The sequence below is a fragment of the Lagopus leucura genome, unplaced genomic scaffold, assembly GCF_019238085.1.
Source record: "Lagopus leucura isolate 7727_CA_CO unplaced genomic scaffold, USGS_WTPT01 Super-Scaffold_702, whole genome shotgun sequence".
NCBI lineage: Eukaryota > Metazoa > Chordata > Aves > Galliformes > Phasianidae > Lagopus > Lagopus leucura.
In genome coordinates this window covers 11,516,149-11,804,506 of record NW_024962254.1, presented here as the reverse complement: position 1 = coordinate 11,804,506, position 288,358 = coordinate 11,516,149, and the positions used below count along the sequence as shown (strand labels likewise).

General features: G+C 37.9%; 2 protein-coding genes across 4 annotated transcripts; one reads left to right on the top strand and one right to left on the bottom strand.

Moving 5' to 3' along the window:
* Nucleotides 1-120,040: 120,040 nt before the first annotated feature.
* On the bottom strand, nt 120,041-258,935 carry DYNC2H1 (dynein cytoplasmic 2 heavy chain 1). The gene is made up of 89 exons (XM_042862562.1): nt 258,747-258,935; nt 256,195-256,365; nt 255,503-255,638; nt 254,996-255,114; nt 254,329-254,473; nt 252,755-252,987; nt 252,331-252,465; nt 252,122-252,235; nt 251,859-251,970; nt 251,562-251,686; nt 250,514-250,689; nt 248,097-248,292; nt 247,531-247,626; nt 246,573-246,725; nt 246,378-246,476; nt 243,853-243,992; nt 243,492-243,720; nt 242,601-242,728; nt 241,393-241,508; nt 240,384-240,511; nt 239,065-239,214; nt 237,676-237,881; nt 236,659-236,814; nt 236,452-236,566; nt 235,917-236,087; nt 235,315-235,697; nt 234,884-235,016; nt 234,675-234,792; nt 234,394-234,506; nt 234,174-234,293; nt 233,024-233,174; nt 231,592-231,794; nt 230,907-231,089; nt 230,508-230,690; nt 230,131-230,354; nt 229,283-229,398; nt 228,763-228,962; nt 227,849-228,113; nt 227,260-227,467; nt 226,770-226,899; nt 225,967-226,122; nt 224,662-224,921; nt 223,757-224,003; nt 222,783-222,934; nt 221,739-221,883; nt 220,917-221,019; nt 219,830-219,997; nt 219,576-219,700; nt 218,205-218,453; nt 217,360-217,468; nt 216,760-216,873; nt 215,787-215,929; nt 213,634-213,712; nt 211,507-211,661; nt 209,564-209,701; nt 207,113-207,226; nt 205,762-205,922; nt 205,485-205,608; nt 204,881-205,002; nt 204,060-204,146; nt 202,941-203,067; nt 201,424-201,565; nt 199,918-200,027; nt 198,193-198,291; nt 196,877-197,000; nt 194,968-195,131; nt 194,004-194,123; nt 191,882-192,016; nt 190,952-191,095; nt 189,103-189,192; nt 188,022-188,087; nt 183,983-184,033; nt 181,058-181,135; nt 179,876-180,007; nt 178,539-178,611; nt 177,003-177,163; nt 175,454-175,579; nt 173,378-173,488; nt 172,402-172,557; nt 170,769-170,844; nt 169,455-169,666; nt 167,497-167,601; nt 155,282-155,398; nt 147,093-147,302; nt 143,054-143,143; nt 128,747-128,856; nt 128,353-128,434; nt 124,195-124,311; nt 120,041-120,571 (listed from the first exon to the last, which is right to left on the bottom strand). The coding sequence occupies exons 1-89, from the start codon at nt 258,933-258,935 to the stop codon at nt 120,413-120,415; spliced, it is 12,906 nt and encodes a 4,301-aa protein (XP_042718496.1). The 3' UTR covers nt 120,041-120,412.
* A 428-nt stretch (nt 258,936-259,363) lies between these two features.
* Nucleotides 259,364-276,122, top strand: DCUN1D5 (defective in cullin neddylation 1 domain containing 5). 3 transcript variants are annotated; one of them, XM_042862545.1, is made up of 8 exons: nt 259,364-259,509; nt 262,384-262,475; nt 264,531-264,601; nt 264,792-264,883; nt 270,897-271,005; nt 271,098-271,202; nt 272,016-272,118; nt 272,886-276,122. In XM_042862545.1, exons 1-8 carry the CDS (start codon nt 259,430-259,432, stop codon nt 272,939-272,941), a joined length of 708 nt encoding a protein of 235 aa, XP_042718479.1. In that variant the 5' UTR covers nt 259,364-259,429; the 3' UTR covers nt 272,942-276,122. The 3 variants fall into 3 exon arrangements, with proteins under 3 accessions (XP_042718479.1, XP_042718480.1, XP_042718482.1); XM_042862546.1 differs by lacking the exon at nt 259,364-259,509 and adding an exon at nt 262,035-262,180; XM_042862548.1 differs by lacking the exons at nt 259,364-259,509; nt 264,792-264,883 and having other exon boundaries at nt 262,471-262,475.
* Nucleotides 276,123-288,358: the final 12,236 nt, after the last annotated feature.

Genomic DNA, 288,358 nt, shown 5'->3' with positions numbered 1-288,358 from the left:
ATACTCCAGCAAGTCACTTTCTTTTCCATGTTTTGGTATACCGTTCAACTTTAGAGCCATCATAATGTTTTGTTTTTACTGGGCAGCTTTAATTCCAGCAGCTCAAAGCCCACTGCAAGCAAAACGACTGTTTCCCAGGCACATTGGATAATAGCATTGCTGTTTCACATAGGCAAAGGAAACCAGCACCCAGCTCTGTCATACAGATGGCTGAGATGGAAGGACCACACTGCAGCACCTTCTTTGCTCAAATGTGATGCCAGCGTCAAAAGAAAGCCTTTCATCTTTCAGCCACTGTTCCTGTAACGTATTATTCCCCTTATTGACATGTCACAGCCACAGTTGCATCCTGACGTTCCCACACTGTGTCACACACAGCTACACGAGAGGGAACACTGTTACTTGCCTGCAGATAGACAGACAAGTATCTAGTATAATTTCTGTTTCATCCCTACACCCAACACATAATATGATGCAATTTAAAAATTTGCTTGCATGGCTTAAGCAAGAGAAAACACGTAAGAGCTATCTCATTAGACAAGAAGTTAGGGCTGTGCAGATGTTTTCATCCATTTTCGTGCCATCAGAAGACACTGAACAGCCTCATCATGGAAATTGGGAGGTCATTTTTTAGTGTTCTTTATAATTATATAACAGACAGCTCTTTGGAAAACAGCTCTTATTAATGAACCACAAATAGACACCTCCCTCAGGGCATGTTGAAACACATTGTGCGCATTGTGAATAGGACACTTGGTCAGATGGGATTCAAAAATTTTCATATAAGCTCATAAAAAAGCTCATAAAGTGCATACTTATGATTCAGCCTTTATTATAGCAATGCTTATAAAGGATTTATTGAGATACTCGTAAACTGCTCAGTTTCACCTCTATTCTAGACCTGCTCTGTGCAAGAAATTAGGTCTGCAAAATGCAGGTGAAAGACAGATGTAAATAATTTGGATTTTGGGGGGAGGTTTTGCATTACCTGAGGGAATCTTTTAAATAATTTTTACAAAATTTCAGATTATTTTTATTATTTATTAGATTTTGTTTATGAAAGTATGCTACAGTAGGACACTATAGGCACAGTTTCCTTGCAGCCCTATGTGTACGACTCTTGCAGATTTTTGGTTTTGCTCTTAGATACGTACACACTAGAGTAGCTGCAGAATAGTTTCTATAGTGGAAAGGACTGTAAGGTTCCTTAGCCAGTTGCAAATCCTGGATTTCAGCACCGGTTCTGATTACAGTTATCTAATATCTCCCTTCTGATATGAGTTTAAAAATGCTACAGATTTTCAGTGCCCAAATCTTCTCTTCATTGTTTCAGTGTTCCTAAACCTTCCCTTTGCCTCACTGTTAGAAACTGGTTAACAAGTCCCATTGAATTGTAAAGGACATTTATTTGTTTGGCATATTTCAAGAAGTCAGGCTGCTTTTAGCTAAATTCTAATTAGACATTTCAGACATCACTTTCTTTAAAGTGAAACTCAGAGCACTCTGAAAAAAATATAGTTGTCCTTATTTTGGGATACTGAAGAATATCCAAAGCCAAGGTAAATATGAGTAGCTGCCAGTTTTCTCATAGAGGCAGCTAAAAATGACATTTGCATCTTTTCCTTAACCACTCTCCCAATCTGAATCTTTCTTATAGCCTTCTTTGTCAATCAAACCTGACCCTTGTATCACTTTGAAATACCAACCTCAGAGGCTGTGCAGAAGGCTTGCTTGTCTCCTGGCATTCCTGCTGAGTAGTGCTTAAGCAGTAGGACAGATTCTCCACAATATAAACAGGGGAACCAGTAAGTCCTCTAAGTGATGTCAATATCTTCAAAGCAGATATGTAGTGATTTTAGATTTTCTTCTAAAAAGTGAGGACATTAGCACTTCTGGTATTTCTAGGATGGGTTTTATATCCTGTCCAGAATGGACCAACAGATGTGTACCACAGAATACCATTTCCCTCAAACATTATGGACATGCTAGACAGACCAGCTCAGCTATAGCTTTTAGTAGTAGGGATGTCTACAGCTAGGTGAGATGAACTGCCTCTTGTGCTTCTGATGAAGTAGAAAAAAACAGGCAGCTCCTGCACGCTGAAACAGAGCCTTGCAAGAGGAAGGTCGGTTGTCTAAGATGGAGCTTCCAGGCACCAAAGGGATTGTTTATATTACGTTCAATGTATGAGCAAGCTCCTTTGATCTAATATCTTTTAAAATATAGCAATGAATATTCAGACAAAAGAAGGCAAAGGAAGACCAGTGTCACAACCCATTCTGGGTAGCAATGCAAATTTTGTAGGAAAATTTTTGTGATTCTCACACTTATCTAAGTAAACTTATTCCACATCTCAAAACCCAGTCTTTACCTTGGTAAGACTGCAGAGGTATCTTAAGATATTTAGCAATATGACACAAATAAACATAATGCAAATATTTGCTTGCAAATTCAACTTTGATTACATAATAAACTGGTTAGATCTTGCCAATATTTATGCTGGAGGGAATGTTTGAAAGTATGCTATCCAATTAACATGTATGAAGCTTACACAATTGATCCCTGACCATATAATCTAGATATATTCCAAGTAGGTCTTGGAATTTCTAGGTATTTCTGGAGAAATTCAATATTTACTGGTAGTGACTGGAATAAAGGCAATAAAATGATGATTTCAAAGTTGACTGTGGTTTATAGGGCATCCTAAAATGCCTGACTGATATAATCAAAGCTATTTGCTAAGCTGAAATTTCAAAAGACATTGACAGTGTTGTGTAAGAGCTTACGTAGACATAAAACAATTGTGTTGATAAACAAGAAAATATAGAAAGGATATTTAACCTTCTCCAACTTTAATTTAATGCAAGAAAGTAATGCTCAGTAATTTTCTTATATTTACATAATAAACATTTTTTATTTTAATCGCTGTTGGCTCATTATTACACTGGAATGGACTGTTCTATATATACCACTAGATTTCTGTCTCAAGAGTAACCAAAATTTCTTGGCTAGAGGAATTTTACCATCATATTTCAAAGTCCAGGCTGGCTCACTGTCTCAAATATTTTCATTAAATCCAAAAAAAAATGTGCAGATCTATAGATAATGCCTCTGGTACTTTTCCAGGTATTTTCAAGCTGTAAAAATTATGCCAGTTTTTCTGCCCTTTAGCCAATGCCACACTGTGATACCAGAAGTTTCTTTTCTGTAAGGCATAGCAATGCCTCTCAGCCCAGAAACTCCAAGAGAATCAAAGAGACAACATCCATCAAAATTAACCATAAATAAAATTTAGTGCAATCTTGTAGTCGGGAGTTTGTCTGAATCAAATATCTAGCTGTCTTTCCAGATAATCAACAAGAAGTTGAACCTTTCTTGTGCTAGCTTGTCAAAAATGGCAATGAACTCATGATGTCATGCACCTGATTGAAGACATATGTCAATGCTTAGATCTAAATGCTCAGTATTTTTGTATTGGTGTGATTATCACAGATTTGAACTGTTGTCTTAACTCTAACCAGTGCTTTTCCAAAAGCTGCCTTCACCTGTGCACATATGGTGATTGTTAGGATATTCGATTCATCACCCTTAGCATAAAAGTAGGAGACTTTTCATACAAAGTAACCTGGTTTAGTCTCAAGAATAAAATTCTCTAAAAGTCATCTTGCCACCGATGAAGTTTAGGATATCTGATACTTGTGAATCTTATTTAAGCAACTGTTGAACGAAAGCAACTTCTGTACACTTAACCTAATTTGATCAAGGCAAGAACAGAACATCATATTAAGTTTATTGTTCTTCCTAATATTACTGTTCTCACAAAGAGTTTCAGAAGCAGATGCAGCAGCAGTCAGCTTCAGCCCAGCTCTTTATCATTTCTTGACGTTATATTTTCCAAGACTAGCTTCAGCATTTGCTTTGCAATTGTTAGTCAATATTTAAGATAACTTTTGGATGCAGTTTTGTAATAAGTGTTGCAGTCTCTCATCAAACTGTAATAATCACATATGCCAAAGGTTGTTCAAACATTATTCATGTTACTAATGTGGCTTTGAAAAAGCCTTGGATGTATTTAAAGCTCTTGATATTTTTCAGCTGTTGTAAGACACAACCAAGTTCACAGAGGATAATATACTGTTGCTGTTGGTACTGTCCACCCCATGGAGTCAAGAAATTGTATCTTAAGTATACATCCAGTTCTGAAAGTCGAGCAAGCTTTTGGGATACAGCTCATAAGGTCACTGAGCTCAGGGTAGTAGCTTTCCATTTCCTCTGCAGAGTTCATCATAAATGAAACAAAAATGCTTATGATGGTTGCACAATATTCTTGTAATAAGAAGGAATAGTAGACATCAGGTAATTACTCCTGCTCTAGGACACCCAGTTGAGTAGAAATGTCAACATATTTGAAAGCTGACACCAACAGGATGCCATTTCTCAGCAGAACAGATTTCTCATTGGATAATAATATGCTATACTGCACTAGGCCATATTGTACTCTACTTTTCCCCCTTTTGAGCATATACAGTCAGTCATTCTATAGTCCTTTTACACTTGTTACTCTCAATTATATTCCATCTTCATGATTTATTTTAAGTTATTCCTCATTTTCCTAAGTATAAGAAATACATTTATCTTTTTTTTTTTACTAAAGGTCTAATAACAAGGAAGCTTTTCCAGAGAAGTAGGACATATACAAATTTATGATAGATTAAAAGACTTTCAGAATGAATATGGCTTAGTGCATTCCAAGAGAGATTTCATACATGTGAAATGCATGTTAAATTTTTTGCAAGTTATAGTTCATGAAATAAGCATAGTGAAAGAGAGGGAAAATAGCAAAAGTGTGTAAAAATCACAGAAGAAAAATAGAAGGCAGTAGAATGAGAAATAAGCATCTGGAGATTCAGAGCAGCACCAGCTAATAGGGGCAAACTAATTGAAGACAAGAGCAATAAAACCCTCTATTGCAGTTTTAAACAATAAAAGTTCCTAATGAAGAGCTCAGCAAGAGCTCTGAGTCCAACTTAAAATCAATAATGAAATTGGAAAAGATTTGGTAGAGGCAAAGGGTCAGTAGCTGACCTTCAGTGACATTTTTGGTTGGTTTATTTTACAAAGTCCAATGCTGTGCTCAAATGTTAAGGATTTAAAGTCGATATGCGGATACAGAAAATTATATTCTCACGTGAGAGAGAGGATGAATGAGGCAGTTAACAGAAGATACTAGGCTGTATGCAACAAAGGCTCATATCCCATCAAACCCCATGTGTAAAATATGTACATATTTTGAAAGGAAAGGGTCTGTGCTGGAATACAATTGTTATTGTTGATGTTTAAAGTTTTCTAGCCATGGTCTCCTTAAAAACCATCACTGCAGGTATTAGCCAGTTTCCATTTGCATTGATCAGTTGACAGAACCTGTTCTTATGAGAATTAATCATTAAATTACATCCTAAGAGATAAGGAAACAGCAAGCTCTGTGTTAATTTTATGCCATTCCTAATTTTCCATATCTCCTACATGCTGCAGAGTGTGCATATGAGAGCATTCATGCATCACCTGGTAATGAGATCTATTTGTGTTGCAGAAAGCTCTCTCTTTTCTGTATTCATTGAGTGTGAGAGCTGTAAAATGTCAGATGATTGCTGCACAGCCTATTCTGCCTATGAATGCACAAGCACAGCTCACTAAAATCAAGTAAAAACTCTTCGGTTCATGAAAACTTCTGGCTTGTTCTAATCTCTTTTTTCATCAATTTAAATTGTGAAAAACTCAAGTGAAATCCACTCCAGGAAATCATAATTCGTGCCCCAAAAGACCATGTCAAACAATATTACAAATCCTTCACTGTTAGGTTAGATCCATGCAATGAAAATTATTAAAGTAGCTCAGAAAATAGACTGGTCATTTGGACTCTAAAAATAAACATTTCTGAAGTGTTGCCATCAAATATAATCCATTATAAATATAAATATAGTCCATATAAATGTAGTCCATTAATGTCGTAAAAACAGGAGTCCCCTTTCTACGAAGGTTTAAAACAAAAAAGAAAGCGGAAAGACTTAGCGAGGCTTGATCAACCATTCATATCCGATCCTAAAGAGTTTTATCAACAGTACCACATTTCAGATATTGGGATTTCGTAATGTATTTCTATATATTTGGTTCATTTTTTGAAAAGTCGCAGAAGGTAATTAACCTCGATGAAGTTACAAAGGAGTTAAAGGTGTAAAGCAGCTGCATGGATCAGGAAAAAGGGAGAAGTCTTCTTAATCCTCTTGCTGAGTTGCTCTACTGCCATTGTGAAACTTGGAGGGAGAGGCTCACAAAAACAGATACTGGCTTGTCACCTACTGAGTTTCTTGTAATAACAGAAGAGCTCTCATGAATCTCTTTTGAAAAGTGATTGCTTTAGCTGAGTAATTGTACAGATGGAAAGGATTTGTTTGTGACTAAAGCTATACAGAAGAGTTGGATATTACTGCTTAAAAATGAATAGCACGCAGTTGTCTAACTGTGGTATAACTGCCCAAACTTTTCATTGCCATTAATCATAAAAAGCTTTTTCACATTTGGTTGACTAAGCTCTTTGTATCAATATGACCAGATACTTCAATCCGTTACATAATAGGTTGAGTGTTCATCACATGGTCAAACACAACAGTCCACATGTTGCCTGTATCTGAAGCTTCTGTAGAAAAGACGCAGGAGGGGAACAGGCTTTGAGCAGATGAAATCTAATGGAAGGATGGATTAAGTATCCTGAACACAAGTTGGAAGATTCTGCCCCCACTAAGTGTTTAAATAACGGCTTCTACAGTTTTGTTGGTGCTTGGTATGATAATATTTGAAATAATTTGAGATAACTGAATAAAATAATAAAATATATGAGATCCATAAATGTCAAAAAGTAGCAAAGGCATTTTTGTCTTTCCTTCCTTGGCACAGTGATAATTTATGATTTTCTTTATAAGCAGCAAATACAAGGATCAGAGGGAGAAAAAAGCAAATGATGTGAGTCTTTGAAGTAATGTCCTTTCATGAAAAAATTCCATGGCTACAAATACATTTTTAAAGAAGAAACTGAAGATGAGGAAGGTGTTCTGAAAAGCACAGCCTGCTAAAGCAAAGCCTGACCTGCTCACCTCCCCTGTTTTGCCAGCTCCACTTTTGCAAATTCATGGCTTGCAGCAGTTCTCCGTTCCAAAGTCATATTGGTAGCTATGATTTAGCTGGGCAAAGGAATAACCTTGGCATTTCTTAATAGACTTTGTTTCTCTTTGATAAGTTCCTATGAAGCATATGGCTGCAGCTTTTGCCCTTCTTAGCTTTCGTTTCTTTGAATAACTCTGCATAATCTTAACATGCTTGAACAGAGTTTAAAGTGGGTTAGCGGTGGTGTTTAAATCCTGGAGGTATATATGACAGTCTAAGAATATTCAATTGTAGCTAGCTTGGCTATTAATTAAAATTCAATTAAGAGTTTCCATGGTATCCAAATGAAACAAAAGAATAATAATTATGTTCTGAAGCAGGAGAGGGGAAGCTACAATAATTGTTTCTGCCAATAGGTCTCTTTCATATTTCAGCAAAGATGACAATACAGAATTAGCAGAGAAAAAATTAGGCTGAGCAATCTGCAAGGTACATGAGGTGAATATCTTGGCAGAATGGATAAGAAAAAAAACTTTAAATTGTTGCCTGTAATGACTACTTTGGAAAAGGCTCGTTAACTTCTTGAGTATTTTCCTGCACATAATATGGAGAAAATCATAGTTGATGCAACTCCAGTTAAGAGGCATTTTTCCTGTCTCAGATTTAATTTTATCCACAGATTTTCTGGTAACAAGAGCTGTTCAAAACCTCTGATTTTCCACATAGGAAGCCTTTGTTCAATCGCCCTGGAAGATCCACAGAAACAGTGAGGCGGGCATCAATTCATGTCAGCTCTCCAGGTTTTCTGATTTCAGCTGTCAGGCTGAAGTAAAGCCATCATGTGAATGGAAGAAAAAGGCAACAGACTGTCTACAGGGAGCACATCTAATTAGCTAAACTAATTTTTTTTAATTGTTTAGAGTTTTAGAGGAAGTATTGATTCTGCCATAATTCTATCAATCATTATTCATCTTCCATAGAAGAGGGAGGACTCTTTCTTGTTCCTGCACCACATCATTTGATTTGGGGAAAGAAATAGACTTCAGAGCAAGCCTGAGCATGGAATTACTTGTCTTTAAGTTAATCAATATAATGCTAATGTTTTAGATGACTAAACTCAGTAGGGAGACCAAAGTTTAGTGTTATTACAGAGAGAATACTTCATAAAAATAATCTGCAAAACCCAGATTCTCAACAAAAAGCTGCATACTAAGCAATAGGAATTGCTTTGCACAGAAATTTCTCTGTTTGTTTAGGGCTGCAAGAGAGGATCTTGTCATATAAGGTTCAGTACTCACTCATAACTCATTCCTACATGAAACTCTTGCAGATTGTATTTGAACATTTTAATATCTATTACAGGTTCTAAACACAGTCAGAAGAAAGTAGAAAATATGATGGTTGCTTTTAGGTGATTGTGCAGTGATCAGGAAGCTTAGGAAGCAGCTTCAAAGGAAGAAATCCAGCAAGCTTAGATTGAGCAGGGAAAGAGCTTTTTTGGAATATAGTTCCATATTTCAGCAACTGATATCCACTCCAATGTCAGTTTGCTCTTCTATATTCTTCTTGCACACCTGGTCTTTCACCGTTTCAATATGAGACAGACAGAACCCAGCATTCAGTCCTACAGAGGGAAGCTTCACCTGGAGTGGCCAGACAATTTGTTTCAGTTTTTACTGGTTCCCATCAATGTCTCTATAGATTTCACTGTGGTCCCTGCTAAGCAATTTTCCAGCGATTCGTTGCAGACTGAATGGAATGTGAGAAACATTAAGAGTGTTTGAAAGCATATTTGATAATGACTTTGACTGGTCATTTGGTCATTGCAGGTGTTATTTTCTATTTACAGTGATGGAACTGAAAAGATGGGTAAAAACTGCTCATGGGCAGTGAGTCTCATGGCTTCATCTTACAGAAGCTACCTCTACAGTTGGTTTTCAGTGCTAAACCTGCTACCAGTCTTAATGTAGAGAAACAGAGTCAAGAAGCTTCTCAGAAAGGCTCACAGTAGTGTGCAGAGATTTCTACTAGTGATACTCAGGCTATTTTATAGCCAGAAGGATGCTCTTATCTTCCTACTTCTGCCAATCAAACAATTCCTACTGATTTTTAATTTATATGTTGCCAGAACAGTACTGAACATTCAAGTGTGAATTTGGAAATGTGGATTTGCCACTTTCTTGCAGTTCCTCTGGGTATAAGAATCAAACAAAAATATTCTCTCTGTTCAGTACCCTTTTATCTTGTGTTGGCTTCAGTTTCTTCTTTCAGACTTCGGGCTGTCCCTTTCTGTTTCACGATAGTTTCAGCAGAAGTAAAACAAGCTACATACTAATCTGAAGTTATAGTCAAAGCTTAAGAATAAAGTAAAGACAAAAGGCCTCTATTCTCCACATCAAGTACTAATTAGAGTGCCTACAACATCGACTACATTTCTGTGACTCACAGAGAAACAAAAATTGCAGATTAGAAGAACAAAATCAGCACAAAGATCTGGGAACAAGTTGTCAGCTAATATTTATTCACAGTCAGAGATATCTCTTAGTGTAAAAACCTTGCATTATGTTTTGCTAAATGCATTATGAGTGCGATCTCTAAACTATTGTTTAAGAGTTGCTTCTTCTAAAAAGAAAAAAAAAAGGACTGTCAATCTCCCTCCAACTTCTGTAGGGGCAAAAGAGCTCCTCAGAATGTATGTATTGCCCAGGGAGGTGGTGGAGTCACCGAGCCTGGGGGTGTTCAAGGAAAGGCTGGATGTTGTGTTGAGGGACATGGTTTAGTGGGAGCTACTGGGAATAGGTGAACGGTTGGACTGGATGATCTTGAAGGTCTTTTCCAACCTTGGTGATTCTATGATTCTATGATTCTATGATTCTATGTCATCCAAGGAAATGAGTTGGTGAAGTCAAGTTTTGACTGTGCAAGCAGTTCTGAACTGAAACCTTGATTATCTTTTGGAGGGACCTTGAGAAGCAGCTTGGCATAACAAAATCTATCTACATGTAAACATTCAGAACAAATATTGGAGAAATACACTGGGAAAAAAGAGGCTCCATAGGCTAAAGCCAAATAGATTGATGATGATATTTTGCATTCTTTGGCTCATTTGCATGTTGCCCAGTTTATAATGACGAAGAAGAACTTGACTGCTTAACAGAGCTATTCTTGACTCATGGGAACTTTGTTCAAATTTGTGTTTCATAGAAGAAATGTGCTACTGAATGGAGGAAATACATTGATCAGAATACTCAATTTAAATCTTAAAAAAGCATACAGAAATTTCTCACCAAGTAAGCAAGATCATAATTCACTTTCATCTGTTGTTTCTTTCATTTTCCTTTTTTTTAGCTTACTTATCTGCACATAAGAAATTAAAATTAACTTCACTTAGTAAACTGAATCATTATAATGCCAGGCACTGATGTCTGTTTGTTTTGTGCTAATGTGAAATGCTTTGTGCATAAGGCCTAGGGAACATTTAGTTTAAAGTGGCTCAGATCTTTAGAGACAGGAGTCTTCAGACCTTCCCAGTCACACTCTAGGGCAAGGACTCAAGAAACAGGGAAAGTGAGTGAGAGTGGAGAGAAAGCTCTTTTATTTGATCCTTTCCTAGGTATCTGAAAGATAGAAACAGAGGATTCTATACTGATTGGCATACTTATTTGTGAACAGAAAGCTAGGAAACAAGCCAAATAAGTGAATTTACAGTTTCAGATATTTTTAGGGATTCAATTTAAATAAGAGGAAACACTGGTAAAACAGATGTAGCCTGTAGTTACTTTTCATATTCCAAAACAAGAAACAACTCATAACAATCTTGTCTTAGTGAAGAATTTACCTTGTTATACTCACGTGTTTTGAACAACGGAGTGCAATAACCAAGATCAAAAAGATTAAGAATTCATGAACCTCTTCCCCCACCATCGTTTAACACGACTGACCTCCTGTGGCACACCCCATATCTTCTGTGTAAGTTTCTCGACCTCAGTTGTTTCCATGAAACCCTTGAGCATCTCAAGCAGGAGGATGTAAGACAGATCCTATAAATCAGGAAATGCTACAGTAGCTAGTGTTATTTTACAAGACCCACACATGCCTAAGGCACCCACAGTAACAGAAATAAAGATCTTACCAATTATGTCAGAATATCTCAATGTTTGGATGGAGGTCAGTGAAGAGTGGTGACCCCCAGGGGTTGGTGCTGGGACAGATCTCTTTACTAGCTACAACAATGATGTCAGCAGCGGGATGAAGTGCACCCTCAGCAAGTTCACAGATGGCACCAATGTGTGTGGTGCACTTGACACATTCGAGGGACAGGATGCCATCCAGAGAGACATAGATGCACTTGAGCAGTGGGTCCAGGAGGACAAAATGAGGTTCAAGACATCCAAGTGCAAGGTCTTACACCTGGGTTGAGGCAACCCCCACTACCAATACAAGCTGGGAGATGAAAGGACTGAGCACAGCCCTGCTGAAAAGGACCTGGGGGTACTGGCAGATGGCAAGCTGGACACGAGTCAGCATTGCCCCTTCACAGCCCAGAATACAACCTGTATCCTGGGATGCATTGGAAGAAGAGTGGCCAGCAGTTTGAGGGAGGTGATCCTCTGCTCTGCGCTGGAGAGACCTCACCTGGAGTACTGCATCCAGATGTGGAGCTTTCAGTGCAGGAGAGACATGGACCTGTTAGAGCGCCTGCAGAGAAGAGCCACATAAATGATCCATGGAGTGGAACACCTCTTCTATGAGGACAGGCATGGACAGCTGAGGCTGTTTAGCCTGGAGAAGGCTCTGGGGTGTCCTGATAGCTAAAAGAGAGATACGAGAAAGACGGGGACAGACTCTTTTGCAGAGTCTGGGGTGGCAGGACAAAGAGAAATGGTTTTAAACTTAAAGAGGGGAGGTTGGATATAAGGAAAAAGTCTTTTACACTGAGAGTGGTGAGGCACTGGCACAGGTTGCCTTGAGATGTGATGGATGCCTCATCCATGGAGAATTTCAAGGCAAGGCTGGATGGGGCTTTGAGCAACCTGATCTACCTGTGGATGTTCCTGTTCATTGCAGGAGAGTTGGACTAGATGGCCTTTAAAGGTCCCTTCCAACTCTAAGGATTCTGTGATTCTGTGATTCTGAAAGGTGGAAACTTCACAGCCTCTGTGGATATATTGTCATGTTCAATCTGAATATTCAGTCTAATAAGTCCTAATAATACACATTATCATGTTTGGTCTAATAATTCCTTATGGCAATGGGGATTTTCCTTCATTATGACTTGCAGATATTAGTTCTTATCCTTTCAGTTTGTACCACCAAGAAATGGCTGGTTCCATATTACTGATAATTCTCCTCAGGCAGATGAAGAAATCAATTATATCCAGTTCTTAGTTTTTTCTCTGGCCTGAACAATGTCAATGAACAACAAGGAAAAATTTACAAAAGTAACTAAAGTGACCCATCAATTAAGTTAGGAAGTCTAAATTAGATTAATCAACACAGAAATATATGTATCAACACATAACTGATCATATTCTGCCCTTAGATACATACAGATGCAATGAATTTCAGTGATACTGGCACATAGACAAGAGCAAAATTGCTATTTAGTTATGCATTATGATGAACAGGAAGATGGATTGCTACTTGATACACTGATTTCAAACTCATCAATATTTGATTTCTTTGATAAAATGTATTGATTTATGACAACAAAAAATCAGCTTCTGCTTCTTGCTTGAAATCTAGTTTGAAATGAAATTTAAGACCAAGTTAATACATAGGTTCAGAATCATTATGGTATACAATCTAATACATAGAGTTATACATGTTATTTCATCATTTATTTTCAGATTATCTGAACCACAAGTATCACAAGCAAAAATTATTCTGACTGCTTAGTTGCCTCATTTTTAAATGAACTCATGTCTGAAGTTACAAAACGTATGTATTTAATGCTGGCTTCATCCTCCTGCTCTATTTTCAGCCAAGAATGTAGGCTGTGAATGGCAGTCAAATGATTGCCTTCAGACCCTGAATAGACCTGCAAACCCAGAGAAACCTTCTATGGGCAGAAGAGTGACAAAAATGTGGACGAAAATTTCCAGTTTTTATATCTCTAGTCCTGCTTCAGTAAAAGTGAGAGCATTATGTATGTTTCTGATCTCTCCTAAATTCTTTGAAGACATAACAACCCTATCATTTGTGAGTGAGAGCTGTGAGTAGTACTGACTATTCTGTATTGATCATTACACAGAAACCTTGGGGCTTCACACAATCCCAAAAAACAGAGCTTTAACTCCATGACTATGCTTTGCTTCATTTTTCTTGTGCAGCAGTCCACACGTCTTTTTTTTTTTTTTTTGTGCAGGCAGCATTACAAGGACTGAGAGTTGAATTTTCTGGCTTGAATTTACAACTATGCCATTGAGTATCTTGTGAGTCACCATTTCCAAATTTATTCCCTCCAACTGTAGATAAATAAGAAGGCAAAGCCCAGAAGAAGATTCTCATCAGGCAAGAATTAGTAAGAAGATGCTGAATCCAAGATAAACCCAAATGAATAAGGATGATATTAATCACCAAAGTCAACCTGGTTCTTCACAGGTGGTTACTGGGTTGAAATAGTGCTATCGTAGTCATCTACAATACTGAGAATGCATTGCAGTTTTCTGCCAGATTACTTGCAACTGACACCTGCAATGGAAAGGTTTCATACAGTGATAGTCATATTGGTTGGGTGGAATGTCACGAGGCCATCTATTTCAGTGTCTCTCTCAAAGTGGATCTGTTGCCAATATGAGATCAAGTCAACCAAGGGTATGTCTAGCTTAATTCTGAAAACCTTGAGGAATGGAAAACATACAGACTCTCTGGGTAATTTCTTGCAGTTTTACGGTATCTTCCTAATGAAAACATTTTCCTAAGGTTTCATAAAAGTGGAAGATTTCATTTGTTCTATTTATTTAATTTTAATAAGCTAGGTCCAGAAAAGAATAGTAATACTTTAACTGAGATGTGGATGAAATTTATCTGCCTAAATCCAAAACCATACTTATTCTCACAAGAGAGCTAGCACTGAAAAGGGTAGCAATATTGTTCCTACATTTAAAAGAGTATTTCAAGTATATTTCAAGTATTTCAAATATTTTCAAGGGCAGTTTCAGAAGTATAAATCCCATATGGATACATTCAGTGACTATAAAAAAAGAGTTTAAGAAACAAAAGTCCCTCAGCATTGTTTGGAATAATTTCCATGCTCAGTACATATTTTCTGGTTCTGGGATTCAATATCAAGGGCCACTTCACCTAAAATGGTTATCAGCTTTTGTTGGCTGTCACGTAATTACTTCACTGAGGTACAATCAAGAAAACATAACTTTAAATCAACTCAGGATTTTCCATGGAACAGGAATGCTAAAAGTCTATGCCAAATTTTAACAAACATAATACAAGTTTAAATGACAGGGGACAGGTCATGAAATTTAATTAACAGTCACATGCTTTGAGATCCATTGATATCAAGAACAGTGTAACTGTAAATTATAATGATTTCTTTGTAAAGTGGAATAAGTGAAATTCATTCCTAACGTAATTTCTGCAGTGGTATTCAGGGAATAAGATCTGCTGAACGGAAACATGAATGATTATTTCATTGGCATTAGAAGATAAATAAACTTTCACACGAATTGGCAAACTTCAAACAATAATTCTGTCAAAGTACTTTTGAGAAAGACAATTACCAATATTACCAATAACTTTCACGTTATTCACAGATTTTTGAATTAAAATACATGATAAATAAATTAACTGTCATTTCATGCTAAAAGTGGACTTCATTTTGTTTTACTTTTCACTTGGCAGCACAGTGTTTAAACAGCTGGAATGGAATGTAATTGTTTACATGAACACATGTAAAATACAGTGGGCACCATTGAGTAATCTTCAGTCTCGCTCTTAAAAGATTAATTATAACTTTCTTATTGTCTTAAATAGGTGCCTGAGTACATTGTCTGTATTCTGTTATCGGGGGAAGGGGGAGTTGATTTGTTAAGAATTTTTGCATGTAATTTTCAAATTTGATTTTGCATGATCTTACAATTTTACCTGAAGTTTTGTTGAATCTTGCTTCTGTAAAATCTACTATGAAAAGGAGTAACTACTTTTCCCATCTGCACTCTGTTTCAGTTATTACCCATCTAATGCGTATTTCTGTAAACAATGACCATTCATTCTCAGCTTATGTGTAGTTAATTCCCTGCAGTTGTAGAAAGGGACTTGTCCATCTGACAGCCAATTACATCCTTCCAGTTATACGAACTGGTCTAATAAAAATATTTATCTACAAATATTATTCTGATGTTCTGTTATGTATCTTTAGAAATGCAACTGTGTGCACTTGCATTTTTGACACGTTTGGAAGAACACATCCTTATTTTGGCAAACACCATTTCACAACTCCAAGTGTCACTGACATAATAAAGTAACCAGGGGGGAAAAAAAGTCTACCAGATACCCTTAAAATAAACACTGCTTTGTATTGAAGCAAAAAACTTTACCAAGAGAAAAAAGTTAACTGTGTAACTTCCTTATTTAACAAGCACCTTAAAATAGTTCTTGCTTCATAGGAGAAAGTAAAGGAAGCAGATCACGTTTATTTATTTATTTGCTTGTTGTTTCTGCACTGATCTTTTGTAGGAGTCACTTATTATTAATGCATTTTCAGTAAGTGAATCTTAACTGCTGCCAAATGATTTTTACTTCATTTTGAACTATTTTTAATTTATCAATTCATTGATGTAACTTCCCTTATCTTAGTCTGGAGGACTGCATAAATCAAATTTTCTTTGTTCAATTACAGTTAGCATTGATCTTTGAATTTTAATCTGATTTTGATTTGGTGTTATTTAGCTATAAAATCTATAAAAAGGATAAAAGTTCTGTGGTATTTTTTTCAGAGAATTCACAGATATTTCACAGAATCACTCGGAATCATAGAACGGCCTGGGTTGAAAAGGACCACAATGATCATCTAGTTTCAACCCCCTGCTATGTGCAGGGTCACCAACCACCAGACCAGGCTGCCCAGAGCCACATCCAGCCTGGCCTTGAATGCCTCCAGGGATGGGGCATCCACAACCTCCTTGGGCAACCTGTTCCAATGTGTCACCACCCTCTGTGTGAAAAACTTCCTCCTAATATCTAACCTGAACCTTCTCCATCTCAGTTTAAAACCATTTTGTTTGGTTTTGCTTTGGGTTTTTGTTTTCTTTAGTTCCAAGTTATAGTAGGGATGACCAAACCAAGAAAACAAAACATAAACTTTGACATTTTTTCATACTGTTTGGCCTCAAAGTGTCAATAAGTATATAACATAAATAGGAAGTTTTATCCTCAGATAAAGAATTCATATCTGACTGATCAAGTAGTACCAAATCACCTTGTTTACTACTCAAGTTTTTTAAAAAATCTAGAATGCAAGATAGAGAATTGCAAATACACACGATTATGTTCATGAAAATTAATTTATCTTAGTTAAAAGTTAAATATCAAATGGATTTTATAATTTAGCCTATATAGTTACAGAGAAATTATAACTTTCATAGAGCATTTTATCCAATACTATAAAAGCTATTTAATATGGGCATGGGTGTCCCTTCTAACCTGAAGGGTTACCCTTGTCTCTATTAGCTGCCAAGGCAGGCCAACTGATGAGTTCAGTCTGGGAACTTACTCTTTTTACAGAAGTTGGAAATGTGGAGTCCATGCCTAATACATATAATTCCCTAACATTTCTAAGCTTTGTGCATTCATGAAAATTGGTTTGAAATCTTAAAAAAGAAGTCACTTATGATTTTTCAGTGTTTCTAATCTCAACCTGAAATTAAAAACCTACTTAAGAAATTGAAAATCTACTTTTATTCATATATTGAAAAAATAAAAGAAAGAAAAGGAAGAAAAGAAGCACAACAGAGCCATCACATAATAGCATGAGAAACCTTATAGTAACAACTTGGAGGAAAGTAAGATGACTAAAAGCAGCAAAGCCAGGTCCTTTCCTGAACTGATGAAGATGACTGTTACATGTATGTGGTACTAACACTTCCCACTGGACTTTTTCACATTGCACAGTAATCATCAATAAATGGAATAAACCACTTTGCTGTGGCTGATGTGGGACATAATAAATGGAAGAACTCCCTGAGGTTTCAGTGGGAGCAGGAATGAACCAAAGATCTGCGAAGAAATTGAAAAAAAAACAAAAAAAAAAAAAAAAAAGGATTTTTTTCTTTAATCTTTAGGTAGTTTCATCTATACTGCTTTATCTGCACATAAATGAAGAGTGATTACTAGTTAGACTGGTTTTGATATTCTGTGTCTCTTGTTCAGAAGCAGTTTTCATGAAGGAACTTATGTTAATAACTCTGAAGAAAGTTTTATTTGCTTCCTAATAAGAAAACATCTTCATAACCAAAAATCCTTAGCAGAACTTCTGCCATGATCAAATAGAAAGAAATACTAACTTTCATTTACAGTCATTCTTGAAGGATTAAGGTCACCTATTGAAGTCATGGTAAGGGAAAGCAAAAGTGCAAATTGGATTAATTCACTGAAACTTCTGTAATGTGTACAGAACAATCAAAGCTGCAGTTTGTGCTCGTTACAAGGAATACTGACTTTCTCACTTTTTTTTTGTGTAGGCAAAAATATAGCTCATATTAACTTACAAGTGAGAATACAAATTCATGGTAATTGCAATTGCAGTTATTGTCAACAACAGAAAAGTATTTCACTACTTGTCAGCTTATGCTAATATTTACTTTGAATTTAAATGTTGTTGCTACTTCTCTGCCTGTTCTTCCTTCCCTTTCCAGGTTTCAGGTAACCCTTCCTTGCAAGCAACAGTGATGATAAAAGATAGGGCTTGCTAGGGCCATCTTAAGAAAGCACTTCCCAATGGCATCTCAGCCACTGAACTGAGGTGACCAGCATAGACTGCAGTCTCTCCTTGGTTAGGAATTCCAGCCTGTTTCTTTCCTACAGATACATAACAGCAGTTGCTTCCTTAATCTTCGTCTGGAGACCATGAAAAATAACTCCTGGATTCTTCTCAATCTTGTCACTGATCTGTCCACCTGGGTAGTAGAAGTCATGTCTACATCCCCAGCTGTTTTTGCACTGGCAGATCATAGTAGCAGGCACCACAGAGCTGGAATGTATTTTACCTTTACGTAAGTCAGGAAAAAAGTCAGATAGTTAAAATTGCAGGATCAATTTTGTAGGCTTGGCAGATGTAAATCTTTAGTCTAGCATGCAGATCAGCAGATGATCCATATTTTTAACAGCTTACACATTGCCGGTGAGACTTCTACAAGATTCTTCATAGTGCTATTAGTTTGGAAGAGGTCTTGATAGAGAGGGAACATTTAGAAATCCGGGAATGTTCCTATAAGGGAAAGCAGAATGGTCTTGTAATTGTGCACATCTCCCCTTACTCCCACCTAATTCCACAAACTCCCATTTATTTGGATCTGACTTTTCCAGGGTCAGAAAAAGCTTAGTTAAAATTCACAGATTGAGATATCCTGATGGGTTTTAATGTCCAGTGTTCCCAGTCATTATGCTTATAGGCACATATACCTTGCAGATTTTGCCCCTTGGATCTAGTTACAGAAACTTCTGGAAGCATGTGTTTGCCTGGTAAAACCTACCTAATCTGATGTATCAATAAAAAATAAAATAAAAACCGTTAAAGTGCAACTGCCTTTAACCTGCATCACTGTAGCTGTGACATTCAGATTATCTGTGGCTCAGATGCTGAGGAGAGTTCATAATGCTCTGACTAGGAAACTGTTTTTGGTGTTATAGGTCACCAGGACCTATACATCAGGAGCAAAAGCTAGATAAAAGCAAGTAGCAGAAGGCTCTAAGATAAGAGGTGATGAGGCACACAGCAACTGTGGGCTGAGGGTAGTCCAGCAGCCACGCTGGATGCTCTCTCTTTGTCCTTTTGATCTACATGTGCTATGAAACTTAGTCTGAGCTAAGTCTGAGCCTCCACAGGAGATGTTGGACAACTCTGTTGCTGAAAACCTGCAGCCTGTGATGGTACTGGAGTTATTGTCAAGGCTTAGAAGTCAATGAACACAGCTATTCTGAGATTTGCAATAAGAGTGAAGCTTGCATTCTTGGGATTGTGTTTGGTATAATACATTCAAAGTAATACATTTAAAGAGAGTGGGTTTGTTCAGAGTTCTTTGTAGGCTTATGCACAGATAGAAATGAAAGTGTTTTAAAGAAAACAGCACCACAAGAGTCCAAAATAAACCATAAACTAAATACATAAGAAATAAGAAACAAATATGTGTATCTTCATATATGCAAAATAAATAGAAATTAAAAATATAAGGAGGAATTAATACATAACCTGTGAGGGTAAAGGCAATATCATACCCACATAAAGGTATATCATACCCTGAATATGTGGACTGTCAAGTCTTTGGTGAATGGAACAAATGCGTGCAACTGAAGACATAATATGTCCCTCAGGGTAAGAGCTATTGTATGAAGACAGAATCAGGCAGTGATCTGGTTAGACACATTTGAAGTTGGCCGTTTGCGCCCATTAGCAGCTGGAGGAAGAAGCGACTCCTAATTAGTGACAGTGTTGGAGGTTTTTAAAAATTAAAGGTCAAAAAACTTAGTGGCTGACTGAATAAATTGGAAATTAAAATCACGTTGTGTTCTGCTGCAGTCTAGTTGTGGATAAATCATGTCATGGGAAAGACACTATAAAAAAGCCCTGTAGAACGAGCGTGATTAAGTATAAACTGGAGCAGATGGTTTTTCATCTCCCTGTTCCCCTCTCCGTTTCCCATATCGCGTGATCCCACATACTGGGATTACCACAGAAGCAGACAGAACTATCAGATGAACATTGTTTTGAATGTCGGGAGCCTTTGAGGTCTGAAATTTGGAAAATTGCCTCTCCCAGGCACTGAAACTACACAAGAACTGAGTTCCTGTGACAGCATGCAAGCAGTGGTGCTTCAACCTGCTTGGAATTCAGCTCAGAAACCACACAGTATCTGAGGAGATGGATCAGCAGATAAAAATGCGATTTCCTTTTTCCCCAAGGTTCAGGTCCAAAACTCACCATCTTAAAGCAGTGGTTACCAAAAAAAAAAAAAGCAGGAGTTTAAAAGATAGAAGGTGAACCAAGAAAAAATTTATAAAGTTTTCTTTTTTTGCTGCCACTCACTTTTCTCATCTTTTTTTTTTCTAATCACATTCTAAAAAAAGGAGATCTGGAACTGTGTCTTTTATTGATAGCCTCAGTAAAGATGTAAGAACATTTCCATAATACTAGTCTAATTATTTCTTTACAACCTGTGAGTACTCTAGGAGATATTCATGATTGACCAACGATCTAAACAATGTGGCCTTCCAACCCCACAAATTAGTAACTACAGAGCAAAAGAAAATTGTCTTTTCTTCAGTGCCAGAATGATCATTCTGTAAAAAATTAACCAAGAATATTGGAAAAGTCCTTTCTTTAAGCTTAAAATAATAATAATAATAATAATAATAGTTATAATAGTAGTAATAATAATAATAACGTAAACATATATTAGGGATTATCTACACATTTATAATTCCACAGTGCAGAAAAAAATCCCAAGGAAAATTTTCTGTCCTTCTGTGATCACAGGAAGTATAGCTGAAGTCTGACTTCACCTGGTGACTACTGTTAGGTTATGTGATTTGAGGCCCATCCTCATGGGCAAGAAGGAGCAGAAGGGCCCACTGGCACTTGGGGAGCACAGATCGCTCCTTAGGCCGTCAGACACCCACCACCTCAGTGGGCTCACTGCCTACGGGGCTGTGGAACTCATTAAGGGATGCAGACAAAGAGAATTTGAAGACTGTTCAGACATCATAAACCTACTGAATATTTCAGAATTTAGCATCAAACCTAGGGCATCTCCATTAAACATGGCTACTAGCATGTTGAATTTATTATTGTGCTTTCCTGTGGATTTTTTTTAAGCTACATATTGTGCTGCTATCTCTCTTGGATTTATTTCAGAAGTCCCATAGTTTGGTGTTTTTATTAGAACTGAGCTGCAAGACTCATACAATTATAACAGGAGCTCAGTTAAAAAGACATAAAGCCAGTTTCAGCCTTCAAGCCTAAAAATATTAATGTACAAATTGTAGAAATAAAATAAATAAATAAATAAATAAAAACAAAGGTCAGAACTAAAGATATTTATTACCTTCTGAAATGTTGTAATTTTGTGGTCATTCGTGAGCTTAGCACACTTGGGACAGGTGGTCCTGGATCTATCTCTTCATTTTAACTGTCAGCCCTGTTCTGAGCATCTGGTCATTTTTCCCCGAAAATTGCCAGGAGCCTGTAACAGCTGTCCTCCTGAGAATTGATTCTTCAGTGAATATCTCCAGTTCTACATATAGAAAATAGGACAAAACACTGGCATCCTAAAAACACAAGGCACAGCTTTATAAACCTATTATTTGGGACTGCTATTCTTTGTGATTGACAGTCTACCTACTTAATTAAATAGGTCTGCAGACTTTAGTTCACTTAACTTTACTCTGACACGCTCTTGGGCTAAGTTCCCTTGTTTCTCCAGAGTAATAACCTTACTGGGTCTGTTATTCAGACAGAAGTGCCTGGTTTTACATGGGTTTTCATTCGATATGCATTCTTGCTTTTGAGGCTGTAGAAGTGAGCTACTGGAGGGAGCTCATTGGACTGTGTGCCATTCAAATATCTACATTTAAGGTATCCTAGGGAAAGCATCTCTGGGATAACTAGAACTGTTCCCTCATGGCAGGTACTGCTCAGGGCAAAGTACTAACGACCAGCCAGCAGCGTAAGGCTTTCCCAGAGAAAGACCACTGACATAGCAGCAACAGAAAGTCCTTTTCAATGACATCTTAATTTATTTTCAGATTTTCCATTTTAAAAGTTTAAAACTGCAAAAAGTCTACTTCTTTGTGAGTCAAACTTTGGGTTCAACAGAAGCAACTTCTTCTTATCCCCCAGATGGAAATATTTGTCTCTCTGTTTGTACCTACCACAGTATCTCTGGAAAGTACATGGAACAAATACACAGCAGTGGTTAACATAATTAATTGTAGCATTAAAGGACATGTGCACCGCTGACTGCTTGAGTCTACAGACAAATGTGTGAGCGGGAGAAATTAAGAGCTTGGAATAAGGTGGGAATTGAAATGTTACAAAACTTAGCTTTCAGGTACCATAAGAAGGGATAGGTGAGTTTTTCTCTTTGGTGTTTGACAGAATGACAAGCACAAACTGGGCTCAGAAAAGTTCCCTGGTGCTAAGAATTAGACCTAAAAATTAAGAAGCTAGGCATGTTGCAGTTTAGATTTTAAAGAATGTCTCCTTTTGTGTGCCCTTGTACCTTTCAAAAAATAAAAAATAAAAAAGGACCTCCAGCATGAAAAAGGAGCCCTTTAGCGAAGATCTATCCTAAAGACATGAGTTTATCATGGACATATATCACTAAGTACTCAAGTCTGGCATGCCCTGAAGTCTGAAGGATAATCTGAAATCCATTATATTTTCCAAGCTGAAGCATAGAAACCAAAGCTAAACTGAATCCAAGTGAATTTCCATTCTAATTCACCTAGGATGGTGGTCTTGCATCAGACCTGCTGTTTTCCTGTTATTTTCCACGCACAATGCCTCTCTTAGTCTAGTCTTCTTTCCCCAGAGCATGAACTGTGTTATTTATATCGAATGTTGGTGTCAGAATTATACTGCTGTCCAGAGGCACCAGAAGAAGAGAGGCAAGAAGAAAATATGGCATTTGACAAAAAGAATAAAAGAACTCTGTCTTGAGCTAGGTCAAAAATCTGAATAGAAAGTAAAAGTGGACTACAAGAACTGCAGCTGGAACTTCAATGGCAGATGCTGGAATGTCACGCTTAAATGAAACAGAAACTGAATTCTGTTAGAAATTGAATCTAAAAGAGAGCAAAGACCTATTTAGTGCCCCACTGCTTTAAATTGTGTGGGATAAGGCCTCTTGCAAGAACAACTTAATAAACTTCACCCCAAGCAAGGCACATTTGCCATTTCAGTATGTCAGAGCAAGGCACGGCAGAGACAAGTTCTGCTATTTTTCCTCCATTTAGTACTGATGGAATGTTGGAAACCACTGTTTTAATTTGTGACCTCTCTGACTGAGCTATCAGGCAACTCAGCCTTTCCTTGGTAATATTATTTTTAAAAATTGCTGGATTACTATATAGCTATCACTGACTTGAGCACTGACTTCACCCCAAAGTTGAGTTCAAGCCTGTAGGAGCATGTATGTTATAATTCCTGCTACCCGTTATGCGTCGAGAGATACCCTACAGGACTCTACCACTGAAAGCTTGTGAGCCTGTTGCTCACACCTGTAATACCAATGGCAGAGGATATTGCAGAAAGTGTGGGCTGAGGTGCTGAGGTTTGGTCACCATCACCAGAAGGAGAGAACTGAGCTGAGTTATGTTTGTGTGGTCTGCATCCAGGAAAAAATCCTTAACCTGAACACATTAAAACGAAATTGGGAAACAGTAATGCTGAGACTCAATGCAAAACACAGACATGAAGATTAGGTATGTGTGTGGGATATGGCTCCAAGTCTTCCCACTCTCCCACAGAGAGCTTAGACATGAGTTCACATGTAGACACCTACATGGAAACACCTGTAGTGACGTTTCTTAGCCTGTCTACTTATTGAAAGCTAAACAGCCATTCCAGCTTTGCATTGCTGGAAAAGTCTAGGCTTAAGGATTTTTTTCAACATGGATAGTGAATCCAGGAAGAGCAGTGTCTTTCTCTGACGACATACCAGTTAGCTGAGCTCCCACTTGCTGAAGCATTTTAGCATACTTCAGCATACTTTAGGGAACAGCTGACCAATACATTTCTCTGAGGACCGAATTTCTTTGGACAAAAATATGAAGTGTCACCAAGAACATCACGTCTGTGGGAGCTTTGCTGGCACAGTCTACTGACATCTATGGAGCTCAGATATTGCCATGCGGTATAAGCACACAGGGCTCTCTACACAGCCAATTTAAGGGAGGAATTAGAGAACCTGATGGAGGAGCTTTGGTCAAGAAGGGTGTCTGACAGAGAGGCAAACAACTCATTCCCCAGACAGGCAGCCAACTCCAAAACTCAGACCAGCATACAATTAAAGGCCACTCTCCCCTTTGACATAATCAAGGCAATAATTCCCATGCTAACAAATTGCCTCATTTGCAGATCCACCAGTCAGCTTTTGCTCTGCATGCTCTGAAGAAGATGTGAACCTGAATGATATTTAAACTGTTTGCTCTTGATCTCTGAAGGTACCAATTAAAAATCCAGCAGGGTATTAAGATGTTTTTAGGCTGGTTGCCGTAAGAATTTGCTATTAGTGATTAAAGATTTCCAAATCGCTGCTGGAAGTGATTCCCCAAGAAAATAGCAGGAGCTTTGAAAAACATCACCGAGGACCATCACTCCAGCAGTGCACACAGATGCATTTTTGTAACTAAGTCCTTTTAGGTTTCCTCTGTGTTTATGCATAAAACATAATGCCATCGTAAACATTTTAATGGCTATATAGTTTTAGCAACAGCTTTCTCAGACTCGCAAGCCAGAGGTTAAATACACAAATTTGCTTCAAAAAACATACTGTGGTAGAACATACAGGAGAAAAAAAATGTTGATCACCTACTTTAGTTTCTTGGTGACTACAAAATTGTTCCCTAAAGTGTCTTTTGCAATGCTTTTGTCCAGAGTGCTTTTAGCTGACTGAAGAGCTGAGCAGCTGACCACTGCTGCTCTTGGGACATTTTACCACAGCTTAATGGACTTCACAGTTAGGAAGTGTTTTTCCAGATATTCAGTCCTGTAGGTTTTATTTCTGCTTCATGATGTCTGTTTATAACACACCTTCCATAAATAATTGACATGTTTACCCAAATTACACTGTTATGAAATGGGAAAAACATTCCAAACTGGATAAACAGAATGTCTCTTTTTGCCACGAACTTGTCAGAAGTTGCATTCTCCCTTTTAGTGACTGGATTACATAAAAGATAAGAATCTAATGTTACCAGCAATATATTTTTTTTTGGCTCAAAGGAAAGTTCACATATTTTTCAGATGCATCTGATAGCCAGAAACTCCAAAAAAATCTCAGGCAAATAGAGTAGCACTTAGGGAGAATGCAATCAGGAAAGTCCTAAAAGGAAATCATGAAAGCTTCTGGCTCAGCTGCCGTGTAAATCTGAAGCCAGAATCTTTGCAGCTTAACTGTTCAAGCCTCAAATGTCCCTTTCAGCCAGAGAAAATCTTAAAGTAGATCTGTCAATTTTAGTTTTCACTAAGGATGTCTCTGTATTTCTTCAACTCTCTCCCACAGTTGCAATGTCACTTCAAGCCTGGCACGCTAGAAATGGCAGATTAGGGCAGGAGTTTTTGCCAATGAGCAAATAGAATCCCTTCCATTCTGGCAAAATTCACTGTATATATTCTCCAGTAGAGTACATCTTAAGATAAGAATACAGGAAAAGAACACATATATACAGCAATACATATATATATATATATACAGGGGTGCTTTTCTACTACAGCATTGTTTGCAAACAGGTACCATAAGGCATATGACAGCATCATATTTCTCTTATGTACCAAATACTGCCACACCAGTATTTAGTTTTATTTGATTTTTCCCCCCTTTCATTAGAAAGAGGATTGAAGGGATTATCTCTATCATGATTTCCACATAGGATCACACCTGAGTCCTATGGAACAGCCATTGACCTGGGACTCAAAACCAGGTTGGATGGGGCCCTGAGCAGCCTGATTTGGTGGGGGCAGCCAGCCCATTGCAGGGAGTTGGAGCTCGATGATTTTTAAGGTCCCTTCCCACTCAAGCCTTTCTATGCTTCTATGACAAGCTGATGACAACTCTGCTGCAGAAGCATCGGCTGTGAGTATGCCTTGGAACATGGCTCTATAGGAGTGCGCAGTACAAGAGCTACATTCTGGGCTGTCTGCTCACACTGCGGCCTTTATGTACACGTAAAACGCATTCATCCTCAAGAATTATTTTCTCTAGCTTGCTGTTTGTCTGAGCCAAACTGCAGTGTCCTTAAGTACCATTAAACTCTCACAGAAAGGAGAAAGGTTACACAGTGAGCCCTCCATTTCTATTTATACAGGGCTTCCTCTCAGATTGAGAAAACAGATATCTGTGTGCAGTATTGAAGTTTGCATGCCTGAAAGCTTATCTCTATTTTTATCTGCATCAAGTAGGCCTAATACAAGCCATAACCACACAGCCATAACTCTGCTGATTCATCCATGGAGTTATTGTTGTCATTGCCCAATGACAGCAGAGGTAGCTGCAAAATAAGTTCGACACAGATATCACAAACACCATGAAGTCTATCACCACTGCTAGTTATGTTATAAGTGGAACAACTGAAAAAGGCAAGAAATTATACTAATCTCATGGCTCATGTGCCACTTTTCATTAGTGATGGTGCCATGAAAGGTGGGTCAGCTAGGTAAATAAACACAGTGCTAAAGAGATTGGCTTTTCTGCCTCTCCTGATAAGGCGAGACGTGATGGAAATACCCAGATTGCTCAGTGGCCCCCACATGTTGTTTCTGAATACTGTTGGGTGCAGGGGTTCATTGTTGGTGACGTTAGGAAGACTTGGTGGCCACTGTTTGCTCTGCTCCCACTGGCACTGCCCACCCTGCACTTTCACAGCTGATAGAAGCCCAGTGGAGTTCCTGTGATCCACTCTTTTCAGCAGTGGATATCAAATCAGGATATGCATTGTAGCCCCTCTGATTCCACCCTCAGGTGAGTGCTAAAAGATTTCTTTATCAGCAGAACTTGTTTTGAAGAAGCCTCTTTCACTGAAAAGTATTGCTCAATTCATTCCTTTGAAATGGAAAAGTATTTAGAGCAAAGTTAAAATACAATAAAAAGCTTGTATGCTTGGGAACTATCTCTCTCTATTTTTGGTTGTTTGTTTCAGCTGTCCTCAGTTCTTAACTCTGTCTTCTTAACGCTGCCTCAGAGCATGTCAGCAGCTCCCAGAAATGTAGTGTTGTACACTGAGGGAAAGTCCGAGCAAGCTGGCTTACGCGGCAGGCAGAGCAGGGGTTTCCTTGTTAGACGAACCATGGCCTTTTTAGCACATCTTCAGAGTGAGAGCAGGGAGAGGATGCAGATGAAGAGCCATCTCGCAGCTTGGTCTGTAGGCATTGGGCAAGGGTGGAGGAGGGCTGCAAGAGCAACACTACCCTTGTGTCTCTATCTCTTTTTAGGCAATGCTTTTGATGGGATTTTTTGCATTTCTTGGGCATGCATATACCTCACTGTTGTTGAGCAATCAGGCAATGAGTCAAGCTGACATCATGTATTTTGTCTGCTCTATAGCTATATCCTCTATTTTGGGGATCAAATGCAAGGTGCGGTACCTCCATTATCTGTCTTTGCATAGTGCACTGAAGTCTCCAGAGGCAAAACAATACATGATTATTAAAAACTTTTTTCCAGATTTCCTTCTTATTAAGTGTCCATAACATTTGTTTAACTTAAACTCAGTGCAAAGTGAACTTTTCAGTAAAACAGAAGCTCCTCTGGCCAACCAAATCAACTCCTTTAAAACACATCTTTGTAGTGTCGTTATAAATCTCCATCATGTGAGAGCTCTGTTACTTTCTGAAAAAACAGAGTGAAAAAGAATTTGCTTGACTAAACTGGAAAGTTTCTGTAAACAACTGTTTTCCATGTTTAACTTAAAACCACTTTCTTTTTCATATACAAGATGGGAAACGAATCTGGAACCCAGGAAATGCCCTACTTGCTTCTATTCATATACAAATTATTTGAAACTACCCAATCTGGCTGTTTTTGAAAAGGAAAAATGCATATGGAAAATTCATCCACTGTGTTACAATTGCTAGTGAGTCTTTACAACTGAAAACAGAAATTTGTAATGGAAACTGCAACTCATTCTTAACTATGCCAGTGTATACATGCTGTTCTAAGACGTATAGTAAAATGTTATAAAATAACATGACTGCAGAGTTTACTGCAGCAACTGTGCGTTTACAGGCAATAAAGCACACGTCATTTACAGCAAATTCAGTCAGTTATAAACTTCAACACTTACTGCTGTTTTATTGCACCTATAATGATCGTGAAGCTGTGATTTGCATTCAAATTATGCACGTAAGAAGCAATTCAAGAATCCGTGCTCTGCTTTCACGAACACAATGCATGGTCCTCTGTTAACTGCAGTGTACAAATTATACAAAGGTATGAGGCAGTGTTCCTTGAACACTTCCAGTAAAACATGATTCTGCTAATGGGATGCATTGTACACCTTCACATTCATAACTGCTATATCAAAGCTACAGCAGAAACAGCTCAACATTCTTGAAAGGAAATTCAGTGCACCTGAATACAAATCTGCAGAACTGTTAATAAAGGGTGTAGAGAAGATATTAAGGTCTAAGCACGTTTGATTGGATCTTCAAGTCTGTGAATCTTCTTTTCCCTGTTTACAAAAGCAGACTTATTCTTTGTTTCAAGTAGTGACTAGTGTTAATTGCTGGCTTTTGGTCCCAAGAAGGATTTGGCTAATTAAATGTCTCATGGATAAAGGCATCCTATTGTTCAGCTGGGAATGGGACTGTGCTCCAGCTCTGGTCCTGAGATGGCAGTTCACTGTCAATATTAATGGAAAGAAAGCAGGTTTGGGACTAGATCTTTGTGACAAAATCTGTACAGATGACCTGTAGCCCATAATACATGTTAATTTGGTTTCCAAATTACATATACAAAAATAAGTTATACTGATATATAATTAAATGTGTGCTAGTTTTCCAAAATTGTGAGAAATCTTAGCAAATAGTCTGGATAGAACAGGACCAATGACAAGCACTAAGACACATTCTTAACACCCTCTTCTCAGTAGTGAAATAGCTTAACTCCAATCTGGAAGGTGCTATTGAAACTAACAAATACGCAGACTTTTCTTGTTAAACAAACTTTCACAGGGACAACAGCAAGTATTGACAATGCGTGGACCAGTGGAGGAAAATACTCATGAAATTATCTTTTGATGTGGTCAATGCTTTTCTTTTTTTCTTTTTTTTTTTTTAGTAACTCACTTCCCTCTGTAGCAGTACCAAACTAAGTTCTTTTCATCTTTTCCTAGTAGGTACAGCAGAATTAAAATAATGAATTTATTGATCTGAATGGGGAAACCAGCTGCAAATAATGAATACTTAGCTACAATACTTTACCTTTAAAACTGTCTAACAGGTAGCCTGTATGACCCACTGCAGTCCTGTAAATAGACACACTTCTTGTTGCTGGAATTAGGATGATTTCCCAGATGATTTCATGTTTTTCCTGCGGATCAAGGTCACTGAGACATCACACATCAGTTTCTGGCTGTGATATATCATCATTTGCAACTATTTCAACATTTTAAATAAACATTACCAACTGTTCAGTTTCTTGAGTTTGAAATTACGTGTAACTAATCCCTGGCTGTGAATGTGATTAAATGCCAGCACTGGTCCCTCGGCCATGTGCATGATGTACACAGTAGTGCTCAGGGCTGTCTGCTGCTGCCCCACATTATTTAACCTCGGCAGTGAGGTAGGAGTCACAAAGGCCCCATTCTTCTCTAGCTGGATGCTAGGTCTAGCTGAAATGCAAAAAGTGCCTGCAAAACTGTCAAGGAGGGGCAGAAATCTCAATTAACATCCAGAGGCTGTATTCATTGCTGTCATTCAGTTTAAAAGACAGTTTTACTCACCATCAGGGATCTGACTCCTCAGCCACTCATTTGCGGTAGCAATGGCTTGCTGTTTGCAATCCACCTGTCTCTCAGCTTCGTGGAGTTTGGAAGCAGTTTTTCAGGAGTTCTTCATTGCAATTTTCAGCTTCCTGAGCTTACTAGTAGAGCAACTCAATTTCCAAATCTGGAAAGGAAACTAGCTTGCAATATATTCCCAAGGAATATTTCTGCACATTGAGGATGAGAAAAATGTTTTGGCCCTGTGAGATGGACACTGCTAGGTGTAAGCATGAGGTAAAGTTGTTGTTAGCAAGCTATAATTAATTCAGGATGATGTGATGCTTAGCAAACAGGACTGATGTGGAGGCACTAGTTACAAGCATAGACACACATACGAACCTCCTAAAGGGGAGGTGATTCCAGTAGATGGTATCTGGTGGTCATGGGCCTTCATTTATTTATGGACTTTTATAGTCCATAAATAAAAACCCATATTTATGGGTTTTAGTCTATTCAGGAACCTTTTAGAGTTTCAGTCTATGTTAAAAAGGCAATAGACGTGTGACAAAGCCAGCTTAAGCACCAGCTGTTAGAAGTACTCATCACATATTTTCCCCATTTCCAAAATGTCTCAACCTAAGAATAGACAATTCATTTTATTTATTTATTTTTTCTCACAGCTGGATGAGGTGGGTTTTTTTGTTGTTTTGTTTTTGCATGTGTGTGTGTGTTTATAAATAAAATTTTTAGAAAAGCATATGTGAGATTAAAGATTTCAAAATTCTTTCTGAATCACGATTTTTCTTCAGGAAAATTGCATGCAGGTCAGTTTTGGGTAAGCACTGATTCTAGCTCTAATTAGTCTCAGTGATTTACTTTGAGCTAGGTGTGTAGGGTGGTTACAATGATGTCAGGTCATGCTCAGTGGTAAAGATCTTCAGCCATAGTTTTTCTACAGAGATAGTTACAAGATGTTTAGCAAATTGCCCAAATTTTCTTTTTTTTTCTTTTTTTTTTTTTTCTTTTTTTTGTGAGACTAACTCTTTCTTCTTATGCAATGTCCAGGACACTATTGCTATGCAGTGAAACTGTAATAGATTAATGGGATCTGGAAATAATCTTGAAGTCATATGCATTTTTCAACATATTGAAATGTGTCTCAGCATGTTTTACTAGCATATGGTACTGTCATTTTCCATCAAGTGAAGAGCAAGAAGCAAGAGAGGGAGACATACTTTCCTCCTGTGAGCATTGGAGTAACAATGGTTAAAATTAGAATGAGAAACATTAATTGCATGGAGACTTGCCCTCTTTGTCACAGTGTGATTTCCTGAAGAATCATACAACCCATTTCCCTGAAAAACAAATGTCTCCCCTGAAATACAGTTTGAAATCTAGTCATGTATTAGGCTCCATCAGAGCTTTAATTTCATTATAAGTGAGAATTGTACTGAAGTATTCAGCACAGCTTCTTCCTACATGTTACTAAATGCCTTGTTTTGACATTTTTTCCCATACACAAAAGCATGAGACATCAGGTCATGTTTAATACTTGTATATAAAAAGCTGCTTTCTGTCAACAAAGAAGACTGACTCAGTTCAGCTGATCTGAAAACAAGAGTTTTCTTCATCACAGTGTCTAAGATGTATTTATTTGCCATTTAGGATAAACTTAATGCCATGTTTGACAATTTTTGCTGTGAATATATATACATTATCTTCATATATATTTCTTTGAGTGAATGTAGAAGTTGTCATCTATTGTTAAAGACTGGATTTTTCTGTTGATTTGATATGTTAGAATCGGAAGTATGACTTGTTCACGATTGGGTTTGAGAGTTGTCTGGGCGTGCATTAGTCAGAAAACTGCAATTGGATTGAAAAGAACTGAGGCAGAACTGTTGCTTTCTTTTTTTGTTTTAAATGCATTTATTTTTTCTTTTCTTTCCTGGCATACCGATAATGCATGTGAAAACATGTTTAGAATATCATACACATCTCTCCTTGGGAAAAATCAACAGAATTTAATGACTTTTTGGCCAAAGTCATCCTTGGCCAAAATTCCAAGATAGATTGTCAGGTATGCAGATAGATCATGCTGTGCAGATGCCTAGGAAATTCAGAAAATACAGACCTATGACCTTCCCTACTTTGTACCTGGAACTTCACAGCCCTTTTAACTTCTATTTTCCCCCACAAAGCAGTAAACAAAAAAGCCTTCACAGTTACAATTTCATCTTTTTACTTCAAATTGACTACTCTAAATAAGTAAGAAACTTATATATTATAGGAGACAGCTAGACTGGAAGACTAATTAACAGTGCAAACATGATAATACTGAGCATTTGAAAAAAAAAAATTCTATCAGTATGATGCTTTGTAAAAAGGGCTACTGAATTTTAGAAGATAAAGATGTTTCCTGGTTCTTCAGAAAAATAGAAGCAAGAATGCTCTTGAAATCATTAAACTTGAGAATACTATAACAGAAGGTTAAAAAAATAAATAAAAGCACTATTCAGTTTAGTAAGAAAACACAAACCTTACTGTAGTTTAGCTCCAAGATTTTTTTTACCATCATTTTGCAAATTATTAAATAATAAAATGGTTTTGTATTCTTAATTGAAGATGGATCTGAAAACTTCAAAGGAAAAATTCTGGCATTGTCCTACAGTATTTTCCATCTCTTCAAAGAGTGGGATTAAAAACATTGAATTTCTTCAAATTACTCAATTTAACAACATATTTCTCAGAACAAATACATGTTATGTGATAATATGATCTCAAAACATAGCTCACCTTAAGTACTGCTTGTCATACTTCTGAACATGTATGAGCAAGGGGGCAAAATAACATGGATAAACCAAGCATCTGCTCTGCAATTTGATAATCAAGCTATTTTGAAGTATTTAAGTCGTCTGTTAACATGAAGATTTTCATTACATTACTCTGAACTGACTGATTACTCCAACTGCCATCAAGAGAAGTAGTGTCATTCTGCCTTGTTTCATTCTTAGAGTTCCTGTGGTGCCATGCATATGGCTGACATTCTTTGATTGTTAGCTGGATTTACTACTCACCCAAAGAACAAGACTAATGTACCACCTTATGTTAAATCAGACCATTTGTTGATTTTACCATATATGTAAATGACTTGGCATTTTCTCAGGCGTGAGGCAAGCTGAAGCACTTACTATGATGTGCAATGCAAAATCGAGTTTCTAAGCCGTTTTTATTTTGTTTTGTTTTTCTTGAAGACAAGATGGGTAACATGTAGAGGTAAGATTTAGGGGGAGAAAAAAATGAATAACAACGAAACTGTTCTAAATCATGACATAAGTTAATTTTCTTAATGAAATTCAGAAGAATGTCTCTCCCAAAAGCCAATCACTGAATTATTATGAAATTAACATATTCTTATTTCAGTCTGCATAGTTTCATTCTTCTTATTTATCACCACCACACCTCAGCATGGTAAGACTGTTATATTCCTACACAGCGTTTGTATGTCAACCTCTCCTCTGGCAAAAGTCTTTCAAGTGGGAGGTTGGACTAAATGACCTCCAATTGTCCCTTCCAGCTATAATTCTATGATCACATATGTATTATATAAAAGGAAATTAAATATCATGTAGAGGTGGGCTGAAGTACTCTGTGCTGGATCATCATGGAGTGAAATGTAATGGAGCTATTTATCTAGCTAAATGAAAGCTATAGAAAGCTATTCACAGATCCTGCTTTGAGAGAACTTAAGATTAAGAGAAAAATCAAGACTGTTCCTTAACTACAGACTGTTTGGTCAATAGCAGGCACCTCTTCGGACAACAAATACAGTGCATTTAAATTGCAGTCTCTCTTTTCAGATCCATCTCTCACAAACCATTTTTCATCTATAAATGTATATTGCCTTGGTAGTTGCAATAAAAATAAAAGCATATGTGATGGACAGGTTCAAATGAAAGATGAGCCTAGATAGTGAAGGCAGTGTAATTGCATAGAGAATACTGAAAACTGAGAGACACCAGGGGCTACTGCTCAAATACAGAAAGTGCCATGTATGTATAAGCTGGCTGAGGGAAAAAATGTCTTTTCCACTGATTTTGTATCAAAGCATTAGTGTCCTCACCAGAAGCAGTAACATGCATGAGCCTAGTATCTGTAGCTCTACAGGTTGCCAAACATGAAGTGCTAATTATTCATTCAGATTTATGCCACCAATGCAACACATGGCATCAAAATTTACAAACACAAACAGTAATACATCGTTTTACCTATGCTAAATACAACCTTATTTTTGAGACTTTTTACCTTCATATTTCTCCAGTTTTGAACATTGCCAAGAATCTACTTTGTCCTATTTCATGAAATCAAGCTGATATACTAAAACATCAAAAACTTTCTTTTTTTCTGAAATCAAGTAACATAATGAATCTCCTTTTCATTCATGTCTTCTACCCTACCAGAGATTAGTCAAATTTACCTAAAGTTATCAACCAAGCAGTCTCAGATCAGCATTTTTTACAAGCATGAGCAACATGCTCAGTAAAGGGTTGTGCTGTGTAAAAGTGCTGATTCTGGTTATTTGATAATATATACATCAGATGCAAAAGGAAGATCCAAGAGAGCATCCACACCCTAGGAAGAAGCACAGGCAGGCTGATAACAACAAACAAGAAGAAAGCTGAGGTATTCAACAATGTTTTTTACCTCAGCCTTCACTAGTAACCTCTCTACATACAGCCCTTGAGCAGATGGTTTGGAAAGCAGGAACTGGGGGAGTATTGTCCCTCCTGCTATAAGCAAAGATCAGTTTCATGACCACCTGATGAACCTGAACATTCTATGTATCTTGATGAGATGCATCCTAGAATCCTGAGGGAATTGGCTGATACAGTTGCCAAGACATCCTTGATATTTGAAAACTCAAGGCAGTCAGGTGAAGTCCCAGGTGACTGGATTAAAGGTGAGATAGCACCCATTCTTAAGAAGGGTAGAAGGGATGCCTAGGGAACTACCAGCCTGTCAGCCTCATCTCAATACCAGGGAAGATCATGGAGCAGATCTTCTTGGAAGCTATGCTAAGGTATTTGGAAGAAAGGGAGGTGGTATGGGAAAACCAGGGCAGATCATCAAGGGCAGATCCTGCCTGACCAACCGTGTCATTTTTTAGTATGGTGTAACTGCATCAGTGGGCAAGGGAAGAGCCTTGTCATCTATCTGGACTGCAGTAGGGCCTTTGTCATCGTTCCCCATAGCATCCTTTTCTCCAAATTATGAAGATACGGATTTGATGGGTGGACCATTTGATAAAAGAGGAATTTTATGAAAGAGGTCATTGCAAGGTCATACCCAAGCCATTCTATGATTCTATGATTTTAGGATAAATTTTAGGGTAAAGATTAAATTTATTTTGTCAAGAGACAGATTATAAGTACATTCACTTATCACACCTATAATAGTGATATCTTCTGTCAGAAAGAATTCCAATCTGCATTTGTAATGTGATAATCACTTATGGCTTAAAATCTGAAACTTGGTCAAGATTAACCTTTCATAAACAGACTACCCATGAGAGTGTCCTAAAATTTAAACTATATAGGAACAACCTTATTAAAACTCTTTTCTTGTTTACTTACATGGGTCCTATGGGTTTCTTTCATTAAGGTGCTTGTGTTACTAATTTTGACTCATTTATTAAGTCAGTAGCAACCTACAGGTAGTCAGCTCTGTATATTGCAGTTTTCAAAACTATAGGTCATTCCTACCCATTGGAGCTGTCCCACTTTGCAAAAAGGGCACTGTGACTGCCTGATCTTGTCATGTATTTTTAAGTATGCTCTGATATTAGCAAAACTCATGTTCAGATGCCAATGTTTTCTGGCCCAATAAAGTGCAAGATTTCAAAAGCGAGTGAGAATGCTGCTTTCTGCTGCTGAATGACTGTTCAACTACTTCTCTATCCCCAAAGTTGGGCATTAGAAATACCCATACAGAAAGTGGAGTGAAGTAAAGGACATCAAATCTGCAATCTCAAGGTTGTTCTATACAGAGATGTGTTTTTGTCTTCATTTTTTTTCTTTTTTTCTTAAAACAAAATGTTTAGCTAGTTGATCACAAGGTGATGTGAAATAGAATGAAGTGTCCATAATTCAGAGAGAGGAAGTGTGCTATTTCCTTGTGGTTAGCTAAAGTTTCTCGTTTCTCATAGCATAACTGTCAGTGGACATAATCCCTTAAGAATTCAATTTTCTCACCATTTCTCTATTTTAAAAGCCATATTCACATCTGCAACATTTGCAGATTTTTACTGAGTTAGTAAGCTTCTTTCTGGGAACAGACAGGAGTGTTAGCTGCCAACCTACAGGTGATACTCTGCCCATGAAGAGTACCAAGTGTCTCTGTTTAATGCTGACTTCTGTCTAAAATACCTACTTCCACAAAGACTGTCCACAGTTAATGGAATATGAAACTCGCAATAGGTCTTTTATCGCCCTTATTAAGGCAGAGAAATGCATTCTTCAAAAAGCAACTTACCCAAATATATACCTTAGGAACAGTAGTAAAACTACCATTATCACCCATTTCACAATGTTTCAATTTTAGATTTAGATGTCACAGAGCTATTTTGTCAAAATCTAAGAGCTGTTTAATGTCAAGACAGACAGGGTCATCTGACAAGCTGGTAACACTAATTCTACTTTCAGTGACAATGTCATTCCATTCATCTTATGAATGAAGATGGAGTTGGAATGAAGCAGAAATGTAAGATGCACTTGAAGGAGTTAATAAGCAAGAACAGATGACATTCAGTTTCAGTTAAGACGCTTAAATATACACATCTACTGCCCAGCCTGCACATGCTAGCCCAGACACGGTTGTCCTGTAAGTCCTCTGTCACATTTGCCAATCTTGCATGTATTGCTTATGTTCTCTGGACGCTCAGATGGTGCTTGATGTCTGCTTCGGCAGCACATTTCGACCCTGAGGTAGAATTCAGTTCAAGACTATGAGATTTAAAATTATTTTCTGTAAATATGTACACCAAAGGAAATCTGCACAAGTCTTCAAACGTATCTGTGTTCATCTTTGACTTTCAGAAAACTTTCACATTAATTTCCTACCCCATATCCAAGTAAAAATTACTTTGTCTTTGCTATTAAGAGGCCACAAGCTTTGTATTAACCATTAACTCAGCTGTATAGGTTATCCAGACTCATCCACAGTTCTATTAGCTTGAGATAATTTTACCATGTTAAAGTCATGACGGCAATTGTCTAGCGGGCAGAGAGCTCTTTTCTAAATTGTTTTAACTTCAGCATAGCTGTGTGCAATTTTGTGGTGCAGTGTCTACTGCTAACTAATAGGCAATGATAATTAGTAATTTTTCTGTGCAGAGTGAACTGCCTGTGATCCTAGAATAAAAGTTTAGTGTAGTATAGCAGCAGACAGATACCAAAAACATGAGGACTGCAAACACAATTGGAAGTGATGAGTTACTGGCCAATTACCGTAACTATGCATGTCTAGTGAAACAATTTTTAGGGATAGTAAAAGTGTATAGAAAAACAAATAAAATATGGAATTGGGAACCACTGGAAATAATGTAAGCATATCATGTTAGAGTATTAAAAAATTGCAGAATATCAACACTACAGATTTCTTGAAAACTGTCTGTACCATCCTCTCAGACGCTGGGGACAGAGGGTAACAGAGAATGTCTGAGCAGAGCAGCTGGGAAAAGGGGTATATACTGCAATATTTGAATTCATCAGCCCCTACTGTATTCTTCTCTGTAAGTATTAGTTTAAGCATTGTTACCACAAGTTACAATAAGCATTGTTGTAAGTAAACGAAGAACAGCTTTCTATTTTAGATACTTTTTACATTTTAGACTAATGACATATTTCAGGCTTCATCTGGAAAGTTCAGTCCTCATCAAGATTCTCAGTGTAACGGGTTTCATTTTGGATATTTTTTCCCCCTGTAATTCAGATTTCTTCTTCTCCTACACTCTTCCATCCTTTCCCTTCAAAATGTGCAAACTAAAACTTTCAATATCTTCCTGCATTTTATTGTAATATTAACATACCTTCTTCACAAAATCATGGAATCATAGGAGTTGGAAGTGAACTCTGGAGATCATTGAGTCCAACCCACCTGCTAAAGCAGATACACTACAGTAGGTTGCACAGGAAAGTGTCCAGGTGGAGTTTGAACATCTCCATAGAAGAAGACTCCACAACCTCTCTGGGCAGTCTGTTGTCTCAAAGTAAAGAAATTTTTCCTTATGTTTCTGTGGAATTTCCCATGTTCTTGCTTCTGCCCAGTGTCCTTTGTTCTGTTGCTACGCACTGCTGAAAATGGCCTGACCCCATCCACTGACTCCAGTCCTTTAAAAAGTTATAAGCACTGATAAGATCCCCTTTCAGCCTTCTCTTCTCCAGGCTGAACAGTCCCAGATCTCTCAGCCTGTCCTCCACTGGACTGTCTCTGATAGTGCCCTATTTTCCTTGAACTGAGGAGATGAGAACATGACGCAGTACTCCAGATGTGGCCTCACTAGAGCAGAGTAGAGGGGGAGGATTGGCCGACTGGCCACACTGTCTTTAATGCATCCCAGAAATCCATTGTCCTTCTTGGCTACAAGGGTACACTGCTGGCTTATGGCCAACCTGTTGTTTAGCAGGTCCTTCCCATCAGATCATCCATCCTTTCCAGCAAATCATCCCCTAACCTGTACTGATGCATGAAGTTATTCCTCCACAGTTGTAAGACTCTACACTTGCTCTTGTTGGAGCTCATCATATTCCTCTCCTCCCAACCTGTCTAGATCCTGCTGAATGGCAGCACAGCCTTCTGGTGTGTCAGCCACTCCTCCCAGCTTTGTACTGTAAGCAACTTGGTGGGTGGACTCTATCGCTTCATGCAGATCATTAATGAAAATTTTGCATTATAAGAAAATTACCAAAAAGTCAGTTTAATTGAGTTATTGTTTTATGTTAGCAAGTTTGATATGTCTCTGTTTATTAACAAGTAAATACTATGTCTTCGTGAGGAAGGCAATTAACTCACTGCAATGTTTGAGATATAGTTCCATTAGATCCATCAAGTGAGGAGAAGGAATTCAGTAAATATCTCCTCTCGTCCCATGGAGAATATACTAATGTGGAGGCCTCTCAGCATGCTGAGAGAACACAACAGCTCTCTGCTGGTGGGCAGCCAAGAGCAGAGGGAATTCTCCCATGGCTCAGTGCCAGCCTGACATCTCCTACGTTGTGCTCTGGCTGTTAATGTCAGATGGAAAGTCAAGGCCAGGGCAACCCTCTGTCAGAAAGCATTCACGTCACCTGACAGCAGCATGGGATGGAGCAAAATCAGGCTGCTCAGACCTGTGCAAGGGCCAACTTGGGACCAACTGAACCAGAAACCAGATGTTTCAAGGGTGTGTGCAGTCACCTTTGTGCTCCTCCAAAAGTGTGTGCTATGGGTCCCAAGGGTGCAGTCAAAAACTGAATTCCAAGTCTTCTGTGCAGTGCACTTCCTTACCCAGGATACTGGCTTTCTCTTTTTACGTAGTACCTTTTTTTTTCCCAAACTACAAACACCAGTTTCCTTAGGAGTCATATTCAATAGCTGTTCTTGTTTGTATTACACTACACACGCACTGGAACAGGAAGTCACATCACTTCCAATGCATTGATAACAAAAAATAATGGAAAAAAACATTCTACACAATAAGATGTAATTTAATGCGTCAATACATTAATTGTTAATAGATAAAAGCTTCACTTGACTCAAAATCTTTTCCCACTATTTTTACTTAAGTAAAATAAATGTCATTTCCTTTTACTTCTGGAACAAATCAGTAAAGACAGTAGGTGTCTTTCTGGTGCCTAAACTCAGGCTTAAGTCATGTTGTTAATGTACTCTCACCTCCAGATGCTGCTTATATGCCATTATATGTGTATTATATCCACAACTTACCTACCAGACCTGTGAGGAGAAGTTAAAGAAGATAGGGCATCCTGAGTGGAAAGAGGCCATTTTACATGGTTAAAAGTGGCATCCTGGCCCAGAGTCTATTAACATCATATTGAGAGCAACCAGACTTCTTTACAGAGAGCAAACAATAGAATAATTCTCCTTTGTACTGTGATTTTCAGATATATAAAAACTCTTAAAAATAGGGTGGATTACAGATGATTATGAAAATTCCAATGCTGTGTACTTCATGTTTGCCAGACTCCAGTGTTCAAAAATACTGCTTAGACAGGACATTAAAAATATATATATAAAATATATATTTCTATATAAAATATATAAAATAAAAAGATATATGAAAATACCACTCAATGTGGTATTTATTGTTGACCTCTTTTTAGATCCATCTTTGTGTGAAACTTACTTCCGTAAGCAAGATTTAGTGCTTTTAAATTTCTTTCCCTATATAATCGCATTTTATCAACCAAAACTGGAATTGCATACTTCCTGTGTCACAGGTTCCAATACAAACTGAAAACATTGCACTGGCAAGTGAAGATAGATTCCTCAAAGAACCACAAACTGCACAGATTATCAATCTGCAACACAGGAGACAAAGTTACAAAATAGCCAGATTCTGAGCAGTGGGCAGCTGACTTGATGCAATATCTGATGTTGAGATATATCTGTAATATAGTGGATTAAATAAGAAAAATTTTTAAAGGTCTACTAAGGGTTGCTGGCAAAGTTGTTAACGCTATTGGTGTTACAGTGAGTAGAGAGGCCCAATTACTCTCTACAACTAACTGAAATGAGGTTGCTGTGAGGAGGGTGTTGGACTCTTTTTTTCAGATGACAATTGGTATGGCATGAGGAAATGGTCTCAAGTTATGCCAGAGGAGTTAGGAAGAATTAGGAAGAATTTTTACACAGAAAGGGTGTTTACGCCTTGGAACAGACTGACAGGGATGAAGTGGCAGATTCTACACCCTTGACAATATTTAAGAGATGTGTGAATGTGACATTAAGGGACATAGTTGAGAGGTGGGACTAAGTAGGTAAGGTTGATGGTTGAACTTTGTGATCTTAAGGTCTTTTCCAACCTAAATGATTCCATGATTCCATGATTTGACTGTTGCGAGTAGGGCAGGAACCTGACATTGGTTACTGACCTGATTACTCTTAGTAATTACAAAGTCTGTGCTGGCAATACTGGCACTTTGTTCAGTGTCAATCTTAACTAAACAAGTTCACTGGAAAGAACAACCAAATTCATTTTCTAGAGAACAATTTCTGCAGGAAGGTTGTGTGATAAGATAGTCATTACCTTACACACATCTCTGCAAAGCCATGTTCTTCTAAGAGATTCTGGCTGATTGTTTGTCTCAGGACTTTTACAATCATAGAACAATTAACGTTGGAAAAGATATCTAAAATCATTTGGTCCAACTGTTGACCCATCACCAGCATGCCTGCTAACTCGTGTCCCTAAGTGCCACATCTATACATTTCATAAAAACATCCAGGTGTAGTGACTACCACTTCTTTTGTCACATCAGTCATCCAGGTATGAGGCTGTTTGCTTACAAGTTCAACATGTCAAATGTATATGGCTAGACAAAGGTCTAATAATGTTCAAGAGAAAAAAACAAAACTGCCATTTTATGTGAACTGTCTATTCAGTTGTACAGGAGTGTAAGAGTCACAAGGATCCATGTGCCTTACTGACATCCAAAAAACCAGTGAGAGCACATCTCCTGACTGTGTGGATGTGATCAGTTGTAATCTTCAGCTTGAGCTTTCATCCCATCCTCTTACATTATAAAGTACACCAGTGAAAAGAAGTTGCCAAGAGATCTGTGTCAGATTAGCTCTTTTGCTAATAACAGGAAAATGAGGCCGTGAGCCAGTTACATCTGAGTCAGAGTACGGCTCCCACCCTGCTCCAGGCAGAGCTTTTATTTGGTCTCTCATGCAAGCTAGATCCAAGGGTATATTCTGGATCTGGAGCAAACACTTTTTTGACCTCTGAAGTGACTTCAAGTCAGCTGAGAACAGCTATGGAGTGCCCATTAAGCTCCTGTATGATCATTCCTCTGAGAAACAATGTCAGAGGGGGAAAGGTAGACAAATGTACTGACAGGGATGGAATGACATAGGAAGGAAGGGAAAATAAAAGAGATTGTCCAGAAACAGATATTAAACTCCTTAAAAGTGACATGAAAGGTGACAAACCAAAGGTTGTCTTACTGTTGTTCTCTTTATGTTTTTAAAGCTAACACCAATATGTACTGACACCACACAGGCCGGCGTCTTAAACAGAACAGCTAGTGCCTATTGAACCATGTGGTTATTTGCTGTTCATAATGAAAGCCTTCCTCTGGAAATTACAATTGCCGAGTCCTTTTTTCTCCAAGTGTACCTGAGTAATACTGCTGAAGTGTTAGATTGTTTCCCTCTTCTACAAAATGTTTTCCTTGGTGTCTGTGAAGACACATAATTTTACCTGTAATTTAGGAAAGCTTTCAATAAAATGTGGTTTAACAAATGTTCCTGGTATTTAACTAAGATCAAAGTTTTGGAAATAATCATCATATCTGCATTAAAAAATAAATTAAAAAAAAAAAAGGCAAGAATTTTGCTTAAAACATGAGACTGTAATTTCCAAAAAATAGTTGTATAGAAGTTTTATGCTGTAATGCAAAAGTACTTCTTATTCAAAAAGCTAGCTCATAGCTCATAGCTACTAACAGAAAAGACACTGGGGACTGTTAATATATATAATTTATACCTAGTTAATTTCAAAAGAATAATATATGAAACAAAATGCATGCATGAGTCCCTTTCTATCTACCCTTCAGCTCAAACCTTTTTAGGACAAGTTCTGTCTCTCTGCATATTGCTTCTAACGTATTTTGGCAGCTGCTGTAATATGAGCACTGCTCTGACAGTAATGCCTCCTATTTTGTGATGTTGGCCCACAATATCAGATGCAGATGTTGGTGGTATGGCAGTAAAGGTTGAACTTTCCCACTAATATCCCCATATATTTTGTTGCTGTGTGACAGATGAGAGCAGAGGGGCATTCTAACAAATGGGTTCTGACATGGAAATGCATATGAAGCAAAGGTGTGGAACCGAATTTTTCCGTGCTGAAAAAATGGCACCCACTGACAGCCATCAACTCTTGCTGAACATTTATAGGGACCACAGAGTGGATATCAGCACAGTGAGGCGGTGGGTGGTATGTTTCAGCTGTGGCAACAGCAAACAGCCTTGCCAAGCTGTCAAACCAGAAAATGAAGATCATCTCAATCAGCTCATCCACATATGTTGGGCAGTGCTGGTAATTACACAGAAAACCAATGTTTCGTAGCTGAAAATTTGCTCTATCAACTAGTGTTACTGTGCTGTTTGCATTTCTTGTAGTTTCCATGGAAATAAATAGGAGGCATTACTTTTGGAGCAACCCACGTATAATCGATCATTCCACAGTGGAATATAAAGGAAGAAGAGTAAAATGATATGGAAAAAAAAAAAGTCTGGTATTGAGACAGAATTGGAGACAAGTAGTGGGGGGGAATTCATCTCATCCAGAACATTCAATGGAGATTTAACTCAGGCCCATCTTCAGTACTGCCTCTTCAGTCAAAAGGAAGGAATGGAAAACCCAGGAAAGGTTCATCTTACTGTCAGCCAAGTATTTAATGCATGCATATCCAAAAACAGATTAATCTGTCCTATTTCTCTCCACTGACTATAAAGGAAACCTTGAAGGTAATTTTGTATTTAGAGGACAAACTGAGCCATGGTGACCCTATGGCAGCAGAAAGCCTTCACTCTGTGGTTATTGATGGAAATCCTCACACAGCTCCATTTCTTGCTGACCCAGCCAAGACACCTAACAGTCACAGAGAATCTAAACAGCTTTATGGTTAAACGTAGGGTACAATTCTTGCCAGTCTTCGCTCATTTTTCTCAATATTTTAATATAACACATTAAAAATCCAATATCATTCTGACCTGATCAGTCACATTTATTACCACTCTTTCCTATGCAGATCCTCTGTTATCAAAAAACTGTAGTCTAAAGACCATAATTAGCATTCAGGAAACAAAATGTTCTGTGTGTTGCCTACAGATTGACTTGTTTTCATGCTTTTGGTTTTGCAAGAGTGTAGTGGACAAATTCTTCTCGTTTTTGAAAATTCACATGGGATTAGCCAATGCATTAGTTTAAAATCATATGTCCTGTGTTACCAGTGAACAACAGAGTGAAACGCAAAAAGGGGCATATTCCCAAGGTCATATGGAGGTACAAGAAGCCAAAAGCAGCAGGACAGTCCCTGCTTCTTAGGAAAGTACATCTGTTCCCTCCTATTGCTCAACAAACAAGCATTTGATGTGTTTATTACATTAGGAATTCCCCCTTCTTGGATATCTTTAGAAAGTGGTCAGACATAGGAAAACATTATCCATCCTTTGGTTTCATGCCTGCTCCTTATGTGACTGAATGACCTACTGCTTTGCAGACAAACCCACGTATTTTCTGCTGTGACAATTTAGTAATTATCTCTTTCAAAACAGGATGCTTTGCTCATTGCCAATCTGCGCTTAGTCTGAACAAGCCAACCCATGAATTTTTTGGCTCTCTCAGAAGAGGTCTGCAAGACAGTTAGTACAAAGGAGTACCATGCCACCATTACAGAGATTGCCTGTTACCTGTCAACAGGATTTATGTTGACAGATAACAGGCCTTGTGTTTATGTCAAATTCTTCCTGTATTGACCTACAGACAAACACACGCAGAAGGAAAGTAGCTAAGTGGGAGGATTTGTTCTCCTTTGTGTGCTCTATTACTCTATTTTTCTTTCAGATTGGAAGTTCTTCCTCAGAAGTTAACGTCAACATACCACTTATTTAAGAAAATAAAGAGAAAATTTAAAAAAAAACAGCAACAAACAGTGAATATATTCTTAATTTATATTTTAATATCAGTTATTGAAGTTAGTCTCCTCAGGGATGCAAACTGCCATGTGCTAAGCATTGTATAGATATATCTAACACAAAGCAGAGGAAGTCTGCTCTACACGTTGGATATTGTGAATGACATTGGCTTATCTGGCCTGTGGCCTGCCTTTGTCATTTTCACATTCAAGTTGCCTGCATAGCATGGTGATAAATGTAGTTTATGTATGTTATATTCTTTCATGGGACTGAATATTTTTTGTTTTCATGAACAAAATGTCATTTCTCCATAAGGTGCACAGATTAACAGCAAACAGAAAATAGGACTCCATTCTTGACAGCAAAATTGGAAACAGTTAAGAGCACAGCCCATCAGTGCTAACTTTGAAATGAAATTCCACCTTTTCTCCAGGTCATCACATAAAGTCTACCTGAGACATAACATGGCTGCATGTGCAGGGCATGCCCAGCAGTGCTTTGTTCCACAGCACACCTAAAATCAGACTCCCTTGACAGCCAGCAGTGTGGTCCTCTCTGTTTTCTGACTGCCTCTGCTGGGGAAACCTAACCACGTGCCTCTTTCAGGGGGTGTGAATAGAAAATAAATTACTGTTCTACACTCTCTTGGTTTTTCTCTTTGACTTTCCTTCTGCTTCTTTCATTTAGCAAGTATCCACTTTGAAGAACTGCACTGACTCCAACTGTAAAGATTCACACTCCCAACTTCCTGGCTCTTTGCTGAGTTCCATTCCTCTCCTTGGGAGTTCCTCAAGTTTACATGCCTCATATAGTCCTTTAAGAGTGCTTTCTTCCAACTTGACTGGATTTTTTTTTCCAGATTACAGCGCAACAGGACTGTTACAATAATTTACAGGCAATATATTAGAAGAAATGCCAATGTACTTTCATCTTCAGTTTATATTTTCCATTTTGATAACAGCTTCTCACAGAGACCACACATTGCACATTAATTACAGAAAAGGCAGAATCGGCCCTTGAAGTCCTTTTCTAGACTACATTTCTATTCCCACTTCCCCTTTACGCAGGGGAATCCAGCCATTTCCAGGAGATCTACTCCAGGTAACACAGATAAAGATGATGGTAAGGTGTACTTCCAGACAGCCAAAGAGACTATGGAAAAAAATAAAGAAGTCAAAAAGCCTTTCAGAGTCTTGAATTCTAACCTAACAAATGTAGATTAGATTTGAAGACCTGGCTTTCCCTTCCACTGCTGCTATTCAAAGTGATACCATTTGACTATATCTTCCTACCAGAGTTGTCCTACTGTCCCCTTGCTGTAGTACTCAGCTTTCTCTATAGTTCAGCTTATGGACAACACCTATTCATACTCATTCCACCTTTTGCTTCCCCAATAGCACATATCTCATGGATTTTTTTAACTCTCTGAATGCAAGCCTCAAAAACTGGAGCTGCTTCTCCCATAGTGGACAAAACGCACAACAGTAATGGCTCCTCACTTCCAAGACCTTTTACTTTAAAAGCCACCTTCTCAAATAAAAGCTCAGGTAAATTATTCTACTTCTCTTAAGATATGGGGGATTGCATACTTTAAAATACACATTGCAATTGTTACATAATTAGTCTTACATGTAGATATTTTTTTGTCACGTACAGGCACTAGAGGTAACTTCATGTTTTCATCTTCTTATCTGATTGCAGCTTTATCAGTCTTTAGAGGTGTAGATTAATGGATTCTGCTTTGGAGTGAATTGATCTGTAAATTTCCACAAAACATTCCCATTTTTTAGAGGATGAAGTCAAAGTATTGTTCTGATCAATGTCATTTCACTGCAAGATTTTGACATTTTGTACCTGGCTTTTTGAAATCGATGGTGTTAGGTAGGATAGCATGAGCTGTTGCAGTTTTAACAAAGAACATTTTACAGATTTGGAGAAGAAAGAAATACAGAAAGCTCCACATGTAAGACAGTAAAGAAAAAACATCACAGCCAGTTCAGCATTATTATTTCCCTGCTTTATCCCTTCGGTTTCTCTCTGCTGACTGGGTTATGGCATTTTCATTGATGCACAGTGACTGAGTTTTCTTCATCCTGAGGATGTCCTGGCTCAGTCACTGTCCTCCAAGATGATTCTATGACAAGAGAAAATGGCCTTAAGTTGCACCAAGGGAAGTTCAGACTGGATATTAGGAAGAATTTATTCTCAGAAAGGGTGGTGTAGCATTGGAACAGGCAGCCCAAGGAAGTGGTGGAGTCATCATCCCTGGAGGTATTTAAGGAAAGGGTAGATGTAGTACTTAAGGACAAGGTTTAATGGGCAATATTGGTTGGACTGGATGATCTTAAAGGTCTTTTCCAACCGTAACGACCCTATGATTCTGTGATTCTATTATCCCTGAGCTGGTAAATGCATTCGGGAGAGCTGGAGCTTCTGCCAATTCCCCACTGTCCCTTCTTCAGCCAAGCCCTTTCACTTGGGTCAAGGATGCAATGGAACCACTTGATTCGAAGAGCCCTTAAGAAACAGGATAAAAATTAGGGCAAGGAATTGAAAGTGTGCGTGGGAATAAGAATGGGAAACTCTAGGTGGAAACCGAGGAGGTAGAGGAAAATCTAGTAAGGAGAAAAAACACAAAATCTTTTAATTACTGCAGAACTTGCAATTGAACTTGCCATTTTCAGATCTGCACACTCTCTTCTACCGTAGAAGACTGTCAGCAGTTTCATAGTTAATGTACTGTAGTGTACTATGTACATATGTAATGTACATAGTTAATCCATGGCAGATAGCCAAACAATTGGAAATTACAGAGGTTATTCTGACTTGCCAAAGTCAGCCTTGCCAATACCTCATCTGTGGTCAGTATTGTCCCACGGGAAAAATTCTTTTTTTTTTTTTTTCCTTACTTTTTACATTCAAATGCAACCAATTTCAGTTTCCATGCAAGCATTCAGGCAGCAGAGAGTTGGAGGTTTTATAATCATTGTAGTTCCCCCTCCACTATCCTTAACTGACTTAATACTTTGGATGAACAGTGCTGCCTCAGTAGCACTATTCATAATTTATTGTCTGCTTCCTCGGGAAGTGGTGAACTGAATTCTTTGCTGTGGAACTACCCAAAAATATATCTGCACTGGGGCTATTGTTACAGAATCTTGAACTAAAACACTGCATATATTTCTTCACAGAGAAACTTGTAGGTAAAATTGAAGCTCAATGAAACAAGAAAACGGAGATGAGGAAAGGAAAGGAGTGCTCTTCAGCCACCAGCTGGGAGTAACTGTGTAAGTACAAATTTTAATTCAGAAACAAGTATCAAAAATTTCCAAAGGCCACGCTGAAGGTAATCTCTCAGAATCAAACAATTCCCAGGTCATTACGGAAGTAGAAAATAATATTAATCTCCCAATACCTTTAAGCTTTTTGCTCATAGGCAGACAGATATCAGAAGATAACTGTTGTACCAGTCTCATAGAGGATGTCTGCGTTCCTGTGACAGCATAGAGTGGGAGCGTAGAAGATGGGTGATTCAGTGGTCAAATGAGCTGAGAAGACTGCAGGCTTCCTTCTAAGTAATCAGTGAGTAGAAGTTAAAACATTTTGCTGTTTCCTTTTTAGAAAATTGTACGTGGTCCTACACAAAACAAACCACAGACAGTAAACCCTGCAAACACGAACAATGTCCATGTATATCCAAAAGAGATACTCAATACCATACTGAGGGCAAATGCCAGAACTCTGCAGAGAGCCAACATGGGACCACAAGGACCCATGAAAACCAGGTCCTTACCCATGCTGCCTATTTGCAGAGCAGATTGATACACTTAAGCATTCACAGAAATGCTGATGTGTGTTTAACAACTAAAGATAATAGTCAAGAAATAAGATGGAGTGCAATAAGGGAAATGAAAATCTAATTAAACCTACCTGAAATTAAAGTGAGAATAAAGATATTGTCATCAATATTTCCATCAATTAAAGATCAAACAAAGTGGATTGATGGATGAGTATGTGTTGTCCTCAGGTGCTGACATCCACACTACAAGCACAGCAGGCAATTTGTCTTTGGGCTGCTGTACTGCTCCTGTGGCAGATGAGTGCTCCAGCTGTGGCTCTGCATGCACTGCACCATTCTGCCTCATGTCCAGGTGCACAAGGCACTCTCCACTGCAGCTCTGTCCAAGGAGTCCAAGCATAAGAAACAGGACAAATGAGATTTTTACTTCAGAACTGCACTCCTGATTCAAGAAAACACAGCAATGCGGACATATCCCTAAAGGTCCTCTTCAGCCCCCAGAGGAAAGATACCCACAGAACAGTAACTGCTTATCAGCATCCTGTGTGGTCCATTGAGAGATAAAGTGATGTGGACTCTGTCTGTTTGAATCACTTTTTTCTCTTTCTAGATTTGTTTTCTTTCAACTTAGTAAGAACAATTATTAGCAAACATTTACTAATAGGATTTCTGATTTATTTACTCACTCAAATTCTCCCGTCGACAATTTTTATGCTAAGGAATTTTAGCTAGATACTCAATCCTGTTCAATCACACCATATTGAACTCCAAAAAACTGATTAATTATTATAATTAATACAAATTACAGGTTAAGCAACAGCCATCTGTCAGTTTCTGTCTTCACTCCCATTCTTTGTAACCATTCCAGGAATGTAAATATCAGGCAAGGAAAACAACTGTTTAAGCTAAAGGCCATGCTGACACAAGAACAAATGGGTATAAATTGGCTATGAATAAATTTAGGCTGGAAATTAGGAAAATTTTTAGACAACACTAAGGATCTGAACCAACATTTTAATGAAAACCTTGGAGACAAAAAAAAAATTACTTCTAAAGTAGGGTCAGATGTTGAAGAAAGGTATGAAGTAATATGGAATTGATGAGATACTGGAAGAAGTCACTCCAGAAGGGCTTTTGTGGAGCCACATACATGACAGTGCAGCTACAGCCAGATATCCATATGGCACAGGAGCAGGGGGAGATCAAGCTGCAAATCAAAGTTTCATACCATTAGACACTATTAACTGCTTAGATAAGATCACATATAATAGAATTCAGCCACATTTTATTTGAAGTTCAAAACACACAATTTTTGCTTGCAGCAATAGAACATCCTTTAAACACATAGAAAAAAAGTTTGCTTAGATGAGATTTTCTGCTAGGTAGATAAATCATAACCAATTACTGGCATTCTGGATGTTGAAATGCATCTGTTCCAGTGGAACCATTTGCTTTTTTTCAGATGATTACCTTACATATGGATTAATTGAGTTGGTGGGTTCTTTACGCAAAGGGTAGGGAAGCACTGGTTGCCCAGAGAGGGGGTGGATGCCCCAGACCTGGAGACACTCCAGGTCTGGATAGGGCTCTGAGCACCTGATGAAGCTGTAGATGGTCCAGTTCATGGCAGGGGAGTTGGGCCAGATGACTTTTAAAGGTCCCTTCCAACTCAAATGATTCTGTGATTCTATAATATCATTTCATGCATTGCTTTACATAACTTTAAGGGACTCACAGAGATCTGAAAACAAATTCAGTACACAAGGAGACAAGAAAAGGAAGTCTTTCATGGATGGATAATAGATGAAAATATATATAGAATTCTGGAAAGAAAAATTCCATTACATAGTTTAATTTAGGCAATGAGTAGTGAAACAATTTGTTTTAAATACATTTCTGAAACCATTTCTTACTCTTTTCACAGTGTTCGTACATATTAAAAATTGTAATAGAGATTATGTGGTTTATGGAGCATATTTATTAAATTATCTCCAATTCCTGCAATCTTTTCAGTCCCAATCTTCTTCCTCTGTTTGCATAATATAGCTGTAACCCCTATTTGCATTGCAATTTACTATTCAACATAAGTAGAAGGATTGGACTTTTACCTTAATATATTAAATGAATTGTACCAGAAGAATTAGAATAACAATTTGGTTGCTGCTAGCAGTAAAGCAAAATATATAAACTATTTTTTCTATTAAAAATGCATGAAGTTGCAGTTTGTCCTGTGGGAAAACATCGCCAGTAAAGAATGGGAATGATCATCTAGCTTCATTACAGCTGGAGGAGAACAGATTTATTTGAAAACAGCCTACTTTTTATTTTTGAATGGCTGCAATGTCATGCTTATCTAGTCTGCACCTATTCAGAAGATGCTGAAATTACCAAATCCAGTGTACAGTACCTGAAAAACAATTTTAGGAAAAAAAGAGAAGCATGACAGAATGAACAATACCAATCATTCCCAATGCTGAATGAAACATATCCCAAAACACTGAACAAAGCAGAAATTCAGAGGCTATATTCACCACTCTTAGCTCAGAAATGTCAAGGACAAAATATGGCTTCATGCATCTATAATATTAGAAGTTAGTCTGTCCTGGATTCAAACCAGACAGAGAGTTGTGTTGTTGTTTTTTTTTTCCCTTAATTGTGTCTGGTATGATGCTATGTTCTGGTTTTAGGAGAAAAACAATGTAGATAACACACTGATGTTTTAGTTTTGGCTGAGCAGTGCAGCACAGAGCCAAGGATGGTTCAGTTTCTAATACTGTCCTGCCATCAAAGGAGACTGAAGGGGCACAGGGAGCTGGGAGGGTGCAGAACCAGCACGGCTGACCTAAACTGGCTCAACAGATATTCCATAACATATGACATCATGTGCAAACTCTTTAAAAACTGAGGGGTGTTGTCTGGGGCTGGGCAGTTGTCAGTAGGGACTGGATGGGCAGTGGTCAGTGGGTGGTGAGCAATTTCTTTGTATAGCACTTGTTTCATAAATACACATTATATTATTATCCTTACTATTATTATTTTCCCTTTCTCTTCCTTTTCTCTATCTTAATAAATAGTTTTTTCTAGCTCAACCCATGAGTTCTACTGTGTTATTTATTTATTTTTCTGACTCTTTTCCCCATCCTGCTGGGAAGAGGAGAGTGAAGGAAAGGCTGCATGGTGCTGAGCTGCTGCCAGGTTAAACCATAGCATAGCTTCTGAGTCTTGGTCAGCTATAATTCGTACACTGTGCCGAGAAATTTCAAAAACATCACTTAAAAATAAATAAATCACAACTGTGGTGTTTAGTTATTTTTTCCACCTAATCATCCAATTGGAGATTTAACCATCTTCGAGCTTTTGAGCAGGACTGAGACATACTCCTCTCCAATGGGACTGGGGCTGAGGATGACCTTTTGTCCCAGCTCTTCAGGGGATCGAGACATCTGCTGTGCAGTTCTGAGCCAAACACCATTTTTGGCACAGTCCTGTGCCATCAGTTTGATTCACACAGCTCCCTGCCCAATGTGAAAGAGTGCTGAATGACTCTGCTGAAGGATGAAGCTTCCCTGTGCAGTCAGCAGAGGCAAATAAATGCTCCACACTTGATTAATATCAAGAGACCTTCAGGGGTGGCTGCATCTGTTGCGTATATAGGGAATTTGGGCAGATACCTCTGTGCTGGCCTTGGTCATGCTGGCCTTACATTTAAGACACTGAAATGCCTAACATACAAAATGATCAACATGGAAGTATGGGCAGACTAGTTTTGAGACAGGAATTCACTTTTGGGACCATCTGATTTAAGGGGGATTTGAGCAAGTAGAAGTGCACCAGTGGAAGGTTACTGAGAGAGCTGGGATCTGGAGCACAAGGTCTATGAGAAAATGTTGAGAGACATAGGCTTGCTCAGAATGAGGAGGTGGTGGTTTACAGCAGTCTACAAATGTCTGTGTGGGAATTAAAATACGAGAGCCAAACTCTTCTTGGCTATAGTATGACAAGGAGCAACAGCCACAAGCTGTGGCTTGGGAGGTTCTGCTAGTGCATCAAGGATAACTTTCTCACTTGTGAGAGATGCAGCACTAAAGCTTGTTATCCAGAGAGCTGTCAGATCTTCCTTGTTATAGGCCTGGTCTAGTGTTGGTATTTGCCTTGCATGAAGTAGAAGAGATGAGATGACCACTGAAGTCCCTTGCAACCAAACTTAGTAGGGTTCTGTGTTTCCATCGGCACCTCTAAACTTGGCTTGTCAAAGCGGTCCCTCGGGTTCACACCTGTAGCCCCTGAGGAAAAGTAAGCACGCCTGTCAGATGAAGTTCTTAAAAACTGAGATATTTTATCTTGTGATTTGTATTGGCCATTATGTGTTCAAAGTTCTTTGTATTTACTAGTCAAACATGCAGATCTATGTAAAGGACCTCGAGAACTGTGCTGACCACATGTGGCTGCAGTCATCTTAATGCTGCAGGTTGTCCACACTCACTGGGAAGCAGAGGACACAGTAGCCAGTTAAGTGCTTACCTGTTAGGGATATGGAAAAGGATGTAAAATGCAAGAAAACAGTTTTTGGTTTTTTTTTTACAGTGCTGACTTTGTTACAGCACGTTTCTGTGTTGCCCTGAAACAATAACAGAATTACTGTTAATATTCAAAAGCAGGAGTTGTAGATTGTCTTTTACTTTAGAGAAGAAGAGGCAGGAATTAGTAACGGGACTGGATTGCTCTAAGAAATAAGAACATCCACCGAGATACCAAACAAAAGAACTTCTTATCAACTTTGTATGCTTAAAACATACACAAATGCAAAAAGAAAGTTAAAATCAGCTCTGAGCAGGCATTTCCATTTGGATGAATGATGGAAGAATTTTTATATGTTCATAAATTCAATTACGTTGGAACTTTGGAGAAAAGGCAATTCTTGTGTTTCTTACAAGAATGATGCAGTAGAAAAAGTGATTAAGATCACTTTAAATGTTTTTAAATCAATTAACTCCCAAATCTGTTTTTTTACTTCAAATGCAAGAAGTTTTTAAGATAACTGAGAAATAGAAGAACTTTAAAAGTTGCTCATATTCATTGTGATTAATAGCCATAGATGAGAAACAATTGCAAAGAACTTTGTTTTTTATAGTCAACTCCAACATTAGGATGCTGAAGTCAGTCAGATGTAAAAGCAGTGGCTGATTTAGGCCTGAGTCAGGGGACAGTCTTACCAGGTAATGTCTGTTATCACCACATTAACACACATTCCAGCTCTCCTCATGCACAATTCCCTAGTGAAGGGCACCTTCACTTTTAAAATCAGTGCAAGTACACCGAGTACAAAACTCCTGAACCTCATAGTACATATACTTTTCATATATAATCCAATACTAAAATAGAATGTAATGAAAATATCATCTTTATTAGCATACATGTCCTTCTAATTATATATTAAAAAAGCTTCACTGGCAGAAATCATTAAACTCGAGTGCTTTTTCTCAAATGCTCAGCAGGTCCCAGCTCAGATTGGAGCCACTCCCTCTGCAGTAGGCTTATGTTATGATTAATGGTATTTATTAATGATAGAAAGTTTCTGATTTACATCTCTTTTCACTTAGGTTCAGTGAAGCAAATTAGCTAATATAATTTTAAATGATGCAAGCATAAAAATAAAAACTGGTACAGATGTTGCAATACTGAATTGTTAAAGAAGATTAATTTGATTTAGTGCTAATACTAAATGAAACCAGGTCAGTCCTAAAAAGTTATAATTGTATTACATTTTTGGGATACTTTGAGATCATGAAAAGCTGAATTTGTCTACTGCCATTAGAAGTTGCTGTGTAAGCAAAATATTAATTTTCCACAGTAATTTTCAGATGTTTTAGAGCACTGTAGTGTCCTAAAAAGATCTAAGTCTCACAAATATAGCAATAAATTTTGCTACCGTGTAAAAGTTGTTGATTAAGCACAAAAAAATCGTAAAAAAAAAAAGGAATAACTCCTGAGCACACGAGTTTGACAAGGCCATGCACAAAGGTGTTGCACTTAATCATCATAACATAAAATGGCTTGCATCTGTAGATCCTCTAGTTCCAACCTTCTTGCTGAGGGCAGAGCTGCCAACCACTAGATCAGGCTGCCCAGGATCACATCAAGCCTGGCCTCAAATGTCTCCAGTGATGGGGCATCCACACCTTCTCTGGATCAAGGCAATCCCAAATGTGAGTACAGACTGGGAGAAGGATTCATTGAGAGCAGCTCTGCAAAGAAGAAACTTGGGGTTCCTCATGGATGAAAAGCTGGGCTTGAGCCAGCAGTGTGCACTTGCAGCCTAGAAAGCCAACAATGTCCTGGGCTGCATCAGAAGAGGGCTGGCCAGTAGGGAGAGGTCCCCCTCCACTTTGCCCTTGTAAGGTACCATCTGAAGTATTGTGTGCAGGGCTGGGACCCCCAAAACAAGAAGACATAGAGCTGTTAAAGCCTGTCCAGAGGAGGCCAGGAAGATGATCAGAGGTCTGGAGCACTGCTCCTATGAAGAAATGTTGAGGGAGCTGGGCTTGTTTATCCTGGAGAAGAGAAGGCTATGGGGATACCTCATTGCAGCCTTCCAGTACTTGAAGGGAGCTTACAAGCAGGAGGAGGGCCAACTTTTTACACGGTCTAACAGTGATAGGACAAAAGGGAATGGCTTTAAACTAAAAGAGGAGAGATTTAGATTAGACATTAGGATTAAAGTTTTCACTGAGAAGGTGAGGCACTGGAACAGGCTGTCTAGAAAGGTTCTGGATGCCCATCTCTGACTCAAGGCCAGGTTGAATGGGGCTCTGGGCAGCTTGGTCTGGTGGGTAGAAAACCTGACCATGGCAGGGGACTGGAACTATATGATCTTTAAGGTCTCCTCCTACCTAAGGTATTCTATGATTCTATGAATAGCTTCTTATGAATTATGTGTGTGTAAGAAGTGATAATGGTTCGAATTCCACATTTAAGCAATGCTAAACTGGATCCAGCCTCTGGGAGTAGCTTACAGGGAATAAAGAACTATTAAAAGAGGAAGAGGAGAGTAGTCGATGGACCACTATGAGAAGCAGCAGTAAATTTCCTCTTCTTCCATATTTATATGTCATTGTTTTATATTTTGCTTACAGACTTCTGGAAGCTTCTCAAAGTTTCTGAAAATGTGGCAGAAGTATAGGCTAAGAGCTAACAGTGTCACAAGTGGTTTCTATGTCTTCAGCTTTCTAGCCTAAGAGTTATGTCTATCAATGTCAGCGGCTTCATCATAGGCAGATCCTGCACTGGTATGTGTGACCTGGGGTGTTGAGGAGGATGTTGAACTGTTTTAAGGAAGGCACTACCTGCTGTGCTGTCACTGTTAGGAGAGGCCAAAATGACCTTCAAGAAACTGAAGTCCTGTACAGACCTTTTCCAGAAGGCTGTACCCCACGCAGAAGAAGGTCGTTGGACAGCCTGAGCACAGACCCTGTCACTCAGGCTCCAGAATACTACTGTCAAAGGGATAAGAAGGAACTTATGGGGTTTTGCATCAATTGGACCAAAGCGAAGTGAGGTACTGGGTCCTCCTGCATTACATTGGGTAGGAGTTTCACTTCAAGTAGTAGAAACACCTTAGCATTTAAAATTTCACCACATAGTACACTACTGTAGAAAATTGTACAGGAAGATGTAGAAGTATGACTTGACTGTATAATAAGACACTGTATGTGTTACACACATACTGAATGAGGAAAAATAAAGTCAGAGCTTCAACATCTGCTGCTGTCACTTAAGGGGCAGATTCTCACAAAAGGCAAAAGTTGTCATGTTTTCATGCATCACCTGACTATGCTATTTACTCCAGAAAAGATCTATCCTGTGGAGCATGGTGTGGAAGAAGCTACAAATGAATTAGAAAGAGATCCCAGGGGAGGATGTCCCGCAACAGAAACACAATGCAAATTCAGCCAGAAGAGCCAGCCAGGGCCCAGCTGAACATTTCAGTAACGTGTTAGAAACGATGCAGGGCTGTGCATAGCAGCACACCAGAGAGTAGTTTAACGTCTGCGACTGAGAGAGAAAAGTTGTCACCATACTGCAACTGGTTTTTATTACACGCTTCTTGTTGTTCATTGGAAGGCACTTAATAAAACGGATCAGCAAATAAAACGCAAACGGAGTTTACAGCCATGGCATAAAACCAAATAAGCAGTAAAAAGCTAATGCTAAAAGACGTATTTTTAGCCCCAGCTTTGGGAATGCAACAAGCTGAGCTTTGTGCATTTCAGGCTGAAGGATTTCAGAGGAAGTCAGAAAGATGTGGTCTGATAGAGGTTCTGCAACCCTCATGGACAGGACCAGGAGCAACTCTGCACCTTGTCTGGACAAATCTTTATAGAAAAGCTGCTGTAAATGTAAGAAACCAAATTCTGCTTTTAGCCATGTTCCATATGATCACACAAGCTAGAACAAATAAGGTTGGTGTGTTAATGAGAGAAAATTTTCATTGAAAAAACAGTAATTTCTTCCAAAAGGCAAAATGAAAAACAAGAAAAGCAAGATGCAGTTTAATTTCTGTCATTCCTTCTACCACAACTACCAGGGGCAAAACTGCAGCCAAAATCTTATCATTCGAATCAAGTAATAATAACTTCAGTCTAAGCTGATACAATCATGTATGGCTAATAACTACATTTTAAAATATCACTAGAAGGAAAAGAAAAGCTAAGGCAAAAGTTTATAAATGGTACAGCTCTGTTTTCACCATATTATCTTAGTTTTGTGTCAAAACAGAGCGCATTTCAAGCAAGTCAGTCACTTCGCGGGGTTCTTCCCAGTTCTCCTTATTTATCTATCTATAAAATGGAGAACATGCAAGGTTCATAAATTAAAGAATTTCATGATCTTTAGAAGAAAAGTCATTTGGAAGATAGATTATTATTTTAGTCAAGAAAATGCCATATTTTAATGCTAAAAGAGAATAATTTGACTGCCATTGCAAAGAAATTGAAAGCAGCAAGAAAGAGACTACAAAATGATTTAGGAAAGCAAATACTCATGCCTTCTGATTTAACAAATTTGTATTTGTCAAATTTAATAACACTAACAGATTATGGTCCATATGCTTTAATAGCAAAGGGCAGAGTTCCTATTGGCAAAAATTGGCCTGTGGTTGATTTGATGCAGGAATGTTGCTGAATGAATCAAGTGCAACAAATGATAAGACCTAAAAGATATTCCAATAAGAAGTGAGCAGAATACGTATATTTTTATTGCAGCAGTACATAGAAACAGGAAAGTATCTTCAAGTACAATCATCATTTTAGTGGAACAATGAATATGACATATATTAATAACTACCCAACTTCCTGCTACCCTTGAAATTAAAAGGGAGATGAAGTTGCATAGACAGAATATGTTAAATTCACACACAGATCTGCTGAATCTAGGAGTAGAGTTTAATGTATTTTACATCACCTTCCAGACCATTTACCAAAAAAATTCTGGTAATAGATTTTGACACTGTGACCAACTAGGTCTGTAAGTATCTGGATTATTACTGGATAATCTTGTGTACATCTGTAAATTATTTACACTCTACTTCTAGGATAATTTATTATTTGAACAAATAAATCTGTTTTTCCAGTTCACTGAAAATTTCAGTCTTTCATAATTTGGTTTAAGTCCAATTCAGTCAATATTGTTTTTCCAAATCTCTTACATATAAAAGTCATCTAAAATGAGGGGACAGTACTATTTGGAGTACTGTCACCACTGAACATCTCTCAATCCATTACCTTTCTCCAAAACAAAGTAATTGTTTCTGCTTTGTCGGGAAGTGTTCATGCTGAAGTTCCAGGCTGTGGAGATAGTTTTCAGGACCAGCTGCTCCCAAGCTGTGTGTCTAGACAGATCTTGTTTGCTCAGCCCTACTCACTGCCTGCTGGAGAAGTGGGTCCTACATACCTGTTCCACTACACAGAACGTCCACTGTGAGCACAAGCTGACTATTCCTGCCCAAGATAACCAGAGTCCCTACAGATTGGATATGGGTAGAAGTAAGTTCATGTCTAAGATCCATCCCTGCAAAGTACAGACACCGCAAACACCATCCATTTTGCTAATTTTAAGGCCTTGATTCAGTTCTCTATATGTCTTGTGAGATTCTGATAGCCTACTTGGCCATCAGTTACTGGTCCTAAAGAGCACAGACATCTGTGCACATTGCAAATAGTCCTGGGCATCTCCAAGCAAATATACACATCACAGGTTTCTCAAATTGGTAAAATAAGTCCCAGTGAAAAGACAGGTCAGCAGTGAGCCGTGACAGCTGCTTTTATTGATTTACCCACAGCTGTAGAGGTTATATGTCCTGTCTCGCTGAGTTGAGTAGTCTGAACAAACAGCACAGAAGAGAAAGGCATTCCAAAAAAACCACCCACATATATATAGAGAGAGAAGGGCTATGGGGAGATCTTATTCCCTGCAAATTTAAAGCTAGCTTTCAGTAAATGTTCTTTCATTCTGACTCATCTATTTAATCATGTCGACAGACAACATCTAGCATAAGTACAGGCTATCACCAGCATTTCAACGAAAGCATTCAGGAGTGAGATATGTGGGGAAAAGTCCATCTCTTCAGGGACATATTTCTAAAACCCCACTGTAGGATTATCTTCCACTTGTCAGCAAAGAGCAGCAAATTAATAGCTATGTTTAAAGAGTAGCTGCATATTTCTTCCAAAATTAAATGGCCATCCCATAAAATTGCAAAGTAGCTTAGTGGAATACACTACGAAAGATGTTCATCAGTAAGGATCCAAACAGCAGCAGAGGCAGCTTTCAGAAACAGAGACATGAAACAGGAAATACAATAAAATCTTTCCTCACATAGTTCTCAAAGTTTTTATTTCTCTGAGAGAAAACACCAGAAAAGCAGTCAGAATAGCAGTACCTGCCCCTGCCACTTTCCTCCACTCTGAGGAATCATCTGGGCAGTGCATGTGCAGTTGTAGCTTTGCTCCAGCTGTCATTACTGCATCTGTTGAAAAAACAGTGAGTGGTGGGATCCTTCAAACTGCCAAGATGTGGACATCCCCAACCCAGTAGACATTCCCAAGGGACCTTTCTCAGAGACCCTGTTCTCTGGCAGCACGGGCAGCAGGCACCTCCAGACATGTTCCACATCCTCTGTGGGGTCTTGGCTGTGTAAACCCCAGTTTGTGTCTCTCATTTCCACCCCTGCTCAGCCTGTCACAGACATCTTGTCGAGGCCTGAGGCTGATTCTGCCATCTGTATGCAGCACCTCCATGCTACATCAAAGGGGAAACCAGACACTGAGAAGTCCATATTCGTGTCAGCCAACACAACAGAGAGGGGAAAGGTGGAGCCAGTGGAGGACATATGAAAAGGAAGAAGGAGATAGAAGGACAAGAGCCAGGATGTACTCATTATTTTATTCTCATAGAACCATAGAATCATGGAGTTGGAAGGGACCCATAAGGATCACTGAATCCAACTCCTGGCTCCACATAGAGCCAGGACACAGAATCAAAATCAGACCCTATGCCTGAGAGTGTTTTCCAGATTCCTCTTGAACTCCAGCAGCTCAGGGCTGTGCCCACTGCCCTGGGCAGCCTGTTCCATGCCAACCAGCCTCTGGTGAAGAGCCTTTTCTTGATATCTAACCTGACCCTCCCCTGTCCCAGCTCCATGCCATTCCTTTGGCTTTATCTCCTACTCTACAACCCTGCACTGAATACCTCTGATTCCTCCTGTGTTCTTCTGATTATCTCTAGCTTCCCACAGGGCACAGCTAAAAAGTGAGATAATTCAGTCCAGCGCAGCATGTGCCAACAGCACAGAGGCTCTTACTTATTACTTTTTTCTTACCTTGGCTAACCAACACTGCTTCGGGAATCAGGAGCTGGTCTAACTCTGTCTAGAAATCTTAGAAAAATCCGTAGATTACTATGACAGCCAATGCTAGTTCAGCCTCTTTCCTCAGCATGCTTCTTATGCCAGAGCTGAGTGCTAAAAGATCACAGAGGCGCTGCTCAGCAGCTTGCTGTTCCCATGCTTTCTGTCTTCTCCTCCTCAGCAGATTTTGTAGACATTCCAGCGGATGAAACTTCACGGAAAATGGACTCCAGGACCACAGATGAAACTCAGTTAATAAACCAAATTCTTTCCAGTAAATACATGACAGTAATTTCAGTGAAAGGCTGATCTAATTTGCAATATTAGAGTCAGCTCAGTAAGGGGAAAAATCAAGAGCAGGGGACTTTGAATTAACTTAGAATGAAAGTGGCCTTGAATTAACTGGAATAACCTGAGAAGTTTGAAATCTCACTGTAATTGTGATTTAATTGAAATACTGTGATTACATTAGCAGCTGTTGACATTTTAAATGTGATTGCCCATCATCAGTCTCCTCTGTCACCCAAAATAAAGCTGTCATAGACTCCTGCACCTCCTGCATCCTTGCTTCCAGAGGCTCACAATCTTCTGTGCTGAGAGGAGTGTGGGGGCCCTGGACAAACTCTGCCTCTTTGTGCAGGGTTATGTGATGCACTGTGAAAGCCATAGAGCTGTAGGGTGCAGCCCTCACAGGTGCTCCTCTTGGAGTACAGGAAAGACAAAAGACATGCAGAAAAATTCTGACAGCTCCAGGAATCCATCTCTTATGTATATTTTAAAGACATTAAGAATATCTTATAGTCAGCTGTATCCTGCTGATTATCTGGGAGGATCCAGCTTCCTTGATGCTAGGGCACTACAGGATGGCTATCTGGGTGCCTGCAGGGAAGCTTGGCTTGGCAGCATGTTTTCCAAGGACACTCATAAACATGGGTCAGTTTCGGAATGAAATAGCATAGAGGAGATATAAGATGTGGTACAGCACTTCACCTTGCAGTTAGCAGGTTGCCAACCTGGAAACCCCTATGCTGAGTTACTCCTGCATATTGTGGCTACTAAAGACACAGGGCAGAACGGATGTACCATGAGCTGTGATAATACAAAGGCCGACGTTCTCAGTCAGAGCCTGATTGGACAGGCTCAAAACATGGGATTGCAGGGGAGCAACAATTTATTCTTATTTTTATTTTTACTTCATTTATGCTTTAGTTTTAGTTTTAGATTAATTAAATCTGGGAAAGAAGAGGACAAGTTTTAAGTTCTGATACTGTAAACAAAAATTCAGTGGGGAAGATTTATGAAGAAATATCAATTGCGGTGTTCACAATAATGAAGTGGATTAATAAAGCAATTAAAGTTCATCAAGTTGAATAATTGCTGGCAACTGACTTTACTAATGACAGAAAGATCTGAAAACTTCACATTAAAAGTCTCTTTGCAAAATGCAGCCTGCCTCATCTCTGAGAATTTCCAGAAGGATGAAGGAGTGTGGTCTGAGTTTTCTTAAGCTAATCTCCCTGCAATATTGCCTTCAGTCAAAAGGTTCACTTTGCATCTTTCCACTTTTCCCAATGGCTCTAAGAATTAGTTGAGATAGTTTTCATTGATAGCTACTCATAGAAAGTATCACAGTCACAAAGGAAATTCAGTCCTGTCCTGAACAAAGGTCATTTGGGGGTTATATTATATTCTTCCTAAGGCCAGAGAGAAACTGAATATGAACCCATTGTGCATATAGAAAAGTCTTATGAGAGAATCTGTTTATGATTTTTGCAGTTTTTATATTGTTAACTCTGTAATCAGTATACAAAAAAAATATTCTGAATGCAGTTCACTCTCACAAAATGGGCATTTTTAATAATAAAAACTGTTTCCATCCTGTTGTCACACTTCAAATCTTACATTCATAGAATCATTTGAGTTGGAAGGAACCTTTGAAGGTCATCTAGTCCAACTACCCTGGAATGAACAGAGACGTGAACAACTTGATCAGGCGACCAGAGCTCCATCCAGCCTGACCTTGACTGTCTCCAATCACGGGGCATTCACCACCTCTCTGGCCCACCTGTTCCAGTGCTTCACTGGGCTAATATTGCTTTTAATTATCATAGAATCACTGAATGGTTTGGGTTGGAAGGGACCTTTAAGATCATACAGTATCATACAGTTCCAATCCCTCTGCCATAGGCAGGGACACCTCACTCTAGATCAGGTTGCTCAAAGTTCCATCCAGCCTGGCCTTGAAGTTATGTCATTTCCTATGTTGAAATAGTTCAAGTAGCATGTATATGGGTACGCCCACATTAACATACAAGCTCTTCTTCCCCCCGGACCTGAGTAGAAACATGATCATCATGGCAGTCACACAGCATGATACCTTCATAAACCAAGAGTACTGTGGAACAGACCCTAAATTCATGAGTTTAAAATACTTATTGTGAATAAAAGGATACAGAGAAGCCTGGCCTACTTACTGCTGGCACTATTTGTACTTGCAAGATATGCTACAAAAAAGATAATGCCTGTTAAACCATAAGGGACCACGTAGAAAGGCCTTCTCAGCCTAGTACTTTGCCATTGACACAGGCCAGCAGTGAGCAAGACAAGAATATAAGGGCAGGACAAATAACGAGTGACACTATTTGCAGTTCATCCTCCCACTTCCAGAAAACTCCAGTTTGGAGCCTCCATGTGCCAGAGGTTTTCTCTACTCCTTTGTGTCTTGGAGCAGAGCGGCTCCTTCCTGAGGATAGTTCCACCTGAATCCCAATCACTCCTTGCTCTTTTCTATGCCATTAAAATTTTTATGTGCCTACAAATGTCTTTTCTTTTCCAAACCAAAGATTCCTTGCCAATTCATCCTGTCTGTATAGCTGTACTATTTCACAGATCTTATTATATGAGGGCTGCTCCAAAAGCAATGCCCCCTATTTTATTACATTGGCCCATGACTAGGCAGATGTTGATGGTATGGCAGTAGAGACTGAATTTTCCTGCCTCTATTCTATTCTATTCTATTCTATTCTATTCTATTCTATTCTATTCTATTATTTTGTTGTTGTGCAACGCATGGTAGCAGAAGGGCAGTCTGACAGAATGGCATATGACATGAAAGTGTAAATGAAGTAAAGGTGTGTTCCTAAATCCCTCACGTACAAAAAATAGCACCCATTGACTTTCATCAATGCTTGCTGAATGTTCATGAAGACCAAACAGTTAAAGATGTAAGCACACTGAGGCGGCAGAGGTGCATCTCAGCAGCAGTGACATGAAAGACAAGCCACATGCTGAATGGCTATGCAGATTTTTACGAGCACGGCATGCAGGCTCTTGTTCATCACTGGTGAAAATGCATAGCTAATGGTGGTGACTATGTTGAAAAAGTGTTATGAAGTTGAAAATTTACTCTATCAAATAGTGTTACTGTATCTGTTGTAGTTTCCATGGAAATAAATAGAAGGCATTACTTTTGGAGTAACCTACATTACTGCCATCTCTCTTTGATTAACTTACACCTGCATATCAGGAAGCAAATTAAGCTTAGACCTGATAGACCTGTAGCTAGGTGAGGATGTCCACCCCCACACACTTATTACAACTGGCTTCCAGAGCAGAGATTTATGAAAGAATAATGAAAAAAAAAATCCTGCAAAGTCTTTCTCTCCCAGGAATTCATGTCTAAGATCCATATCAAGTCTTTGACACCCCGCTAAGGTGTCCAGCTGAGGAGAATTGTGTGCCTAATATCCATAATTGCCCAAACTAAAATGCATGGCAAACCATGTTATGACTTCAGTAGCATGAGCAAAAGGCATGGCCAGTGAGCTCTGCCTTGTGTGTGCCTTGACAACTGGTGTGCCATTCTGCTGGCCAGATGCACAGTGTTTATAAGCAGAAGTCCACTTGAATTTGTTTAATTTCTAAGGCTCAATGCTCTTTCCATTCCTGTCTGTGCGTACAGTTTTGTGCTTCAAAGCTTATGCCATACAAATAATGGGCAAGTCCTGAAGTCCTCTCTTCATGCAATTGACTCTATTCAGTGACCCATCCATGTGTTTTGTCTTCAGAAAAAGCCACATGCTGAGCCAAAGTGGCAGCATCCAGTTGCTGAGGGCACATAAAATGACAACAGTGATCAGCAGTTTAAGTAAATATAGCAACAGTGGCAGCAATGCAATCTATTCCCACAGTGAATATAATTTAACATCCATGTTCAGACGCTTCCTATTATCCATCAATTACTGGATCAGCAAGAAATAGCACACTCAGAGCCACCTGGGTAATTGTGCTGCAGATAGCAGTTATGGCTGTTTAAGGAATATGCAAGTCAGATGGTTAAAATCTGAAGGAAAGCAAACAATTTCTGCTGGAAAATCTTAAATTTTAATCTTTCACCATAAGGACTAAATGATTAAAAACTTTAAAAAATCATTTCTTCACAGTCAGAATTTCTACAGCGTATGCCTGGCTGCTACAGGAAAACAGGAGCAGAAAGACTGGCTGGGTCTGCTCTTCCAGCGGCAATGCTGGGTCCTTTTCTATAGACCTTTCAACACAGCACAAGACAAAGTCATTACAGCAAAGTGATAGGATTCCCATTGTTTCCCTTTTTTGGCTATTCCTCAATCACAGAATCACAGAACATCTTGAGATGAAAGGGACCTTAAAGATCATTAAGCTCCAACCCCCTGCCATGGGCTGGTTGCCCCCCACCAGCTCAGCTGCCCAGGACCCGTCCAGCCTGGCCTTGAGCATCTCCAGGGATGGGGCACCACAGCTCTCCAGGCAGCTGTGCCACCCTCTCAGTGAAAATTTTTCCCCTAACATCTAATCTAAATCACCCCTCTTTTAGTGTAAAACTGTTCTTCCTTGTCCTATCACTAATCTACCTGCGTGAAAAGTTGATTTCCATCCTGCTTATCAGCTCCTTTTAAGTAATGGAAGGCTGCACTGGTGTCCCCAGAGGTTTCTCTTTTCCAAGTCAAACAAGCCCAGCTCCTTCAATCTTTCTTCATAAGAGAGGTGCTCCAGCACTCTCAGCATCTTTGTGGTCCTCTGAACCTACTGTAACAGCTTCATATCCTTCTTGAGCTGGGAGCCCCAGGCCTGGTTGCAGTATTCCAGATGGGGCCTCAATCTAACCATGGTATTAAGTTTTGTCCTGACACTTCTTAAATTTTTTTACTCTCTGTCACTTATTTTAACCATCTAAAAGCTCTGAGATTCCTACTGTATAAGAACACATATTTATTTCAATCTGGGCCTTAAGCTAGGTCTCTGCTGGCCTTAGACAAGACAATAGTTCTCTGGTGTATTTAGTAACATCCACTAGTCGATATGCCTAGCTGGATAAAGTTTCTACCAGTTCGCTTATTGAGCAGATATGTTCCTCTCATTCAGTATAAAGGAGAAGTCTAAAAGAGACACAGAGAATCCAAGTAGATTTGGGAAAGCAAAGCTAGGAGACAAACACCAATTTCCTTTTCAACAATATGATCGTTACTGCAACTGGAAGTGGAAAGCCTGAGGGGTTCTTGCAACTCAGGTTACACAACCAGTACTTTCAGAAACCTATCATACCATAGCATCAAATGTCCTGCTTCCACCTAGACAATCTTTTAAGCATGCTAATATCTTCACCAACTCAGTAACTGCAAAAAATAAGCCCAAAAATGTATTCAAGACCCTTCTTTCTATAATATATCTACCTCTGCCAAACCCTACATAACTGCAACACTGATTTAGTGAAATTAATTTTGGCTTAATTTGCAGCAGACTAGAGTTTTGAATGAAGTACTGTTCTTATGTGCTTATAACAATGCAAGAGGGAGTTCTTCTCAGCCCTGAGGCAAATAAATAGCAGAGAGAAAAAAATAAAGGAAATGGAAATATTACACCAAAATTCAAGTAATAAGAAAACAACAAAAGGCACATCCCTGGCCCCCAGTACACATTCAGTCCTTTCTGCTGTTTGTTACAGAAATTTAGACTTATGAAGGATTCTTACAAAAGTTCTCTGGAATGTTTTAAAATAGGAATTATATAGTTAAGGTGCTACCAGTTGCTCTTACATTAAGTCATAAAAAATGCTCTTGCTTTGTTATATTTTACCTATATTTTTCCCAAGAATTCTCATCTATGTTGATTATTTGGATCTCAGATAATTTTCTAGTATGAACATTTTCCACAGCTTAACTCAATTTACTCTTTTCTTTTTTTAATATTTCCACTGGAGCTTTCAGAGCCATGAAATGCTTCAGCTCCTTGACACACACAGCAGCAACAACTGTAGCTCACTTTCCTCAGTTATGGACAGTGTAATGCCTTCTGTGCATTTAGATAGTATTTTTACATACATGTTTTTCATCATAGCTGTGTTCACCCATCACAGGTATCACAAGAATACTCAGAGATTCCATTGTGTGCCCCATTGGAGGAGTCCATTAATTGCATTAAAACCAGGTCACAAAGTGGCAGGGAGGTAGCACTCCATTAGGTGCCTTCCCAAAGAGGACAGTATGGCTTCACTCACCAAAACTCCAGCAGCTGCACCAGTGCTCAAGGTAATGTCCTGTACTGTTCAGCACAGAGACATTTCATGTTTTCAAATAGTGCCAGCAGTGAGCAGATCTTGTTTGATCCTTGTTTTTCTTTATCCTGCCCACTTTGAAATGTACACTGAGATTGCTCACTTCAACCAGGAGCCCTCCCTGTCACTCAGTAGACTCTCTACTTCAAATGCATTCGTCCCTTTGTGCAAAACTCATCTGGCAATGGCAGATGTAAACACCACACTGCAGCAATCACATTGCAGACATGACAGTTTGAATCCATCACTACAGCTCTCTGTAAAAAACAAACATCTCTTTCTTCCTGCTTCCCAAACAGCATCTGAATGGTTGGGTGGCTTGGGAGGCTCTGTGGTAGAAAGTTCTCAGGGTCACTCCAATTCAAATAAGGGGAAAAAAAGATAAAAAGAAAAAAAGAAAAAAAAAAGATTTTTTTAAAAAAACAAAGAACTAGGAGTGTTTCTGGCAGGAAACACAGAATGGTTCTCTGCAATCCATCCCAGATGGACTGAATTTGCAAGAAGATACTTAAGTAAGGAAATGTATATGTATCAAATAGAAGGGAGCAAAAAAACCGGGGAAGAATGAATCTCTCGAGCACTCAGGGTTGCACACATAGGGTATTCCATAATTTATAGCCTAAGAGGTTTAATGACACGAACACAAACCAGCTGGTTTAAGCTTCTAAGCAGGGCTACAAGCGCCAAGGAGAAGGAATCCTAAAGCCACTTAAAATCATTCTTCTTGAGCGTATTTATTTTATATCTCTTAACCAGTAGGTAAGTTTAGCGTCGCCAGGGAATTTGTCAACCCCTGGCACTTAATAATTTACGCCACTGAGCTACAGCACGTAGCACCTTTTGGTCCAGGCTGATAAGCAGTGCCCAAACAATTCTTAGGCACACACTGGGTATTGGCACAAGCCACAGACCATTCTCAATAGGAAATTTAGATACCCCCATGGTATAGCAATGTATGATAGTTTCGTTTCATGGATCCAGATTATTCCGCATCACTTGGCTATACTGCCAATGATCAACGCCATGCAAACTGTGCTTCTTAACATATATACACTTTTTTTGTTCCTTTTTTTTCAGTTCTTTATCTCTTACTGTTAATGATGACTGTTCAGTGTTTATATTTCCGAAAGAAAATATTAGAAAACTTCTTCATTATTTCACAATTACTGTTTCTCATTCTCACAGGGAATTTGGTGTCTGAATAAATTCTTTTTTAATTATGTTCTTTGTATGTAAACAAAGTGCTCTTGTTCCCATGGTATAACAAAATAAGACAATCATTCTCCTAAAAATAATGCATATAAATCCAATTGGATTCTTAAAAGGGAGATTGAAGCATGAGTTAAAGCTCTGACTAGGGCAACTCTGGTTAAAAGCTGAGTATTTACATTAGATTTTTCCAGTAATTATTCTACTTTTGGGAGGAATAAAGAAAGCAGAACCACCAGCTGTCATCCTGAACACATCCTCAGTGCACCTCATTTGCTGGAGGAGTGTGGAAAGACAGATAAAGTGGGAAGGAAATTAAAGCTTGCAACAACAGGGTTAGTAGAAATTTTCTGTTTGCTCCAGTGTGGAGCCCAAAATTGTAAGTGTGCCTTAATTAGAGTATCTCAGGACCACACAGGGCTGCAAAAGTAGCATGAAACGCAGTTCTGGAAATTCAGAATCCCAGGTGCCATAGAAAATAAGAAGAGATATGCTACTGCCAATGATGCAGACCAGAGCACATTTGACAAACTCCCTTCTTCAAAATCCACACTGGATGATTTTCCGTGAGCTCGTACTCTCTGCCACTTTCTGCTTCCCTACCATACCCTTTCTCACTCTTCAGTTAAACCAGGAGAGGAGTCTGTAACTACTCACATGATTCCTCATTCTTCTTTTCTTAGATTCTGTTTTCCCTTGTAGCATAAAGACACTTTAAAGCTGATTTTTACAGATTGTATGCCCTCCCCTCCTCAAAGGGATGTAGAAAAATATCCCAGTAGATAAAAATCTGTCCAAGAGTGACTTTTTGAATCAAGAAAAAATGACAAATTCCCATCACAGACAAGCAGAGATTTGTTTCTGTCCTGCACTTTAAATGTATGTTAAATTGAAATTTAGTTATACATTTGCGAACTGTTATAATCCAGTCTGTTTGCTCCTGGAGGGTGTCAAGGAGGTGTCCTCGTGTTCACCTGGACATGTCCTTCATGTCCTTCTATAAAGACATGCTTTTTTTTTCCAGACTACCCTTATTAAAAAGAGATAGTGTTGTGGGGTTTGTTTGTTTGTTTGTTTGTTTGGTTGGTTGGTTTTCTTTCCACAGGAGAATGTTTTCAGTCATCAGAATACTTGTGAATTTCTGATTTATCAGGTTACAGGCAATTACCATGCGTCACATCACCTGGAGTGCCATTATGCAAATTTACATATGGCTTGAATGCTCAGCTTAGGCAAATATTTATCATCCTTTAAAGCTTTTCTTGGAAAAGAATATCATACCTTCTGTTCTCCCTCATCACTTCCCATGAACCATGATTTAAACAGAAGCTGCAGCTAAAGGAAGGTCTGTTGAGGAAACGTCTGGTGCCTGTGAATAAATTCCTTTCAGAATTCTGTAGAAGTAAGAAAGTGAAAAATCATAAAGAAATGCCATATAAAAAGAAACATGTAGGTAAAGATCCACTTTGTCTGGAATTGATTTAACAGTCTTCTCACAAATTCTGTGCTGTGTACTCTAGGGAAAGGTGCTCACTGCAAGAAAGTTGTTACAGATAAATATTTTCTCCTACCAAAGCTGCTGGAATATTTGCTACCATCCAAAAAAAGATAGGTGTTATCCTTTCCTCTATCCACTCATAAGTTCTCTCATGAGTTTTGATAGTCAGAAGACAGTGGTTACCAACATAACAATATGCAATATAAAGTTTGTAAGAATAAAAGGTGAGAGGGATATGGTCAGGAAACGGCCAGAAGTTATACCAGAGGAGGTTTAGGTTGGACATGAGGAATAACTTTTTCTCTCAGAGGGTGGTCAGGCACTGGAATGGCTGCCCAGGGAGGTGGTGGAGTCGCCGTCCCTGGCAGTGTTCAAGAGGCGCCTGGATGAGGAGCTACGAGAGATGATTTAGTAGCTTGTGGTACTAATAGGAACGGGAGGGTGGTTGGACTGGATGATCTTGCAGGTCATTTCCAACCTTGCAATTCTGTGATTCTGTGTGGTCTTAATCAGATTTCCTTTGGAGGTATTAATGATTGTCGTCCTGAAAGTGAATTTGGACTAACACTGATAATCCTGCCCAAAAACTAAGCAGCTAGTGCAGAGGTGCAAACGCAGGGTATGGCTGCCTGGCCTGCCCTGTCTGTGCTCAGGGCTTACAGGGTCTTCAGGTGAGTTTGTAAAGCTCACCATGCTTTCATGATCAGCTGCTTCATCTGGAACTGAATGTCTCTGAGTTTTTGTTCATTGGGCAGAGAAGTGCAAAATATTAGTGAATGTAACAAATGTGCATTTCAGCCATTCAGAGTAACCAAATTTCTGCCTCGTCAGCTGCTCTCCATGCTGGTGCTGGTACTTCTTACAGGCAGAAAGAGACAGTACAGCACCATCCCATCAGCTGAGCACCACACTTTCCCTTGTCATTAGAGGATACCATTTACATTTTGGAGCTCAAATCACAGCTCTGTTTACCTGTATAAACTGAAAGTAAGTAACAGTATCAGATTTTTTCCATCAATTCTTCTTTATTGCACCTGAGTACACAGTACTGAAAAAGATATATGGCGCCTTCCCAAAGATACAACATAATGCAGCTCCTGATTAATGCTGGCACAGCATCCAAGAGGTAAAGAAAGAAAAAACAGCTTTCTCTGAATTATAATTCAGTGTTATGTATGGCATACTGACCTGGTACAAAAAAAGGTGGATGAACCCAGGAATTCTATTTTATAGCATAAGGGAACTTAAAGTCACTTCCCAAGGCTAGTGATTTTCATTCTATCAGCTGAAGCCAGAGGTACCATGGCATACATTCAGATAGCAATTTGAGTTGCCTTGAAGAAACCTTTGGTCAGAAGGAGGTGGGGCGAGGGTGGAGAATGAAATCTTCACTAAGTACAAATTAGTAAAATAACGATTTGCTCATTTTCTCACCTGTTTTTCCTTAATTGTCTTCGTCAAGAGAAATTTACAACCCCAGTTGAATCAGAACGTCGTACGCAGTCGTACACTGTTAATGGCTCACATAAATCACGCAAATTAGCTATTTTTGCCATTTTTCTTCTTGAAAGCTTTAAGATCGATTTATGCTGTCTCCTCATCTGGAAGAAAAATGCCTGTGCCTCTTTGTTGATAATGTGGAAGCTGTAGGAACTGTTATATTAACGCAGATGTTCCTTAACACGTGATTTTCCTAAAGTTGTCTTGTTCAGCTGCTCCAGAGCTGTCTCACCCTGCTTCCTCTTAGTACTAGGAAAGGCTCACAACTGTGCACTGGGTATAAAAGACTTAAAAACATTGCCATTATCTAAGTGTAGTCTCCAAAGAAACATTGCATAAAATTTTCAAACATAGCAGATGATTTTTAGACTTGATTACTTGGGACCGTGGAAAGGACAGGGTACTGAATGCCTTCTTTTCCTCAGTCTCTACTAGCAAGTCCAGAATCTGAGGTCCTAGAGGCCAGGCTGAAAGGCCATGACAAAGAAGAAGAGCTGCTGGTGGTAGAAGGTCAGGTCAGGAAGTAGATGAGCAAACTGGACATTCACAAGTCTGTAGGCCCTATGAGATGCAGGGGCTGAGTTAGCTGGCAGATGTCATTGAGAGGCCATTCCCTGTAATCTTTGATTGTACCGAGTTGGAGAAATACTCAAAGACTGGAAGAAAGCAAATGCCACTTCAGTCTTCAAAAAGGGCAACAAGGAGGACCCAGGGAACTACAGGACAGTCAGCCTCACCTCAGTCTCTTGGAAGATGACACTAATCTTGGAAACCATTTCCAGACACATGAAGGAAATTCACCGAGAGCAGTCAGCATGGATTCAACAAGTGGAAGTTATACCTGACAAATCTAATAAGTCTCTATAATGAAATCACCAGCCTGATGGATGAGGGAGAAGCAGTGGAGATTATCTTCCTGGACTTCAGTAAGGGCTTTGACACTGTCTCCCATGAGATCCTCAAAGAGACAGTGTTGAGGTATGGGCTGTATGGCCAGACATTGCTTATGTCCAGAGCCAGAATGTAATGGCTAGTGGCACGAAGTCTAGCTAAAGGCCAGTGATGAGCAATGTACCACAGTGTTCAACACTGGCTCCAGTCTTGTTTAACATCTTCATTAATGGTCTGGACAGAGGGGCAGAATGCACCCTCAGTAAATCTGTGGATAATGTGAAGCTAGGAGGAGTGGCTTATTTGCTAGAGGGCCATGCATCCATCCAGAGGGACTTCAACAGGCTGGGAAAATGGGCTAACAGAAACACTCTGGAGTTCAATAAAGAGAAGTGCAGAGTCCTGCATGTGGGAAGGAACATCCCCAGGAACCAGGGCATGCTGGGGTCTTGCTAATGCCTGTAATACCTGAAGGGAAGATGTGAAGAGGAGAGAACCAGATTCTTCTCAGTGGTGCCCAGTGCCAGGAAAAGAGGAAATAGCCACAAACTGGAACACAGGAGGTTTTCTCTGAACACCAGAAGCAGTTCTGTATTGTGAAGTGATGGAGCACTTGCACAGGCTGCCCAGAGGCTGTGGAATTTCCTCCTTGGAGATGTCCCAGAGACACCCGGATGTGGTCCTGGCAGTCCTGCTCTGGATGCCCCTCCTGAAGCAGAGGTTCAACCAGACGAACCCACAGATGCCTTCCAACTTCAGCCACTCCTCAGTTCTGCGATTTGCATTTGCAGAGACGGCCTAAGTACTCCTGTATCCAATGAAATCTGTCATACAGATTTTTCCCACTTATTGCTTCAAAGTATGTAATACTTTTGCTTCACTAAACACTTCTAGAAGGTCTCAATAACACTGAAAGGACTTCAGTGACAAGGAGGAAATTCTAGTAATTTATTAAATCCAGCCAACAGAATCTTCCACTTTTCCAGTGAAGATAGTGATAGTGTTTTATAATACAGCTGCAGAACAGTGCATACTGTCCACAGAGTTGGTGTTAACAATAAGGGAGAAAGACTTTAACCTACTCAATAGTATTCCAAAGAGGAAGAGTTCACACTGTGGAATGCTGCTGGCACACTGATCCCTTGGTAGACAGTCTCTCCCCACTGTGAACTGCATGAATCACAGATGAACAAGAAGAACTGATAGTTTGAATGGTTAACCTATGAACTTACTGTAGGAATTTAAATACTTTAAATACTTTATATATAGAAAGAAAGACCTAGACTCTGTAGGACACCAGTGTTGTTATTCAAATGAAACTCTATCCTCAGTATCATGAGAGTAATCATATCCTGAAAACAAGAATTGGAAGGCAAATTTATTGTACTGTCACATACATGCCAGACAGCAGACAAAACTACCATTTGTTTCTTCTTCTGATATAAATTGACTGTGTTGGGATTCTCAGAAGACTGGCTGATATTTCAGGTGCTGAGTGCGATCCTTGACAGAGAGAAAAACAGCTATTAAACATTGGTCATCTCCACCATGTGCCACTGTTAAAGAGGACAATATCTGTGGGCTATAGTAGGCCTGCAATTATTTAAAACTTCATTAGACTCCTGGAAATAAATATTCTTTTCTGATGTTCTTTTGTTTTTCATGAAACTGTGGATCTTTACTTCAACATTAGTAGAATAAAGAACATCGTCTTTGTCCTGTAATCAATTTCATGGGAAAGAACTTCATTGTGAGGTAATATTTTTGTTCATTCTGTTGTTGTTGTGACTGTATTTGTACTTCTACATTCTGAAACAGAATCACAGAATCACAGGGTTGGGAGGGACCCCAAGGATCATGAATCTCCAACCCCCCCCACAGGCAGGGCCACCGACCTCCACATTTAACACTAGACCAGGCTGCCCAGGGCCCCATCCAACATGGCCTTGAACATCTCCAGGGATGGACGGGGCATCCACAACCTCTCTGGGCAGCCTGTTCCAGCACCTCACCACTCTCTCTGTAAAGAACTTCCCCCTGACATCCAACCTCAATCTCCCCTCCCTCAACTTAAAACCATTTCACCTTGTCCTGCTAGTGATCATTTCTACTGGGACAAGCAAAGACCTGACAATTAAATTTCCATGAATCTGAATCTCTTGTTACCCCTTGTTTCATTCTTCCAGCTTTTTTTTTTTTTTTTTTGATTAAGCAAAAATAGGTGCTGTGAGAGCAGGACTCAAGCTTACTCAAAGATGGCTGTTCCTTCCTCATCCTCTCATCCTCCTTCCAAACACAGTATGGTTCAGTACGAGGGGACACCTCTACCTTTGGGAGCATCTGGTATTGCTTTTATATTTGCGTACTGTCTCTCAAAGGCATGTTTCTGCAGGCTGGCATCATACTGAGATGGAGCTGTTGGTAGATCAGTCCAACTGTTTTGACTGCATCTCTTCTCTTTGACTTATGGCATTGTCAAAGCTGATGCAGAACAACTGGCTCATAGTTGTCTTCAAAGTGAAGTGAAAATGGACCACAGGAGACAGGTTTATGACAAAATAGGAAAGAGATCATGTTTTTACAAACTCTGCTTGTATCTTGCAAGAAATTCAGGTTCCTGTTATCCTCAGTAAGTTAAGCCAACAGGAATTTCCAAAGAACAGTGATAAGCCATTATGGAGGCTTTTGTCAGGAAGGATAGTTAAGACTTGCACCACACAAGGCATCTCTGATTTGGCACCATAAGAAAATAAATATTTCTTATCTTACAAAACCCCAGAAAAAGTACTTTGTGTCAGGGACAGAAAGTCTTGCTTCCTTAAGCTTTCTGTGAGAAATTTTGAAAAGAACTAGGATGTTTGTAAAGAATATAGAAATATTATGGAAGGAAGATTACCTCTGTTAAAAATGGGAAATGCCAAGGATAAAAATGTTGGCATTTTCAATTCAAATTAGAGTACTCAATTTGCTGTAAGAAAATCAATTTTAACCTGACATATGAAAGGTTTGCTCCTACGATTTACTCATTTTTGACATGCTGGCTCCAATTTTTCCTTGTTTACTTTCCTCATCATATTTTTTATTCAGTTATCAAAATTTGTCTGTTTCACAAAATGATGTTTTCTGAAGTGAACGGTGCAGTGTCAGTATGCCTTGACGGCAGCATGCGATGCATGCTCCATGTGCACATACATGCATGCCTCCACACAGACACACTCGATCTTTTCTTCTGGAGAGTTCATATAAAATCTCCGTTTTTTACAAAAACAGGCTCTAACTTCTATTGTGTCAGGCTTTCAGCAGAGTCTCTCCACCTCGCTGCAGCCGAGTTGCTGCTTGTATTAAGCATTACTGCTCTATCATGTTAATGTACTTGCAAAGTTAATTCTGGCTACCAAGGTATTACTGCAGCCCCGATTTAAGAGTGGAATTGGAAACACTGCTAAAACCACAGCAAACTACTGAAGTGTGCCTACTGCTTCTGTAAATTGCATCTGCCTGTGAGATGTGACACTGTATGCTTTGGGATTTGTTTTGTTTAGCTTGTTGTTTGTGTAAGGCTAAGACCATAAGCAAAATAAAATCTAAGTAACTAAAATGTTCAACTTTGAAATAAGGAAGGGAGGGAGGGAGGGAGGGAGGAAGGAGGGAAGGAAGGAAGGAAGGAAGGAAGGAAGGAAGGAAGGAAGGAAGGAAGGGAAAGAGCCCTTTTCCTTTAAAATCAAAAGCCACACAAAACGTCTTAGATTCATATTTGTCCTCAGTATTTTCAAAGAAGATTTTGTCACTTTAAATTCCCTTCATGTCTCTCAGCAGTTAGTTTTCCTCTGGTTACACAGGAACCCTTTTGCCATTAGCATGATGGGAGTATTTTGTAGACATCAGTCTTTATCCTAAGTCATGGCAGCGCTAAAGCATCCTGACTGTGGCATTGGATGCAAAACACAGAGTGATTTGATTAAATTCCCTCTTGAAAATCTGATACGGGCAGCTTCTCTGTACTATCTTATAATATGAAAACAAAATGAAAATCTGAAATTAATAGGCTATGGAGAATTGAATCAGCTGCATGGGAGATTGGCTAGCACTGCAGTCTGCTTTACTCAGTGTAAGTGCATGCTGACCACATACAGCAGGGATAATGGTTATTTTCAAGCTGGTATTTATCAAAAAGGCTCATGGTGTTTAAGTACAATAATTTAGAATACACCGAAGGTTTAAATTGGTGAATGGATTAGCAAACCTAGAAATAGGTGATGATAGCCTGGAGTCTTTCAGCAAGATGGCAAAAATACTCAGTGCCTGTGTATTTTCCTCCTCCAGAAGATACAAAATGTCTCAAAGGCACATCCCAGTGCTAAGACAAACACGTTGGTATTTTCAAAAGCAGCGCAGAAAGGGACAGAGGTTTGTCAAGAGCCATGAGAAGGCAGAAGGGCCTAGAGGAAATCATATTGATTATTGTCAGCACAGTCCCAAGTACGTATCATATCACTGAACAGAGATTATATTGTGAAGCTATGACTAAGAAGACATGTATGACTTCTTGAAAGGCTGAGTGCAGCATGAAAATTAAAAGATCCTAAGCAAAACGTAATTAGATTCTACTCAAGCAGACATCCTTAGGACTCTTCAACAAAAGAGACCATGTCAAAGGCCAACGATGCAATATATCTCTTTATGTAACTACTGTGGTTCACAGGCATAGCATTGGTACAAATTACAAGATGGGTCCAATGAAGTATGTTCCTTGTCAATGCTGTGAATCTAGGAATGATTTATAAATACTATATTTTCCTGGTTTATGTAATTTACATTGTTAGACCAAAGACATCTTTCTAGGGAAAATACTGCTAAACATATTGATTGATTTGAGTTATATCACTCAACCTCCTGGCATTATAAAAGGTTCATCAATTTGAAAAATCTTCTCATAGCTCCCCTTTAGATGCTGAAAGGCTGCTCTCAGGTCTCCCCAGCTGTCTCCCCACCTTCCCTTCTCCAGGCTGAGCCCCAGCTGTCTCAACCTGTCCTTGTAGGAGAGGTGTTCCATCCCTTGGATCATTTTTGTGGACCTCCTCTGGACATGTTTCAATAGGTCCATGTCTCTCCTGTATTGAGGACTTCGCATCTGGACACAGTACTCCAGGTGATGTCTCATCAGCACAGAGTAGAGGGGCAGGATCACCTCCCCCAGCCTGGTTGCCATGCTTCTTTTTATGCAGCCCAGAATACAGTTGACTACTGTGCATCCTCTGGTCAGATAGTTGTAGACATCAATAAGACCTCCCTGAGCCTTCTCAGCCTGAACAGTCCCAGCTCTCACAGCCTCTCCGTGTACAACAGATGTTCCAATACCTTCACCATCTTCACAGTCCTCATCAGACTCTCTCTGCTATGTCCATGTATCTTCAGTTCTTCTAGGCAATCTTCATCCTCCCTTATTCCTCTCCAGGTGCAAGACTTGACATTCCTCCTTTCTGATCTTCATTGTGTTCCCACTGACCATTTCTCCACACTATCCAAATCACTCTGAATAGCAGGCCTGCCCTGCAGCCTATTGACCAAGAAATTGCTAGGAAAGTAAAATGCTTTGATTATGGTGACATCATCTGAAGACCTCACAAGATCTTTGGTTGTCACTGCTAGTAAGGAGTGGGAAGTCATGCTGGTCTAGCACCAAGTGCTGAACATGGGCACTGCCAGTTTTATTCTCCGGCATCCTGAGAGTGTTTAGGCTGGGACTGAGAGCAGCCAGCACCTGCCTACATACCCCGTGCCAATACCTTACTGCCTTCTGGTGTTTCTTAGTAGGGTGGTGCTAAGATTCTACTGCAGGCTCTGCTGTAACAGTAAATGACTGAGCCTTATTTCTATACAACCAGTGCTACCTCATGAATACTGACCTTTCTCATTGTACTTCTCCTTTCTTTTCCTAAGGTATATCTGAGCAAATTTCACTTTCCTGAAAAACTACTATGAGCCACTCAGCACCGAAAGTAGTAGCTCTCAGGTGATGATCAGCATGTTTTTTCTCAATGAAATGAACAATCAAGATGATATGAAAAGAAAGTAATTTTTACTTAGAGAACATTTACAGGAAAAGTGGGAGGTGGGCATTTGAAATATTGAAGTGCACAAAGGTTAACTACACCTGATTTTAAACTTCTGGCAGAATATTTGTACTTTGAGGGGAAAAAAAAAAAGGCTATTTTACAGCATAGCAGTACTGCAATTGTTGTTCAGTGGAACCAGGGAAACCATGGAGCTGGGAGATAATGCTGGTTTAATCTGTGACTAGCAGACACTGAATTTCATTGAGAGTAGAGGTGGGGAAAATGCTAATGTAATTATTTTCTTTTGGAACAATACTGTCTAAGTGAAATAGCAAATCTGTATTTCATGTAGTAGGTTTTTTGTACAGTAGTTAATAATATAGAAGGTAAAATATCTGGCTGTTAGAAATATTCAGATTTTATTTTACGATACAAGAAAAACCCCTGCATAATGCAGCAACATTTTTTCTATATGCTGTATTTCTGAAACTAAGATCTGACACCTGACAAGCATGATTTACTTGTCCTCTGCAATTTAAACACTAGCTTGGGTAAGGTTTGTTGTAACTCTGTGACGCTTTATGGTGCACCCATTGCCCACAGAAGACAGAGATTTATGGGCCGAATAGATATTATAAGAAGCAATCGCCTTAACTTAATTGCTGTAATGAATTTTAAATTAATTGTCATAATTTTTGTATAGTTTAGAGGTCACAAGGGAGAGAACTGATTAGATAGTGTGATTTGCTGCATAGTACAGGCCATAGCTGAAAGCCAAACACTGACTACATACTGTAGTTACATGGCAAAATGAACATTGCTCTGTTTTTCACTTTTGGTACACAAAATCTATCAAGAAGGAGACTTAGAAGAACAGTTAGAAAAATAAAGAAATAAAAAAGAAAAAGAATATCAGAAATTATTTCATAGAATCATATAATAGTTTGGGTTGGAAGGGACCTTTAAGATCACCTAGTTTCAACCCTTCTGCTCTCCTCATCATCAAACACCTCTCACTGGACCAGGTTGCTCACAGCCCCGTCCAGCCTGGCCTTGATCGCTTCCAGGGACGGGGCACCCACAGCCTTACCTGTTCCAGTGTCTCATCACCCTCACAGTAAAGAATTTCTTCCTAATATCTAGTCTAAATCTACTCTCTTCTAGTTTAAGAACTCCTTGTCCTTTAGCTGCATACCCGTATAAAAACAAGTCCTTCCTCGGCTTTCCTATACCCTTCAGGTACTGGAAAGCTACTGTAAGTTGCCCCCACAGTAGTGTGAAAGACCCCAACTCTCTCAGCCTGTCTCCATAGCTCCAGCCCTCTGATCATCTTTGTGGTTCTACTCTGGAGCCACTCCAACAGCTCCATGTCCTTCTTGTGTTGGGGGCCTCAGAACTGGACACAGTACTCCAGGGGGGGTCTCGCAGAGCAGAGTAGAAGGTGAGAATCATGGAATTATAGGGATTGGAAGGGACCATTGGAGATAATCAAGTCCACCCCCTGCTCAAGCAGGTTCCCTATAGTAGGAAAGTGTCTAGGGAGGCCTTGAATATCTCCAGAGAAGACTGCACAACCTCTCTGTTCCAGTGCTCTGTCACCTTCACAGTAAGGATTTTATTCTGACATTCATGAGAACTTCATATGTGTCCATTACTCCTTGTTCTGTCATTGGGCATCTCCGAAAAGAGCCAGGCCCCAGCCACTTGGTGTTTATTATAAATTATACCTTTCACTATACTGCTATAGATAGGCATTCAAAATCTGTGTTAGTATTCTTGATTAAGAAACTCTGATACCATTCTGGTGTCTGAAAGTAAATTAACATCACACAGTGTGTGTGATGACACACATTTCACTTTCAGCAATAAGCTGAATTTTCTTAAGTTTCAACAGATTTATGTGATAATTAAAGAAAGAAAAATAAATAGCCTTACCAGCAGATCTCTGTTAGCTAAGCTAGATCGCTGTGTGTCTTGTCAGCATCTTAAGCATTATTAAAAGGCCCTTGCAGAATGGATGTTAAAACTCAGTACTTGAAAGAGACTGTGATATCACCTCCCTTGCCCTGCTAGTCACGCTTCTCTTGATGCAGCCCAGGATACAGTTGGCCTTCTGGGCTGCAAGCGCACATTGCTGGTTCACGTTGAGTCTTTCATAACTGACACTCCCAAATCCTTTTCCTCAGGGCTTCTCTCAAGCCATTCTCTGCCTAATCTGTATCTGTACTTCAGATTGCTCTTACCTTGCACTTGGCCTTGTTGAACTTCACGAGATTGTCATAGGCTGACCTCTCAAGCCTGACCAGGTCCTTCTGGATGGCATCTCTTTCCTCTAGACTGTCAACTGCACCACTCAGCTTGGTGTCATCTGCAAACTTGCTGAGGGTGTACTTGATCCCACTGTCCATATCACCTACAAAGACATTAAATAGAATTGGTCCCAACACTGATCCCTAAGGAATGCCACTCGTCCCTGATCTCCATTTGGACACTGAAACATTGACCACAACTCTCTCACTGTGGCCATCTAGCCAGTTCCTTATCCAGAATGTTTTCCATCCATCAAATCCATTTTTCTCAAATTTGGAACCCAGAACCATATGACAGTGTCAAATGCTTTGCACAAACCCAGGCAGGTGATATCAGTTGCTCTTCCTTTATCCACTGACACTGTAACTTCACCATAAAAAGCCACCAAGTTTGTCAGGCTTGATTTGCCCTTGGCAAACTTGTATTGGTTACCACCCGTCTTTATTTTCCACGTGCCTTAGTAAGGCCTTGAGGAGGACTGAGATTAAGCGTTCCTCAGAAATGATTTGGGAGAAATTGAGAGGAGCTGAAGACCCCAGGGGCACCCTGCTTGCTGTTTCACTGTCTTTCAGGCCTCTTGAAATGTGTAGGTATTTTTTCTGCTAGGAGAGGCAGTTCCCTGAAGCTCTGCCAGTAGGGGCAGACAGTAGACCCATTTCAGGCATAGCCTCCAGCAACAGCAACATTTCAAGTTATTTCAAGTTCTCATTCAGCCATCTAAGTGAACCAGGAATCTTAGTCATGGTTTCAAGAGCTGAAGAAGTTAATACAATTGGACTTTGGCATCCATAATTTTTCATGTTTATGGTTTTTGGCAAAGAAGATGAATGCACATAAGAATTTGAACAGACTGATAGAAACCATTTACATTTGAGAACATCCTTTCAGAAGCAAAAAAAGTTCAGAGCATGACTATTCTACTTTGGAGAGATCTTCATGAAAACAAACAGCGTAAGTCACCTGTAGGACTGCTGGGCTTGCAAGAAAATATTAAATGAGTTTTTTAATAGAGCACAGTTTTTTGATACTAATAACTTACACGCAATCTGCTGGTGCAGAAGGAAGATTCACTTTAGAAATACTACATACATACATTTTTCTTCTAACACAGCAAGAACAATGCTATAGAGCATATGAAAGACTCATTTGCATGGACTGCCTCATTATTTTACACCTGCTGAGGTCTCCAACATTTTGTCTATCAAAGAAAGATTCAGACCCTGAAAAGTCTTATAATAATTATGTAAGACAAAATGTCCTCAGGCATGCATCCTTTTGAAATAAAGTGAGAAGTGCTCCTCATGATCTTTCTTGGATAAAGGGAAATGAAGAGCTGAGATAATTTTTTGAAGAGTCAATAATAAGAAAGTTTTAGGAAAAAAATCTTGTTTTAAAGATTACATGGCATAAATTATGAACTATAACAACATTCTGTCTGTCTTACTAGAAAATACTTCTAAATCACAAAAATATATTTTAATTAAAAAAAAAAATTACTACACCACTTCTCTGGGAATTAACCTTCAAATAATGCATCTACATCAGTCTGTCTGTATGAGTGGGTGAATCAGGAAAACTAAAGACAAACTTGTTTACACAATTCCTCCCAAGTCATACAGTTTAATGGACTCAGTCTGCTAGTGGCTCCTTCCAGATCAATGTTAAGGTGTAATAATAACATCAATTGATTTAGATGTGGATATCAAGCAGATGAGGCAAAAACAAGGCAGAAGCATGAGTGCTGGTCAAGAGGAAGACCACAGCTAGAAATGTGGGAAACATCTGAACAAATAAAGTTTGGGAGGAGCTGAGGTGTTCCTGACTTTGTCTTGGGGAAAAAATAAACGTAAAGTTGATCTATTTCCCCCCAAAACAGCGGGTTGTGCCAAGAGCATGTGCCACCAGGGAGAACTATGTCTCACAGATCAGAAGCTGGGGCTGGAGCAGGACTGCTAGGGTTGGACAGGAGGAAAAGGCAATGGACAGGGCACCGGTGGACTGTCTGCCCTGGGAAATACTGCCAGGAGTGCACCTAACAGGGGCCCTCACATAAACAATACTGCATTTCTAGGAGAAATGCCCTTTGGGAATGTTATCCTTGTGGAAATAGAACTGAGTAGTGTTCTGTCTCCCTTTCCTTTAATTTTTCCTTGCTTTTCCTCTGATCAGTTTCCTCCTCTCAGAATAATGTTTGCTTCCCACACAAAGGCTTTTTAAAACACAAATGACATCTCTATGCAGAATAGAGGCCACAGGTGTGCTTCTCCAAGGTCTTAACCCCTGGAAGCAAAGGTGAGCAGCACTTGCTCCTTAGATATTGTAGTTTCCTACAGGTGCTGCTTAACTACCCTGCCACTCACACATAGCAGCAAGGCCAAGTTTCCTTTTTGCTGCTGACAGTTATGAGTATTTCTGAACTCATTGTCGTAATTTCTGGGTGTGCTGCTTCACAGTTCTAAAACCCTTTATTCAACAGCCTGAAAGACATGAAAAGAAACAAACTAAACATGTTATACTGGGATCAGGAAAGCCAAGATTTTCTACAGGTACATTGGCCGGAAGAGACAGGCCAAAGTGAGTGCATCCCTAAACCTCTAGGTGGGGACCGGGGTGGTAAATCCCCCCCCACAGAGAGGACAGAGCAAGTCCGAGACCACCTCATGAGACTGAATGTGTACAAGTCTATGGGGCTGGATGGCGTGCATCCCAGGGTTCTGAAGGAGCTGGCTGAGGTGGATGCTGAGCCACTCTCCATCATATTTGAAAAGTCGTGGCTGTCAGGTGAGGTCCTGGATGACTGGCGGAAGGGTCACGTCACTCCCATTTACAAGAAAGGGAGCAGGGAGGACCCGGGGAACTACAGGCGGGTGAGTCTCACCTCTGTACCTGGGAAGATCCTGGAACAGATCATCCTGGATGACATGTCTGATCACATGAGGAATGGGCATGTGATCCGAGACAGCCAGAATGGCTTCAGCAGGGGGAGGTCATCTTGACCAACCTAGTGGACTTCTATGATGGAGTGACAGCATTGGTGGACAAAGGAAAGGCATCCGATGTCATTTACTGGACTTGAGCAAGGCCTTTGACATGGTCCCCCACCACATCCTTATCTCCAAACTGGAGGGATGTGGATTTGATGGGTGGACCACTCAATGGATAAGAAACTGGTTGAAAGGCTGCAGACACAAGGTGGTGATCAATGGCTCTATGTCCAGGGGGAGGCCGGTAACGAGTGGCGTTCCCCAGGGGTCTGTCTTTGGACCAGTGCACTTTAACATCTTTATCAGTGACATCGATGACGGAATCGAGTGCACCCTCAGCAAGTTTGCTGATGACACCAAGCTGAGTGGTGCGGTTGACACGGTGGAAGAAAGGGATGCCATTCAGAGGAACCTCAACAGGCTTGAAAGGTGGGCCTGAGTGAACCTGATGAGGTTCAACAAAGCAAAGTGCAGAGTTTTGCACTTGGGCCAGAGGAATTTTAGACATCCATACAGACTGGAAGGAGCAGTCCTTGAGAGCAGCCCTGTAGAGAAGGACCTGGAGTCTTGATAGATGAAAAGCTTAACATGAGCCAGCAGTGTGCTCTTGTGGCTTAGAAGGCAAATGGTATCCTGGGCTCCATCAGAAGAGAGGTGGCCAGCAGAGACAGGGAGGTGATTGTCCCCCTCTACTCTGCTCTTTTGAGGCCCCATCTGGAATACTGCATCCAAATATGGAGTTCCCAGTACAAGAAAGACAGGGAGCTATTGGAAAGGGTCCAGAGGAGAGCCATGAAGATGATCAGGGGACAGGAACACCTCCCCTATGAAGACAGGCTGAGGGAGTTGGGCTTGTTCAACATGGAGAAAAGAAGGCTGTGGGGTGACCTCATTGCAGCCTTTCAATACCTAAAGGGAGCCTACAAACAAGAGGGGAATCAACTCTTTGAAAGGGTTGATAACTGCAGGACAAGGGGAAATGGTTTTAAGTTGAGGGAGGGGAGATTTAGGTTGGATGTCAGGGGGAAATACTTTACAGAGAGAGTGGTGAGGTGCTGGAACAGGCTGCCCAGAGAGGTTGTGGATGCCCCATCCATCCCTGGAAGTGTTCAAGGCCATGTTGGATGGGGCCCTTGGCAGCCTGGTCTAGTACTAAATGTGGAGGTTGGTGGCCCTGCATGTGGCAGGGGGCTGGAGATTCATGATCCTTGAGGTCCCTTCCAACCCTGGCCATTCTGTGATTCTGTGATATGAAAAGAACATGAACTAAGAAATTCTGCAAGATTTGATCTTCTCTATCCCCATCCAGTAGCAATTAGTAACATCAACCGATCCATCAGCTTAGCAAGCCTGATGTGGTCCATAACCCAGCCTTTAACATAATGACCAGAAAGCTCTAAGATGACTCCATCTGGCAGGAAATTCAAGAGAAAAACTGATGTTGGTCAATTTTTCTGCTACACCTCTCCTATTAGCTTGTGGGCATGACCAGTTCTCAAATAGCTTGTGTCATTCCCCCTAAATTGATGCTGTCAATACATTTGTGTCTGAACAGAAATGTCATACAGTTTATTGCACCTTTTGAGATAAAAGCCAATATAGAATTACAACAGAATATTTACCATCTTGAAAGTGATGACTTCAGATATATTTAGATTTCTGTGCTTATTATTTAACAAACTTTGAAATTTAGCAGTGGTGAAATGAAGAAATTATTTCACTATTTTTCTTCTTAAATATAGGTCAATACTAAAATAGTGATGTCAACATCAGACCCGAATCCTTATGGTCTATTTGATGACTCATGTCTGAATAAAAAAAAAAACCTAAGCATTAAAAAAAAAAAAAAAAAAAAAAAAAAAAAAAAAGTGTAGTTACCAGATATAAACAGACATAGCTGCCAGAAAGAAACAAGATCCCCAAACTCCTCCATTTTATGTAACACTAAGATAGGACTATATCCTGCTTGTGTTATCTTGCAACCTGTATGATTTATGATTCTGTAATTGTAGAAAAAAAACTAGGCTTGAATCTTGTCACAGAGTATTCTACAGGCTAAGATGATGGATGAACTAGCCAGAGGCAGTCCTAAGTGGAAGCAAATAGAAGTTATGACCCTCCTATATGGATGGACCCCTTGGGAAGGCTCATGTGATTCTCCTTTTGCACAACTTCCTGCTACACTGCTTTTCTTAGTAGTTCATCTTTAGTAGCAGTGTTCTGCCCCATTCTTCCCCTTCTCTGTCGATGACCCATAGCCCAAGGTGCCAGCTGTTTGGAAACCTCAGCTGAGTTAGGAATATAGGTCAACTGTGAAGTACATATTTATACTAGCATCTCAGTGTGAGTGCTTCTGTTGAACAGCATAGCACATGGGATAGTCCTGTCCACTAATAAGAAGAGATGCACAAGATGAATTCTTACCCCTGATAACTTCTGGGCAATGTCTTTTTACCATCCCGTGTTACTAGATGATCCTTGGGCCAAATTGTGACTTTACACTTGGGTCCATATGTTCTCTGCACATATGCTCATTTTGCACTGCGTAGGTCAGGCTTAAAGCTCATCCACACTACGTTTAAGAGGAGTGCAAGAAGGGTTCACTGTGGCATGCTCAGTGCAGATCAGGTACCCTAATGATCTAGGCTGTGTTAATACCTAATACCTAATGATCTGGGCTGTGTTAAACTTCTCCACGTAGGATCTCTGAAGATCTCCTGACACGATCCTGGGAAGCATGGGAAAAGAGAGTGGATAGTCCAGGCTCAGAATCCCTCTTAAATGACAATGTAAGGATGGACAGGGACACAGATGGCTCCTTCTGTACTGTTACTGCCATTTACTTCCAGAGTTCTGTATTTGGGACCAAGTGGTACAGGGTGGTTTGTTGTCTACACTGCTATCACACTGCACTATGTGCCACACATCCACAGCACTGAGTGAATCCCATTGTCGTGTGTTTGACCTCATCAGGCTGGATTTCCAGAAGAGTGGTCTTTATTTCATCTCAAGCAGCGCAGCTCAAAGCTGTGAACCTCTCAGTGTGAGACCTCCTGCCTGTGCCCTGAGGTGGCTCTCCCTGGCCACCAGGAATCCTTCCCCTCATCAAAAGTAACACAAGACACATTTCAACCCTTTTGAGGCTTCTCTTTGAGCTTCAAACAAGTTGGCACCTAAAAGACACTTTAGAAGTTTGTGTTACTTTATGAAACAATGAAAGAACTGCCTTGGGGGCAACCTGCCACGCTTATTACCTGTACAGCACAACACTTGTGTGAAATGCTAGCACGGCATGAGTATGTGTAGAAAACAAAGGCTTTCTGGAATACTCTCAGAACAGCCTAAGCCAAAGCACCAGGATTTGGTACAGCACCTCCCATACGGCCAGGTGGAGCAATCTTGAGCCCAGTCCCACTACCAAACCACACACAGCTTTTACCTACCTATCTTTTCCATCTTCATGGAAATGTTCTCAGTAATATAGCATGCAGACCATGGTTGACAGGATCTTGGAATGAAATGTGGAGCAATCCAAACTGGCGGAGCAAGTACAGCCAATACTGCAACACTGATACAAATGTTGCACTAATAATTCCTTTTCAAGTTCTAGACGTTATTTATTTATTTATTTATTCATTCATTCATTCATTCATTCATTCATTCATTCATTCATTCATTCAACAGGAACTGTGACAGAACTGCTGATGATCCATGTAGGAATGTTTCAAGCATGGTTTTGAAGGCTTTCTGATTCCTGCCTTGCTGCTCAGCCCAGCCCAGCTCTCACATAGACTATTCTGAGCCATTCCCCTTGGTCCATGGCTAACTAGACATAGATAATTTATTATAAAAATGTAAATACAGATTCCATAGAGATTCTCACAGAGCATGGACAATAATAGATCTCCTCTGCTTTCTCGTTGCTCAGCTGAGGCTTTAACTTAAAGCTACACATGTCTGTAAAATTACTTCTGGAAGAATTTAATTTCCCTGTTCACTAGTTTTACTTGTATTAATTAAAAGAAAATTCTCAGTCACATTATTTGGCTGGGACAAAATACCGTAGCATACAGATCTTTCTGAATAAAATATCCTGATCACTTAAAGTTCTTTCTTCAGCAACTCCAGTTAAATTATCTGTTTATGCACATTTAATGAGCTCATCCCATTAACATTTAGTCATCAGTCAAAAACCTAAAATCCAGAACAAATTCTATTTATATTGCATCATTCTGACACTACTGAGATCTGTGTATGTTCCATGAAAGTCTGATCAGCTCTTTCTGAAACTTGACTGGATAGAACTTTATTTCTTTTCTTTTTTTTTTTTTTTTTTTAAATTGGGTTCTTTATTCCTTGCCTTAAGTTGACATCTTTGAATAGTGTTTCAGTTTCTGATTGCAAAGCATGCCAAAGTCTTTGGCCATTTATGAAAAATGTTTTTCCTCCTGGTCAGTCTCAAGAGACTTAATAGGGCAAGAGAGGATCTTTCAAAGAATTCAGACTTGGGAGGGAAATCAGTGTGGGAATCTGATAAACCCTGTTTTTTTTTAATGCTCATTTCTAGTTGTCTTTTTCATGAATAGTTCTATTTCATGACAAAGAACTGGTCACTTTAACATGATCTTCTCTTTAATCAAACATTGTAATATTCCAGGCAAGATAAGTCAGACTATTCTACTCTTCTACAAAAACATTTTTTACTAAAATTGACAGTAGAGAGTGCATTTGTATGTCCACAAATTGAATCTATTTTTTCTCCAACAGTACACAACAAAAGAATTGCAAAAATGTCAGATCTATAGTGTTCATTAAGATTTGGTTAAGCAGACAGTAAATATGCAAATGCTACACGAGTGTTTAGCAGTGAACATGGCAGTTACTTTTAATTGCAGGGCTTACTTAACAGAAATGATAAAGGCAAACAGCCTTTCGGATACAGGCTGAAATCTGTCTCACCCAGAGAGATGCATTGAGCTTCTTATCATTAATATGGTCATAATGGTCACTGTAGCTTTCTTAAATGCATCTTTCTACTGAAACAGTATACTTTCATGCAATTGAGTTCATGACATGACTTGATCAGTAGCCCTAGATTGATCCCCACCGTTACACCTCTCTCTCAAGTAGCAAAAACCAGTAGGGTTCACAGTCTGTATCATTGTGTTCCTACTTGTCTTTTGCTGTAATAATAAAGTTTCCATGATTCTAAGAGTTCTTCTGAATCCCAGTGGTAGACACCATTTGCTTAATCCTCTTTGCTCCCCACTGGGGTGCTTCTTGGACATTCAGAGATGTTTTAAAACAGACCCAAGTTATGCATTCAAGGACCCAGTGCCCTGAGCAGAAAAGGTGCAGGTCTGTACTGCACAGACTGTGGTTGCACTCATATTCTATGGGTTTACAGATCATGCCAAACAACTACTACCACAACCTCACCATGGCTAGTGAACTTCTGTTATGGCAGAATATTCAGCTTGTAGAATGGCTGCCTTTGCCACTAAATGAGTGGGGTGCCTGTCAGAAACATCTCTCTTACTGTGATTGCCTTTATTCCTCATAACAACATTGTCAGAGACTGAGTATTTATTACCCACTAGGTGTGTTATTATCATAAAATATCACCGAAACTACTGATTGGAAAAAAATAAATCTTTTTTAACATATAATCAAAAAGTGCAACAAAAATAATAATTACGAATTGACAGAAGAGATAATGTATGTAATATTAATTCTTCAATAGACAGCTACCATAAAGGTCATTAGATCGAAATTCTCCTGTGTGTGTAATACACCAGGCCTGCAGTGGTTCCAGAGACAAGAACAGCTGTGTAATACAAGCTGACATCTGTCTGGGTGCACTATCAATTCATCCCTTACATTCCTAGATGCTGGTCTAAGATGTTTATTCACATCCATGAGCTCTGAATGAACAATTCCCTCCCAAGACAGGTGTCCATTAGCAAAATGGCATGCCTCATTTGGCCTTAAGCACGAGTGACAGCTAATAAAAGCATATGAACATGTGTTATGCATACATGCCATAAGGCATAATCCTCTTTGCTCTGTGCAGAAATATTTTCGATTGCCTCAATTATTGTGAATACTGGAGAGTATTTCAGCATGGACAATTATGTCCATAACATCTGTGTCCAGGCTGGGAGAAGCAAATATTGCAGAGTACTATTCACAAACATCCATTTAGAGGTCATGAAGTTCCTGATGCCTGTTGACAATATGAGCCATATAAAGACAATTTACTGACACGTGTTGCTTTTGTGCCAGCTGTCGCAGTAACTGCTGCTGGTCCCTGTCACTGAGATGGAACCAACGAGCAGCACAAAGCTGATGCTCTTCTTAGTGCAAAGCTGCAGTGCAGATTTTTTTTTTTCCTGAAACAAATCTCGAATGGAGCATCTACCCAGTAATCCACCAGCTAGATGTCAGCATTTGTGTCCAATTTCTTGCCCAATACCATAACCAGAAAGAAATGTTCAAGCTCTTAATCTGCTCCCTGATCAGAAAGATACATTTGGCTTTAAATCTTTTATGTGCCATTATGTTTCATCATGTAGATCATAAAAAATTGAATTACTTAAAAGAAAGAAAGAGGACACGCAAGTGCTATGAAGACTACTAAGAGCTTGTATAGATACAGCTCTGCAGTGCACTTTTCACTTAGGCAGCTGCTTTCTGTCTCTTGAAGAAGAGCTCTTCTAACCCAGAAATGCTCCAGGAGTGGACGTCTCTGATTTCAGCTGCATCTCTACAATTCAGTTGACTGTGATGAACGTGTTTAAGCTGATAACCCAACTGCATCTGAAAGCAAGCTGTTTCAAAGGAGGAAGAGCTCCTGCTAAATGGGTTTTCCACTACAAAGCAAGGAACAGTGTTTGTCTAATCAGTGCAGTATTTTCTTCCCAGCTGGCCAAATTAACAGGCCTGTGGGAGGGCCTATCTCGGGTACTTTGACAGCAAAGGACTGCTGCCATAGAGCACAAGCTCTGTAAGATCAGAGAAGTGTAGGAAAATGTCCAACATATCAAGAAGTTGGTTTCTGCCTCTGACAGCCCAAATTAACATTCTCTCTGTCCTGCTGTTAGATTTTTTATCACCTTCGGTCTTTCCTCAGAATTACGCGTAAGTCCCTTTAAACAGTCACAAACACTTCTCAGCATCCCCATAGAAGAAAGAAAATAAAAATATTGGCATGACTACGCAGTGTTGATCATGAACAGTACAACTTCACAGCCTCATTGTATGCAACACTATTTCACAGCATTATTTGCCTGTACGTGCAGATCATCACTGCCTTCTGGATTTGTATACAGCAGGTAGCAAAATGGTAAATTAACTCACGAGGCCTTGCCAGATGATGGAGCAGCAGCAGCAGTCTGCTGGACACACAGAGGCAGCTGACAACAAGCTGCTCCAACAGGGCTTAACAAGCAGATAAAAGTCACTGTTTCACAGTCCTGTGCCCATGAGCGTTTTGTAGACCTTATTATTCCTGTGGTCTTTTCTTCAGCATCTTGTGTGCTTCTTATTCCCCTCCTCAGACTTCACGCCATTTTTGTTTCCTGACCCTGGGCTTAGCTTCCAGCTATGTTTCTACTGTCTGAATTGCTGCATATCTTGATTCTCTGATCTCAGCCTACAGCCTCTGCCTTGAGCTCCAAACAGTGGCTTGACCCCAGCACCCATCTATACCATCCAAGGCATTGCAGCAGTGCTTGTTTCCTAACTGGGACTTGTGACTATGCAAAGGAATAGTAACAGCTTACACCCATGGCAGGTGGATAGGGGCAACACGTGCATTAACCTTTCTGCTGCAGGGAGCATCAGGCAATTGGGCTGTGTGTGCACAGCACAGGGGTGAAGTGGTGAAATTCCTTAGTGCAAATCTTCAAATTGGATTGAAGGATCAAAATGGTCATAAGAGTTTTCAAAAATGATGATAGCTTTGTTGCTCAGCTTGTAGAATCTTTTGTATTATCATGCTTGGAGACAGATTGCAGCAGAAATAACAGGAAAAAAAAAAAAAAAGAAAGGAGATAAAGGCACCAATGCCTTTGCAGTATGGTCCAGAGAGTAGCATGCTCTATGTCAATAAAATTGCTGTTGTGGAAATTGTAGCCCTCACTGGCATCAATGGTACATGTCCAGCTGACTGCCACTGACCCAGGGTTTAGCCACCAGCTCCATCTTTTGAAGTGATTTAAAAAGAGATCTGATCCACTTGACTTAATTTAGCACGTAAGATATTTAGCATACTGTAAGGTATATCCCCCCAAAATGTGCCACTCCAATCAATGTGCCACCTCAAGCCCTCACAGGGACACAGGGCAAAGCTGGGCAGAGAGAGCCCCATGCACAAAAGTTACAAAGCCTTCTCTCCCTCTTTCTGAGAGAACACGCAGATGTGTGCAGATGTCCTCTCCTTGAATCTGAGGCACAAAAAAACAGGCCAGAAGTGGGTTTGTTTGGAGCACAGAAAACTACCAGTGCTGCAATTTGGAAGGCTTTCAAAACCATTCTCCTCACTGGAGGCAGATGCCACAAGCCACAGTTTAATAAAACAGTCCTGACCCAGGGTTTGCAGCACTAAACTGCACGCTTGAGGCCAGATTAGTAAAAACAGATGGGCAAAATATAAAGCTGCATAGACTAATTGGATGCCCTGTTGGTGAATGCTTCCCATAATCAGGGGAATTATGAATGACATATGTTTATCTTTTCTTCCTCCTTGAGATACCATTTATTATACACAGTAACGAGGTACCTGGCCCTGTGATTGCTGGGCTGAAAATCCTTACTAAGATTTTTACAAGCTGTGTGCAAGCTCTTCCATTGTTAAAATATGGATGCTCTATCCCACTCCCTGGGGTTCAGCAGAGGACCAGCTGTCTGGAAATCACCATGATTAGAGATATTAGCATTTGGGAGACTTCTCTGCCTCCACAGAGAAAGGCACTTGGAGGTCATTTTTTTAGTCAGGGAGGAAAGGTAGAATGGGAAAAGGATGAGAGGATGTGGAAATAATTTCAGGCATATCACAGACCTTCTGAATAGACTCATGGTGGCTGTGAATGGTGGGGTTATGAAGATTTCAGCTCTCAGTTTGGCAGTGAGCATCTAGCCCAGTGCCCCATGGACATTGAGGGATTGGAGGTAAAGGACTTGGGAGAGGATCTGACTCCAGCCACAAATGCTACACAGAATGCTACTCTGGGTGAATTACTGGAGACAGACATTGAGTAATCATGTTCCTACCTGTATAAACTGCAATCAAAAGTGAATTATTCAGTCAGTGGAAATAAATGGATTTTTCCAGCTGGTGTGGCTGACGTGTACTGTGTATATCACATTTATATATCTTCCTTCTACCAACCAGCTCCCTTTTCAATAATCAAGCTCTATAGCTATAACAATTCTACTGACTGGAAAGAAATGTGTGTTCACAACATGCACCAAGAGATAAATCCTGATACAGCAACGGGAACACATTCCGTGCATTACATGTGCCAAAGAAGTAGGATTTATTCAGGTCATTTATGCTCCACTGGAGTGGAACAAGGAAAAAAATAGGCCTTTCTGTAATGAATTGAACCCTTTGAGTCCTGCAGAGAATAATCCCTATGCACTGGCTAACAGGGACTGCCATCCATCAAGGCAGCAATAGATGGCTTCATAGGACAGGTCTATCCTGGACCCACAACCACATGTACACAGTATCTCCTTCAGGCCCTAGCTGGTGTCTCCCTGCCTTGCAGCAGTCTCACACAAAACCAGGGCCAGTACCCTTCCCATGAGTTCTGGGTGCACAGGCGTACCTTCTGTAGTCTATCCCAACAGCAAAATCCCTCTTGCAGTTCCTTGCCCTTTCTGGACAGGCTGGTCTGAGTGGTGAATTCAGTATTGCACAAGTTATGGTTGGTTTATCCTGCAAAAATTCCCTGTGGCTCCAGTGTGACCATCCTCCATTTAGTTGTGCAGCTGCAGAGTCACTAAGATCTTGTGATCTAAACAGGGAAAAGGCAGAGGGAGGGAAGCACAGCAGGCAGAGCTGCAGCTGAGACCAGGGTTGACATCAAAGGCACTGAGCCATCACCATTTCCTTCCACAAAGAAACAGAGACTAAATTATAAACTTCTGTGAGTTTCTGCTATCCCCCATGTTTATCCCCATAGCTGTGAGCACCCTTTCTTGGTGCTGCAGAAACAGCACACTGCAGATTGTGCTACAACTGTACAGTAACCCTACATACATGTGCAGGCACGGGGCTGGTATGTCACAGCTGTTCTAAACAAACAGTGAGTCTATCTATGCCCCGAGGCAGCAGCGTGTTTTGTTTCTCCACAGCACTCACAATTTGTTGGCAGTGATGAAAGAAAGTTGGAGAAGGATAGAGCAGAAAGGAAACGGTCACAGTTGTGTATGTGTGTTTTACCACCAAACAGAATAAATCCACTGGGACATTATGGGCTATCTCAGTCCACAACCGGAGATGGAATAGCAAGCTCACCTCATCTCTGATGGGATCAGCACCAAGGGTGCTTTTAACCTTAATTGGATCGTGACCCCCGCCCCCAGGAAACAATGAATGAGGCCAAAAAAGCAACAAATGCTCATGGAATGCAAGAAATGCTGGTGGGAGCTGTGCTCATGGAATATTCTTATAAATCCAACCATTTCTGTAGTGTTTGAAAATGAAAACTGAATATATTTATCTAGGTTGCTGTCAGTGCATACATATACATGTACATATAGATCCAGAAGGATGCAACCTTTTGTCTTTCATTGTGGAGGTATTTCAAACAAAGTGTAGATTTTTCCTCTTTTTGAGTAGAAAGCTGCAGACTTTCAGAACCATGCACTTCAAAGAACTTCAAGCTACACCAGAAGTCATTAGTTATGTATTTTCATTTTAGCTATCTACTCTACATCTGAATCAAAACAGGAAGGGAGAAACAAGAACTATTGCACTGAGATTAAAACAGGAAAGGTAGAGTCCATTGGAGAGTATCAGAAATTGTTCATAGAATCATATAATCATTAAGATTAGAAAAGATTTTTAAGATCATCTACTCTAGCAGTCTACTTACCATCAATACTGCCCACTAAACCATGTCCCCAAGTCCCACATCTACATGTCTCTCGAAAACCTCCAGGGACAGAAATTTCACCACCTCCCTGTGCAGCCTGTTCCAATACCTGACCACTCTTTCTGAGAAGTATTTCCTTATACCCAACCTGAACCTCCCCTCGTGCAACTAAAGGGCCATTACCTCTCGTCTTGTCACTGTTATCCCAGAGAAAAGGCCCCCACCCCTCCACAACCTCCTTTCAGGCAGTTGTAGAGAGTGATAAGGTCTCCCCAAGCATCCTCTTCTCCAGACTGAACAATTCGCAGTTGTGGGTTGCAGTTTGTGCAGATCTCCAGTCATGCTTAGCCTTCCCTCCTGTTGCCCCTAACAAGTATTAGTCCTAAAACTGTTCTCTAAAACAATTTGCTGTTAAGTTCCCACCAACTTGATGCTTCCTTTTTCAGACCTACATTTTACTGCCTCTGGCCATTTCCACACATTTTCTTAAAAAATGACCACTTTTTTCTGTTTAACTAATCTATGTCCGTGAGCTATCGGCTACTGAAATAGATCTGATACAAAAACCTACATAGATGTGACATACCAATTTCTCCTGTCTGAAAATCTGCAAATTTTACCCCTAAGATCAATAGTAAGTTTACTGTGGTGTGTTCTATTAAGTTTTGTTTGATGCTATTTTCTCCTTGCCTCCAAAAGTTCTGGCTTTTTCTCATTCAGAAATGCTGGGCTTTTGTGTGTAAACAGAGTATGCTTGCTCAGGGCACTCCTCCCCTCTTCTTTAAATGGAAGACCAGTGGGCTTTTAATTTCTGACAAGATATTTGAGAGGACAATAATGTCAAAGGTAAAGAGATGAACACAATGCAATATACAGTTTTAAGGTGGGAAAGGCAGTGGTACAAGTATTTCACATACAGGTATATGTTGAACTTCAGCACAGGCTAAAATGAGAATGTTATCTATGCATATATATGCATTCCGCAATCGTGATTTTAGAGAGACAATTATGGAAATTGTTTAGAAACCCAAGAGATTTGCAATGTATTCTCTTCTTTTCAAAGAGAAATGGAACTTCTCCTTAAAACAGAATATGTAAAGCCACACAAAAGAAACTGATTCTTGTTTTGTGATGCGTGCAGTGCACATTTATCCCTAAGACAGTAAACATGTTACCCAAAACAATAAAGTCAGAGCAGCTAAAGCAGATTTTCTGAATATCTGTGGGTGCCCTGGTACTTCTGCCTTGCTGAACTCAGTAGGAAAACAGAGCGGGAACCTGGAGCTGGGGAACAGCAGTGGCTGCAGCAAAGTCAGCAGAATCCAGTTGCATTAGATGGCCAAAATTAGCACAAAAAATTGTCAGTGAAGCAGTTACTGATGCATTTTTCACAAAAGCCCTCCCAAAATGTATTAAATCTTAGAAATATGTCACCAGTGAAGTAACTGCTCTGTTTCTCATACAATCCTGAACACAAAGTAATCCAGTTCTCTTCCCCAAGTCATTTTGTTGAATATGATGACCTAAGAACAAGGAAAGGTTGGGAGGAGATCTGAAGATTTCTACGTACAGCTTGCAGCCAGGTCTGTCTCTTACCCCACAGTTTGAGATCTGCTCTTATCATGGGGTAACTGAGGACCATCAGTGTCATCATACTGAGCACCAAAAGGAGTGATAAACCGGTGTTACTCATGCCTTTAGATTCCTCCAGCAGAAAAGCAACCCTTTTTCAGGTGAATCTGATAACAGGATCAACAGTGAAACACTGTAGTTTCTCTTCCACCACATCCTCTATACATGTATTACCTAGACAAATTACTCCAGCAGCAGGAGACTTACACTCTTTATCGGGATAGCATATTAAGTATTCCTGATACTTCACTGGGGGGGAAAAAAAGACAGATGTAATTGTTCTTAGCAGAATATATTTTCATAACAATGAAATCTCAAGATCAGTCTCCTGTTCATTTCAGCAAAGGAAAAATTAGCATATCTCCAGATATTTTGTGCCAGTGGGGATGCCGTTATCTGAATCTGCAAGATCCATTTCTAGCTGTATTGTTTTACGATGGTTCTGTCACTGCAATGTAACAAAATGGCATGGGTTTTGGCCTAGACCAGTAGACAGGGATTAATCAAACTGTTATTCCTGTTCTTGTATACCACGATTGGAGGCTTTTAACTAACCAGCTGAGACAGTTATCAGTAAGGAATTTGTTGGCATTTTTGCATATTCATTATGGAGGAGAATTGTTCTCCCTTAACGGAACAGTCTGCAGATGAACAGAGAACCAAAACTTCCAGTGGAATCACATACCTGGCCTGGTTACAAGTGAGACCAATCTCTGCCTTTGAAATGAGATTTTTAGTGCTCTGAGAATCTGGACTAGTCTATGCATAACTGGGAATTTTTCTTGCAAACAAAATTCCTGCAGAGTTCCAAGGGACAGCAGGAAACACTAGATTTTCTCCTGAAGCCATATAAAAATTAAGTAAAAAGAGAAGGATCTACTGTGCACTCATTTCAGCTTTAACATGGGAGACCATTACCTCTACACCTGGGAGAGAATGCATTTGAGGGAGCCAAAAAAAACCCTCTACAAACTTTACCAATCTCTAGGCTAAAACACTGAAAGTGGGAGAACACTATAAGCTGGGAACTTGAAGTTGAGTTTTGGTGCAAATGAATCTGGGAGAGTCCAGGTCTGATAGACAAAAAGTATGGTCATCTAAACTTGCTGCATGAGACGTCTTCATCTTAATCAGCTGAGGGACAGTCAGCACCAAGGCAAGGGCCAAACCAAAATGAAGTGTGTCTGACACATCCGATGAGCTGTGCCCTTCAGTGGGCTGTCTCTCTCCACAACATGTTGCTCCTGAGTGCTCCTTCTTCGCTCAGGTGTGGGAACCTGCTTTGTAGAGATCTAAAATTCTGGGAGGTAAAAGACACTGCCGTATCATTAAGTACAAATTGAGGCTTGAGATCCTCAGACAAATGGACTTTTTGTAGTCTTCCTGAAGTCTTGATGGTGAGTGCCCCTGTGGGACACCACCTTCCTAGGATGATGTGGGGATAGGATGTTTGGCACTGCAGAGATAGATGCTCTGGACCAAATTCTGCACCATAAGTAAAAAGCATTGAATTCAGAGATAATTTACAACAACAACAAGCTTAATGCATTTATTCCCACTGATAGAATTGTTTGATGCTATTTCATAGTCACAGTCACCTGTGCACAGCCTGGGATCCGACTGGAGCACTGCCTGTGATCAGCTTTTTTGAAAGGCTGGAGAATACTTTGAGTTAAGCTTTTTCAGGTGGGCAGATGAAGACAAGCTCTGAGTAAACAGTATCTTTCCTGAAGGCACCAGGTGATCACAGCTGGGTGCGTGGTAAGAATTTACCTTCCTGCCCTCTGCCTGAAGAGCCCAGAGCAGGTGCAGATTTGTTACAGGAGCGCTCAGTCTTTCCTTGAAATGTGAGGTGGGCTATGTGCCCAAAAGTGGGACAAATGTCCACACTCCACCTGCATCTAACCTTCCCCTGTGAGCAACCCAAGGCAAAGCAGGCTGGCTGGAAGAGCAGGTGGTGTTTACATCTCCCATTTGATTTATCTGATAATGTCAAAGGAGCATGGGACTCCCCATTCTATCTGCCGAAGGCACAGATCTCTCAATCAACTTGGCTGCCCTTTGCTTTCCTTTTGGCCATGGAAACAGATCACAGAATCTTAGAATTGTTAAGGCTGGAAAAGACATCTAAGATCATCCAGTCCAACTGTCAGCCCACCCCCATCATGCCTGCTGACCACATCCCTCATTGCCACATCTCCACGGTTCCTGAACACTCCAGGGATGGTGACTGCACCACCTCGCTGGGCAGCCCGTGTCAATTCCTCATCACTCTGAGAAGAAATTCTTCCTGCTATCCAACCTGAACCTCCCCTGGTGTAACTTGAGGCCATTCCCTCTCTCCAGTCCTATCAGATCTCTTATCTACACCTGTGATTTATCCTGGCCTGCAAGAGATGTGCACTAAGTCCTTGTGAAACAAGATATTCCCCAATGGAGGTGTGATAATACACAAAGTTATGTATTCAGAGCAAGAACTCCCTAAATTAGAAGGCCTCCTTTTTCTTTAGCCAGTTGACGCCAGGATCCAACTCACAGAAACTCCATGCTCTTAGGCTTGGAAATGCCTGGCATTGCCACTGGCCCATTTTGTGCAGTGGTTACTATGTGCATTACTGCATGAACTAAAACCTAAAGGAAGAGAAAATTTACATGAGTTTTCAGACCACTAAAAGGCAGTTTCAAGTAATCGGATTATCAGCCCAGTTGAGTTCTACACTTGGCTTCTGTGATTTATTGCTGGCTTCAACAGCTGTGGCTCTTCTTAGGATCAGCTTCCTTTGAGCTGGGAAAGCAAAATATGTTCTTAAGGCACTTTGCATTCCTAATGGGCATTGAAGTAATCCTAGACCTTGTTACATTTCCATTTTTAACTGAATTAGTGAGCCTGTTAATATGTGCAGCAATTAGGCTTTTCCTTACAAATACAGACGGTTCCAGGAGAAATCTTTTCAAAATATATCTACCCACATCACTATCAGCAAACCATTTTCTCTACATTAATTACAAGTGCATTTTAATTCCAGTTTGAACAGATCCATGACCCTTGAAGGACAGTATCTCCAGGAAAAAGCATCCATAAAAAATGTTTGATTACTGATAGGAAGTACTGATAGGAAATCAAATTCCGCTGAAATCCTGGAGGGTTTATGCCTGTTCTTGCAAGATTTTTTATAGGATATTTATGTCTACCTGAAATTGTCATTTTTTAGGGTTATCTTTAAAAATATTTCATAGCAACCTAGAAATTTCAGTTTATCTATTCTGTTTTCATTTTAAAGGGAAACTGTCTCTTTATATTTCTAGCATTTACAGAAAATCTTATTTTACACACAGAAAGCATTGCTAAATTCACTGATTAGGTACTGATCACTTTATTTGTACCAGCTGAAGATAAAAAACTTGCAGGGACTGAAGTGCTTCTTTCTGCATTCTGTGTTGTACATCAGTTCTGGAGAATTTACTTATATAGTTAAGTGAGGTGAGACGTTGATGTGACTGCTGCAGTTCACGTAATCGAGATTTCTTCATTGCTGTATTGCAGGGAGTCACAGGACATAGGAATCTCTGATGCTTGGTCAGTCAGCTGCATAGGGAAGTTAAGGTTTTATAGATTTCTATAATACCTTGATCTATCTTCCTTTTCTAATAGCTATCTAACAGATTACTCTTAATGAGCGTTGTAAGAAAATACCAAATGAATACGTCATTTTGAGCAGCACCCAAACTACAATGGATAAGAAAATACAAATAAAACCACAAAAAAAGGGATCTTCTCTGCCTGAATGGATGCAGGCTGGCTCTGCTCTATAACGCAGCCTGTCTAAGCTGACCTGGTTCTGTATCTGCCAGTGAGAGATAAGATTAGATGAAGCCAAAAGAATAAGCACACCACTTGCTTATTAAAATTCCCTTTTCTTCAACATGCTGTTTCAAATGCTGAAGAAATAAAAGGATATTTGTTTGGAAAAGTAGTCCCAAAAGCGGAAATAGATCACAGAATCACACAGAATCACAGAATCACCCGGGTTGGAAGGGACCCCAAGGATCATGTAGTTCCAACCCCTCTGCCTAGCAGGGCCACCAAACATACACATTCAGATCAGGTTGCCCAGGACCCCGTCCAACCTGGCCTTGAACACGTCCAAGGACGGGGCATCCACAACCTCCCTGGGCAGCCCGTTCCAGGGCCTAACCACTCTCCTAGTAAAGAACTTCCCCCTAACATCCAACCTAAATCTTCCCTCCTTCAACTTAAAACCATTTCCCCTAGTCCTGCTGTTATCAGCCTTTTTGAAGAGTTTAGATGTGCTGAAGCCCCAGGAAGATCCCCCAGATGAGAAGCAGATACCAAAAAAGAAAGTTCTGTGTGTGAGGAAATCACAGCAGCTCTTTGTTCTTCCTCTCCTCATTTAGAAAAAACCTAAAGTTGTCCTGGTGGCAAAGTTAACTCAGATGGCTTGTAGAGATACGGAGAGAGGAAGTGAAATTCTGAGACTGGTCAGTATCTATGGTCAAAACCTGGGTTGAGATTGGTCAGATCTAGAAGAAGATGGAGATGAAAGAGTCTTCAGTGCTTTGATATATCTACCAACAGGTCACACAATATTATTTCTCTTACCTACTCAAAGAAATAATCTCTGATGTTTTTGATAAAATTTCTGCAAATTTACTGTCTTGGAGTTCTATGCCTAAGAAATCTGAATGAAATTATGTACTTTCCAAAACTGATACTCTAAAATGGGACAGAAAACGGACAAACGACCTCAGTAAATCACAGAATCATGGAATGTCTGAGCTGGGAAAAGACCTCAGGGTCCCTCAGGCCCAAGCCCTGCTCCAGTAGGGACAGCCAGTACAGGGTGCCCAGGGCCACATCCAGGCAGCTTTGGGAGATCTCCCAGGAGGAGACCCCACAGCCTCTGTGCCAGTTTTCCATCACCTGAACAAGAAAAGTAGTGAAAACCTGAGAAAACACAGGTGTTTCCCCACCATCATAATGCAGTTGCCACTTGAAGATGTGGAAGTGTGTGCCCTCACAGTGGAGAGATGGGGGCTCTGTGCCTGTGGTGTAGCATAACAAGGTACGATTGTGTCTTTGCAGACTCAAACATTAAGATTTTTCCCAGAGAAGCAAAATGAATGGGGGTTTTCACATACTGAGCTTTATAGGCTTACCTGCCCCTTCCCAAAACCTGCCTGAGATCCCTGTGTCCAAATGATGCTTTCTTTCACCTCATACCCTGGTCCTACACTGAAACAACTGCCTGACCTTCTATGTGGATAGACTATGGGATCAGCCCAAGCAATGTGCCTCTTAACGGATGGCTACAAACCCAGATCAAAATATCTACACCCACCCAGAATATGCCCAGCATCAGCTATGTGAGGCACACAGACGTGGGGCAACGGTTGCTGCACTGCAGCTTTCTCAGAGCACTGAGATGTGCAGTGTGATTCCCTTCAGGAGACCTTGTTATGGCTAAAAAGGTTTCTGAAGTTATTTGTGAGCCAGCCATCCTTTGGTCTGTTTGCATGGGAGACACACTGCTGTTCTGAAAAGAGACTGAATGAGCTTTATTTATTCATACGGTCTCTAAGAGAATCTCTAGGTAGCTTCTGCGCTGAGCCAACAGGGACTTGCCCTGTCACAGAGTCTACATCAAAACGCAAGTCCAAAAACTGCACGGCTGCAGTAACCTTAGTGGAGCCTTGTTGGCTTTGATGGAACACGTGGACACGACATTAGATGCTGAGGATTTGCTGTCATCTCCATCGTAGCTTCACGTTGGGATGCTTGCTGAGCTACAGAAATCTGTCACAGACTAATCTGCTCGGGATGTCAAAGAAGCTGGAGCTGAAGCCTTGATATATGAATCTTCTCTGCTGATAACTCTCTGCTGAGCTTTGATGAATGCATAAAGGATTGGCAGATGAGTGGAGTTTTTGATTAACTGTGCCAGTCTATGCACACTCAAGCTTCAGTGAGATTGTATATTGTCAGTTTGCTGTCTCCTGCGTGCTGAATTCTCATTTAAGCTTTTGTATTTAACTGGAAATTCTGATTTCTCTTTCACGATGCAGTTTAAAATGAAGTTCAAACCAGACATAATTTAGAGCATTATAAATACCGTGTAATATTTTCTGTCTCTCTGTGTAGCTTTGAGATTGAATTACCTTTAATGTTTATAACTTCTTGTATTCACATTTGCATTAACGCATTTTCCTTAACAAGATAGAAATATTTCCCTGCCAAGCACATCAGTTTGGAGCCGTGCTCGTGAATATTTGTCCCAGGTATCAAATTCCTCCATTCTGCAAAAAGAAGTTAACTTCTGGTGCCTTAAAGGGGAATTTGAGTATAATTGAATCATCCAGACACAGATAAGGACATAACAATCTCTAGGAAGATCAGCATGTAGATCACTGCATGCAAAGATGAATAGATACAACCTGAGCAAGGCAAACAAATATAAAGCAAATTCTGTATTCCCAAACCCACAGGAGAAGAGAAACAGTGCATCCCATTCTTGTTGTAACAATGCTGTTTGTTGGAGTTGTGCCCAAGCAGCCATTAATTTAATTGTGGACAAGCATAACAGGTTATCCAATTCCTGCTCTGCTCTGCTTGCACATAAATTAAAGCGAGGTTGTGCAAATGAGGACAGACTATAACAGAAAAGTCAACATAAGAAGACACAAATTTGGCTCCACGGGGAAGCTGTGCTTGCTGAATTTTTTGCTGTCACGCTGTGGGTTGCTGTTTTGTTTTCCTAAATACTCGACCTGTTCTTACAGCCTTTGCTTTTCATGGCATTTTCAGTGGGTCAGGTTCTGTGCTGGTGAGAACCAGCCTGGTGGTGTTTAGCTGACTCCTATTAGCTCAGGTATGGCTCAATGCACTGTACTGAAACTCCTCAGAACCATCATCTGATGCCATTTTTGTAGCCAAATTGCACTGCCTGTGACAGTTAAGCCAACTTACAGTCACACAGGTGAGGCGGTACCCTTTGTATCCACAGCTTTTTACCTCCCTGTGCTTGACATAATGCATCCTTGTAACTGCAGGGATGCGTTTATCTGACTCAGATATAAACAGGTTTGATCTGCATTGTTCTTAAGTACACTCCCCCCAGCTGCTTATACATTTTCACCAAGATAACAGAGACTCAGATTTCACCCAGCACTACGTGTTATTTAATAATTATGGTGATTTATTGTTTCACTGCAGTATCTTGAGACTTCTCTGTCCATTGGTATTAGGAAGCTTTTTATTGGTAGGAATGCCATCTCCTTCAGTTATTCTTTGTGTACAGGAAATCTCTAACCTGTTATTTTAGTTCAGTTAAGCAGAGCATAAAATCAAACTCAATACAACATAAACCATCACAGCAGGGCAATTTGTTAAGGCAAGTCATCTTCACAGAAGGGTGGTCCTGGAAAGGGAGGGACAAGGGGAGCAGTGTGCACTGGGTTTTGTCTGCCATGTTCTGCATTGCTCCCTGCACACGTTTCGGAGAAGACTCAGCCTGGTTTTATTCCCTCTTAGTGTGCACAGCAGTGGCAGCACTTATTGCCTGCACCCTCTCCTGTACCGTTTATTATTCCTAAGCCATGCAGGACTCCAATCAAAATTTATGGTCCAAAAGTGCTACTGGGGCTTTGCTGGTGTGGTTATTCAGCCTGATGTATTTACAATGCTTAAATGCAGGTGTTTATTGCTTCTGTGTATCCCTTAAGCTGTCCTTTCTGAGGAAGTCCCCAAGAGGTCTTTAGGAAGAATTGGTCATGACTGAGGGTTTTTGAAAACAGTTTCCCCCATACCCTTATGGGGACAGTGCTTGCAGATATTTCTGGTAGAAGGCCCCCCTGTGCCCAGCAGAGCCAGGAGAAAGCAATGAGCCATGGCTGAGATCTTTTTTTCTTGCAATGGGGATCCCCCAGGTTTGGGGGGATTATAGGCATTCAAGAAAATACATTCCAAAATGATTCAGATTTCCTACATTGGGATTAAACAGACATTAAAAGGTCTGCGTCTCCCCAAGCAAACTGCAAAATGATTCATTTGCTCTTAACAGCCAGCGTGGCTTTACCAAAGTGTATTAACAATTAAACTGAACTAAGAGAAGTGAAAACAAGGAGAAAGAGGAAAACTCTTCCACACTCTGAGTTAACGAAGGCTCTGCTTCAGTACTTTTGAGCATAGCCTTGCATTTTCAACAAACTTCAGTGGTTGTTAAGGTGCTTTCCATTACAGCAGAGTGTATTTCAGGGCCCAGACAGTCACGTTTGTGGAGCCTGAGCTCTGGGGACAGCTTTCTTCAGCTGTTGATCATCCAGTCCTACTTTAATCATCTTAAGCTATTCTTTCATCTTGAAACTTGGTAGAGACTTTTAAATAACTTGGATATTTGTCTACTTAAAGTCTCTCTGCAATTTTTGTGGGACATTATGTGTGACAAGATTCTACATATTTATTTAATAAAGCATAAACATTAGAAGACTACAATTTCCTCATTTCTTAGTGCTTTGGCTACCTGGCTCAAAACACCTCTAAGGTGAAAACTCACTCCCTTTGAGCAGCAGTCCTCTCAAAAGTGTTTTGGTTGAAAGAGTAAACGTCTTTGATCACCATAGATCTGACTCATTGTATGTAAATTATTACTCTGAGAGTAAGGTGCCAAGAGATCATGGCTGGTCCTTCAGTATTTACTGAAAGCAACTGGAGAGAAAGGAGGCATCTCTGCAGACTGCAGAGGGACCTATCACTAAAGTCTTCATGAGGGAACATATTTATAAATTCATGAGATGGTTCATTGCACTTGCTTTACGTTCTAGTTTTATCACTGAATGAAAGAACTGATGAAGGGGTGGCAATATTTGGTTAGAAAGAAATCTAAATCTCTGCCCATTTCTAATTTTTAAACTACAGGTATAAGAAGTGAGACAATTAAAAAAAAAAAAAAAGATAAAATATTTTTCTATTCTGTTTCTTGAGAAACTCTTACAAGTGTTTTCTTGGAAACTGGTTGCTCACTGCACCACGTCTGCAGCTCTGCTTGGGTGGCACAGGGAGCACTGCTGAAGGCCTGGGCTGTGGTTTTCAGCATCATTCCCTGAACCTCATATTGTAGGAGATCATAGGCTGACTGAATCTTGCTGACTGAATTTAAAATTTGAATGGATTTCTTTTCTGCCTGGAAATATACATTTTTTTTCATTTTTTCTTCCAGCATACAGAACAAGCACAACACGCTGTAGGAGCAGTATATTATGGGAAAACAGGCCACATGTCTTAACAAACACTGCATGCAAACTCCTATCATAAACCTATTTCACTTTATGATACTACTCATGCTAATCTAGTCTGGGCAAAGAGTTTCAAATACCACCTGCTTTGGAATCACATAGACATTCTTTCCAGAAGGAATATAAAATGTTCTGCATGAAGGGTTATGCTACATACACTGAAAGTGCCCAGACTCTGAAAGCTTAAACAGCAGCAGTGGGTCCCCAAAGTCCACCAAAAATGTATTTCTGCACCTTGGGTAAAACTGAGTCTTTATTTACAAAGCAAATAAATTGTTATCATTATCTGCTTGAAGACCCTTCATTCATCACTCACTCTATTTTGGTACTGAGTTTATAAAACTGCACAGAATTTCAAATATGAAGAAATACATTCAGACTTCAAAATGGAAAATTCCTTACAACTGAGGAATAAAATATTAAATTAAATACTTAATATTGCAGCAGTGTTAGTAGACTCTCTAAAGCATTATATTTTTTTTTTCTTTTCTGTTCTTTTACTTAGGACTAGTTTCAGTATACTTTCCTTCTCAGAAGCAGCCTTGGTTCTAATGAGCTGTCATTATCAAATGCAGAAAAAATCATGAATTTCTTAACTGGCCCCATGAAAATATACCCCAACCAATGATTTCTGCTGCTCAACACAGCAACAGCCCCATTACACAGAGCTGTTTAATGTTAAATTAATTCTGTGAGGCATTTGGTCAGCTTGTGTGAAGCAGCACAGTCTCCCTGAAGGCAGAGAAAGATGTTGATTCACACTTGCTGACAGTGTCCACGTAAACTATTCTCAGTTTTTCCATGACCTTTAACTAGGCCAACGCCTTCTGATGGTTAATGTGACTGATGTTCCCCTACACATGTTTTCACATTGGGAGATGGCAAAAAAAATGATTTCTGTGATATGAGGTTTACTGTAAAATCCCCCATGGATTAAGCAGTGCCCAGAACAGATCAGGTCAAAGCCCCACCTCAAAGTCTTCCATCTCCAGCAACAACCAGCCGCAGATTCTTTGAGATGAGAGCAAAGATGGTTCTTCAAAAGAGATGTATGTCTCTTCCCTCTTGGACCTCCACAACTGTTACATGTTCTTGCTATGCTTTGGAAATGCCTTCTGTGATGTTAAAAAATTATGATATACTACACTAAGAAAGCAGAAAATGCAGGCAGAAAACTACATCCCTCGGTTGTCTTTATTCCCTGCTACTCTTCTGTTCTGTTCAAAGTTTGGGGCCTGGCAGCAGTAGAAGAAGTTGTCTGTATGCTCTGGGATCCATTGGAAAGTGGAGGGGATCCTCTGCCTTGGAAATAACCAAACATTTGTAGCTGCTGGACTTTTTGGAGAACAAGACGAGACAGTAGATAAGGGGCAGGAAACCTGCAACACCACCACCAACAGGGCAGCCCCTATAAAGCGCCAAGAGAGAAGCCCAGCCCTCCAGTTTTGAAAGAAAGATAATTCCCTTGAGATGCCCAGTGCTATCACAAAATATTGAAGAATTTTAAGTTTATTTTATTCTGAGTATTGTTGCAGAAAAATTATGGATGACTTCACCTACCTTTGAATCAGTTCCATCCATAGATGGAAAGGAAACACAATCTACTTAGAAATGGCTTTAAGATGAACAAAAAGGTATTTTTAAGAAAAAATATATATAAAAAAAAGCCAACATTGCTTTAAATTAAAATTGAAAAAAACAAAAACAACCCACCAGCAATTAAAAATAACACCATATCCATATTGACATAACAGAACTTGGCTAACTTCTTTAATCTAATGAAAGATGATGGGCAACTGCTAATGATACCTGACTTGTCTTGTCAATTGAGTGAGGGAGTGCGGGAATAGTGCTGTTCAACAGGGTGTGAAACTTGCATGGAAGCAATTTCCTTGAAAGTGTGGGTATCAAATTAAATTAAAATATGAAACAGTGGTATTTAGAATATTGTGTCCACCTGATCTTTAAAAAAGGAAAATAACATTTCAGAACTTTGCAAAATGAGTTGGAGATGATGAGAAGGAAAATAAAAACTTTCATCTATCAAGAGACTTTGAGAATACTGCTGTTATTTAGGAAATTATTGAGAAAAGAGATCACAGACAGATAAACTAAGGAATATAGAAAGAAAAATACTTGTATTTTCACAATTATAAGCCCCTCAATTTCATAAAACTCAAAGAAGTACAAATTTGTACATACAAATGGACAACACAGGGACAACATTCAGGGACATAGCAGTTAATAGAAAAAGCCTTGAAAAGGGAATTGGAATCCGCTGTACTGAAAAGCCTAAGCCAACTTCTAATTAATAGCAAAGAGAAGGAAATTTAGATTTACTGTATAACTTTTGCCTAGTTCTGGGTAAATTACCACAATTTGTTCTGTAGTATTTGATATTGGCTGCTGACCAGTAGTGGCAGCATATTGGATTACGTGGAACATAGTCCTGATGTAAAACAGCAGTTTTTACCCTCCATTCCAGACCTGATTGGTGCTTCCTTATTTTGACTCGCATAGAATTACAGAATCCTTAGAGTTAGAAGGAACTTCTGAAAGACCATCTAGTCCAACTCCCTGCAATGAACAGGGACGTTCCCAGCTCCACCGGGTTGCTCAGAGCCTGGTTCAACCTGGCCTTGAAAGTCCCCAGGAATGGAGCATCCACCACATCTCTGGGCAACCGTGCCAGCCTCTCAGCACTCTCACTGTAAAACACTTTTCCTTCATATCCAACGTAAATGCCCCTCTTAGTTTGAAACCATTTACCCTTCTTTGCATTAATTCTTCTGCTTGAGTGTTTTCTATATTGCAAGGCACCAAATACTTGTAAAGTTGATATTTTTACACAGCAGATTAAATTCCAGTTTTCAGGGCAGTGCTAGTGGCTGCCTGAGTCTTCAGATTGTTATTGCATCGGGTTCAAGTAGTGAGGCACTGTCTACCATTCCTCAACAAGCACAGCAGATCCTTATTCAGGATTCTGCAACTATTTCATTTTTTCACTTCATTTTTAGCCTTTTGTTTTTTTAACCCAGTTCTGCTCTACAGACATTTTTTCATTGCTTTGTTAATTATCATTTTTCACTTGCTTTTTTGAAGGGTGCATCAGCTTTCTTATACTTCATTGTGGGTTTGTTTCCACTTTTACCAATTTGGATGTTTTCATTTCCATTCAATGGAACAGAATGAATAGCAGAATAAAATGCATTTCAAATATCTAGCTTAAGCTATCTAAAAATGAGCTTTGCTGGAATTAATTACATTGGCATCACAAATACGTGACAGGGTAATTCTGACTTGCCTGTGGCACTACAAATTTCACATCTCATCAGTTCACTCATAAGCAGCTTTGCACTAGGAAGTGCTCAGCCTAAAACCTTCAGGTCTGTTTCTTGTTGCTTCAGGATTCATGCAGGAAGTTCAGTCAGGGTACTTTTATTCACATTAATTCTAATGTTGCTTCTGCTCAAGTAATCCCATAGAAGCAGGTGTGATCCAGGCTATTGTTTTGCATTAACTACATCACAACTGCCATGACAGAAGATCCTTCATTCTCTCCCAACGACTGTTTTGGGTAAGTTTTCCCTCATTTTAACTTACCTTAATGGCCAACGAGTAAAAGAGAACTTGGTGAAATGAAGGAATGGACAAATGCATGGATCTCTCTTCTTACCATTAACATGAGTATTTGACAAAACAGCAGCGTCTGCAACACAAAAAATGGATATTAATTACTCAGTGACCAAAAGGGAGGCACTAAGGGTACATAAGTTAAAATAAAACCCATCCTTGGGGACAGTGTGACTGAACAAAGTTAAAACAGAAAAATTAACATAGACTTCTCCTCGAATAAATATGCCATTGCCTGAGAGAGACAAATAATATCCTGGCCCAGGATTCCTGTTTTAGCAAGAAAGAAATTGTGATCCCCAGCTGGTGTAAAATGTCACACCACCACTTCATCCCTCATGTTCTATAGTTTAGCTCTTTTTTCCCAACATCTTCCACATTTTGCAAATCCTATGACCTATAGAATGATTTTCTTGACTACATCAAAGAAACTTAAAGCTATTTTTCAGAAGTTAGCCAACTATTTGTCTAAAATCTATTTCTTCATTTTAAAATAGTTGAGTATCTAATATAAATGCAACATGGTTTCAATACATTTTGCAAACACAGAACTACAGCTTTATAAAGGACCTTTCATTCCTCTTGAACCACAGCCCACTTAAATGATGGGTTAGATATGATGTTGAGTAGTGAGGCAACTTGTAATAGTACATAAGCAGTTGGTACATAAGTTCCTTGAGTTCTTTCAGATCTCTTGGATGTAGACCATCTGGCCCTAATTCATTATTTACTACTCATTTTCTCAGTGTCTTCTAAAATTTCTTATTTGGACAGATGAATTTCAAGGAATCACAGGGTGAGGTTGGAAGGGACCCCTGAGTCCTGCTCCACTGGGGACACCCAGTGCAGGATGCCCAGGGCCGCGTCCAGGCGGCTTTGGAAGATCTCCAAGGAGGAAATGCTACAGCCTCTGGGCAGCCCGTGCCAGTGCTCCGTCACCTGCACAGCACAGCAATGCTCCTGCTGTTCAGAGGGAGCCTCCTGTGTGCCCCTTTATGCCCACTGCCTCTTGTCCTGACTCTGGGCACCACTGAGCAGAGCCTGACTCTGTCCTCTCTGCAGCCTCCCTGCAGGTATTTATGGATATTGACGAGATCTCCCTCAGTCTTTTCTTCTCCAAGAGAAGCAGTCCCACCTCTCTCAGCTTCTCCTCACAGGAGAGGTGCTCAAGTTTCCTCATCATCTCAGTGACTCTCTGTTGGATTCTTTTCCATATGGCCATGTCTATCAAACATTTGAGATGTATGCTAAATAATATAAAAATACAAAATCAGTGTTGGAATCTCTCTCAGCTTTTCTGGAACTAATACTGAGGTAAAGATTTTAGATTCATATTGTGGTCTCCTCTCCAGTATTCCTTTTACACCTCAGTTCCCCAGTAACACAGCATTCTCACTGGCACACATTCTGCTTCAGATGTGTTCAGAACATTTATTTTTTATGCCATAAGTGAACAGTTTCTCTGAATCGTTTTTGGCCTGCCCTGTTATGGTTTTACATTTCACTCATCCATTTATTCTGTGAACTGCTTTGTTTCCCATTGATTTAACTCTGAACTTGTTGATAGCTTATGAAGCAGCAGTAAAACTGAAGGACTTGTAGGTCATTTGTGTATAGAGCATGAGGTGGAAAGAGCAGAGCAGCATTACTTTATGTGATATATATACTTTGCTTGGAATCATGAACATGTAGCTACCCCACTACTCTTTTCTTCAGAGATAGAAGCACAGTATAACTCGGGGTGGAAGGCATCCTGACAAGTCCCCAAGTGCAGGACCAGCTCTGAAATCAGACCAGGTTGCTCAGCTTTTTATCCGGTCAAGTTCTCAAGGTTTGAGGGTGGTGACTGCACAAATTCTCTGGGCAAACTGTGTCACTGCCTGACGTCATGAGAATGTTTTTCCCTATTCAGTCATAACAATCCCTGTGTTCCTGCCATGGGCTACTGAGCGGGCTCTGGCTGCACCTTGTGAAAAACTGCCTTGTAACAACAAGAAGCTGCTAGTAAATCCCTCCCCACAGAGCTGCCTTTTCTCCAGGCTGAGCATCCCAGTTGCTTACATCTAGGTGGCCTCCACTGAATTGACTCAAGTTTTTAATGTCTCTCATGTACTGGAGGACTCAGAATTGTCCAGTCTTAGGCTAAGCACTGCTGTGTACCCTCTGCAAACTGCTGGCTTCTACCAATCTCTTAACAGCTAACCACAATTTTTCATGTCTCATTTTCATGTGCTCATTTTCTCCTACTGTAGCTTCTATGTATCCCATAATCTTAGACAAAAATGGCCATTGGATCTACGTTTAAATTAGGGTTGCTAGGAGCGTGCACTTGTTACTATATTTACACTGCCATTCCTCAGTAGTGAGAAATACCATTGCATGCAGATTTCTACAGAAATGAGCAAGGATGAGAGGTAATGGCTTCAAGTTGCATCAGGGGAGGTTCAGGTTGGATAGAAAGAGAAGTTTCCTCTCGGAAAGAGAAGTGAGGCACTGGCAAAGAGTGCCCAGGGAGGTGGTGCAGTCACCATCCCTGGAGGTGTTCAAGAAACATGGAGATATGGCACTGGGAGACATGATCAATGGGCATGGTGGGGATGGGGTGATGTTTGGACTAGATGATCTTAAAGGTTTTTTTCCAGCTTTAACGATACTAAGGAACTTAGACAGGGGGGTTGTCATATGATGTAGCTTAGTGGGTAAGTGTAGGTGCAACCCACATGATGTGAATGGGAGTGGGGACTGTCATATCCTGTTTGCAGATGATGAAAATTCCAAAAGCTCTAATGAAGCAGTCAAAACAGGATGTTAGCTATTCACTAATATCCTTGTAATGCTTTGAGAGGTGGCCATGTCAATATTTCATGCTTTTATTTGAATCAAATTGAACAATTCAATCATGGGTACTACTTTTTAAGTGTGACTACTAAAAATACTATGGAAGTATCTTCCATAGGCAATATTATCGATGTATTTGTGCTTGCTCTTTATTATGAAGGGCACAAAAACAATTATCACATTTACACACACACACAAACTTGTTCCTGATGTTTAGTTTTCATGGAACCCTAACAGAAAAAAACACAACCTACAGGTAACTGGAATTATCTCTGAGGGAAGATCTTTCTTTAGTGCAAATATCCTTTTCATTGAGAACAAATTATGGCATTTAAACTCAGATGCCAAAAGGAAAAGTGTAATTTCTCTTCTTTGGCAGAACCCAGGGAGATTGCTGCTTCAGGAAGACCAGTGAAGTAACTCCCAGAAAAAGGGCTTGTAGTAAAACATCCTTATCCTCCAAAAAGAGGAGAGAGAAAAAACTGTAAGAAAGAAAAGAAGAGACGGTCTTGTACTGCAACACAATTGTCCAGTGTTTTCATTTAAACTTCACTGAAAAGATAATAGATGACAGCAATCTTCATGTCAGGAGTGACTTTCACTCTCTCATGTGCATCCCTCTGCATCCCACCCTCCCTTCTTTTGAGAAGATTATTTCCCAACTTTGATGTAACCATGGGTCAAACTCTTCCTTCAGGAACATAGGCAAGATGTCTCAGTCTGTTACATTTTGTTCAAAATGATGAACCAAAGCTGCTTGTGAACAGAAGAAAATCAAGTGTCCTTCTACAAGGGACTTTTTCCATTTTCCCAGTGCCTAACATATTTCTTTTCAATCATAGAAACTCAACTACAAACATTGTTTTCTTGGGAATGCTTTTAAAATGCTGAGAATCGAGCAAATATAGTCTGCCTCTCGAGTTCCAGTTTTCTGGCTTCTTCTTTGTCTTCTTATGATTTGCAGATGCTAATTTTTAGTGAGTTCCACAAGTTGCACCTATAACAAAAATGCTGTCTTCCCACTATCAGTGAGCTATTTGCTGAATCTCTTCATTTTATTGAAAATGTGCTGGATTTCAAGCATCCTTTTAAATTCAAATTCATTAAGATTTCTTACTTTTAATATGCTGCTTTGCTACGAAAATCACAGGGAAAATATTTCAAAGCCAACTGAGTAAACATAGAGTAGAGAAGATGAGAAGAGCTTGGCTCCATCTGTTAGACTTCTCTCAACAGAAGCCCCCCAGGCCTTCCCTTTTCCAGCCTGAACATTCCCAGCTCTTGCAGCCTCTCCTCATTTCAGACTCTTCTGTTTGTTATTATGTTTGTAACCTTTCTCTGGACTCTCTCCAGTATGTCCACATCTCCCTGGTTCTGGGCAGCCCAGCACAGGGCAAAGCACTCCAGGTGTCTCCCCAGGGCGCATCAGAGAAGGGTAACCTCCCCTTCCCTTGGCCTGCAGGCAGCGCTCTGCATCAAGGAAACAAAGAGGCTGTTGCTCTTTTATGCTACAAAGACACACATCTTCTCTCCGTTCCTTCTTGCAACGTGGATACTGAAGCCCCACAGAAATAGTTGTGACAGACCAGAGTGGTCAGAGAGTGTCTTATGTATTTCCACAATCAAGGCATCCCTTGGCAATGAGAAATTCATCCGCTGAATCTCTTTTTTTTAATAGTACAAAGAACTACATCACTACTAACTATAAGCATTTTCTAAGACATAGCCACTTATTCTGCAGTGTTGATAAGAAATCTTCCTTCGGAACAGACTGTTGATGCAATGCTATATATCCTATAAATTACCTTTTCCTTCCAACCCCCCCCTACCTTTTCCGACCATCTCTCACGAGGGTCTATGCCACAGTACCATCTAGTGGCAGGCGCTGACGACGACCATACCCGTCACAAAAAAAGAGCTCTAAACCGCTGTCATCTCTTAGCAATTTCAGAAGAGAGATAATATGAAGCTTTCTTTTCAGCTTGGAAATAATATCGTATAGGATAGCAAGAGTGTAAGTGACCTTGTCAGTGACTGAGTTAGACAGCTCTGGTGATCAAATTACCTCTCTGGTACACTTCATAAGCACAATTACTAATTACTTTCCCCAAAGATGATCTATTAAGATACTTGCTTGCTACTCTGAAAAGATGACAGAAAATAAGTGAATCTAACACTGGGAAAAGACACAAGGAACATGCCTAAGATGTGTTTTTACAGGACAACTTGCCTTCTCCTGAGATGCAAAGCAAGAAATACTTCCAACATGCTCTCATTTAGAAATAGCTCTCAGAGGATATGTATCTGATACTCATCATAGGCACCCAGTTACTTCCATTTAGGTAACTTCCAGATCACCTAGGACTAGGATAAATGCTAGAGAGTATCTTTACACCACACTCAATTTATATGTGCTCTCAGTTTACTCAGTTTATCTATATATTAAACATGAACATGGTAATGAGATGGTTTGATATCCAAAAATATAGTAGCAATGTATATAACATGACTTAACATCCGAATTTCTTGCACTGACTAGTCTCTTCAAATAGCATCTTCATACTACAGTGCCAGTCAAGAATCAGACTATGCAAAACTTCCATGGATATAGCAATTATTTTGTATTATCAAGTAAATTAACTTAAAAAGGAAGAAACATTTAAATGGTAGATAAACCCTTATATAAGAACTGTTTCTCAGGCAAACTGCAGTCAAAATCAACAGTAGCTAATGTCAGTGGTTATTTGAGCAGACTCCTCCTTGGAGATCTTCCAAAGGCACCTGATCATGGTTCTGGGCACTCTGCTCCAGGTTTCTCTGATGGACCAGCAGTTGGGCCAGAGGGACACAGACGTCCTTTCCAACCACAAGTATTCTGTGATCCTGTGGTTGTCATGAAGCTGCTTAAATAAGTAACACCAATTTCATTCCTCCATTTACTGAAACACATTAGTAAAAAGGCTTTCTATATCAAACCTGCTGCAAGTGGGAGAAAACAATGGTTCTATTGCTTCCTAGATATCTTACATAAAGATATGGGGGTGAGCTGGGGGTCGGCCTCTTCTCTTGTGGCATTAGTGATAGGACCAGAGGGAATGGTTTCAAGCTACGGCAGGGGAGATTCAGGCTGGACATCAGGAAGTATTACTTTTCAGAAAGGGTGGTCAGGCACTGGAATGGACTGCCCAGGGAGGTGGTGGAGTCACCGAGCCTGGGGGTGTTCAAGGGAAGACTGAATGTTGTGTTGAGGGACATGATTTAGTGGGAGCTACTGGGAATAGGTGAACGGTTGGACTGGATGATCTTGTAGGTCTTTTCCAACCTTGGTGATTCTATGATTCTATGATCATGAGAACTGGAAATAAGAAACTGAGATTTTCAAGAGAATTGTTCCTTGAAGCACATCGGCTGAGTTTTCCTATGTGCAGTTTTGATGGCCAAAATGGAATGATAGCAGAGGAAGGGGTGTGGATTGATGCAGCCTCATGCATGGTAGTCCATGAGCTGAGGTGAAAGAGATTGGCCTCTCAAGTGTCAGTTTCCAAGAATGTCACTTACATGTGAAGACCTCAAGCAGAGTCATGACGTTGTGTCCCTCAGAGGAGAATGCAGCTGAAGGGCTCACAGAGTTGTTTTCTCAGCTGTGACTCAGGCTTTGTCTTCAGAGTCTTCCACACTTAGTTTCTCATTCATAGCGGTTGTTTCTAAAAGATCAAAAATATAGAAAGTGATAAGGATTAAAAATAAAAATGGAAAGCTTCATCTAAGAACTTCTAGCCCTAAACAAGCCTGTGTATTTTTAGTATGGTAACCAGTATAATGGATACTTTATGTAAACCCACTTGCATTGATGAAAGATATTACATCAGTTCAAGATGCTGCATAATGATTCATAAGTGATGCTTTTGAGCATGGAGTCCAGTTTTTCCCCTGTCAGCTCTAACAATTATATAGCTGTTATGGGAGAAAACGGGGCTTTTTTGAGCACTTTTCTCTGAAAGCTGAAATAAAGAAACGGGGAAAAGACCAATTCAGACGCTCAGTTCTTGGCATAACTTCCCTTTTACAGCAGCTTTTATATTTCAGGGCAATTCCAAAAACATTCTGGATAATGTTTTAAATCAATGCTACAGTTTAACCTTACCACCACAGCAGTTTAAGGTGTTCTGTCACAACCACGAGTCACTCCAATGATGTATTTAGCATGCATGCCTTTTGCCAGGCCATCCATTTATGCTGTTTTTCCTGATCTAAAGCATTTTGACTGGGAATTCACTAACTAACGTTGAGAGGTACAGGCTGTGAAATGAATGACAAAAAACAAGTATTTGTCATCTTTTATAGACAACAGAGCATTTGAGAAAAACGAAAATGTCTTTCTTGTTTCTATCTCAAAAAACAACAAAGAAAGACTACGGTTTGACTGTTCAACAAACGTGTTCTGTTAGGGAACACAGCATGCCCCGTGACAGCATCTTGCAGTTAACTCACTAAGTGCACCAAACAGCTTGTCTTCTGACACATGACAGCACCACTATTTGACACATACTTGACTGCTGTGAAGTATACAAGGAGAAAACAGTTTCTTTTCAAATATAAGAGAAATGCTTCTGTTAAGAAAACAAATATTTATTTTAAAGACAACATTATAGTAAAACCTCCCTTATTTTCAAAGGGTTTTCATGGTTTATTCATTTTGCATTTCATAACTTTGTTTCCTAATGATAGCAATTTTCACTTCCTCAAGATAAGCCTCCATTTCAGGTCTTCAAAAGAGACTGTTTACAGAGTGGTAATTTGTGTTAGCTCAGATCTCTCTATTTCAGCCTTACAAGTTTCTGTACCCTTGAAACTGAAAAGCAGAGCAGGCTGGTGGGAACACTGGTGAGATCATGAAGGCATTTCTGATGCTTTTATTTCTGATGTTACTGGATTCCTACTTCTACTGGCCTACACGTATAATACAGCTGCACTGTGGCAGTCATAAACATTCTACAGTTTATCTATTACAAAATTACCATCCCCCTCACACTGTAGTAGTAGCTACCAGAATTATCTTTCATTTACATTACAACATCAAGTAGAAAATATCATACGATGTGTGTGGACAATAAATACCAAAAAACACATAAATAATCTCTTTTTTTCACCTTGGGTCACTTGGGAGACTTCCAAAACATCAGGATTCTAGTTAGAATCCTGAGAATGAAAGATTAACGAATCAGTCAAACCTACTGCTTAATGTACTGTAGCCATATGATTCAGATAACACATAGATCTAAATGTTTAGTGATGGTAATATCATTAAAAATGTATTAGATTTCAAGCTGCCAGATTATCTTGAGACTTACGTAAATGAGAAGGACTCAGAGCAGAAGCATGGAGACAGTGTGGGTAATGCGGAAGGGTTCTAAAACAAGGGGTAGAACAGTCAAAAGGAGATTGAATCAAGCAGACTTAACAGTGCTTTCTGCTCACAGCAAGAAGCTCTCTGGCAGAAAGGCAGCAATGGCTGTCTCTGGAAACTCTTGGTGTGAGCTGAGAAACATTCTGCAGTTCTAAACCTCACGCAGAGGATACCTGTCGACACAGCAGGAAATGAAATGGCTGTTCTAAGGTGTTCGGATACAAGCCAGTTTCTGACAAGAAATACAATCAGTTCCTGATCCTGAAATACAAGAAAAGATTGTGTGTTATGTATGTAGGAGCTTCTCATCTCTCTGCTTTATGTCACAAAGTCAATATCTGTATATTAATAGTATCAGTAAAGGCTTCCTGACTAAATATACATAAGGACACTTGAAGTCAGATTGCTGTTATAGCTGGCAGGGTAGAATGCATCTGTGAAACCTGCAAAATAGGAACAAGCAAATAAAAGAAAAACCTAAATCCTCACGATTTCATACTAACATTTTTCTCTCAGTGTTTCTAGATCTCATTACAATAAATTTTGTTTCCTACAACATGTAAGATGGTTGTAGGATACTAAGTGTAGTACCTACTATATTTCTGCTCTCCATTCCCTGTGCAAGACAGGTTAAAATACTGACTTCTATTTTTTCCAGCCATCTTAACCGTATGCTAGTTATCTGAATAGCTGTATGTCATCATCTGTCAAAAAAATGAGAAGCTGGAACGAGTAGGAGCAAATACATCCTCAGCTTATGGAAATATGAAACCTCAAATCCACTCTGCTTAAAGGAAACATGGTGGATCCAAACCAGAGGGCCAGAACAAGATCTTTACAGGTAAGTAAGAGAACTGAAAGAACCGTTTCCCTCAGTGAAAGTTGTTTCCTCTGGTAGTGATGTTCTACCATGACAAACTGATATGACAGAGATTTCTGGGTAGGTACACACACCTTCTGTTGGAACAATCATTATTTTCTTCCAAAATTTTCTTCACAAGCATTTTCTAAATTGCTACATTTTTATTCATCAGATCGGATTAAAATGTTTGAAGGAAGAAACTATGTGAAAAACTGCAATTTTTGCTGTTAAACTGCATTCAATTTTTAAAATGTATGTGCTCTTGCAATAAATTATTTTAGAATTATTTTTATTAGCAGAATTAAAATTGACAATTTTTCAAATAGGAGGAAAAAGATCAAGCTTAAGAGAACAATAGAATGAAACAGAGAAAAGACTTTCTTCAGAACCTAACCTGGAGATGCAGCCAACTTTTCTGCCACCTTCCATCTCCCTCCTTCAAAACCATCTATGAAAATATACTGCAAGTGAAATACAGTTCTATTTGAATGCTACCTCAGATTAAAATACATTAGTAGAGGTATCAAAGCCAAGATGACCATTTTCTTTTCTATGAATAATAATAAAGTGCCTTTATGCTATTGTCTTTAAAAAGTGTTTCACAATGTCAGTCTGTAATTGTTGCTAAAAATTATACACATTTCATTCTTATGTTGAGATTTTTCCTACTGCAGTTTGGACTTCCTGCTTTTTCTAGGCTTTTGTTAATCATAGAATCATCATAGAACCATAGAATGGTCTGGGTTGAAAAGGACCACAATGATCATCCAGTTTCAACCCCCTGCTATGTGCAGGGTCACCAACCACCAGACCAGGCTGCCCAGCGCCACATCCATCCTGGCCTTGAATGCCTGCAGGCATGGGGCATCCACAGCCTCCTTGGGCAACCTGTTCCAGTGTGTCACCACCCTCCATGTGAAAAACTTCCTCCTAATATCTAACCTAAACCTCCCCTGTCTCAATTAAAACCATTCCCCTTGTTAACAAGTGAAGGGTACAACAAAGGTATGATAGCAGCCTGTGATAAATCATTGATCACTGAAATCAAACTTGACTATCCTGAACTAAAAGCAAAACTCCCCAGATAATTCACATCAGAAATGAAGAACATAATTATATCCTTATGTTAATCACCTAGCAACAGAGTGAAAACCTCTCTTGATGACCTAAGGAATTGTTTGTCTAACTTGTGCATTTATATACAATTCAAATAGGAATGCAGTACTGTTTCCTAAAATGCTTTTTTCATTAACTTCTAGAAAACAACCATGATGGCAGTCTGACTGGATTGTAACTCCACATGAACTTTATGAACTATTTATTTATACTCTTACTATTTATTGCCAATTAAAAAAAAAAAAGGAATTTCAAGAAAAACAACATTAAAACAGACTAAAACATTTATCTTGACTTTTGTGTTCAAGTAAAACATTCAATCTCAATGACAACAGGTAAGTTTTTTCATTTTATTTTACTAAATAAATGTGATTTCAGAGTCATAAGAGTTACTTAAGAATAGTAACAGTTCAAAAAGTATAATGAAAAAGTCTGTTAAAAAAAACACTGGCTTTGCATTTATATTTTATGTTTATTGACTTGCACTGGGCAAAACTGCACATTGCGATACAGAAAGAATCTGAAAAATCCAAGAAAGAAATACATTGTGTTACAGTCTAGAAAAATAATAACTCAAAGTAACAGTTTGCTAAGTATTGCTGCATTAACTTCTCTCTATTTTAGCAGAATATGGCAGGAGTTCCACTGAACTAGAATTAATTTTAGATAGTTTAAAAAAAGGAAAAAAAAAGTATCTATACACCATTGCTTTAAAAATATATGAGCTATTAAACTGAAGGGCTCTTCTAACAAGGAACAAATGAAGTGTTTAAACGGTTCTGAAATTCAGCAGTTAATTTAATGCAGTCTTATATTACTGATTCTTTAAAAATAAAGCAGCTCCACATTGAATCCACTGGTCTTGGTTTCCTCCACAAGGTACATCGATATTTGTCACCACACGGTCTCTCTCCAAGCTGGTGTAGACTGGCAGAGATATGCATTCTTCAGGAGAATATGGACCACATGCATCCTGTCAATAAAGAGCACTTAGTTATCACTCAAACAACATAACACATGAAAAGGGTAATTTCCAGAGATGTGGTTTGCAGAACTGGATCCTAAGATAAAGTCTGGGCCCTGCAGCTCCCCTGGTAATGCTGCTCCAGCTGCAATCTGCTCCTGAGTTACCTGCAGGTGGGATAAATTCCTTTCTACTAACAGTGACAATAGTTGCATCTGGGTTTCTTCGGCACTTCTGGGAAACAAGTTGTTTCCATTAAGTGCCTTCACAAAAAATTATTGTGTTAAATTTAAGTATTCAAATTTGAACATTTTGTCTGTGTTCATCAACAATTTTGGATTCTCTTGTACATTTACTTTACTACTGGACAGCATTAACAGTACTGCTGTTAGAAAGACTGCTACTATGCTGTAAACACTCCTTTGGGAAGGATGCTGGTTGGAGCCACAGCTTTACCTCTTAGTCTGTATATATGCTCTTAAGAACAACAGCAGTTCCTCTCCCCTTTTCTGTCCCATAGAGACCTTGTGTGGACCTTGGACATAATTTCCTCCCAGGGTTTTGCATAGGTCATTGCAACTCTGCATGATTTTAGAGAACTGAGCTTAAAGACTGACTAGACTTTCTACAGCATGTAATTCAGGTTTCAACATGAGATACTTGTAAGTAATTCAGGACTTGATTCTTTTAAGATACAATAAGTATGTTTCTCTTCACACTCAAGATCTCCCTTACTGTCAACAAGACACTGTCAAAAGTTTTCAAGAATCAAGCAACAAAGCAGCAGCTTATGTGTGATAAATGAATTTAAAAACAAGCTTTTTCCTAATGCAAATCACATCTAAGGCAAGTTAGTAATGCTCCATCATTAGAAAACAGCTAAAAGCAGAAGAACCATACACAGAAACATAACTGTTTGAAGCACTCTGCCTTGCATGTTAAGATATTTCTGAAGAATTTTGCTGTTCCTTTTTGAAAATCAAGTTCCCTTGTCTTTTGAACACCAGTGTTTAAATCCCTGCAGAAGGGATTGCTGATAACCCTGCAAGAGTTAGATATAAGAACTTAATACTCAGAAGTTTGTAAAGAGAACTCAGCTGATCTGAGGAGGATTATACTGAACACATTCGTCACTTGGACACTTGGAGGAAGACAAAAATGCCGGCAAATTTGAGAGTAAAACATCAACCAAAGCTCTTCAAGTACAGCCAAAGATGGGAAGCCCAAAGTAGGCAAATTTGCCTTCACAGACCTATTTGTACACCTTTTTTTTTTTTTTTGTGTAGAAATAGCTGTTCACACACTGTTCTCAATCCCACTGATGTGATCCCACAGAATCACATTATTTGAGGGTTAAAATCATTCTGTTAGAGTCTTTTTGAACCACAAATCTTTATGACCTTCCCTTACACACATTCCGTTTGTCTTTGTCTCCTCTGCCTCACACATACTTCTACCTCCTTCAGCAATACCCTTTACAGTTTAGAATTATCCCATGAATTAGAACCAGAAAGTGCTTTCACAATTTAGTAGGTACTAAGTTAAGAGTTTAAAACATTCCATTTTGAGAATTTTGAGCACTGTTAAAGGAAAATGCTGCAGAGAGTACATTTTATTTGTTTTGGTTGAAATGACCTAAAGCATTTGCATTATAAACATACAGATTTTTTTTTCACTAGATTTTATACGCGGTATTTGTGTGGGGAAAAGATCATAAATTCAACCCCAAATAATTATTACATAATATTCTACTTCACACACTATTCTCCTACAGAGAAGATAATGAGATCAGGGAAAGTGCCGAATATCTCAGATCTACCTTGGCTTCTGTTTGAAAACATGGTGTTTGATCATGGTCAATTTCGACAGCGAAGCCTAAAGTATAACAGCTGAAGGGCAGGGAAGTCAGAAACACTTTCCTTTCCTATTCATTTGAAGTACAGAACACACTGGAAACATTTTAATTCACTGATTATTGAACTATCGCACGCTTGCACAGAGAAATCGCGCTGCTGACATCACAGAATATCTTTGAAGTTTAAAGAATACAAACTGTCATTCAGAACTTTAATCATCTGCTTTATCTTGAAAAGAAGCTAAATGCTTTTTTTAAAAAAAAGATGGGCTCACTTCTAATCCTTACCTTCAGTGTGCAAAAGAGAAACATTTGGTGGAACCATTTAAAATAAATTGATGCTTTTTCCCTCCCATCACTGAGCTCATATATCAAGAAGTGTGAAAATTTTTTATTTATTCCGTGTACCAACTTTTGAGCAAATTAGAAATCTGTTTCTTTCTCTGAAGCCTACAGACATTTGTAAAGTACCAAAGAAAGGACATATCTATCACTGATCAATAGATTTCGGTGGTGTTGGTTTTTTTTTCCAATTTCTAGTATCTTCTTTCACATCAAAGCTGGAAGCAGTAATACAGATGCTGGCTAGTTACCTACTTGTCTGTCTAAATCTAGACCATTATACTTCCAATGCTGTACTACAACATAATGATTTGTTTACAGAGCTAGAAATAACATTGAGAACGAAAAAAATTTTGGGATACAGTACTGTGTTAGCAGTGGAGCTCCTTTGGTAGTATCTATCACAAGACATTATAAACTTCATCATCACCATAATTTATTATAATTACTAAATAATTCTAACTGAGAAGTCAACTGCTTGAGTCCGGTGAACTTTGTTCTTTAACATTCTTCTAATCAAACCCAATCTTCTTATCTAACAAAATTCATCCTAGCTACTACCTGATGGGATGAACTTCCTGAAGTGCCTACCTTTCACTGAGACCAGAGAAGAAGCTAAAATAACGAAATATACTGGGCAATTAAATGTTAGATAGCAGTTGCATTGTGGAATCTCCTCCTTGGACAGCTTTTAGAGGCACCTGGACGTGGCCCTGGGCACCCTGCTCTGGTTGTCCCTGCTGGGGCAGCAAATGGGCCAGAGGGACACAGGAGTTCCATCCAGCCTCAGCTACGCTATGGTTCTGTAAATTCAGATGCAATTAATTCTACAAGCTTTCTAAAACTTTCCTATCATGTAAGTGCATGAATTTGTAATACCAGATATCCTTGAAGAAGTTCCGTGTAACTTTTTCATTTACTTTTCAGGCATTGCTATTATAATTGGAGAGTGAAAGCAGTAACTGTTTTTACTGTTTGAATTACTTCATCTTACACAATTCCCCAAGTTTTGGGGAAAGGTTTTCTTTCCTTACAGATAACACCAGGTTATCTGTCTTTTTATTGCTGTTACATTTTCACTTAGTGTTTAAAATGTAAGAAAAATAGGCTCTAGGAATGAACTCCCAAACTCAAGTACACACTTAGGAAATACATTTTTGGAAATACTTACATTACTTTAAAAGGGAAGAAAAAAATTATGACTGAAATAAAGCCCTTGTCTTAATTTAAACAATAAAAAAGAACAGATCCACAAGGTGATAGGTGGTAAATAAGTTATTTTGTTTTACACACAATAATGTTTTACTATTAAAGATAAAAAAAAAAAAAAAAGGAAGTAAAAAGCAAGTCAGCAACATCATACTGAAGAGCTACAACATAGATAAAAAAGCAAATTATGGGTCTTGAAAGTTTAAAGCTTTTAATAATTTAGTACCTGTGGAATCCAGGCCATGTAACAAGGGAGAACAGATGACACGCTGGGAGAGTCATGCAGATTTTCTGAAAGTCTATTTCCATCAAAACTGCAGCCTTCCAGTAGCAAGCCAGTGATCTGCCATGGAAATACACAATATCGAAACGTGTGTTAAAGACTTGAAATGCTAGCAATAATTATATTAGATAATTATATTAGACTTTGTTAAACAACGATCCTTTTTACTGTCACCAAGTTTTTAAGTAACAGGAAGCTAACTGTTGCAATGCCATATGTGAGAATAGCAAACAGGATTTAAAAGCACGACTTGGGCCATACTTCTGTGTCATCTTCCTTTGATTTGGATGCACAACTTTCAAAATGCTAGAGAAAAATACCTGTAAATGTCTTCACTTAGGAAACTCCAGTTGTCTGGCATTAGATTAATGGAAAGATGATAGAAACAGCCAAGTCCACAATTATTACAACGTCAAGAAAATGAAAATAACTATCCCTGAAATAAGCATATATTTCTGCCTGGAAGTCTGAGCATAGCTTTCAAAGAACTGAGTTCACAATTACACAGATTATGGATAGGCAAATATAAATTATACTGCAATAATATGAGAGAAAATACTTAACACAACTCAAGATTTCTTAGTTAAAGTACTGATTAGAAAAAATAAGAAAGAACCACATACATATTTATATAAATAACTTCACAATGCTTTAAAATTCAACACATTAAGTGCTTACTTTTAATAAACCAGTACTGTCAGCCTCTGAAACATACATTTTTTATTATTTCTTTTAATTGAAGTCCCGAATAACTTAACAACAGTGATATCTACCTTGTACTTCTTCCACAAGAAAAATTCAGTATCTGCTGATTTTGCCAGTTCAAACAATAATGGTTTGACAGTAAAAATGATAATAGTAGTCAGTATGGTCTGCTGAAGTGGTAAATTTAATTTTAGTAATAAAATAATTTAACTCCATAATAACTTTCATACAGCTTTTCATAAGGCGAACTCTAAAACTGGAGCACACGTCTAATGGAAGAATGTGAAAATCATCTACCTGCTTTACTATCATATGAAGCCCTGTATTATCTATAACAAATTGAGGCAGGGGTTGATGAAAAACAAAATCACTAAGTGGTACTGGAACTAGGAAATGTTGGAAAATGCTACTGGAAACTGGATGAGTAACTGCATAACCAAAACATCAGACAAAAAATGAAGAGAACTACCATTTTCTAATCCATTCTTAATGGATTCTTAACCATAACTTATGTACATTCCAGTACCACCTCATCTGACTTGCACAGATAAAATATATGAAGAAAATACCACAAAAGGCATAAAAGGAACAAAGCTTATTAATGATCACACTGATGCTTTGCCACAGACTTCCTTCTGCTCCCCACTGTTAACCTTGATACTTAAGGCTTCACTTCACTATACACACAGGCCCTATCACACGCACTTCACCCCACCACATTTCTGACTGCCTTTAAAGCTCTTGTTTATCCCTGTCATAAAAGTATTAGAAAGATTCATATCTTGTTTTTCCTTCTGCTCTTTCTGCAGGCAGTTTTGTTATGGAGTTGGGTGTTTGAAACAGTAATTGAGGAAAGACTGGTCTGACAAAGAGCTTTTAAAATTTACTGCTGTATGTTGAAAGGTCCGCCCAACCCGAATGTCTCTAAAAGACAGTTCTATGAAAGTGGGTCACCTATTGAAAAATCTCTTTCTACAGCACATAAGTTTTTTCTTTTGATATTGGTTGTTCCTTTGACACTGTAGTTATGTAAAATAAAATCAACTGAACTGGAAAATGTCAACCAATCACAGGATCTCCTTTGAAGATGAAGACCAAAACTTTGACTTTGATTCAATATTAATAGCCACTGAAAAATATATACTACTGGAACAATGCATTTTCAGACACTGGTTGGCTAAGTACACCCATGGTTGTGTTCTCTTTTCTATGATAAATGTTATAGAGAAATTACAACTACTATGAATTACATATTACATGGATTTCACTGTATCTGTACAGCGCATGTAGTATCTTTTGCAACTCAGGTCACAGTATTGGCTGGAGCATCAGTTCTTACAAAGAGAAAGCATTTGCAATTTCATGTCTATTTGTACTAGGTTTACTTTCAAATTGAACTGTTGTTACACGATACAGATGATGACTCTTTAAAATACATTTGTTGCAAGTGTGCTGACATCAAGGTCCAAAGTATCTGTTTCCAAATTTTCAAATTCTCCACAGTTAATTTTTCCTTGCTATTTAATGCCAGTTTCCCATGAAATTAATTATACATATACACTTCACTACCACCACAGGCTTTCATCATTAAATTATTAATATTCCACAATGCAGGTATACTGTGTTAAAAAAAAAAAAATCTTATAATAGTATTTCAGTCAATTACAAAAAGCACACATTTGATATTAATGTTGATGTCATGCATTTGAATACAATATTCTTGCAGCACATTTTTTCTTTATTTATATTAGCCTCTATCCAAGCTCATAGCATTTACTACCTTACAGTGTTTCTTCTTTACTTTCATTCTTTTTCACGACAATGGAAAATGAGATTCCAGTATCAAAAGCAAAGAATACCTGATTTTGTATGACGAGCAACCAGTGCACACAGCAAATAAGAGAAGTATTTGCACATCAAAGGATGCACAGATGTGCATTTACAGTACCTTTTGTTAAAGCAACACCAAGTGATGTTAAATTTTATACAGCTGATTCTAAATCAAATATTCATCACATGGAAGGATCTACTCTGCATCATGCCTCTAAACTACAGTCTGAATTAAAACTGATAATTCAACATCAGCTTTGATATTCATCCATGTTAAGGCATTTTCTTGGCCTGACTGACCATTCCTCCATAGCTGTAGTCCTAGCACTTCTTACTGGGTTTGGCATACAAAATTCCTCCCAGATGTCTACCATTACTTCCAGTCGTCTGAAATGTTCAACACAGTTTTTGCTTGTTTCCCTGGACTTAGAAGTCTTGGATGAATCTAGAACATCAGAACTTGTGATTTGCAAGCTCACAGACAGAACATAGGGACACAACTCCCTGAAAGTTCCTTGGTTTATTTATTGTTAAGTTGTAGACTCCCATTTGCCTCTTACCAAATGAGGCAAACAACTCTTACTAGAATATCCAGACTGATTAATTTCCTAAATGATATTTGCCATCGCCAACAGGAGCTAATTTAACAAAATTCAAAAGACTATACTGGACAAAGGTCAGGTTAGATAATTACAGGGTCGTTTTTTTTTTTCCTGGTATCTTAATATTTCAGAAATATGAAATTCTCATCCACTCTCTATTAGTAATTTTGGATAGTGTCAGAAGCTGACCTAGGACACTGTTATTTCCTGCAGTCTTGTGTCTGCCTGCATTATCAGACTAAAGAAGGAGCCCTGCCACCTGCTTTCTGTGCTAAACACAGCTTATTGAACATTAATATCATGGGAACAACATTCACTGGAATCAGAACTTGTTTTATGAATTCTCTACAAATTTAAGCATAAGACAGATGCAAAAAGATTCAGATTCAGTCAAAATCACATTACCACCTGCAGTATTAAGAAGCTAAACTAAAATATTCGAGTACTCTGTCTTGCTCCCTAGACAATGAGTAATGAGTTTATAGCTGCTGGCTGTAGCCCTAAGCATCTATTAACAAATTGTTGTGTCTTTGTCATATCTAAAACGAATCCTATTATAGTTCACTTAGATCCTAAATATCTCATTTTGAGGTTAGTGTTTCTAAGAGATGGCCTTATATACGTGTATCTTCTTTCTATAAGCCACAAGTCTTTTAATGACCTTCTGGACAATGGCTAGGTATTACCTAATGAAACGGCACCTTCTATTTTATCTAAGAGGCAGATTAAGGTAATGGAAGAAGAAGAATTTGAAATTTGAAATTTAAATCAGCACTCTGCAGGTTTTTTTGCACTTTTATACAATTAACCAGCATTTCTATTTCCAACACTATATTTATAGTTCACTCTTCCAGAAAGTTTGTGGACAGGTAACCTGGACACCTCAGCAAAATTCTATGATAACTACAACGTTTTTTATCACAGAAACTCAAGAAGAACAGACAAATACTTCTAAACACAGTACCTTAACTTGGAGTTTGCCTTCCTGTATTCGTCCTTTCCATGATGCTGTAAATTTAAGGCTGTCCACTGAACAGCTCATTACTCTGCAAGGGAAACGCACATTCTTTGAGACATATAACAACAATGAAAGAAATGTAAACTCTAAAACAATGTAAATCAATGCATACCCTATCACAGTAAGTCATACCTTGAAGAAAAACACATTATTAATTTTATCTTTTTTTTTTTTTAACATCAGTATTCAAACAAGTAGTTTGTAACTATTCTACTTCAGCTCAAATAATAAAAACGAGATGACTCCTGACGATAACTGACATGATTTGTTGGTTCATCTTTACAAACAGAGAATAATAGCACATTAACACACATAAATAGGAAGACTATTTCTCACTTACCTTGCAGTCTCCTGGCGTAAGGCATTGAGAAATGCATCTGGATGAAATAGCTCTGAAAGGTCCAGGGTGTCTGACAGTAGTTTCTGCTTCTCTGCTTTTTCTACCCAATTCTAAAAGAGGAAAAAAAAGAGGAAAAATGAATCCTAAAGTTACTGTCTGATTTTTCAACATTTTAAGTTGATGTGGATTTGTCAATACATACAATTAATGAACAAAGATTGTATAAATAGACTGCAATCTCAAAGTTGAATATTAATTTCAATTACTTCACACTGGCAAACAGAAAGTCAACACGATTTAAAAGCAAGCAAGCCAGCAGTTTATGTGTAATGTGACTCACTCATCTAAACAAACAAGCTTTTGTTCCACTCCTTGCATACTGCAGCTCACTTTGTAGGATGAAGCTCATACCAAATTCCTAATGCTCTTCTGAAACCCTACTCCATCTTCACAAAAATGAAATTTCATGTTTTCTTTGTCAAAATGGTTAGCAACATAGCCTTTGCTTTGCTGAATTCAGACAAATAACTGAATTTTGTTCAAGTAAGGTTTAAGACAAATTCACAGAATTTCTGATTCAGAAATTTTGATTTCTTATTTAAAAACTGACCTCTTTTAGAGCTGAGAGAACAAAAATTATAGGAGTGGAGGGAATAATTATACTCATTTATTCTGTTGTCCCAACCTACTTTTTCTCACGTGAAGCCTACCTCTATGAGCAGCATACGTGGAACTTCCTATTGACACAATGCATTATCTGCCATCAAGAGAAGAGATAAGCACATTGCAGCTTGCTTTCCAATCTTGACAAACCATGTGTAGTAAGTAAAGAAACATGCAAAACTAACTCCTACTTTTTTCTATCACTTATCAAGGATGCACTCTGTATTCCCAAAAGTCTCGTACTAATCTATTAATTTCAAAACTGAAGAAGCAATGGTTGCTACACTCTTTTTTGAAGCCGTCTTTTAGACCAAGTGGGACATTGAAGATCTACTCTTATTTTAGACAGATCTAAAATTATTTCGCAAATCCAGAAAGTTGGAGGAATGTCAACAGCTCGCTATTCATTAATGATTGTCTCCTCGTCAGGGTGAACTACATGCCTGTCTCTCATGTGAAAGAACATGCAAGGTGTCTCTGAGTTTGCATTAAGGGCATGTTATCTGTCCACTCCTGTGTGAATGCAAAAAAGAAGATGGCCTAAAAAAATACCAAAGTACAAATCATTACATTTCCGTACAAAGTACAAATCATTACATTTCAGCTTGATGAGTATTATTTTAAAATATTAGTTCACTCACATAAAGCACCCACCAGGCATCGGTACTTCATTTTAAAAGTACATTAGTGTATTTTTCGTCATGCTGATCATCTAATTTCATAGAAACATCTCAGAGTGAAAAAAAAAAATAAAAATCCACAGACAACTAAATATCACATCTCTTTTTTTGTGTGTTTTTTTTGCTGTCGAGGGGCGGTTTTCCTCATCAACGTGTCAAATACATCTCCATAATGCTTCCACCATGCACAAAAACTGAATCAGTGACCTTTTTTGTCTGTCACATCACAGACTATGAGCCCTCAACCCAAATGATAATGAATTAGTTAGGAGATTTTCACTTCCCATTTTCATTAACTAAATGTACACAGTTATTGTGTGCCTTGTCTGCCTGAATTTTTAATGACTTTGCATAACAACAATATTTGCAGTAAATCTGCAATCAGGTTAGGGCAGATTTTGTAAATTGTTTTGTATAATACAAGTAGACACAAACATCTCAACTTGCAGCTAATGTAATCATTCTACTGCTGTCATCAAATAAACTTTTAATGTAATTGCTAAAGAGAACCACCGTCAGGAACATAGATGCTTCTGTTCCATCCAATTAAAAGATCAGTGTGGGTGATATTAATTCTAAGCTCATATAATTAAATTGCATTAGGAAACACAATAGCAAAAACTTTCATTAGATCACAAAAGCAAAGTTTGTAATTGCTACTTGTATTGGTCTAAATAAAGCAGAAGACATAACTCATTTGCACTGCTTAATAAACGTTTAGGTTTTATATATTTAAATATTGAAGATTTAAACGTTGCAGGTTAACTTCTGCAGGCAGCTCAACCTCACATAGCCCCTCACTCTCCCCCTTCCAAGTGAGACAGAAAAGAGAATCAGAAGGGTAAAAGTGAGAAAAGTAGTGGGCTGAGTGAGAGAAAGGCATTTTAACAGGTAAAGCAAAAGCTGCCTATGCAGGCAGAGCAAAGTAAGGCATTCATTCAGTACTTCCCATCAGTAGGCAGATGTCCAGTCATTTCTAGCAAAGTAGGGCTCATCACACTTAACAGTTACTTCAGAAAATAAACACTGCAACTCTGAATGTTGTTTGAATATATATGAATGTATACTCTGACTGTATATACGAATGTAACTCCAATGACCATTCTTTCCTCCAGCTTTTGTTGAGGAGCACAATATGATATGGTATGGTCAGTGTGGGCCAGCTGTCCCAGCTCTTTTCCCATCCCATCTACTCACTGGCAGGGCAGCATGAGAAGCAAAAACGTCCTTGACTCTGAGTAATCACTGCTCAGCAACAACTAAGGGACCGGTGTGTTACCATTGTTTTCATCATAAATCTGAAACACAGCACTGTATCAGCTTCTACTACAAAGAAAACGGACTCTATATGAGCCCCAAACAGTGCAAAACACAATAAAAAATGATAATAAAATATATTTTAAAATAGAAGTGTAAAAAATGAAGTTATTCTTTCCATCCTATATCATCACATGACAGCATGTTAGTCAAGTGCTACGGTCTCAACAAATGACAACACTCCTAAATGGATCATTTGTTACTAGTGCTTCCCCCACCACTGCCCTTGATGCCTAGGAAAGGTCATGTCTGGAAGAGGAGGAACCTCAGGCTGAGCTGTGGAAAGACTGATGTTTCTTGAAAAGGAGAAATCTTTCAACAGATTAGCTGTGATTCTTCATTTCCCACTCCGACCCTAACTTCAATAAAAGTACACATTGACTTCATTTGTCAAGACGATGCAAAGTTGTTTGACTTATTGATCTTAGATGGCCATGCAGCATTTCAGTCTGAAGTGACTTCTTCCACCACTAGCTTACTAGAAACCTTTCTCTTTCCAGGTAGGCCAAAAAAATCCATGCATTTGTCACTTGCCATCTGGATTACAATGACAGGACTACCAAAAGCACTAAGATGGTGTAATGTCTAGCTAATCATCCCCCTGTGGGTCAGGTCAACAGCCTGATCAGTGTTCTCCTAGCTACCTCCTCACTCCCACCATTACACACAGCCTTTGGTGTGTTTGCTGCAACACAAGGTTAGGTTTACATCTTCAAAACAACTAATAGCCAAGATCTAAATTCACTAAGAACAGTTTCCAGCATATTATTAACAGCACAGCTTTAGTTCCCTGTGTTAGTTATGACAGTTAATGATTGCTGGGAAAATATATATGAAAGTTGAAATCACAGCAATATTGATAAACAGCATTTAGCTGTGAAACAAAATTAAATGAATCCTCAGTCTGAAGATTTTAACCCTGAAAATCATTTACATCACATACATATACAAAAAGGTTTTTAATATATATATTTTTTAACCCTTATTACTTAATATTTCCAGAGTGTTTCACAGAATATTCACTGCTTAGTTAAAGTTATACATTTAAATTTGAACGGTCCCTGGTAGATTAACATAGCATTAGATGCTTGTAAGTACCTAATCAGCGATATGCAAAAAACTTTGTACAGCAATTCCTAGCAGAATATTTCAATGCTTTAATAAGGTGAGTTTCTATTTTGTATAATGAAACAATCTTTTTCCCACAATAAATCTGAAAGTACAGTCTCAGATGGTTTAAATATTTTTTTTCATATATCTTAACATCCAAGAAGCATCTATTCTGTTCTGAAGAAGCAGCTTTCTTTATCTTTTATAATCCCAAAGCAAACTGAGCACCTCATATCGAACAGTGGTAAGAATAAAGAGGCTGCCAGATTTTCCTGCTATCATTTATACAATTTTAGGCTGATCACAGAACTCCTCTACAATGTACCAAGTACTTTTCCTTCACCGGTTTTAATTCATCCTGATTATATTCTCTTCTATAATGTTTTTCCCTTGTTACAATCCCAGAAGAAATCTTTTATTGAAATAACAAATCATTTAAATCACTACAGAAATTGTTTCACTTTTGAGCATAGGCATAAAATTGTATCCAGTATGATATGAATATGCATAGCCAGAAAACATAGGTAGTACAGTTCTGTCTTTACACTAGTTTCAGAGGCATTCGAAGTTACTAGAGAAAAGAACAGAAAAGGCTGACAGCAAATGATGGCGAGTAACAAACACTGATAGGAGAGGAAGTATTCAGTTGACCACCACAAAGGTACTCTGCTGTATCTGGTGGAAAACATCAGCTTAAGTAACTGTGTTACACTGCAAGGAAATGACAGAGGTATTCATTATGGCACTGAGTGCAGACGGGGGGGGAAAGTGTGGTCACTCAGGAGTGACTGCCATAAAGCAAATTGCTCCCTCTGGGCAATTTTTTCCTGTGAAAACTCTTGAGCTATTGCAGTTACTCTATATAAAATGAATACTGCCATATTTCACATAGTATGATATGGGTACATACTATCTTTTAAATGGTAAATGCAAAGGTTTAGAGTCGCAGTTTATTTTTCATTTTGGATTTCATTCTGTTATTTTAGAGTATACAAACAAAAACTGCTGCTTAGTGCTTTAAATATAATACTATTTCTTCATTTCAGTTCAATATGCCTCAGAAGTTCTGTATTTGTTTGGGGAATCTGAATGTTAATGCAATGGCATGTTGTTAGAGCATACAAATTCTGAGTCTATTAGCATCAACTTGCTAGTTAACAATGTGCCAGAAGCGGTTGTGCACGAAGGCACAGCTGAGGGAAGCATTAACAAATCTAATTTCATTCTGGTTACTGCATTAATTCATTTTCATCAAAACAGTAACTGAACTTTTCTGAGTTGCTGGTTCCTACGTTTAATAAGAATATCACAACAATGACTACATAAGAGCCGTAACAAAATTCTAACAAGCTGCTGATTAACATATCTCAAAAATATCTACTTTCAGTTATTTTCTTGACAATCATTGAACACAGATTATGGTCCTACTTCCAACTTCCACTGATAAAAAGTTGCCAGGCACAGAAAATAATGGTGTATAATATTTATTTACGGGTAACAGACGAGAGTGCTGACCCGAATCCTTGGACAAAGTGAGTTTGTCAATTCCATTGCGGACCTCTGGAGCAGGAATGCAGTTGTGATGAAGCTAGCAAGGCTGAACAAGGTAAAGAATACTCAGTATTCCAGGCACAATTAACGATGAAACAGTTTACTGCTGTGTGTTCCACTGTACCACCTTGAATGCTGTATTGTGGTAAAGGGAGCCAACAGAGAACTGCTTCCTTTACCATGGTTCTCTGGTGAACATCCCACGAGATACAGATTTTCAGTCAAACATATCCCTCACACTCCTTGTTCCTCTTCAGAGATAATGACCGCTTGTGCTGCAGTCATCAGTCAAAACCTGGGTTTGGGTTTTTTAGCTGTTTAGCAGTTTTCTGCTAACATCCTCTCTTGAGACTGCCAAAATTCAAAGAAAATCTCTCAACCATGCCTGCTTAACAGAACTCTCATCTATCAGCAACTATCAATCCTCATCCTAACTCTCATGTACGTATGCAAAGTTTATCAAACATACTATAGCAATCTAATCAGAATTGCTTAACTGTACAGGATACATATCCCAAAAAAACATGACAGCCAAAAAAAAAAAAAGAACTCTACTTTTCTACAAGGAAGAAAGAAATCACAGAACAAACTCCAGCTGATGCAGCTGCACTAGAACCAAGCAACTACATGACTGCCTGGTCCTGTCCTGGCACACAGAATCCAGGGACACACCATGTTGACTCATGCTAATGCTACTTACGTAGCACTGAGAGAGCGCTACAACTGCTCCGACCATCAAAAAGTTTGTTCAACCAGGAATAACTTTGTGTAGACACAGAATTTATTTATTTTTTTTTAAATTGGTGTAATAAATGGGTATGAATAAATGTTGATGCCTCCAAGATGGCAGGAAATGTTGATCTGCCTGAGGGTAGGAAGGTTCTACAGAGGGATCTGGACAGGCTGGGCTGAGGCCAACTGAGATGAAGCTCAACAAGACCGAGTGCCGGGTCCTGCACTTTGGCCACAATCCCAAGCAATGCTGCAGGCTTGGAGCATTGTGGCTAGAAGACTGTGTGGAAGAAACAGACCTGGGAGTGTCCAAGAAGCATTGGGATGTTGCTCAAAGGGACATAGTTTAGCAGGGAAATATCTGTGTTGACAGCTGGACAGGATGATCCCAGAGGTCTTTTCCAACGTTGGTGATTTTATGGCATGATGCCACATTCAAGCCTGTTCTCACAAGTATCCTGGATAGACAGATGGAATAACCTAGGGAAAACATCTCACAGACTTTCCTAAGGAGCACACGTTTGTCTGGTGTCTGACCACTCTTACCACCATTGCTTTTTTTCCTTTCAATTCAGTGTTTTTTTTCAGCATGTGCACGTTCTCTTTTGGCTGATCTTAGTGCCGCAAAGAAATGTAGCAAAATCTCAAACTTTCAGGGTGCATAACTAGACATTAAATATTTAACATTTATGAGAGAGATACTACAATACAGTGGTACAAACCCAGTATATATTCATTAGAACGGATCTGACATTTGAAAAAATATATTTTTAAATTAAAAATTCAGACTAGACTATCCATTTTACCCCTCTGTTTTATCTTTTGCATCACAGTTTTGTCCATGATAAAGAAAGAATGAAAAATGAGTTATTTAAAATGAGGCAATCAACATCATAAATTTAAAAAATTTGAATACATACAGTTTATTTACATTTAGCACTGTGTGCGTTCATCTTTCTCTCCACATTCTGAAAATGTATCTTGGATCTTAAGGAGAAAGATCAGCGAATGATGTTTATTTTATTAGATTTAATAAAGTGTAAAACTACAGCATTAAATCATACACACATTAAACACATGACCCAGTTTCCACTCATTACGGAGTATGTAGAGTAACTTGCATCCATACATTAAAAAATAAACAAATCTGCCTAAAAAAAACCCCACAAATTGAACTGAGATTCAGAAAAATGATCATTTTAATTTTTTGGAATATGCACAGTAACAACCCGTTTCTTTTTTATGAACTATAAAAGTCTTTTTATGAGTGATTGCCTTCTGCTATCAATTTTCTACAATCGTATAGATCATCAGCTCTTCAGCGGTATGATGAAGGATGCTGTTCAAACTTCTGCTTACAAGGTAGTGTTTAATAATGAAAAAAATACCTACACTCATAAAACATGCTTAGAATTGAGAATGTAATCAACAGAGTTGAATTCTGTTGAAACAAATTACATTTCAAAAGATATAAGGCTGAAGTTTTTGGAAAAACCCATAACCTGTGGATGCCTCCCTTAGCAGAGGATCTAAATTTCATTGGAATTGTGCTTCAATAATTCACAATGAAACCAAACCGAATGCAGGTAAAGATAACTTTCCTTTCCCAATGCTGCATTTCAAAACCTGTTTTCCCCACACATAAAACAAATTATTTTCCCAAATGAGGGATAATCACTGTACACTGACATTACTTCCATTTAAAACTGCACAGCTTGCAGACTCAGTGTGGAAGTAAGACTTATTTCATTCAAAGAATAATGATTTCAATATTTTTGGAATGTAAAGCTTTCAACTAGTGCTTAAAGACAAAAAAAGGAAAAAGGAACAACAACTTAAGGAATAAGGAATCCTTCCACCTCAGGCCCCTACATGAACACAGTGTCCTGCTAAGTCACAAGAGGACATCAACTCTCTGAACATAAAAAAGGTTCACCTTCTGCTTTAGCTTCCTTGGAAAACAGACCATATTTCAGTGGACAACTTTCACTGACCTGTAATAGTCTGATATTTTTATTTTACAACATAGCCTTCAGAACTCCTCTTTGGACAGTGTATCTTTACAAGTTACTACTATTCTATACAGCCACTACTTAATTTAAGTGAATAATTGATTAAAGGGGGATATGATACAACAATAAATCTATTATATCTTCAAATTTGCCTTCTCCAGGAGGGAAATAAAAGATCTAAATTTTTATTGTGCCCCTGTTCCCTACTTTTCCAAAGCAGATATCACTTAGATAAAAAAAGTTATTTAAAGAATGAATCCTGGCTGATAAATTCTGTACAAAGTGAAATCATACCGCAATGAGATGGAAGCTGTGATAACTAATTAATGCTCAGGTTCTTAGCAGATCATAGTAGTCTGTAGTTGCATTTTTGTTTTGATATTCTTGACAGAATTCTTCATGATAAAGTGGATTCTCTATAGCATTTTGAACTTTGATTTAAAATAATAGATTTAGAACAATATTTTTAGGAACCCTTGTGTTTAATTAAAATACTAAATCTGAAGTATTCTGCATTATACACATACCTGGACAAATACATATTAAAACAGAGTGATGGGAAGAGCAACAGTAAAGTGGGGAATGCAGCCAACATAATCCATCCAAATCAGCTACTCCTAAGATCACACGAGACATACCATCAAGCTACTGCTCATGCTCCAAAATCCACTATGGCAATCTATCAAAAGAAACTGAAAAGCTATGCAAACTCTAAGGGGTACAAAACTTTCCATGGAGTGCCAGAGTGGGTGAATATATAGCAGGATATTTAGGGGTAGTACCAAAGATTGGGAAAAGGGATGATTCAGAGTGGATCAGGGATGAGCAAGAATGGCATCAGCAGAGTCTGTCCTGTCCTTTAAGTTCTGTTTTACTTATTTTCTGTTCACATGTGTTCCCTGTCTGGGGAGAGTGGGGAGAGGGAATCCTCTCACAAACCTCGTGCCATATCAGCCAGAGGTCTGGGCTGCCTGTTGCAGACTGAGGGATTGGAAACCAGACCAGTGGAGAGATCAAAAATCAGAGAATCATGGAGGGTGTTTTTCTTGAGCACTAAAAACCAAAGAAACACAATAGGGCTATTTGTGCTGCCAGCGTTCATGTAGCTGCCTGTGAAGGTACTTCTCTCTGTCAGGCTGCATGTCTGGCTGTGTCTGTGTGGAACATGTTTGCTGCTTATTCTGGAATTCAGAAGCTTTGCAGGACGTGGAAAATGGGGACAAACACCAGCCTATAATCTCAGGGAACTCAGGAGGGAAGGAATCCACTACACCCTTCAGTCCACTGGATTATGCTTTCTTAAGTGCATGTTTAAAGGATTCTGCTATCCTTTGAAACATCCAGAACCACATGCTAGGGTTCCAGCTCAGTTACCTTTTTAAAGCCATGGTCTCTCCTCACAATCAAAGTATTAAGAGAAATACTATTCATTTGCAATGAATTGCTGTTTAGCCATAGCTTTTCATTTTGAAGCAGTGTTTCCTTGCTTTCCCTTCTTTTACTTTTGCTTTGCTGTTATGACAACAGCTGTTCAAACAGGCCCACTTTTTTCTCTCCCTCACATTTTTCAGCAGGTCACACAAAATCTAAGGCATCCAGAACTGAAATGCAAGACTAGTATACACAATAAACAAATACATTATCAGACCAGTACACCACTGTGAACGGTGCAAAACTGTGCTATAGAAATGTCTGAGATAACAAATCACCTCAAACAAGACAGATAGGTAAGGCACTACAATGCAATCAAAAAATGCTGATAGCTGAAGACACTCATTCCATACATTTTAGCTTACAGCTGTAATATCTACACAAAGACCAACTGATAAGTTGAAAGATACAGTACAGTACACATTATAATCCTATTTTAGCTGTTTAGTAAATATTAGGTTCCTGTTTTTGTAAGATTTGGAAGACAGTAATGGATCCAATAATAACAAATACACCAAATAATGATTTCAAAATATCTTCCACTGGGAATCTCTGTATCAGTTGGAGTTTCAGAAAAGCCTCCAAGATGTTCACTTTAATCTTTTTCTTTTTTTTAAACAAATTAAGGCTTTCAAGGAAGCCTCTCCATACAGCGTCCCAAATTGTAATACAACACCATTCGATTCCAGTCACAAAGAAGTTGCTTTTATTTTCTGCACTGGCAGTAAATACTTTGACAAGGCAGCCTTTAATTAATAGCCTAAGTACAGGCCTACTGCATCCTTAGTAGAAGCAACCTTTCTTTACCTCTTTCAAGTTTCAATGTATTTTTTTTTTTTCCTCTTCAAGTACACAGAACCTAAGTTTCCCTAATGGTGAAGGTAGGAGTCATTATCTTACAGTGACAGAAGCAGAGGGAGGTACAGTTAATGATGGAAAACACGATGGAGTTCATATAAAACTAAACCAATAAAAAAAATAGGGCCTTCACTGCAATATAAGTTTGAAGATAATTTTCAGAATGATGAGAATGTCTATTTGCCTTTATTAAATCCCTGAGAAACCAAAGACATATTCAATGAATTATAAAATGTATTTATAAAATAATAATGAAAAGTCAGAGGAAAATGAAAGCTAATTAAAAAATGATTAAGGTGAATCAAAATCTTTGTGTAACATGCATAAAATAAATTGGAATCACACTTAAGGAAAAAAGATGATTTAACTTAAGTGCACAATAAGATAGAATCCATGTTTTCCGCTAAAATTCATATTACAGTAAAAACAGAAAACGTGCTTCATTTGAGATTTGAGCAGAAGCTTGAGAAGCACAACAGCCTGATCAAGAATTTCTTTAAACAAAATAGTATTATATATTCCACATCATAAATTTATATCAAAATAATAATAATCAATATAATAATAATCAAAAGTAATAATCATTATCTGGTCATCTGTGACTGATTTCTGTTTTTGCTAACAACAAAAAACCCAACATAAGTTACAACCTAAGAACACAGTTAAATATCTATTGCAAAGGTCTGCTTTAATAAGCTGTCCCTCTTGGACAGTAAAATTTTTTCTACGCTGTAAACAATTCAATCATAAATCAAATGCAAAACACTGTCAACAGTCTGAACAATGAAAAAGGAAGATTTCTATCATGGTGATATAATCCAGCACATTTGTCAATAGTTAGCTGGAGTAATATATGGAAATTCTGGAAAGTTTTCTGAATTTGCTTGGTTAAAAACCATATATTACTGTTACTTAGCAGTAATTTCATCTGTTACACTATTTCCACTTTGTATGGAAGGTGTACTCCACAAGGAAGCCTGCATTCTAATCTTAAATTCTTATTTTAAGAAAACACAGAAGTAAGGAAATTCTTACAACCAAATAATGGATAGAAGTCACCAACTGTTACTCTTGAAGATTATAAGCAAAGCTGACACACAGTAGGAGAAAGCCATAAGTTATGCTTTTTATTAATGACTATAATAATGTCAAAAGACACAGGGAACTAAGCCCAACTCTAATAATATGACCAAATAACATCTGAATATGCATTATCACTTGCTACTATACATTTTCAGACTTGTTTGTTCATAGTTTGAGCCATTTTTGCAGTAGACAATTAAGTAAAATTAAGCACTAACCAAAATAAATGATTTGCATAACAAGAATCTTATGAATACTTCAGAAACTTCCATTGGGTAGTTTCTCTAGAAAAGTTTATGACTAGAAATCATGTTCCTTCTCAAATCTTCTTTCTGAATATAAATCAACACTAATGTTGAAATTTGTGTCATATACCACCAGACAAGACTGTCAAAAACATATGATCTTTGTTTCATGTCTGGAGCCAACAGAAGACTGGTCACTTCTGAAAAAACTTTCTACAGAAATTCAAAATACTACACTTGTGTCCTTCAATATTAATTTATAGTGGGCAGATAAATACATCACTTCTATCTCTCTGTCAATATAACTCTCCTGTCAATTCAAGTACTTTAACTAAAGATATTTCTACCTAAATGTAAATGTCTGGATGCTGAAATTGTAAGGGACCAGCTGTATCAGCTCACTGCTCCTAAATCCACAGTGCCTGATGGGATTCACCTCAGAATGCTGAAGGAATGAGCAGACTTTATATCTGGACACCTCTCAACAATTTACCAGAGGCTGTGGAATTCTGGGGAGGTCCCCACTGACTGCAAGATTGTGAGTTACACCCACCTGCAGAAAGGGCATAAGAGAAGACCTTGTTAGCATAAACTCAGTCTCTGAAGATGTTAAGGAGAAGATTGTCCAGGGGCACATTGAAAAGTGTTTAAAGATAAAGCTACTGTAATGCAGTACAATGGAAAGCATAACCAAGACAGAGTATCAAGGCACCAGGCTTCAGTGAGTGAGGATTTGCTCAAACACAACAGCCATAGGCACAGAAATAAGGAAAAGCAGCTGCTTCCCTTCAGAAGGCCTCAGGTATGCAGGATTCTCCAGAGAGATACACTCATCTCCACTGTAACCCTTAAATAAGGTCAGGGAAGGGGTGGATCCTGGCTCTACCCATTCCATTCACTGCCCTGGGTTGGCCTGCCTTCCTACCACGTGCTCAAGCACTATTTTAAGGCATGACTTCACATTTCTACTACAACAGCCAACAGGGTTTCATCAAGGAAAAGTAATTTCATCTCCTATGGTAAGGTGACCTTCCTGGTAGATAAAGGGAAGGTAGTGGATGTAATCTTCCTGGATTTTAGGAAGGTCTTTGATGCTGTCCTTCCTTATGGTATTCCTTCTGGACAAACTGTCCAACCAAATAAGTTTACATGACACTGGGTCATGAACTGGTTGAATAGTAGAGCTCAATGGATTGCAGTGAATGGGGCTATACCTGGCTGGAAGTCACAAGCACCAGTCCCCAACGTGTAATTCTAGAGACAGTGCACTTCAGCACTTTTACAGTGTCTGGGTGCAGGAATGGAACACAGCCTCAGCAAGCTTACTGGCAATGCTAAGCAGGGAGATGCTGTCAACTCTGCAGGGAATATAGAGATCTAGACGGACAGGAGCAGAGAGATCTAGATGGGCAGTCAACAGTGGCATGAAGCTCAACAAAGATAATGCTGGGTACTGCACCTGGGACAGTGCAATGCCAGACACAAATACCTACTGGGAGACAAGTATCCAGAGTGTCTGTAAAGCAGCTCAGCAGTAAGGGATTGGCACTGGCGACAGCAGCTCAGCATGTGTCACAGTGTGCCCTGGCAGCAAATTGCATTCTGGGGAGCATTAAGCACAGCATAGCCAGGCAGTCAAAAGAGGTGACTCCTGCTATATTTAGTGTTTGTGTGACCTCATCTCTTCTGTGTGCAGTTCTAGGCACACAATCTAAAAATGTTAAGATATTTGAAAACATCCACTGGAAGGCAACAAAGCTGGTAAAAAGGCTGGAGGGCATGTCCTGTGAGGACAGGTAGATGTCACCTGAGCTGTCCAGTTTGGATGAGGCCAAGAGGCAACCTCAATGCTCTGCAGCAGCCCAAGGAGGGGAAGCAGAGAGAGGTGCTGCGTTCCGTTCCCAGAACCAATGGCAGGATGGGAACAACACAGAGCTGAGTCATGGGATGTCAGACTGGGCGGTAGGAAGTGTTCCTATATTGTTAGGGTGGCCAGAACTGGCTTCCTAGAACAGATGACTGATGTCCATGTTTGTCAGTGTTCAAGAAGCATTTTGATAATGTTCTTATTAATGTGCCTTAACTTTTGGTTAACTCTGAAGTGGTCAGGCAGTTGCACTCAATCTTTGAAGGTCCTTCCAACTTCTGTATTCTAAATCCTGAACTTTCTCTTCTTTCTTGATTGACAAAACTGTTGTCAGACTATGCATCCTCTAAATAATCCCCTTGTAAAACTGGAGGAGGCAGACATTTTCTGTATTTGAAGACTAGTCTTTTAGCTTCTACATTATCTCTATGAAATTGGTTCTCTTACTCTTTTGTACATGTCTCTCCACCAGATTGAAGGTTATGCCTTTACTTAGAAAAATCTGAGTATCTTTTTATCCTCCACAGTTCATCACAAAGACACTACTGATTGGAATCTAAGGCCATTGTAAAGTACATAACAACTTTACTCAGTATTTTTAACTTAATTATGAAGTTACAGACTTCAAATTGCTTTGTCTGCTGTTTTCATTTTAACAAGCTTCATCATACAAATTCTAACTACTATAATGCAATACATATGATATACTGTGTCACTGAACACCAAAATACTGAGTTAAAATGACTCTTTAAAATTACCTGTATGGCAAGTGCTCGAGCTACAAGACTTCTAATATATTGTAAAGGATCTTCTGGACCTTCCCACTTGCTTTGCCATGTGAGGGGACACTGAAATAAAAGGATACTTACTGAAAGAAAGTATTTCAAAACTACTTCATTTTAATCTAGTAATCTGAATGAAGTGAAATAACCTGGTAATAAAATATTTCTACAAAAGAAGGCACTACAAGTAATATAATAATGAAAGCATATAACCACTAATAGGAAGGTCTTCGTTTTGTAAATTCTTTATGGGACTCACAAAGATGGAGAACTTGCAAGAACCTCTACTATTCAATGAAGAAACATCAGTAAGTTCCAAAAAAAAATAAAAAAGAATTGGCATAAAATACCATCTGGTAAAAACTGCATAGTACTACATAAGTTTAGTATTAAATATCTCAGTTTACACTGTTTAACATTTGCAGGTGGGCTTTCATTGAAGTTCCTGATCTAACTGCTATGCATTGAACAGATTTTCATAATTTGATCACAGGACTTCTTATAAGAAGGTATCCTTTTGGCCCTGGGCAGCCTGGTCTAGCATTAAATGGGGAGACTGGTGGCCCTGCATGTGGCAGGGGGATTGGAGATTCATGATCCTTGAGGTCCCTTCCAACGCTCGCCATTCTGTGATTCTGTGATCTTTCAAAGTATCTGTCATGTCTACTTTATAGATAAAAAAGTTTTTGGACCTTTGAACACAAATTCTGTTTATCTATAGAACAAGTTTATAAAGCAGTTTATATATTTATACTTTACATAAAGCTGCATGCTTTATTGCATAATTAGTTACTTTTTGAATAGAGCAAACATTATCCTTCAATTTTTGCAGGCTCTTAATAGATACACATTTATGGACAGCTCACTTCACTGTCATTTAGAAGGCATTCAACTTACACTGATAATATATCAATCTAAATTAATCTAAGGCAAAAAGAAAGATGTTAGCTAATTGTTAGTATGGAGGCATATTAACATTTCAATTTTGCATAAACAACAATAATTGTTGAAATCAGCTATTGAAATCAATTGTTGAAATCAGACTTACTAACTGAAGTCATACATTTATTTTCACTTTTTTTTTGTATTCTAGCAGCTTCTTCACATGCTGTAATCTTAAAACTAAAGAATTTGTTCTTTTCAAATGTAAGTTTTTTTTTAAATACTCCTTTATTAGCTAATTCACAACCACATTAAAATAAACATAAGTGTAGAGAAAAAGCATTAAGCAAATCACTTCAGATGGCAAATATACAGAGATCTAGTTGCTGTGATTACAAGAGACTGCTATTAGTCTCTCTGGAGAGCTGCTGAAAAGATTGCTTTATGGTCACAATCCAATAAAGTGATCTGTGTCAAGGTAAATGGTTAATTACGCATAAAAAAATGCCAGAAATACTTCATTCAACAGATCAGGAAGCACTGAACTGATGCTTGGGAGTGATAAAAATGCACAGAATCGTTAAGTACATTTTTGTGACAGTGATTGGCTTCATAGCTCCTGCTGCTTCCAATTTAAGGGTGCAACTCAAGCACACAAGGAACCCAAACTTGCTCAATGAGAAGAAATGTAACTATAAATACTAAGAAATGACCATTATACATTATATGTTTCCTTTGCATTTACTGTGACTTGTACTTTAGCACCATTTTCAACCATGCAGTCAAAATGTGTTTAAAAAGACAATGAGACTGCTACATAAAAATGCTCATTTATCCTAATTGTATGGCTATTTTGCTCACAAATGCTGTTTTGTTAATCTAAAAAGACTAACTAATTTTTATTTTATTTAGAAATTTGACAGATCAATAAATAACATAACATGATTTGAAGCGGGAGTTGTTCCACACGTGCAGATAAACCAAATATTTGGGAATTACTTTCCATTGTAGAGGGAGTCTCAATATCTACGTATTATCATCAAGACAAATGATAAATTGCTACAGGTGGAAAAAAGCACTGAGTTTCACATGAATGTTTGACTATCTTTGGAATACAATTATTAAGCTATTACTGATAGTGTGTGGCAATTTGCAGACGCTAATTGTACTACTTTATAAACAAGTCCATTTTGATGGATAAAACAGATCTATCAATTTCAGTTACTTTTCTCATAAATCAAGAATATAGGGCAATATGATAGGTTAATCTGATAGGTACATGCCTGGTGTGGTATGGCAGTAATCCATAACGAATAGCTGCAGACTGCAGACTGTGATTATGACTGCAGTAAAACTTTATGAAAATCTAAAAATGGAGAATGGGGACAGATTTACATGTTTTACTGGCTAATATATTTGACTTGTATAGAATGATTTCGTATTTGGAATGGAAATACTATCAAACAACTTCTAATCTTAGCGGATTTGTCTGTAAGAAAAAGCTTAATGAAAATGTAATATACTCAGAAGCTTTTGCAAACAGTTGAAACAACACTTTTCTGGGCTTCATTCTATAAAGAACATGTTTCTGTTAGTTATTAAAGACCATAAATATTAGTAAATTAAATATTTATATAGATAACTCACACATATATATGCAACCTTTATACATACAGCTAACCAGAGGCTTTTTCAATGGATAATTTTTTCTTTTGAAGAGAAACATCAAAAAAGCATTCTGAAAACCGAAGGCCATCTGGAAGGTTTCCAGATAATGAATTTACTTAGAATCATAGAATCATAGAATCATAGAATCACTAAGGTTGGAAAAGACCTAAAAGATCACCCAGTCCAACCGTTCACCTATTCCCAATAGCTCCTACTAAACCATGTCCCTCAACACAACATCCAGCCTTTCCTTGAACACCCCCAGGGTCGGTGATTCCACCACCTCCCTGGGCAGTCCATTCCAGTGCCTGACCACCCTTTCTGAAAAGTAATACTTCCTCATGTCCAGCCTGAATCTCCCCTGCCGTAGCTTGAAACCATTCCCCCTGGTCCTATCACTAATGACACGAGAGAAGAGGCCGACCCCCAGCTCACTACAACCTCCTTCAGGAAGTTATAGAGAGCAATAAGGTCTCCCCTGAGCCTCCTCTTCTCCAGGCTGAACATTCCCAGCTCCTTCAGCCTCTCCTCATATGGCCTGTGTTCCAGACCCCTCACCAGCTTTGTTGCCCTTCTTTGAACACGTTCCAGGGCCTCAATATCTTTCTTGCAGTGAGGGGCCCAAAACTGGACACAGTACTCGAGGTGCGGCCTCACGAGTGCTGAATATAGGGGAACAATCACCTCTCTGCTCCTGCTTGCAACACTGTTTCTGATGCAAGCCAGGATGCCATTGGCCTTCTTGGCCACCTGGGCACACTGTCGGCTCATGTTCAGCCGAGCATCAATCAATACCCCCAGGTCCATTTCCTCTACGCAGTCCTCCAGCCACACCGCCCCAAGCCTGTAGCGTCGCCTGGGGTTGTTGTGGCCGAAGTGCAGGACCCGGCATTTGGCCTTGTTGAAACTCATCCCATTGGCTCCAGCCCAGCTCTCCAGCCTGTCCAGATCCCTCTGTAGGGCCTCGCTACCCCCAGGCAGATCCACACTTCCAGCCAATTTGGTGTCATCTGCGAATTTACTGAGGGTGCAAAGGGTACTTATCTCCAAACAACATATAACTTATTTAGCAACAATATGTTAACCATAAGAGCTGCACAGATGTGCTTAAACTCCAAGATGTAAAATGGCTATGTTTTAATACTGGAAGTTGCTTGTGATTGCTTAAAAATAGCTGTTTGTAACATAGACAGCCATTTGTTAAAGGAGAGAAATAACCTGCTCTACTCAGGGCCTTCAGACAGTATTGAACCTCCATGACACATCTGAGAATCCATTTTGAACTCTTAAGTATAATCACCACCCAAAAGAATGTTTAAGAATCTCTGGAACTCACTGATCCATTTTAGAGTAACTGTTAATAAAAAAAAGCTTAGAATAAATAGTGACATAAATATATGTACCAGAATATCACTGAGTTTTCATTTTCATCGCTTTAAATATAAACTTATGAAAGAGTACTTACCTTCTGATTTATCAGAGCACTTGCAAGCCTTTGTACTTCAGAACTCAGTAATGAGGTACCTCTAATGACTTTACTTAAAGAAGCAAGTGACTGATGGACACTTTGCACAAGGCGAATAGCACTAAATTGTTCAAGAGTAATGAATGATAAGATTGGAGATCCTTGTTGCTCCACAGGAGGAGTCACCTTCTGATGAATCAGGTTAGAATTCTAAAACAGAACACATGACATCCAGTTAATAAACTGAGGGAGACTATGATGTTATAGCACATATTCTTTGTTTGATTTTCGATACCTCAAAAGACCTTGGTATCTGTGAAGTAGTTCAGACATTCCCTTCTTCTGGAGACTGAATCAAAAATACACCACTTTCTCACTATTATCCCTGTGATACTCAGTAAAGGCACCAACCTCAGGCAACTCTGTTCACCTCCTTAGTTTAAAAGCACTGGAATTCCTTAAAATTATTTATCTAAATCACTGTTAATGGTATTTATGCTAATATGCCAATATAATAATCAGTAGCATACTCTGCATAACAAGACTGCGTTGGTCAGTATGCACCATGTTGCAGATACAGCTTTTGCTCTGGTCAGACAACACAGTTATTTCATAAATTATGACAGGCAAAGCAGAGAGTTCATACACTTCATCCCAAAAAAAGTGATTAGCAGGATCACTGTATCTCTTAGATACAAGATAGATACAGTCATACAGAACTTGATTTTAGATAGATGCAATTCTATACATCTCTTTTTCTTATCACGTTCATTTATTTCCGACGCCTGGTATTTATTATCTTGATATAGAATAAGATGTCTTACTTAAGGAACTACATTTAGTAACAGGAAAATTGAAGCAATCTGTTTTATAATTAACAGTATAGATAGTGGGACTGTTCTGTTAAGAAACAAACTGCATTTCAGAGTACAATACATTTCAAAAACTAAGCACACAGTTTTAATTTTTGTGTATCACAAAGAATAACCACATACTAAGTACAACACAAACATATTTGTTACCAGTATTTATAAACCTTGCCCAGTTCCACATGGTATCTATTCACAGTGGAGTGAATATTAAACAGCAACAGAGTTTGCTTTGTTAAATTGTCCAGTAGTAGTAGTGTGTTTCAAGCTGACAGTTACTGCATGTCTGCAGATCAACAGTGGAAACTTCTGTTACACTGCAAGAAGAATCCCTTCCCATGAGACAAAACCAGAGCCACTGATATCAACTACTGAGCAATTCTAAGAAAAGCTGTCTAGCAAGTTGTTCTTTGAGCAATAACAAAAGAGGAAAAAAACAAAATTAAACCATAAAACAACCCGGGGACACAAGGGATGGAGAAAAAGCTTAAACGAATACAGCTCCTATGTAACTCACACGGTTGCACCTATAGGGCTGATGGCTCTCTGTAAAGAACTAATTGCCTGGACAAGGGTGTCTCTTTCTCTAAATCTGTAATGGCATCTTGCTACCCAAAACACACCGGATGTTTGCCTCCATAATCTTTCCCAGGAACTCTATCGGAATGCTCAAGTACTAAGCATAACATAATGCTAACTGAAAAGACTAATAAACTTAACATTATGACTGATTGTAAAATGATGGATGAGGTCCTCCCCACACCATGAAAATGGTATACAACAAACTCACTGTTCAAAGTGTAAAAAACATACAGCATTTATAAAAGCCAAGTTTTGAATTTTGTCTTTACATGAATCCTGAAATCACAGTGTGACTTTTACTTCGGTTCTTCTAAGGTGATAGTTCATTGAATAGTAAGAATGTAATTATGTGATTTGTGCTCCAGATCATATTTGATATAAAATACTTCTTGGTTCTGCAGCACAGTCCAGTTGATCATTTCTTGTTGGAATATTTAATTGCAAAAAGGGATAGAAAAAAAGACACTGCTTTGCTCAGTCTTTCACATATCCCATCTCCATTCACGACAAATTTCATGAAGTAGGAGGCCTCCAAGTTCCTCCATGCTGTCCATTATATAACTGTCTCCTATGCCATGCATTCATTTTGTAATGCTTTCTCCTGGGAATTTGTTAAAAGAACCCATCTGTCACTTTTATAGCAAAATTAAACGTGAATACCAATATCAGCTTATACGTTTAACCTTCTATTACATTCCCTTAAAATCTATTATGCACATAACTCACATCAGCTTTAAAAATATTCTCATGACCTGCTTGGAAATTAAGATGAAGAACTTCTGAAGCATTGAGCGCTCTTTCCTAATGATAAGAAATTTGAAAACAGGTTCTAATCTTTAGCATTAAATGCTATATAATACTACCAATATTAAATTAGATGTATTTTGAGACTTTCATCATTTTCCCTCGCTCCGTTCTATACTTGTTCCTATCTCTGTACAATGTAAGATTTTTTACAGTCTCACCTAAGCTGCTCAAAGCTTTCCTGCGCAATCTTCTGGAACTCAGCTTTTTCAACCCCCTGTATGTTCTGAAAGCTGTATCCTCAGAAATGTAACAGCTATAACGAAAATATATTTTCTGCATTTGATTAGTTCTGCATTTGATTCTAAATTCAGTTTCGTTTGTGGTGCTTCTTGGAATCTTTCATTGGTCTTCTGATGTACTTATTCTGCCCTCCTGTATCTCTGGCTACTTGTTTAGATATAAAGGTTTTACTATGTATTATACAATTATTTCTTTGCTGAAAAGACATGAAAGAATGGCTGCCTATTCCCATTTCATTGATTTTCCTTGGTTAAAAAAGTAATGCTCTTTTCTTAAAGCTGAGGTTTCTATCCTTCAGATTAAAGAGCAGCAACGCACTGATTTTCAATTGTCTTGTAGCATTTTGCAACATTATAAAAACAATTAGTTAACCTTCAGTTTACAAATACAGCAGAAGACAGAGCGCATGATTTTGTCAGCCATGACAGCTTATGATCTTCTATTCAGCAAATGCTGCTTTGAAAGTTTCAGAATTTTTAGTATGAGTGGGCCTTTTAACTTTGATAGAAGTATTAAAGAGTTTCCCCTAAGCAAGGCAAAAAAATGCATCCATCCTGCAAACAAAATCAGCACTTACTCTTGTCTCTGTTTGCAGCAGGCCGTCATTTGGACATGGCAGAATACTTATGCAGCCCCAGCTACAGCCTGCAATTGCAGCCTGCAATGTTTGCACTTCCCTGAAAACTATTGTATGATGGGCAATGCCAGCATTATTTTGGACAGTGCTGTACATCACTATGGAACAATCATGTTCTTTTATGGGACCTGGTCTAGGCTGTCATGGCAGAAGGTAGCGTGAGAGGAGGAAATACAACAGAACACAACGAGACTGGATTAGCCTGATGGTGCTGTTCGACACAAAGGGACATCAACTGACATCAAGGAAGACACATCTAAAATCTTGTGTAACAACTGTTTGACAAGTTATTTAGTAGAGCCTTCATTTTCATTGGTAAATAATCTTGTATGCAAGCTTATACTGAGCATAAGTGGCTTGTGTGGTAGGTTCCTTTTTTTTTCCTTTTTTAACTTAAGGGCAGGTTCATGAGAGTTTAATTAATTTGATTAGAGTTAAGCTATTACTAAATCACTATGAGAGGCACTGCAACAGTTTTAGGTCAGTATTTATTACAAAGGTGCTCTCTAACACTAAGAATAAAAACGAGTATTTTCAAAGGAAGCTAACATAAATGGTAGTGTGAAAAGATTCTGTATCACAGCAGCACGGTGGACTTTAACTAGCCATCAGTGTAAAACCACCATGCTGGCCAGTATCAGGTAAAACGTGTTTTATTGTTGATTTCCCAAATTCTTTGTCTACTTAAATTCTACCACTGATTATGTGCTCCATACTAATTTTATTGGTTTAAATACTGACATTCAGTTCAGAGAAACATGTAGTCAGTTGCTATTTATTGTTTTATCTGAACTCGAACACTCACAAAAATACCGTATTGACAGAGCACAGAAAAACATATATGCACATTTGAAGATTATGATAAATTATTTCAGTAGACATTATATAAGTCACATCTAAGTAAAGCTGTAAATTTTCTCATGCTTCAGAATCATCAGCACTTAGATGCTGAATAACTATTTTCATGGCACTTGTAAGATAGTCTTTCTTGAGTTAATCCTTGATTAACTGACTACATATACTCAGAGCTGGAATAAAAATGTTTGAAAAACACAGTTAACGTTTGTCTACATATGAAGCTCTATAATGAGCCTCTGCTGCACTTCTGCCTTTGGAATAAAAAGTTATTTTAAAAACAGCTTTAAAATTATGTTAACTAGAATCAATTAAGACCTGTACTAGATTACAGATCTATATGGATCTATACTTCCTGAGACTCAGACAGTTTGAAACAGTAAACCAGTATTTCCAACTACCACTGGGAGTTTGACATTTGACAGGAAGAAGACACTTCCTGTAAGAGATACTGAAGGTCTTGTTAGCATCTATCCCATCTGCTTCTACTTTACTAATACCTGTATCCAACAGATAAAAGAAAAAAAAAAAGATGATAGCCTGCAGCTACATAAAAAAGATATGCTTCCAGAACTGAGAATAAATTAAAGAAACTTCACAGGCATAGGATTTAACAGTTTTTTGTGATTTTACTTCTTTGTAATCAGGAGATCACTTTAGCTACTATGCTGTGTTCATTCACGCAAGAAAATCATGTGTGGATCTTAACTTGAGCAGCAATTCAACTATTTTCTTTATTTCAATTTCCAGATCTTTATGTAAAACTTCTGAAAACCAACATTAAACAATGAATAAAGAATTGTAATGTAGCAATGTATGTAAATTTTTTTAGATGTTTAAGCCTTTTTAGAATGTAAAGCAAGCAGACTATTATTAAAGCAAGTACTGATAAAAGGCATATATACGTATATGTTTTGAAACTTATGCAGACATTCTCACCAAAAAAACTACATCAGGCTAGACATCATCCTATTCTAAGGGAGATCTACAAATGACAAAAAAAAAAACCACCCTATTAATAGCAGAAAAATGTTAGAAAGCCAAACAAAGTTGAATAATCTTTTTGTTCTCTTTTTTTTTCCCCACACACTGCAGTAAAAATGTAAATCTAATATGGATTTCTTTCTAGATGCACAGTGATACTTTTTCCTCTATTTAGAATGAAGCAGAAGTATAGATAGGCACCATGATCTTGGTTCAGGTGTGCATCTAGTGATATTTGAAATGTCTCACTTTGCCTCTGCATCCTACCCAGCAGATCACAGGTCTCCTGCAGCTTCTGTGTTATACCTGGTCATGAATCTGTAATGATTTCTGATACTGTAAGCAAAGCATTGTTTAAGGTGACTAAACTGAGCCCTTATTACAACACAGATCAAAAAGAACATTTTGCATCTCTAAGGAAGTTTTCAGGTATAGCGCGTCAAGAATATCTACTTTCACATCCACAAACCAAAATCTTTGAAAGAAACTAGTTGCTCAGTTCTCTATGCTTTACAAACTACATGGTAACTCATGGGGAAAATGAAAGATGGTCAATGGTAAAACTGCTACTGCTAGGAAAAGGCCATACTAGCTAGACCATTACTATGAGGTCCCAGGAATGATCTTCTAAGCTTGCAATCAATCTGTGAAGACAACTTGTTTTTTGACAAGGAATTCACCAGGTGTCTCCTGGTGTTAAGTATGGGACAGTAAAGGCTTTAAAAGTTACAGGCTAAAAAGAGAACTGTGCTAACTTTTGGCTGACACGCCTGAAGGCTGTGTTGCCATTCAGCAAGACCTGGATAGGCTGGAGAGCTGGGCAAAAAATAACCGGATGAGGTTTAACAAAAGCAAGTGTAGAGTCTTGCATCTGCGGAGGAATAATTGCATGCACCAGTACAGGTTGGGGGATGACCTGCTGGAGGGGAGCTCTGCAGAGAGGGACCTGGGTGTCCTGGTGGACGACAGGTTGGCCATGAGCCAGCAGTGTGCCCTTGTGGCCAAAAAGGCCAATGGCATCCTGGGATGCATTAAAAAGAGCGTGGCCAGCAGGTCTGGGGAGGTGATCCTCCTCCTCTACTCTGCCCTGGTAAGGCCTCATCTGGAGTACTGCGTCCAGTTCTGGGCTCCCCAGTACAAAAAAGACAGGGATCTCTTGGAAAGAGTCCAGCGGAGGGCCACGAAGATGGTGAAGGGCCTGGAGCATCTCCCCTATGAAGAAAGGCTGAGTGAACTGGGTCTGTTCAGCCTTGAGAAAAGACTGAGAGGGGACCTGATCCAGGTCTATAAATATCTAAGGTGTGGGGGGCAGAATGGCGAGGCCGGACTCTTTTCAGTGGTGAGTGGAGACAGGACAAGGGGAAACGGCTGGAAACTGCAGCATAGGAAGTTCCGCACAAATGTGCGCAAGAACTTCTTTACAGTGAGGTGACGGAGCACTGGAACAGGCTGCCCAGGGAGGTGGTGGAGTCTCCTTCTCTGGAGATGATCAAGACCTGCCTGGATGCCTACCTGTGCGACCTGCTGTAGGGAACCTGCTTTGGCAGGGGGGTTGGACTCGATGATCTCTGGAGGTCCCTTCAACCCCTACAATTCTGTGATTCTGTGATTCTGTGAACTATGAACAAAACTAGCCAATGGTCATCTGCTGGTCACTGTTGAAGGGCAATGTTAAGATCTGGAAAGACTGCTTCTGCTTTATGACAAGATGATACAAGTAAAGAAAAATAGCTAAGTGATTAAGTTAGTTACCTGCTACAGCACAAAAAAAAACAAAAAAAAACAAAAACAAAAAACAACACTCCACCAAAGCATTGCACCGTTAAAGATAAAGGGATAAAGGATTAAGACACATTTTGCAACTGAAAACTCTTATAAAAGAGGATCTCAAATTTGAGGGCAATAGAAAAGACCTCATTTGAGTCCTGCTTTCCCTGACACGGAACTCTAAGGCTTGATTACCTTCACCTGGGTAACTAAGATCACCAAGGGCCACAGCAAAAAAAATACATGCTTCCTTATTCATGATGCTGTACAGATACAACAATTCATGATACAAGTTTTAAAGAGTAAGTGCTTTGTATGTGTAGTACTAATGATTAATAATGCAAAAGAACTAATTGCTAGCAGTGGGTGCTGCAAGTATTAATGTAGTAGAGTTTAAAACTGCCTCATTTACCAGCCTACCAAACATTGCTATCAAAATATCTAATTTTCTGATTGTATATGTGTACATATGTATGTATGGAACTGTTTCATCAGAACTCTGGAACAGAAGGATTGCAGGCATAAAGGTATGTAAAGAACCAACCTCCCATTAGCAAGGTATAATGGAAGGTGTCACACTGAAATATACTGCTATTCTTTATAGGATCACAGACCTGATTAACAACAGTCCGTTTCAGGGCTGGCAGATTTCATCATGAATTATTTAGTAGCAAGAGATTATTTTGACAAAAATTTGATTTATCATACACTTAGTATGCGTAAGAAATGGATCTGAGACATTTCAAAATGTAATTGTGAATTCTAATGTATACCTCATGTCACTCTTTTGTGTGCTATTATCTAAGTAAGGGAAAGGTTTTTCTCATACCAGTGTTCTTATGTACAAGATATATTTTTAGGCTGTGATGTCTCTGCTCTATTTCTTAGAACTGAGGAGAAAATATGGCCTCCTGTCTAAGTAGGCATCTGACGTTTGGTGAGAAAAATCTTCCCCTAGCATGCCTAGTACCTGCATTTCAAAGACAATGTGCACACATTACAGCTAAATGAAGACCAACAAAAAATGACTGGAAACCAAGGTTTGTATCACACATGAAAAAAACAGCCACCAAGCTGAACCCAGTCAAACAAAAAGGAAGTGATATGGAAAGCTTTGTAGAAGGGATTTAAATGAATCAGCAGCTTAAAGCTAGTGAGCATATTTCAATGCTGTATAAGAAAAACATTTTGTGAATACAAAATAAGATGTTAATCATGTCTTATGAGCGTGGTCTCGATTCCATATGAAGGAGAAAGAGAGAGGCTATTATACCACATGCAGACTTCATAGCTAATTACATACATGTAACATTACTTCCCACCTCAAATGCATTTCATTTACTGCTAAGTTCCTTATGTTTCACTATCCAAGACAATTTGTTAAACTTTTAATGTAGTTACTGGGAAGAAAAAAAAAAAAAGTTGTCTTTTCAGAGCTACTTTCTTACCTGATTAAGTTTCTTCCATAGGCTGAGAATAGGTGAAAGTTCAGCTGTCCATATTTCTCTGTCAAATTTGCAGCCAGCACTTACTGATCTGCTCAGTATCCGAAGCTGTGAAATGACCTGAGCATTGGAAAACAAAGGCAGATCATGAAGAAGGATAAATAAAAATGTACAAAAATGCAAGAAGCAAACACTTTCTAATTTATCTATGGACTACACTTTTCTGCATACTTTATTTATCATCATCTATTAAATCACAGGCAATATCCATATACAACCATATACCTGAGCCTCATTCAGATTAAGCTCAAATCAAAAACCTTCCTTCTTTATTTTTCTTATCATATTCACTGCCTGTGTTCAACTGTAATTTAAAAACTAATGAGGTGAATAATTCAATCAAAATCCTCTTTTCCACATAATCTACAGAAAAAAGCTTGGGCTAAAAAAATATCAATAACACAACAGAGTACATACTAAACATATACAGTATGTATCAGGCAATAAGACTCCAAGAGAATTATAATAAATTCATTCTCATCTCCCCTGGATCTCTTTCTTTGTCCTTGCTAGCTCAGATTAGTTAAATGTGTATTTGCTCACTTAGAAAACATTATTTCTCTTTTTAAATGAGTGAATACACTTTTAAGTAATTAAAAGAATAACTACCAAACTCTCAGAAAGAAGGGGAGCTCTCAGTTTATGAAATCCAGCTGATTCTTCTTACTAGCAATCCTGGAAACTCCAAATTGATAAAACATATGCACGTGTTCTTAAGGAGATACTGCAATTAAACTTACACAGAGAAAAAGCAGTGTGACCCTTAAGCAAGGATATTTGAAGTTCGTTAAGTGAATTTCAGTTACTTTTCACAGAATGTTTTTGCAAGACATGTTATAGAAAGACTTACTCTCTTTTACTTGACTTCAAAGTACTAAGCTTGATAATATAAATTTTGTTAACTGGTCAAAAGAATTGGATGATTTAATTGGTAGCATATTAAATCAAGATGTATCTGCTGAGTTTTGACTTACTTTCTTTTGTTGAAACATACACAGGGAAGTACCACATCCTTTTGTTTTCCTGATAAGTTTTATTTTGCTGAAGCAAATATCAGCTTTTTTTTTTTTTTTAACCAGCCTCAATATGAAGCTCTACAAGATGGTTCTACACTAAACTCTAACATTTATATATACTCTAACATTTATAACAGTTACTGTAGTTTATATTTATGTTAAACATCTCACAAGACACAAATCCAGATATTAAGATGAATGTGTTATAAACTACAAGTCACAGAATCACAGAATTGTAGGGGTTGGAAGGGACCTCCAGAGATCATCGAGTCCAACCCCCCTGCCAAAGCAGGTTCCCTACAGCAGGTCACACAGGTGGGCATCCAGGCAGGTCTTGAACATCTCCAGAGAAGGAGACTCCACCACCTCCCTGGGCAGCCTGTTCCAGTGCTCCATCACCCTGGGTACACCCTCTGAGTATATATAAAATATCAATATAATATATAATACATAAACCTATTTTTAGAATAATATGTTTAAAGATGCTTTTAGACAAGCCAAAATAGTACTGATAAATAATAAGGTAATTCTGAAGAAAAAAAAAAAAAAAAGCATTTTTTAGTTCCATCACAAATGAAAATATGATCTGTTCTCCTAAAGAATTCTGCATACTCTGTGATTCTTCCAGATCTCAGAGAAGATGAACAGTTCTCTCCATGGGAGCTGTACTCATCTCTAGGCAAAGCAAATAAGTTTATACATAACAAATTTGATTTTCATGGGAGTCATAGAAAGGACAAAAACAGGCCCAAGATGTGGCAGGGCAGAAACGTGCGCACACTGGTTGAGTGCATGGAGTGAGACCTTGACACAGATGAAAAAGGGAATGTGATTAGCCATCTGAATTTAAGGACAAAAAGTACCTTTTGGAGTGAGGGAGGCCACTGTGCATAGTCACTTAAATTGAATTTACCACTGACGAGTGCAAAAACATCACAGATACCTTTAAGCATTTACTTAAAGCATGTAAATCACCAAGATTGCTACCTTTTCCTTCCTACATATCCAACAGACAGATCTTAAGTGGGCTACGCTGTTCTTCAGAACTCCTGCCTATTGTGTGAATACTTCGTACAGACGGGTCTATGTTGTAGAATTTAGATTGAAGCTTTTTATTTTCTGAAAACCTAATTTTACACCTCAAGGAATAGTCAGCTCCTCTCACTGTATTACAATATGTGAGGTGCTATCAACAGGCCGTCTTACAATCAGTTACCTACTCTACAATAAAATCCATCATGCCTTAAACATGACGGTTCTATGACCACAAAGAGAGCCCTGGAAGTGAACAGACCCAGATGCATGTAGATCTTTTGCAATCTATTTTGGAAAGGTACAAAGCAGACAGATATAGTTACAATACTAAGCAATCCGAAAATCTGATCATATTTGTATCAAAGACGATAATCAGAATCAGAATATTTTTACAATACCTAACCTTTGAACGCTTACCTTCATAATCTCAATGTATTCTTTAAATACATATATTCTTAAAAACCCTTGTATATTGTACAGATACAGTTCAAATACACATCTAAATATTTTGAATATGAGAGAAATTGGGGAAAAATTACCATAAAAAAGGATATATACCACAGAAATATGAGAGGATGGAAATAAAAGCAATCAAAATATAAAAGCAATCAGAAATTGTTTGGTCATGGATGGGTGAGACGGTTATTCAAAACCACAAATCTTTGTAGGAACTGTCTATTTTAAGTAAGAGAAAATAATCATCAAACTATTTAGAGAAAAATTGATAGAGCACCTAAAAACTATGCACAGTACACAGAAACTATTACCAAATCCTTTTGTTCCTCCTTAGTGGAAAATTCATATATTGTATGCTTTTCTTGCGTTGTTATCTTAAGAGAATGTAAATTGTATATAGTAGTAAAGGTGGGGTTGTCGAGATTAAAATGTCAATATTTGTTTGCCCTGTTATTAAAATTAATCGAGTACCTCAGCCTTTTCATCTATTTCATGCTTCAAGGGTTTCTCTGGATATATGCTGTTATATTATTGACTACTGCATTATAGTACAAGAAAAAAATATTTAGAGAAATTAAAAGAGAGAATGAAAACTATAGATAACAATAAAGATAATGAGTAAACCCACATGGCTTCGCATGGAATGACTAGAAGGTCATGTTAGATTTGAAAATGGAAGAAAAAAGGAAGAAAAAAAGTAAAAATAAAAATCAAGAAATGCCAAGATTTTAACATTTCCTCCTCTGGAAGCGTGATAAAAACATAATTCCAGGACCACAAAATCAATTTCTGTTTTCTACTGACCTAGAACATGAAGAAAATCTTGCCTTTGGTAATTCACAGCAACAAGAAGAGTTGGTACTTCACAAACACAATATATAATAAAAACAGACATATATCTAAGCGTTGTACTTATTTCATAAAGAATCTACTATAAACATTATACAACAAAGTCAAACTTCACATGTGGAATTATAATTTGAAAAAGAGGAATAAAATAAAGCCTACAATGTATTTTGAAATTCTCTGTCACTCAACTGGAAACAAAAATCTAGGATAAATAATTCCTGAACTAAGCATGATAATTGTTCTAGGAATAAAAAACAGAAAAGATTTGCCAAGATCTATTTATTTATTTTTTTCCTCCCCACAACTATGGAGCAGATAAAAGGATTTTTATTTCTGAAAAGAGAGGTAACCAACTTTTCTCAGTAAATCTATAGGAAATATCAAGGCAGATACACTACTGCCATCTACCGGTTTTAAAAGGCTTTGGTCTTAGCACAGAAACTACATTTCATTTCTTTGAGTGAAAAAACATATCCCTTTACAGAGCTGTTCAAAGAAATATTTCTGTTTTTATAAGACTTTACGGTTTAAACCAAAAAAGGAAGTGGTAACGTAGTCATCTTGGTAAACATGGGCAAAGTAGTAACTCAGGGCACTGTGGCCTTGCTTTCTTGACCGCAGTCTGTCAAAGCAGGGAACAGATTTCAGTCTGGTACGCCTCCTGACAGAGCTAACACTTCCACATTGTTCCTTGTAATCCGACTGCAGTTACCCACAGCACTGTATAAGTAACCTAAGACTGAGCTGCTAACAAAGCTCTCCCAATTTTCAGACTTGGTGTGCTGCTTGTTTCTCTGCACAGTCCCTGGAGGTTGTTTGGATGAGGGCCATTTAACAGCATTAGGAACACCACAGGTATGTGATCAGTCTTCTGTTCTCTTTAGGTCACCTCAGTATTGTTAATTCACTCAGAAATGATTTCAATTAAGACTGGATGATTTTTAGAGCTACGTTTTTTTTAAATCAAAATACAAAGTGAAAGAGAGTAAGGCACTGACATCACCAACATATTGTTTTAAATAAAGAGGACCATATACTTTAGACATTCATGAGATACTTCTGTAAAGAAAGAGACTCAATACAGGAGGAAAAGAAAATCAGAATTACTCTACAGATGAGCTACACAAGTCCACTACTGACCTAGCCAGTTTTGCAGCTGCACCTTCTCCAAAAGAACAGCTGGGGGATTTTGCTTTGTAGAGGTCCCCATATTACCTGGAGAACCATATCACCTGGAGAACACCATGCTAAAAGGAAGGCCAGAAGGATGTAGGCTCATTATACACTCTGAAAAATGTAAGAAATCTAGAAAAATGCAGCTTGTTCTTAGAACAGAACAGCATTCTCACATACAGAGCACCAGTACAGCTTCAGTGCTAAGTCTATGGGAATTGCTAAGTTTTCATGTGGTAGTTCTGCACTGATTCAATGCGAAGGCAGAGGGTTATGTTTTCCACTGTGAGTTCCATTCTGTTCTGTGGCAAAGAATGTCTTTCATGCAGCACGATAGGTATGTGCAAAATGGTTCCCATATTTCAAAAATTCTTTTTGGTACTCAAATTGCTCAATTACAGGGTAATAATAAATACAATTTGCCCTTACTCATCTATTTCTGCTAAAGCCTATTAGTCATATATTTCTGATGCAAGATGCATTTAATAAATGTCAGTAATAATGTGCTCTGCACAGTTAACACAAGAGAAAAGTTTAAAATTATTTCTAAAAAATAGCTTTATGTTCATCCTGACATCAATTTCAATAATGCAATAAGTTCAGAAAAATTTCAATTGCATCCTTTTCAGTAATCCTGCCCATATTACTATGACTAAAATTATGGGGAAGTGGTAGATAGATATAGAATTAGGTACTAATGTTCACAATGCCTTTAAGGATCTAGAGTTTGAAAAGGAAAATCTATTGAAGAAAGGATGAGAAGCTACAGCTATTACTTAATTACAATTGAACTTCAGTAAATAATTGCAAACCACAGCCCCACTAATCTCTACATAGTAAAATAGTGTGATGTGGTATTAGCTGATTTGGGTAGTACAAGCAGTGCAGACCAGGTGTATAAGCTCAAGTATGCTTCAGCAGTCTCACAGTTGCAGGTGTCCTTGTACACCTGGAACATCTTGTCTCTGTTGCTGTCACTGGCAAGGTAAAAGCCAGAACTGGAACTGTGCTATTAGACTGCAAACAAGATCTGCAAGAAACTGAGAAGAAGAGGTATGGAATCCAGCTCTGACTTGCTGAAAATGGAAATGGTTAAAGGTTTTCTTCACAAAAGTTGAATATAAGAACCAAAGGATAAGATGCTGTTTTACTGAAGTCAATGGGATTATTGCAATTACATTTAATGAGGCAAGATACACTTCATGTTTTCTGACCTTGGTTCACATTTGCTTGCCTTGATTGCTTCTACACTGTTTTCCACTAGTAGTCTTCTATTCATTTTAACTCTGCAAGTATACTCCACAAAATAAAAAAGAGCAGTAACAAAAGGTAATAGAGTTTTTCCACAAAAATATCCAATTTTCAAGCACAGGCAAAATAGCAATTGTAAGTATTTTAAATAAGCACTTCATTTAGCAGTGGTGCTAAGGTACAGTGAGCTACTTGTATTAAGTTTATGTGGCAAGGTTGAAGCAGCAGCGCAGAGGCTGCAGGGGTGGCTCTGTGAGCAGCACCCAGTGCTGCCCCATGTCAGAGCAGAGCAGCTCCAGCTGCTCCCACAGGGACCACTGGGCAGAGCTGAGCTGTGAGCGACGCTGGGTGCATCTCTGGGAGAGTGGATTGGAGCCAGGGAATCAGTGCTGTGCAACTGCAGCTGGGAGAGAGGGGAGAGAGATGGGGCAGAAGCAGCTGTGCAGCCCCCAGGGTCAGCGCAGGAGGAGGGCAGGAGGCAATTAATAAAATTCCTTTTACATTTCTTAGCTTATATTAAGAAAATATCAATGCCTGTAAGACAAACATATGCTTTAAGATGACTGAATTTTCACTTTCTCTTCATAAACCCTTCAATTTTAAATTAAATACTTTCATATGAAATGAAATTAATATAACTGTACTTGGATTTTTACAACTCTCAGTGGAGAAATAGAGTAACAACTATGTTTCAATTTGTGTCTGATTAATATCATCTAGTTCTTCAAACAGTCCAGCATCCCATTTCTGCATAACAAACACCCTGCTAGTTACAGAAGTCCTCTGAAATGGCCATTAAAATGCTCATTATGCTATTCTTACAAATACTGTTCACATACCACAGAGCTTCCTCTAAAGAAATACATACTTCCAATGATTCACGCCTATATTTTAGGTGCTTATCTAGAATGGCACAAACTATTTCCTGTACCTGCTTATCTTTCTCCAGGAGCACACAAAACCTCACACAAATTAAGATGAGGTGGCTAATATTAGTTATGTGATTATTTATGCGTTATGAATTGAACATGCACTTTTTTTTTTTTTTTTAGAAAAACAGAACAAATAATAACAATTGAAGATCTGGCTTTGGATCAGGGTTATCATAATTTTCTGTCAAAGAATCTAAACATTAAAAAAAAAAAACAAACAGATCACATGAGATTATTCCAACATCATTCAATTTCATTTCTTCTCTCTGGGGTGATTATTGGCAATAATTCACGAAAATTTGCAGGTATGCTGCAAGTCCTGCACTGAATAAGACAGCTCTTAATCGCTTTTCCAGCGTGTAAACTATGTACAGAGGGGCCTGAATACTTCAGGGTGGAAATATGACAAACACTGTTTAGTTGAAGACATTTCATTATTATTTTATTAAAATTACAATAAAGGTTGAAATAAGTTCATAAGCATTCATAATACAGACAGTCCTGAAAATAATAGAACACCATGGAATCAAGAGACTTCTCTTTAGAAGGGTGACTAGAAAAAGATCCAACAGTATGACAGTAACTTACAGGTAAAGACATTTGTTAAGTGTGAGGAAAGCAGAGTTACAGCTGTACACACAATCTCTACCTGGCATAAAACAAACAGAATGAGTTATGATGACTTGTAGCTGAACTGTCAGCTGAGCTGCTTTCTACTTTGACTGCACTGTTTTGCAGAGGGAACATAACAAGAGACATGAGATTATTCAGTCATGTCCAAGCTAAGAGAAGTTGTGTTAAAGGCATGTTGTAATAACAGGTGAGGCAGAACCATAGTAAACTCTAGAAATCCAATTGTTCTATCTACACAAAGCAACTGAAAATGAAACCCAGAAAAATACTGTATGTTGGAAAGATCACATGCATACTTAAATCAAATACTTTCTTAACATAATGATCACTGTTAGCAGTATGCATACACCATTAACACTGAATTGTACTACAGAACATCATAAGACAGTTTCTAACAATTCTGTTAGTAATGATTAATGTTAAAATCATACAGTTAGCACTATTCAACTCTTAAATTAGAATTGAAGATCCCTGCTGGGGAAGAAAAAAAAAAAACAAGCTGTGAATATGTTCAGTATTTGCATGCTCACTGAAAACAGTCTGTTTTCACTGCTGCATTTTAGCCTTACCCAAACACTACTACCAGCGCAGTAGAAGGTTACAGAAGACAATTCTGCATAACTGCAAAATGCTGCACTGTGCTGCAGCAAATTTCTACTACAGCAGAAAAATGGAATGCTACAGCAACACAAACTATCATTCCTATACACGAAGTTGTGGATGCCCCATCCCTGCAGGCATTCAAGGCCAGGCTGGATGTGGCTCTGGGCAGCCTGGTCTGGTGGTTGGCAACCCTGCACATAGCAGGGGGATTTAAACTAGATGATCATTGTGGTCCTTTTCCACCCAGGCCATTCTATGATTCTATGAAAAATAAATACTATTCATGGAAAGTCTATAAGAAATATACATTTCTGTTATCTAAGTGTTCTGCCTTAAGTAGTGGAATAAATTGATAAAACAAAATGAGATTTATTTTAAAATAATTACATTAGTTTAACTTCACAGCTAGTAAAATAGATGACAGTATCGATCTATTCTTAATATTAATCTTGAAAGATTTCGAAACAATAAAAGGTTTCAGAATAGACTTAAGATCAATGGATTATGAATGGTTTCAGTGATTTAAAATAATCACTCAGATGAGGAAAGTAAAAATTTCTGTGAGTTGTTTTAAAGAAAGTGACATCATATTATGCATGTTTTAAGAAAACTTCTTCCTCTAATCCTGAACTTGGTGGACTAGACAGTACAGCTCTGCATAAGAAATAAGTTGTCAATAAAAATATAGACTGAGAAAGAATAATGTCTAGTAGATGAGATGGGATAGTAGATAAGCATTTAGAAGAGAATATACCACATGTTTAGCATAGATTCTGTGAACCACTGGACCAAGTTATCAGATTTAGTCTTTCCACTGCTAGTGACATCGTGACTGAGGTGGTTGCAATTTCTTTCTTTCTTCCATATTCATTCAACTCTTTTCTGCTTTGAATTGCTACAGCATATATGCTGGCCCTGGAACGTGTTCAAAGGAGGGCAACAAAGCTGGTGAGGGGTCTGGAACACAGGCCATATGAGGAGAGGCTGAAGGAGCTGGGAATGTTCAGCCTGGAGAAGAGGAGGCTCAGGGGAGACCTTATTGCTCTCTATAACTTCCTGAAGGAGGTTGTAGTGAGCTGGGGGTCGGCCTCTTCTCTTGTGTCATTAGTGATAGGACCAGGGGGAATGGTTTCAAGCTACGGCAGGGGAAATTCAGGCTGGACATGAGAAGTATTACTTTTCAGAAAGGGTGGTCAGGCACTGGAATGGACTGCCCAGAGAGGTGGTGGAGTCACCGACCCTGGGGGTGTTCAAGGAAAGACTGGATGTTGTGTTGAGGGACATGGTTTACTAGGAGCTATTGGGAATAGGTGAACGGTTGGACTGGGTGATCTTTTAGGTCTTTTCCAACCTTAGTGATTCTATGATTCTATGACAATTAAAAAAAACAAAAACAAACAAACAAAAAAACCAACAAAACAAACTCAACATATGGAAGGCATTCCTGTTATCTGACATTACAAACTACGGAATCATCTGTGGATCTAAAACTACCTAACTGAACAGAAATGGAATGGGGGTTCCAATTTACTTAATTCGTATTAATTTCCCTGTAACTATTCCCTATAAAAGAGCATGCTAGAGGCTTTTCAGAAAATTAATAGGATTCTTGATATACAGACTAGGTCACTTCACAGCTCAAACATTAGTTTCACAATCCAATCAATTTTTATGTTACCTGACACAATTAATTCACCAGTCAAATAAATGGTTCTAATCACTAAAGATCTGTACCTGCTTAACTGCACTAACATAGTAATAGTGCACTCTCAGCCACACTTTCTTCAACAGAAAAGCAATGACATCATAAATTATGGAACAAAAATTGAATAGTGCAATTTAGAGAAAATACTAGAGCTCAAATTACTGAAAGAAACAAGAGGTGGATGAACTTACTTTCAGCTGCCTAATTTTCACTCAGGCTGAGGTAAAGACACTTCTCAGCTGAACTCCTCCAAGCCTAAAGGCTAAATAACTTAATGTTATAGACAGGCAGATACAAAGTAGGACCTCCAGGAGATCAATATTCTACTGCATCAGGGTATGCTAGCAATGGGAATCAGTTGCATGAATCCTGGCTACTGTCATTTTGGGTCTGACTTCCCATTGCTGCTACAAAAAAAATGTATTCCCTTGGGTCCTGTGTTGTATCTGGGAACTCTTACTAGATGTCTTAAACATAGATCACCTCATATTTTCCATTCCTAAACCAAGAAGTTATGATGAAAACAAAAGAGGCACTCAATATTTTCATGGTCCACAAAAGTTGGTAAGACTAGTTGTCTAAGAGTATTTGTTTGCTGTTTCATTAATACCAGCCAGCAAAATGGATAACCTGGCTCATTCACCCAAGCTGGAGATCTAGATACAACTCTAAAATATAGGTGAAAAATTTTTGATCATCATTGCCTATCATTCAGGCATTAAGATAATTAGATTCTCAAAATTTACACTACTATTCATATCTGGACTAAACTGAAATTAAATGATAGCTGACAACTCATTAATATCATATAGAGATCTCTTTATCTTACTGCTACAGCAGGGATATTTGAGTGACTTTTTGAAACTAAGACCTACAAAGTCCTCAGAACTTACTTTTCACTATGCTCCCCCCCCTCCCCTTCAAACTTTCATATTTCTAATCAGAAAGATAGACTTCTGGCTACTGGCAGAATTCTTTGGAAGTGCTCTCTGTCAGAAAAATCAGATTGTTACCCATATTCTTTCTGCTGAATGACTGCACTGGAATTTGCTGACTAAAACTAAAACTTTAACGTGTGCTAAACAGCAGTTGTTGCAAAAAACTATCTCACTGACATGAACTAGATAAACAACCTATGTAAGACCAGTGAAATTATTTATGTAAGTGAACACTGAACTGAATTAAATCGTTGTAAATCATTGTAAACTCAAGAATTTGTTGTTTATTTAATCCTAAATCATTTGCTTTGAAAATAAGCATCTGAAACAGCTCAGACTATTTATTTCAGTAATAACGCTAAAACGACCTTCGCTAAGCTGTAAACAAGGATACTTGATAAGGTGCTGGGCTACACATATCCATACACAGATTCTACATGTAAAGTAGAGATAAATAGCTGGAAAATATGTATCATACTCAGAAGTCAGCAAACATATCCTAAAAAGAGAAACCTAGAAGTTTATTGAAATACTCCTAATTCACGTGTACTCAACTGGTCAAATGTATAATGCATGTAAAAGTCCAAGATCAAATCAAAATTCACTTGATTTCTTTTTGACAGAGGACACATTTAAACTCATTATTTCCTTTCAGCTACTATGTTGTCTATGACGTATGCTCCACAAACCTCATGAATGGTTATACTTTTCTCTCTGAAGATTTAGGTCAACGCACTCGGAATAGACTGAAGCTTAATAAACCCCAGGTTAAGGCAAGAACTGGCTGGTATGACAAAGATATATAAATGAAATGTCTCTTTACTAATAAAGATGATCCCACAGATATAAAACTGCAGGAAGTGCACTAACTTAATCTATTGAATCAGAACTCAAATATTGAATAAATATTGAATATTCTGTTCAGAGGCTCAGTATATCCCAGAGATCCATCATGGGAATGCACAGCACAGTTTAAGCATAAACGAAGGATAGTGAAACATGCTGGTATGGAGCAATCTCATTGATTAGCAAATGCCTGTATGATATGTTTCTTCTGTTTTTTAAGCACTTTATAATAAATAGTATATTTTTTATAAATATATAAAAAGCATAAAATCCACTTCATAAAGCATTTCTGCCTTGCCCACTGCTTGAAGTTAAAATGAAAGGCTTTTTCCATCATGACAGAAGAGTTTCTAAGGAGTCTGCTTTCATGTATTCATATGTAGGCTCATAACGTTTATATAGTAATACAGATTTACAATAAATAAGCAAACAATTTCATTTGAAAGAAATATTTAAGAATGTCTTGCTATTGACCCTTCCATACAATTCTAATCTATATGCAAGATACCTATAGAGTTTATTTTAGAAGCTTCTTTTATGTTATAAAATTGTAGTGGTTACTATGAAAAAACATTCTACAAATAGGAATCAACAGTCTAAAAATCCTGCCATTTAGCCTGTCAATCTTATGGAAATTCTAATTTATGGAAAGCTGATTGGAGTCTACAGCTTGTATTAGTGACAGAAAATATTTGGAAGTAAATGAAAAATATATTTTTACCTGGGAACTGATCATGCGTTGTGATGAACGAGCAATATTAGCAGGCAGACCAAAAAAGTCAGGTTTATCATCTTCTGGAAGGCTTTCAATAATATGACGATAATCCTGCATTTAAAGAAAACATATAATGCACATAACTGAGAGAAATTTTTGTTTTGTTCACAAAAATAACTGTGAAAAGAATTTAATTAAGTGCACTGTATGGTACTGATTAAAATGTACACAGTATGTATATAGTACAGGTATCTTAGTAGTTTCAATTATAATTTTTTTCTTTTATTTAGTAACATTACATATTTTTTAACAATGTTTCCACTCTAAAAGAACAAAGAGCAATTAAAAGCAAGATTAATAACAATATAAAACAGAAAAAAGATTTCAGCATTTGGAATGTGTATAGTAGACAGCAAACAGATTTTTATAATAAAGAACACGCTTTTATATAAAGCTCTATGAGGATTTTATTATCACTCATAAAAAGTGAAATAATTAAGATAAAAATGGGTTTGCATAATCACTGGATATGAAAAATAGCGTCCACAGAGGTTCCACTCATAATCACTAGTCACACTTCTCACACAAAACAGAAAGAGGCCTTGTAGCCAAAGGCAGACTAATGATGGCAGATATCTCTCTGCCACCCTAAACACAAAAAAATACTCGGTGTTTAAAGTCTGCCTGTATCCCATTGCATTGCATCATCTGCATTTGTACTGGATACTGAACACATCCAAACATATGCTCTTCTTTATCACTGCAAGGAATTTCAGTGAGTGCTTGCAGGATCAGGTCTAATGCGGGTGTGATTTACTGTTTTAGAATTTATATTTTATAAAATTTTATAATTTTATGTTGTCTCTAAACTAAGATTTCAGTAGTGGCAGATCTGTCCACTGAACACCCAGGAAACACTATTTTAGTAACATTATTATTCCAATTATCTGAAGTAAAAAAAACTTATTTTTAAAACTTTATTATTATTTGTCATGGTTCTATGTGGAATATTGAAACCCAAAAAAACCCAAAAAACATAGAACCATGACAGTATTTTTCTATTAATCAAAGCTACTTGAAGAAAATTATTTAAGATATTTAAATACATTAAGATACTTAAGATCTTTAAGTATAGAATTCTTACACAAATAACGATATAAAAAATTTAGAACTATTAAGTGCAGCGCAGGTAAAAAGAAAGGTTCATCTGTTTGACCATGTTACCTATCACAACAGAGACCAGCCTCATTTATTTCCTCACTCTTTACAATATTAAATCAGCACTCCCATAGAAAATATTATATTTAAAATAAACAAATAAAAAACCTCAAAATCTAAGCAGTCAGAATCCAGGAAGAGAATGTCAAACAATAGTAATTTATTTCCACTGGAATAATGCTGTTTATATCAAATCATACCATGTGGTGATCTAGCATGGAGTGAAACATTAAAATGCAAATGAACCTTAATAACAATAACAACAGCAGTAAGTGAAAGGACAGGGAGATATCAACTCTTCAGAATCTATTGAATTCCCTCCTGAATACTAAGTGAGAATTAGAATTTATTTCTATCCCCAAATAAAATGTCATGCAGCATCAACAGCATGGTAACAAATTATGTGAGAGCACTGACAAATTTTGCAAATTAGGAGATAAAACTACATTCTGCTATTATGTTAATAAACTAAGTAATGCAAAAATTTAATAATGTTCTTGTCATAAAATGACACAATTTCTTTCATTCAGTTCTTCATAGCTTTGCACCAAAGCCCATCCAGGTATCATAAAATAATGAGATAGAACAATTCTGAAAACTTAGGAATCACTCATCCTGTGCAACAGAAGTCTCACGTAAATAAAGATATCTTTATATTTTATCCCTGGATTTCTTTGTGGACATAATGATTCTTCTAAATAACATACTTCAGTCTGCGTATCATATAACTGAAGATGTATACTTACCAAAATACTGCAAGAATTTGGTAAAGAGATTGAATGCAGGAAACAAGTCCTCTTCCTGCCTCTAGCATTTAAACTGCCAATGACACTTGAATTGAAAAGCTGCTCCAAGTAGGACCGAAGAACCTTCATATCAAAGTAATTATCGATGCGGCCTCCGTAAATTGCATTTTCAAACAAGCCATGCACAAATTCCCATTGAAAATCTTTGGATCCTATAAATGTATCAGTATTAGTTTTCTATCAGTTACCACTGCATCACAAGCATTTCTTCTAAGCACCACAGTTCTTAAGTGAAAAGGAAAATTACAAAAACATCAAATAATTCATTTCTAATCATTGCTTGCAGTCTCATACATTAAAAAAAAAAAATGATAGAACCAAAATCAAATCATGCACTGAACACTTCACTGGAAACATCAACTTCCAAACAAAAATGGTTCAAGATAGATACTTTTTAAAGAATTATAAACAACACATCTCACAGTACTTAAAACTAAGCACGTTACAGTTAAGCTTCCTGGTCAAGTTGCTTTTCAAATTCCATTTTTCTGGCTTAGCAATATTCTCTTTGTATCACTGTATGTTTCAAGTTTGCGTCTGGTTCCAGAAGTGTAAAATCTCATTTAAGTCAAAGATCACAAACTGTTCCTAAACATCAGTTCCTAACTTTACTTTGAAATTATATAAAATGGAAACAATTATATATACATATTTTTCTATCAAGTATGACTAAGAAAGTACTAAGCTACTTAACAGAACAATGGAGCGTTTTACATCTTAACAGTGCCCAGAGAGGCCTCCTCTGAATGGGGTTCTGAGCAACCTGATGTAGCTGTAGAGGGTGGTTCATTGCAGGGAGGTTGGACTAGATGACTTTCAAGGACCCTTCCAATTCAAACAACTCTATGACTCTATGAATTTCATTACAAAAGAGCACATGCTCCATTTATTCATTCAATAAAGGGAAGAGTCCATACTGGGAAGGGATGGAGACAGATGAAGCTTCCAGGCATTCCTGTATTTCTCATATTTCCTCTTTACTTCCTTGGGAAGTAAAGCAGAATAGTTTTGGCAGTCATGTGTTTATATTTGTGAGAGCCATCCACAACTGTTGCAGTGAAGATTCAAATGTAAAGTTTAAACATGTACAAAGTATATTTTAAGCAGAATGACTCCACTACAAACAATCATGCAAAATAAGTGACCTATAAAAATTACTGTGAAAGTTTTTAATATGATAAAGAATTTTAAATGAGAAACCTTAAGAAGTGTTAGGCTACAGAAATAAAGAACATTCCTTCAGAAGCGACTTACCCTCAAAGAGTCTATCAATAATGTCAAAACCAGCACGGAGATCAGATAAAGAAAATTCGTAAAACTTGGTCCAACCCTGACATTTTAAAAGAAATGTCAAGAACTCAATTAGTTACAACATTTTAATAAATAGGTTTGATTATCCAAATACAGCCTCTCTATACTAATTATCAATTCACTCCTTATTTCATGTCACTTCTTTACTGTCAGAAAAAAAAAATATAATGAGAAAAACAATTTCTGGTACTATTTCAGCAGAATGCTGACATGCATGTTTTGACCAGTCATTCTGTACTTCCATTCTGTTCTTGGTGGCATTAGTCCTTGCACAGCATGAAATCATACTATGCAGGTCTCACAAAAGCCTTTCAATGTAAATAGGTACATACAAATAAATACTGGTACGTATAAAGGAAATCCAGACATCAGTCCCCTAGTGCTGTAACTTCTTATGGCTGTACCTTTGCATATGAATGAAATCTTAGTAACAAGTGCATGTGAGATTAGTGTATTTTCAGATTAAGGCTGCAGCTGCCCCACAGATTACAATCAAGGTATCAGTCAGTCACCTTGAAGGTCACAAACAGGCAAGATGCTGCAGTCTCTCAACAGTTTTAAAATGCCTGTTTTGAAAGATCTGCTTATAGACTGAAGAGCTTATTGGCTGGGATTAACTGCAGTTCAGCAATGTCAGGATCATAGAACCACCACTAAATCTATGTAAGATAAATAGTTATAGTAGAAGTAAGGAGAACGGCACTAACCCTGTCCTGTGTCTGTTTGAAAGTTATTGGCAATTTAATGGTAATCTGAACAAAGGCAAATGGGAGACCATATATTTAATTGGTACTTCAATGATTTTCAACTATTCTTCTTCTCGAACAGCATATTCAAAGTTCGTTCCAGTTAGAGGGAAACAATTCTGTAATTCATAAAGTCAAAACTAACAAAAGAAGTCTTAAACATTCCAGGCTCTGTCAGAACAAATCTGTTGGATGATAGGTTAATTTCACCACAAGTCTAATTAAAATAAACCAGACACAAAATAGTTTGTCGGGTTTATTTTCTCCTCTTTTTCCTGCTTAGTTTAAGCATCCGTAGCCAGAAAAAAAAAAAACAAATTTTCTTTAAACAAATACTTATTTAAGGAAAAAACATGTTACAGTCTCTGAAAACCATTATAATCCTTTCAAGAAACAAGTAAATTTCTTTGTTCTTCCTTCTCTCTGAATGGGATTGCTATGCAGAAAGAACAGTAAATATTACACTCTCCTTTTTACTGAAGTGCTTCTTTATGACTTTCACACAATCCTAAACAGTTTTTTTTTCCTATCCTAAACAAAAAGAATTCAAAAGTTATTCTCTATGGGACCTCACTCCTGCATCGTTAGCACACAGATCACACAACATCTCCACACAGAGACTGGCAATTTTTAAAGGGACAAGAATTTAGGCTACCAAGATTTTATTTTTAAATTAATTCAAAGAAAGCCATAAAGGTAGGCACCAGAGGTGTCAAAGTTTTTGTCATCTCTGAATGTGATCCAACACATATCTGATGAAAAACAATTCTAAGTATAAAAGCTAAAAGCAAACGGGTACAAATTTTTAAAAATGAGCAAAAAAGAATTACCTGAGGAATGTAATTTCTTCTTTCTTGGCATACAGCATGAAACCATGCTAAACAAAAGAGAGAATGGGCTCGAGACAAATTTCCCTTTTTATTAATTTGTTCAGGTGTCCAAGATTCGTAGGTTCGTAGGAGGTTCTTTTTGAGGCCTGGAGGTGCCTGCACAGAAAAAAACCATCCCTTTGTTGTAAACAACTGATATTTTCAAGTTCTATTTTCTTAAGTTTCACGTCATCATACAATTAAGTTACAGTTTATAAGTAGTATTTTAGCAAATAATATTTAACATGAAAAAAGTCTGCCTAAGAGAATTATAGTCAGAACCAATTGTTAGGAGGACCAAACTACAGGAGAACAAGTTAGTGAAATGAATGCTAATTGATCAACTAAGGAAATATAAAATAAATTCTTTTATTTTTATTTATTTTTTATTTTTTATTTTATTCCCCCATGTACAAGAACTTATGTTCTGTTTTTAGAAGCTCAACTACCAATTACTATTTCTGTGATCTGAGCCACCTGGCCTCATGCCATGCCAGCATTCTTAGTTACTGTAGAGCAGATATGTATGATAAAACATCAGTCCTCTGACTTAAGTAGTGTTTACAACCAGTAAAACAAGCAATAGGTAGCCTGTATATAATAACTAAGATTATTTAAAAGTAAAAACAACTAATTGGATACCCTGACAATGCAATACAAATGTCACAATAAAATTTTAAAGATACCAGTTTTTCATATCTATAAGATTTTATAAAACACTGCTTGCTAACAAGATTACTGTCTTGTAATAATTACTAAAGTCTTGTAATAATCTACATAATCTAAAAGTTGATTATATTAGCTGATTGAAATGTAAATAGAAAATATTTAAATAGTCCACACTATCAACATATTAGTCTATCTAAATAAATTGTTTCTAAGTGTCAAAATTGATTCTTTCAAAACATTCAGTAAAGGCTTTCTAAACAGATCTTACTTCATAGGTTATTTTCAGACTTGACTGAAGCAAAATTGGAGTAAATTTTGGATGAACTTCAGTAGTAAGCCAAAGGCGAAAGTTTGGTTGAGGCTGCAGCGTATTCAGTTCCTGCCAAAGAAATGTTATATATTGAGGTAGATTTTGCATTTTTCTATTTAATACACAGAACAGCATTTACAGAATGATACCTTGAATTGAAAAATCATGCTTGTCTAAAAATTTTAGTTGCTTTTTATAAGTAAGTTTACTCAAAATACGTGTTGTTTCTGTACTTTCTAATGTTTGCTATACACAGCTTCATCCTGGATGCATCAAAATACTTAAAGCTCTCTCCCATATTCTAAACGCAGAGCATAACAATATCCAGCAGCTCTTTATTTCTCTTAAGTAAAGAACACCAAAAGACTAGATCTCAAAAGGAAAAGGCTTGGACCTGAGCTGTGTATCAACAACAGAACTCAATGAATTTCAGCACCTGCACAGCTATGTCAATTTCTGGTTTCTTTTTGTTGCTGGATTTTTTTTTAATTATTTATTTGTATGTGTGGTTGTTACATGCATCCTTCCTGCATCATGTCTCACAGAAAACTCTGAATAGAAAAACAGTTTTAAGAAAATAAACATTGTTCAACGCTATTTCAAATACAAAGACATTATGTGATTACTGATGTATCAAAGCATACATTTTCACACATGCTTTATGTATGAAGCTGGGAAAGTTGCTTGACAATTGCCTTGAGAACAGAGTCAGCTGTTCTGTATAAGAGCTTTGAGAGAGCTGTACTTCAACAAACTTTAGCAGATTTCCTTAAAATCCATTCACTTTGATAATTTCTAAGACTTAATCACAAGAATAAGAAACTTCTGATACATATCGCATGCGCTTAGAAGGTTTGATGTTTTATTCTTATAATTAGTTAGAAGCTTACAAACACTTCCTGACAGTTCACCACCGTGTTCAGGGTAGACAAAACACATCAGTATTACCTGTTTTATCTTTCTATTTTTCCAAAATAGATCATAGAATCACAGAATGGCCTGGGTTGAAAAGGACCACAATGATCATCCAGTTTCAACCCCCTGCTATGTGCAGGGTCACCAACCACCAAACCAGGCAGCCCAGAGCCACATCCAGCCTGGCCTTGAATGCCTCCAGGGATGGGGCATCCACAGCCTCCTTGGGCAACCTGTTCCAGTGCATCACCATCCTCTGTGTGAAAAACTTCCTCCTAATATCTAACCTAAACCTCCCCCGTCTCAGCTTAAGACCATTCCCCCTTGTCCTATCACTGTCCACCCTCATGAACAGCCATTCCCCCGTCCTGTTTATGAGCTCCCTTCAGGAACTGGATTATAGGAACCTTAAAGGTATATCTATCCCATATGGTCCTTATTTGATAGAAATACAGTCCAAGCTTATGTGCATGGAGCACACCTCGTGCATGAACTAATCTAAGAAACAGGACAAGTAAGGCAGAAGTAACTGTTAATAAATATTTCTTTTCTTTTTTCCAAGTTAGCTTGTTTTATGAATGACACAGTGACATACAAGTTAAGTTGTTTTGATCTAGCTAGCAAGTCAATTAAGCAAGTCAATTTCAGATACAGTATGTTTCTTTCAAAAAATACTCATTCTAATTTCAAATTAGCATAAACATTATAGTTGTTGAAACACAAGCTATCCTAACAAATAACAAGAATTAACAACAAAGCTGGAGAACAAAAAATATAAATAAATATTTTTATAAACTTTTATTTTACAATGTTGTTATTTAAACAAAAAAAAAAGCATCAATGTACTGATTTTTCAGCAAACGTGGACAGTATCCCATAATATATAGGAAATTCTAACAGAACATTTGTTCAGTCACTGTGGCAGAAACACTCTACATTGTATGAAATCAAAGCAACCACACAAAGTTGCTTAGATCTGAAGCTCTTCACCTTATTCATGATCAGAAACCTGCTAAGGTTTATTTTTCGATTTAAAACATCACCAGGTAAATGCATGATGTTTCAGAACTGACTAATAGGTTTCCAACACAAAGACAGTGTTGGACTAATTACCCTTACCTTTTCCAGTACAGGAAGCCAAGGTATGACAAGATGCAGGTTCTTTAAACACAGCCATTCTCCGTTGCGTGCACATTCTTTCAAAGTCTGAATAGCTAGCTCAGCCTGACCTTGGCCCATTGCAATCTGAAAAGAAAAATAACTCTTTGTATCAGGAACTCATCATGCTCATTTAAATACAAAATTGGAAAAACTCATGAAAATACAATTTTTTCTTTGCAACATATGTAATCTGAACATCTTAAGAAATAACACCCATAGTCTTTTTCATAGAATCATAGAATGTCCTGGGTAGAAAAAGACCACAATGATCATCCACTTTCAACCCCCTGCTATGTGCAGGGTCACCAACCACCAGACCAGGCTGCTCAGAGCCACATCCAGCCTGACCTTGAATGCCTCCAGAGATGGGGCATCCACAGCCTCCTTGGGCAACCTGTTCCAGTGTGTCACCACCCTCTAGGCCTTTTTTCTCACTGTCCTCTTTGTAGGTACTGAAAGGCTGTTATTATGTCACCTAATGATATCTCTGCTGCCAAGGCAGAGGCTGGTTCACGTTCAGATTCTTGTCCACAAAAACCCTCCAGATGTTTTTTGCAGAGCTTCTTCCCAACCAGTCAGTTCACTGCCTGCAGCACTACAAGGAGTTCTTACTACTCAGGGGCAGGACTTTGCTCTTCCTTCTCATTGAGTTTTGTAAGGTTTCCTTCATTAAAGGAAAACTAACAACACTTGTGAGCCCATTGCTTAGTGGAAAAGGGCACCTCGTGACACGGCACATGGAAAAGGCGGAGCTCAACGTCATTTGAGCCCCAGGTTTTACTGGCAAGGCTCGTTCCCAGGCCTCTCAGGTTTCCCAGGCCTACTAGCAGGAGTAAAGCATTACTCGTGTGAAGACAGATTCAGGAATCACACAACACATTTAGAAATATATAAGTCCAGGGGAAGATACATAGAATGCACTACAGAGTGCTGGGGAGAGGGGCAGTGAATGTCACTGCAGGGCTACCTGCAATCATCTAAAAGTAACACTGATTTGGGGTGCTTCCTGATAAAAAGGCAAGCATCACACCTATCTTCAAAAAGGATAAGGAGGAGGAAGAACTAGCTGATTACAGGCCAGTCAGCCTCAACTTAGTGCCTGAGAAGATTCCTGTGCAAGCCATCCTAGAAGTCATTTTCTGTATGGTTGACCTTAAACATTATTTTAAACAGACATGAAATAAAAGAGTTTGGTTCAGGAACTCCCATCAGCAACTTATCAGTTAACATTTACTTGTAAAATTCTTCAAAATACCAAAACACTCATAAACACTTAAGATCTTATTTATATTTTCTGTTGAAGAAAGAAATGTTCATGTTCTATAACAGCTAATTATGAAGTCTAGATTACACTGGGTTTTGTTTCATATTTTGATTATTCCACCCTAAAAGCAATAATACTTAGAGCTGTCAGTTGTCAGTTTTTATTACTGAATTGTACCAAAAAATATGTAAAATTGAACATAACAAACCGTGGTTTTAATAATTATGCTCATCTAAGGCTGACCTGATGGTAGCACTCAGTATTTCTTTCAACGCCGGCAAGTTCTTGCAATTCTTGAGAAGGATCAGCACCAGGAGAAATAATTATCAATATAGGCTCAGTTTCCAGAGTCTCTTTATAAAGACGTTTCAGATTCAGAGGTGATGGAGACAATTCTTTTATTCCTATAATTAGAAACATTATGGAAATAAAGTGACTACACAGAATGGAGTGCTCTTCAGATTTTTCTTATTATTCAAATAAAATCAACTAGCAAACAGGTGGGATAAAGTAGTATTTCTTCAATGCATAAAGACCGATACTGTTTCTACTCTTGTTTTAATTTGGTCTACAATTCATAGAAAAAGCCATTTTTGGTATACAAATCAGCACTACAAATGGATACTGAAAATTTTAACTGTAGTATGACACTGAAGTGTACATTATAATAGGTCCTGGAATACCACAAGCTAACAGATCAAAAAACTGACCAAAAAATTCTGTCAATAACATATTGCAAGTATAGTTGAACTGTCATGTACACCTGTACAAACACAAACAATTCAAATGTCAGGATCTGAGTTAGGAAAACATAAAGCCTAAAATCTTCAAAATACACCACACCTATAACCTTTAAATTGAGGAACTGCATAACTTGCAAGCAATACAAATAAATTAAAATAAATAAACCTTTGCAATATGTCCACAGTCAAGAAATTTTGATGCATTTTCAGAAAACACTGTTTCAGTACAGATTTGTGATGTTTTTATGTCTTTTCTTGACATATATCATTCATCATTGCTAAAAACAAGATGCTAGACAAACATCTCTTTTTCACTTGTTCAGTCATCCTTAGGTTCCTATTCATAAGGCTGCTTACCTTCTACTGAGATGTGTAAAATAAAACACAGCCAAAATAAGCCAGCGTCTGTTGGCAATACTGTTGGTCTTCAGCAGTGCAAACAGATGCACCCAGATTCCTGAGAAGCTACACTGATTGGCTGATATTTTAAATAATTATATGTTAACTGGTGACTACAGCTTGGCCTTCCATTAACAGAGAAATACAATAAAAAGCTATGATTGGGCAATAGAGTGGAATATGTTCATGTGCAACTTCAGTTTTTGTAGTAACAAATTTAATGATGTTAACTATGCTAATTTAAAATAAGAGCGATTCCAAATGAGTAACTGCTTAGCCAAATATGTTATAGTATTTCTGAGATGCATCACTTAAGAAAATGAAGACAGTGCAAGTGTTATTAACAGTTTGGATTTTATAAAGTTGAGCAGAGTGTTTTGAGAAAGTGCAGTGTTCAAGAATCCCTTCAAAGAATACATCAGAATTTTAAAATCACGGAGCTTCATAAACCAGTAAAAGCACTTTGTAACAATACTTTACAAAAATAAAATCAGAAAATCCATTTACAGAGTTTAAGTGTTACAACTTAGAAATTCCATATGAACCATAAAGTAAAAAATATATATTTGACATTAAAAAAAAAAGACTTAATCATTTAATTGTTGTGTGAAAGCACTCTAGTGAGAAATGAACTTACCTAGAGCTTTACATGCAAAAAGAGCCATAGCACTCTGCAGCCTGTCTGGTCTCAGAGCCTGGACCACAAGTACCTTAAAATAAAATATACTCATGGAAAATGAATTTATAAAAGTATAACATAAAAACCAACAAAGCAAAACTTTTCAAAGAAAACATTTTTTTTAATCTTTGCTCATCAGCAATTTTCCCTAAACATATACAACTATTTGATCATTCCTTCCCAAGATAACCTAATATAATAATTCTTTTTTAAGTACTCTTTTCATTGAATACAACTGGGAGGATAGTACTACACCTAATGTCTATTTCTAAGGTAAAACATTTTCTGTCATGTGTCAGAATCTTTCATGTGGGTCACCAGAATAACAGAAAGTAAAATTAGCTTTATACTGCTATGCCAATATATTATTTTATACATATATTGCCAACCTCTGCAATTCCGTGATTCTGTGAAACACTCCTAATACTTCCTTTGTAAAGAATTAGGTATGTAATATGCTGATTATTAAAGATTTATTCTCTTATGGGTATGTTTTATGGCAATACATTGCACACAGAATAATAGTTCTGAATTTCACCAAATCAAACATGTAACTCAGAAACACCCCTTTGCATTATGGTTCTTTATAAATTTTATAAATTCTCTAAACAGCTGAACAGAGAGCCCCTAATAGCCACCAACATGAAACTGCATTGCTTTAGACATAATCCATTTCCTAGATCCAAAAATTTTCAATTTACATGTGTCTTTCTCAAGGGAGAAATGACAACTTTTCCATACACGCAAGAGGAATAACATTTTTGTCTTCCTGAGAAGAAGGATCCTATCAGTGAGGAAGAAACCTGACTGTCCAACATTACTGGTGAGCTCCTTAATTAAGCTTTCAGGAAGAGTAGAATTTCATGGCTGCTTTTCTAGAAAGCAGTGGCTGATACAGCACTTCCTGCGTTTTCAGTCAGGTGCTTTTGCATTTCATGGTGATCTAAATTAATATGCGTGGCAAGCTGAGAAATTCTGCAATAACAAAGCAAGCATGAAGGAATTTTGATACCTGTTCAGAAAATTTATTCTATGAATATTAATAAAGAACCTGTTACCTTGCCATTCTCAGCTGCAGCCAATATACTAGCACAAAAAAAGACTCAGATAGAACTATATACATATTACAGAAAAAAAATCCATAACAAACTAGCTGAGCTATAAGACAAAGACAAAATAGATATTGTCCCTGCTTGCAATTCAACCAGGTTCTCAGCCTAAATTCTTTAGATGTAAAACTTATTTGCAATGCTGAAATCACAATTCATTTTAAATAATTTAATACAGAATGTTACCTGTTGAAATAAGGAAATTCTTTTTACAATAGCAGATGGGAAGTCTTGCTCACACACAGAGCTCTGGGAAAAAGTGCGCCACAAACCTTCATCTTCTAAACCAAGAGTCTGATAGAGACATGGGAGAGAAGTCTACAAAACAAACAATGTATATTTAACAATAAGGAAACCATTTGGACATTGTATAGTTTCAGTAATTTATAAATACCACTATGATTTTAAAACCTGTAAAACACTCGTGTGTTTCATAACAATCCCATCAATTTTCATTTTGGACTTCAAGAATAAAAGGTTAGAATTTAAAACTTGTTTATCTGCTTCCTGCAAATGCTAAGTCAGTATTTGCAATAGTTTTGTTTTTAAATTTCAAGGCTCCTGTTTTTACACTCTGGGCTTAACTCAATGCTATTCTTTTCCTCAGATCATGACCAGGTTCTTCTGTCTACCGATGGAAACTGTCACACTTCTGTTTTTTTCTTTAACCCTAACAATCATATTTGCCACACCACTGTTGCAATTGCTCCTGATCCCTGATGAAGAGAAACTAAAAATAAACAACTGTCACTTCAGCAACAACAAAAATCCTTGCCAGAGGCTGTTCAAGGTTTTCCTTCTTGCTGCTGAGCTACATGGAGGAGAAGAATCTAAACTAGGATTTCTAAGACCATTATTTTCATTTAGTTGTTCTTGAATCAGAAGACTTCACTAAAGACTTTGGCAGGATTAGAATCAGGATTAATCAAAGCAATTAAGTGTTGTGTTGTCTTAATATGAAATTGCTTGATTTATGCAATTAAAATCTCTGAAATATTTCTGTTTGCATGAAAATCTGTTAAGTAAAAAATCAGTTTCACAATTAAAGGCCCATTTTAATACAACATAAAGCGGTTTCTGAAAAGAGACAATATAAGGGAAACCTGTAACTTAGTGTTATTAGCAGTTTTTCTTTTCTAAAAATTTCTATTTATACAAATTTTAATTCCTTGGGTAGGCTTAAAATACACTAATCTAGGATCATACATTTAAAACTCAGAATTCAGTTTCAAATGGGTCCATAATAGACCATATTTTCTGGAACACATAATACATATTTTACAATAACAAAATGCTTCCTCTTGATGGTACTTGAGTCCAAATTACAATCACTTTTAAGTTCAATGTAAGCTACCATGTGATACAAACCTTCAAAGATGCCACTGCATAGGCTCGCTCCTGTTCTATCCAAGAAGGAATCTGGTCATAAACACTTCTTTTTGAATCCTTATTAAAACAAATTAAATTTGATATATAAGCTATACAATTTTTTGGGGAAACATCATATTCAATAGAAAGACAACAAAACCCACTTTTAATAAAAAGTGCATTCATAATAGAAACACAACATCTACTCTTTTGCTGAGTTCATAAATGGTATAACAAAACAAAAACTACCAGTAAGTTGAGATACAATGTCCACAGCAACTTTGCTTCATTACTCGAGCCTAAAATATTTCATCATTCTGTTGATCTGTATGTCACTCCTCAACTCTAAGAATTTTTTATATATTAAGAACAAGTGACCAGAAGAATGACCATTTTCATACACACTCTGAGCACCTGACATAAAAAAAAATAAATCTCCTTTTCATTTAATCACAGTCACAAAGAGGATAGCTTTTTAAATGAAGGGCAGTTCTGGGGTAAGTTACCAGGCAAAATATCATTCTAGACACCACTGCACTAGCAGATTTTGGCCAAAGCTTTATGCTTCTGCTTCTACGTTGCATGGAAGCAGAAAATTCTAAGGATAAACAACAATATTGCCTGAAGTCCAGAGGTATCTCTCTCATAACGAAGATCTGTAGTCACAAATGGACAACGCCACCATATGAATCAACACTATACCCCTGCTCCCACAGATCTCCAAAAGTACACAGCAGAACTAGAAAAGACGTATAAAAGTGGAAAATGATGATGAAAGTTATGGAACAATTAATACAGCCTCTTCAATTAGAAAAAACTGACAGCTAATAGGTTATACAAAGTATCTAGAAGTTAGAAAAGACATAGGGATGATGAGTATATTTTTAAAGACAAATTTAGGAACCAGTAAAATAAGATTAGCAATGATAGACTAAAACAAACAAACAAAAAACACTAAAGGAGATAGCTCTTAAATTAATGTGCACATGGAACTCCTTGCTGCAGAATTCTGTGAATGCTCCTGTCTTATACACGCTTAAAAGTGATTAGATAAATTAGTGGAAGAGAAAACCAAGGGCTATTAAATATAACCAATCCCTTGGAGCGTATCCCCTGGGAATATTTGGATGGAGCATCACCATATACTTGACTTCACATTCTTTAATGAGTTTCTGACTATTCGTGGGAAACAAAATCTTGATACGTGGACATGCCTGAATCATAGAATGGCTTGGGCTGGAAGGGACCTTGAAGACTATACACAACTAACAAACCCCTGCTGTGGGCTAGCTGCCACCCACCAGCTGAGGCTGCCTGGGGCTCCTTCCAATCCGGCCCTGAACATCTCCAGGGATGGGGGCACCACAGCTCTCCGGGCAGCTGTGCCAGCGCCTCATCACCTTACAAGTGAAAAACTTCCCCCTGCCATATAACCTGAATCTCTCCTCTTATAGTTTAAAAAAGCTGTTCCTTGTGCTATCACTATCTACTCATGTGAAAAAGTTCATTTATCTCTTCTATATAAGCAACTTTTATGTACTGCAAGGCCACAACTAGGTCTACTTAGAGCCTTGTCTTCTCCATGCTGAACAGCCCTACTCCCTCAACCTGTCTTTATAGGAGAGGTGCTCCAGTCCTCTGATCATCTTAGTGGTACTCCTCTGGACTCATTCCAAAAGCTCCACATCTTTCTTGTGTTGAGAACCCCAGGCTCGGACACAGTACTGCAGATGGAGCATCACAAGGAGCCTCACAGTGGGACAATCACCTTCTTTGCCCTGCTGGCAAAAAACTGTGTGCTGTGTGTTAGGTGAGGTAGAGAAAAGAGTTATGTTAAAGTCCATTCTACAGACAGATCTCCCATAGCTTGAGAATGATTTACAGCAACAAATTACTTGACAGTCACAATGTGGGCTGGCATCTACTGAGTTATAAAGAATGCATCGAGTGAAAGAAGGACTTCTATGTTCGTGCTGAAATAAAAAGTAGTGCAGTCATCTAAGAGATAAAGAATGTGGAAACGTAAAGTTGTTTCAATTGTCCTGATGTGTAAGTAAGAAAAAGGGAGTAATCCAGCATACTTTTAATAGTTATGTCAGAATGCAGGTGAACACATAATGCCAAGGGCATTCTAAAAATAAGGTACTTGCACTGGCCATTGTTTTGTACCACTGGATATATGAAGTACCCTGACAGATGTCCAAACAAGATTAAAGGTTAAAAGTAATTGAGAATAATGAAAATTGCAGATAAGCATGATGGAAATAAGCTATGCTGGTCCTGAATGAAATAAAATAGATTTGAAGCAGAAGAGGCTGTTTTGTAAACATCCCTTTCAAAACTTACACCAAAATATCTGATTCTGAGAATGATTAAAAAGGCTAAGAATAAGGCAGGGCTCACTTTATTTCTCTACCCTTTTGTACTGGAAGTTTATTTTGAAAGTATGCACACTTAGAATAATTGAGGGACCCCCAGTAAACTACAGCATGATCAGTAAAAACATGCAACAGGTGTTTCTTAATCTAGGCTGTCTCTTAGGAAAACATGCAAGAATATTTCCAGATGCAGAACTCTAAGGCTGCTAAAAAATGTACTTCAAATTTAGCAATGTATATGGATGATTTCATCAATCCATACAAAAACTCCAATTCATGTATGACACTGAGGGAAAGAGATTAAAAAACACTTATTTTACTCACAATAGCGAGGTTAAAAGCATTTAAAACATACTGTTAAATAAAATGAATTGCAATTGTGCTAACAGGAAAAAAAAAAGAAAAAAGGCAAAAAAGATGTGCACAGAAAACTACCATTTTCAAAAAAACTGTACAATATTCATGTGAAAATTTATCTGTTCTTTTCATGTATAACAACAAGATTAAATGTTTCTTATTTCAAAATACACAAATTAAAGTAGCTTACTGATTTTCTTACGGGGTCTCCAATGATCACACCTGTAAAAGTCTCCCATTCCTACAAGAATAAATGAACACCTCAGATCAGTCACCAGACATCTTGAAGAATAAAAGTTAGCGTGTAGTACCACGCAGGCAAAGCAGAAATTATTTAGAGAATAAACAAATTAAAGCCTAGATTCTGAAAGAATTATACAACATTTTTAAAACTCCACATAATATTAACAGTATTTACTTTTCACAGAATCCAAATTAAGTGATTACAGTGCTTTACAAGAAAATAAACAAAAGGAAAAGCCATAATTTTTTTGTTTTTGTTCTGTTTTTAACTCCCACAGTTTCCACCCATATCATCCACATGCAGACCAGCATGAAGTAACGTGGCTGATAAGTAACACACATACTGCCTGACTGGGTATCAGAATGCCCACAGAAAACTATCAGTTCACCTTCCAGTATTGTTTCATGTCACAGTGTCCAAACCATACAGTTGGTAGAATAAGATGAATACCTAGTATAATAGCTTGGTATTACGAACATTCGGCTGCATTAGGAAAGGGGTAATCTTGCTTGCATCTATGTGTAATAAATCCTTCAGACCCTGTATTTCTAGATAGGAATGAAGTTTTTAATCATTTTAAGAAAGATCTTAGTTAAAAATTTCAAAAGAATACCAGAAATAATATAATCCTGCACTTGGAGATGGTAAAAAAATACATTAATAAATCTTCAGAGTATTGAAAATTTGCATCAGCAGCATCTACAAATCACATAAACTTTGTTTTTTTATTTTATAGACAGTAGTAACATCCCAAATAAAAACATCAATCAACTAGAACTACTGATATAAACTCTAGCATATCTTTTTGCACCCACCGATCTAGATGCAAATTGAATAAACCCTCTCTTACAATTATAATTTATGATATTTTCCTATTAATAAAGAAAACACACATACAGGAAGAATACATGAAGCCTCCGTAGTTTTATAATATTACATAATGTCTTTACATAGAAAAGTAAAAATAGTTAAATGTAGAGCTGATATGTAAAGCTATCTCAGAAAAACCTATACATATTAATGAAGAAAGACAGATGTCTTAACATTGGAATGCCTTGCATCTTCATAAACATTGTACTATAAAATTTTTCACTACTGCGGTAAATACTGAAGAATACAGAACTCTCTAGAAGCACAGCAACTTCCAATCTCACCACATTAAAGTTTTAAAAGATAAAGCATTTAAAAATAACCTCTTTAGCTTAATTTTCCTCAATAAACATTTTGCACAAGCACTCTTGTTGAAGCAATTTAACGAAAAAAATATTATTTCAATCAAGTAAGAGGATTATTGATATTTGATTCTTGAGTACTGAGATACTTGGATACTTGAGTATGCAGGAAAGTTTCTTGTATGCAACCTCGTTATGTTAAGCTAGTAAAGAACTCTAACAGCTAGTGGAAATGTATGCTAAACAACAGCATCCAATAAAAAAATCAATACTTAGAAATGTCTAAAAAGCCTACCAGCTAGGCTCTAGTTTAGTTTAGAAATCTTGCAGATTGCCACCTTCATAAGTTTATCATAGAATTATAAAATTGCTCAGGCTGGAAAGGACCTTAAAGATAATCAAGTCTAACCACAACCTAACCATACTACCCTAACTATTAGCAATCCTCCGCTAAATCACGTCCCTGAGCACCATATTCAAACGATTTTTAAACACATCCAGAGATGCTGACTCAGCCAGCTCCCTGGGGAGCCTATTCCAGTGCTTAGCAACCCTTTCTGTAACCCTCAAGGATTAGAAAGATAAAACAGGTTTTATTCAGATGCTAAAGTAAGTAATGTAGATGAGTTAGGGAAGTTCTCAATGAAAAGGAAATGATTTACTAATAAAAAGGTAAGTTAGTTATTTTCAGCAGGTATTTTCATTGCAGAAATGAATCCCAAGGACAATGGGATTTCATAGGTAAATCCATACATCTCCAACAAAACTGTGCTGCATTCATAGCATCGAAAAGTTTCAAGCTTGTTCACTAAATTCACATTTTTTAAACAGTGAAGTTCTGTTACTTCCTTCAAATTTATTCTGTGATTTTCATCTTCTTCCTTTTACTGGAATTTTCTCCAGCAAGCTGACATCTCCTGAAATTTGACACTCCTCTGGACTCCAGCTTCTACTTCAGAAAACCATGTCCTTGCAGGCTCTGTATCACCATTCTGTAGGTATTTCAGATAATTAAATGGTGACTCACACTAATCAGCCTTCAGCATTAATCTAACACCCTAGCAAAGAAAGATTCTTATACTGGGAAATGGGCTGCTCTATAGAAATACGAATTAGCAGTACCTAAACTCTGCTGCAGTTTTCATGGGAGAAGGGTACCCTCTAAAGAATAGTAACTTCCCCACAAGTGAGGAATTCCATTAGGTCTCTCTCAGACTGCTATCAAATAAAAACACCATATGACATCCCTAATCTTTTTGTGAATATGCTAATAATGTTACCTTTGCCTAAAAATTGAATAGACAGACATTTTTAGTACACGTGGTTTGAATTTTTACCAAATGAATCCCAGTATGGTATCCAAAATATAAAACATTCAAGGATGAAGTATCATTCCTCCCTAAGAATCACAGAATCATAGAACAGCTTTGGGTGGAAGGGACCTCAAAAATCACCTAGTTCCAATCCCCCTGCTGTGGGCAGGGTTGCCAATCACCAAAACAAGTACCAGGTCAGGTTGGCCAGGGACCCACCCAACATGGCCTTCAACACCTCCAGGGATGAGGCATCCACAGCTTCTCTGGGCAGTCTATTCCAGCACCTCACCACCTTCCTCATGAAAAATTCCTCTGACATCTAACCTGTACCTTCATTCTTTTAGTTTAAAATTGTTCCCTTTTATCCTATCACTATCTACCCATATAAAAAAAAAGTTGATTTCCCTCCTGTTTATAATGAGGTTTTTCAGGAGTCTTCTGCAGAAGCCCACCTCCCTCAGCCTTTCTCATGGGACAGATGCTCATTTCCATGGCAGTTCTCTGGACCTGCTCCAACAGCTCCACATCCTTCTTGTAGCTGGGGGCCCCAGGCCTGGATGGAGAATTCCAGATGGGGCCTCAAGAGGGCAGAGTAGAGAGGGACGATCAACTCCATCTCCCTGCTGGCCACTCTTCTCTTGATGCAGCCAGGATACAGTTGGTCTTCCAGGCTGCAGGTGTACACAGCTGACTCACATAAAGGCTCTTGTCCAACAAAAGCCCCAGGTCCTTCACAGCAGGGCTGTTCTCGATGAGTCCTAATCCTAGTCTTTCTTTATACATATCTGGGATTCCCTGTGTCTGAGATTACTGTCCGAACACCCCTTGAACTCCAGCATGCTTGGTACTGTGACTACTGCCCTGGGGAACCTGTTCTAGTGGCAAATGAGAATATAATAGATCTCTAATCTGTAGATACCTTACACAGTAAGCAATTAATAATCATTGGATGAAATGCATACATTGAAACATCATTACTTCGCTTTCCTGAAAGTGTCTTCAACAGCAGGTTGCAGAATCAGAGTTTTACATTCTCCTTAGGTATCGCACTACTTTTCTGCATTTTGACAGAAGGCAGGATGTGCAAGCAATGGTCAGTCACAGCAGATGTGTATGCATTCCTGTACTTGTGAAGGAATATTTGTATCCAACTGAAAGGATGCATAAACGTATAGCCATTTGACAGAAGGAGCACTGATATAGCACCCACACAAAAAGCTGAAACAGCTCTCCATAAGCATCATTTTCAGTCTCTTACACAAATAGCAACTCTTTACCTTCCTTTCTAATGGTAATCATCACTTTGAACCCAATAAATTTAATGTTGACATGCAAGATGTTTTTAAAAGTAACTATGATAGAGAAATAGAAACATAGAAACCTAAAATTTTGAGTCCTATACATACTGACAAAAACCTTCCACCTATTTCGTGTTAGGTAAATGTTAATGTTTCATTACATGTTAATTACTTGCAGATTTTCTTCTCTAGCACTTACATTCTCTTGAAAGAGTTCAGGGTGTATTCCTCGTACAAAATGTAGAGCAAACATTAACTGATCAGCCTGAATAAAAGGAAAAAAAAACAAACGGTATTTGCATGTTCATCAGAAGCCACCCTTATACCTCAGTTGTCATTAAAATCTCACACAGATAATAGGCAGAATTAGCAGCAGATTGCTGATCACTTTTATTTGTTCTCTGAGACCACTATCAGAACAGAAAACTAAAGTGGATTGATCATTAGTCGAGCTGCATGATAACTATACACTTTCAACATCTTCCAACCTCCAGCCCGATCGCCCAAGGTGAAAAACTTCCATATTATAAATCTCCAATCTGTACTCAGGCTTTGAAATATTCCATCTTTTCTGACATATACAAATAGTGTGCCTTTCAGCATTCAAAAGATCTGATGACTTAGTGGAAGGCTTCACAGTTATAAATTCAAATAAAGACTTTAAATTATTATCAGTATTCCATAAGATTCCACCTGAACACTGATTAATCAAAATCCTTACAAATGCTGCTACTTCTGCATCCCCCGTGTAGGGCTGCTAGATTTTTAGGAGTAAAATCTTCCAAGATCTCTTTATTCTCACCACTCAAACTTCAGACTTGCAATATTTATACTACTGGTCAGATGGTCTGTGCAGATTTATTATGTCTTTGTCAGCCTAGGACTATAACACAAACAACTCCTGTTATGATTGCCCCATTTGAAAATAGAAATGAAAGTCAGAGGTGTATCTATCCTAGATTATTTTCCAAGAAGTAAGAAAAGCCATCTGAAGCAGATATTGAGTGAACACAACTTTAAGAGCATTATATAGACAAACAAGAAAACAGATGGAAACAAACAAGCTAACAGGTAGGGATTTGGGGCAGAGATGAAAAGAGAAAATAGAATATTACAATGTCTATTGTTTGAGTTTGTTTGGTTGTTTTTTTGTTTCCTTTCAAACAAGCATAAAAACAAGCACACAATGCCTTACAATGATAACTAGGTCAAACACTCATATGTGGGAAACAGTAGAAATAAGATGAAACAGAAAAGTTCCCAGAAGAATACAGTCTTACCTTAAACAAACAACGGCACACATATTCATACACTGTATGTTTCAATGTGTAAATAAGTGACTCGATTCTTTCATCAGTATTGCTTGAATCCTAAAAACAAAGTTTTGATTTCTAAAATTCATGTGGAAGTGAAAAAAACAAGTGAATTTCAGTTGGAATGACATAAACGATCTGGACTCTGTGACACTCATCATCTCTAAAAACATACTATTGAGTTCACTTGTAGCTACCAGTAAAACATGACAAAATGTAAAGTTCATGCTGAGAAATAAAGTAGTGCATAATTACATCCCATCTCCCTACCCCTTTCACTTATCCTTCCCATTTTTGGGGGCCAGGTGGCACAGGGGCCTACTGCCCCCTGTCACAGGCATAGATTGATCTAGTTAACTCCATGACAGACTTGAATAATCTGACTGTGAATGTCATTCTACATTATACCTACAGTAAACATAAGAAAAGAAAATATCTCTTTTGCTCTAATTTATCAATATCCTGGATGTTTCATGGCTCTTGGTAAAATTTGTATTATATTTTTAGACAATTTCTATACAAGTATGTTGATATTAAATGTATTAACTAGATTTGCAGCCAATATTTGACTCAAATTAACTAAGCAGTGTAGAAAATAGTAAATATAATCTCTCCATAAAAACTTACAGACTAAAAGACCAACCACAACAAGAAAAAAAAAAAAGAAAGAAGAAGCAAAGAAAAAAAGAAAAGGGACAGAGGCATTACAGGTACTGTGAGGTTCATCTGAAAGAAGTTCCTTTCTACCTTGCTGAAACTGAAAGAGATGTACTTACAAAAAGAAGGGGCAATGTGGATTCACAAGTTGCTTTGACTAGCATCTTCCCAATTTCTAGAAGACCATAGGGGGAAAATGCAGAAGTGGACAGAGGCAAAGAAAATAGGAAGAAAGTGGAGGTGGATGTGACTGACAAAAACAGAAGCTGAGCGTTATAAGGGTTAATATAATAAGCAGGAAAGAAATTACAAAAACGTGTGAAAAAAAAGAACAAGGAATTAGAAACCTCATGGTGGGGAAAAGAAGGAATAGGTGGAGAGCTTTAATGAAGGCAAGAGTGCATCATTGGAAGCATGTCTCTACTCATGATTGTAGCTAAAGTGAAGTTGTAAGCAGAGACATCAGTGTAAAGGGGAACCCAAAAGTTACATGATAAAAGGCCAGCAAATGCAGTTCTCAAGTGGGAACCAAGAGAAGATGAATTTTGGAGATATTGAATACGAACATAGCAAATCATTAATCAGTGTGCATTTTTGGCTTAAAGAGTGAGGTGACGAGGGATGAATCCACAGTTCTGCACTTCAGTAAGAAAAATGTAATGGCCTTGAGAAGAAGGAAATGTAAAAATGACATTTTCAGTCAGACATGCATGCCTAAAAATTTATATAACAACACACAAAGTTTAGATCTTCCTTCAAATAATTTGATGATATAGAAATACAGACATTTTCTTATTCTACCCCTTGTAGACAGAATTAGCTTTATTTAGATATTAGCTCACTACTGAAAGTTTTGTTTAAATGAAGTTATATTCCTAACTCACCTTAGACAAAGAGCAAGACTGAAATTAAAATAAGAGCTTGTTCTCAGAAGGCTCAGCAATTTTACAATTCATATGTAAAATAAACTACATTAAAAATCATAAAATTATAACCATAAAAAATTCCTGTGCATCTATTCTGAATACGTAAAGCATAACAGTTCAGCATCTCTACTTATTATACATTGTTCTCTAAAACTGTCCAACTAAAAAATTCTGAAGATGAAAGCAGATCGATGCATCTGCAGCACACAAAGCTTTAGGAAAAGAGAACAAACCTGTTCACTTTGCAGTGCTCTTTGGAAAAGCTGGAGGAACGCCGCCAAACTAAAACGGTACATATTATTAATTTTGGACAAGTCAGAGATAATGAAGTACATCTTGCTAGCACTCTCAGCTAAAGGGAGATATGCATTCCTCTCCTGTGGATAAAAAAAATACAGATATCATAAAAACAGTACATTACTGCCATCTATTGGCTATTACATACACATTTATTGGTGCTACTGAAGAAACATCCATACGATTCACTGCTTGAGAAAACAGAATACTTTCTGACTTTTCAAGCCGAGGCACACTGTCTTTACTTGGCACTCAAGACTTCCGCACTGTCTTTTAGCTTCTAAACATATCAAAAAACATTTTTCTAGAAAGTTCTTTAAGTTGTGAAGAATGTCTTGGAAATTAATCTAGGGGCACTGAGGTCCCCATCTACCAGAGAGCCCTTCCCAAAGCTTAGTAACAAATACAAAACAGAGCAAACAGGAGAAAAATGTAACAGGAAAAATACTTGTAGCGTGCTACAAAAAGCAGCATTCCAGATGAGCAGCACCACCAATTAACTACATTTTTGCAGTACTGAGAGATTCATTAAAAAAGAATGTCCACACAAGCCTTGAAAGTCAGTCATATTTGCAGAAGCCAGTGGCAAAAAAAGAAATAAAATAAAAATCCAGCGACAGCCAATGGGCCTTTGGGAAAAATTTCTTTAATTCAAACAGGCAGACTTTTAATTGTACAGATATTGACCACATGTAAAACAAAGGAATTTTAAGTATTGAAAATGCTTTCTGCATTTGTGCATCTCTTACGTCACAGGACAAATTCAGTATGGCACTGATTTTATTCTCCTGTAATCTATATATACACAAGATTGCTATTTTTAGCAGAGAAAAAAAAGCAATAGAAAAACTAAATGTTTTTTCTACCTGATCAAGGGAACTCTGAAGTCTATGAGATTCAGCAAGTGCTTCTTGGATGAGTGCACTACTTGCTTTAGTCTGATTCAAAGATTCAATCAGATCTTTATTTTCTAGTATATTGCCTTGTGATGTTGCCAGTGTCTGTAAACAAAATAAAAAGTCACCTACGTTACACACTATGTAAAATAAAAACACCTGTAAAACCTGTAAAATAACCATTTTGAAAGCTGACAAATATACTTCTGAAGCCCTGATTGCACTAAGGGTACAGGTAGTTTACTCAAGAACTGGCATGTTGTACCAATGAAGGACAGAAAATACAACCTAAGACCAAATTCAAAATCCAGACTGCCAAATTCAGAACACAAGCTGCCAGTAAGCTTCTGAGAATTTCTATTATCAGATTTTTCTGCACCAACATCCCTACAGGAAATACAAATCAAAAATGTTGTTAATTTCTATTTTACTGCCAATTTAACCTGAAATTGGCTACTTGCATTTACTTGCTGTACTCAAATTCTTTCTCCCTCAAAAAACAGAACTATCCATACAAACTGAGAGATGAATGATGAATATTTTCAGTTTTGTAATCAGAGATCGCTTCAACATCCTCATAATTGACCCTCCTCTTTTCTGAGTTCTCTCCGAACAGTTGCATATCTAGTAAGGGCAGGGAAAATGAATGATTCCTTACCATTTAATTGTTTTGGGTTTTGATTTTTTTTTTTTTTTTAAACTTAGTTTTCAGTAGATACACTTCAGAACAATTTGTCATATAACAACCTGAAATTGACTTCTTGTCAGTTACATTTCATTGTCATGCTTCAACTGAAAGGGAAAACTAAATGGGTTTGACACATTAGACAGTTAAACTTTTTTTTTTTTTCCCTGAAATTATCCAGTAAATATAAATGCAACTAAATTAATTAATTATGCCATGAAAACACCTTAATATCATGATTTGCAAGGACAGCCAAGGGGAAAAAGAACAAAAAGATGCATGATCTCTGAGAGAGTGGTCAGGCAATGGAATGGACTGCCCAGGGAGGGGGTGGAGACACTGACCACTGGAGGTGCTCAAGGAATGGATTTTGTGTTGAGGGACACGGTTTAGTGAGTACTATTGGTGATAGGTGGATGGTTGGACTGGAATGATCTTGTAGGTCTTTTCTAACCTTGGTGTTCCTGTGATATGATTTTTCCACACTTTATTACAATGCTCACCTAACATTTTAAAATTAAAATGATTATTATACAGTAAATAATCATTTTTCCTTTTCAAGCATTTGTCTCAGTCATGAACAAATAATCCAGCAACAATGCTTCAAAGATTCAGATCTGCTCAACTGAATGAAGACTGCATACTGTATTTTAAGTGAAAAACAGTATTTCCAAAATACGACACCCTGTTTTTTGCAGCCAGTTTGCAAGTCTTAAAAACTGGCAAGTCTTAGAAGCCACATCAGTATTTCCTAACAGAACATCAGGACATTTAGATGTAGAGATTCATGTAGTTACCTAGCTGGAGACTTGGACAAGACTATTTGTTTCTTCATGGCATTTGATTTTGCACTAAGGAATCAGAATAAGCAAAGAGACGCCGCAGCATGCATGCTGCTACCCCACAGTTTTGGGAAGAAAACCATTACAGTACTTCAGATAAGATTTTTTATGCTGCTTTAGGATTAATGTGAATTTAGTTCAATGACTCAACCATTGATTTCTTTTTAAAAAAATCAATGCAGTGCCAGTCAGTTTCTACTGAGCTTTAGGTTAGTCCCTTCAATATCAAAGAATACTCTGATTTTAGCGCTATCAGGAATGCCAAATCTGAAACTAGCCCTGGTGTTAATACTGTACACTTTTTATTGCAAACTCCTCAGGCATCTGTTACTCCCTGAAATTTGGCAACCTTTGACTCTGTTTAATGTACTGAAATCTTACAACTTCAAGATGGACATATATAATTATCATCTTTTTTCTCCCAGACAAATAACACTTTTATATTATCAAAACAAAAATTCAGAGGGATCTTTATTCTAATACTTTCACCTTCTTTGTTTCAACATGTAAAAATATCAAAACTATATTATCATTCTAGCAGATACAGCGGGTAACATTATTTTACCTCCAAAAGAGATTCCTCAAGCTTAGCTAGTTGTATCTTCTTCTCTTCTTCTTGTTGTAACAGCTTTGTCTTCTGCTCTTCCAAATCAGGCTTTTCATGCTGAATGGTTAAAGCCAGAAGCTAAAAAAAAAGATTTTACTTGGTAGGGAATGTTGGAATATTTCATTATATACATTAACTGCAATATAGCATAATATATACACATCAACCGTATAGCAGTGTGTAGTCTGTACTTTTGAAAGAGGACTTCCAAGAGTTTGTAAGAAAAGAGAAACTTAGTGATTAATCTCTTGTAACTGAAGTCAGTGAGATAGTTTCTGTTTTCTTTATTGGACTTACTACTTATATCATAGAATTATAGACTGGCCTGGTTGAAAAGGATCACAATGATCACCTAGTTTCAACCCCCTCCTACGTTCAGGGCTGCCAACCAGCAGACCAGGCTGCCCAGAGCCACATCCAGCCTGGCCTTGAATGCCTCCAGGGATGGGGCATCCACAACCTCCTTGGGCAACCTGTTCCAGTGTGTCACCACCGTCTGTGTGAAAAACTTCCTCCTAAAATCTAACCTAAACCTCTCCTGTCTCAGATTAAAATCATTCCCCCTTGTCCTATCTCGATCCACCTTCATAAACAGCCATTCCTTCTCCTGTTTATATGCTCCCTTCAAGTACTGGAAGGCCCAGTTCCCTCAACCTTTCCTCATAGGAGAGGTGCTCCAGCCCTCTGACCATCTTAGTGACCCTCTACTGGACCCGCTCCTATAGTGTATAAAAACAAGATTCTAAACCTTCAATTTAATATCAGCATTGATTTTACCAGTTCTATTTACGTGCTAGAAAATATCTCCATGCCCATTAACACAACTGGTACCATGCAGCTTCTACCAAAAGCTAGAGGTACCTATGAATGTTCATTATCTATATATATATAAACATACATAGATATTGCTTTAATTGCCTACCTGTCCTCTTAAGCCACTTCCTGTTGTGGTAAAGTTGACTTCCATAACAACAGAAGAAGCATCAGGTGGGATGAGGGGATTTGGGTTCCTTGTTGATAGAAAAAGACGGAACTCTTCATTATAATCTATCATTTTTTCACCTATTTGTATTGCATAGCGGGGTCCTGTAAATTAAAAATACTTATTATTTTCAGATAATTATAGATTGGTCACAGAGTAAATGTAAGCATTTGTATTATTTGTTATGACCAATAGATTAAAAGATAACTTACAAGCAATTTATAAATGATTTTTATAAAGACTAATAAATAAAAACTGATGGAACATAACCTATTCTGCACTGTCAGACAGAAAAATGGAATAGTGTAGCATAGCATGTGAAAGTTACATGATGAAAATACTTAATTGACCAGGTTCATTTAATTATTATTACCCAGTAATAAAGCATAAATGGTAAAAAACAAACAAACAAACAAACAAACACCTTTATGTAAACCTACTACAAACAAATATTTGAAATCTTCTAATGATGATAGGAGATAAAACCTTACAGAAGACACACTGGATAATTCTTCTTTTGTCTAAGAATACTGTCATAATTTAAACATATTTACTTTCCCACACAGGTGTACCACTCTATAAAATCATTTCTGCCATACACACACACTGGCTAAATAAGAAGGTTCAATATTTTCTGAGAGTGATATCAAAGCATTAGGTTATCTCTCAATCTGTTACATTTCTTTTACAAGTTTGATGCTGCTGTGTAATCATAATTCCATTAAAATATTATTTTCTGTGACACTCTTATGGAGAAAGAGTATAAAACTACAGATCCTTGAATATATACTTATTAGATGAAAAGAGAAATATTCCATTAAGAAATATCTCATAATTTTTTTTACTGCAAACTCATTTCCTATAATCCAGGAGGAAATAAACACTTTAATTCCAGCTGTCACAGTTTCAATTTATATTATACTGATACTTCTTTTACATTTCTCAGCGTGCTTCTCATAGAATTACACTGCGGGCTGGTTTCCATTCTAGCCTTGTCAAAAAAGACTCTAACAGGCATGACTAGAGAAAGATTTTTGCCTCCTGATAATAAAATAAGAAGGAAAAGTTTCAAAGTGAAAACTTCTCTTCCAGAGAATTTTCTAAAGTGGCACAGTTAGTTGCTTCCCTATTCTTAGCAGTAGGAGTGAAAGATGAGGAACGCTGCAAGTATAAATCTCTTGCTAAAAACACTGGTACAGATGAAAATCACATATCAATTTTGCTTCTGTGCCAAGGATCAGAATAAATTGTAGGCTTATGTTGTAAAAATGTCAAGTTGAAAATGGAATCCGTACAAGGACAAAGTTACTGTAGCATACAAAGTCACATTTTTTCTAAATTCATTTCATTCCACGCAGTGAAAAGATGTACAGTCATCACAAGCAAATGATGCAGACAAGTCCTCACTACCATCTCCACATTCTCACAAACAGGAGATGTGTACTTGATAGTCAAGTGACGGAAATGACTCAAAAAGCCACCAGTTCTCCCTCTTCAAAAAGACCTTTCCATTTGGACTTGCACAGACCTACCAAAACCATGTGTTTGAAATTACCACTAGAAATTAACCTAAAATTTCAATTGTACAAGAGTTTACGGAAACAATTCTAATTCCAGCTGAAAAAAATTTTTAAATATTTCCCAGTATTTTTCAACTTAGCAAACAAGAGCATTCCTCCAACATATTTCAAATGTTAGCAGCACATTAAAGAGGAAAAAGCCAGGCAATACACAGGGTTTCAGAAAAAAAAAAAACAAACACAAAAAAACCCACAGGTTTTATAAGATCTATATGGATCTAGCTTTCAAAAGCTTTGAACAAGTATTTTTAAAGACCTTAGTCACTTACCTTGGACAACAAGATCTTTTCTTAACAATGGGTAAAGTACAGGTTCCATTCCATCCATTTCCTGTATAATAAGAGTTTTCCCAAACCTCACTGCCAGCTCAAGGGTTGTTAGGAAGTTGGTATCCTGGGCAAATGAAATCAAATTCCTCTGAGTAATGTTATTTTTAGAGCTTTGATGATAGTTTTAAGAAGTAAACATTTTACTATTTTTAAAACACTTTAGGAATGAATAGAAAGGCACCATACAGAAATCTGAATCTATACATCAGTAGTACAGCTATTCAGTTCTAATACAAGCATCACATAGCAGCCAGAAGTATATCGTTTGAATGAGTTTTCTGGTAAAGGAATGATTCAGCTACTGACACACAATCAACCTATTTAACATGCCTAGCAACCACAGATCTACCACAGGTCTTGTGTCATGTCTGTCTGGTGTATCTGGAAGTTCTGACTAGTTAGAGCATCAATAGGTAGCTATGTTGACAAAATGAATCAAGACTTAAAGCCAGGATTCACATTCATCTTAAGATATCAAATTGTAGGCTTTTGTCTGCACGCATCTAAACATACACTTGGTTTTTAAGATTCCATTTCATCTCCAGTCACTGGAGATCCAAAACAATGCAGAATCCTAAGGGTAACAAAGCCAATCTGAGTAATTAAGTATTCAGTTGCTATTAAAGTACCATTTGAAAGCAAACAAAACACCTCCATGTGGATTGCAGGGATCTCTGTAAGACCTACCATCATTCATTTGATGCAGTGCCCTGAGGCCAGGTGCAGTGCAACAAGAGACTTCTAAATAGCACCATAAGCCTGCCAACATTTGTGCAAATGAAACAAGCCTATCCACCCATGTTAACTGACATGGTGTCTTTATCTCGAAGTGGAATGTAACCTAATATTTCCAATGTAGATAAAAACACAACATAAAAATCATAGGGAAAAAGCGTATATGTACTCCTGAAATCCAAAGAAGAGCAACCGAGAATACAAAAAAGAAATCCCCTCCTTTTTAAAATCTTGTATTATCTCCCTTCTTCTTAGCAATACTATATTCTTGGAGAGGACACAAAAAGAAATTTCAAGAAGTAATACTACAATGATGTTGAGTCTCAATTTTAAATACTCTGATACTCTCCCACAGTAAAGAAATTACCAGCACCAAGTAAGAATCACCGTTATCTAAATATGACCTATTTATTATTGACAGTCAACACAACACTTAATGAACTTCCCTATAAAGTCTGGAACTGAGTGTTCTCAAGAAGAACAGAATTGTAAGACCAGAAGAACAGAAGAAAATACTGAACCTGCTGGTTAACAACTTCCAAACGTGATTCCTTCAAATGTGTCTTCAACCATTCCGTAGCGCGGAATGAAGGGTCAATCAAAAAAGGGCAAACTTTACTCTAAGAAAAAAAAAAAAAAATTAGAAAATCTGATTTAAGAATTAAATTGAATGGGAAAAGAAAAATCATCAAATTTAGTCTCCTTTCTCTACAGTGATATTAAGGATGTTTTGCTATATACTTAATTTTACTATATTGTTACATTAACAATAATAACCATAACAATAATAACAATAATGAAAAACGAAATCATGCAGTAGAACACTGTTATCTTATCGTTCTTTTGAACAGTTGGATGACTGTTCTATGAAGGATGTAACTAAAATATCATGTTCATTACCAGTTTTAAAAGGATGCTGAATAAAGCACATGCACAGGAAAACAATTTGAGCTGAGGAATGGCTTGATAAAAGCTCTTTACACAAAGTGAAATATATTTAACTAAAAAAAAAAAAAAAAAAAACAGTTACAACATTTAAGTACATTTGAGAGTACAAAATCATATTTGCTGAAGAACTTTGTAATCAAAGTGAGAAAGGAATAACTAGATCTCATATAAAGATGATAAATCAGAATTAAATTGGTGAAGAGGCTGTAACTGGTTTCTGAGAACCATCAGTCATTCAAGCAAAATATGTGTGGCAAATGTTAATTCTCCTCTCTTGAACGGCATTAAATCTTTATTTTCCAGCAGATGTAATAACTACATTATAACTACAGTATTGTATGAGTGCACAACTGCATAACGTACATTTACTGTCACATATTCATATGCAATTATGTTATAATAATCATGAATATATTAATTTGTGGGCTGCTCTTAAAGTAATGCCTTCTATTTTCTTACATTGGCCCACAATGTAGGGGTGCAGATGTTGGTGGTAAGGCAATAAAGGCTGAGCCTTCCCACCAATATTCCATTACATTTTGTTGCCATGGGACAGATGGCAGCAGAGAGGCAGCGTGATAAAATGACATCTGACATGGAAGTGCACATGAAGCACAGATGTGGAACTGAATTCTTCCTCGTGGAAAAAACTGCATCTACTGACATTTATTGTTGCTTGCTTGACCAACAGGGGATGTGAGCACAGTGGTGTGCTTCAGCAGTGGTGACAGCAAGAATGGGTCAAGAATGTTGTAGTTTCCATGGAAATAAATAGGAGGCACTACTGTCACAGTGACCTAAATATAATTTATTATAATTCTTTTCTCAGGTATTAGCTACTTGTTTAAATGAATGGCATTTTATGTCCTATGTCACACAGCTAATCTGATGAACACTTAAGGATTTCACATCCAGATATTTTGAACAACATCTGCATATTTCCTTTTCTGTTTTCAAAACAAAAACAGTATTAGAACATGCCAAATGCATGTTTATAGGACATAGTCTTCCATTTATATTGTTGTTAATGATGACTAAAAGACTGACAGAAGGTTTCATCTCTTCGACATCTGGAAGAAAACCATAATACAGAAGAAGCACATCCCTGTGTCCCTCAACTGTTTGTTTGTTTTTGTTTCATTTTGATACATAAATACTTGTTTCTCTTTTTCTTTTATCTTTGCATGCTTTATGGTAATAAAACTATGAAAATTAAATTGTTCATAATTCCAGAAAGATATGAAGTTACTGAAATCTGCAGAAGCTGAAACACTTCCAATATTCAAAAATAAGTTTACCTGCAAGATAACAAGAGCATTTTCTATTGAAAGATCATCTGAAGGTAAGCCTTCACTTTTCCAAACTAACTCCTCACTTTCTGTACACAGGAACCGCCGTAAATCAAACTCTGTTAAAAGAAAGATTGTAATATTTTAATAATAATTATTATTAAATTAATATTAATATTATGTTAATATTTATAGTCTGCACATTTTAAAGTCTCCACTTTGTATACAGTGAAGATTCTGTCTTAATGTAGTGCAAGTCTATAGATTTTCCCTATTTTATTTCTTGAACTTAATGCTAATATCTAGCTGATGTTATAAAAAAATGGTGGTATTAATACAGACAGATCCCTTCCTTCCAATTGGAAGGAAGGGATGCCATTCAGAGGAACCTCAACAGGCTTGAAAGGTGGGCCTGAGTGAACCTGATGAGGTTCAACATGGCAAAGTGCAGAGTTTTGCACGTGGGCCGGAGGAATCCCAGGCATCCATATGGACTGGAAGGAGCAGTCCTTGAGAGCAGCCCTGCAGAGAAGGACCTGGGGGTCCTGATGGATGAAAAACTTAACATGAGCCAGCAGTGTGCTCTTACAGCTCGGAAAGCAAATGGTATCCTGGGCTCCATCAGAAGAGGGGTGGCCAGCAGGGACAGGAAGGTGATTGTCCCCTTCTACTCTGCTCTTGTGAGGCCCCATCTGGAGTACTGTGTCCCAGGTCTGGAGCCCCCAGTACAAGAAAGACAGAGAGCTGTTGGAGAGGGTCCAGAGGAGAGCCACAAAGATGATCAAGGGGCTGGAGCACCTCCCCTATGAAGACAGGCTGAGGAAGCTGGGCTTGTTCAGCCTGGAGAAAAGAAGGCTGTGGGGTGACCTCATTGCAGCCTTTCAGTACCTGAAGGGAGCCTACAAACAGGAGGGGAATCAACTCTTTGAAAGGGTTGATAACTGCAGGACGAGGGGAAATGGTCTTAAGTTGAGGGAGGGGAGATATAGGTTGGATGTCAGGGGGAAATTCTTTACAGAGAGAGTGGTGAGGTGCTGGAACAGGCTGCCCAGAGAGGTTGTGGATGCCCCATCCCTGGAGGTGTTCAAGGCCAGGCTGCATGAGGCCCTGGGCAGCCTGGTCTAGTATTAAATGGGGAGGTTGGTGGCCCTGCATTTGTCAGGGGGATTGGAGATTCATGATACTTGAGGTCCCTTCAAACCCTGGCCATTCTGTGATTCTGTGGTAAGTACTTACCAAAAGGAAACACAGAAGCATTCAGTACTCGTAGGCAAGTTTCCAACTATTAATGTGAATACATTCATCCATGTAAATGTTACTTTCTAGGCAAGGACTATGCGGTTAAATATTTTTTTAACAAAGTATTTATAATCTTAAGAATTAATAGAATAATGCCAATAAATAGTCCATCTCTATATACAACTGCATATTGAATAAGAATGAATACAGTCACTTTTCATTTGGGGACACCAAGACTTCCTTGATCAAGCCTAATTACACACACACACAAATTACTTTCAAGGCCTGCTGATTTGGTCCATTCATCCAGTCTTATTTTCCTCTGATCCTCCGGAGCAGCAGAAAGATAAGTAATAAATGCAGCTGCTAACTGAGCTCTTTTAGGCAGTGTGGCCAGTTCATCTCTTATCTCCGAAACCTTTAAAGAAAAGAAGAGTACATAATGGATAGATGTATTACATTAACAAAAAAAAAAAAACTATGTTAATATTTCTCATAAGTTATCAAATAGTCTGAATTAAATTTGCCTGCCATGAAGAATACAGGTGAGACAGTCACTCCCCTTGCATTTCACATAACCATATGTAGCTCACAGCAAAACATACTTGAAAATGTGGAAAAACTTTTTTTTTTTTAGCTCTGAGCTATAGCATATGGACAGATACTCCTGAGAATTTGGATCCTAAAAAACTCAATCTTATGAACCCTTCAGTATGTCAATTACAAGCTACTGGATAAGTCATATTAATTTAAGGAAAATAAGTAATATGTGCCCTTATAGTATCAGTTAGTCAATGTCAAAATAGAGATTCTGATAGCAAACACTGTAGGTATTTATTATAATCAGAAATGTGATTCACTGACGACACACAAAATACATTTATCACATATCTTTGAACAATCTATCTGCACTTTGTAAGCACTGCCACATTTTTATTTAATCAAACTGATTTTTAAAAAAACGTGCTCACAAAAGCAACGTTTTCTCTTTACTTTAAAGGGAAATGAATACAGCTTTTTTACCCCTTAATTAAAAATTATCGTCAAGACTATGAGTTCCTGGCTAATGTAACTGCTAGTTTGTTAGGTATACTAATATGTCTACCTATCCCACACCATCAACAGTAAGGTAACTTTCTAAAGAGAGGGGTAACATACCAGAGTGAAGAACCATGAAGAGTCATTCTTAGAGGTCTTTACACAAAGGTTCAAATCTGCCCAGCCCTACTATTGCAGGTTGAGTACCTGAAAAGCTACTTGCAAAGGAAAATCTTCCATTTCTTTTCATAATACTCAACCCTAACTTCAGAAACACAGAATATTCTGAATTGGAAGAGACCCATAAGGATAATCAAGTCCAACTCCTGGCTTTACACAGCACCACTCAGAAATCACACCATATGTCTGAGAGTCTTTTCCAGATGCTTCTTGAATGCTGGCAAGCACAGTGCCATGGCTACTTCCCTGCAGAGCCTGTTCTGATGACTGACCACCCAACTCGTGAAGAATGTTTTCTTGATATCCACTTTTTGTACTGTGGCATCCAAAACAGCACACAGAACTCAAAGCAAGGCTACAACAGTGCACTGTAGAGTGGGACAGACATTTCCTTTGACGAGTTGGCAATGCTGCACTTGATGCATCTCAGTTTAAACACTTCAAAATTATTTCTGATGAGAAATCAAACGAATGTATACTTAACAGACTGGCTGCTTATCTCATATCTTCAAAACAGTGCAAAGACTTTTTATAATATCAGCAATCAGAAGTATTTTATGAAAATTTTCACTAACCTGGTTGCTCCATCTTTTGTGTTCTCTGTCAAGTTGACTAATCAGTACCTCTGCAGCTTTCAACGTTTTCTGAGCTTTACTTAGCTCTGCTTCAAGTTTGGCTGCTTCTGTTGTTCTACTCTGAAACCTGTAAAACAATTATTGTTTATAACTGCTATCATGAACTACTAAAATTATGGACAGTTACTTCAAAGGTAGCTTAATTGACTGAAATTGTCATATTAATTATTCATGAAGAACACAACAGCAATTCTCTTTTATACTTTCTGCTTCCTTCTCATGATAGACAAGCCATTAACAGAATTAAGAAACACAAAAGAGACCAAAAAACACATTTCTAGTATACATATATAATATGTCTGAAAATCGTTCCTCTCCATACTTATGCAGCATTGACTTCACTTTAGCAGTTGATGTTAAGTTTTGCTCTGCACCTAGTCAAGCCAGCAGCAAGTTCAACACCATGCTATGAATTTGTAATTCCTTTTGGTAAATTTTATCTATAAAGTCTTTAAAGAAGAATATTGGTAAGTTATTGCTTAACCTTTAAATTTACAGTTCAATACTCTATTTTGTGAACTATTGCAAAATAGAAATATGCCCAATGCAACAAAGTTTAGAAATTATTTTTTAATGTTTAACACCCATAGAATTTGAAGTCCTTATCCCTTGCCTTATCACTACACTCCCTGATACACAGTCTCTCCCCAGCTTTCTTCTAGGCCCTCTTTAAGTACTGGAAAGATTCTATAAGGCCTCCGTACAGCCCCTTCTTTTCTAGACTAACAAGTCTAGCCCTTACAAGAAGTTTTCTTAGACTTATACTGTGAGATACACACTTCATTTTTAACATCTGCTGTCTTCTAGAATGAAGGTTTCCAACTCGGTCATTCATTAGTGAGAAGGTACTTGAAGGAGCATTTCATCTGATCAGCAAGATGAAGAGCATTCTAATAGTATCTATTAACTACTACTGATTGTATAGATAGCCTAATTATGGCTTCAAATGAGGTACAAGTCTCACAGGGCAGGGAGGTATTCTTGGTCACATTAATTTCAATATTAATACTGTTCATCAATGCTTTTATTTATCTCTTGAAATAAACAAAACCAACATACTTATCTTTCAGTTCTGATACTTTCTGACCAACAGAGTTCAGAAGATCTTCCAACTTCAGTTTTCTGCCTTCAGTTCTCTTGAGATTACTAAAAAACGTAACACTTATTTTAAGACAATGGATCCAAAGGAAAAAAAATAGTCACAGTGACATAACAATAATTCATATGGAGACAGTCCAGAGACAATTCCTTCTTGTGATCTGTATCAGCAAAAATTCACTTTCACATTTAAAATGTTTTAATGTTTCTCACCACTTATCTTTAAAAGTGCAGAACAAATGCATCACATTGAAGTGTATTTTTAGAGATCAAATAAAATTCTTCCAATATGTCATTTTAAGATCTAGCAAAACAACCAGTACAGATTCCTCGGATTATGGGTGTTCATAAGACTACTTCATATCATTGCAATTATAAGGAGAAACTGATAATGCTTGGTATACACCTAAAAAAAGAGGAATCACACTTTCTATATAATTGCATGAGTTAATCACCAACAGAATTAGATTTTATGCATATCAATGATGTTCATTGCTCCTAGACACATTTCAGCAGAGACCGGTAACTGGTGACTGGCAGAAAGATATCTAAAGCATAGCTTCCAGGAAAAATAAAATCATATTTTTTTTCTTACATACTGACACAGTTTTACTTAAAGACATGATTCTGCCTCAGCATGAGACAGAAATACTTAATAAGAATACTTTATAGTGAGCTATAGTTTCTTATTTCTTCTGTTCTTAACAATCTTCAAGTTCTCTTAGTCTCCTCTGACATTACTGGAATTAAGCATGATTATTTTATAACAGTGTCTAACTTACGCTTCCAAGACAGCCTTTTCTTTTTCCAAAGGTTGAATTCGTTCCAGAACATGGGAATACTGGACATTAGCAGTTACCCAAGCAGCCAGTGGAGCAGCTGCAGCACTGGCTCGTTTAGCATTCTAAATAATAATAATAATAAAATAAAAATCAGTAACAGTTACAAGAAAATCCTCGAAATATAATGCAAATGAGAGAAATACAGGATAAGTTAACTGCAACGGATTTGCCAGTTATCAAATTTACCAAATAGCCAACTTCTCTAATGAAATGCTATTTTCATATTGTTACTAAGAGTTTATATTGTAGGTTAGCAAAGAAAATAAAGGATTTACAACTATGAAGCTCCATAGGCATTATGAAGTTCTAAATGAATTTAAGAATCATCATCCTGTTCTTTTCCAGACAATCACAAATTTCCCTTTAAAACTAACAAACCAGTATCTAAGAATTCTACTAGCTACTGCCAAATTAGGTCTTAAAGATCACTAATGTATTTAATAATCATTAGTTCCCCTTTTTTAATTGCATGTAATGGGTTTTTTTGTTGTTGGTTTTATTTTGCTATTTTTTATTTATTTCATGTAACAGCATCACAAATTACTTTAGGATCAAAAGATGCTCTGTTTCTTGAAAGCAGTTCTTCAACGCTCTCTCGTATTTCTTTTGGAATGTTACGGGCATCAAAGGTTGCAATGTCCTCCTTCACTCCTCTTTTGGCCAAGAAACTGTAAAAAAATAAAGAAAGAGAATGCAAATGTTAGAAGTTATTTCCATACGAAACTAAAGAATTCTGCACACACATCATTCCTGACGATGGCAGAAAGCATTTCATATTGTAAATTATTGTCTTAAGGTCAGATCTGAAATAAAATCCTCACCTCTTCATGCTCACCCATGATGTATCAAAAATCCCCATAAGCCGCAAAACTCCTTCTAGGATGTCTCTGATAATGTCAGGGGGCATTCGAAGGGACCGAATTTCTGACAATGACTCTGGTTTTATATTTCCAACTGCTAATTTAGCTTCATTAACCAGGGGCTTAGAAAATAAAAACATAATCAAAATAGACATGAGAATATTAGAAACTGAAAATTTGCCATTTTGGCTTCCATGTATCTTCCTTCTTTCAGCATTAAACACTTTATTGTCTAAACAGCCACTACTGATGTGTATTCATACGCACAAGTTACTAAAAAAACAACTATTTTAAGCGATCAGTGTGTTTCCATAGAAAACCATTGCTATCTTGACATTCTCTAACTCTCCAGTCAGCATTACAATTTATGAACTTCATGCAGATAACAGTATCAACCATATTTGCTCTTTCACTTCTTCTACGTTCACTGTGATATGGGCATGTTTTAATAACGGTGTCAACTGCTATTTACATCTAGGCTTCAGGATATCTATGTAGTAAAGTTATGAAGAAACAGAGGTCATAAAAGTTTTTTTTCGACAGTTTCTAAACAAGTCCAGAAAGACATCATCCATACTGACAAAACAGAAAAAGAAAAAAAAAAAAAATAAGAGGCAATGAAGTTAAAGAACTATTTAAGGGTGTGCACACTTTGCACATCTTGTATATTTATCAGTGACCACAGAAAAGGTGTTAACTTAAGCTTGTAGTTCTACATGACTGCCAAGGCAAGAAAAATAAAGACTATAAAAGAAATGATTCAAGACATACCTACTCCCCCCAGAAATGATGCTTAAAGGCTGCAAATTGTCTCAAACAAAGCAGTATGCTATAGTGCCATGTATAGGATAGTGTGTATAGGATACACAGCTTCCAGAATTAAGCAATAACTGGAAATCATCTCATTAAACTATTTCCATCCAGCCTATAGTACAAACTCTGTTCCAGTTTCATCAAGGAATATTGTAGCTGGTCTATAGAAGTTATTAATAACTCAAAAATATTCCACAAAGTCTGTGGAACTCAGTAAACCATGACAGCACAGAAATAGCAACTAGAGGGTGGATGTTATTTGAAAAGACTTTCTGCAATGAAGACCAAACAGAATACAGATTCAATGTCCAAATGTCAACATAAATCTGGGAAACAGAATTAACTGCTTTATAACACAATAAGGTTTTAATATTTAAACAATTTAAAGAAAAATTAAGAAATAGGAATAGGACAAATTCTACAAAAACACTTTGCGCGGCAGAACCTTCAATAAGCCAAATCACACCACAAAACAAAATTTTTCCTTAGCAGTTTTTACCTGAACCTCCTTCAGTTCATCCTCAATTTTTCTTTTTCTTTCTTCTATTTCTGCAGCTTCTTCTGCTATTCTTTGTTTTATTTTTTCCATCTCTGTTTTTTGCTCACTGGCACTCTGTAAAGAAGAATATCTTTCATTTTCAAATTTACATCAATTTTATTTTCAGGTCATTTATTCCTTACAGTCTTCATCATAATATAATTTGCTGTTGACAACAAGCACAAAAAAACCACTTTTCATACTAGAGGTCGTTTCTAAAAAAAAAAAACCATAAGCATTAGTCTGAAGTTTATGTTCATATAATTGAATTACATGACTAAGCATCTTTTTATATTATTGTGCCTCTTTCCCTTTGTTTGGTGTATCACAGACAAGCTCAGTATCTCTGTTTTCTAAGCTCATTAGAAACTTTTCTCTCCTTACCTATGACTGATACTCCCTCCTGCATGAAGATGTCAGACCTCCTTGATAAGGACAAGGCTGACAGCCTCTAACATACTTCATACACTTAAAAGCAATATCTCCCTATCTTTGTCTCTGTGAAATGCAAGCTGCTCACATTTCTATTTCTTTCATGTCAGCACTGAAACTCACCTTTTCAATGATTCTAGAAGATACAGTTGTGTTTAAATTACAAACTGTTATCCTAAAAATACTTTTACAAGATTTACCTGTAAAGCTGCACCCACCTCTCTAACAACCTACACACAGAGCACAAGGTGAATGGCTTCACATTTTTTTTCCAGAGTTTTCATTCTGCTTACCACAGAGTGGTCATCTCCTGAGCACTTCAATACAACAATAAATAGGTGACATATAAAATTACAGTAAGACACTCTATACTATGTGAAGTTAATGGAAAAAGCAGGAACTATGAGAAACAGTCACAAAACAAGTAATGGAGGATAAATGCAGAAAATAAGTGTATAATATTCTAGGCTCAATTCATCTAAAAGATCCAAGGTAACAAAGGTCAGAGTTTATATTTTTATACATTTCCCAGTATTCAACACATTATTATAACCAGCAATTGTTGAGCTGAGTTGAACCTGTAGGAAAAATAGAAGTGTAGAAGCAGAGAAAATCTTAATAATCTTTCTGAGTAATTAACGTAAGCTGTAGTTGTGTGTCACTGAAGTCCATAAAAGCATGTCACTCAAAACTATAAAATAGTAACTACATAAAACTGGCTCAGATATTTCATGGAAATGTATGAGGACTGTCTGATGGCTCTGAATAAGAAAACCTTAAAGTTCAGCTGTAGGTCAAAAGCCTTGCTCAGAAGGAATATAAAGGGAGTCCATGCATTACAATCCTCTCTCTTACATAAACTGGAACATTTGAAGTGACATTAAAATGTTAGAGGGCACCTGCACTTTGTGCTAACCTAAATCAGAATTCTATCATAATCCTTCTGATATTCACAGACCCAACATGTCTTTTTTTTTTTTTTTTACCTACTTTTTGCCCTTGTCCTACAATGTAACACATGTTGCTTTGGTAGCAGTTAACTACTGGACAATAGCAGGCATAGATTTAAAAGATCAAGGGAAACGATACAAAAATTCTTTGAAGCCAGCAATGAATTTATCAAGCCAATGATAATTATTCAAATACAATATACAGTAAGTAGATAGACACTAAAAATACAAAAAAAAAATTGCTAATATCAAGTGGGCTTATAAAAATGGAAAGCAATTGTGAACCAAATGCTTTGAAAGAACATGTATCTACTTTAATGCATACAGAAAAATCTCTCTTCCTTGAGATTATTTACTTAAGCTCTTTTCAGACTGATCAGAGTAGCACAGTGCTAAAACAGTGCAGTGAGAGCAGATTTGTTATAATTTATCCCATATTAATGATTTCTGCAGAGATCTCTGTTCTGAACAGTTATTTTATTTAACTGAGAAAATACTACTAACGAAAATTACCTCTTCAAAAAACAGATCCACCTCTGAGCTGAAAGATGGATATTTCAGGGAGTGATAAACACTGAACAATCAGTTTTATCTGAAGTCAACTTCAGAGGATTAAACATCATAAGACACATTTTTTAAGGGTCCACAAATTCAATTAATAGGATTTGTAACCTAAAATACTGCTACTTGTTAGTATTTTATTCATATTGTTAAAAGTAATGTAAAACCAGATCAATTTAGATTATGAACTCCTAGGAAAACTTACAGACTAACCTCAAGTAGTAAATGCTACTCTGGTACCAAAGTGGTTCTGATCTCTTCTTAATCAGTTCAGACATGGTTTAAGTTACCAAATCCTCTTTTCTGCAACAAATTTATTCAAGCCCCAAGACTCAGAAGTTTCCTTAGGCAACTTACTGTAAAATCATCAGGTTTAGCTCTCCTTGAAAACAACACAAAGTGCAGGCAGCCATGGAGTTTTTTGTCTTTTTTTTTTTTTCCTCCATTTTTGATTTGATCACTACAATACCTGCATAGATGTTGTAATTTCCTGAAGGGCAGCATCAGCTTCATCCTGCTTAGTTTTGAGTAAAATGCTTTGTTCTCCAGCTTTTTTATTCAGTTCATCCACAAGGGCTTTAGCTTCGTTCAGCTTTGAAACACCTGCCTAAAAAAGTTTGTAAGAAGCAATTGTTTAGCATGGAATTTTATATAGATTTAAATGAAGATTGGTTACAAACAGTACACACAGACTAACAGTGATGCAGACTAATATTATTCATTTTTAATTTATTAAAATATAATGCATATTTCTTAGCACTCCCCTGTAGATTTCAACTCAAAAATGAGAGCTGAAACCTCTTTTGTGTTCATATAAGGTGTTTCACTACATCAAAAACCTGAATATGAAATCCTCATAATCTTTTTTCTATTTAATTCAGTAACATTTCAGTTAACTGACACTAATTCCCTGTAATTCTATTTCCTCTAATAGCAAATCAACAAAAATTAAATGGAATCAAACTAGGTTATCCTATTTCTACATATTCGTGCCTTCTCTAAAGAACCTGGATGTACATAAAACAAAGCCTCAATTATCTTTCCCATTTCTTTATTCACAATTTCTAAATTATTCATATTATCAAGAAGACAGAATTCAACACTTCTGAAAAATGTATTAAAGGCAAAATGAATGTTTCATCTAGGATACATATGCATCATCTTCTTGTAAATGTTTACTTTTCTTTACCCAAAGAATTCAAGAAGTAAATGAGCGTTTGTCACAAACAAATCAGAGCTACTACCTAAGTAAGTAAGCAGTTTCTGACATTGCAAACTTAAATCCTTTGTAAATCACTTACTACAGAGATGGAAAACTATTAACAAGATGAATAGAAAGAACACAGAATTTAAGGCAAAGAGGTAACTTGTTTCAGAGAGATGTTTTAAGAAGAACCACTTCTTAAGCAAAGCTGAAAGCATTGCAAGTGTGCTTTCAGAACAAATAGCACGAGTGACTGAGAAAAGAAGGTGAAAGTAAAAAGACTAAAAGGGAAAAGCTTTGACCTACAGGGACTCTTCTTTAAGAAAAATACATTGTGAAGAGAAGGAGGCACTCACGGAAAGCCAGCATGTTTCAAAAGTAGTGTGGTACACATAGAGAACAGGAACAAAGCCACATCTGTGAGACTAATTGCATACAGGTTCAATGTGTGAAAAAGTCTGAAACATTAAGTGAGGCAAAGCCACAAAAAAGGGAATTCTGACCAAGGCAACAGAAGTAACCATGAGGCTAAGGAGTTTACAGCTTGTTGAACTATACAAGGATGCAAGAATCACACAAAATAGAAAGTTGCTGTATAGACATAAAGATTTATATATTAATATACAATCAGAGACAGAACTTAAATAATCAAAAGATGATGCCTCATTTGCAACACAACTCCATTACATGAATAATGTCAAAAAAAAAAAAACCTAAAGCCTTTGCAAATACTTTTTACTTTTAAAAGAAGACATGCCCATTCTAATAGAGCTAAAATATGAATGAAAAAGAAGGTACCACCCTTAGCCCTAAGGTTTTTAAACAGAGATGTACATTAAGATTCAAACTATTCCTGATCTGAAATCACAGCATTAGTTATTGCAGGCAGGATATCCTACACAGCCATGTTAGCAGCTACAGCTCCTAATAGAATAACAGAGACTTTATGGCCACCTGGTCCAGCTCCCCAGCAATGAACAGGGAACACATACAAAGGCTGCTCAGGACCTGATCCAGCCTCCCCTTTAAAGTCTCCAGGGATGAGGCATCCACCACATCTCTGGGCAACCTGTGCCAGTGCCTCACCATCCTCACTGTAAAAGATTTTTCCTTGTATCTAACCTAGAGCTTGAAATAGCATACAAGGCATTTTCAAATGTGAGAGCATTTTGAAAAGCTGTGTGTTAAAAATGTTTTTAAATACATACCTGCAAGTGGTTCTGCCTTTTTATCAGCTCTGTTCTTTTACTGTTGTTAATTGAACTGTATACATTAAGGAATGTCATGTATCTGCTAGGCGTTGCTCCATACATTTTACACGACTCGTGGATTACCAGAAATGACTTCCAAAAATCTGAATTGTCTGTACAATAAAATTTGTTACATAGATAATAAAATCATTTAGGAAAATCATTTAGAAAACAGAAACCCCAAACAAACAACTTATCATTTTATATTCCTGTTGGCTCCTACACTTTGCAGTGATAATTAGAGCAATATTTTAGAAAAAGTTGCCAAAAGTACTGTTACCAAGTTGGGTGTTTGAAGGGTCCCCTAGATTATGCTCTGCTCCTTATTTTTAAAATGGTTACAATTGAAGTCTTATTATAAACTCATATTATTTCAAAAATGAGCTTTTACTTACAATAAACTGAAGTTACTTGGTATTCACAACTACTTTAGCATTAAAAACCAAACTTCTTTCTGTTAAGTATCAAACATAGGCACATTCATATTCTACCTTTCCTCCTACTTAGTCCAATATTAGATATCTAAAATGGATTACCTCAATTCAACCCCAGTAAACCAAAGAATTCCAATTGCATGTAACTGTAACTGGCAGGGAAAGAACTGAGAAGGGTAAACCAAAACAAGAAATAATAAGTATGAGTAAATTGCATTTGTCAAACAACTATGAAGTAACTCATTTTTTGTATCTTTTCTGTTAATCCATTTATGCACTGATGCAGAAAAGCAAGCCCAAAAAGTAATGGTATGGATCTGGTATGGATCTGATCCATCAGCTGGACTGCAGCATAGGAAGTTCCGCACAAATGTGCGCAAGAACTTCTTTACAGTGAGGTGACGGAGCACTGGAACAGGCTGCCCATGGAGGTTGTGGAGTCTCCTTCTCTGGAGATGTTCAAGACCTGCCTGGATGCCTACCTGTGCGACCTGCTGTAGGGAACCTGCTTTGGCAGGGGGGTTGGACTCGATGATCCCTGGAGATCTCTTCCAACCCCTACAATTCTGTGATTCTGTGATGATTCTTAGGGACTTTCACACAAAAAACAAATTTGGAACTATTCCGACAAGCACAGGAGCATTTTGGGATTCTCCCCTTGTATTGCGGGATCTGACTTAACATGATGAAATTCCAGAAATACATTCTACATAAGTCAGGCATACAGAATTTTCTCAATAAAATCTCAAGTCTCAAATGTTACAACAGGAGCTAAAATCATGTGTTGTAGTCACATGATATGGAATACCATGTGAAAGTCTCTGCATGACAGATACTTTGCATAACTATATCTCAATTGTTAGCATGAAAGACATCAGATGAAGGTACTCAAGTACCTCCTCTTTTTGCAGATAAAAGTAGGAAATCATTCTTGATAGCAGTGTTAGACTTACAAACCTTAAGAAAAAAAGCACAGATTGATTTCAGTGAAACTGAGGAACACTTTTGGGAGAAATCTGATTTAAGTATGAAAGCAAATCCTACCCTCAAAACTACATAAAAACAAATGTAAGTGTAAGGAATGAAACTGCCTTCTATTCATGTAGCAAAGGATGTAAGTAATCAGATAGCTCTCTTCATTGGAACGTTCAGATAAAATGAAGGATAACTGAAGGAAGGGTCTGTCCCAGTTATAAGACAAACTTCGCATTCTATCAGGAAGCTGGGACTCTCTCATGGGAAGGACACCAATAAGCCTCTTAAATATGTCTGTTGATTGTAACTTGGCCCTTAATATCTTTTTGTAAGATAAGACAGTGTCTAAATGGCATCTAACAACCTGAAGTTCAGTTGGTGAAAATGAAGCATTCCTGATGTAAGAGCTCTCGCTGAAGGGAATGAGACTATCAAAGGACATTCTATGTTGGAATATATCAGTATAATCAGTAGGAGATTGGGTTTGGTGCCCCAGGATATATTTTCCAGACTAATGCTTCCAAATGAAAAATACCTCCCATGTGGACAATACTTAAGTTCATGAATATGCTAGCAAAAACCTACTTGAATTACCCACGCCGTCATCTATGCCCAACACAGGACACAGGTGTTTAATGAAAAGTTGTAACAACCAGCTGCTACACCAAAATATTACCTGAATGCTTTTTCTTAAATTCTTTGTGTGTTTTTTCAGTCTTGTCTTCTCCATCATCATATAAAAGCATTTCAGGTATCTAAAACAAATCAAGATGGTTAAAACTCAAATTTGAGTTAGGATTTAAAAATAATTTAGTAGCTAATCTGAAAAGACTAAAATTGAGAATAAAGGATTTGTAAAATACAGCATTGAATAGATCGAATCTGCAGTTCTCTAGAACTAATGACTTCTTGTTCTCTCAGGCAGAGGAGCTTTTGTTGGCTTTATGAACACAAAACAAAGTCCTAAAACACTTCCACGATAACACAAATGTCAAAGATGTGAAAAGATACAGAACTCAACAGAAATCAGAAGGCAGTTTAAATACAACTGAGTGGCTGAAACATCAAAATTAAATAATGTCTAAGTCCAAATGTCTAAAGCTTCTGTCATGTTCTAAGATGGAGTATGTGTTCATCTTCATACATTCTTGACTACAAAACGTACAAAGATAAAAATAAATGAAAGCATTTTCAAAATTCTGGCATATAACTAAATCACAAACATCTAATCACTGCTCATACACCACTCAAAAAAAAAATCCTCTGGAAGTAAAATATCTTTAGGTTGTTTTTACTAGTGGACAGAGTTGGTCCAAACATTTTTGCCAAAAACAACTTCCAGTAAAACCTGCCGTTGAACATGAGGTGCAATGATAGGGGAGATCTCATAACCCAGTTAGAAATGCATACTGTGCATTAGCTTCTCCCACGGCTGTCTCAGGTGACAAACGTAACGATCCAGATTGTGAAATTCATCATTGTGAGACAATGGAAGTAACTAGACTACCTTGCAGACTAGATTGAAGGGGTTTCTGCATCAGAGGTATGGAAAACATTATGAGATTCAGCAGAAGAGCATACCAGGTTAGCACACGATTTACTATGTGAGGCACCTGGAAGAACAGGCTGCCAGAGGAGTAAGAGGGTCCAAGGCCAAGCACCTGATAGACTGTAGGGTCCTGGGGTCAACATACATGTATGTGGCCGAGTGTGTGCATGCACATGTGTACCTTAGTCATTGTGTCATCCCAAGAACAAAATGGTAGATAATAGATCCAAGATCAGCTACTAGATGGCCTGGGAGATTAAGCCCAGTTACCAGAAGAGTGTGTGTGAGAGTGTACATAAATGTGTGTGTGTCTGTATAGGTGTGTGTGTACACACATGAGCTCGTGAGGCCACTGCTGAGGTGGGGCAGTGATCTCAACAGCTCATATGTCTGCATGCCAGTAGCTGGGAATATGAGGGATCCCGAGCCAACGAGTAGAAATACTGTGTTTTAAAGCCTAGCTGGTAGGGGATCCACATCAGGCATATGTACATATTTTGCATTATTACACACTTCATTATGATCACTGACAAAGGGAAAGAGGATGAGACCATTGGCGTTGTTTGTTGTGTGTGCTTCTGCTGGCAGTGTTCTGTGTGGCCAGTGGTGTACATGTGCACTGTATGTGGGTGTTCGTGCACCTACTGGGAATACACAATCAGCCCCACTACTGGTTCAAGTTGGAGATGTGCAGCTCCAGCAGCCTTGTCCCCGTTAGGGAAATGAATTTGGAAGTCACCTAATATATGGAAAGAATATATATCTTATACTTAGATTGAAAATATCCTAAACTATGCTGATTTTGATCCTAAAAAGAAAACATTGCCTGCTCCATCTAGCAGAATGCTTCACAAAGATTCAAGAATAACATAAGGTTTACAGTGCAAACACGTATCAGTAGCAGCTAATTTTAACAAAATTACTTTTAAACTAGCTGCTAAACATAGTAATAACAGTGGATACCATCATCAACCATAGTTCGCTTTATCACTTTGCTTGTAGTCTAACAGTATTTTGTTCACAAATATTGTTTTAGAGTCAGAGTAAGTAGTATTCTGTTCAACTCAGCCCACAAAAAGAGCAAAACAGAATTACTGGACGAATAAAAAATATTAATTAACTGTTCAGTAGAATTTTCTATCTTTAGGACACAGCAGAAATGGGTTAGCCAAGCATAATGACAATTATTCCTTCATTACTCAAGTTTTATTCATCAAAATTCAGTTATTTATGTAGACAATCATTTAAGCACATCATACCTTTTAATTAAAGCAATTTACCTTTTTCATACTGTTTTCAGACCAGGTTTCCATCCACAAGACCTGACATTTCTTGTACAGTGCTGGATTACTTTCACAATTTATTGTGAAATTTATATTGGTGGAATCCATGATCAAGACAACATGCAGATTCTGTTGGATCCCTAAGGAATTGCAATATACACTGTAGATAACAATCAGACTATACAAAAACAGATTTACTACAAATAAAACATAACTTACTGTCCTTTCAAATATTTATCAAAGAATAATTTTTGAGAAAAGATACTATTATACTATGATACAGCAGGGTACAAATGCTTACAAATTCAACTCTAAGTTTAAATAATATCAAGGACTCTTATTATATATAATGTATTTTTTAATTGAGAAAAGCTGACAGTATTTAAAATGGATATTGCTGGTGTATATTTCAATCAATAAAGAAACAATCAGAAGTAGTTCCAGGGCCTTTGACTGTGACTGCAAATTTCTGTGTTTTTTCACTTGCATTAATTATTTACAAAATACTTTTTTTCTTCTTGTTGGCCAAGAAGAAAAAATTCCTTTTTTTTTTTTTTTTTTTTTTTTTTTTTAAATCTGTAAACTTGCTCCTAGTACTCAGAATCTGAACTGAGTTGTAGCTAAGATACAATAAAAGAAAAAATCTATTAAAGTGTATATAAGCTAAACAAACCAGAAAACAATTAAGACACGTGTTTTCTTCCTTCTAATTACTCTTAACAGAATTTACAATACCTTTTTGGAACATTCATGGGTACAGTATTTCAGATAGAGGAGTTAATTTTAAGCCGAGAGTTTTGTGCCTCCGAATATCATATTCTAATTGTTATTCTTGCCTGTTATCTAAAAAAAAACTACTTTTATGTTCAATTACACACAGAGTGGGGCTTACTAATTATTTACCCATATTTTTGGTACCCTTTTTTTGTAACCTTGAAATAAATTATAACTTAAAATCTTCTTCACTTACTGTATGTGAAATAGTTGAAAATTGGTCCTGTAAATCCATCTTGTGAAGCTTGATCCTTTAGAGGAGACAGAAGTGGTTCTAATTCTTCTGTTTTATACAGTCCAGGAACTTCTCCTATTTGATAAATGAATTTAAAATTTTAGATTAAATGCACCACACCACAATTATTCAAATTAATTTGTGCAGCCTGTATATACAGTTTGAATTCAGCACTCACAGTACTTCCCTCCAAACCTTCATGAGTTTCATTACATGAATTTCATCCTTCTTTTCATATCATGAAATTGACAAATCATGTTAGTGATTCTATTTAAAATAAACATTCTACTTTGTTTACTTTACAGAAATAGACCTTAACAACTCATTTTAGCATAAGCAAAAACAGTGATCCAATACTATATTTGAAACAAATCAAAACAGATTGCTTTGTGTACAGGTACTCCAAGAAAAACAAAACAAAACAAACAAACAAAAAAAAAAAACAGAAAGGTAATTGGCAGTTCTGGTATGGAAATAAAGTTAGTAAACAGCTAATACTTCCTCACTGAACCACTTCTGTGTCGTAAGAGTAGTACCATAATCTTTTTGGATTCATCTCACCTGAAGACAGCAAACTGTTGATCATCTCAAGGAAAGTAGGATGAATAAACTGATAGTCTTCAAGCAGCAGTACCACCTGCTGTGCTTCAATGCCAGCAAGCTCCATCACCTAGAAAGAGTTAAGATAATCTCAGTATAGAATGAATGTCTGTTGTTCATAAGAGAACAATAATCTACTCATGACAATATACTCTTTTTTTTCCACAGCATATGAATTGTAATACATTTTGAAAAGACTACCAGGTGATTCAGTTATTCAAGATAACAAATAGAGAACATTCTACCTAGATGTACAACTGAGTAATCAGAAAATAATTACAGCAGACTATTTCGTAGAGTGCATTTATGCTCCAGATGTGACTCAGTGCTGGTGTTGCATCATTCCTTCTGGGGACTTTGCTGTAAAATTTTCATTAGCAGTTCTGAAGGTACGAAGAGCTGCTGACTTAAGTCTGCATTTTTGAATAAAGTGTATTATTTCACCAATCACTAAAAGTTAACCTGATTGAACTACTATCCTATGAGCAAGCAGACCATAGCAGAGATAGAATATGTGAACATACATACAAAAAAAAGTTTCCAACATTCATATAATCTTGAAATGCATTTTAAGTCCACAACACTCAGAAAAAAAGTGCTAATACTCAAAACAGTAGAGTTTCAGGAAAGTAAAGAACAGCATGCAGATCTACACAGGAACATCTAAAAATCTGCTTCATTCAGACCACTGACATTATGCTTTTCTTAAAATTCTTTTCACACAACACTACTGTCCTTCAAAATTCCCATTCTTTTTTTAGATGCACGTGCATAGACTTGAGACTGCAGAACGCTGAGCTACTTACATGCTTAAGATCATTTCTGAACTGCTTCAGCTCATAGCCTCTGGAAATTTTGGGAGTAATTAGAGAAGCTCCATGCATATGACTAACTAAGGAGGTAACTGTTCGACGACCTACACCACTCCGTCCTGCCAAAAGAAGTGATCCTCCAGGAAAACTCAGTACTCTGTCCACTCTAGACACATAATTGAGGACTTCCTGGAACAGTAATATCTCTATCTCTTTTTTGTCTCGTCCATAATGAATAACACCCTATTGAAAAAACAACAACAACAAAGAAAACAATAACCAATACATTCACCGATAATAAAAACAACTAATAAGATATGGAAGCATCCAACATTTAAAAATTCACAAATGAAAGTCCAAGAGGCCACACTGGTCTTCATTACAAACAAATTATTTACATGACAAAATTTCAATACACTGCTTGCCTTTTACCAGAAATGAATAAATTTCCTTAGTACATTTACTTAATATTTACTAAAATTTACTTAGTACATTTACTTAATGAATAAATGAATAAATTTACTTAGTACATTTCCTTAGTAAAGGCAGCATGCAATATCCTCAGCACTGCAATATATTGGTATTCTTTCATTTATTGGAATAGAAATATACCACTGAAATAATTAGAAATAAATAATGAGCCAGATCAAAGTCTGATCTATTAATTAATATTGGCACAATATTGACCAGTGGTTCAGGTAGTTAATTGCTGTGTAATTGCAGATTATGGAATTTTCTATTCAAATACAAACAAGAGCAGATTCTAAGATTAAATTCTGCTTTATTATATTCAACAAAACCTTGAATTTAAGGTCCAATTTAATTGCAGTCAGATTTTAAAAAGAATGTTTAAAAAAAAAAAGTAAGACTAATTACTCGGCTACTAAACTTCATCATTTACCTATTGGTCACAAGTTGGCAATTAAGGATAGGAAGCATCCAGATCACCAGTCCACCAAACACTACTATTACAAGGCAGACATCAAGGTTCTCATCAAGTAGTCTGCCTAGCAGAGCTAGCATTTGCATTTCCTCATAAGTGTCATTTTTCATATTTCACAAATGTAGATGTACATCAGTGTTTCTCAAACACAGCCCACTGGGCTGTTATACATCCAGCAAATGTAACTGACATGCTTTTATTAAAAGCACCTCACTACACAGTACTTCCTACTGTCTGCCATATAGCACCACAGATCTTCACTTGACCAAATGTAGGAGACGATTCCTTAATCTAGCAGCACACTGTGATCTAAACCTGGTGCTTGTATGTCACTTAGTCAAATAAAAAAAGAAAAAAAAAAAGTCTTGCAGTCACTGGTATGAATTCTTGCTATGTATTTTCTTTAATTAATCCTGTGTCACCTTTTTAATAGTATCTATAAAGTCTGTTGAGTTTAGCTTGCCAAGTGGCTTCCCATGTGGTGGTAATGCCTGCCCTGGAGTAGCGAATGCCTCTTGATAAGCTCCCCAAGTTACATAGAAGATATCTGCAAAAATAAAATTAAATAGTTAGACATTTAGGTCCTAATGCACTATCTGGCTTGATTAATTTGATGCTATTAAGCAATTCCTATTCAAATATTTCAAATTTATGTAATATGCCTCAAATGCTTTACCTTCCATATTGCCCAGAACATCTGAGCCCCAGTCACTTTCAAACACTTTCATCAAAATATTATCAAATACATGGAGATCCTTCATGCCAACGATTTTATCACGGAACAAACGACATGCTTCATAAGCAACTATTTCCAGTACGTGGTCTGCAGTTTGTTTTGATGGTCCTGAAAACAATTACATAGGAGAGATTAAAGTTTATATTTTTCAATTAGTTCTACTTTTCTGAAATTTCTCATTTAAAATATGAAATTGAAAATGAGTAAGTGAAATTACATACCAGCAGGAGAGCATCAGTAAGGAAGAAGTAAGAGAAAAAGCAAATATGTTATGAAGTGCTTTTTAATATCCTTATGTGTCACAGCAAGATAAAGTAAAAAATATTCTATGAAAAGTAGTTCTTCAGTGTAGCCAGCATTCTAATGAAAATGAACAAGGTATTGCACACTAAGTAAAAACAGAAATATAAAATTCCAAGCAATTAAAATGAACAAAATCCCCCAAACAGTCTGTATTACAAAAGTGCCACAGGAGAATACAGATACAATATTCTACACAGATGTAAGAAAGGAAGTGAGATGAGTTTCAAGGGCTAGTAAATGACATGCCATATAGTTCATCACTAAAAAAGCCTAAATATGTCACCATTAGACACAAAAATTGAGTTCTTAAATATGCTGAGGTTACCCATTCATTGACTGTCAGTGTAGCTTCTCTGACCTCATTCAAGCTAATTTTATACCATCTGATGATCCAAGAAAAGAAACAATGCTAATCTAACACACTTAACACTTTTGTATTACTTACGTACGCCTCTTATGTAAACAGTTTCTCTAATTAATTTAAGAGCTAAAAGTGCAATAAAGAGTAATTGCTCATGACCTAGCAATAATAGTTATTCCACAAGATAAAAATTAGTCTTGAAAGATGTCTAAACTATCTAAAAGAAAAAGTATACAAAATTGAATATCCTTTCAAATCAAAAAAGTACCACAGATGGAACAGCAAGTTGCACATGAAGTCATCACTAATATTTCATGTCATTTCAGAACTGCTTTATCAATGAAAACTAAGTAAGTGACTTACCACCTGATAACTTGTATCTGAATAAACCAAGAACCCACTGAGTAAGAATACATGGTGTAAAAAGGTAATGACCATGATCATCAACTGTGAATTTTGCTCGTACCTTAAAAAAAGTAGGAAAAAAAAAAAATCAAAAGGGTGTTTTAAAATGGAAATAACAGCTGTCATTTTCCCCAAAATACCATTAGTTTAATTAAGGTCCCAAATTTACATATTATTCCTTATACACACTCTAGTTGTTTTCAAAAGTGCATTGATTAATTGTCCTGTTTTGTGAATGCAAAAGATTTTCTCATAATTAAAATATTTGACACACTAGCCAGAGGTTTCTTAAATTTTAAGTGGGAGGATAAAATGAGCTTGTGCGTCTAAACATCTATTTTAGCTGTGTCAAATTTTAACAGACACACTTAATGTGTGCAAGGAACTCCACCCTCCCATCTGTTTTCTTTACAACATCCATAGATTGCTATATGCTCAGGTGATGACGTCCACTATCTCCTCATTCAGTAAGCTGGAAAATACTACTATCATTCAGGAACTTAAAGCGTGGACAGGTTAAGATGACTGCCGAAATCATACGCTAAATCTGTAGCAAAGCAAAAGCCCTTACTACTTATTCACTTTACTTCTAATATCTAGAAATCTTTTCAAATCAGATACCAAGATTCTGAAAAGTATATGAATGTGAAATTTAATACTGGTAAGCCTTTTTATTTTCTTGTAAATATCAAGAAAAGCTTGATACAAAAGCTAAACATTAAAATATATTTATTTCTGAACTGCCCATCTCCCTGAAAACAATAAGTTAAATTTCCACACCTGCTCATATACTTGAACCATAGATCCTGCTAGCTGATGTATTTTTGGTAAGGAACCCCAAACAGGGTGATTCTTTAGGTTTTTCTGTAGTACAGGTTCCAAGTAGGCACTACAAATAGTTTGCAGTTGGTCTCTTTCTGGATAGCTTCACAGGAAAAAAAAATAAAAATTATTATGGACTATCATTCTTAATTTCTCTGTTAAAAAGATTCAAATTTATACTAAGTTATACTGACAACTACTGAGAAATTTCAATTAATAGGATTTCTAGCAGCTAAGTAACATTGTGTTACTGCCATTATTGTTTTACTGTGGCCACTCTCAGTTTGTAATCACTACTAAATATGTTTTAAAATTTAAAAAAAGATACAAAACAAACACACAGACAAACAAAACACCACTACCAACACCTACAGATTACTCAAGTGGTTTCCAGTGTCAAGAGTTACCAAACAACACCAAACAGTAGAATAATAAAATGGCTTGGGTTGAAAGGGCCCTTAAAGACTATTTAGTTGCAACTCTGCTGCCACAGGCAATAATGCCATCCTCCTGGCCATGAGTACTTCCTGTACTTCCAGGGAGACAACATCCACAATCCCCCTGGACAATTTGTTCTAGTGCCTCACCATCCTCATAGTATCTGATTGGAACCTATCCTTTTTTAGCTTAAGACCACCACCCCCTTGTCTGTCACTACATTTCCTCGCTGTCTCAGCCTATCTCACAGGAGAGATGCTCCAGCCCTTCGTTCACCTTTTGGGCCCTCCTCTGGACCCAGTTCAATATGTCTCTGCCTCCCATGCTGCAAGCCCCATAGGTGAATGAATTACCCCTGGTGGGGTCTCAAGAGAGCAAAACAGATTGGGGGGTAGAGAGGAAAGGAAAGGAGGGAAATCACAACCTTCGAAATGTGAAGATCCCAGAACTGTTAGAAAAAAGGATAAGAATAGCCACATCTTTTTGAAGAGTAAAGTCAGCAAGGGCTCTATAAACAAGCAGAATCTGAGCTCTGAATGTCAAATGTCACTTTCACATACTTACTCAACTGCACAAAGACGAACAATAGAAGTAAATCTGGAGGTAAGTTTATGCCTTCCTAATGTTCCTCCAGCAGTCATAGATGCCACAATCTGGATATTTTCTAAACCAACCCACTCTAGATTTTCATCATAGAATCCTTGGTATGTCAGAACCTTTAATAATTACATAAACATTTTATTAAACAAACATTAGCAGTGTGTTTTACAAAAACATATTAGTGACAGATACAGCATCGTTACTATTTCCTTGGCTGTCAGTGGTTCACTCAGTACTGGTGTCTTTTTCCCTAATGGTCTCAAATGCAAATTCTTAAAAACAGTAAAATCCAATATAGAAAAATCAGTATTATATGATGAGATATCAAGGGAAGACAGAGTTGGCTAGAATTATCCATAACTAGCTGGTAATTCTTCCTAGAGAAAAGCATCTAGCATTAAATAGGAGGTTAGACATTTCATCAGTGATATCTTATTCCGAGCAGATGATCAGTGTTAGAAGGCTTTGTGTCTAAAAGCATACTAAAAAGAAACAAATCCAAAAAGGAAATAGATGACATATATGGATTACTCCGTAGCAGCCATTCAAAGAAATGTAGAGAAAGAATATCATCAGCAGGAAGAGGTATAAAAATCTAGAGAAAATTGTTTGCAAATATTTCATTTTGAATTCCAGTCTACACTGAGAAGAATAGTATACATATATCTACACTGAGAAAAGTATTGTGTCACATCATTAACTTACATTGTCAAGTACTGTCTTTATCATTTAAAAATATAAGCTCAATAAAAATGGTACTTTATAATAATAATAGCTGATCAGCTAATATTAGCTAAATAGCTAATAGCTATATATTCTATTCACGTACAAACAACAATAATATCAATTCAGGTACAGGATTCTAACTATGAAAATTATCAATGTAGGTACAGACACTGAACTATTTCCAGGGTATTGAAGTCTAAACAGGCATTTACCTGCTGAAGAAAAGCAATGAGAGTGCTTGTTCCCCATTTATCAGGTTTGGGTAGATTTATATCCTTTAAGTACAGAACAAGTCTTTCACAGTCTTTTGGCCTAAATACTCGCCCAGTGTTTGTACTTATTACAATGCAAGTTTGACTTAATTTCTGTATAACATGTTGAGAGGTAGTTTGTGCACTGCAGTGAATGGCAGCAATCTGAGTGGATCGAAGTTGAGAAAATGCATAACGAAGCAGCATCCTAAAAAAGCAAAAGTGTACACATAAGTATAAATAAGATAAAAACACATTCAAATTCTGGGTATCCAAAGATATTTTATAGCTTTTGGATTAAAATGCACACACTGAATACTGTAGTAATATGAGGTGTTGCATGAGGTTTGCTGAATTTACGATTTTCCATTCAAGACTTTCAATTAAAGTGTGGTGTACATCTACATAAAATAAAGACCTATCTTCAATACCTTGTATGTATTGAACCAACCCTCCTAAATAAGGAACCTAAAACAATCAACAGGATGATTTTAATTCAGCTGTCTGAACAAAGGTATCCAGGATGAAACCAAGACCAGGTATCTGAAGTGCCTTTCAGCTGTTGCCTCGATGACAGTACAGGTGCTTCAAACATCCTGTTTCACAACTAAAAGCCCCATACAGATGTCTCAGATGCCTTCTATAGTGGCAAGTAAGAAAATTCAGGGAAAGTGTCAGCTTAAACTTTCCCTGAATTTTCTTACTTGCCACTCTAGAAGGTTTGCTTTGTTAGTAATGTAAACATACTATATTCTGTAAGTAAAAATGAGAAAATCACGAGATAAAATCATTAATACAAATCATTATTAACTTCTTCAAGTAGACAGAAGTATACTTTGCTTAAAATAGCAAATGTGCTTTTTTACCCCTTTCCACATCCTTCAGGACCCACAAGAAGAAATGGCTCCTTATTGTTAAAGTCTAGCCAGGGTCTAAAGTAATCTAAGCCTCTCTGCATGTCAGGGGTTTGGATGACAGGAAGTGTTTGCAGATTACTGAAGTTATCAGCTGTTAGATTTTCAGGTTTTTTCAGCCGATATAGCATTAACTGTCCCCTGTCCATGTCATAATACGTGTCCAGGGGCCTCCTTGGATCTGGTGGAGATTCTTGTGCCCAAGTGAAGATCTTTAAAAAAAACAAAATAAAATTTCTGTTAAATCCATATCCCTAATGGCAAGGCCTACTATTTTAATTATTAATTTATACATAAAGAATGTTCAGAGTAACTTTGCAAAAAGAAGCAATTCCTCCATTTTATAATTTTGCAGCTTGCTTTGAAACCAAATTTGATCATGTTATACATATGCTTTATGATGAAATCCTGAATGAAACAATAATGTATTACTCTTCCACATAACATTATTTTCAGAAATATAAAGAATTAAACTCAAAGAAATCAAAGAATAAGAAATAAACTGCATTTAGTACACCTTTATATAAACTTTTTAAATATTAGACAACATTTACAAAAGGCCAATGTAACTCATTCCTCTTCATCAGTGGCTAATATCCAGAAGTTGAGTTTGATCTTTGACCATCTACCCTGAATATGTTACAGCTCCAGACTGTCTTTTAGAAGGAACTATTTTCTTCTCTTCAAGAGAAAACCCAAGGGTGACAATGGAGATAACTCTCTCCAGGGACGGCCGTATGCAGGCACTGTGGACAAGCAAGCCGCTTAATTTTTCAGCACTGTTTTGTTATCTTTGTGTCTTCAAGTATTTACACAAAGATAAAACCACACCCCAGAATATAAAATACATAACTTCAAAACTTCAAAGAACGCTTTCCTGGTAAGGTTCAAAGCCTGTACAGTGTTATTATTCCACGCAACACAAAAAATAAATGTGTTAGAGATGCAGTAAGCACAAAATATTCTCTGTAGAGGTTCATTGCATAGAACAGTATGAACAGAGGCTGTTCTGTATCACTTGTTGCAGAACAAAAGAACTGCTGCCTAGGCTGGATGAACCTAGCAATGTATCAGGGACACGTGAAACATTTATTTACTTCTAAGCTACTTTAGCTACTTCCCTGTATGCAGCACAGACTGCAAATAAATAAGATCACAGATATTCCACTGCTGTGAATCTTCATTGAGAGAAGAGGGAAAAAAATTGCCTTCTAAATGGACCGAGAAATGTTTTATGAACGTGATGAAAAAGATTACCTGCTTTGCAAATTCTAGTCGTGAGCCCATATTAAGATTGGCACCAAGACCCCGGAGCAAGTTAATGATAAACTGTCCACGGTCAGTACAGCCACGAAGATGCGAAAGTCCATTCATCACAGTTCCAACTAAACTTGTTTCTACCACAAAGTCATTCTGTAAATTGCAAGTCAGAGTACATTTAATCACATGCCAATAATAAATGCAATGTATTGCTAGCAGCGTATTCTTTGGCTCTTCCACTTGATGTGAAATTATCTTAAAACATTGATTTGAAGGTCTTAAACTTGTATTTAATTCCATGATTAATTATGAATTGATGTAATTTAGCAATCAGAACTTTTCTTGAGTATTCTGAGAATTGGTAAGAAACCAATGTAAGTATACACTAGAATCTCTCTCAGATTATTTATGAATTTTGCTCTTTACCATCAAAGGATGATAGTCAAGACCAGTGTCATGCCTTTCTTTAGCATCCAGATGAAGATACTTCAAAAGTAGAAAAATATCCAAGGGTGAAAGAAACAACAGGGGAAATAGCATTAAAAATACAAAGCGATCATCTGTGGGGCACCTTCCCAAAGGGGAGGTAATGCAGGTGTTCCATTATTAGTTTGTTGGCCACAGCAGTGGAGATTTGTAGTATATGTTTCAAAACTTTAAATAGAGCAGTCAAGGTTTAGAAACTCACAGTGACTCAAATGGTTCCAGTATTACTCTTATTAAAAAGAACAGTTACCAAAACTAGAAAAATGTATCCCCTTAATAGAAGCTGAGAAATGATCAAGTATTCAATTACCAACCTGCTTGACAACCCAGTTTAAAGCCTTTTCAAAGTAGTCCCCAATCCAATTTTCAAGGTTGTATCTGCATTCTTCAGGCTGACTTCTTAGCCAAGATTTTATCAGAGAATTAAGATCTGTATCTTCATCACTAAGTTAAAGCAAAAGAAAACAAGATTCAAATTAACAGATTTCCACATCTTCACACAGATGAGTTAAAATGGAACAAAATTCTAAAAAATGTCCAGTGACTTTTGCATAAGAATATTTAGTCAATATTTTGGCTCTATTGGTCATACACAAAATAATGCAGTATGTCTCTGAAAAACTAGGAAATACATTGCCAAAAGGTTATAGCAAGACAGCTTTGAAGACGCACAAAACTTAACTCTCACTGATTTGCTTTTCAAGTGTGCTCAACTAATTCAACCACTCTGCACAGTTTAGACCACCTTTCTAGAAAACAGGAAGATTCGCTTCGTTTAAGAAATTATAATACTCTCTGACTTACCTCAGAAAGATCATTCCCATTCGAGATATTGTAGCAGGAGATGCACAGCTAAGGTCATGAGTTTCAAAAATAAAGTTGACATTTGAGGCAAACTGAATTCTTTCTCCACTAGGCATAGTCAACAGTCTGTTGTCATCCAAAACAGAATTCAAGGATTCAATCCATTCAGGATCAATATCACCATCACAAATTATCCAAGAAGTAGTATCTATTTTCCAGACACAGTTATACATTATAAATGTAAAATTATAAATTATAAAATATCAAACCCAAGAAAAACACTTAAAGGATATAACTCCTGAACTAATTGAATACTATTTCTTATCCTTCCTTCATTGTAACTTTAATATAAGCTCTTTAGGGACATTCTTCATGTTTTATCTTCTGATGTCTGCTTTTGTTGTCTGCTCTTAAGTACAGAAAAGCTGGAAAGTGCCAATCTGTGTTCTTCAATATGACTGGCACCAGAAGTTTCATTTACCTTATCCTAACCACAAACTAATAACAAAATATTGTAAAAATTTAAGCTGAAAATAAACAATTTCAGCAAATTAAACAAAACAGTACAACTACTCTCTCCTAAACGTACCTTGGGGTTCTCGTACCACTTGCCGAGCACTATTTGTAAGCACACCATCAGACCATTCTCTGGTATCCATGTCAATATGGCCAAGCAACTGATGACGAGGCATTGCTTTGGGATTCATAGTGTACTGTTTGACTACTTTGCCAGTTTTACCAAGTGCTGCCTTTAACATCTGCCAAAGTGTTGACTTCCCTGCACCACTTGGACCTACAATAACTACACCCATTCTTTGACGTAGTTGTTCATACAATTCCAAAGCTTTCTTGACCTAAATAATAAAAAGAAACAAAGGATAGATGAAGTCATGGAGCTAAAGCACTCATGTTCTCTTTTTTCATGCTTTTTGCAATCTAGTTTGCATGCAGTACTCTTGTCTCTATGATTATGAAATAACAGGCGTTTAGAAGATCAGTTAAAATTCAGATGTGAAAGAGTAGCAAGAAACTTATTTTGCATATTAGAAGCATTTCATTGTATTACTAAAACAAAGAAATCAGTGATCTCTGGACATTGATTTTTCCAGAAACATTCATGAATGTTTAGTCAAAAAACTAGCTCAAAAAATATATGGATATGCCTGAGACACAGAACTGCTCGATAAAAGTAAATGTTTACATACTAATTCCTTCACTGTCCAAAACATTCAGAGGAATTTGTACCCAGCTTAAAAAGAACTGCGTATCACATGCTCACATCTTAAGCCTTCTTGCACAATTTTTCATTGAATTACACGATCAACCTCCCACGCTTCTGCCATACACATCTGTATATATAGGAACAATCATAATCTAACATTTAGGTGTTTTTTTTTTTCCACTTTTTTATAAAATATTTCACTCAAAAGTAGAAGGAAATGAGTCAAAAGTACTATCAACTAGAACAATTCATTTTGTTTTGCTATTCTAGTCAGTGTTTACCTGAGTGTTTATAATTTCCAAGCGTGCCTCTTCAAAGGCTTCCTGTAAAGCTGTAGTTAACTTGGCATACTCCACATCTTTGAAGTCAATGCCAGGGAAGACATCTTTAACCAATGCATCAAATCGTGCACAGTCTGCAAATGTAAGCTTTGACATGGTATTAAGCCGCAAAGCTTGAACCACCAAGTGACTTTCATTAACTGGAAGTAATAACAAAGAAGACAGATTAATTTGTGTTCTGGTTTTGGTTGTTTTTTGTTTTGTGTTGGTTTTTGTTGTTTTTTTATTATTATTATTTGTTTTTAGCTCAGAACGTATCACTTCTTGAATCCATATTATAAGACAATGGAAGTGGAATTATAAGGGAGACTACTCTTGGGCCTATTCTTGGATAACTTTTTCTTTGCTAAGTAGTCTCTAATCCAAACTATGGCTTCTCATAACTGTACTGAAGACAACGTAGAGAATGATATCTGTACAATACTCTAAATAATAAGAAGTTTGACATGATCAATCTTACTTTCTTGCTTTTCTGCACTTCTCTTCAGCTGACGAAGAAGACTGCCACAGCCTCTCAGAACAGTCTTTAATGCTCGTAAACCCCAATCATAGTGCTGCTGCGGTGTTAAAAGCTCCCTAAATGAAAACAGAAAACAACAACAAAAAAAACCTGTTGAACTGCTCAACTGTGTTGAAATAAATTTTAGGCAACATTGCCAGGTTTTCTAATTTTTTTTTTCAGCTTACAATATGGTTTGGGGCAAAACAGAAGCAGAAGAGTTTCTCTAGTAGCACGTGTAATGCATTTCAGAGGTATAAGCAATGACACTCAACAGCTAATATTTATATCATCATCCCTAGTGAATTTAACTAAAACTTCTGACAGTTTATAATTGCATTCATTTATCTGGCAAATCTATAATCAAATTCCATTTCCATTTAAACTACTTCGGGAGTCAAAATACACATTTAATCACACAGTCATATGCTTACATTCATATTTAATGAGGCTAACAGGGGTGCAGTACTTTGCCACCTTGAGATTTTAACTGCATTCCACCTATTTTCATACCTGAAGCTCCCAATATACTGCAATATTTTTATTTTTAACTTATTTTAAATTAGTCACTTTTTTTTTTTTTTACTGAAAGTAAAAGTTCAGACGATTCCAAACCTACTGTTTTATGGCTAGTTTGGTTTCCAAAATACAGCTTTGTGCAATTTTCAATTCATACAATATTTCAGAAAATTAACAAAAAGTACATGGCAAATACTACATAGAGAAAAAACGTGAGATAACCACAAGGATCGATGTCACCATCCACAAAACAGAAACATGCTAAGAATTTTATTTTTAAATATGCTTACCTTGCTAGATTGAAAATAGCCACTAATTTTCCACCAAGTGTTTTAGCACACTTAAAGCCTTCTGAATACAAAATCACTTCTGCAATAAGTTCATTGTCTGGATGAGTCATAGCAACTGGCCTAAAAAGTTGTTTGAGGTTATCAGGCAGTTTTTGTCTTCCTCCATAATCTTTTCCAGCAGGATTCATAGTGATAAAAATTCCAGAATTATGATCCATTTCAATCTGGAATTAGAAATGCAAGGGTAATAGTATATTGTTGTTAGAAAATTGGGAAGTGTACTGTGTGTAGTTACAGTAGCCATTCTTCAAATTGGTAGAGATCCAGTTCTTTCAGTACTATTTGTGTAAGAAAACCTTAAGTCCGTTTTGTCGTACCTTTTTACCAAGTAATTCACATGAAGAACTATGTTTCTTCAAAGCATGTTGAATAGTCTGAATCTGCATGGACACTGCAGACAACACAGCTTCCTCAAGTCTATTAAATTCATCAAAACAGCCCCAGGCTCCACATTTCACCAAGCCCACAAATATGCGTCCCATCGACTTCACATCAATGCCCTTAAAATTAAAAAGAAATACAAATAACAAGGAAGTAATAGAAGACTATCTTCCTAGCTATTAAAAAACAATACATTACTTTAAATAACCACAAATGTCTAAGAAGGGAACCTGAAAAATTACTAAGACTATGTTTAGAATACAATACTTCTTTATGAAGTATGTGAGAAGATATTCTTGAATTTTTTAAGATAAATTACAAGGAACCATGCACACCTCATCACAATTAAAGACTAATACTTGTCTTCCAAGAAGTCCACCTAAGGCTTTTACTGATTCGGTCTTGCCAGTGCCAGCTGGACCATAGGGATTTCCTCCAAGGCCCATCTTCATAGCCTGAGTAAGAGTTAGGTAACACTTATCTGTCAAAGGTGTATAAACAAGTTTAGGGGAATTGCCCTGCAGAAACAAAATAATTATATGGTTTAGTACACAAAAATTAGTTAAGGTATAATTTCATTACTTGCATTCATAAATTAATAAATTTAAAAAGAGAAGATAAAGCAATGACTAAGATTATTATCTCTTTAAGTATATGAATTTGTTGAAAATAATGAAATCTCCCTAATTTTTTTTATTACCAAAAAAAAAAAAAAAAAAAAAAAAAAACTTAAAAGGAAATGAAAAAAGCACTGAAGTCAGATCAATCTGTATCCATATTAAGTATTATGTATCCATATTGTAGCTGCTTTCCATCCAACCATCACATTTACATTATCAAAATCAAGAACTAAAAATAAGTATCCAACTTTTTAATACTTTCTATGAAATAGAACAAAAACGACATAACAAATTTGGAAAACAGCAGCAATGTTTGAAAGGCAACTAGCAGCATGTGAAGAATGAAAAAGAGTTTGATACATATTTAAAAGCCACCAAACACAAATTAAAAATATCATACCTGATATTCATAAGTGTACTGAAGTTCAGCATCTACCATCTGAACATAACATTTTTGGTCTTTCATATAAAATCTCAACTGTTTCTTCCAAGCCCAGTCTTCAGCACTGTGAATCTGAGCTTGATTTAGCTGCTTCACTAAATCAATGTTATGAATGATATCAAGAATCAAAGCTTTAAGCTTGAGCTCAAGAATTCCTGATTCTGCATACAATGAAAAAAATAAAAAAATCACAATGTTAGCAATTCTGACATTCACTGGGTTACTTTCTATTATCATTTGATTTTTCTGAGATCTTGTTTCAACTATATATATTTACAAATCAGCATAAAATGAGATCCTGACAGAGGTAGTAAGTCATCATGTAATTTCAGCCATTGGAAAGATGGGCGACTAGCCTAATGCATGTGATGTTATCTGCCCCTACTCTCAAGAGAGTGAGATACAGTTTTTTTTCAGAAACAAATTATTCTAAATGTGTTTACAGCCATTATTCCAATGCGTTTACAGCTATATCCACTTGGTAAGTGAGACACAAATTCTCAACTGATGTGATGTTCCTATACTCAGCACTGGTGAGGCCGCACCTTAAGTACTGTGTCCAGTTTTGGGCCCCTCACTGCAAGAAAGATATTGAGGCCCTGGAGCAGGTTCAAAGAAGGGCAACAAAGCTGGTGAGGGGTCTGGAACACAGGCCATATGAGGAGAGGCTGAAGGAGCTGGGAATGTTCAGCCTGGAGAAGAGGAGGCTCAGGGGAGACCTTATTGCTCTCTATAACTTCCTGAAGGGAGGCTGTAGTGAACTGGGGGTCGGCCTCTTCTCTCGTGTCATTAGTGATAGGACCAGGGGGAATGGTTTCAAGCTACGGCAGGGGAGATTCAGGCTGGACATGAGGAAGTATTACTTTTCAGAAAGGGTGGTCAGGCACTGGAATGGACTGCCCAGAGAGGTGGTGGAGTCACCAAGCCTGGGGGTGTTCAAGGAAAGGCTGGATGTTGTGTTGAGGGACATGGTTTAGTGGGAGCTACTGGGAATAGGTGAACGGTTGGACTGGATGATCTTGAAGGTCTTTTCCAACCTTGGTGATTCTATGATTCTATGAAGATCTGAAATCATACTGTATATGCTCTGGAGATTTTAACTAAGGGAGAAGGAAAATGGGAAGATTTCTCTACATACAGTTATAGCCATTTTGTATAAAACTATGTGGTGATACATATATATTCATTTATTTTGTAGATACATGAATTACGTACGTTTCCAAATACATAAGCTCTCCTAAATAAAAGTCAGTTATTCACTGAAACATTAAATACACTAATGTTGATAATAGTAGGTATCTAATTTGTAGTTTCCTACTTAAACAAAGAGAATGTTAAATACTATACAGTTGCAAAATGAGGTCTTACATATTAGGGCTCATTTTTGTACCTGTACTGCCAGTATCTTCCATACTAGTATCAATGCTAGTATAACGTTCCAGTTTAGCCATCAGTTCTAATTCTAACTGTTGCAGGTTATGGTTTTTGATAGCATTTTCAACATCTTCAGTGAACTGAATTTGTTCTGCCAAGGAAAGAATCTTAAATAAAAAAATTTAAAAAAAGTTAAGAAGTTCAAATTACATTTTAAAAATACCAAACATAAAGGAAAACAATCATTTACCATTGGTCACTAAGAAAATGTTATCAATGTTTAAATTATTTTACTGTAAACGTAAACGACATCAAACATTTGCTAAGCACTTAAATACAGCCACCTTTTAAAAACTGATAACATTTAGCAAAAACCTGTAATGCAATCCAATACAGCAAATACATTAGCTGCCCTAAAACATGTGGTACCAAAACTGTTAGAAGCGTCTTTTCTTATTAACAGAGGTGTAATACACAAACATTTTAGGCCCACTGAGTCTGCAGCCAAAGAGCTCAGATCACATCTTTGACTTGTTCCACTCCTGACCCGCTAACATAGCATTTTGTATTCGGATTTCTATATACCCCTTATGTTTTAAGTAATTTAAGTTCACTGGAAAAATACTGTTAGAGCTACAAAGATTCAGTCAAATTTGGAACCAGAAAGAACTGGATCAAAAAATTCCACCAATTATACCAACCTGAAGATTTGTAAGTTTAACTAGGCCATTTGTGCTACTGGTTCAAATTGCAAAAATCAATTTTATCTTTATTACTATGTCTGTTCACCATTTCTGTTCACAGGGGAAATTTACAGATTAATCACATTCAAAAAGTGTCTTTTTTTTTTTTTTTCAATGTCACAAAGTTTTAGCAGCCCCACATCTATTACTGTCTATCAGCTAAGATCAAGAATTGTATCATATTAAATACATTTTATGTAAGATCAGGCAGCATGTAAAATACCTTAGTACTTTTAATCTTTACATAAGAATTATAAGAAAAAAAACCATTTTAAAGAATTTCTCTATAATATATAAAGAGGATTTTTCTGGGATTTGTCTGGAGATTTCTTGCAAATTCATGTGTATACTTTGTGAGCCTTTAAAAGTAACTCATTTGGTGTAATTCAAACTCTACAGCAGTGCTACTGAATCATCTACTACCTGGGAAGGAAATAGCGTTGGATCGATGGAACCTTCTGATTTTTTTCCAGCATCAACACAATCAATTAACATCTTCTTCAGAGTTTCCTTCATCTCCAAAGCCAAACTGCTTAGCCACACCTGCCCAAAAGAAGAAAAAACTTTAGATAAATTGCAAATTATTTTCTCGAAACTTTTTGGAAATATATTTGGATTTTTTTTTTTTTTTTTTTTTTTTTACCTCCACATCATTGGACAGAAGAACTTTATTCCTAAGTGGCACAGTTTCTCCTTCTACTGACTTCATGGCAACTATGTGTTTAAATTCTTCATCAAAGCTCACACTATGAATGCCTATTAATCAGAAAATGACAATGAAGTCAGATACTGTTAGTCTTAAAGATTAATTCCCCCATGTCTAGTAGCAGAAAAGGAGAAAAAAAAATGTGCAACAGACAATTTAGCTTTAAATATACTTATTTCTGAATAAATATTCTTCCCAAATGAAAACTAATGCATTACCAGCAAAAAGTTTCTTAAGATGAGTCTGAATAACCAAAGGATTTGTGGATTGTCCTAAAATTTCTAATAAGTCATCATCTCCAATGAAATAGAATCTTGGAAATGCTGAGCGCTTTTCCTGTATAAAAAGAAAATATTTTTATTATTATTTACTTTAATTCAAACTTATTTACTTTCTTTATAGAAAACCATATTAATTTTGCTTGTACCTCCAAAAACTCATTCAAAGATCTCTGACATCTCTGAAGCTGATCAAGTATGGCAATTAAGGTATTTCTTGTTCCTGCCCGGGCATTCAGTGAAGTTATTCTGTTATCCCTTTTGATATCTGACAAAACAGATCTTGACAGAAAAAAAAAGGAATAGTTCATAAAATTACCATTACAGTTTTTTTCTCAATATTAAACATTTGTAGCCATTTAATTAAAAATTAAAGCACATATGAGTTGTATAAGTATCTGATTTATAACTCAGTTTTAAAAATCTATGATGAAATATTTCAGAATTTACATCAACATATCTCCAGCATGATTTAACAACTTCTTTGGAATAGTTGTGCCTCATATTTCCACTATTAATAACAATGTAGCACACGGTTCAAAGATGGTACAGAAAATATATTAGATTCCATATCACTAACCTAAAATCTTCATCAACTCTGGTAAACCGTGCATGGTCTTTGGGCAGAGCTCCACGGCCAAATATGGGTTCCAAATAGACCCATTTCCTCTGTATTAGGTTTAAATTTTGCAAAAACTCATCCAACTCAGCAAGTTTTTTTTCCCAAATGGACACTTTATCTTCAAAACCTTTGTAATATGGAGAGTCCCTGAGGGACTGTAGAAGACAGCGATGATCTCCAACTTGGTTGACAATGTCTTTCCAGTCTTTAATAAGTATGACAGTCTTGCCTTGGCTATCTTCATAATCTGTTAATGTAAAGACAGCCCCAACTCCCCAGAGTTCAAGTTCACGTAATGCTTCTCTGATTGTAACCTCACCTTGAGCCCGACAATTCAAATCCTATTTAAAGGCAGAAATAGATTTCATTTAAAACTACAGGCCTTGTGGTAATACTTTTTCTTCAAGAATCAAAGACAAATTACATTTCTATATTAAGATAAAAATATAAATATGCATGCAGAACAAAATATTCTATGGAAAGACACTGTTGCATTTACAAAAGAACACTAGATAAATAAATATCAGAATAAAAATACAATTATAAGTCATTATTCATACCTTAAGTTCTGTGGCTTTTTCTATAATGGCATCAGTCACTTTAAGCAGATCTCCAAATAGCAAACCCTGAAGAGTGGTGCCTCGGGGAAGACCCAGAAGACGAAAGAGATCGAGCCAGTGGTCTGGAGAAAGATGTTCTCCTCTAACGTATTTTAGGAGTGGAATTATCATCTATGGGAGAAAAATTACATGAATCTACCTAATATTTCTGCAAATTGTATCTGTTTGTTTACAGAGAAGCTGCTACAAAAAAATAACATTCTTAAAATGCTTTTTTTTTAGAATGCTGGATTTAATGTTTAAGAACTTTCTCAGGAAAACTCATTGTGAAGTACATTTAAGTAAATTGTAATGCTCTCCTCGTTCACTGTAAGGCACTAAAAGATTCTTACAAATAAATTAAATGTTCAAAACAGCACCAGGAGATACTTTCTGAAACTCTGATTTTTTTGGTGAAAAATGAACAATGAGTAACATAGTAAATAATACTATTGGATTTTTTATTTTAAACACCTTGCTATAAGTAGCATCTTACTTTGTATTTGTCCACTTCTTTTTGCAACTTTACTGTCATTACAGTGTGTCCTTCCATCTTCCTAATTTTATCATGCCAGTTAAACAAAAATTCCTCAAATAGGTATGTTTTACTCCTGTATGAAAATCAAATATAGAAAAGGTCGTAACAACACAGAACTATAGCCATGCATACACGTCCACAAAAAATAAAGCAAGAAAATCTTACCTAAAAGTAATCCAGTCTTCTTTGGCTTTCTCCTGAAAACCTTGATAAAACTCTTCATACAATGCCCAGACTTCTGCACAACACTTAATATCCTGAGATACAACTTTTGACAATGAGAAGTCAGGCTCTTCCAATTTAAAATGATGGCATTCTTCACTGAATAAAAAGATAACCGCATTATACACCAAGTTATTCAACTACACATTAATGATTTAAGAGAAGCAATTACATTAAAATAGACCTCCTTTAATTAAGAAAAGCCACTGGCTTTACTGAAGAGCATTTTTGCCAACTGCAATTTCATTACTGTCTCCTTCCCAAGCAGAAATAATAAAGGAATAAAAGGAGTAACTGTATTTGCCATAAACTTTCATTTCTCTTTTTTTCACAAAGTGAATTTTGAACTTGGTATTACCCGAAATGAGGTGTGAAATAAAGTTCAAATTGATTTGTTTCTTCATTATAGGTAGAAGAATCATGCTGGTTTTATTTACTACCATAATTACATGCCAAGCTAAGAATTGAAATAAAAAATTTTGTCTGCTCAGGATATGCAGTAATGAGTTTACCTAAAGTAGGTATTTAGAGGAAAAAATTCTTTCCTTCAACACAACAGTCTAACAGATAGGACACTTACTCAAGAAATGAGAGAGGTGAGCTCTAGCCCACTTAAGTTACCAGCTGACTGAACCAATCAGTCCCCTTCCTTGGACCAGTACGCCAAACTTCCCTTTAGTGAGTTCAAAAGTCAGAACATCTGCCTTTTTGTTTATACATTCTTTTCCTTAGAGGCCTGAGTCCTTGACCTTTTATTTCATAAAAAGTTCAGCACGAGAAAGTCATGTGATGTAAAATGAACAAAAATAACCTTGAAAAATAATGAATGAAAATCATTTAATATGAAGAAAACTGAATTAGCAATATTAACCATGAGATAAAATTTAATATTTTCAAAAATATTTTTACTGCAAAAGATCCATATGTTAATGACTACAATGCAAAGGGAAATAAACATACATGAGTTTTTCCTTCATGGTTTCAAGTTCTTCAAATTCCTCTTTCTTCTCTTTTATGATCTGAGCACTTTTCTCAAGCACATCTTGATCACCTGTTTCAATTACATCATCACTTGGCTTCAGCTGATCCCAACGAACTTTAAATTTTTCCAGGTCTTGAAAATATATATCAATACGTGACATCACATTTCCCTTCATCACTTCAATCTGTAAAGTAAGAGTTAAAAATGAGATTCCTTTAATGGATCACAACTACAACTACTATCCAGCAAAAGTGAAGTAATCACATTGTTCCAACTTCATATGTAACACCCTAAGAAATTGTTCATCTTTAGTCTTCTGGTTTTATTTCAAAACAAGGGGTACTAACTTTATGCTGGTAGGTAAGACTTATTTTTTGGCCTATGCTACCCACTTAGCCTGCACACAGAAGAACTGCTATTTGTATGACACATCAGTATCTTCAGCAATAATGAAAAAGAGTTCAAGAATGTCTCAGTGGCCTGGCAATTAGAGGAATGCACGTAGTTTAGCCAAGTTGTTGGAAAAAAAAAAAGAAAAAAAAAAAAAGAAAAGAAACCACCCCAGTATCATTGCTAAGAACACAATAAAATAAACAATATATTTTAACTGTTCTGTTTTCTTCAGGGAACTGCTGATTTATATTAAGCCATCTCTGTCTTTAGGCAGGTCTCTGAGACAGAAGAACAACATTAATTTCAGAATCAGTTCTACAGATATTTCACCTAGTTACTGGTTAAAAAGCAGTATCTCCTTACAGACTGTCATTGAAGTTTTTGTTAATACTGAACAAGGAAAAGGTATGGATTTGATATAATTCATGAAAAAGTATTTCTCCAGACTTCAGTGCTTTAGGAGCTGCTGGAGCGGGTCCAGAGGAGAGCCACAAAGATGATCAGAAGACTGGAGCACCTCTCCTACAAAAAAAAAGTTGACTGAAGAAGGCTCCAGGGAGACCTCATTGTAGCCTTCCAGCACTTAAAGGGAGCTTATAAACAAAAGGGAGACCTACTTTTTACAGAGGCAGATAGTAACAGGTCAAGGGGGAATGGTTTTAAAATAAAACAGAGGAAATTTAGATTTTATACTTGGAGGAAACTTGTTAGAGACTTGTGAGGCACTGGAATGGGCTGCCCAAAGATGCCATCAACACCCCACTGCTGGAGGTGTTGCTATGGCAGAGAGGACTAGATGATCTTGGGAGGTCCTTTTCAACCTCTGTGGTTCTGGAATTCTGTGAAAGGACCCTGGGCAGCCTGATTGAGTGGGTAGAAACACTGCTCATGGCAGGGGGGGGTAGGAATTAGATGATCAGTAAAGTCTCTTCCAACCCAAGCCGTTCTATGATTCCATGATTAAACATTGTTACCTGCTCTGTTATCATAAGCTGGTGGCTTTCCATCATTAACTCAAATTTATCCCATGTAGCTCTCAGGTTACTGACTGTGTCCAAACCCACGCCAGCCACAGTTCGCAAAAGTTTGTTTTTATCCTCAGCTTCTTGAAACAGGAGAAAAATCTAAATTCAAGTGGATTAAAAATACACATGTGTATGTAAAAATTCAGTAAATCCTGCTTACCCAAACAATAAATAAATATATAAGAATCACCACTGGTGTATCCATAGATTATGTGTCTACATGCATTTGCATTTTTAATACTGCTTACATAAAAAGTAAAACACAAGAAAAATAGCATCTGAGGTATTTAGAAAAAATCTAAATCTTGATCCTGAAATGAAATATACAGGAGTTAATGCTTATTGAGAAACAGGTAAATGGCTCCCTACTTATTGTAGATACCCAATCAGCCAGATTCCGAAACAGTATCAAAGCAACTGAAGATTGGTATATACATGACCTAAATGTGTCATGGGCCTGGCTGGGAAGGAGTTAATTTTCACCACAGCAGATGTGTTATATTATGTCACCAAAACAATGCAGACAACACACTGATGTTTCAGGTAGTGCAGAACAGTGTTTGCTCAGTATCAAGATGTTGCTAACTGCCTTCCTGTTTAATATCCTGGGAGTGTCAAAGCAGCTCAGAGGAGACACAACCAGGCAGATGACTCAAACTAACCACATAATATTCCATACCATATAACATCCTGTGCAGCAACAGAACAGGGCAGATGGAGATTTTGGGAGGTTAGCTATCTTTTCCATAAACTTTTTTCTTTCCAAAATAAGACATAAATGGTATGAAGTTAATAGACGGGAGGTGTAAAAAATAATAAAAGTGTCCTACTTGTAATGAGTGACCAAGCTACACTTTACCAGAAGATAATATAAATGTCAAAGGTATATTTGCCCTAAGAGGAGACTGGCTAAGGCTGCAGAAAAGAAAGCCAGTCTTACTATACGGAGAAGAACTACATAAAGCTCAACCCTGGTCATTCTATCATGTTATCATAAAGGTTCTGGTTAGAGGCTAGAACTGTGGGAAACATCAAATACAATATTGTGATTTCATATTCTTTCCCTATGCTGCCTCTTTATTCACCTTTATATACCTGCTAGAAAGAAAATACTTTACATAGTTACATGGACCTCTGCCCTGACTCTATAATGCCACTGCATATTCTAAATTAGTTACATTCAATGTAAGTTTTGCTACCAGAATGCAGTTTTGTTGGTTTTTTTTTAATATAGTTTTTGTCTTGGATATGATAAAATGGTATCTTACCTCTCCTTTTTGCTCATGTAGATTTAAATATTTTAAATTGTCTTCTGATATTTCTTCTACAGTTTGAGGTCTAACAACTAACGTTTCCATGGCATCATTAAGAAATGAAGAAACATCAGAAAGGTGAGCTACATAAAGAAACGTAGAAAACAGAGCTGTTATGGAAAAGTATTTGTAGTAATAAATAACAAAGTCAGACAAATGTGCTGTGGTACAACACCAGCATAAGACATAGCTTTGTCCATAAGGTATTTGCTTAAAAATTGCAGACTCCAGTATTAAATGCCTCTTCAACAAAGGCTGGATGCTCGTGTTTACATATAGACTTCTAAATTCAATACGCTACTTGCAGTGTATTACTTAAAATGTAAGTATCAGTCCCTTCTGAGAACTGAACATACAGACTTAGTGCATTTATTTGTATATTTTCAAAATCTGTATGTTTTTTTACGGTAGTAGGAGGAAAAACAGATGTGAAATTTTTTGGAGCGGGAGTGGGAGTTTTGTTTTATTTTGTTTTAGAAGAAATTAAATAAATAAAGCCACCTCCTTGCAGAGTGAAAATATTCACAAAGAAAAGCAAAGCTATGCTATAAAGCACAATCGTTATGCTATGCTGTCTATGTATGTCTATTTTTTAATATATTTTCTTCACAACTCCAGGAAATAATGCATCATCCAGAAAGCAATTCAGTTGTCAGGCTAGGGAAGTAATTCACCCTCTGCATGATCCTTGTTCTGAGTTTCTTGTCTAGGTGTATTCTGCTGCATTCGAAACAGATGTTGCCAAAACAAGTGAATGGAAAAAACGCACATGGAGATCAAGAGGTCATAGCTTAGGCCTCCAGTGGAAATCAAGTAACATTACTTTTGCTTCACTGTGATTTCTGCAATTTACTATGTCTAAAAGTAAAATATTTGTTAAATAAAAGAAGTCTTCAACAAAGACAGTAACAGTGCAAACAAGTGCAACAGAAATAAAAAACTACTATGCATTGAAGTTATTTACCTTGTATAGATTTTCTCAAAGAAATGACAAGAACATCATACAACTTCTGGATAAAATCATCAATTGCAGTTTTCACAGGGTTGCAGTTAACAGTTATGCAATCTATCTTGATGGTGCTTCAAGGAAAATATCAAGAACAGCAAGTATTCAGTAATATGTACAAGTCCCAATATAGTTCTATCATGTAGGCAAGTCTGTAGTTTAACCTGATTTTATAGCCTAGTAAGAAAAAATCTCACATCATTCTACAAATACAAATTTTACTTTCTTGGATAAATAATTGTGCTACTCATAGCACTGAAAGACATATAACAAATGTCAAGCATATATATTCAACATTATGGTGACTAAGGTCTAACACTCTGATCGTTCCAATAATGAGTAAATCACTTGATTTTATACACGACACTGAATTCAAAATTCAAAATTTTAATACTCAAGAAGAAAAATATTATTGGTGCAACAAAAATATTATTTCTGCAATAATGTCCTTAGGTCTCTAACTTCCATGAGAATTTACTAACCCAGGTCTTCATAGTGCAAAGAATATAAGAAAAGTCACAGTGAGTCATATCTCAGTCTGTCCTCAAACACTTGGAAATCTCTACTACTGAAAGTAACAATTAGCCAGCAATTCCACCAGCCCCATTCTCCTGCATGAAATGTGACCTCTTTCTATTTGCTCTGAAGGTGGTTCCCACCAATTCCATTTAGTAACTCTATCCATGCAATACACAGCATCCTACACGAATGCCTGTAAGAATAAAAGCCTAAACTACTGTATCTTAAAGTATAAATTTAAGGATGTAATCAAGTGCTTAAATACATGAATTATTTAACATATAATTATTTTTAAGCCTATTTCCAATGCCATATATAATTCAGGTGTACATGACTTAGCTAAAATAATTGTTAAAATACTGCAGTGCCTTTTACTATCTCAGAATCAACCCTGAATTTTGAGGAAGGCTCCCATCACATGAAAAGAAGTCATTAAAAGCATTCTGAGAGGGTTCCATGGAGAAAAGGGGGTGTCTAAAATTAAAACTGAAAAACAAAATCCAAATCTGTCAAAATTATGGTAGTATTTAAAAAACACTTTAAATTGTATTTATAACTCCATATGAAAAATAATTCTTTTTTACTATTGCCTTTAAAGTACCTGAAGGAATTCCTTATTCAAACAAAGGAACACAGTAGCACTATACCTGGGAAGACGTTCTGCTTCTTTGCCTCTCACTTTTAATGCTTTGAAGTTTTTTTCCCAGTCCTGTTTGCCAGAAAGGTGCGTCTTTGCCAGAGTTTCCATATCTACTTGGCCAATTACAATCCATTCCTTCTCAATGTAGTTTTTTTTAATTTCATGGAAAACAAATATTTAGTAGAGTAAGAATACTCCGTTTCTCAATAGTATTACAATATTTCAATAATACCTTAAAGCTACATTTTCTTTAACCTTTATGCTCCTTCAACTACATACTGATTCTCTACGTGCAAAAATCAGGACGTACTTCCTGGTTTGACATATCCATGCTTTTAAGGAATACAGAATCACAGAATGGCTTGTGTTGGCAGGGAACTTTAGAGAATATACAGTTCCAGCCCTCCCTAACACAGGCAGGCTAACCACACCTGGCTGCCCAGGCCCCATCCAATCTGGCCTTGAACACCTTCAGTGATGGGGCATCCACAACTTCTCTGAGCAGTCTGTGCCGCAGCCTCGCCATCCTCTGTCTAAGGAATTTCCTCCTAATCTCTAAACTACATGTTCCTTCTTTTAGTTTAAAGTTATTTCCCCTTATTCTTTTTTCTGGGGGGAGGAGGGGGCAGGGGAAATCAGTCTCCTTTCAATTTATAAGCTCCCTTTATGTATTGAAAGGATGATAAAAACAGATCTTGAGCAAGGGTAGAAAGATTGCTGTAATAGAAATTTCAATGGGAACTGTACACATGCTTCAAGCCACACGTGCTTAAGTGGTTGGCTTACATGCCTTGTAGAAAAGGACAATATGCACAAATTTCATAGCACAGCTCGTTCTAGAAGGTCTAAAGCCCAAAGAGGTACAAATCAAAAAGCATGAATCAAATACTGAAAATACCTTGAATTGATTACAAACTTCTGCCAGCCTTCTGAACAAATCTTCTGCTTTACTAAAAGCAGTCAGAAATCCATTTGCATTTCTCTCAGTCATAACAGTGAAGATAGACTCTTCCTCTGTTTCACTTACTCCCCTAAACTGATTTGGAATGGAAATGAATCTCTTCATTTCTCTGTAATATCTAGCTCGTACTTCTTCAAAAGGAGGTCTGAATTGCAACCGGCCTTGCCTAAAATGTGGAACAGACACAAAATACAAAACCTAAATTTCTGAATACAATTTGAGCCAAAACATTTTCTTTGTACAAAAAATAAATAAATAAATAAATAAATAAATAAATAATTAAAAAAAAAAATCTTACTTGAATGTTAAATCAATATTTATTTCTGGTAAATTCTCATTAAGTGCTTCTAAACCTTTTTGATACTGATGCTCCAGAGCTTTGTACAGTTGATGATTCCAGTGTTGTCTCCAAGCCTTCATATCACTTGATTTGAAACCCTAAAATGTAAAAATGTTTATTTTGTTATTTTACTCCACTTGTCTCCTCAAAACATTATTATGCAAAGCTCAGCACAGTGGAATGCCTGGAGGTATTGATCTTGGAAAAAGCTCAAAGAAATATTGCATGATTCAATATTAAGCATAGTAATTCTAGATCTTCTTATCTTAAAACACAGAAATAAGAAACAAAATCCAAATCAAAACAGTCTCTACTGCACTTCAGGTTAAGAATTTCACATGGCTTTTCTAAAACAGGGGACTCAGCTAAAAATAAGGTATGGGGATTGCTGAATGAGAGATCTAAACACGACACAGCTTTTACTCTCCTACAATACATCTACTGTATTTCAGAAATTCCTTGTCTAATTAGTGCCAACTAATAAGCAGATATAAGATTCTATGTTAGAGAATTAGAAATTTCATTGGAATGTGAGCAATGAGAATATTTAAAGCACAAAAGTCTGTAAGTGGTCACTTGTAAGCCATCAAAGCATTTTCAGAAGGGCAGTGGAAGTCAAAAAAGAAATAAGAAACTTCTTGTAGCTTAATAGCATCCCTTCTTATTTAATCAGGTATTGATTTCCAGTCCTTAGGGGAAGTGTAAGGCTGCTACAAGAAGCTACACAGTTAAGCTCTATCCTAGAATTCAAGACAGCACACACGAGAAATCTTCCAAAAGAAGCATTCCTAAGATGAAGAAAAATGACGTTTCCTCAATTAAATTTTAAGACAATGATAAACAAAGTTTTAAAGAAAAGTGTGGAACTGTTGGAAATTGACACTTGAACAACTTCATGGACTATGTAAGATAGTGCGATGGCTGCTCCAAAAGTAATGCCTCCAGTTTTATTATGTTGACCAGCAACATCAGAAACAGACAGTGGTGGTATGGCAGCAGAGACTGAATCTTCCAATCAGTATTCCATTACTGTAGCATTCCATTATTGTAGTGGGACAGATGGCAGCAGTCTGACAAATGGTGTCTGACTGGAAGTGCATATGAAGCTAAGGTGTGGAACTGAATTCCTCCATGTGGAAAAAATGGCACCATTGACATTCATTAACATTTGCTGAACATTTATAGAGACAAAACAGTGTGTGTGAGCACAGTGAGGCAATGGGTGATACATTTCAGCAGTGGCGACAGGGATGTGAAAGACAAGCCACACTCCAGACAGCCGTGCAGGCTTTTATGAGTACAGCAAGCAGGCTCTTGTTTGTTGCTGGTGAAAATGCATAGCCACTGGTAATGACTGTGTTGAAAAATACTGTTTTTCACTGAGAATTTGCTCTAGGAAACAGTATTGTTGTGCTCTCTGTATCTGTTATAGTTTTCACAGAAATAAACAGGAGGCTTTACTTTTGGAGAGACTTACTTACATTGTAACGTTCCCTCATGGATTACTATAGGTTATTTATTTACTTCTAGCTCCTTTCTTCCAAATAATGCTCTTAAAGAGTAAACACAAACCTCTTCATAATTCTTATATGAATGAATTCAGATGCTGATTTTCCAGTCACTGCTATATGTTCTGCAAACAGAGCCCTGAAATCCTCGCCAGCTACTACAGAATTTTAACAGCTTGATGACAAGAGCAATCATGTGTATTTGCAAGGTATAGTAGGACTTATAATTTGTAAAACAGGATATATTTTGCTCACTTTTATCATTTCTAATTTTTTTTAAAAAAAGGCTAAATAATCACTTATTAGTTATTTACATTACTTTTAGAAAATGGCAAATTTTATAGGAAAAATACAGTAAAACTACTGAACTTTTGACTAGTAAATATGTACCAATTAAAGTGATTCACATTTGTATTAGAAAGGCCAAGAACACCACATCCATCCATCCAAGATTATAGACCCATTATTGTTAAAGGCAACAGGAAATAAGAAACTGACTAATGGTTCCTGAAAGTGGCTTAGGTGATATCATTTACAGTTCATAGTATGATATTCTTAACCAAGAATTGGCAGCTGGTAGATGAAGAAATAAAAACGTAGCTTCTTCACTATTTCAGTCAAAAATGCATTCCAAACGCATTCTAAATCCAAATTTTATACATTCACCCTATTCTGTCTTGAGATCCTTTATAGCTCTAGCCATTTCTGTATTTCAACATGCTAATGGAGCAGATCCACCCGTTGCAGAAGACTGAAGGTCTTTCTATTTATTCATCTAAGACCAATTAATTGAACAAGTGTTTTACTTCTCCCATTAGCCATTAGCACAACTGGAAAAAAAAAACACCTGTCCTCATTATTAAGCAATTAACTCATTAATCAAAATTAATTAAATGAGAGTATGTTTGAGTCTTAATTTTGATTAGCATTAGAAATCAAACGTTCAACCCCTGCAATATGATAATGAAACCCTGCCTGTGACTCGAGGCTGGCAAAACCAGTTCTGAGCTCCTGGAGTCCATCTCTCCAACGCTGCTGCTGCCGAAGTAGATCAATATTCATAAGAGATATAACCTGTTAAAATAATTTTAAAAGATAACTATATATAAATGAAAGAGAGAGTAAAGTAATGCTTAAAAAACACAATTTCGATTTCACCTGAAAATATACCTTTTCAATGAAGTTTGTGTGCCACTTCCTTAGTTTTCTGTTTTCAGTAGAAAGACGTTCAGCAGCAGCTTGGAGTTTTTGTATGTAAGCTTCCAGTTCCCTGGGATTATCCCATGTTATTTGAGCATTTCCTCCAGGACCAGACTTCGAATGCTTAAAACCACACAAACTTTGTAAGGTTTAATAACAAATAGAGTAGATTATCACCTACTATACAGAGACTGATCAGATGAGAAAGATCTCTTTGAGTACAAAGTGCAGGAGAAGAGGAGGCTCAGGGGAGACCTCATTGCACTCTACAACCTCCTGAAGGGAGGTTGTGGTGAAGAGGGATTTGGCCTCTTCTCCCAGGCAACGAGCAGGATGCAAGGGGTAATGGCCACAAGTTGTACCAGAGGAGGTTTAGATTAGACATAAGGAAGAACTTTTTCTGTCAGAGAGTGGTCAGGCACTGGAATGGCTGCCCAGAGAGGTGGTGGAGTCGCCATCCCTGGCAGTGTTCAAGAGGCGTCTGGATGAGGAGCTGCGAGATATGGTTTAGTGCTTGTGGTGGAAATGGTGATGAGGAGACGGTTGGACTGGATGACCTTGTAAGTCGTTTCCAACCTTGTGATTCTATGATTCTATGATTCTAACTACACCACTCCACTGTGCCAGAGAAATAACAAGCTGGCAAACCACAAAAACATGGGCATATCATTATAGCTACAGTAATGCACTGGGAAACTTAATGGCAGACTAAAAGTACTGATGTGGGCATGTTATAATTCATTTGTCAGTAAGTCAATCAAAATATCAAAAAAAGAAAGCACTGCTAGTTTTAATAAATGTTAATGAAAAAGATGGTGCTGCTTACACTGTAAGACTGCACTTAAAATGTCCAGTAAAAACAGAGGAGTACCACAGGATAGGCAGATTACACTGAAATTGTATATACAGGAGAGGAGAGTCCTCTCACCTTAATTATCTGTTCAAATGCTAGGGCAGACTGCAACATCATTGGCTTCTGACTCTCAATCATTTGCTGATCAATAGAATTATAAAAATGTGCCACCTGTGGAAATGAAGAGATTAAATTACTAAGAACAGATTATTTATATCTCAGTACTCCTAATATTTACAGTATATTTGTGAATGTATTGTGCAATTAGTGCTACTTAGAAATTAGAATTAACTGAAGTAGTATAACACTCATAAGAATAAATTATATATACTGTGGTAATGTGATGTCTTCTTCGAGTGATTAATTCTGATAGTAAAAAGGACTGCCACTTACACATGCTTGAGATAATTATACATCACCTTAATTACGTCTAGTAGTACTTTAGATGCTTTCAAGACATCTTCCAGGACATGATACAAGACCTAAAAACAACCTACTTCCTTCCCAATTGGACTGAAATGCCCTACAATAAGCAGAAAGCTCAACAACACATTCAAGCGGAAAAGATAATAATCTGGAAGTGTTCTACTACTAAAAATGGAAAATCAGAACAGGAAGTTATTATGACATTTAACCTTTACCTGTTTGAGGATGACCGCTTGCTTGGAGAACTTCTGTGCAGTGTTTGCAACATGCTGTATTTTAGCTGGTATAACAAAACCAAGTGCTGACAGCTGACGTACTTCTCTTAGGAGAGTCACCAAATGGTCTGAATAAAGTATATTTAATGTTCCAAAAACATGATCCAACTCCATTACTGGACTATTAGCTTGGATGCTAAAACAAAATCAAATTAAACACATCAGTAAATAAATTTTCCTATTAGTTCCTTAGGTGCTTTTTATAATAAAGTAATAATTTTGACAAGCTTGATGTAATTCTATTATATTTTTCTATGTTTATTAGCATTTTAAATTACTCAGATGTTATTCTAATAACCTTTCTCTTAATTCAAAGCCTGTGAAGATGATCATGAGGCAGAACATCCTGGAAGAGATGTTACGGCACATATGAGATGAGGAGGTGATTAGAGACAGCCAGCATGGCTTCACCAAGGGCAGATCATGCCTGAACAATCTGGTAGCCCTCTATGATAGAGTTACAGCACTGGTAGAGTGATGTTGTCTATCTGGACTTTTGCAAGGCCTCTGACATGGTCACACACCACATCCTTATCTCTGCATTAGGGAAATATGGTTTTGAAGGCTGGACTATTAGGTGTGTAAAGAATTGGTTGGATGGTCATAGCCAGAGGGTTATTGTCAATAACAATGACAGATGACACTGAGCTGGGTGGTGCAGCTGACACCATAGAAAGAAGGGAAGCCACCCAGAGGGACCTGGACAGGCTCAAAAAGTGAGTCCATGAGAACCTAAAGAGGTTCAACAAGGACAAGTGCTGTGCATTGTACTTGGGCCAGGGCAATCTCAGATGTTTACTGATTGGGAGAAGAACTCATTGAGAGCAACATAAGGAGAAGTTGGGGTCCTGGTAGACAAAAAGCTGGAGTGAGCCAGCAGTGTGTACTTGCAGCTCTAAAGGTCAACAGTCACAGAATCACAGAATCACAGAATTGTAGGGGTTGGAAGGGATCTCCAGAGATCATCGAGTCCAACCCCCCTGCCAAAGCAGGTTCCCTACACCAGGTCACACAGGTAGGCATCCAGGCAGGTCTTGAACATCTCCAGAGAAGGAGACTCCACCACCTCCCTGGGCAGCCTGTTCCAGTGCTCCATCACCTCACTGTAAAGAAGTTCTTGCACACATTTGTGCAGAACTTCCTATGCTGCAGTTTCCAGCCGTTTCCCCTTGTCCTGTCTCCACTCACCACTGAAAACAGTCCGGCCTCGCCATTCTGCCCCCCACACCTTAGATACTTATAGACCTGCATGAGGTCCCCTCTCAGTCTTTTCTCAAGGCTGAACAGACCCAGTTCACTCAGCCTTTCTTCATAGGGGAGATGCTCCAGGCCCTTCACCATCTTTGTGGCCCTCCGCTGGACTCTTTCCAAGAGATTCCTGTCTTTTTTGTACTGGGGAGCCCAGAACTGGACGCAGTACTCCGGATGAGGCCTTCCCAGGGCAGAGTAGAGGGGGAGGATCACCTCCCCAGACCTGCTGGCCACACTCTTTTTAATGCATCCCAGGATGCCAATGGCCCTCTTGTACACAAGGGCACACTGCTGGCTCATGGCCAACCTGTCATCCACCAGGACACCCAGGTCCCTCTCCACAGAGCTCCTCTCCAGCAGCTCATCCCCCAACCTGTACTGGTGCATGCAATTATTCCTCCCTAGGTGTAAGACTCTACACTTGCTTTTGTTAAACCTCATCCGTTTTTTTTCTGCCCAGCTCTCCAGCCTGTCCAGGTCAACAACAGTATCTTGGGCTGCATCATAAGAGGAGAAGAGTGGCCAACAGGCCAAAGAAGGTGATAGTCCTCCTCTTCTCTGACATCTTTAAAAAGGAGTATCAACACTTGGCATTGCAGAACTCTCACTATTCTCAGAGAAAGCTGGCAACACGCAGACGCCAGACACAATCAGAAGCTTTAAGGCCAAGCCAATAAATTAATAAATAAATAAATAAACAGTTATTTCTATATTTTTGTGAATGCAGGTTATGAGTTTAAACTGATTTATACACCTTCTTCCATCTGCTCTATTTGGACCGCAGAATTTGTTGTGAATATCAATTATTTATAACTACATATTGTGTCATCTATTAATCACTATTATACTCATCTGAGTTCTAGAAATTATTACAAAAGTATTAACAGCAAGCAAAACAAATATATATGTCAGAACCAGGTACTAGCATAGTCCAGTAAACTACATCCTAACAACCTATCCTGGCAGAATGGTGAAATGATAACAAACTTTTTCACTCCTTTTCTCAGTTCATTTTTATTTCTGTGAAATTTCTAATTCCTAAAGCAGGTTCTGTTAGTTACATATCACTACAGATGTTAGCATCATTTTAATGAAAATGTATTTACCAAAGTCCTGATTTGGGATTTGATACTTCTGACTGGATATTCCTAGACCAATCATCAAATTGTTCTTGTTCATATACTTTTAACTGTTCCAGAAAGGAACTTGCACTCCGGTGAAAAGTTTGAAACCCAGACAAATCAGACAGAAGAGCCTCTGACAGCTTTATAGCATCATCCACCTTGAACACAACCACAAAGAAAGCAAGCTTAATTTCACGGTATTAAATTAGAAAATAGGAATCATCACAATACAAATTAGTATTAGGAAAGATCCAATTAAGTGCCAAAAACAGATAACAAAAAAAGTATGAATCCTGAATTGTGTCCCAGGTGTTCAAATTCCCATTAGAGTGAATTGAGAAGTTGATTTGACTAAGTTGTCCACAACAGGAGTCTACTATTGTTGAGATACCCTAGGGTATCCCATCTGATCATATTCATGTTTACGTTCCATAAAAGTACAAATCTCCCATGTCCTTCTTTACTGTCCATGTCAATTCTCAAGGGCACTTCAAACGAGATTCCAGACCCATGCATGGACAAGTTAATCAAGACTTTAGTCAACACCATCTGTGAAGATTTGAGAGGAATTCAAAAACTCAGCTCAGCCTAAAGCGGGCATACAACTGACACATATCTGTAAGAGATTATTCTTCATATCACTTGCATTACTTTTTTCAGCAGAGCAAGCAGGAGAAATCATTGTGAAATCTCATCTGCTGCTTTTCCTTCTGGAGGACCTACAGATAAGTAACATCTTTCAGACCTCCACCCTCTGTCATACTGAGCTGAAATGGGTCACACAAAACTCAAGTGAATCCAAAAATCTGGGCTAATCATTACTTTGGGAGGGATATATCAATCAATCATTCTCATTGAAATATGTCAATGACTCAGAAAAGTAATATCAAGAAATCCCTTTGGACTTCAAGTGAACACTGTACAGATCAATGAGTATTAAGATCTCAGAATCTATATATTCTTATATATGTTCACACAATAACACTGCACCTAAACTGTAATGCAATCAGATTGCAATGGAAGCTGTTACCTTCATCTCCAGTTGCCGTACCCATACGATGTTATTGACAACTTCAGAAAGGTTTTTGCCTGACAGAGGTCCAGAAACATCGCCAGGAACACCGTGGCATCGAGTTTCAAAGTCTGACTGATAGTCTAACACAAGCAGATGATTCATGTTAGACCAGAAACTTAACAGAACAAGCTTGAATTTATTACTGCAGTTATAGAAACATACTGGATAAATTTACATAATTCATTAGTAAATAAAGAATTCTATTACTTGCAAAAATATTAATGCAATTTAAGACTGTTAGATAACTTTTACCTTTGACATAATCTTGAAGTCTTGCTAGCAATGTTTCCCTTTCAAAAAGCAGTTCTTTGCTTGTATTTGGATGCTTTATCAGTTCCTTATATTTCTGAAATGTTTGAAAAAGCTGAAATATGAAATTTTCAAGAGTTGGCTTATGGCTGTTTATAAATACAATCTTTGGCTGTAAGTATTTATTCCTTTGCTTAAAACTTACTGCTTCTGAATACAGCAACTTTGTCTGAAGGGAGGTTTTCAGATTGCAAAAATAACTGTACCTGTTGAGGACTGTCTTGAATTTCTGAAATAAATTTCTTCAGTTTGATTGCCATTTTTTGTTCTGCGGGTGCAATAATTCTCTCAAATTGAGAGACAGCAGCTTTCCATAATGGCTAGAGGTAACAAGTATACGTGTTAGTTTAAGAGCATTCAAATAAATAAATAAAAAAGACAAAGTTTGATTATAAATTAAAAACAAGCAATATACCTCTGTGTAAGGATTGCAGTGTACAGGATTTAGGCCAGCAAAGGGCTCAAACACCTGAGCAAGGTGTAGATCATTTTGTTCTCCAGATGGCAAAAAGTATGTCAGTTTTTCGTGCAGTGTTCTAACAGTTAACACCTGCAACAGGAAAAAAAATTATACATTCGACATACATAAAACTTACATTTAAAGCAAAAGCAAATAAGCAGCATGATGTCCCTCTACCTTTTATAGTAAGTTTTTAAAGGCATATACAAGCTTTTTTTAATTACAGAATGCTTGCTCTGAAAAGGCTATAACAAGTGGTTTATTTTCCTTTTATAACTTAAAACCACGGCATTTAATTGTGTCCAGTGAAATAGATTATAATAAGTAGTCTTACATGGTAATAAGTGGTAAATTAAAAATAAAAAAGAATGAGCATTACCTCATCAAGACGCTTGCAGAGTTCAATTAATGATTCAGGGATATACTTCTCATTTTTCCATTGATGCAGAATACAACGTTGCCATAGCTGTCCAGTTAAGTACTCACAAGCTGACACCCACTGCTCACAAATTAAGATGCCAGCCTTTGTATTTTCTTTAACAATGTGAAAAGCATCCTCCCACAGATTCAAAGTTGTTAGTTTTCTCTGAACATATCTACCCAGGCAGCTACCTGGAACACAAAGTAGGCAAAAGCAATATACCCTTTATCCAAAATAATTCCTTTAAACTCACAACAAGCTCCAACTACTGTAACTCCTCCCTACACACGCAAACAGCATCAGGAAAGTTCAGTATCTTACAATGGTGCAAAGATGTGGGACTGCTGTCATGACAATGAGGAAAGCAACCTCTCTGCACGTCCTGCCCTCACTTCCATACAAACTGAATCCACTTTTGAGTTTTTATGCAATTAAATTTTACCCTCTGGGAAAAAAAAAAAAAGACAAGGAGTCAAACCTAGAATCATAGTGGCTGGAAAGGATCTCTGAAGACCAGCTCATCCAACCTTCTGCTTGATGTATATGTACATGCTCACTGCAGGGATGCTGGACTAGATGACCTTCAATGCTCCCTTCAGCTGAAATGATTCTATGACTCTAAAGCAAGTTTCCTACAGTAGGTTACACGGGAAATCATCCAGGTGGGTTTTGAATATCTCCAGAGGAGACTGCATAATCTCTTTGTGCAGCTTATTCCAGACCTGTCACCCTCAAAGTGAAGAAGCTTTTCCTCTTGTTTCTGTGGAACTTCCTGTGTTCCAGTTTGTGCCCTTTCCCCTTGTTGTGTCAGCAGGCACCACTGCAAAGAGCCTGGCCCCATCCACTTGGCTCCCACCACTTAGATATTAATAAAGTATTGTTAAGGTGCCCTCTCAGTCTTTTCCAGGCTGAACAGTTCCAGGTCTCAGCCTCTCCTTGTAGCAGAGATGCTCCAGACCTCTCATCATCTTTGTGGCATTGCACTGGACTCTCTCCAGAAACTCCCTGCCTTTCTTGAACTGGAGAGCCCAGAACTGGACAAAGTACTCCAGATGTGGCCTCACCAGGGCAAAGTAGAGGGGGAGATCACCTCCCTGGACTGCTGGACATGTTCTTTATAATGCACCCCAGGACACCATTGTACTTCTTGGCCACAAGGGCACACTGCTGGCTCACAGCCAGCCTGCAGTCCACCAGAACACCCAGGTCCTTCTCTGCAGAGTTCCTCTCCAGTTGGTTAGCTCCTAACCCTAACAGAGGCAAGACAAACGTAATCCACAGGCTGGAAGGTATAAATCTCCATGTTGATATTATTTATTGTCTTCCCAATTACCTGAAAATATCAACCACAACTGGTTTAATTACTGGACACCACAAAGCAAATAATATTGATGGATCATAATTACAACGTGCAAGCATCTTAACACTGTAAGCTAGCAGCGGGGTCTATAAGAGGAGGAAGATGTGTGCTCAAAGATTCATTTTACTTTTTCCTCAAATTATTATTTAATAAAAACTGCATAAGGATTTACCTATTACATCCAGGAGATTACGCATGCGTGGCTGTGGATAAGGATCATGTTCTGTTTGCCTCCATACATTGTCAACAGTATCCTTAGTAGTTTCCACTAAATCCACAACTTCAAGTAATGAGAGACTATCTAAGTTGTAATAATGCTAGGAAAAAAATAAATATAATCACTTTGCAAATAATGTCATAGAAACATTTATACTTTACAGCAGCTAGTAATTGCTATAATTTCCTGTAGTCTGCTGCATAATAGGATATGGAAGAATCCCCTCAAAAAAACATTAAATATTAGTTTAAGCTTATTCATGTAAGGAACGATTTGATAACAGCAGCTCAGTTCAACCAAGTGCTCTTCAGGTGCCTAATATTTTGCACAACACAATCAGTTAGCATGAACAAACTGTAGCATTCTTATATCTCCACAGCAGCTGTTAGGATTTAACGGTCAGATCTCCTCCCCATTAACTTTGGGCATTCCCCTGCACCACTGTCACTTGGTACTACATAAACGACATTTTAAGTCAAGTTTTTTGCCTAAGAAAAATTAACTAAATAGCCATATAGTCATATCTTTGAACAAATTATAATATGCACTGCCTTGCGTTTCATAAGATCTCTTTTCAACTATGTCTAAAAAAATATCACTGATTATATAAAAGAGAACATACTTTTGCAAGGTCTTCAAATAGGTCTTTGAAATGAGAAGCTCTCTCTTTATCACGCAATTTATTTCCATGCTGAGCACATTCTTTCCAGAACTGAAATTCATCTGTTGGTGTAAGGATAGCTGCAGATAAGAACAGAGTGTGTTTAAATATAGAATAAACGAATGTTCACTAAATACTGTCAGTCAGAACATACTTATAAAGTAAATTTTTGCCTTAGAATTCCCTGATTACCCTTCAACTTCTGATTCAAATGAAATGCATCATCAAGTTCATACCAAGAGACCAGAGCTGACCACCACCAGTTCCAAACTACAGATGACAAGATGCTGCACAATTTGCAGGCACTGGCATTATGAAGACTGAAAATTCAGTCTATCAGCGATTTACTCCCAATTTGAAGTCAGCTGCATTTATTATAGCAAGATAATTAATAATGTTGATTACTACAAAATTAGTGGTATTAATAGCATGATAACTAATTATAAAAAGCATAATTGCCAGACAAACCTTGCACATCATCTTCAGTGAATTCTGTTCCTGTACAATTAGGATCTGATCTTCTGAGCACAGTACTCAAACCTGCTTCGAGCTCGCTTAGAAGTTTCTGGAGTTTGGGATCCAATGTTTTACTCCATTTTTCATCCTACAATAAAAATGTCACAAGATGTGCCTCGGAAGAATTACTGCTATTTCCCCTTAATCAAAATAGAATTGTAGAATCGTGGAATTACTCAGGTTAGAAAAGGCCTCACAGATCGTCAATCCAACTGCAACCTAACCATACTACCCCAACTCTAACAACCCTCTGCTAAATCATGTCCCAGAGCACCACATCCAAACAGTTTTTAAACACATCCAAGGATGGCGACTCAGTTGCCCACATAATGAGATACTACAATTAATGTCAAGGAACAGCATCTTCTGTTTCTGCCCCCAACTACAGTAAACAAAGTCCTGTGGATTCCACATTTCTAGTCACGCACACACATGACCAGAAAGAATCTTCCCATTACCCAGAGTGCTATGTCAAAAGTGTCTTTTTTTAACTCAGAAATTAGAACGATCTTTCATTACTCAACCTCTTAAAATATATAAATATCTTACATTCAAAAATACATGTCAGAATAGTTAAGATATGCTGTGGATTTCTGATTTTTCAATTTAAATCTACAGACTGTTTAAATCAGTGTATTTTTCACCTTCAGCAATACCGGTGCAAAAACTTGTCTAACAGCTTGATAAAGGCTGTTAATTGGTGAATCCAGCATAGATGACACAAGGATATTACTGTGAAGATTATCTTCTGTAATTACATCAGGTCGCAGCTTGAAGAACACCAGCACATTATTCTTTGAATCAGTAGTTTCAATCTGTAATAGTGAAAGGAAAAAAAGCACACAGACAAAAAAAAAAACAGCATTTGTTTAGAAAACTCTCCCTGACTGCATGTTATACTAGATTACTCTTTAAATAAATGTTTTACATCAAGGAAAATAACATAAAATACCACATTATTCCATACAGGTTCTGATAAAGAGAATCACAGAATGGCCAGGGTTGGAAGGGACCTCAAGGATCATGTATCTCCAAATCCCTGCCACATGCAGGGCCACCAACCTCCCCGTTTAATACCAGACCACACTGCCCAGCGCCCCATCCAACCTGGCCTTGAACACCTCCAGGGTCGGGGCATCCACAACCTCTCTGGGCAGCCTGTTCCAGCACCTGGTACTGCTGGTGCTGTTCAGGTACCATAACACCCTGGTAGTATTTAATTTGCACAGAAAATCAAAATTTTTATTATAGTCCTACCTGAGTTGGCAAGAACATGAAATGTAAATTTCAACACTTTTTCATCATAAAATATCCACAAATACCTATTTTTCATTTTGAAAGCTTCACTTACCATTTTCTGTGGACAAAATAGAAACTCACTCTCGTTTGTGTGTACAGAAGATTGAACAAGAAGGATTTAAACCTTTTTTTTTTTTTTGTCACATTTTTACACTGCATAAATTTGAAAACACTGTTCTAAATACTCAGTATTGACTGCCCAAGTCTGCAGTTATAGAATTCTACTGTAATTTATGAATCATTCAAATAAAGAGAAAGGCATGCCTCTTCATCAGTAAAGTCATTAAGTTGTTCCACAGCTCTTGTTACTTTCACATTTCCACTTATGGTCACAATTCTAAACATTACCTCAAAATATGTACTGAAATCTGTGGCAAAAAAGAATCCATAAAACAAAAGAATGTTCTTAAACATTTAATGCACTGGGCTTGACAGTCTGCACCACCTGATGTGGTGAAGAACTCATTGAGAACAGTCCTATGGACAGAGACTCGGGGGTCCTGGTGTAGGAGAAGCTGAACATGAGCCAGAGCCAGCAGTGTGCTCCTGCAGCATGGAAGGCCAACTGTATCCTGGGCTGCATCAACGGAGGGGTGGCCATCTCCTACCTGGGACAAGAAGGTGATGGTTCCCTCTACTCTGCCCTCACGAGGCTCCACTTGGAGTCCTGCATCCAGGCCTGGGACGCCCAGCTCAGGAAAGAGGGAGCTGTTGATCAGGTCCAGAGGAGGGCCAAGAAGATGACTAGAGAATCATCCTCTTAGGAGGAAAGGCTGCAGGAGCTGGGCTTGTTCAGCCTACAAAAGAGAATGCTCTGGGGAAACCTCATTATGGCCTTCCAGGACTTGAGCGGAGCTCAACAGAAACAGAAAGGAGACTGGCTTTTTACATGGTCTGCCATCAACAGGTTAAGGCAAATGGCTTTGAACTAAAAAGAGAGGAGATTTAGATCAGAAATTAGGTGGAAATTTTTACATTTGGAGAGTGATGAGGCCGCAGCACAAGCTGCCCAGAGAAGCTGTAGCGCCCTATCCCCAGAGGGGCTTGAGGCTAGGTTGGATGGGACACTGGACAGCCTGACCTGGTGGGTGGCAACGTGCCTATGGCAGAGAGTTGTAAACGGGACGCTCTTTGAGGTTCCTTCCTTCCAGCCCAAAGCACTGTATGATTCTACGTAGATCCCAGCCCATGAGTTCACAGCTCACAGCGCTACCCATCAGTGCACCAAGAGCCGCACCGACACATCGGGCACTGCAGCCCACCGGCACAACAGCACGAGAGGCCACACGAACCCCACTTCGCCCCTAGCTGCTGCCGCTCTTCACAGAATCACAGAATCACAGAATTGTAGGGGTTGGAAGGGACCTCCAGAGATCATCGAGTCCAACCCCCCTGCCAAAGCAGGTTCCCTACACCAGGTAGCACAGGTAGGCATCCAGGCAGGTCTTGAACATCTCCAGAGAAGGAGACTCCACCACCTCCCTGGGCAGCCTGTTCCAGTGCTCTGTCACCTCACTGTAAAGAAGTTCTTGCGCACATTTGTGCAGAACTTCCCGTGCTGCAGTTTCCAGCCGTTTCCCCTTGTCCTGTCTCCACTCACCACTGAAAACAGTCTGGCCTCGCCATTCTGCCCCCCACACCTTAGATATCTGTAGACCTGGATCAGGTCCCCTCTCAGTCTCCTTTTCTCAAGGCTGAACAGACCCAGTTCACTCAGCCTTTCCTCTTCAGCTCGCTGGCCGCACACCGACCCCGCAGCGCCGGGACGAGGCGCTCAGGAGGGCGCCGCACACCGCCAAACCTCGCTCCACTCACGGCAGCCCGCCGAGCGGGCTCGTCACACGGCGCTCGTCACACACGGCCCGGGCCGCCGAGGGCAGGCGGCGCACGGCCGTACCTTGTTGGAGGCGCTGAGCCCGCCGCCCGAGCGCTGCACGACCAGCAGGAACTCGCTGCCGTCGTCGAGGAAACCGCTCAGCTCGGGTCGGGCGCGGAGGGCGGCGGGAGCCGCGGCCGGGTCCAGCCCGAAGTAGTTCGCGGCCGTGGCCGAGATGTAGCGCTTCCTCGGGTCCGCCTCCGCGGCCATGACTCCGGAGCCCGCAGCCGTCCCGGCGTCGCCGGGCCCCGTTTCTATGGCGACCGCAAATGGCGGCCGTCCCTGAGAGGAGGGAAGCGCGCGGCCGGCACCGCCCCACCCCCGTGGGCGCGGTCTCCGCGGACGCCCCGCCCCCCCGCGGCGCTGTCACTTCCGTGTCCGCGCCGTCTGCGTCCGGGTCGCCACCGTTCCCTCCGCAGCCGCTGCCGTCCGGTTCCCCGTTCTCGCCCCGGGCGCGAAGCTCACTGCTCGGACCGGCGCGGCGGCGGCGGCGGGGCCCGGCCTGGCCCGGCCCGGCCTGGCCTGGCCTGACCCAACCCAACTAGACCCAGCCGAGCCCAGCGGGGCGGGGACCAGCAGCAGCGGGGTGAGACGGGGCCGCTCTCGCCTCCGTTCTCGCCCGACAGCAGCGGCAGGAGCGCTGAGCCCGGGGGGCCCAGGCGGCGAGCCCCGGCACCGGGGCGGCCCCCGGCCGGAGCAGAACGATGCCGGTGAAGAAGAAGAGAAAATCCTCAGGGCCGGCGGCGGCGGACGAGACCGGCCTCAAGAAGTGTAAACTGGGCAGGTAGCGTCTGCGGCCGGCGGGCCGGGCCTCCGGCGGCTGTTGCCGGTTGCGGGTCTCGCGCGGGTAGTCGGGCGGGGAGCGGGGATCGCCCCCCCCCCGGGGGCCCCCCCCCCCCCCCCCCTCCGCCCGCCGTCTGCCCGTCTGCCCGGCCGCGGCGGTGCTGGCGGCGGCCGCTGAGAGCCGCAGGAGGAGCGCTGCGGAGCTGCTCGTGTCCCGTGCGGTCTTTGCCTGCCGCTGTCGCGTGGGGTTCGAGTGCAACCTGTCTTCTGCCTCGCCCTGAGCTCACGCCTGCTGCGAGCTGCTCTCCTCTTTCGTGCCGTTGGCTGTAGTCGGAGGGCCGGCGCTGAAATGGTCAGTGTGCCCCTAAGCAAAATCGGAAACGGTTTCATTAATAAAGGCAGGTAATAAAACCCGTTAAAGTGGGTTCCCTGCAATAGGTTGCACAGGAAAGCACCCGGCTGGAAGGAGACTCCCCAATCTCTATGGGCAGCCCGTTCCAGTGCTCTGTCACGCTGGCAGTAAAGAAGTTCTTCCTCATGTTTGTACCCAGCTTCCTGTGTTCCAGGCTTTGCCTGTTGCTCCTAGTTCTGTTGCTGCATGTTGCTGGATAGAGCCTAGTCCTATCGACTTGAGCCTTGTACTCTAGCTATTTATAAACAGTGATTGTACTTTAGATGTTTATCAACAGTGATAAGATCCTCGTCAGTCTCCTCCAGGCTCAGCAGCCCCAGGTCTCTCAGCCTTTCCTCATGCTGGAGATGCTCCAGGCCCCTCATCATCTTTGTGGCCTTCTGCTGGACTCGCTCGAGTTCCATGTCTTTCTTGAACTGAGGAGCCCAGAACTGTACAGTGTTCCAGATGTGATCTCACTGTCCAGATCCAAAAGAGTTTTGTTGATTGACATGCATAAAGAGGCCACTTGAGCCATAGTGCCTGAAAATGGCCGTTAGAATGCTACAGCGTAGCAGCAGGAGCATCCCATGTGGCTTTCTGTAAGAAACCACAGGCGTTCTCTATCTCTGAGAACTTTCCAAGCATAATAGTAACGTAGCGGTTACAATAAACATCCTGAAGACATTAGAATACAACAGACTTATGAAATCAGTGCTACGGGAATGGCTTTTGCAAGAAATTGCAGCATAGGCTCTTCCTCTTAGATTGACCAAACTTGAACTTAGAGCAGAAGCACCTCTGCTTCTATTTTGTTATGACTATTTACTGTGGATAACTGCTCCAGAGGCTGCTTATTGCGGGTGTTGATGATCTTTTATTTTCAGTCTGAACTTATTCAGAGCCACTACTTAATAACCGTTCTGCTAACATTGTAATGGAATCATAGAACGGCCTGAGTTGGAAGGGATAGTTGAGTCATGCTTTATGTAGTGCTTCTTTCTCATGGTTCCACCTCTTAGGTCATTCGGAGTGAGCATTTGTCTTTTCTGATGCTTTACTTTGTGAAGCAGTCTAAATTCTTCTGGTTTGTATGACAGATTTTCAGTTTCCTTGCCTATCATAGCCATTCTCTGCAGCTGTTCCAGTTTCAGTTCTTGAACACTGATAACCAAAAATGAATATTTGTATTAGCTGGTCACAAAATGGTGAAGATAGGAGCATTTCTAATGGAGTGTTCAAATGCAGCAATATATTGCTAATATTATTTAATGAAACATCTATATATCTATAGAAATAGCTATACGCTAACGTGACTGAAACCAACACACAGTAGTATGGCTCTTCCTTCCTAGTGACTAGTGTTGTTAAGGGCCTTTAGCTATTTGTGTTGTATACCTTGAATTGTAGCTTTCAGAACATAAGGCTTCATCTTAGTGCTGCTTTTTCTCCTAGGGAAGCTTAAAGCAATATGTAGGAGCTGAAATTGACCAGCACCTTTAGAATTGAACCATTCTTTTTTTGTTTGACTTTTTTATTTTTAAAATGGCAGTCTTGGTATGAGAGGATTTAAAATTATGCAGCTCCAACTACTTTCACCTAGTTCTTAGAAGTAATCATAGCACATTCTAGAAGTACTCTGTTTGAGAGGAGAATGCTTTGTAAAGGTGCTTCTTACTGAATAAAGATGTTTTCATGTAGTCATGTTTTTACTGGAAACAATCAATTATGTTGTGCATTCTTTTGAAGAATGCTAAGTTACAAAAATTGGCTTCCTAGATGAAAAGGATATTGTGGCACATAAGGAAGGTAATGTAGGGAGTGGGAGCTGCTTGTGCACAGCTGTTTGGGTCTTTCCATAGGCTGTATAATACTATTCTTGTATGTGCACTAAACAGCCATAGAACTTAGAGATTTAGTTACATGCTTAATATAAACAAGCTGACCGAGTTTTCTTCCCAAATTTGGGTGCCTAAATATAAATAGCCTGACTTTTAAATATGTCAAACTGCAGCTCCTGATGACCTAAATTGGATCTGTGCATATTCAGCACCCTTGATTGAAGTTCACGCTGTTTATTAGAGACCAACATTAAAGTCTTACATATATTTGTGTGTGTGTGTGTGTGTGTGTGTGTGTGTATCTGTGAGTAGCTAAGGCATTTGAGTTACTAAGAGATGACATTTTGAACACCTGCATGTGGATTTTTGGTTTAACATCTATCAGGTAGCAGTATTTCAGCATATCAGTAAAAGTCATGGTTGGAATAAATCAGGCTAAGGTAAGGTTGTTTTACGAGGTAATTCCTTATTCCTGTGAGTGTTGAAATAGGACATCTGACAATTGCCTCTTAAATTCAGCTTTTTTGTGTATATTGACTTCATTAAACAGTTGGCTTAATTTGAAGTAAAAAATAAACAGAATGTAACTGGTTTCCCATTTCTCACATTAAAATAACACTTCTTGTCCTTCTGTTTCTATAAGCTATTGCAGGTCACAAGCATCTGGTAAAGTAATAAGCGGAGAGGAACATTTTTCAAGCAAGAAGTGCCTAGCATGGTTTCATGAATATGCAGGTAATATGCAGTATATTCATATTTAAAATGGCATGGCTTTGTTTAAAACAAATAAATACGTCAGATATTATTTGCATTTTTGCTCTGTGTCCTCATGGAGATGTATGTCCATATACACTTGAATTCATATGGCTTTTACTAGCACATTCTCAGTGTTTGTCTTCTTGTTTTTCTGTTCTTCCTCTGTGCTTCATAATTTTACATGGCATTTGTCAAAATAAAATGACTGATGTTGCATGGTATGCAGTGTTGAACTGAGGGATTCTGCTGCTCATTAGGAAAGGACAAGTAGAAGTTGGGACCATGAGCATTTAGATAGAAATTTATTTCTCCAGTGATCTTGTTTGTAATCAAATTGGAATGATAATGAAATAATAATTAATGATCTAAGCTCCATGTTTTCATATTTCAGAAAAAGGTTGATAGATGTTTATACTGGTTCTGCTGAGAATCTGTCCTAACACATTTTATGTCACAAATAACCAAGGTCTTGTTCACAGGTGCTGGAAGTACCCTCTTGTGAATAAATTAACTCACTACCCAAGTAGTAGCTGCCTTGAGAAAATGTCTAATGTATATTGCAGCACTCACTGAACAATTATAATTAGTAAATAAACTGCAGTATGATTAGAAATTCTGCATCTGTAAACTATGATCAGTTTCTTTTCATACGTAGTCACTAACTAAAGTCCATCTTAGCTAAGTGATGACTAAAATTCTTTATTGCCTCAGTTCTCAATATGAAATGAGCTGGTGTTTTATCTTACAGGGATTGGTTTGAGGCTATGATTCAAAACCAGTCCCTTACTGACAGTGTTTCCAGAGTAATTAACTACTTTTGATTCTAGTAATCTGCATTCTCAATTAGATTTGAGCTGTACTGTTTTGAAGTCTTTCCTGTGGAAAATTTCCTCTCTGTTCTGTTTATTTTCTTACAATGCAAGTAACTCAAATGCCTTTAATCTTTTAAGGCTTATATATTTTATTGTTGTTCAATCAAGAATTCATTGTAGGGAGTCATAATTGTTAGTTAACCAGTAATCTAAATATGCCATATCTTGTATCTCTTCATAATTTAAACAGAGAAACAGAACAGCTTTTTTTCTTTTTCTTTTTTAAAGTAGCAACATTTCTCAAACATTCTGTGGTATTTTGTTCTTGAGCACACAGCCTTTGCCATTTACATGGGCTCATGTTCATTAAAGCAGTGTTAACATCAAGATCTCAAATGTGTACAAAACAGCATGTCAGAAAGCCCCCTGATAATATTGGGTTGCCTGGAAGTTTTTGGAACAGGCTTAGCAGAAATAGCTGAAACCAGAGGGACTCAGGGAAACAATCCATTTTGCAGTGTCCGTATATGCTCTCTAAATACAATCTATTGCTGCTTTTTTAGGCATTCTTTGTGTTATAAGTGAAAGGTAACAGCATAATATTAAGTGTTCTGATCTCAGTTCTTTTCATTGTAGCCAAGGCTTTTATTACTTTTTGCCCAGCATTTTTTTCAGATTTATTATACTGCTTTGTTCATAAAGGGTTAATATTTATTATAAGAATCGTCATCTGCAATGTTAGAGCAAACCCATAATGCCAACAGGTAGGTCAGACATGTAGTTTTTTTTGTGCTGGTAAAATAACTATTTGGAGAACATTATTCATAGGGCAGAGATGACATTCGCTGAGTTTAGCTGTGTCTGTGTGAAGCTCAGTGGATGCTTCTGAAAACCCACATAAGTGAAATAAAATAGTTGTATGCTGTTCTGGGAAGGCAATTCACAGCAGTTCTGCATGCCTTTTGCTTTTGGTCCTTACAGTTATGTCATTGACAAGCATTTCATACCTGTCTGCATGTTGCAGCTGATACAACGGCTGTAATACAAAATCTAATTAATAAAGTAATGCGGTGTTCTTAAAGATAGCTTTTATATAAGCTATAAAGCATTGTATAAGTATAAAACATTGTCTAATTCTACCTTGGAATGTGATAATTCAAATGTAATTTACATTCATTAAATGTTACTTCTATTTCATTTTGGTTTGTTTTTGGTTCCGAAGGTCCTGACGATGTTGTGGGGCCTGAAGGAATGGAAAAGTTCTGTGAAGACATTGGTGTCGAACCTGAAAATGTAGGTTTCTTTCACAATACTAATCACACTTTCACTGGATTAGACTTAGTTCCATGTACAGCTCTTCGTTTCAGTAAGCAGAGTTGCATATCTTGTTTGAATGTTTGGAGTTTTCTTCAAAAGAAGTCTAGAAATCAATTTTTTCTTACGTACTAACTCCGTTTTTTTTCCCCTTGTTTGTTTCCACCAGATTATTATGTTAGTTTTAGCCTGGAAGCTAGAGGCTGAAAGCATGGGATTTTTTACCAAGGAAGAATGGTTAAAGGGGATGACCTCATTACAGTAAGAGGGTTTTTGTTTGTTTTTCACATATCAAATTTGACTGTTCTATTAAATTTTTATACCTGTACCTTAATGAATCTTGCCCACTATTTCTTGTATGTTGGCAATAAGACACAGAAGCTCTTGGTTTTTAGGTCTGGTTTCAGTCACCAGCTGAAGTAGCTATTGTATTTCATCAGATTGGGAATCTGATGGCTTCACTAAAAGTTTGTCTAATCTTAATCAGGTTTTGATGGCATGTTAAAATACCAGTTATCAGATACGTGTTCAAGGACATCTCAGATCTGCTTCTGTTTCAGCACTGGTATTCTGAGAAGCTGGTTACTGATATCCAAGCTTTAGAGATGAGGCCTATTTTTTATAATCTACTGTTTATTGTTATTATCTACTAGATGCAGGTCAGAAGCCATTTTTAATTGCTTAAGTTGAATGATGCTTTTTCAGTTTATAAGTAGATTTCTCAAATCCTCCTGTGAGTAGGATTTTTTTTTTTTTTTTAAATGCTAAAGAGATGCCTGTTTGTATAACTGTTAGTTTTTGGTGAGGCTAGGCTCAGCTGTTGTTTTGTTATTTATGAACCTTAGGATTCATTAATGTTTCAAGGGTGACTTGTTATGATACCACATTCAGTTAAACTGTATTCATTTTATGTACTGTAGTAAATAAGTATAAGTCAATTCTATAAGGAACTTAATTTTTATACCAACTAGAAGGCTTCAAAAATCAGCCAGTCTAGCTGATTGTGTGCACAGACATGCATGGAGTATGGCAACTCTTCAGAGCCAATACTGTAGACTTAATTTCTGTCTGTAATAATCTAGTGTAATTAAGAATTAAATATTCATTTTAAGAATAGAACTCATCATCCTGTAGATGTAATGTATTTAAGACAAAATATATATTTTACTTTTATGCATCTCTATATAAACAGACATAATTGAAGCACCTACCTAAGCCTAAAACAGTTACTTGGGGGGAGCAAAACAGTGGTATGGCACCAGGCTGTAGGCTAAGCATCTGGTCAACCTGTGACACTCATATGAGAGAACTGAAGGCTCAATGGCTTAAAAAAGCAGAAATCTGTAGACTTGTGTTCTTTGTGCTTTCTGGGAATGGGGGATCATAATAACGGACTCTACAGGGATCAAGGGACTCCAGGTTCTTGTTAAAGGTTTGACAGAAGTTTTGAAAGAAAAGGATTTACGCTATTAGACCAGCAGGATCATTATATTCTTGTACAGCATTATTACAGTTTTGCATGGAGAAATAACATTGCAAGTATTAAAAGCCCAGCATGTGTCCTAAGTCTGAACTGTACTACAGAATCTTTATTTCAAAATGTGTGGAATACCTTGTCACGTAATTGCATCGTCAGCACTGGGTGGAATTCAGGTCAAGACATCTAAATGTGTGGTTAATGTGCAACAGCTGGATTTCTTAAGCTCTTACTGCAGTTTCTCTAGATCTGGTGAATGCATTGGAACGTAAGGTGGCATTTAGTGTACACCAAAGCCTGGTGTACTGGCCGGTTTGGTCAGCTGAATTACTCTTGTGGGTTGGTTGGCTAGAGCTCTATGAGTGGCAGCACATAAAGCTGAAGACATCAAAATCTACGCTTTTGGCTGCAATTAAATGCCAACATTTGAATGCCTGAATCTTGAAGTAGCATTCTTCATTTGCAGGATTGTTTCTTTTAATCTGTGGTTTTGTGATACACTGATGAAATTTCTTCTTACAGAGGAGAAAAATAGCTATGTGTTATGGTATTTACTGTCAAAATTAAGGTGGATCATGCATTAAATGGAAGTTGATCATACTTAAGTTATGGAAGTAAGGATTCTAGTATGTCATGTTGGTAGGGTGGTCCATGACATTTACATATATATGAAAGCTGGTTCCCTGAATCTACACTAATCATCTGAATGTCTGAAACTCTTCTCATTGTCAGCAGAGCGCCTCAGCTGCTGTATGACCAAGATGTTATAATTGCAATATAATCAAAAGAGGAAGGCAAAAGCAAACAAGGATCACAAAAGAGAATAAGTAGAAGAGCTTACCCTTGGGTTGAGCTCACTAGAAGATACCAGAAGAGGGGATCTCCAGAAGAGATCCTTCCCCTCTGGTAGCCAGCTCTTAAATAGGTCCAGGAGGGGTGCAGCCTGGCTCCACCCCTTCCGGCAGCACAGGTGAATTGCCTTCACCTGTGCTCCTCTGGCTGACTCAAGGCTCACCTCAGGTGATTAATCAGAGGTTCAGGCCGTGACTCAGCAGTTCCCATACAGCTGCACAACTTATTTCAGCTCTTTTAGATGCCTCGTTAGGATGAATTAAATAGCCCTTAGCAAGTGACTGCTTACTTACATTTTGCTTTCAAGTTTTTGGAGACTGAATAACTCGAGCATTGAACCCTAGGTATATGACAAATAGTGGAGAAGGAGATTTGTGTGTTTGTCAGCTGTGGTCTCCTCATACCCACAAAGTAAAACATCTAGTTGCAATATGAAGGCTGTCACTGCACTTGCTGTTAATAAAGGACTGTCTTGGCACTTTTTTTTTTTTTAATATGAAAACCTGATTCCCGTTGATCTCAGTCATCTTCATGATGCAGACACAGAAACAGCTGTGTTTATAGAAGAGTGGTTTGGAAACTACTTAGTGCACCAGTGTGAACAGAATCACTGACTGAGTGTGGAAGTGGCTTTAAATGATATGTCCCTGTATCAGGCCTCAGAGCAGTGTGTCTGAATGTGATTGATTAAACTGCTGGGTTTTAAATAGGTTGACAGTAGCTCCGCAGTAGCATCTTGAGATGTAGCGCGCTTTCATTTATTCCTTAATTTTTTTTTAAGGAAATTACTTTTGTGTTATAGTATGTATGAGCGAATCATTGAATGGTTTGGATTGGAAGGAACATTAAAGACCACGTAGTTCCAACTCCCCTGCTGTGGGCAGTTCTGCCACCTGCTAGATCAGGCTGCCCAGGGCCCCGTCCAACCATGCCTTGAACATCTCCAGGGATGGGGCACCCATAATGTCTCTGAGAATGATGTGCCAGTGCTTCACCTCACTCTGAGTAAAGAATTTCTTCCTAACATCTAACCAAAATCTCCCCTCTTCAAGTTTTAAACTGTTATCCCTGTATTCCATGACAAAGAGTTCCTCCCCCATTTACTCTGCAAGCCACTTGTGAGTATCGGAAGGCCTCTATAATATATCCTCAGAACTTCTCTAGGCTAAATAACCCCAGCAACACCAGCTCTCAGCCTGTCTTCATCAGAGAGGTGTTCTGGCCCTCTAAGCATCCTCGTGACCTTCCTCTGGACCTCCTCTAGCAGGTCTGTGTCCTTGTGCTGGGGGTCCGCTTGTGATACTGCAGGTAGGGGCTCACAAGAGCGAAGTGGAGGGGTAGGATCACCTCCCTTGGTCTACTGGCTATGCTTCTTTTGATGAAGCTGTGATATGGTCTTCTGAGCTGCAAACACACGTTGCCAGCTCTTGCTGAGCTTTTCATCAACCAACATCCTTAAGCCCTTCTCATCAGTGCTGCTCTTAATCTGTTTTCTGCCCAGCCTGAGTTTGTGCTTAGGGATTGCCCCAACCTAGGTGCAAAACTTTGCATTTGATAGCGCTGAACTGCATGACGTTCACATGGGCATCTCTCTCCAGCCTGTACAGGTCTCTCTGTGTGGTGTCACTTTCCCTCAGCGTGTTGACAGCACCACTCAGCTTTGTGTCATGGGCTGACTTGCTGTGAAGGCACATTCAAACCCAGTGTCCATGTTGCTGACCAAGATGTCAGTTAGCACTGGTACCAGTACTGATTGATATTACCAGTTACAGAATAGACAGTAATAACAGTTTCACTTTGTGTGTACACTTATATTTGAGCAACTTTAACAAAGTGTTTTGTAGGAGACGTAGGTATGCTGACGTTTGTATGTATTTTATGATAAATAATCTCAGTTGAGTTTTAAGTTGTTTATTTTGTTAATAATATAAACATCATAAGTTCTTATAATTTAAATGCGGAACATAATTAGGTAATTGTTTATTTAGCACTAATCTTAGCTTGGACTTTGCCCTGCTTTACCTACATGCTGCTGGAGACAATAACAAAAGCGTTCCACTGAGCAAAAAGGCTTCACTAGCTGGAATCATTACATTTTTCTCATTGCAGCTGTTCTGATAGAGACAGACCTGCATATGTGCTTGCATGGGCTAGCAGAACTGATGATCAGGAATATCAGCTGCAGGGAAAGTTCCCTATCAAGGTGCAGCATCTTGGCAGTGTGCAGCAGGACTCCTGAAATGCCCTTTGCTGAGGGCTTCTGGTGCAAGTCCTTAAAGAATATGTTCTCTGAGAGGCAGGCTGCCAGGAGGCAGACGGGTACCCCAGAGGAAGTATTTATGCATATATCTCTGTGTTTCTGAAAGTACTGCTTCTGTCAAACAGAGAACAGAAGAAGGTGGACTTTTTTAACCCAACACAGCTGTTATTTTTATAAAAATAAAATGTGATTATAATGTAACAACTGTTCTTTTAGAGTGAGCCTTTCCCACAGGATTTACATGAGTAAATTACATTCTCCAGTGCCAGTGTTGGTGAAGCTAACCAATTTTTTATTATGAAAGAAGTGATTGCTAGGTAAAGTACAGGAAGACTTTCCTTCCTGGGATTAGTAATAGAGAGGGTTTTTACCAAAGGGTTTTCATACCAACTAACAGACTGGTAAATCCTTGCTCAACTTGCGAGTTTTCGGTTCAATAGCTACTGACTAGTCCAGGTGATACGGGCTTATCAGAGCTTGTGTTTATCAGTCATAAAACACTCCCAGACCTCAGTAAGTTTTGCTAAGCACCTGCTGAATCCTGCTACTTGCACAGGTATGGACTTGAAAGTGTTTTTTAGTTTTTGGGTTTTTTTCCCAAAGGTGTATGGAACAGAATCCAGCTGTAAGTAAGGGCTATATCACTTCAGTGCATGTTGAGTACTGTTGTCTACAAAGTTAAGAATGATTGAAAGGTAAGGAAATGATGGGTATGGCATGGAAGGACGTTTTTTAGAAGTACAGTTTAAGGATTTTTAAAAAGCTGATATTGCTGATACTTTAAAAAAAAAAAAATCTTGTTTACAGAACCTCAGCTGTCGTCAGCTGCAAATTTCTGAGCATGTCCAGTGTTTACATCACCTCCACAGCATTATGAATGTTGGAGGGGAGCTCTGCGGAGAGGGACCTGGGTGTCCTGGTGGACGACAGGTTGGCCATGAGCCAGCAGTGTGCCCTTGTGGCCAAGAGGGCCAATGGCATCCTGGGGTGCATTAAAAAGAGCGTGGCCAGCAGGTCGAGGGAGGTGATCCTCCTCCTCTACTCTGCCCTGGTGAGGCCTCATCTGGAGTACTGCGTCCAGTTCTGGGCTCCCCAGTACAAAAAAGACAGGGATCTCTTGGAAAGAGTCCAGCGGAGGGCCACAAAGATGGTGAAGGGCCTGGAGCATCTCCCCTATGAGGAAAGGCTGAGTGAACTGGGTCTGTTCAGCCTTGAGAAAAGGAGACTGAGAGGGGACCTGATCCAGGTCTACAGATATCTAAGGTGTGGGGGGCAGAATGGCGAGGCCAGACTGTTTTCAGTGGTGAGTGGAGACAGGACAAGGGGAAACGGCTGGAAACTGCAGCATAGGAAGTTCCGCACAAACATGCGCAAGAACTTCTTTACAGTGAGGTGATGGAGCACTGGAACAGGCTGCCCAGGGAGGTGGTGGAGTCTCCTTCTCTGGAGATGTTCAAGGCCTGCCTGGATGCCTACCTGTGCGACCTGGTGTAGGGAACCTGCTTTGGCAGGGGGGTTGGACTCGATGATCTCTGGAGGTCCCTTCCAACCCCTACAGTTCTGTGATTCTGTAATTTGCTGATTGTACTTACTTTTATTTTTTTTTTTTACTCTTCCTGGCATTTTTCATGGTCCAAATGTTTTGTTTTGAACTTCTAACATCATTTGTTCTCCTTTATTTTAAGGTGTGACTGTACAGAAAAGTTACAGAGTAAATTTGACTTCTTGCGGTCACAGTTGAATGACATCTCATCCTTTAAGAATATCTACAGATATGCCTTTGATTTTGCAAGGGTAAGGCTACTGGCATCTTAGAGAAGTTATAATTTTAGTTATTCAGTGAGTTTGTACTTCAGTGTTCTTATGCTTTCTTTATGTAACTCTAGGACAAAGACCAGCGAAGTCTTGATATTGATACTGCAAAATCCATGTTAGCGCTTCTGCTTGGAAGAACTTGGCCACTGTTTTCAGTATTTTATCAGTACCTGGAGGTAGGCGTTTCCTTGAGTTTTAGAATGATAGAATGCTAGTTGGGCTGTTTCATGAGAAGATTTCAGGATTTGTGTTGTTTGGGTCAAGAATGTATCCAGGTTTCTCCTTTTCCCTTCCTCAGGCTCCTTCTGAAACAGTGATGTTCTTATATACATCACAGATCACTTTTCCTCTCTCCCCTTCTCCAATCGAAGGCAACAAAATTCCATCTTAATTAGGCAATAAAGGTAAAATTAGTAGAGCCTGTCTCTTTAGCTACATGTATTAATTTCAAATCTGCCTTCTGTAGATAATGATGTGTAGGTACCTTAAGCTCTGACTGTCTCTGGAAGATTCTTCTTAGCCACAAGCAATTTAGTAGTGTAAATGTATATACACTGCTCAGCATACTAGGCTTGGGACATAAAATCAGTGACAAGTTGGAGGAAAGTATGTGTCCTTACTGTAATGCTACTTTACATCTTGGAGAAAAGATTCCTGCAGCTGTTCATTCTGGAAATGCGCCTGTGCTAAGCATGCCTCACTTGAGGGCAAGATAAAAACAGGTTTTTGAGGCTTCAGAATACGGTGAACTTATTTCAGTTTTGCTCTGATCTTCTTTCAAGAAACTATTTTCTGTAATTTTAGAGCTATGGAATATGTGCTGCATAGTCTTCTAAAAACTGGAAAACCAAGGGAGAGAGTAGCTGTTGTTGCCCACTTAATTGTTTTTTAGGAAATGAGTGAAAATTACAAATGAGAGAAAACTGGAAAGAACGTGCAGCATTTTAATGTTGGCATTTTAATGTTTTGCAATTAAATTCTTTTCCTAGCAATCGAAGTATAGAGTCATGAACAAGGACCAGTGGTACAATGTGCTAGAGTTCAGCAGAACTGTCCATGCAGATCTTAGCAACTATGATGAAGATGGTGCATGTAAGTAATAGAAACATTTCATTTATTCAGCTATTATTGTTAGCATTTTTAATTGGCATAAAACATGAGTACATTAAATAGCAGAAGCAGTACTTTGAAGGGAAAACTAATTATTTTCCAGAAACACATAGATAACTGTCCTAACAGCCACTCGTTTCTGAACTGCAGGTACTAATTTTAGAAGCAAGTCTGTGGCATGACGATGCACCTAAGCCAACTTATATCCACTTAAGGATCTAGTAAAGCTGCTTACTACAGGAAAACACTATTTGCAAGCTAAACTGTAAATAGCAAACTCTTCTTTTACACTTACACGTGATGAATTCTAGTTAAATTATAAAGTAGCCTAGCTGCTGGTACTTGAGAAATGCTTTAGGGAGCTTGAAGTCTACACTTAGCTGATAGTCAGGCCTACTATAACTGAATTGCAGTGGTTATCTCCCATTTTATTCTGCGTTTCTAATTGTGTAATTCTGGAAGTTCCAGCAAGAAGGAGTCACTTGCCCCATTTTAGAATATACTCTGCTGCTTTCCATTCAGTTCAGCACACCTATTATGTGTGTTAAGAATACCTTTTTTTGTAGTTCAATGTGTAGTGTTATTCATTCCACCCTTGGATTGAAGTGATTGTAGTCATCTCATGTCTTCATAAGTGTTTGTAAGGGTTAACGTGCATGTTGCCTAGGCTCAGTTTTAACCTCTGTATGTTAAGAGAAAATGTTTGAAGGACTCTGGTAGATATTACTCTGAGTTTCTTCCTTTTGCAGGGCCTGTACTTCTGGATGAGTTTGTCGAATGGCAGAAAGTTCGTCAAGCGTCATAGCAAGAATTCAAAAGAAAATGCAAGTTTTTTTGGTGCCCGCCTGTACACAAACTAATGAGAAAAACATCGGATTGCATTTTCATTTTTATGAAAGACTTTACAGTAATTTTTTTCCTTTTCTAAGGAAGTTTTCTTGTTACATGTGATATGGGCATTTGAACCACACCTCTTCCGAGACTGAAAGTTGGAGTTCTTGTTTTGAGTCTTACATTTATAGCATTTCTTTCAGAACAATAAAGATTCAGATTTGTGACAAAGGCCTAAAAGTGAAGAATGTCCCTTGAATGTGAGTGTGGTGTCTATTTCTAGAACCAAATCTTTAAAATGATCTTTCTCAGAAGTGCCCTTTGTTATGATTTATTGAGACCTTAAAAATGCTTACCTGGCACTGTTGCTTGCTGGCGGTATGATTGTCTTGTGAAAGAAACGTTAGAAAGAGTGACTAATTATTTGAGCCCTGGGTGGGGGTGTGTTAATTTGAGTATTAAGTATTGGTCATGGGTTGTGCCACACTTTTCAGCTCCTTCTGGAGATAAAGGCCTTAAGCTCTGTTTTGTTCTGTTCTGTACTCACCCAGTGGCATGGCATTTAATGGCAGATGCTTTGTTAAGCAGAAAAGTGTGGAGCTCACGTGTGGCTGTGGATGCAGGGTAGCTGGAAACTAGTTACCTGTACTTCAGATGTCAAACAAAGGTACTCTGATACCGTACTGCAGCTCCAAATTTCTATTACAACTTAGACTTTGAGTTGCTTTGGATAAGAAGTGCAATTTATATATAAAAAGGGAAAGCTGGAAAGACCTGCCTTCGAGCTTTGCTTCTTTCGTGTTTTAGACTGGAAGCATTCACAGCATGACTTTCTTTTACCTCTCTTGAAGTTTTTCTGTGATGTAAGAAAGACTTAAATCATCTGTTTTTGACCCGTATGTAACAGGCTATTAATTTTTACCCTGTTATTCATGTGTTGAGAACAATAATTACTGTGATTGCCTGTTTAGGCAGTTTTTGTGACAAACTTCAACTTTATTTAAAGGTTGTCACTCTACCTTTCTGCCCAGGAATCTGAATGCCATCTTTGAGAAGAAGCAGGATTTTAATGAGTAAATATAAGAAAACAAAATGGAATGAGAGAATGAAGCATTTGTAACTTCTACTTCATTATATAATTATATTATTTAGACTGTGATAATGCCATGAGACTCCAGATCAAGGCCTCATTGTGCCAAATACATCAACAGCTTGAAATGAGAATAGACAATGTAAGCTAGGCATGACTTGAAGATCTTTGCCTCAGGGAAATTACTTCTGTTTTGCACATCCCTTATTCAGACTAAGTGTGAGTTTTTCTATCATTAAGGAAAGCTTCATTCCCAAGACAGTGGATTTTTTTTTTTTAATTTTTATTCAGTGGTGGGAGAAGAGTGGGAGGGAAGGGTGAAGAGAGGAAGAAATAGCAGTAGGAAGTGGAACAAAATAGAAGCATGCCCATGCTCTCATTCTTTTAAAGGAACACCTTTGCTACTTGCCACTCTCTGAAGCTGCTTGCTGTTGGGGCTGCAGATGGTATTGTCAGTCAGTGGTGTTCCCTGGGCCTTTCTGCAAGTCACCTGGTAGTGCAGCTGAGCCTTAGAGGTATGGTTCTGCCCAAGCCAAAAAAGCTTTGGAACGAAGAAGAAGCTGAGATACTGGCAGATCGCTGTGCTCATACAGTGGCTAGTGTCTGTGTGCATGCAGACCCGTGCACTGCAGCTGGTCTATTTTTCCACCTTTCTTAAGGAAAGTACTTAATTTCAGACCTTGCGAAGACTTCAGCAGTTCTCTTAAATAGGTTTCAGGTTGTCTGTTTGTGTTGCTGATGATTCTGATTTCTCCCATAGCAGAGTGCCTTTTGTTTGGAAATTGCCCTTCCATACAGAAACTCAGTGCCAGAATGAGAGTAACTTCAAGAGTCCCAAAAACAGTGAATTGAATTTCTGAGGTGCGCAGGATAAAGATACACCAATTAGATCTAGGGAAGTACTGCTGTATATTGAATCTCTGCAAGGGCACTGATTCTGAAATGACTTTCTAAAATTCACTTCAGTGACTCTTCTAGCTTAGTATATTTAGACCCAGTTATAACTGGAAAATTCTCTTTCCAGGAGTTTTGAAATACAGGTAGAAGTTGAACATTTTCTAGTGTGGTTGGGGGGAAAAATAAAGAAAAAGGAAAAAACCCACACTTTTTTAGGTAATTGCAAGCTGTTCTGAATTCAAGTTAAACCAGTTGGTCTTAGAGGCTGGTGTTAGTGTCTAACAGTAGGAGTGATGCATCTACCATCCAAGACAGTCAAGTACTTACAGTTAAGGTGTAAGATGCTGTGTGATGTATCATTTGTATCTCTGTTAAGGTTTTATCAGTATTCCTCTAATAAATCCACATTTCAGGGATTTATAACTTGGTTGTGTGCGTGATGAAAAATCATCAGTTACTGTAAAACTTTGACTGGGAATGAATGTATTTAAACAACTTAAAATCAATATAGTTTTTCAAATTTGAATAAAATAGGACTTTAAGTTATGTTTTTGTGCTCTAAACTGCAATCAGATTTATTGTTTAAATGTGAACTAATGGCTTGTACAGTTTCATTGTGAGCTGGTCACTTTTCCTAGCTGTCTTTTTTTTTTTTAATTAAATCACCTTACATCTTTCTGTGGATAAGTGCCAAAAGTTGTTTATTTATTTTTTGTTCTGTTTTGTGCACATCCACAAGCCAAAACTGAGTTCAGCTGAATGCTTTCATTAACCTTTACATTTTAGTTTTGCTTTGCTCAGGTGCATTTTAATCTCTCAAATGAGGAAGTGACACCTTTTCTGCCGTATCTTACGATGAAAGTTCACAAGTGAAATATGCTGCCATAGCTATGACAAATAATAAAAGCAAAGGTGAAATGTCTTCCACAACTAAATCACAGTGATGTCTATCTTGGTATTATAAACTTTGCTTTGGTCTCACTTTTAATTTCTTTACATTAATTCTCTTCACATAGCTAAATTTTTCTCAGTTCTTGAACAACAAAGTTTTGGGTTTTTAATCTGGAAGCACCCACCTGTTCATGGAAAAAGCCATACTGGTAGATTGGAATGTAATATTTCTTCTATGTAAAAATGTGATTTTGAATTAAACAGTCATGTATGTTTACCTATGTTCTTTAACTGTATCTGTACTTTTAATCACATTTATCTTTACTGTTTAACCATATAATTCTTTACTGATGGCTGTAATTTCACATTTCTATATAGTGGAACTTGAATTTTGCATTTAGATACAAATTTGGTACCGATTCACAGATTTTCCTTCCCCTCCCCTGAAGGGGACACTGTAGTCGATATTTTTGGTTGTTAAGGTATTTTTTCCTATCTTTTGAAAGCTTTGAGCTGATACATTGATACTGACCCAAAAAAAAAAAAATCACAAGGGACCATAAGTTTAATGTTTCTAATGTTTTGTTCATTATTCTTATAGCTGGTGAACAGTTCTTTCAATGCAATATGTACAAACTTGTACAGGTTTAGCTTTGTAGAGTATGATGAATAAAAGTGTTATGTAATAGGGCAGAACAAATCTTTTTTGTCATGCTGCCTTTTTTAGGTTTTTGTTTGTTTTGTGAGCGTATAACTGTTATTAATCACTGAAGGACTTACTTTCAGCAAAGTGGGTCAATTTCATTTCTAGCCTAAGTCTCAATGATTTCTTTACTACTCTGTGCTCCCACCCGTAACAGAACCTAATCTTAACTAAGAGCTGTAGCAAACATCATCTTTGATCTCAGTCATGTTGGTAGTTGTTTACGTAAGGCAGCAAACCTGGTAGTTAACTGTCCTGAATTATGCATTCAGTCAGCCTTATTCCAACACCTGTTGCAAAACATATGAATGGGGAGAGATTCAAGCTTTTTCTTCCTCCTCCCACGTGTATTTGTTTTTGGGCAATTATGCATTTATGATTTGTGCCCATTACCAAGACAACAGACAGCGGGCACAAACTGGCACACAGGAGGTTCTCTCTGAACAGCAGGAGCACTGCTGTGTTGTGCAGGTGATGGAGCACTGGCACGGGCTGCCCGGAGGCTGTGGGATTTCCTCCTTGGAGATCTTCCATGTGGCCCTGGGCCCCCAGCTCTGGGTGTCCCTGATGAAGCAGGGCTTGGGCCTGAGGGACACCGACATGCCTCCCATCCTCAACTCTTATGTGATTTATCTGGTTGTTTCTTAGAGTATTCTTCCATAGGGATTTTTAGAGCATATTACAAAAGGATGAAAGCCAGTGTCCTGCCGTGTGTGTGTGTGTGTGTGTTAGTGCCACTATTTCCTTGCACGTACCCCTTGCTCCGTTACTTGGTGCTTTCTCATTATTGAGTTCCTATGCCATTCCTACCTTAGGACACCTTTTCTTTCTTGAGGATCATCTCTCTCTGACCTCAGGAAAGTCCGCTTTGTTGTCTCTACAGAGCCACTTCCATCCGCTTCTGACATTGAAGTCCCTCCCAAGTCAGAGGGATGTTTAAGTGCATGCAATCCAGGTATCTCATCTGTAGCTGGGAGAGATGGCAACACTTCCATTGCTTTTCTCTTTACCCTTTTCTTCTCTGTTGTACATTCTGCATTTCTTTTGTGTGAATGCCTTTCTCTTTCCTAAAAGGAATTGCTCTTCAGTAGTAACTCACCATTATGACAACGGCAGAAGGTGTGTATGAATGAATCCTTTATAGATGTTACATTGGACAGAACATAATCTCAAAATCTGGCTACTATTTCCTGACCTGCAGTGGTTCCAACAGTTTCTGTTGAATAACCTTATTATTTTATAGTTTATTAAAATACTGTGACTGTGTCCCTTTCTTCTAGAAACTAACTTTAATAAAGATTCTTTAAAAAACTATTTTTCATCTTCAACTTCTTCATTTATTTTCTCAACTTCAGAAAAAATTGCTATGCATTTCAGGATTCTTATTGACCTATATATTTTATCAGCTTTGTAGTAAATTAATGCTGATAATAAAATCACTTAAAAGTGTTTTTGGCTTATTTAAATTCTACGTAACATAGAACTTTATTCTTCATGTGTGGTTTTCAGATGAGTTTTGTTTTCACTGTGCATCTTATGATAATGAATTACTGGGTTTCAATATAGTATTCCAACTCGTTTAAGTTATTTCTGATTTAGTAGTAAGGTTATTCTTTTTCATTTTCTTTCTGAACATTAGAATGTTTCATAAAGGTTTACTGAACCTATTGAAGTAATTTAAATGGCAGTAAAATGAAATGGTAGTTATGATTTATGGCCCTGCTATTATGGACTAATTGTGGAATTCTTTTTTACATTCAAACTTATCTCCAAGTCAATTTACAAACGATGAAATATGCTATGATGAAATGCCCCTAAATAATTAGTTTTAAAACAAATAAGATTAACAGCTAATACTGAGTCCTCATCAATTTGGCCAAAATACTTCTATTTGAAAGTGTAAAATCGTTGGCCAACGCACATGAATCACAGAATCACAGAATCACCCGGGTTGGAAGGGACCTCAAGGATCATGTAGTTCCAACCCCCCTGCCTGGCAGGGTCACCAAACATACACATTCAGATCAGGTTGCCCAGGACCCCGTCCAACCTGGCCTTGAACACGTCCAAGGACGGGGCATCCACAACCTCCCTGGGCAGCCCGTTCCAGGGCCTAACCACTCTCCTTGTAAAGAATAATGAATAATTCAGAACGCATCTGAAATTAGTTATTATTAATCTATGAGGAATGTATTCACTTAAGGAAATTGCAGATTGCAGTCACAACAGAAGGAGTAACGCTAATTCTGTAAGGAGTGGGTCCTCAGTGCATCTGGCACTTGCTTCTGAGTAATTCTGTTGCGTGGTGGTTTGAGGTACAGCTTGTTTCCTCACATGCATTTTGCTTTAGCATAAGGAATGCAGTAGTAATACCAAACACATTGGTGCTGGAGTGCTGTGGGCTGGGCATGAGCCATAGCACTGATTTTTTATGTAAAAAGTGGGTCTTTCTGACACATAAGAATAGGCGATATTTGCCAATATAACGTGATCAAATTCCGTCAGTTTTCTAATCGTTTCCATTTCTATTTGTTTAAACTGTGTGATGCGTTGTTCCTGCTGCAGAGTTTTAGCCTGTCTACACATGTGCAGATGTTTTTATATAAGGAAAAAGGTGTTACATCTGTTCTTCCAGCTGGTGAAAGGAGAACTAGGAAGGCTCAGTGCTCCTCATGCTTTTCCACATGTACTTCTGGGGGCTGCTGGATGGGGGCCAGTTAACTTTCTGACCTTCGCAAATCACCGATCTGTCACAGTGGTGGTTTCCTCCCATCTGATTGGGGCTGTTCTCAGAACTAGCTTAAAATTTGGACAGTGAAATGCTACACCCTTCCTCAATCTTCAGTAGGCTTATTCAAGTCCCATTTTCACCCTGTGATAGTGATTAGTGACATAAGGAATGGATCTTCTGCCGTGGAAAAGTGTCCTCATAGAATTGGAGATGCCAAATCTAACAGTGTTTGTTGTAATTGTTACCGACACATGAGTGAACAACCAGCATGCTGATGTGCCAAGATCTACCCTTAGCCAGTTTTTCTGGTTCAGATTGTTTATGGAACTGTGATTTTGGGCCACATATTAAATTTTGCAAGGTTATTGTTGTGCCTGTGCTTTACCACTGAGTATACTATATACTGAAGTTAATTAGGATGTACAATTTTAGATGGAATGTTCATAGCTTTAAAGATACAGGATGGCAGTTTGTAGAGCTTTTTCATGTACTTTTGCCATGTGGTAACATGACACAGCTCAAAGAACCACTGATAGGTAAAACCACAGGAAGGAATCTGAAGGGTCAGTTAGTAAACAGTGCTTAAGCTTCAAAATATATTTTCACTTACTATGTTATTTATTTATATTCATTGTAATTTTCTAGAGTATCTCCTTTCATTAGGGAACATGTTCCTAATCCTTGTTTCATAAAAGATGATCATGTTTCTATTAATTTGATAGTTTGGGGGGCAGCTAGCATACCTGTCAAGGCTCTAGTTTCATTGCACTAGACACTGCGTTGTTAGAGCTGTGGTTCTATCTAAGGACATCACTGTCTTACAAGTAAATGCTGTGCTCATCCTTTGCATGGTGCTTGTCTTTTAACTAGAATGTTCCTCATAATATTAATTTTTTTCCATATAAGGACATATTATTAACTTTTTTCCTCTATAATTGCTCAATATTCCTTAACAATGTAAGCATTAAACCAAGAACTTATTTTACAGTGTTAGCTTTATCAATTCAAAACAGAAAATCATTCCATTCAAATTTATCACTTTGTTCACAAATTTTTAGAATTCTTTGCCTCAAAGCTTATATTGATGCTAGCATAGTTTAACCCCACCAATGATTCCAGCCAAGTGCCACAAATTTATTGGTCAAACTTTGCCTTTTTGCATTTTTGCAGCCTAGCGAGTCACAAGTTACTTTGTTTTTGCAGAGTTAGCTCTACAGGTTTTCAACTGGAAATATTCCCATGCAATATATAGCATGTCTCATAAACAAGAGATTCATCACAGTTTTCCACAGTCATGTACTGCCAATAAAACGAGTTGCTGGAGAAGAGAGGGATCGTGTTTTATCTCCAGAACTTCTGTTGTCACAGTGCAGCTTACATGGTTGCTTCATTGAACATTGCTAATCTGATTTTAGAAGGCTTTTCTACACCAGTATATTCAATTTAGTATTGCTCATCAGAATGGACGGGAGGCGTGCGAGAGGGTTCTGTGAAGTCAGTGAGTCAATGTGTCATGTTCCACCAATGCACAGGAGGTAAACAATTGATAATAACTAAAAATTTAGAGCAGCAGTATAAAAATGGACATAGGAATTCACAGATGTTTTCTCCTGCATTTCCATTGTTAATGTATTGCCAGCACTAATGGTAGCACTGTGTGAGCAGGGCAGCAGTGCAGAACTAACTGCAGGCGGAGCAACAGCACTGTGCTGCCAGCGACTAGCATGGGCTGTGTGGTGTGCAGAGGTGCAGCCCATCACAGCTAATCACGGAATGGCCTGGGTTGGAAGGGACTTCAAGGATCACGAATCCCCAACCCTCCAGCCACAAGCAGGGCCACCAACCTCCCCATTTAATACTAGACCAGGCTGCCCAGGGCCCTATGCGGTCTGGCCTTGAACACCTCCAGGGAGCTAACACAGCTAAACAGCCAAAGATCTCTGAGCCCTTTTCTGGAAAATAATTTGAGTTTGTTACAATCACAGGCAGCCCAGAGATGCCTTAATAGTTTCCACTTCAAAAGGATTTACCAATTAGTTACTGTGAAAACATGAATATCTCTCTCTTCTGTTATTACTGCAAAGTTATTCAGTAGATTACTTTTGAAACTTGATAAAAACACTAGGTACATCAAATATCAGAAGAAATGCTGATGGAAAGCCTGACACTAAACAAATTCACTGATTACAGCCAATACAAAGATGCTATACTTCTACTACGCACAGTGAGATGAGGTGTGTTCCATCAGCTAAATGCGTTTTTCATAAGCTACCACCTTATATGCACAGAAGAATATAGAGCAGCTTTCTGCTCAAATTAGCATATTTCGGACTTTGATGAGCACTTACAGAATGAATGGCTGTCATGTACTGATCCGAAAGCTCTTTGTAGCCAATGGTGAGTGAAACTTCACTGTTAACAGTAATGTACATACAAAATTATTTTCTGCTTAACAGATTGCTATGCCAGAATTCACAGGGCAACTCACTGATGTGTCAGGATCTTTGACTCTCACCTGCTTTACTGACCCTTACAATCTTGCCAAAGTTTCTGTTGGCTTTATGCTTGCAGGAAGAAGAAATGAATGGATGTTGATCCAGCTGCACAGGTGGAGTTAGTTCCACGTATGTGTATCTATCCATTCTATAGCTTTCATCACCATTCCATATAAATGTACCTAAGGGAATAGAATGGAGAAGCATTATTTCATTAGAAATTTGTGTTCATCAACTTACCTTCTCAACAGGTTGAGGGGGCCTTTAAATTTCAAAACACATTGACAAATATGTATGTACTTACTAAATGTTCACTATTGGTATAAACATTGTCAATGCTTTCTCTTCGTAGCTAAATCAGAGTGGATTAGCAATATTTCAAAAAATAAAGACCAGAAATCAAAACCATTTCTTTTTACAAACATAAATTTATGTGCAGACAACAAGAAATCCTCTATCTTCTCCTTCCCTATCCTCTTCTCCACCCCACCCTCACAGCCCCACAGCTGTGTATCTCTGGTGTACAGCATCTCTAGAATGGAAAAAATCCTGCAGGAAATTTCAGAATGCTGAAATAAAGACAAGTGACTGTGGCTGGAAAGTTTTACTTCATTTATCATTTTTCTGAGTAATTTAGAGGGAAAATCACATAATTTGAAGCTAACCTTCAAAACCAATGTGCGATGAACTAAAGCCACAGTATTTCAATACATAGCATCGTGGAGCATTATAAACATCTTGGAGAAGCTGATGTTTTAGTTAGAATGGTTTGGGCAGGAAGGGATCTTCGAGATAATCAATTCCAACACACCTTCTGTGGGAAGGGACATTTTCCACTGGATCAGACTGCTCATAGTTAACATTAAAACCATGTTCTCCTCCTAGTAAAAGGCATCTGTAGATCAATCATCCTTCGAACTGTTTTAATTCTGCAATCCAATTTAGAATTGAATGTTTCTGTTCCATTAGCATGGCACCTGGTCTTCCCCAGTTCCTCCCTGCATAAGGAATCCAAGAAAAATGTCGTGAAAAGACAAGAACAGATGAGAAACCACTACATTTAGTAGCATGATTAAATCTAACCATGAAAATCTCATCGACACAATTCCAGTTAAGTTAGTTCACACAGGAGTCTGAGACCAGACCAGCGGTATTAATTAGTAGTTGGAGGAATATTGAAGCAATTCTTTCTAGTTAAAGCAAGTTAAAAAAAAAAATAAAAATCCCACTTTTTTTCCATTAATTCTCTACATTATAAATGTTTTAGAGTATTTCAGGCTTCCACCTGTGGCATTAATTTCACCTTGGCAATCGTTTCAAAATTATTTTCAAAAAATGAAATGGGAGATGTTGAAGTATGGAAATTTTTGTTCTGAAATAATGATTTTCCTTCTTTTTAAACTAGGAGTGCAACACTCATGAAAAGAAAGTTGTTGGGTTTTTTTTTCTCAGTGTATTAAAAGGGAGCCTAAGTAGGTCCTGCCTTCTACAACAGGCTTTATTATTTCTGAGATAAGTGCAACCCACTGTTGTGACCAAATTAGAAGCCACCATCTCCCTACTCTCTCCTATTTTTTACTTCCCAGAAAAATGTGCTATGCTTTGGAATATGAAAATACAGCAGGTTCTTTTCAGTTTTAACCACGAGAGAGGACTTGGAACTTTTAAACAGTGCAACTTAGCAAACTGACTTCTAGGTAATTCTAACCAGAGAAGTTACAGTAAATACTCATTTGCTGACTAAATGTGCATTTAACACACATGCACTTGCTGCAGTGCAGCATCAGAATTTATCTGTCTCCATTTTTTAAATTAAGATTAATTTCGTTAACAATCAGATTCACATCCAAATTCTGATCCACATAATCTCTTTAGGGGACAAGAGCTCTTAGGATTGTCTCTTTGCAAAAAACTTCCTAGAAAATAGGTGATGGCTGAATAGTCCTGCTACAAAACCAACAAGCCACAGTTAGAGGCTGCTCTGCAGTGCTAAAACTTAAATGTCATTTTCATAAGAGATCTGAGTATGCTGTCTTTAGGTGTCATAAACAAGGAGGAATACCTAAAATGACAGATACAGGATTACACTGGGGGCAATATTCTAAAAGTCTACTTCAAAATCTGTTAGGAGAACACATGCAAAAAGCACAACCTGCTGCTAACCTAAGAAAATGCTTCTGCAAAGAGTGAGGTTACTATTGAGAAAGAGAAGATATGTGGGCACTACCCACATAGAAATTCTTTAAAATAATAAAAAGAAATACCTCTTCTATACTATACTATTTACAAGCATGGGATTTTACTCTTCCAATAGGTAAAATTTATTAGAGTCCTGCAGAACTGGAGGTACTGGATGATGGAGACAGATCTGCAGAATGATGGGGTAGGACAAAAGCAATCTAGTTCATCTTTTGGCTCTTCAATTTGACCTTAAAACTCTCTGTGTATCTATGAAATCAAGTTCTTCTTTCTTTCCATAGTCAGTTTTGTACAAGGTACATTGAGGAGGTCCAGGAACACAACTCTCTCAGCTGACATTACCATCTGGAACAAGATCAGAAGCGAGCATCTAGAGCCCAAAGACTTGGGATACACAGGTGCAACATCTGTATCTCTAATGGGCCCAGGCTTCTGATTGTTCCCAAGGTGTCCAAACATCTCTTCCCAAGCTAAAGCAGCTCTGAGCAAGCAGGTGCCTAGGTAGTGCCTAAACTCTATGGCAATTCAGAGACCTGGCATCTATTTTGCATGTGGACAAAAGAGGAGAGGTATAAGATCATAGAAAATTAAGGATGGAAAAGGCCTCTAAGAACATCACGTCCAACCATAAGCACCATACCCACTAGGTCATGTCTGCCTTAGTGCCATATTTCTACTTTACTTGGAATCCTCAGGGCCAGTGACTCCACCACCTCCCTGGGAAGACTGTGCCAATTATACCTGATTATTTGAGCCACAGACAAAAGACATTAATGAAAGAGAAGCCAGTCTTCCTTTTGTCCAGTAGCCTAGGAAGCTTATGTGTCTTTTAGGAAAGCTCTGATAAACATTATAAACTGAAATATTTCAATTAAGTAGGATATGGGTTTCATTTGAGGGCCACAGGAAATACAGGCACCACGTAAATCAGCTCTCCAAATTCTCTTAAAATCACTTTTAACTCTGTTATTAGTCCAGTTCAGTAGAAGAACTGATCACTTCCAGTGTAGTCTATCAGCTGAATAAAGAGGTTGATGGTGAGTCAGAGACACTAAATAAGTTAGTTCATCGGACTATTGGAAGCTACAGCAGGTAGGACACTGGTGATTTCCTGGGAAAGGTGGTATAGTAATTATTCTGCTTCCAAAACCAAGCAGGAGATACAGGATCAGCTATACAGGATACAGAAGAAAGTGTTACTACAACTGCTTGCTTCAGCAGTTGGAATTTACCTGGAGGTCTGGCCCAGACCATCTCAAATCAATGCTGCTCATAAAATGAGTGTCCAAGTCCAGTAAAAAATCAGAAACTGTAATGAAGATGAAATCAACAGAATAAAGGAATTGTACAAGGTAGGAGAATAAACTGTGAGCCTAGACCATCAGGAAGGACACGATGCTTTTAAGAACAGTGAAAGGATCAAACGCATTTCCTTTTCCATTAATAATTTTTGTCCTTTGTAAGTTGTTCCTACATTTAGGAAAGATACAGGCATGGGAAGACTTTTAAGAAATTGTATTAATTTTGTCTATAATTTGTAGACAAATGGAGTGGACCAAAAGCAGGAGAAATTACTGTTCTTGAAGAATCACACCTCCGCAGCTAGCCCACTTTCGCTACTGAGTGCCCTATTTTGAGCTGGGCTGTGTGTCTCAATAACTCTTTGCTGCAGTATGTATGTCACTTAAGTGTGAATTTTACTTGCTGTGTATGTAGGAGAAAATGTTAAGTGTTCTTACACTTCATCTGATTTCTAAGAAAAGAGCATTTCAAGAAAATCCTGATCTTACATTCATTGCTTCTCCCGATGTCAGATGAGAAACGTAAGGAACATTTCACTTGTGAGGCTCCCCAGTACATAAAAATTATGAATAATTTGTCTTCTAAAATAACTGTAGTTCCTTTATCTCATGCAGATTTCTCTTTCCAAATGAATGTTGTTATTAGAAAGTCCTTTTCTGTTTGGAATGCGAGTTTTTCTCATTGTTAAAGGAACGTTGTGCATGGGCCATGGGTTGCAGCCAGGTAGGTCAGCATCTCTGCCCAGGTCGGTCGGAGTCATTGTGACAGCTATAGGGGAAGGAGAGTCCATGTAAGTTTTTTCATCTAAGCATTAAGTAATGGCAGGTGTTGTTTAAATGTTTATAGTGCAACAGTTCCCTAGATGAGCCCAGAAAAGTCAGAAGGCTGTGGGTGAACAGAGACATCTATAGCAAACACTGCCAAACGTATCATTTAAAAATATGCTTTTAATTTTCTAATCTGTGTTCTCTGTTATGTAATATACATCTCCTGTGAGAAAAACATATTTTTTGATTACTTGTTATGAATTGACGCTCTGATTCAGAAGTCACAATGTACCATCATGGGGGCCATGCAATTCAAACTGAAACAACATTGGCCCTTCCCTGTATCTATGAATGCAATAAGTGCTGCACTTCTTACTTGCTTGGGTGCTGCCTGCATTTATTACTCTTGTGACTGCTGCAAACTTTTTCCACTCAGGAAAGGACAATTTCTGCATACAGCTCAGTTATAAGAGCATTGTTTTAAGAAAGCCCAGCTACACTTGCAATATTACAGTCAGTAACAAGACTGTGATTTGTTACTGAGCATTATCCTTTAAATCTTTTAAATATTTCATATAATTTCATTCAAATATTTTAAATAATTTTATTGTTTGAAGAGTACTATTAATGAATACAGTTGCAAACATAAACAAATGCAGAACTAATATATAGAGAGAACCATCATATATAATTTTGGCCATTTTGTTTGAAAACAAAAAGCTGAGGCATGCCACTACACTTAGATCTATCATAATCTACTCTGACATACGTTTTCTACCAAAGTTTCAGAGCCTCCTTCCAATCCTGTGTGCCTAAAATTATCTCCTGGCTGCTTTCATCTGTTTTAAATCCTTATTTGAATCGAGAAAGACTTAACCTATATGAAACTCTTCCACTGAACCCAAAGAATCCAGACTAAGTTGGTAAGCTTGTTTACCTTCAGGATCTTGTTTAACCATAGAAATAGCCATATCTTGTCTATGACAGTGGGACACAGTGGAACTTAATGGTTTCGGTGCCAGTAATTATTATTTTACCTACTTCTCCAAGAGCAGTGTCTGATGTCAGATTTGTGGTACTGGAGCAGAGTTGAAGTCCCGTGAACACTTTCAAAACATTCATTTTTCCTTTTATAACAGTGGAAAATCGTGCTCTACCAAAGAAACAAATCAGCCTTATTCTTCCCCACCCTAAAGCGCAGACGTGCGCAAGGATCTCGGAGCAGCAAATCGTTCCGTTAGCAAACATTCTAACAAAGATGTTACCACTAGGGGTCTCCTTGACTTCAGAGTTCTAACTCGAGCCTAGAGAGCAGCCTAAATTCGACTACCGCGTAATTCAGCCCAAACCGAACTCTTTCAGTGCCTGGAGATGGCGTCAGTGAGCACAACCAACCTTATTTCTTAGCAAGCCATCAGTTTTTTCGGTTTTTTTTTTTTTTTTCCTTATAATTCTAGTAAACACAGGAACTAAGCACAGCAAGCCTAGGCACAGCAAGGCTGCAAGTCTACCTATGTATGCTAATATTTCTTTGCACATTTATTTCATCATGAGAACAAAATGAATAAAACCAGACCTTTAAATAATGTTTATCCATTGGATAAGCATTGCTGCAACACTTCAGTAAATTGCTGGAGTAAGACTCATTTTGAAATGTGACATAGACACATGCAATTAAAAAACATATCAAAGCATCTGATTATGATAGCTATCACTAGATCAGCCAGCTTTATGGCTTTTAACAGTTACTCAAGTTTGTGGGGAATCACAGAAGAGTATCACAAGTGGGAAGGGATCCCTAAGGATTATCCTGTGCATTGTAGCTGATGGGAGTGCAAGCTGAAAGTCAATAGAAAGCAGTCTTCAGTGATACAAAGTACTTTGAGCAACGCAACACAACACAAATGGATGTTTCTCAAAGCAGCTCGGCATCTAGCTCCTTAAAACACAAATCTTGGTATTAAAGTCAAATTAAGACGTAATGGAATTCAATCCTAATTTTTCCTGTAACTTAATGATGGCCATGTAAGAATGAATAAAAATTATACTTTTGTTGTTGGTTTTGTGTTTTTTGTTTGTTTGTTTGTTTGTTTGTTTTTGTTTGCTTTGCTGAGACAAACAGTAGATTCTTGTACCAGTGAACTGGGGCTCGCTTCAAGTGGGTACTTGAAATGCTCAGAATACTTAAAAATATTTTTCCATATGGAATATGAAGGTGCAGTAGACTATTACAAAAAATAAATAAATAAATAAATAAAAAAAATCCCATATTCATGAATCTTAAATATCTCATGTTAAGGCCCTAAGTTTCTTGTG

Coding starts and splice junctions, on each gene's coding strand:
- DCUN1D5 (XM_042862545.1), top strand. CDS start 259,430: ATGCCGGTGAAGAAGAAGAGAAAATCCTCAGGGCCGGCGGCGGCGGAC. Junction 264,602..264,791: donor TTGGTGTCGAACCTGAAAAT/GTAGGTTTCTTT, acceptor TGTTTCCACCAG/ATTATTATGTTAGTTTTAGC. Junction 264,884..270,896: donor AAGGGGATGACCTCATTACA/GTAAGAGGGTTT, acceptor CTTTATTTTAAG/GTGTGACTGTACAGAAAAGT.
- DYNC2H1 (XM_042862562.1), bottom strand. CDS start 258,935: ATGGCCGCGGAGGCGGACCCGAGGAAGCGCTACATCTCGGCCACGGCC. Junction 252,236..252,330: donor ACTGCAATCCTTACACAGAG/GTATATTGCTTG, acceptor TGTTACCTCTAG/CCATTATGGAAAGCTGCTGT. Junction 175,580..177,002: donor ATACTGAGTGCTACCATCAG/GTCAGCCTTAGA, acceptor TTTTCTTTTCAG/ATTGCAATGGGCCAAGGTCA.